Below are 284,914 nucleotides of genomic sequence, written 5' to 3'. Positions count from 1 at the left end.
AGTAGGTATGGTGTGTCGCTCTAAGAAACTCTCCTTATATCTCTGGATTAGCAGCATCTCCGTGAGAGTGAAATTCACCACTGAAGAGGACCAGCACAAGGGCCCGTGCACCATTTAAGCTTCCAGAATAGGGCTGAGGGGGGACTTAACTGATGCATTGTCTCTCTGCTGCCTACTCTTCACAGGCATAAATTTTACATTTAGTGCCAGAACTGTAATGATGACGACTGTCCTACTGAACGCTCATCACCATCCATTCAGGCAGTTCGGTGCTTTACCGTCACGATGGGCCTGCAATCAGTGGAATTCCTTGCACACCAAGGTGCTACTCCATGTAAGTAAGGGTGGCTCAGTCCGGCTCTCATAAAATGAAAGAGCCACTGGTTTTTCCTACTCATCCCTAGCACTGGGCGTGGCCAATCTTACCAGCCATTTTGAACAGAAGCACTGAAGGTGCATCCTATCCACTCAGGACTGAAGCTACTTTTAGATAATAAAGAATCAAGCTCAGGGTTGATTTGAGGATTATGATCAAATTCCAGAGGAAGAGTATGTCTGGTGTTTACTTCCTTCAGCTTTCATGGAGGCCCTGTACGAGCATGTACCCTGTCTAATGGCAAGTTATTTGCACATGCAATGTAATACACGTAGAGAGAGAGCTTGCTTTACACAAACATGAGGCCCTGCAGTAAATCTGTGTTATTTTACTTGTAATGTGCATGTATCTTCCTTGCGCTGACTACTGTAAGCTTTGTAATTATCTGGTATGTGTGGGGAAAGGAGCAGTGGGGAAGCAGGTCGTTTAAAAGTTCCATGGCACACAAGCCCAGCTGGTTCCACGCTCTGGTAACGTGACTCGGAGTTAGTTTTCCCAGAAGCAGTAAGAAAGTTAGATGACAGAGCTCTTATTAAATAACTGATTGGGGTTTTTTCCCCAAAGTCTGTTGTAATATCCTCCCTATTTTATTTGTCTTGCAGCAGGACCTAGAGGGGCCAACCAAAATCAGGGCCCCGTTGTGCTAGGTGCTATACAAACCATCTAAATAGATGAGTCAGACAAAGGAAGGGGTGTTATTTGCTCCCATTTTACAGATGGGGAGTTGAGTCACAATGAGATTAGGGCCTCAGTTCTCACACCACTAGCTCCACATCCCAAGGATCCTACTTTAATTTGCCTCTGTAATCCACTTCACCTTTCTGTTTGCTTTACCAATCTATACCACAGCTATCAGATTTATCTCCCAAAACAGTGATGTGAGGCTTAAATCATTCATAGCTTTGACATACCTGGAGATCCTCAAATGAAAGGTGCTCTAAGAAGTGGAAAAACAAGGTGTTGCTGGCTAGTGTAAATGAGAACCACTGCCATCTACTGGATGGCATCAGAATTGATCCTCTGTGTCATAGGTCCTATAATGCTAATATGTAATGGAGATTCTCTTTTAGCTTAAGCCAGTGGCTTTCAGCCTGTGGTTTGTAGACCCCTGGGGATCTGCAGACTATGTCTAAGGGGTCTGCAAAATGTTGTCGTTGCCACAGAACAGTGGTTTTCAACCTGGGGGTCTGCAGACTATGTCTAAGATTTCCAAAGGGGTCCATACCTCAAATTTTTTTAAGGGGTCTGCAAATGAAAAAAGGTTGAAAACTCCTGGCTTAAGCCATAGGGCCTTCTGGTTTAGGAGCAGGAAGAGCGAGGCGCTGTCCCCTTTGCTGCTGTGAAGTTCTGTGTTGTCATATGGTGCAGCATAGCGACAAACATGAAGATCTTCGCACTAAGCAGTGATGGATTTGTTATAGGACTCTGGTACCTAAACTGTCTGGATAGCCGATAAGAGCTGTGCAGGGCTATTAATAATATAATACTTTGTATCCAAGCCCCTCTGAATGCAATCCGATCCAGAGCCTCTGAGCTGCCCTATCTCCTGCTGTTCAAAATGCTCGGGCACAGTGACAGCTAATGCTGCTAGGGTGCGTCCATGCACACACGCACATAGCTGCTTTGGGGGGACAAGTGGTCCCTAACGATAGTGCAAAGCCAAAGGGCGTGTGCTCACGAGTGCAAACAGGCTTGTTGCCTAGAGATTCCCTTCGCACGCATTCCTGCCGTTGCTCGGGGAAGTCTGTCCGGTCAAACCGGATCAAGAGAGGCCGCGCTTCCCTCGCGCAGGCACAAACAGTAATTTGCAGGCTGTTTTAATGGGCCCTCAGCACGGAGGAGGGTCAGATAGCAGCAAGATTAATGCCTTTTTCTGATCGCCCTGAAATTAGAGACAGCTCTGGATCTCAAACTGGACAAACCTCTCCTCCCCGCCCCAAACTTTATGGGGATTGAGACTCCCAATGATGATACCCAGATGTGAATTTCACGTATCTCATCAGCAGTTGAACTGAAATTCCTGGTTCCAAGCAGCCCTGGGCTTGGAGTAGGTTTGGATCTGAATTCACAGCTGGCCTCTGAACACCTCAGACATCGGGGAAGTTTGTAGGTGGATCCGAACTATGCTGCTCACCACAGTCACGGAGCACTTGCCCCTGACTGCAGAAATAGAACCTGGATCCTCCTGCCTTGAAATCACAAAGTGCTGGAGCTAAAGGAGAATCTCCATTTTGTATCTGCGGTATAGGGAGTCTGTGACAGACAACTGAGCAGTTCTGATTGTTTCTAGTGGAGAACAGTAAGGTGCATGCACTTGAACAGGGTCACTGCAGTACTTAGCTTTTAAATCTATTATAAAGCACTTTATGACAGACAGCAATGCAAAATTGTATTTGGTGGCATGTATCACGTCTCAGTGAATTCCATGTAAGTGTTGTGCCTAGATAGGCAGGATAATCTCATGGCTAGACTGCTGGACTGGGCCTCAAGAGACTTGGGTTCAGGTCCCTCGCTCAGCCATAGCTTTCCTCTGGGACCTGAGGCAAGTCATTTAATCTCTCTGAGCCTTAGTTCCCCACCTGTAAAATGGGGCTAGGACTTTGGTATCTCATGTTGTTGTGAAGCTAACATCCATTAATTGTCATGAGACATTGACATACTATTGGCATGAGGGTCGTATAAATACCTAGCTAGATGTGATGAGCGCAGATTTGAGAGCTTATAAATTCTGTTCAGAGTCCTTATAGTCCAACCAGTGTCCAGCTAGAAATACACATTTTGCTGGTAGCCAGGTTAATGTAATTAACCCCATGCTGATCTGAGAGCTGTTCTTTTCCCTATATCCTTTTTAAGTGAATGATCCTTCCCTGCTAAGGTATCATTTGCAATAACTGTGGGTATGTCTCGCTGGAAATGCTACGTCTCTGTTGCTGTCGTAAATCCATCTCCCCTAGAGGCAGAAGCTAGGTCGGCATAGCTGCGTCTCTCCAGGAGGGAGGTGTGAATTTTTAACATCCCTTTGCAACGTAACTAGGTCGACGTAAGCTTTGGGTGTAGATGAGGCCTGAGCTTTGCTCATAAAACAAGAGGACTCCAGCTGATAGCAGGAAACCCGTGTGGTTTGGAAGAGCCCAATGTTTGTGTAAAGTGGAAGGACGTTTGTCAGATACTTATTTCTTCCGTAAGAATTTCTACCACATGGTGAAGTGCTCTGTAATGACACCCGAGCTCTGATAAATGCTGGGCTCTGTAATGTAAGAACGTGGGTCTTGGCTGAGCTAGCCGGCACACTCTCGTTGTGTGCAGGCAGATTTTCAGAAGAGCTCGGGATGTATTTTCAAGTGCTCCACACCCACAATTGGGGCGGGATTTTCAAAAGACCTCTGCTTCCATTTGGGCACCGTTCACCAAGCTGTATAATGGGTATAAAACTTACCTGTGTCCCAGGGCAGTGTCGGGAGGCTTAGCTCATTAACATCTGCCAACTGTTGTAAGATCTTTGGTCAGTTTTTCCAAAGAGCCCAGCACCCAAGATGCTGAAAGTCTAGTCATTTATCTTGCTGCCTAAATGGAAGCTGAGACAGGAGCAGTGGAAGCTCCTTAAAAGTGTGTGTGTGGCGGGGGGTGGGGGGAGTGCCCAAACCATGGCCCCGCCCTTTTCCCCAAGGCCCCACCCCTGCACCGCCTCTTCCCCCAAGATCCCGCCCCCCACTTGCTCCTCTCTGCCCCTTCTCCCGCCACCTCTCGCCCTTATGGATAGTAAAAGTGATGGGGAATGGCCCCCGGCGCCCCCTGTTCTGGCACCCCAGAGTTGAGATCTTGAAAATCTGACATATACCCCTTATAACAGAGAGCCCTTCTGGAAATTCTGGCCTTACTGATTGGGAATTATACTATACAGCACAATGCAACTGATAAATCATCCATTTGGATGGAGTTCACCTTTCACTGTGGTACCTGTTCTGTGCAACATGCTGTGGTGTATTGAGGACTGTGTTTGGATTTGCAAGCTATCACTTTAAGTTTGTGAGGGGGGAGTGAGGTGAGGTTCCTAGTGCTGCTTGCAAGCTTGAGAGCTCTGCGGAGAAGCATCTGGAGACAGCCTATAGTAAGGAAGGGTGAGTTGTGCCTCTGTTCTAGGGAGCAGCCTGCTTTGTCTCTCTTTGGTTTTGGTTACTGTGTTTTTCTTGTTCTGAGTTCTTAGAAATGAAGTTATGTTGCAAGCTTCTAGCAAGAATATATATGTTTCTATCTGACTTCTCTGTGTGTATATAATGCAAGCCATTTGTTTTAAATGCACTGGAGGCCAATGTAGGAAGGCAGGGAGGGAAAGCTGACTCTTGTGTATTTGGAGCCAAGTGGCAGGTGGCGATGATGCTGTCTCTCTTGAAACATGTTGGGCAAGACCTGAACTTCCCACCCTGAAGACCCTCTGCTGTATTTCCAATCAGGTTCTTTCCATTCTTATTGCAGAAGGGATGATCTTCTGACCCACTCAGTTGGAACTGGAGCTTGGAGTAGTAAAAGCCATTGGCTGGGCTTTTCAAAGGAGCCTATGGGAGTTAGGTGCCAAGAGGCACCTGACCCTTATTTTTTCTTTGTTAACCCTCACCCACCAAAGCAAACCTCTACAGCTTCTGATTTTTGCCATTTGTTGTCACACTGCGTACCTTACTGAGTCATTCCAATGAAACTAATCGCACTCCAGGTCCTACTTAGTGTAGGATAGGGTCCTTAATGAAGGCCAGGGCTCTTGAGGTGTTCGTTCAGTAGTGCTCCCTCTTTGATTTATCTTGTCCTCTCGACATGCCCTCAAGTGTTCCCTTCACCATCAAGAGCCTGTGATGTTGGTTGGTTGTTTCTTCCTCTGACCCAGAATGTTTACTCCAAACACACAGGCTGAGCCAAGAGGAATGTTAAAGACCAGTGACCAACATCAGTTGCTCGTAGAGGAACATCCGTGCACCTTTGTCTGCCTCCTGCCTGTTTAGGAACTTGAAAGAGTATCCTAATCCTCCTTGGCCTGGGGACAGTCGTCCCAGGAACCGAGGAGTTACTTGAAAGAGATTGTTTCATCTCAGGTGCCAGATCAGTTCTGGAAACTTGGCCAAGGGAGAGATCTTGGCACAGTTGCTCAGAAGTGCAACTGTGGAAAAGAACCTGTATAACCTGATTAAATTCCCTGCAACATGCCTCACTCTGAGCTCTATGGGGGACAAATTAAGATGGGCGTCTATCCGTAGTAGCAGGGCATCTGCCTGAATGATTAGAGCAGGATGCTGAAGGTCAGCACTACTGGGTTCTATTCATGATCCTTTCCCCGATACCCCCACCCCCACTTAAACAAGTCACTTAACTTCCATTTCCCATCTGTCTAATGATGCTCACCCACCTCTATAAAAGTGTTTTTAACCTGGCACATAAAAGCACTATTGATCAGTTCTGATTACACATTAAGCCACCACTACAATGTATCCACCAGCTCTTGGTTCAGCACTGGGGTGAAGGGAAATTTTGGCCAAGGATAGCAGGGAAAACCCTGAGTCCCTTCCAAAGTGGGAGTGGGCTCCCACCTCCCCCGGAAAGCAAGAGAGACCCTTATATTTTTAAGATCTCCCCTAAAAGGGCCACCCCGCTCCCAGGGAGGATGGACTTGTGATTGGGACTGGAACTCAGAAGACGTAGGGTCTGTTCCCGGCTCTGACTCAGGCCTCCAGTATGACATGGGGCATGTCGCTTGCTTTCCCCTATTGTCCATCTGTAAAATGGGGATAATGATACTTCCCTACCTCACTGGGGAAGGAGGGGTTGTAGGGATAAATTCATCCTTTGTGAGGTGCTCCGATATTACAGTGATGAGGCTGTAAAAGTACCTAGAGAGCAAATTAAGCTCCAGGTGGTTTATATTTTCCTCGAATGCAGCTGTGGCTTGTTGTCTGACCCTTTGGAAGGGTGGTAATGTTTGGATTGGTGGCCAATTGATCTGATTGTGATTAAGTTCTTCCTCCCGAATCAAGCCACACAGAACTAGCACTATGGAGTTCAATATCTTGTGAGGAGTTTCGGGGTGGATGATAAGGACACACACACTGAGGGCAAAGGAAAACCTTAGATGTCTTTATTAAAATGGGTAAAGCTAGAAAAGATCCAAGCCACATAACAAGATAGAGATAATACAGTATCGGGGTTATCTGTGGTATCATTCTATGCATAGGCTCTTAGAATTGCATTCTCATACCCTTGATTGAGGACCGGGTGGTAAGAGACAAAAGGACCAGCCCTATCTCTGGCATGCCACGGTGGCTGATGGTCCAAGTTCCTCAGTGAGTCGAAGTAGTAGAAGAGCAGACAGCAATGGAAGAAGCCCAGGAAAGAACAAGTCCCAGACTACATGGTGACTGTCCTGTTATTGGGCCTGAGCATCGTCTGCTCATGCTTGGGTCCTCCATGGCCATATTTCACTGACGTAACACAGAGCTGCACTTATTCTGTAGGTTAACAGATTGATACGTGTAGCTGCCGTTTCAGCTCACGATCATACCGTCTCCCCTTGCGCAAGTGGATTGGCGGTTCTTACTTCCATGTTCTTTGCACTCACTCTGACTGGAACACTCTAACTTCTACTGTTGAGCAAGCTCTCCTTAGTTTCCAACATCTAAAGGTAACCGGTGGGCTGTTAATCCAGAGGCGTAGCAAGCGCCCTCCATACCCTCCGACCGGAGGGGGCCCCGCAAGGAAGGGAGCCCCTAAAAGTGGCAAAAGAAATACCGCATTCCAGTTTCTGCATGGTAAGGGGCCCCGCCCGGAAATATGTTCGGAGGGGGCAACGTTCTTTGTTGCTACGGCCCTGTGTTAATCTATGCCAAGGGTTTCAGCCTACTTAACCACACTTATGCTAACTTATGCTTCAGCTAATGTCTTACAGGATACGGCCAGCAGGTTTCTTGTGTTATGGCTGAATATAATGAAAGCAGCTACCTATAATGAAGGCAAGCTAGTGAATATAATAGGCAAGCTCAGGGCCGGCGCTTCCACTAGGCGACCCTAGACGGTTGCCTAGGGCAGCAGGATTTGGGGGGCGGCATTTTGCCGCCCTCGGCAGAAATTCGGTGGCAGGGGGGTCCTTCCTCTCCGGGTCTTCAGCAGAAATTCGGCGGCGGGTCCTTCACTCACTCCGGGGCCTGCTGCCGAAGTGCCCTGAAGACGCGGAGCGGAAGGACCCCCGCCGCCGAATGCTCAGAGAAGGAGCACTGCCACCTAGACAGCAAAAACCCTGGTGCCGCTCCTGGGCAAGCTTGCCCTATGGGCTACCGTCTGAGCTGCCTCTCCCCGGGTTTGAACCTGTGGAGGGAGAGAATCCAAGAGGGTTAAAAACGGATGCCAGAAACAAGTGGCTGTGGGAAAAAAAACTGATGCAAAAGTTCCCGTTTACAGATAAATAGCAGAGTCCGGTTTCAGGGAGCTCTCCACACCTCAGATAGGCAGAATATCTCTCCAGCCATGGGTTGGGCAGTAAATACACTGCTGGTGCTGGTGTATTTCGTGCAAAAGCCTCTTGGGACTTTTTTTTTTTTTCTGGATTTCTTAGAAATGACAGGGGTGGCCTTCGGAGGAGGAGGAGGATGGAATGAAATCCAGTCTCGTCCCTCCAAGTTTATGGGTTGCTCCAGGGGCCACTCTGTTAATTTAGCACCAACAGAGCTGATTAGGAGGGGGGGAAAGTGTTATTAGCTGTTCTTTCATTAACTCCATGCCAACGTCCCACTGCCTTCACCTCAATTGATCTTTGAAAGGTAGCACTGCAAATAGCTAAAGGGGGAAAGGACTTCTGCTGTACGACCGCACCACTCCTCCCCCCCCCCTGCAAATCCATTTTTGCCGTAAAAGGCAGATTCAGGTTGATGGAAACAATTTGCAAATTTCAGGCTGGTTTTGGTGATTAACAAAAATCTGGAATGTTCAAAGGATTAGACTTTGGTTTAGGTTTCAGAATTTGACTCAGGTTTATAAAGTCAAGGTTAAAAAACCTTGAAAACAAAACAGTTGGGTTGATTTTTTTTTTTTTTGGCCTTTTCATTTTGCTGGAAAATTAAAAAAAGAAAATTGTTTGGTACCAACCAGAGCCAAAAAATCATTATTTCACACCATTCTATTCTGCTGTGCTCCAGGGCATGCTTCCAATACTGGCAAGGCAGAGCTCTGTTGACAGGGTTTGGGCTAGAGTTACCATCCATCCGGGTTTCCCCGGACATGTCCGGCTTTTTCAGCTTTAAATGGCCATCCAGGGGGGATTTCTAATAAAGTAGAAATGTCCGGGATTTCCCCCTTCCCCTCATGCAGAGTGCGGCGTGGCTGATTGGACGGCTGGGCCTGATTGAAAGCCGCTCACAGCCACTGGGGCCTCTAGCAGCCAGAGCTGTCCTCAGCACAGCACCCCACTCTGCTGCTGGGATCGGACCTGTGCTCAACAGCAGGATAGGACTGGAGAGAAAAGAGAGGCCAAGCCAGCCCCCACACATTAAAGGGGCCCCTCAGTGTTCCCTCCCACTCCCCTCAAAATACACATGGAGCGGGGGTCTCACCATTCTGAAGTGGCTCTGCTGGGTGTCACAAGACCCCAGAATCATGCGACTCCCCTGCCCCTTTGGAAATACACCAGCAGGCTTGGGGGCCGTGGTTTTGCTCAGGCCAGGCTTTGGTTTAATGTGCATCTCCATCTGTGCCCGGACGCCGCTGAAATGCAGCACGTCAGGGCGACATCCCGCTGCTGCTCTGTCTGCACCGATTTGGAGATCTCCGTTGTTACACACCCTTGTGCAGTTTATTTACATTTGCTCTTTCCACCCCCTGACTGAGCCATACACCGCATTGTTCACAGCTTCTTTCTCCTCAGTTCTCTGCCGAGGAGAGGGACAAGATCTCTCCGCCCAGAGATTTGGCCTGGTTCTGCTAACCTGCATCTCTCTCCCCTACGCGTCCTTCCTGCACTGCCTTATACCTCCTGTGTTAATGGGCCAGTTTGCTCGTTAATTCTCCCCCCAGCCCATTCTAATCCATTCATTGGGCCCCATCATGCCCACGCTGGGAGGAATTAATTGTCGCTTAAGTGACCAGGGAACTGGCTCAGCTGTTGATTCCAGCATTCTGTTACAGTAACTCTGATCCCCGCCCTGGATAACTAGTCCACAGAACGCGTCACGTACCGGTCCTACCTAACGTGAGCTGGGAAGGAGGCCCAGGGTGCAAAGGAGAAACATTCATGCCCTCCTGCCCCTCCTTTATCTCTTCCCAACCCACCCCCACCCCCCGCATGTGTCCTGATTCACTGGAATTCTTGGCTGGGGTGCAGAATGCTGCCCAGATCCCACCAGCCCAGCCACCCTGGAGCAATCAATTCCAGAAAGGCTAATTACTGGTTTTGTTTTCGCTCGTTTCGTTCTCTCACTTCACCAGTGATGGGGACCTGAGTGTGGCTAGACTAGGGAAGTGCAGAAAATACAGGCCACGGATGAATTTCACTCTCCTGTGGCCTTCTAATAAAGACCGTGGAGCTCTCTGAGCTATCTGTAGTTGCACTGGGCCAGCCCATGACCTTTCATTGTGAGCCCCTCCGGGTAGAAACTTGTCTAGCACAGCTCACCTAGTACAAAGGGCAGCTCTAAGTACAGAAATAACAGTGCGGGATCCAGTTATCCAGACTTAGTCTTTTTGGTTCCTTCTTTTTAACCGTAATTTACTTGCATCCAAAGTGCTAAATATTGTGAAATCAATGTTTACAGCAAAACTCTGTTTCGATAGCAGCCCGGACATTGTGTGAAGAAACCCTTCCTGTCCACACGGGGTTTTGTGTTTCCTGCTCGAATAGTCAATGCTGTGCCCTTTGATTAGCCAAGAATTGTCCATCCCCCACTGACCTAAATCTGTTTCAGCTCCTTATTTATTAATCACCCTAGTATCTGCCATGGCGACATGTGGGGCCTGATTCTTCATGGTGTTGTGCCATCATTTATGGAACACAGAAACACTGCAACTGCCAGACTGGATCAGAGCATTGGCCCATCAAGGCTGGTATCTGTGCTGGCTCTCCATATTGCACCTGGCTGATTGTGCGATGCTGCATGTAGGAGAGATTCCTTCCTGACCCCCCGTTGTGATCAGCTGATACCCTGATGCATGAGGTTTCTTCTCCCTAATCCATCGCTGCCAATATTATCGTTGGTCATAAAATTATCCAGCCACGTTTGTTTGTTTCTAGGAATGAAGCTGTACAGTTTCAACGTGGAAGATAGGAATTGCCAGACTGGACCAAACCCAAGAACCATCTAGTACAGTATTTTGTATGACCGTGGCAGCAACAGATGCTTCAAGAAGATGTAAGAATCCCACAGTAGCATCTATGAGATAATCTCCCCTCTGCCAACATTAGGTCTCATCCTGATCTCTAATAGTTTCTATCCCTTCCATCATTTTAGTTAATTATCATAGCTCTGGGTATTTTTGTTATCCATAGAGATGTCCAGTCCCTTTCTGAATTGTGTTAAATTATTGGCCTCTGTGACTTCCAGTGGCATTGAGTTCCACAGTATAATTACGCCATTTGTTTTCAAAGGTGCTGAGTACCTGCAATTCCCATTGATCTGGATGGGAATTGTGGGTGTTCAGCACCAATGAAAAGCAGGCTGTTTACACCTGTGTAAAGTGGGGTGTAAAATGCTAGCAAATCAGAGCGTGGTTATGCACCACTGGAGGTATTTTGTGGCCCATTTGCATATGACAGTACGGGGTGTAAGGCAGTTTAGAATGGGGCCCATCGTCCTGAATGATTGAATGGGGAGACTCTGTAGGACAGTGCTGTGGTAGGGTGGATGGCCTAGTGGCCAGGATCCAAGTGTGGGATCTGTAAGACTGGAATTCAATTCCTTGTTCAGCCACACACTTCCTGTTTGACCATGGGCAAGTCACATAGTCTTTCCCACTGGTAAGATGGGGAAAATACTTTCCTCTCCCACAGGGGTGCTGAGGGGATACAATCCTGTAGTGATTACCAGCTGCTCGGATACAGCAGTGAGGAGGCCCTGAGATAGGCCAGGCATTCAGCTGGTGCTGCTGAGCTAACCGTAGTTGTTGGGTATTTGCAGTGCTCTAGCCCCTACCTTGTAGCCACCCTACGTGGCTCCTGCTGTGGTCAATTTCCAAAGATGTTTGGAAGGTGGAGAAGGTGTAAGGTGCTGACTGAGGCAGCATGTGCCACTGGCATTTGACTCACGATCTCCATGGAAACCGCCTAGCACCACTCCTTTCTCATGGGTAAGAAGCGTCCCTCCCTTTGTGGAGGCAGCCTGGGCCCTGGGCTAGGAATTGGGAGAGCCAAGTTCTGATCCCAACTCAGCCACTGACCTGGGGCAAGTCACTTTTCCTCTCAGTGCCTCGGTTTGCCCATCAATAAAATGGGGATAATTAATCATCTCTTTCCTTTGTAAAGTGCTTTGGGATTGATGCATGCAAAGTGCCTCGGAAGAGCAATGTGAGCTAATATGTCTGGTTCAATGTATTCCTGGTTCCAGGGCTCTGCTCTCTTGTTGGGAGTGCGCTGGGGGCAGCTCAGTCTTTAGCCCAATGCTGGCCATGCAGAAATCCATCTGCCTTCCCATCATTCCTGAGAGCTCTGATCTGCTGTGTGGGCTGAGGGTGCGGGGGGATGAGGGCCGAGATCGGTGCTGCTTCCTGGAATCATAGACAACACAATCAATAACCAAAGGCTAATTGAAATCTAATGCACAAAATATGGGGCTGATGCTCCTTACTCACTAATTACTCAGTCCTTACTCAGGGTCTGATCCTGATCCCCTTACACTGAGTAGCATCTTACTCCACGAGTTGATGCTTGGAGCACAGGATGTGACACTAAGCTCCCCTAGTTCACACGCCCCACACACTATTGTATAATAATCTTTGTATGAAATACGCCTTAGGGGGTATCGTTTGAAAACTAAAAGTCACTAATCATTAATATTCCTGCACGATGTATGTACGCAATGGGTGTTAAGAGTTATGACATATGCTGGAAGGATTACTAAAGTGTGTTTAAGGGGGTTGGTAAACAGGTCTGCCCCAGACAAAGGAATGTGTTTGATACTTCCAAAGTACATTGAAAGACAATGCGAATGTATTTATATATCGTGTAAACAGACCCATCAAGTGAACAAGGGGTGGAGGCAAACCTCACATTAAGGCTTTGTCTACGCTGTCGGCACAGTCGTGCCGCTAAAACTTGTGCCGTGTAGCTACTGTTTGTCGACTGTCCTGCCGACAAAAAACTTCCACCCCCAACAAGCAAGGTTAGCTGTGTCGGCAGGAGAGCACTCCTGCCGACAACATGCTGTTCACACTGGCACTTGTCGCAGCAAAAGCTTTGTCTTTACGGGGGGGGGGGGGTTAACATCTCTGAAAGACAAAAGTTTTGTCATTCAATTGCCAGTGTACACGTAGCCTAAGGAGTAGGGGAGAAGACAGAATGGCATCTACATTCAGCAGGAGGGAGAAGCTTGGTCTGGGTTTTACTTTTCAAACAATACATTGCGAAGGTTTACTGGTCTATGAAGACAGGGGGTGCTGAAGCAATTGAATCAGCAGATTGTATACAATATTACTGTATAATAAAAGTGTAGAGTAAGATCTTTTTTGAAAGCTGAGGACACTGGTGATTAATATCATTGTGAAATGGATGTATTAACACTATGTAAGGAATTACGGATACTCATTGATACTAGGTTATAGGAACGGCACAGCTATCTACCTGTCTCCTATGTAAATTAAGCAGGTAGAATCAGAAACAAGGGAAGCCCCACTTACGTAGAAATCATACAGGGGGATGGGAAACTCACATCAAGGAAAGAACAGCATGAAGTCATTCTGCTTCATGAAACAAGTTCATTGAACTTTGGCAGATGTAAGCAAGGAGAGAAGCCATCTTTGGCATCCATCACTAGACAGACACTGAGAAAGATGGGTCCTTAGGCAAAGATCTTTCACCTAGGAAGACAAGGGAAACCTTCCCTGTGTGTTTTTGTGGGCGATCCTGATAGAGAAAGTCAGCCATGGTTGGGTAGAAGAATGACCAGTGAGAGAACCATCTTGAAGAAAGCCCGTATCTTGCTAGATTAAGTTTTAGACTTTTAGATGTGTGTTTTCACTTTTATGTGCTTGTAACCCTTTCTAACTTTATTCTTTTTACTTGGCATCATTTAACCTACATCCTATTGTTAGTACGTTTGTTTTAATCTTACTATGAAGCAACTCAGTTGTGTTAATAAGTTGTGATGTGGTTTTGTCTCTTTACAAGTGCAGCAAATCTTATAATTTCTCTGAACTGTCCAGGAGAGGGTGAACACTTCAGGGCACATGGTTTTGGGGAAATTCAGGACTGGGAGAGCGTTAGGGTCATCTTGCTGTTAATAATCAAGGCTGTTGAAAGCCAGAGTGTGGCTGGTGTGTCACTGGCCGGGTGCGGGGGTCCTATTCTGCTGGGCCTGGGCTGCAGCTAGACATAGATACTCGGGGAGTGACCTGCATGCTCGTAGGCAGGTTCTGAGTGACCCAGGCTTACAGCTGCAGTAGCCAAACATTGTGAGGTACCCAAGGTGTCAGAGCAAGTGGTGATGCAACTCCTCACTGGTCTGGATCACACCCCAAAGCGAAAACCATCACGTAGAGCTGCTCATGGAGTAAGATCCTAGAATCTAGCCCTCAATAATTACGCAGTCTTTACTAAGGCTAAACTCTCACTGACTTCAGTGTAGGGAGAGAGCATCAGGGCTGAATCAGGACTCCAGGCTTTGGCCCCTTCAGCCTCATGTAAGCTCCCAGTTACTCCCTAGTTAAGTGCTTTCCGCAGCATTGTTTTCATGAAAACTGTGGGTCAGATCTTGAGTTGGAGTAAATCAGAATGGCTCCACAGAAGTCAGTGGAGTTCTGCTCATTTACGCCAAGTGAGGTTCTGGTCCAAAGTGCGTCCAAGTTCTTATTTGAGCCAACTTCTCATTGGCGTTTTGCCTGTGATGGTGTTAAATCCGCGCTAAGGGCCGTGTCCTCAGCTGGCATAGGCCCACTGACGTTAACGGAGCTAGGGGGAGCTACGCCAGCTGACCCGAAGGTTGAGATTTTTAATTGCATGAGAGGAGCTTACATTTCAGGGGAAAGATGGTCCAGTGGTTAGGGCATGAGCCGAGGACTTGAGATCTGTGTTAAAATCCTTGTTGTGCCACAGGCTTCTTGGTTGTCCTTAGCCTCTCTGTGCCTTTGTTCCCCATGTGTAAAAAAGGGGTAATAACACTGCCCTGCCTCAGAGGGGTGTTATGAGGAAAGTGCATTAAAGATTGTGAGTAATGGGGGTGGTATAAGTACCTCAGATTTCCACCCCCATCTTAGCTCTGTCCCTTTCCCACGTGCTTTACAGTAGGGTTTTTTAACTGCTTGCTCAGGCAGGATACAGAGTTGTTACATGCTTATCACCGAGGTTATACTGAAAGGTCACTTAAGCAGAGCGAGGGGGCAGAGCTGGAAGCAATGGCTGAGTGTTCCAAGCCTCAGGAGCAAAAGCAGAATCCCTGGGACTGCAGGTTCAAATCCTACCACTTAGCTCTTCAGCTTTCCAGGGTAGGTGACTAAGACGCACAGTAAACAGCATGGAACTCACTTTATTGTTTGTGTTTTGTTGCTCCTAGAGATTCCAGGTTGGTTGTGGGAGATACTGTACAAATGTTTTGGTCCCCCCACTACAGAAGGGATGTGGACAAATTGGAGAGAGTCCAGCGGAGGGCAACGAAAATGATCACGGGGCTGGAGCACATGACTTATGAGGAGAGGCTGAGGGAACTGGGCTTATTTAGTCTGCAGAAGAGAAAAGTGAGGGGGGATTTGATAGCAGCCTTCAGCTACCTGAAGGGGGTTCCAAAGAGGATGGCTGTTCTCAGATGACAGAACAAGAAACAATGGTCTCAAGTTGCAATGGGGGAGGTCTAGGTTGGATATTGGGAAACACTATTTCACTAGGAGGGTGGTGAAGCACTGGAATGGGTTACCTAGGGAGGTGGTGGAATCTCCATCCTTAGAGGTTTTCAAGGCCTGGCTTGACAAAGCCTGGCTGGGATGATTTAGTTGGGGATTGGTCCTACTTTGAGCAGGGGGTTGGACTAGATGACCACCTGAGGTCTTTTCCAACCCTGATCTTCTATGAGTCTATGTATTGTAAAAAGAGTCCACACCACAAAGAGCTTACGGTCTTCAGGACAAGATGCAGGAGGTGGGTGAAAGAAATAATTGGAGATCAACAGTAAAATGAACATGTTTTGCCTAGGCTAGCTCCATGTTTGTGTGTGTGTGTGTGTTTCATTTCATTTTGATCAGCGGCAGGGTCTTTTACGGGAGACCTTAAATATCAAGGTCCTGTCTGCTCCGCCTCAGTCAGTGCATGTGACGTGGCCCCATTTCATAAGCATAGGGGTTTGACCTGGTGTCTTTGCCAGAAATGTCCCCTCCCTCACTGTGTTGTTCCAAAGGCTAGTTGCTACCCTCCACCCCAGAGGAGGCTACATTCCGGTAGCACTGTGCATGTGTGTGCCGTTTGTAATGGGCATTGGGGTCTTTCTGGACGAAAGGCCATGTCGAAATGTGGACTATGATCGGTGGAGTTATAGGGGCAGATTCTCATGCCCAAAGAGCCCAGCCCCCCAATCTGCACGGCACTTTTGAAAAATATGGCCACTTATTTTGATGCCTACAGGGGAGCTGAGCTCTTGCAAATCTGCCCTGCAAGGGGAGATGGGACAGGGTGTAGTTCCTAAAAGAAAGCAGCTTGACTGCATATTGTCACCGTCAACTAAGCTGAGAATCTGAGGCAGGAGGAATGAGGATCCCTGGGCAGCTAGTGTGCAGCTGTGCCGAAACTTTACCCTGTCCCTTTAACAAGCTCCAGCGCTCCAAGAAGGAGCTAGAAACTCAGCTGGGCTTTGCACTCCCACTTCCCTGAGAAGGGAAGAAGATATTTTTTGCTATGTCACACATTCTCCAGATTTTTCCATGGCTTTCTCATTGCAGGAGCTTTGAATTCTTCAGTGCAGCCTCTGTTATCCACAGCCCCGTTCCCCCAAGCTCCTAGTGTTCTGAAACAGGTTGATATCCCCTGTTGTCTGTCAGTTCCATTGTGACCACTTTTGATTCTCCGGAGTAGCTTCCACAACCCCTCTGCAGGGGACGGTAGCCGATGCAGATCCAAAGAGCTGCTGGGCAGCCGAGCGCTTTGCACCTTGCATGGGTTTCTAAAATCTTGCTTCCTCTCCCTTGATCTGCTGATGGTGTCCTCTGCAGCAGGGTCAGATACTGAATAATAGTTTAATGGATCTAATGCCAGTGATTTCTAGGTCCCTCTGATTCTGCTGTCCTTTCCAGCAGTGTAACTCTGCCAACTTCAAAGGAATTAGTCCAGCTTGCCAGCAGTGCAACTGAAATCAGAACCAGGCTCTCAAGAGCTTAAAACAGCCACTCAAGTCCCATGAAACGCAAGCGAACTGTCGACTTGTGGAATTCGCTGCTGCATGAGGTCATTGATACAAATACTAGGGCTGGATTTTTAAAGGGCTGGATAATGTTATGGCCACTAATAACACAGGGCTTGATCCTGACAGGTGCTGAGCACCCCCCGCCCCACCAAAGTGAACGGAGCTACCCCAAGAATTGCACTGGTGTAACTGGGAACAGAAGTTGGTTGAGAGGCCCTATTCGAGAGCTTTAGAGCCAGCCTCAGCTCTCGGGTACAGGGATATGATGGAATAAACCTGGTTACTCCAGACTAACACCAGTGGAACATCGAGCAGAATCCAGCCTGTGCCTCCCTATTTTTAGACATGTTTACATGCTTTTCGGAGTCGGCTTCCAACATCCTTTTTCAACTCTTGGAATACAATGGGGACTCAAGCATGCGTTTGGATGCCTCTTGGAGCTGCATCCAGATAATGTTATGGCCACTTATAACACGGGGCTTGACCTCTGGAAATCAGAGCTGCCATATTTGGGGCCTGATTCATCCCTAGTTTTATGCTGCCATTGTTTCAAACCACCCTTACGCTCTCAAATCACACACACACACACGGCAGGGCCCTTGGTGGTGCTTCAATCTCTCCTTTTCTCTGCCTGTGACATGCTCTTGAGTTTTCTGAAGACTGAAATGCTTCATGGTGTAGCCGCTCTGCTACAACAGCGTTTAGGCTTAGCACAGAGGCTACAACCCCTCTGCGAGAGGCAATAGCCGATGCAGATCCCAATTGCTGCTGGGCATCCTAGCACTTTCCCCTTTGCATGGGCTTCCAAAATCTTGCTTTCCCCTCTTGATCGGCTGAACCTTGGCTGAAGTTACTGGGCTCAGTATAGGGGGATTCCGGGGAAATGTTTGCCCAGTGCTATACAGGAGGTCCAGTTAGATGGTCCGATGGTTTCTCCTGGCTTAAATGCTATGAAGCTATGAAAATCAATGGTATGCTCCTTGCGTGTAACAGGAGGAATTCCATGGTGAATCCGGCTCTGTGTATATTCCTTGGCCTGCTGCTTGGCCATTGCTACAGTGGGCTGCTTCCAGCCTGCCACAGCTCAGCACGATGAGGCTCGGTCTTTGCCTGCCTTGGGCAGCCCTGGGTCCCGTCGTCCCATCCACAAAGCATCCTCGTGTAATGCTGTGTAACCCATTCGGATGCATCCCAAAAGACGGGTCACAGAATCATCAATGCAACGTGATGGCTCATGGATCCCTGTGGAGATTTGGACACCCAGGGGCTTCAAGATCACTCTGGTAAAATGGGTATCATCCCACACATGCTGGGATGGGGGGGGCGCCTCTCTCAGGAGTTGGACTAGTGCCATCATTAAGCACAGGTCATTGCTCAGAGCAGGATCCAAGCCCATCCCAGTCCCCAGCATAGGGTGCAGAGGAGGGTGCAGCAGCGTACCCTGTGGCTTTTCTCTTTTTCATGGATCCCATGGGGAACGGGGTATACGGTAGAGGAGTCCTCAAGCTGGTGGGACTTACACAGGGGCCAGGGAGGGCCTTGACCAGCCCCAGAATATGGGAAACACAAAGGGAGCTGAGAGTCAACTCCTCCATCCCTGCTCCGAGCACAGAAATGGGAAGAAAACTGAGATTCGGGCCCATTCACTTTGGAAAGGCCTTGTTCTGAAACAGAGCCTCTCTGGCTGCAGCCCCGGACCCTCCTCTAAACTCTGCTCCATAGAGATCCTGAGCCTAGCGCGGGCTCACACCTTGCTAACCTGCCGTAGCAGAATGACGAGAGCGGGGACGGCGTGGTGCGGGTTGTTTATGTGGCTGTCGAAGGGCAGGGGGTGTGCACAAAGAATTTTTAGCAGCTGAGGAGCGCATGCAGCCCGAGCCCAGCGTCCCTGCCCGAGATATGCCTGGCATCTGGGAGTCAGCATTCTGCTGGCTTTATTGACATTTGAAAGCCTACCTCCCACTTCACTTCAGCCTCCCAGCCAAGCGCAGCCAGGGGAAACCCAAGCGGACGTCTGCCAGTGAAGTCATTCTGGGCGCAGAGGCTAGGAATGCAGCACAGTAATTGTGGAGGGTGAAGTCATGCGAAAGGCGCATGTTCAAAACCCGATCCCTTCAGTAGCTGCGCGGGTTTGCAGTTAACAAAAAGCGAGCTCTTTCTTCCACTGGCATAAACCAGGCGCGGCTCAGTGGGGCTGCACGGGTGCAAGTGAGATGAGAATCAGACCCCATGCGTTACTTTTCCAGAGGGCCAGATTCTACATTCCCTTGGTGTAAATCCAGAGTAGCTCCATTTAGGGGTGTGTCTACACTGTAATCAGAGGTGTGACTACAGCTTTGATCTAGATCAAGTAAAAACAGCAGTGAAGTTGCAGCAACACAGGCTAATTGCTCGAGTACTGACCTTGTTCAGCCCATGTTATTGGTACCCAGACTAGCTCGATCAAAGCTAGTCTCCACATGCTGCGGTCTCACCTCTGATTGCAGGACCGCCCAGAGAATTCAGGGGGCCTGGGGCAAAGCAATTTCGGGGGCCCCTTCCATAAAAAAAGTTGCAATACTATAGTAACATGTATTTGGAAATGTAAAAAATAACTAGTGAAATACAAATTAATTTTTGAATGTAATAATTTGAAAATACTCTAAATACATTCTTTAAAAACATTAAATGCTTTAATGGTATGTATACATTTGTAATTACATAATGGGCTGTTGCTGGGTGATGGTAATGGTTGGTGCCAATGGGCTGTCGCTGCCTGGGGGTGGTGCTGCTGTTGCCCAGGGCTGGTGGGGAGCTGGGCTCTGGGTTGGGGGGTGCCCGGTTCACAGGGGCTGGACTCAGGGCTGTGGGGGGATGGGGTTGGGGGTGTCCGGCTCAGTGGGGCTGGGCTCGGAGTTAGGGGTCAGGGCTGTGGGGGGATGGGGTCAGGGGGTGCCCGGCTCAGAGGGGCTGGGCTTGGAGCTGGGGGTCAGGGCTGGGGGGGAGAGGAAGGATGGGGTCGGGGTGTCCGGCTCACAGGGGCTGGGCTCAGAGCTGGGGGTCAGGGCTGTGGGGGATGGGGTCAGGGGGGTGCCTGGCCCCTTACCATGCCGCTTACCCCCTCTCCCAGAGCCTCAGCGCGCCACGTCCAGGAGTGGCCCCAGACAGCACTGCAGCGGCGTGGTGTTTCCAGCGGGGCCTGAGCTCCCGCAGCTCGCAGCCCTGCCCCCTTACTAGCTGAGACACCGGGGGATGGGGGAAGACGGAGGCGGGGGGAGCCTCCGACATACTCGTGGGGGCCCACTTGCCCCCCCCCCCTTCGGGCGGCCCTGTCTGATTGAAGTGTGGACATACCCTCCATCAATGGAATTAGTTACACTAGTGTCAGATGGATGCAGCAGGCCCAGAGACAACTTCATGACCCTGGGTTGCTTCTCCACCACCTTGCACCTTGTGTTGTCATTTGCACCGGAGCCAGGTTGCTGCACATGGCTCACATTCTGATTGGGTAGCAGCGTGTACTCACTTGCCAAATACTCATGGTTGCTGTGTGCTGCAAAGCGGAGATTGGCTGGAGTGGAGAATCCTGCCTGAGGTGTGAGGCATTGGAGAGTCGGGCCCAGCGCCGTGTCCGTGTGTCTTTAGAGGTCAACCAGAGCTGGGAAATTCGGCTCTCGGTTCGGCTCCAAACCCACACGCCCTGCGATCGCAAAGGTCCCTTAGAAAAATGCTCCTGGATGAGATCAAAAAGCTTTCACCGGACACCATGAACTTGCTGAATGCACTGGGGAGAGAATAACCTTGGCACACGACATGGGTAGCGCTGAGCTGTCCTACGCTCCTTCCAGGACTGCGTCATGCTCCTTGAATGCCTTCCTAGGGATTAACTCACGCATTCCGTGTTTCCTTTTGATGCCTGCCTCCTCAGCCTCTGCTCTGGGCCACCCACTGCTACCACCCACCCTGACCTTCGTGAGTTTGCCAGGGCTGTGAGGCAGAGGGCAAAGTCACTTGTCCTCTGCCTTTCAGCTGAAAGCTCCTTTTATTGACTGAGCGGGAGAGGGCAATAAAAGAATGATGTAATTAAATAATGGGCTGGAGGAGATGGATTTGCTACCGACGCTGAGGCCAACATAGTGGGAACTGTAAGGATATGTCTACTCTGGCACTGAGTCTCAGCATCCAGGCTTGCAGGACTCCGGCTGCAGAGCTAAAAACTAGCCGTGTAGGCGTTCGGGCTCTGGGACTCTCCCCCACGCGGGGCCTCCGAGCCCAGGCTCCAGCCTGTGCCCAAATATCTACACTGCAGTTTTATACAGTCAGCTGACCTGGACCAGCCGCGGCCACGCTGTGGGTCTTTTATTGCCCCTGCTAGGTGCTGGGATGGGGATGCGGTTCCACTCCTCGCCCCGGTCCCTTGCAGCGCCAGGTAGACCATTCTAAACCATGCCTGCGTTTTACCAATGCAGGGCCCGATCCTGCAAACATGTCCTCGTGGGCCTGGGGCCTGATCCTCAGCTGGTGTAGATCAGTATCACTCCATCGACTCCCAGTAGGGCTACAGTGATTTACACCAGATAGGGATCTGCTGATCCTGTTAGCCCTGCCTTTGGCTTTGTGCCTTCTGTCCTACAGACACTGTGGCCTGGAACATCCTCTCACACCCCAGGCACCAGCCAGTCTCCTTCTCCTCCGTTAAACCCATTCCAGCAATTAAGTTTTCTCTCCCTCCTTCGCTATGGGAAACAATCCCTCCTGTGCAGAGAGCCAGTGCAAAGGTCTATGCGCTACTTCAGGGCTTAAGTGGTGCCTAGACCTCCTGCTGGCCCACTGCACAGGGTTTAACTTCCCTAGCGTCTGCATCTTCCCATACGCATCCGTCTAATCTATCGAATTTGCACTGCACTCATCACTGTGTTATCTATGCACCTATCCGCTGTTCTCCCATGCGCTGCACACTATATCCCAGCCTACGTCTTCTACGTGCAGCGCTCGGCGTAGGTCCAGGAAGTGGACGAATTTAACTAGACCTGGAAAAGCGCCCTCAGTGGAAGGCTCAATGCTCTTTCATTCTTTTCTTCCTCCTTTCTAATCGGCCACTGCCTGAGAACACCACCAAGCAGCATCCTCGGTCTGCAAAGCCCTGGGATTAGCACGCCCCGAGGATGTGGAGGTGGTGGTGTGAACAGTGTGATGGAATAGGTCCAGCCTCTTCCCATGTAAGGCCAGGGCCGCTGGGGCACGAGGATCCGCAGACAGAGTAGATTTGCGGGATGCTAATGGGGCCACCTCATTGCACTAAATTTAAGCGTGGTAGCTCCTGTCTATACGATCAGAATGAAATGCCAGAGTGTAACCAGAGCTGTGCCATTCAAGGGCCACTCCTACCCTAAGCGGATAAACATTCGGCTCCGCTTTTCACTGTCGTAGGTTTGTTACGGCTGTCAGCAGCCAACATGACACTCTCTCATTCTTTTAAAGGTATTCTGCAGACTGTCTGCAGCCAGATCTGGCTGTGCTCTATTTCCAGCGACGCGTGGAATATGTGTATCCCTTGTGGTTTCATAGCAGGCAACTCTCCGGCGGTTGCAATAACATATTAGCATGGGCACTCGGTAATTGCTTGCGCTGACCTGCTCCTGACTAACTAGATGCCCCAGCAAAAGTTATTTTGGTGACAGGCCTCATCCCTGTTTTTCCCTCATCCTTTGTTTTCTCTTCGCCACACTTCCTATGGTTTTCTTTACTTTCGAGGGGAGTTACAATTTTTTTGTTGCTTTTAATGCAAGCCTGTTTTTATTATTCACCGTATTTTGGGGGTGCAAATCCCCCCTCTGCAGAAAGCTGGCACCAGTTAAACCCACGCACAAGGGCTTCAGGGGTGCACAAGCCTTGTGCTGTCTCCCTGCGTAGGGATTAATTTAATGCCCAGGGAAGTTAGGCACCTAAATCTCTTGGAGGATCTGGGACTTAGTGCCTAGGAATACAAAGCAGATGAAGGACAGATTTTTATCCCCATTTTACAGATGGGAACTGAGGAACAGAGATGAACGGCCCTGATTTTCATAAGTGCTCCACCCCCAGGGGTTCCCATTGAGCATTTTTTAAATTAGGGCCCAACATGACTTGGCCAAAGTCACCCAGGGAGTCTGTGGGTACATCTACACTGCAGAAACAGCATCCATGAGTCTCAGAGCCCTGCTCAACTGACGCAGGCTCACAGGGCTCACAGTATGGGGCTGAAAATAGCAGTGTAGATGTTTGGGCTTGGGCTGGAGCCCAGGCTCTGACCCCTTCCCCCTGCTGTGTAAGCCCCATAGCGCAAGCCCAGTCAATTGACCCGGTCTCTGAGTGTTTTTTTGCAGTGTAGGTAGAGACAAGTTCTCCTGAGTCCCTGTCTAGTGCCTTGTCCCGAGACTGTCCTTCCATTCTGGACTTCGGTGGAGTTATGCCCTATTTACACCAGTGTAACTGAGAGCCAGATTTGATCCTGGTATGTTTTATCATTGTTTCCTAGATTCGTTTTGGACCCGATCCTGTCCCCTTTGCCTGCTACACTTTGAATAGTACTTTACTCCGTGTGTGATGCAGCTGGGACATTGCCTGATGGAAATATGTCCCCAAACCCTCACTCTGTACTTTCCAAGGCAGAATTCTCATTTCCCAGCACATCTTTGGCTCCTGTACAAATAATAATCGGAGGCCCTGGTCCTAATTCTGATCTCCTTGTCCCAGGTGTAAATGGGGAGTGACTCTGGAAATCAAAGCAGTTCTCAGGAGTACTTAATCCTCCCTTGGGCATGGGGGTGAGGGTGGACTAGATGGCCTCTGGGGGTCCCATCCAGCCCTGATTCTATATTTGCCTCACAGCTGGGTGAGAAGAGAAGCTGGTGTGGGGAGAGAATTTCTCCAGAGTTGGCCCTGGGTTATCAATGCTTTCAAGCTGGGGTGTTCAAAGGAGAATCCAAAGTCAGGCGCCCAATTCCCAGTGGCCCCTTAGACAGTCCCACTGAGGAAAAGAGGGGGTAGGGGGAACACTGGTCTAGCAAGGGGACAAGCATCTTCCCTCCCCTTAAAGTCAGTGGGAGAGGAGAAATCCTCAAAGGTATTTAGGTTGCTACCGTCAGTGGAAGTTGCCCCTCTTCCATTGAAGTTAGGAGCCTAAATATCTTGAGGATCCAGGCCTCAGAAGCTTGCACAGGATTGATCCATGTTACTGAAATGTGTTGGCACCCAGCATCCTCTTTGCCAGGGGCCATTAACAGCACAGTCTACTTCAAGCAGCAGCTCCGGCCTAATGGGGATTTTGCCTGACAGCCTCATTAAGGCCGAGTCGCTGTATTGTAGGGGCTGTTTTGTCCAGAGGCCTGGAAGCAACAGCCCCCTTTGAAAATTCTCCCTTGCCGGCAGGTCACCGCACTCCATTACTATGGTGACGCTCCATTAGGCCCAACAAAGTACGTGCAGCCTGATCATCTCCATGCTGTGGGAAAGGCCCTAATTGAGTCTCGGGGTCCTGCCCCCCATTGAAATCGAAGCCATGAGTTTGCAAAGGGGGGGAGTTACTGACGCCAAAAACCTGCAGAGGCTCTGAGCGGGGGATTGTCTTAAAATCCAGTCATAGCCTATGCATAGCAGCGCCCGCCCCTCTCAGAGCTGCCACCACTGCCCAAAGACATTTTGAGCTGCTTTCCATCCCCCCAGCCTCGCCTAGTGGGTGCTGACAACTCTCATAAAGTTGGTGTTTTTTTCTTCAAGCCCCACCTCCTGGAGTCATATGACTATAAGATAATCTCAGCTTTCCTTAAAAAAAAAAATCTCTAGCCCTCATGGCTGCAGAAGAAAACTGGAAAACATGCACCCTAAAGGCTCATAACCCAGAAGGCAAATAAAAAAGACACTCCCCCTGTGTTTTTTTTTTAAACCCCTCATGATTTTTAAGCCTTGTGATTTTTTTATTTTTTATTTTGAAGGAGGTATCTATCTCCTGATTTTTGAGGTTGGCAATACTACTTATTTGCAGTGGAAGAGGAGACGCCAGTTGCAATACTTCAGGCCTTTATGGCTCAGAGAAGCACATCTCTGCAAAGCCCTCCCACCACCCCTATCACCACGAGCTTGACCTAAATTCTGCACCAAGGTTCCTGATATTTCAGTATTCCAGCACAACAGATGGCAAATTCTACAGCAACTTCAGCTACGTTACACTTCCTGGCTCTGCTACTGGCCTGCTGGTGACCTCGGGTAAGTCACTTCATCTCTCTGTGCCTCAGTTTCCCATTCGTAAAATGGGGCTAATGATATTGATTCCTTGGTAAAGTGCTTTGAGATCTATGGTGAAGAGCACCATATAAGAGCTAGGTATTATTACAGACTGGGATGGTTTTACTGAACTAAATAGCACTGTGACGAATATAATCAGTGCAGTGCTCCTTGCATTATTTAATTTGATATTAAATTGAATGCATCCTTAAATTCTTCCTTCTCAAGGTGGTATAAATTAGCATATTTCCAACAGTTGACAAGAAGGTGTGAGTATCCGCAGAGGGAAAATTACTTTTTGTAGTGACCCATCCACTCCCAGTCTTGCATTGGCCTCGTTAGCACTACACAAGTAATCAACTGTTGAGAATAGGCCACTTCCACCTTAATTGAATTGACCTTGTTAGCACTGGAATCCCCCCCCCCCCCCCACCACCACCACCACTTGGTAAGGCAACTCCCATCTTTTCATATATATACTGCTTATTGTATTTTTCACTCCATGCATCTGATGAAGTGGGTTTTAGCCCACAAAAGCTTATGCCCAAATAAATGTATTCGTCTCCAAGGTGCCACAGGAAAGCCCAATGAGTTGAGAGAGGGTGGGGACAGGTACTTGTAGCTTCTGGTGTGGGCCCTGTTTAAGGGTCCAAGACACCATTTGATCCTTCCTCTCTCCACGGTATAATAAAAGAGCTAATTTAGATTGGACTTAAGGACCTGAGGGGAAAAGGACACTGCCCAATTTATTTGGGGATGGATCTTTTGCTCATGGTTTATGTTTATGAACCCTGTTTGCAGTGTTTTCCCAAATTAATGCTGAGTTACTTCCCTCCTGTTATTACAAGTTTTTGCTACACTCAGATTCTGTGCTTGCAAGAGGGGAAGTATGGCCTCTTAGAGGCGCCCAGGGGGTGGTGTGTAATTGTTCCAGGTCACTGGGTGGGGGCTTGAGCCGGTTTTGTGGTGAATTGGTGAAAAGGAACCCCTAGATACTGAACCTGGCCCTTGTTGCTGCTGGCTCCACCTGGCAGAGGGGTCACATAAGGAAGTTTACGGCTCATCTCCTAATTCCAAGACAACAGATTTTGGGTGAAATCCATTGAAGTCAATGGCAAAACTCCCATTGACTTCAGAGGGGGTAGGCTTTTAGTCTCAGGTATTTTGGTTAGGCAGTAGCAGCTCGTGCTTTTAAATGGAAAAGTCCTGGGTTCAAACCCCCATGATGACCCACCCAGAAATAAGCAAGCTGCAGAATTCAGTGAATGTTCTCTTTGCATGGAGACATCCAGTGACTTTTGAATGCTTTGACTTGGATGGGGCTACAATGGAGGGGATTATACATCTCCACAAGGTGCTGGTTATAAATCACTTGGATGATGGTGATGATGATCATACCCTTGTCGCTCCTACATAACACCCGTCCTTCCATGCAGCCCCAACATCTAGCTACCTGCATTGTTCAGGAAGCAATGTGCAAAGCTAGTCCAACCAGTCTGAAGAAACCGACGTCTGTAAATCTATTCCCGGCTGGAGAAATGGCTGGATTCCAAGTTTAGGTGGCAACCGCACCTTCCAACCTGGCTGTTCCCCTGCCTGATTCGCATGCAGCCTGCCAGGAAGTCTTGACTACGGCTCTATCCTGAGTTAGGAAGTGAGGAATGCTTCAGGATCTAGTGTGATGGGATGCCAGGAAGATCCAGGCTTCTAATTGTGGTTGAGCCACTAATTGCTCGTAACTTTGCAGGAGTTACTTCCCCACCATGTGTATCAGTTAAACCAACTAGAAAAGTGGGTAAGAAGCGGGGAGCCTCACTGAGAACTGCATTCAAGTTCTTCTTCCCTTGGGGAGAAATAAATTACAGGCATGCCCTGTATGATGTAATCTTCACATTCCTCTCTTCACAATCTCACTTACAAGCCTGCAGATTCTGCCCTGTGTCTCGGATAAGTGGAGATGCCAAACTTCTAGGTCTTAGGTTCTGCAAGCTCAGTCCCCACACTTTCTTTTAACAGGTGCTACTGCTCATCAGGAGAGCAGCTTGAGGGTGATAACGAGCAGAGATTGGTCATCCATGGATGAGTGTTAGCAAATGGTTTGCAGACAGAAAAGGAGGCTTGTTCTGATGAGTAGCACTGGAACCATCTCATTGGAGATTGCAAGTGACACCATGTGACTTAGGTATTATTCCTGCCTATATAAGGCCCGATTTTCCGAGGTGCTGAGTTCCAGCAGTTCCTACTGGCCCCCGTTGTGGTTGGGGTGGTCTCCCCCTTGCAAGTCCAACCCCGGGCATACAGCTTCCACCCTAGTCGTCAGAAGACTCAGAGCTTCCCTGCTCAAACTGAAAGCCAGAGAGATGCTTAAGGGTCAGATCTCACCAAATATCCAAGTCCAACGGAGGCGATCTCCCACCGCAGAGTGCTGGGATGCATCTATCCTAACCACCAGCAACTGAGGGCTTTATAAATGTGCACAGGCCACAGCTGGGTTGTTAAGCCCAGAGTTGAGTACAAGAGACCCAGCAGTCCAATTATAGCTTGTTCTTGTGGTGGGAAGCCATCACCTCCAGCAGTGTGAGGGGATATCAGCTTACATGGTGCATTCAAACTTTGGCCTTGCTGTTGAGTTATCCTGTGGCAAGCAAGCAGCAATTAGCACCATATATGATTTGTATGTGTGTGATTGTGGATAGTTGTGTGACCCACATGCATGCATTGCAGTAATTAGTGATAATAATTGGAGCAAATAATTAAGCAATCAATTTGCAAATACCTAGAAGATAATGAGGTGATAAATAAGTCAGCATGGATTTGTCAAGAACAAATCATGTCAAACCAACCTGATAGCTTTCTTTGACAGGGTAACAAGCCTTGTGGATAGGGGGGAAGTGGTAGATATGGTATATCTTGACTTTGGTAAGGCTTTTGATGCTGTCTCGCATGACCTTCTCATAAACAAACTAGATGGAGCTACTATAAGGTGGATACATAACTGGTTGGAAAATCATTCCCAGAGAGTAGGTATTAGTGGTTCACAGTCATGCTGGAAGGGCATAACGAGTGGGGTCCCGCAGGGATCGGTTCTGGGGTCTGGTTCTGTTCAGTATTTTCATCTATGATTTAGATAATGGCCTAGAGAGTACACTTATAAAGTTTGCGGACGATACCAAGCTGGGAGGGGTTGCAAGGGCTTTGGAGGATCAGGTTAAAAGTCAAAATGATCTGGACAAAATGGAGAAATGGTCTGAAGTAAATAGGATGAAATTCAATAAGGACAAATGCAAAGTACTCCACTTGGGAAGGAACAATCAGTTGCACACATACAAAATGGGAAATGACTGCCTAGGAAGGAGTACTGCAGAAAGGGATCTGGGGGTCATAGTGGATCACAAGCTAAATATGTCAACAGTGTAACACTGTTGCAAAAAAAGCAAATATCATTCTCAGATGTATTAGCAGAAGTATTGTAAGCAAGACACGAGAAGTAATTCTTTCGCTCTACTTTGCGCTGATTAGGCCTCAACTGGAGTATTATGTCCAATTCTGGGTGCCACATTTGAGCAAGGATATGGACAAATTGGAGAAAGTCCAGAGAAGAGCAACAAAAATGATTAAAGATCTAGAAAACATGACCTATGAGGGAAGATTGAAAAAATTGTGTTTGTTTACCCTGGAGAAGAGAAGACTGAGAGGGGACATAACAGTTTTCAAGTACATAAAAGGTTGTTACAAGGAGGGAGAAAAATTTTCTTCTTAACCTCTGAGGACAGGACAAGAAGCAATGGGCTTAAATTGCAGCAAGGGCGATTTAGGTTGGACATTAGGAAAAACTTCGTAACTGTCAGAGACATTAAGTGCTGGATAAATTGCCTAGGGAGGTTTTGGAATCTCAATCTTTGGGGATTTTTAAGAGCAGCTTGGACAAACAGCTGTCAGGAATGTTCTAGATAATACTTAGTCCTGCCTTGAGTGCAGGGGACTGGACTAGATGACCTCTGGAGGTCCCTTCCAGTTCTATGATTCTAATAAGGGAAGAAGCAGTGGGGAAGGATATACAGGGAGGGCTTGTATTAGGGGACTCTGTCTGCAGACTTGCCAAAGATGGGTGGGATGATTCTGCTAGTTAGACCAGACTCATCCAGAAATTGTGTGTGATGGGTACAAGGTGTGTTCATTAGCTCTTGGAAGCAACATGGGTAATTTCCATTGTGGGCAAGTAGCCTGGCAGGACACACCCAGGATCACTCTCTGAGAGTGGAGCCAATGGGAACTCAAGGGGAGGAGGAGGGGTTTGTAAATAGGCAGAGCAAGAGCAATGCTGGAGAACTCAGCGGTGGAGCAATGCAAAGACCAGGAAGGCCTGCAGTAAGGTTGTATTCCAGAGACTTTGCCACTTTGATGGACGTAGACTGCGAGCTCCCCCTCCCCCCCTCCATTAAAGAAGAGGATTACAATTGCTGCAGGCTGTGCAAACTACAGATTGTCATTGCAGAGACTCAAAGGGAGCTTGAAGGACCGTGGGGCTATCCCTCGTTTCCCAGACTACAAGGAGCTGGCCTGCCCTGGCCTAGAGACAGTTGGGCCACCATTCCCCAGAGACCAAGAAGGTTAAATCCTCCCAGTGAAGGGCCCCGAGGAAGTGTATCTGTGTGCACATACGTAGATTTTGCATTTGAACTTGTGATAGGAACAAGGGCTAAAACTTGTGGAAACCTCCCTGAAAGTGTTGTCTTTAAAAGAGTCGTTATGGACAGTATTCACAATTGCTTCATGGGTTATACGAAAACTGTTATGTATCAGATATAGGTAGGTATATTTAGTAAGTGTTCTCCTTTAGAGATTTTGTCACTCTCCTATCAGAAATTTCACTCTGTATAATATCTATCTATCGGTCGATCTATTGGTCGATCTGAAAGTCCTGAAAACACCAAACTCTGTGTTCTCTACCACAGCAGAAAGGTAAACAGAGGTATAGGAAAGGGAAAGAAATACAGTTATTAGCATTTTGCTTTCTCCAAGCCCATTACAGCTGCAGTATTATCAACCCCAACCATCCAAATGTCATGAGTCAGGCTCCCTAAAATCATGAGATTTTTAGAAAATAACTGTTGGAGATTTTTATTTGCCTTTTAGTGTGAGCCTTTTAGGATTCACATTGTCAAGCTTTTCTCATCCAACCCAGTGGCTAGAAACTTCCTTTTTGTTTTAAATGAAAGCTGATGTTCTCATGTAATCACAGGACTCCAGTAGCTGGAGCTTTAAGAAATACTCCAAATGCCTAAAATCATGAGATTTGGCAATGCACTAAGTACTCAGCTGGGTTTATCTCACATGGACCAATCATCAGAGCTATCTATCAAGGCATTTTTGCCATGTTCATTACTGTGGAATTTGCCTCGCTGGCTTTTAGTCTCTAGCAAACTGGACAAATTTGAACCGTTGCTTGATAGGCAAAAGGTTTTGTAACCAATTACAAACCCCCAGAGGTGTCCGGTTCTCCATCTCTTTTAGATTTCTTCGGTTCATATAAAGATTTAAATTATGTATGCCTGAAGCTACTAAGTGTGACTCTCCTTACCCCTTTCCAGCAGAAAGCCTTGCCTCTGGTACTGGACTGAGGCTTGATTGATTGCTCCATGTTAAAGAAATAGAAGCCCCTTTGCTTGAATAATTCAAAAGAGGAGTAGACTAAGCATTTGGGAATATACTAGAGATTACAGCCCTGGGCATTATGGATCAGGGATGGCCTGGGTGACTTTAGTAGGCCATTTCCAATTTCTGTAATTTTATGATGTTGACCTCTTAAATGTCAAGATATGTCACAGCTTCTTTAAGGCAAAAGGCATAGCAACTAGAGCTAGGGTGGTTTTGGTACTATGCAGCTAGTAACGTATTCTACAGGAAAACTACTAGTTTGGCCAAGTTATGGTAGACCAAGCATGCTCTGCTTAGCTTCCATAGCCTCTGCGTAACATCACGGACAGTTCGGCTCCAGGCAGATCCAGGATGAACTGCAGAAACCACATTACTGGAACCAGTGGGACATGCCTTGAAGGCACTGGAGCAGACAGGAAGCGTGTACGATGCATGCCCCATTTGCAGCTAGCCTGTAGGTCACTCGGGCTGGAATCTTGCATGGGCATCTGCTGCAGAGGTATTTCAAGCTTGAGGATATGGGCTGGAGGAGGACGTAGGAGTGGTTACGTGCCACTTACAGTTGGATTTGGTTAGGCAGCAGAATGCTGTTGGTCAGGGGGAATAACAGCATGCTTGCCACTTTTAATACCGTGTATTTATTTAAGTGGGTGTCCAGCAGGCTGTGGTTACATTGGGTGGGTGGGGTTTTTTTTTGTTTGTTTGTTTGTTTGTTTGTTTGTTTTTGTTTCTTACATGGAAATACTAGTTACTTAGCAATTTTCTAACCTCGTGCCTTTCTGGGGAAAGTTAACAGCTGTAATGGGTTCAGGTTTGGAGGCAGAGCTGGGTAGATACTTCAAAACCCATTTCTGTGACTATTTGCTTGATTTAAAAAAAAATCACCTTGTTTTGGGCTGTTTGGATGCATTTTACTTATATGCAAAGCGGATTTCACCTTCCATGAATATTTTGGTGACTGAGGTCGCTGGCAGGAATGGCTGGTGGAAACCGCAAATTTTAAGCAAAAATATTCCTGTCGGAAACCTGATGCTTAGACTTACACTCATCCAGCCAAGGAATGGAACGGTACCGATGCCAGGAGATCTGTGTGTCCCATCAGAACCAACCAGCTTGGGTTAAGTTTGGGATCTCCAGCACTTGCAATGGACTGTTAAGAATAAGCTTCAGACCAAGAATCTCTTCATCAAAATTACTCACCACTGGGCATTTGGCTTAATTATACAGCCCCCTGAGAGGCTAGTGTGCTCATCTAGAGAGTAATGAAGAAAGTTTCTAAAGATGTAACTCTGTTTGCCTTGTGTTGAGTCGCTCACCTCCTTCAGCAGGATGTCTGATATCTTGGGGACATCAGTCACTTTGGTCACAGGTCCAGAACCTCAGCCAGGGTAAATCAGCACTGAATTATTAACTTCACTGCAGCTACAGCCATTGAGGCCTGGGGACTTCCCAGATGTAGCAGACAGAGCAGACTTCTGTTCATTCTGTTCACCTGGCAAACACCAGGCAGCAAAAATTCTGACCAGCTGCTCTTGGCAAGGGCCCCCTGGATCCAACACTGCATGCTATGAAGGAAGCAGGGCCAGCGCCCTCAGCTGGAAGCGGACTGGCACGGTCCATTGAGAGGGCTCACCCAGGGATGACACAAGTCATCGGCTATTTCCGGTCATAGAGAGTGCTGCCATGAGTGCCGGGGGGGGGGGGGGGGAAGGTGTCTCTGCTATTCCCATCTGATCTGCAAGTGGACGGTTGGCATAACAGTAGCTTTCCCTTGGGTAACTTTTCACCCCAGAATCTTATTATTTATGATTTGTCCTGCGGTAGCACCTAGGGTTAGGAGCCCCAATGACATAATGTGGGCTTGGGCGGTCAGGCCTAGTGGTTGGAGCAATGCTGGTCAGAGCCGGGAGCCAAGTCCGTCACTACAGCTCGCAGGGGAATCCATTTTGTTACACAGACACTTCCTGGCACTCCTCCTGGGCTTAAATGGGGCACCTGGACCAATTGGAGGCCAGGAGGAAAGCTGTCAGCCTGGTCTTCTGAGGTGGTATTTATCTCCATAGGGTTTCTATGGTGATGCACACTGCCCTATCATGGCTGCCGGGTAGCGGCGTGGAGGCATTGGCCATCCTGCAGACCTGGGTTCTAATCCCTGCAGAGCCTCACACCCAGTCACGGACCAGGCCCCGTTGTGTTAGGTGTTGTACAAACAAAAAATTCGGTGCTTAAGTAAAATCTGTTGCATGTGCAATAATGCCTGGAACCAAGGCCAAACATTACAGCCTCCAGTTGTGATTCAGAAGGGCTGGTCGGGAAAAAGCTCATGCAAGTCCTTTCACTGAAGGGCCGTTGCTAGGGTGGGTGCAGAAGAGAGCAGAAAGGTATATGCATCTGAGCCAAGCAGGCGGGGAACATGCCGTGCCTCGCCTGCTTGGAGATGCTTTCCAGCTGAGCTATCAGCTTCCTTGCATATGTTTTGCGCTGCCGTGGTGTTTACGCGCTCTAGTCTCGGCTGCCTGCAGAGCTGCCAGAGTATTCTTGCATCTTCCCCTGAAGCGTCTGGGGCTGGCCAGGTTACAGGAATAGATGGACCTGATCCAGTCTGGCAGTTCCTGTGTTACGGGAATTCTCTGCAAGAGTAAGGATCAGTCACAACAACCTTGTTTTTTTTTTTTTAACCCTATGAGGAGGGTGACGACATGTCCTGATAATATCAGGACATGTCCTTCCCCAAGAGGCATGAAAGCAGCAGAACTGATGCTTGTATATGAACTTTGGTATACCTGCAGGGGCCCTGAAGCCCGTTAACCATACCCCATGTGACTTACACCACCAAAAGTAATTAGGGGGTTGGGGCACCTGATTTATGAGGAGAGGCTGAGGGAACTGGGGTTATTCAATCATGAAACCCTGTGCTTGAAGCTGCCCTATCAGTCCAGGGCCTGGTTAAGTGAAGAACTCAGGCTGCTCCACTCCCACAGCCCTGCTGGAATTCACATATTGCTGTGAGAAGGAAATTAGCATGTGGGGCCCCTAGCAGCATTGATTGCTCCGGAAGTTAGAATTCTACCTGCTCTGACTCTGAGGTTGGTTTCCAGGCTGAGTTACAATAAAAGATAAAGGACCCAAGGCCCATCCCCAAATAAAAAGGGTGCTTACTTGCCATACTTTAATTGGCTGGCTTGTGCACTGCTGCCCTCTACTGGATGGGATCAGAACTGCTATATATTTTAACATTTTTAGAAGGTCTCATTATAGACATATAGAAAATCACTGAGAATGACAGCGCTTAGGTACGTTTCACATATTAAGCAAAGAGGTAACCTTGTCAAAAGCTGTTTAGAGACAATCAGCAATTCACCTGTTGTTGTTTGCCAGTGTCTAGCATAAGCAGTTAGAAAGTGCCTTTATGCTGGCGCAAAATGTGCACCATAATTTACCTGATTGGGTTCTGGTTTTGTGTGAGTGTGGGATTATGAGGAGTTTAAACTTGATATTTGGATGGTTAACTCTTAGTCCCTTTTGTTATGCCTTTGCATCTGGCAATTTAGATGCTTTAGTGAATGCATTCACTCCAAAATGAACAGAGTGTACAGAATGAAAAGACAAATGGGGCAATAGACATGTGGTGCCAAAAGCCATACAAGTGAATGGTACTTCTGCTGCCAGAGTAGATCCAGCTATTCTCAGATGCTTCCTGGAAACCTGGTGGAGTGAGGACAAGACAATGAATCCACATGAATCGAAAGGGGGGGAAAGCACCTTAATCTTAAATTAAATGCCACAGTGTTGAGGTGTTCTACTCTTTATCCTCTGTCCCCCAGTTCCTAATGAATCTACCACCACCACCCCCTATTTCCTAGCAGCTTATGGGTTTCCCCCTCTGCTCCCATGGACTGTTTGTTAAAACTCCTTGATTTAGATTAGAAAGGCTAGACTAGGCCTATAAAAGAGAACTGCATAGAATGAAAGCAGTCCCTTTGGGGGGAGGGGGGGGGAAGAGAGGTTGATGATCTTCCCTTCATCCAATGCCCGGGTCCTGTAGTGCGGCGCTGGGCCCGGGAACTCTACGGAGGCCCGGCGGGACACGCGCCGCTGACGCCGCTCCGGCTCCTTCCTTGCTCTGGATGCTGGAGCAGCCGCCGCTCTCCCGCGCGGGAGCCGCTTCCGGATTTGTACCCCGCCGGCGCCTCCCCATTGGCCGGGGAGTCGCCCAATGGGACGCGGTTCCCAAATGCGCATGCGCCGGGGGTGGGGGCCGATTGCTGGGCGTCGCGTACCCCCACCTGGGCCGTGCTGCCCCCGGTCGGGAACCCGGTCACTGAGCCACGCGCTGCGTGGACACAGACAAAAGCAGACACCGGCAGAGGCCTTAGGTGAGCAATAACCAGGCCCCTGCCCCCTTGTTTTATTACCCCCAACCACTGAACTTGTACAAAGAGCAGTGGGAAGGAGAACCCAGCCATCGCCCTTCACCTTGATGGGACACCCCGAGGTGGAGACGGGGACAGCGCCAGGTGCGGGTTGCACATTGGACAAGGGGGAGGGTGTTTTATTACACATCAAGAGCAGGGCTCCTCCAGGGACCGGCACCTCATTATCACCCCCACTCTTAGGCTCGCGAGTTGCTCTCCCAAGCTAGGTACCCACACCCACTCCAGTGCCCAGCCTATGCCACTGAACACATCCCCAAATAAACAGTACATACTACAGGCTTGTAAGATTCAACTCAGGACTGACACTTGGCTTAACCACAGGGGCTGAGATTACAGAAAATGAGAATAAAATTAACCAAGAACAGAGTTGAATAGGAATGTCAGAAACAAGTCATTATCTAAACAGCCAAAATCATATCACGCTTTCTAGACACAAACGAGCAGGTTAACCTCCTCGCTGTAGATGTTTCTGTCACCGACAGTCTGCTGCAGGGTTTTCACCTGAGGCGGCCTGCAACCCACGCCGTCCGTTCGCTTGCTAGGTGCAGGATGAAGGGGGGGCCTTCTGTATATACCCTCCAACATTCATTGTCTTTACTCTGAGGCAGGATAATCCCCCGGGGCTTGTTTTCGCCTGCCTGCTCTTTTTCTGTAGAGTTCACATCTCTTCATTACATAGACTTTGTATGTAAACAGGCATGCCTTCTGTTATTTTACAACGCTACATTTACATCTAAACAGACATATACGCCTTACAGAGTTTAAACACATTTTCCAGTATATATACACACACACAAACTCCTTACATAGTAGCTGTACAACATTGGACCGCAATATTAATGACTAGTGTGTCCCCAGCCTTCAGGTAACACCTCCCCTCAAATGTTTTGGGAGAACCAGAATGTTCATAGCAAACTCAGGAGGTTTCTGTATTCCACCCTTGCCAGTTGCCATTAACATCTTCTTGTGTCACGGCCACCAGACCGGTGGCAGAGAGTCAACGTGAGAATTTGTGACTAGCCACTGAGTCCTTCGGTAACCCATCAAACAAGTAACCCGCTGGTCCCAGGAGGTGAATTGCGGCGGCCCTGGGATTGCTCTGCATTGTAACCGGAAGGCAGGCCAAACTGAACACCCAGGCAACGCAAAGGAGGTAATCTACATGTTGCGATAGTACCGCTCGGCCTGTGACATAAGCAGATAGGTCACTTGTCAAAAATCCAAATACATTTCTATTTTGCCCCTGTACAAATTACAAAGGTACCTTCTGGGGTCAGTACCTGGAATACCAGTATCCAAAACAAGGAGAATGAAAGGTATAGAACAAGTTACTCCTGAGGACATTCTGCACCAAAAGAATAAAAATTCTGTACACGGTATTTTAAAAATCTGCAAAATTCATTTGTCAAATAAATGTAGAGGGTCCACTGGCTTCGTAGAGGTGGGAGATCACTGTGCGGTTCCCCCCGGGACTCAGCGGTGAGGCTGCACCCAACCTGGACACAGCGCAAGGACAGAGCCTGGCCCAGAAACAGCCCAGAGCCCTGCCCCTCCTTGCCAGGTGCATCAGCTGTGGGCAGGCAGGCTCAGCAAGGCAGGGTCCAAGTCTAGAGGGACTTAGTGTGGGGGGGATCCAGGTGTGGGTTGAGAGGGTTCTGGGTGGGGCAATCTGGGTGCAGGCGGCTCAGTGGGGGATCCAGCTGTGGGGGGGGGCACCTGGATGCACAGGGACTTGTTGGAGGGTTCTGGGTGCAACAGTAATGGGAGACTCTGAGGGGGCGGTGTGTCCAGGTGAAAGTGGTTGGGGCTCAGCAGAAGTGGGGGTCTGGGTGTGGGGAGAAATCAGTGGAGGGGTCCAGATGCTGGGTAAGTAGGGCTCATCAAGGGGTTCTGAGTGCAGGAGGTGAGGCTTGGCAGGAGGGTCTGGGTATGAGGGGGCCTGGGGTTGGGCACAGGGGGAGCAGCTCCCTCTACAGCGATCCCTCTCCCTGGAGCTGAAGAGCGATGGGTGCAGGAAGTGCGGGGCTGGTGGGATGTGCACACGGCACTTCCTACAGCTGGGGGAGAAATCTGGGAGTGGGTCTGACACGACTCCGGATGCCGTGCAGGGGAAGAGAAAGTCCCATCCTCCCCAGCCCAGATGGGACTAGCAGCTGAGCCTGGCACATGGTACGAGCTACCAGGCAGGTCTTCCCCAGTTCTGCCCCCTGGCCCACAATGATTTACCTCTCTGCCGGCTGCCCTGAACACCAAAAAGTACTGCTGGGAAGGCTGCACGATCGCTCTTGCGGCTTCCTTATCAAAAAGTCATTTTTCTGTGGGGAAGCAAAGAAATTTGCGAGGAACATAAATTCTGTGCGCACACAGGGGTGCAGAATTCCCCCAGGAGTAACAAGTCGAAGAATTGTAACCAACTGATGAGCTGGATTTTAGTGACATGAAGAGTTTTATAACTTGTACAATTACCCTAGAAATACACAATCTCCCCTGCAACGTGGGGTGCCTCACAATGCCTTGCTGCCGTGGCTCCCAAGCAGGGCCACTGACAAACAGCCAAACGATTTGCGGGTCACTCCCTGAACATCCGTGTATCGCCACAGCCACGGTCCGGCGAGTCAGAAAGAAAACACCAGCCACGCTCTGGCTTCTGGCAGCCTCAATTGCTACGAGCGCAGTGATCCCGACGCGCTCCCGGTCTGTTCCGCACTGTCCAGATATATTCGATCCGTTGCCTTTGTGAGGGCATCAAGCTACAACACCTTAAACGGAGTTCCCCACACGATTCAAGGTGCTGGATGAATTGTGATTAAAGAACAAAACAGGCTTATTTAACTACAAAGAGATTTTTTTTAAAAGTACAAGTTATAGTCAGAAATGGTTACAAGACAATCATAAAACGCTTCTTAGTTCTCAACTTAACCTAGACATGGTTCAAGGTGAAATTCTTACCGCAGATTTTCAGTAGCATTGCTGACCAAATTACAGGGCAGGATCTGCTCCTGAGGTCCAGTGGCTGTTTTCTTTTGTCTGCTTAGGTGAAAGAGAGATGGACAAGAAGAGATAACTTGGGGATGTTTCTGCCCCTCTTTTATAGCTCAGTCACCCTTTGGAAACCATGTTCCTGGGCGTGACCCCTGGTTAAAAGCTCTTTCCAGCTGAGAGCAAGGAGAGACAGAGTTTGGTGGGGGAAAGGTTTCATACTGTCATTTGTCAAGATCAGATCTGTGTGTTCCTGCCCTGCTTCCTTGCCAAAGAATGACCACTTGATCAGGGCCGGATTAACTCTCCTGTGGGCCCGGGGCTATTAGATTTTTGAGGGTTTGGAGTGGGGGAGTGGGCCCAGGGCTGGGGCAGGGGATTGGGGTGCAGGCTCCAGCCGGGAGACGCTTACCTCGGGCAGCTCCTGGGGTACCCAGCCAATGGGAGCTGCGGAGCCAGCGCTGAGGGCAGCGCACAGAGATTCCCTGAATGCCGCAAGGGCACATTGGCGAGCCGGCACTCGCAGCTCCAGGCCTGAATGGGGGCACCGAGGCTCGGAGACTGGTGTCCGGCCCACGGCGCGGAGACTTACCGCAGGCCGGATGAAAAGAAGCAGTGGGCTGCACCCAGCTGGCAGGCCTGCGGGGGGCCCCCTTGGCCCCGGGCTGCAGCCCCTAAAGCCCCTGCATTAATCCGGCCCTGCACTTGATAGGTGATGACACTTGCCTGGGGTATGAACTTGTCTTTTGTGTTTGAGAAGCAGGTTTGCCCACTCCCCCGATATGTCCAGTAAACACATAGTATTGATTTCAGCTTATGTTCAGAACTTTACATATAATGTCGCTACGTACATTTTACCGTAATATTATTGACCGGCAAGTTTTACTTGTCACGTGGTACCTCAAGCAGGCCTATTTTGCACAAAGATTTTTACAAGTGTGTGTCAAATGTGAATACAGGGGTGTGTTCTGTCACGGTATCTTATTGAACTTTTCTTTCTGTACTATGCCATTATTGACTTTCCACAATAAACCTGACTGATATTGGTTATTTGAGCTCTTCTATATATTTCATAACAAACCAAAGCGTAGCCAAGCAATTGACACTATTATTTATCGACGCTGCCCACCAGCCACATAGGCTGTTAATTATAGGCAGGTTCCTTCTTTAAAAGGCTCATCATGAATAGATCAGACCCTGGCACCTCTTAAAGAAGCCGGCCACCCTGGGACATTGGCCTTAAATGGTTGGTACATTCACTGCTGAAGTAAACCGGGTCTTTGCTCCTCCCCACCCCATTGCCCTTAAATAAGGACCGTCCTCTCCTCTAGCATTTGATACCGCTTTGAAGGGAAGGAGATATGCCCTGGTCTCAGTGTCTCTCTTCATGCAGAATTATTTCTGTGAATTAAAAACGCCTCCAAAGGTATGGAAATACCAGCAGGGTTACAAACGTGTTGTGAGAATTCAGCAAAGCTCCCTGGTCCCCGAATGGCTCCTGGAGAGACCAGGCTATACAGTAGTCAATGGTGCACCGATTAGACCCATGAAACCAGAATGATCCAATGGGGAGAGGCGGGGTAGGGGGATCTCTGGTCTGAAGTGGAGTCGGTGGGGTTACACAGCAGGAATCAAAAGCAGAATCCAGCCCAGAGTCAAACAGCTGTTGTACTTTCTGAGGGAGCAACCCCTCACTGCACCCTTTAACCTTTTCCGCTCTCACACAGGTGAAATATCGGGACGCGGGGAACGGAGGGGGAAAAAAAAAAAAAAAAAAAAGAGGAAAAATGGCAGCCGGAGCTCCACGGCCCGCTCCCCTCCCCTCCCCCCCCCCCAGCATGCCTCCGCTCCGTCTCCGCGTCTCCAGCGGGGGGGGAGGGGAAAAAAAACCATCGCTGGAGCTCCACGCCCTGCCCCCCCCCACCAGCTTGCCTCCGCTCTGTCTCCACCTCCCCCCTCCCTCCAGCGCTTGCGCCGCCATACAACTGATCAGCGCAAGCCTGGGAGGGATGGGGGAGGAGGAGGAATGCGGCGTACTTGAGGAAGAGGCGGGGTGAGGGCGGGGATTTGGGGAGGGATCCAATGGGGGGAGGGGGCGGAGTCAGGGCGGGGGTGGGGGGGGCGTGAGCCCCCTCCGGGCTCTGCTCCGCCTGTGAGCGGAGGCAAAATATCGGGACAATTCGCATCCCGACCGAAGGTAGGTCAGGACGCGGGATAAATAAGCAAATATTGGGACATCTGGTCACCCTATGCTCTAGTAACTCCATCCAGGTGGGCTGTGCTCTTCTGGTGATGTGATTCCTCCTCCCCTGGAACAATAGGGCACTGATATGAGAGCAGCAATGAGAAAAAGAAGAAAGGGGGGGGATAGCCAGGAGGCAGCGCAGCTGGGCCGCTTGGGATCATTGTTGTGTGGGCTACAGTGGCACCGACCAAAATCAGGGCCCACTTATGGCATAGGCATTATTAGCAGTATTATGGTAGCACATAGGGTCTCCAAACTAAGATGGAGACCCTATGACATGCACATTACAGTAGCACCTGAAGGTGGGGGCCATTAGGAAGTGCACATTATCAGCAGCACAACAATAGCACCTATGGGCTCACCTTCTTTATAGTGCCTGGGGTGCACCCCCTGTATGGGAGCACCTGTCCCTGAACAAAGTGCACATTATCCAGGGACGTGCAGAAATTTAACTATGACCCCTTTTGTGGGGAGCACTGTGCTCCCTTTTCCCCCCCGCTCTGCTGCTCTGGCAGGGGCTTGCTCCTCCCTCCCTCTCTTCCTCCCCACCCCCTGCCCCGGCTCCAGCAGGAGCTCGCTCTCCCCACCACTGCAGCCTCAGGGCTGGAGGAGTTTAGTGTCCCCGACAACTATTGGGGAGGGTGAGTGCCTTTGCTTGTCCCCCCTTTTGCATGCCCCGACATTATCATACCACCTGGGAGGTGTCCCAGTATGAAGTACACATTATCAGTAGCATTATAGTAACAGCTTCCCCTTTTTATAGAGCACATTGTCAGCAGCATTATGGTAGCGCCAGGGGGCAGAAGGGGAATTATGAGGTACACATGATCAGCAACATTACGCTAACTCCTTTGACCCCATGGTTTGCTGTTACTTGAGTCTGTGCTGAACTATTTCCATCTGGCGCAATCTGAGTTACTCACGGTGAACACACAGAGTCCTGTTCCTCGAGGGAATCAAACCACCCAGGCGCTTTACTTGCTCTGAAACCCAAGCCTGCTTCTCCGGCCCGCCCCCTGCCCAAAGGAGCTGTTTCTCTGCTTCCTTCCAGGGGCCTGGAACCCCTGAGCTTCTGATCGGCTGTGCCATGCAGCCCAATGTCTCGGGTGGTGGCTCCCCATTGCTCACAGCTATCTTTACACAAAGGGGCATTTAATTGCTCCTTCCGCTTAGCTGGAAAGAAAAGCTCTTCACACACTCAGGTCTGTGAGGGACCTCCCTTGCCTGGTGCTGAGATGCAGCCAAATCTGGGGTGGGGAGCGGGGGCTGTTTATACAGGGAGCCCTGTGGGCACTCTGGTTTATAATTTAACCCTTTGGGAACTGCACAGCAGGCAAAGCAAGAGGAGTTTAACCACAATAACTTTTACCCTCAACACACACAAGAGTCACAGATATTCAGATAAAACAAGCAAAGCCCATATCGCTCCCCCACTCCCTCCCTATCTCTGCTCACCTCCCGGTCTTGCTTTTAGGGACTTGAGAGTCCACAGGGTAGTCCTCTTGCTGGCATTGTCAGGTGATGCTCTGCTGATGTACCAGGCCTTGTATTTCCAGGAGCTATTGAGATATTTCAATTCTGTGGAGCAGGCCTCATCTGGAATCCTAACTAAGACAGAGCAGGACAATTACAATGCTCAGGGAAACCGCCCACGACTCTTCCGAGAGGAGACTGGAAGAGTTTGGCTTGTTTGGCCTAAAAAGAAGGGATGTGGTTACTCCCTGTAGGTACATCAGGGAAGGGGAAGAGCCAGTGAAGCTAAAGGACAATGCTGGCCCAAAGGCCAAGGGGGATAAACTCACCAGGGCTCAGCTGAGGCTGGAAATGAGAAGACTGTTCCCACCAACTAGCAGAGGGGGGAGGGTCTGGAAAAGCCCAAACTAGCTGCAAGCTGGAGCACTTTCTCTGTCATAGCCCTCCCCATAAGAGGGAGCCGGGCCTAGAGCCGGCCCTTAAGTAAACTTCCAGGCCCTGCTTTACCCACTGATCAGCTGCAGGTGGTGCAACTCCCTGTCCACCTGGAGATGACAGCCTGGCTTCTCCTCCTACCAAGGCATCCACAGCTGATGATGATTGTGGTGTCAGCCCTTACAATGAGCTGCCCTGGGTCTCTGCTGACAGCTCAAGGTTCTCATAGATCTCAAAGCCTGTGATCATGTCATCTGGCCCCCTGCTTGACCCAGGCCCTGAATTAATCCCTGCTGGAACCAGAGCAGATCTCTTAGGAAAACATCCCATCTTGATTTAAACCTGGCCAGAGCTGGAGAATGCACCGCAGCTCATGGCGGGAGCTGTAAACCAGGATGCCTGCGCTCTATTCCCAGCACTGTGGGGGGGATTGGGGTCTAGTTGGGCGCTAGAAGCCAGGACTCCCAGAGCATGGATGGGGTGTGGGGAGAAGAGGGGATTTAGCACAGCCCAGGTTGTTTTCTCCCCTTAATGTCCTGGGATCTGCCAGTCAAAAGGACCTATGTCCCAGCCACCTACTCAGTAATAAGTCAGATCGCTGCCCCCCCCCCAGCCTGGGCACTGACCCACAAGGCCCTCTCCTGCTTGCCTGAGGCACCCCCTCCTATAACACTCTCCCACCCTGCTCCTGTTCTTGTTCAGGATGCACATTGCCCAGGACACCTTCAAAGTCTGGGCCTTCAATGTGCGCTGCTTTGGAGAGGCCAAGTGGCCAATGCGCGGGTGATAAGAGCACTGATTGAGGCACTTGCTGGGGGATGGTTCTGAAAGCGGCCTGGCTCCACAGGGGAGTTTTAGGGACCAGCCTGGCTCTGCAGGGATGGAGGAAGAGGGGCGGGTCTGTCATGGGCTCTGTCCGGAGCCAGTGCGGTACCTGGCTGCCCACGCCCCCCTGCTCAGCGTGCGTCTCTACACAGCCTGGTGCTCTGTGACGTTGCCATGGTGCAGCCGGACAGAGACACCACAGGAGAGGCTGTCCTGGCCCTAGCGAAGGAACTGACCGGGTACCAGGCCCAGCCAGGTTCTCACAGGGAGATGGGTCTCGTGCAGTGGGTCTCAAACTTTTGTCCCGGTGACCCCTTTCACTTAGCAAGCCTCCGAGTTCGACCCTCCTTATAAGTTAAAAACACTTTTTTATATATTTAACACCATTATACGTGCTGGAGGCGAAGCGGGGTTTGGGGTGGAGGCTGGCAGCTCGCAACCCCCATGCAATAAACTTGCGATCCCCTGAAGGGTCCTGACCCCCAGTTTGAGAACCCCTGGTCTAGTGGCCTAGAAAGCAGGGGAGCTGGGTGCTATCCCTGGCTTGGGTGGGGAAAGGCAGGGGCTGAATGAGGTGACATTCACAGCTCTTTCCCTGGGCAGGTACAACCTGTGCTGTCGCTACGCCCAGTTGGGGAGCCAGAGACTTGGGTACAGGACCTACAAGGAGCAGATCATCTTTGTGTATCAGTAAATTTCCCCCGAAGCACCCCTCAGTGTCAGGGTGCTGTGTCCCATTCCCCGCCCCTTGAGCCAGCCAAGCTCCCTGCTTGGGGTCTGGATTGGAGCTGGTGTCCCCTACAGAGGAAAGGCCCCGTGTCCCATTTCCCCCGCCCCCTCCCCCTCACACACACACACACTCCCGAGCCAACCAGTCTGCCTGCCTGCCCTGGGGCCGGATTGGAGCTAACACTCGTGCAGACCATCATGCTCTGGGCTGGCTGTGACCGCGCTCTCCTAGAAGGTCAGACATGGTGTCGGTCACCAAGTGGTGCCAGTTCGGGTATGAGGAGGCCGGAGAAGCTGGGGACTTTGCCAAAAGGCCCTTTGCTGCCAGATTCCAGGCATCCAGCACAAGTGGGACCCCTGGTGACCTCCCTGCTGCCATCCTCAGTGCCCCCTGGTGCCTCTGCTGCTCCCCCATCCGGCAATGCCCCAGTGCCTTCTCCCTTCCCCAGACCCCCACACCTAACTACTTCTCCTCCTAGTACCTCCAAACCCCCAGTGCCCCCTCCACCACTATAACCCCCTCAGCTTCTTTCTCCTCCACTCCGCCAAGACCCTCATCCTCTCTAATCCCCCATGGCCACTTTCCCCTCCACCCTTTGTGACCCCTCCCATGCCCTCTTCACTATGATCTCTACGATCTCCCCCTCCCCCATGTTCCCCCAGTCCCAGGCCCCACAGGGATGGAATGGGACCCAGGCATCAGGGAGGACGCCGCAATAGCAGAACCACAGTGCTGCTAGGCCAGGGGTGGGGCTGTGGGGTGCAGCAAGGGAAACAGACCCAGCCACTCAGGTGTCCGAGGCAGCTCTCCTGGGAGAGGGACAACAGTGCTGCCAGCCCCATGGGGAGGGAATGTGATTCAGAATCCAGGACAGCTACACAGGGGCACTGTAGCTCCTGGAAGGGGCGGGTGGTGGTGGAAAGGATGGGACCCAGACATCTGGGATGATTCCTTTAGGGGCTCTGCAGCTCCCAGACCTTGGGAGTGGGGGTGGTAGGGAATGGGACCCATGCGTCCAGGCTTCTGTCTCTCTGTGTCCCCCCAGAACATGATGGTGCTGAGATACCTGAATCAGGGTGCGGGTCTGCAGCCCATCCGGAATGTGCCAAGACCCGGTTTCCTCTGGCTGATCGGTGACGGTGCCAACACCACGATCAGAGTCCTGACCCACTGCACCTATGACAGGTAGCCGGGGGCCAGCATGGGGACAGGGGTGCAGTCCCAGGGGAGGGCCGGAGGACTGGGGGAATGAGCATAGGGCTGGGAAGAGTGGGGGTCTCAGCCTGGGATATGGAGAGAACTGGCTCCCAGCCCTGGGTGGGGGAGGGCAGAGAAGTGGATCAGAGCACACTGATGTCGGGGGGAGGGGAACTGACTCCAAGCCAGAGGAGAGGCTCCCCAGGGTGGGTGGGGGTCCCAGCATGAGGAGTGGAAGAAGTGGGGCACAGAGAGCTCCAGGCAGAGAGGAGTGGGTGGGGAACAATAGATAGGGTTACCATACGTCTGGATTTTCCCGGACATGTCCGGCTTTTTGGGTCTCAAATCCCCGTCCGGGGGGAAATCCCAAAAAGCCGGACATGTCCGGGAAAGTAGGGAGGTAGGGCGTGGCGGTGCGGGGCCGGGGGCCGGCGCGGTGCTCGGCAGGACCTGGGGCTGGGGGCGCGGGGCCGGCGCGGTGCTGGGCCGCCCCGGGGACCGGGCCAGGGGCGCGGGCACTTGGCCGGGGCCCAGGGCCAGGACCGGGACCGGGGTCGGCACAGTGCTCGGACGGGGCTGGGGCCAGGGGCGCGGGCGCTCAGGGGAGCGGGCAGAGTTGGGGTGGGGCTGAGGGTGGAGTTGGGGCGGGGTTGGGGGCGCGGAAGGGGCGGAGTTGGGGCGGGGCCGGGGCCCCGTGGAGTGTCCTCCTTTTTAAAAATTAAAATATGGTAACCCTACAATAGAGGTGTGCAGTGATCTCAGGCCCCCGCAGTTAATAGGTTAACCCATCTGGGCAAGTATTGCAGAGACTTGGGGGGTGTCTACTCCCAAAGCAGAGGCAGGAGCAGATCTCCAGCCCAGCAGCTCCCCCATCCCCAGCCAGTTTGCTCCCCGGGGATACACAGACGGGAACGGAAGACTAGGAGGCAGGAGAGGCTTGTCAGATTAATCTAAATTGACCTTGTAATCATGATATCCACTCAGCCCACTCCTAATCTTTCTCTCTTGTTCTCTTTCTAGCAACTCTAAAGACAAAATGGACAAGACCGCAGAAGCACCAAAGAAATGGCAGGAAAAGAGATGGGAAGAAAAAGCCCTGGAGAATGGATGGAGATACACCGCATGCATGCCCCCACTCCCCTGTAACGAGGGCTCAGGTCTTAAACACTTGTTTCAGTGGGTTTAAGCCCCCTAGAAGTGCCAAGTAGAAGGACCTCCCTGTAAATAGTGATCAAGCTCCTTCGCCTCCAAACAAATGATTTGGGTATCCATTACATGTCTGTAGCTCAAGGACCACGCTTAAATATGGGCTCAGGTCTCTTTCTGTTTCACACCTTTGGAACCTAATCTTTTAAATGCCCTGTGTTCAGTTCCCAGACCCCCATACTGAAATGGAGTGGCCTCCCACTGAGCTGGAAGTAGGGTGATCAGACATCCCGATTTTATAGGGACAGTCCCGATTTCTGGGTCTTTTTCTTATATAGGCTCCTATTACCCCCCACCCTCTGTCCCGATTTTTCACATTTGCTGTTTGGTCACCCTAGCTGGAGGGGAGGGACCACTCTGTGATTCCTGATGGGCGGCGCCAGGCTGGGCTCACCCCTCCTGCAGGAAGCTAAGGGGGCGGGACAGGAAGTATAAAAGGTGGAGCCACTAATGTAGCTCAACTTGAGCCAGGAAAGGAAGTGGATATTCCTAGATCCTGCAGCTGCATTGTACCCTGCTGGAGGATGAGACTAACCCAGGAGAAGAACTGCTGGGATTGCTGCTTGCTGTGTACCTTGAGAAGATGGAGGATGACCCTGAGCTGCAGGTACTTTATGGTGGGAGAGTAGGAAGTAGCCCAGGGACAACGGAGTATAGTTCAGGTCTGTGACTGCCTGGATGCTGGTCAGTGTGTTTTGGTTGGCTCCCTACTGACCCAGTCATGGAACACTGTCCAGGTTGGGGTCTTGGGCTGGGACCTGGTGGAGTAGGGTGGGCCTAGGTCCCCCATGCCCTGCTGCTATCCCCACCCTGGGGTGGCAGTCCTTAACTCAGGCTTCTGAACTTTGTCTGATGGAGTCAGGATGCCAAATACTAGACTACTTAAGGGTTTGGGCTCCTTAAGACTGTTGGACTGCACTGTCCCACCTAAGGACCTGACCCCTAATTTCTGGTAAGGGGTGGTGTCCCAGGGGTATAGTGAGGTGGTGTCCCTTCCCACTGAGCTGGAAGGGGAGGGATACTGCCAACCCACAATCCCCCTAATCTAGCTTCTTGGTCTTGGGTCTCAGGTAACTGCTGGGTGAAATGATGCCTGGCTACTGCGGGAATGTAGGTCTCTCCTTTTCCCCCACTCTTGGCTCTGGCCCTTTGTCACATCCCTTATCTAATGACTACCTTTTAAGAAGGGTTTGGGTCACCTTTCCCATGCTTATTTAATCATGGGTCATGTTGATGTGCCAAGCAAAACAATTGCCCTGCAAACCCAGTGTAAGATCTTAATGCTCTTGCACTCAAAATAGTGCAGCCTTTGTGTGGCTTGGGGCCATTGCTGCCTTTCTGCTGGCCAAGAAATGCATGGGTACAGTAGCACAACTATTATTCATGAATATATTTGAGACATAACTTCAGCTATTATACTGGTTTGTCAGTTTATAAGTCAATGATTTTGATATCTATCTAGCCTGGGGACCATTTTGGGATGGACCAGTGTGGGGCCTGGATGGAGGAGGGAAAAGTTGAAGGAGTCCAGTAGGGGGTTGGGGTATTACAATACTGTGGCTTCAGCCCCATAGTTCACAATCACAAAGATGTAGCAATACTTGACACACATCCAGGGGGACAGTGCATGGTACTTCAAATGCCCTAGGTATTAAAATCTGGAATGGATCACCAGAGCGACAGGAGATATTGGTGGGGAGGTGGAGGTATGATCTGAGTTTTGCCACTGCTAAGTTGTGACAGCTCCCTGATGTACCTGTTTGTCCTGTTAGGAAACTCTTCAGGACTCTGCCAGTCCAAACCTTGCCTTGCCACTAACCAACAGAAACCCCGACTCCTCAGTTCCCCAAAAGTTTTTTAAATTTTTCCCTGCAGTGGCCTGCCTTCTCTGGAAACACTCACCAAAATTAAACTTGCTGCTCCTTTAAAGAGATGGTAGCAATAGCTTATTATTTGTGGTTAACAATAACTCTAAATGTAATCACAGCACTGAATTGCTTTATAGTAAATGAAATAAGTGCACTAAAGACTAGGTCAAAGGTTTAAGTGACTCCAAGTATGAGGAGTAAAGCTAGACAGGGTGACAAACAAAAGTAAAAGTGTGCTTCTAGGACAAACTTCAGCAACTTAAAAGCTTCTCCGAAGCAGGTTTCTCAACTGCATTCACTTCCCAGAGACCTCAACCTCCTTGTTTGAAGGACCCTATGGCCTGACTTTTTTTTTTTTTTTTTTTTAAGACCAGGCTCCTTGAGTCCCCTAAATATGGATAACTCCAATGTCTTTTTGCCTCTGTGGTCGGGTTTACTCCCCACACAGGACCTCAGAGGATTGACTTAGGCCAGGCAGGCCCAATTAAGCAGCAAATAGGGGAGAGATCTAGGCTAAGAGAAATCCACTAATTGGAAGCAAGCCCCCACCTGTGGGGGAACAGGTGGGGCTTACATAAATCTAAGACTGGCAACAGAAAAATGGCTGCAGGTGAATAGTATAAAGCATATCTATGATTATCCATAATTCCTCATAGTACTAATACATTGATATTTAGAAATGTCTATCTCTGGCTTTTATAAAAGACCTCACTCAATGCACTTTTATTGTACACAAGGCTGTACTTGTGGGCAACTGTCAAAAAAATTCTCTGAATTGTAGAGAAGCAATGAAAAATTGGGGGAGGGGGGGGAAGTAAAATTGCACCATATTTGTGGTAATAAAGTCCTCTTTGCTTTGCCACAATTTTGAGTGGCCACCAAGGGCTCCCACTCAAAACTGTCCAGGCAGCAATATTGTGGATTCAACAATGTTGGGGAAGTTAAGGCCTTAATAGTGTATACAATTAACTGACTCTATTGCTTATCATTTGAGGCTCAGACCTCTTTATAGTTAATAGGGTGTAGGAGCAGGATTTTATTCTTGTACTAAAAGAACTGAGGTAAACTTTGATTTTCATTCTACCAGCCACCCTTTTTGAATAACAAAAGAGACTATCTGAGACTGGGATCCTGTTTCCCATATGATAACTGTAGGACCTATTATAAAGTTGAGTTGGTAAAAGACAGGACTTTCTAGTGTGTCTATGACACAGATTTGAGAAATGTCCAGGGCCTGAAGCCCCAATGTGAATTGTTTTAGTTATAAGATTTAGCAAGGATTGAGTTACAATGTATTCTGCTCAGTGGCTTCCTCAGGAATTGAAATTAGGGGTGGGGGGGGGGTGTCAGGGCCGATGAGGGGTGAGACTGAGGGTGAAGGTGGGCTGTATGGCACCATAGTCAAAAATGAAATGTTTCATGACCATTTTATTAGATTTAATTCACATTTTAAAATCAACACAAATTAAAGTTGGCTACTCAAGCCTTCTATGAAGCACTACATCTACATCCTTCTTGGTTTCTTGTTATAACTTTACACAACTCTGTTAATGAACTTCTTGAATGCAGTGTGTTCATCTTTGGTGGCTTCTCGTGTATCCGGTATTTCCATTCTTTCAGTTGATATGCTCATTCGTTCATTCACATGATCAGCAAAGGCAACTTCTTTCAGAACACAATTTCTATTCAATGATGAAAAAGAATGCTCAACTGGAGCTGTGACTGGGAGTAGCAAGAGATGAATTCCTACTTCTTTCATCCCAGGAAACAGAATACAAAGATCGGGTCAAGCCACTAGTGATGAGAAAAGTTGAAGTCAAATCTTCATTCATTCGTCATATGATATTCCACTCTGTGTTCAAATTCTCTATTCTGTTCTAATCACATGGCAGCCCCATTACTGGTAGTGCCTCACTCCACTCAACTGTTGGTGTTTTACAGGACAGGCATCTGTAAAACTTATGTAGAGGTTGAGTAGAATCTAGAAGTCGCTGTTGTTGATTTTAAAGAATCAAGTCTGTGTACTTCTTCAGTTGTCTTAAACACTTGTCTTCTCTTAAGGAGTCAATATAAATGCCTTCATTAGTCAACTTCTGGACTGAAGTCTTTGCTTCTTCCAGTACTTTTTCAATGGATCAATCTCTGATTGATCCAAATGTAGCTTCTATTGCTGGACAAATCTACTGTTGTAGCAGATGCCTGGATTGCATTGTTTAACAACCCAAGTGGTTTCAAAAGTAGACTCTCACAAGAGAGAGAATGGCAATAGTCTTCTCTGAACGTAGTAGCAAATGTAATCCACCAGCCTCACTATCAAGATCCATCCCATCTTGGTACATGCTTTCCAAAGCCAGTAATAACAGCTGGAATAATTTTAAGACAACAGCCAAGGATCGCTCATGAGAGCCAGCAGTTTTTCCAGGTTGGACTAATTTGAACTTCAGTCCCAGTGTATCTTTATCTTCCAAGATACTCAGTCTTTTTGGACTCTTTCTGGGGAAAAATAATGAAGACATTAAATTTATAGCTTTCAAATGTCTTGAAGATTCTGCAGCTCATACTCGCGCTAGTTGGAGTAGATGGCTTCTGCAGTGTGTATAGGAGAGATTAGGGTTACACTTTTCTCTGAGGAAAAGCTTGTACTCCATGTCTTGCAGAGAAGTTTGCAGCTCCATCAAATGCACAAGCAGCCATCTGTTTGGGGTCCAATTGACAAGCATTTAACTCTTCTAAGATGTGGGTTGTCACAGATGCAGCTGATGTGTCGTCTAGAAATGAATCTACTGGCCTACCAATGACATTAAGATAATGTACACAATTACTTAGTACTTGATGCCCATTTGCATTGGTGCATTCATCAGCCATGTATGCACATTTTTTGAATGTGGTGAGAGTTCTTGCTTTTTCAACTGAGTCTTTCACTGTTGTACCACATGCATCTAGCCAGTCAGTTGACTGTCTTGCAGAAGGATAGTGAGCACTTGCTGGTCTTGTTCATCCTGAAGTTGAACAGTGGTTCTGAACAAGTGACAATGCACTTAACATTGGCCTCCAGTTTGTAGTGTGTGGTATCTCTTGCTTAAATAGAAAGTAGGATGCCACAGCCGTGTTTGTTCTCCAGCATTCTTAACAGCCTCATTAAGTACTTCTAAAACTGGCTTTGAAAGTGGGCTTATAAGGCTTTCTGCATTTTGATAAACTCCAGAGACCTGGTGTTTTGCAGCCTTATTGCGTCGTTTGTCAGCACTGGCTTTGCTGATCTACTTTTACCAATTATAGCATTGGGAAGTTTTCCTTCTTAAGCTTTTTTGCAAGAGGGGCACCAGTAGCCATCTTTTGTAATCCCAATAAATGGGAACCCTTTGACCAACAAACATCGGTAACTGCCTTTAGGTTTTGGAGACAGTTTCTTCAGTAGGTAGCTGTATTTGTGCTCCGGGCTAGTCAGATGTAGATATACCACTTGAACCTTCAGATGACCTGTTGAGAGATTCTTAGTTCTTGATGTGTTTTTCACCTTGGTTTTTTGAGGCCTTTGAGTAGAAAAAGTATTGTATTGGGTTTTGTCTTTTTTTCACTTTGACCTGCAACATATAAAAGATATGAATCAAGTAAATGTTTTGTTAGGATAATGCAAATTTAACATGTTTTGGTGTATCTTGCATTATCCTTAACAGGTCTAGATTTCTAAAAAAATTCTTTTAAAATAAGCCCTCATGGGATAAGAGGGAAGTCCTCTCATGGATCAAAAGGTAGGAATAAATTATCCATCTTCAGAATGGAGAGGGGTCAGTACTGGGACAATTACTGTTTGACATATTCATAAATGATCTGGAAAAATGGGTAAACAGTGAGGTGGCAAAATTTGCAGATGATACAAAACTATTCAAGATAGTTAAGTCCCAGGCAGACTGCAAAGAGTTACAAAGGGATCTCTCAAAACTGGGTGACTGGGCAACAAAATGGCAGATGAAATTCAATGTTGATAAATGCAAAGTAATGCACATTGGAAAACAATCTCAACTATAAATTCAAAATGATGGAGTCTGAATTAGCTGTTAACACTCAAGAAAGATCTTGGTCATTGTGGATAGTTCTCTGAAAACATCCACTCAATGTGCAGCAGCAGTCAAAAAAAGCAAACAATGTTGGGAATCCTTAAGACAGAAAAATATCACATTGCCTCTCTGTAAATCCATGGTATAGGCACACCTTGAATAATGTGTGCAGATCTGGTCACCCCATCCCAAAAAAGATATATTGAATTGGAAAAGGTACAGAGATGGGCAACTAAAATGATTAGGTGGTATGAAATAGGAGGAGAGATTAAAATGACTGGGAATTTTCAGCTTAGAAAAGAGACAACTAAGGGGGAATATGATAGAGGTCTATAAAATCTTGACTGGTATGAAGAAAGTGAATAAGGAAATGTTGTTTAATCCTTCACATAATTTCATTGGGTGACTGCTAGTTCTTGTTTTAATAGGCAGCAGGTGTTAAAAAAACAAAAAGGAAGTACTTCACACAAGTCAACCCATGGAACTCTTTGCCAGGGGATGCTGTGAAGACCAACTATAACAGGATTAAAAAAAGAATTAGATAAATTCCTGGAGAATAGGTCCATCAGTGACTATTCGCCAGGATGGGGAGGGATGCAACACCATGCTCTGAGTGTCCCTAGCCTGTTTGCCAGAAGCTGGGAATGGGCAACAGGGGATGGATCATTTGATTCCCTGTTCTGTTCTTCCCTCTGAAGCACCTGGCCTTGACCACTGTCAAAAGACAGGATACTAGGCTATATGGACCATTGGTCTGACCCAGTATGACCATTCTTATGTAAAAATTAATTATAATAATATGTTTAGTACAGAAACTCCCCAACATAATTGACCTCTCAAGATCACAAATAATGCATTTTAAAAATCTTGGCCTACTAGGAAATATATTTATATAAGTTTCCATTCCCAGTCACAAATCTTGCATTCTGGAGCAAAGTCACTAAAATATAGTCCAACAAACAAATGTTTAACTTGCCCCTCACTTTCCCTCCACCGCACTCACTGGTGTTCTCCTTGGTCAGTGGAGACTCAGAGTTCAGAGGTGCTTTCACATGAGTACACCTCCCAGGTGGGGAGCAAGAAGGCTCCTTGCTCATTCCTCCAGATGATCACTGTTCGCTCTGGCCACTGCTGTTTGTTGTGCCACCGTTCACTCCACCACTCTGTCAATGGCCCTGCGCTGTCACCTTCCACTGTGACCTCTGCGAGTTGGTCTCTTGAGGTTCCATCAGCTCTCAGTTATTTCAGCTGAGCTCTCAGGAGGGGAACCTTGCTGCTAGTGCAGTCTGGGCCATCTCTGCCACAGAAACACTGTCCCACAGCAGGACTAAGCACTTAGACCTGATTATCAGTGATTTCAGCTGCAGTGTGCACTTAACAGAACAGAAGACTATCTATGCAGCCTAATCAGCTCTGTCTTTAAACACTGGAGAGGGACAGGTCCCCACCCTCTCTTGATGACCTCAATCAGCACAGGCTAAGTACAGTTCTACTGCCCTTTGTTTATACAATAAGAACATTTCATCTCTCTTCTCTTCTTCCCCCCCCTCCCCCCCATTCAAGTGACTTGTAACCCAACCAAAATCTATCACTTGGGCAACACAGCTCTGTTTGCTGGATACCTAGGTAGATTAGGTGTGACTGTAAATACAATCTGGTCCTGAAGCCTTCCCCCAGCCCCAGTTCATCACTAGCTGTCAGAGAGCTCATTTAGACTTCGCTTACAAATCACGATGTGAAATTATTAGGTTGGCCAACATCACCAAAATGAATGCACTGACATTTTCCTAAAAAACAAGAGCTGTATAAGGAAGCTAGTCTATGTTCATACTTTTCAAATCTATGATACTTTTTTCAGATGCATGTATTTTATCATACACTGTATATTCTTTTAAAGTGTGTATTGTTTCAATTTAAATTCAAATGTCCAAACAGTCACTAAATTGGCATGTAACTAGTTCACAAAACTGGGGGGGTTGGGAAAATTCAGGGGGGGTGTAGGGAAATCACTGAATATAAAATACTGCTGTCTGTATACCTTTGAAGGTTTCTGTGAGACTGTTTATGTAAATGACGGATGCATGCATCAGGAAAAGTGTGAAGGCCATTGTTATAGCCTGGGGTTACCATACGTCCATTTTTTCCCCAGACATGTCCGGCTTTTCGGCAATCAAACCCCCGTCCGGGGGGAATTGCCAAAAAGCCAAACATGTCCGGGAAAAATACCAGCCGGGCACTTCCTCTCCCGCGGCTTCTCTGCTCCTCCCCGGACTCAGACTTCGGCTCTGTTTAAGAGCAAGATGCCCGAGCCAGCGCTACCAGCTTCGGGCAGCCCCCGTGCCTCCGGACCCTGCGCCACTGGAGCAGAGCAGCTGGAGCCGGGGAGGAGAAGTGCTCAGCAAGCGGCTGGGGTCCGGAGTCAAGGGAGCTGCCTGAAGCCGATCGCGCTGGCTCGGCCAGCTTGGCTCTTAAACAGAGCTTAAGTCTGAGTCCGGGGAGGAGCAGAGCAGCTGGAGCCAGGGAGAAGTGCGTGGCTGGGGCCGCACGGTCCGGAGGCATAGGGGCTGCCCGAAGCCCAAGTGCTACCAGCTTCATGGTTTGCCGGGCAGCCTCCAGACCCTGCACCCCTGGCTGGGCGCTTCCCCTCCCGGGCTCCAGCTGTTGTATGACAGAAGGCCTGGGGGCTCAAGCCGGTTTTGCATTGCGTTATTGAAACGGAACCCTGTAACCCTTCTGCCCATCTAAGTTGGCAGCAAAAAGGGCCGGGTTCTGTATCTAGGGGTTCCGTTTCAATAACACAATGCAAAACTGGCTCGAGCCCCCACCCAGTGACCTGGGACAATTACATACTACCCCCTGGGTGCCTCTAAGAGGCAATACTTCCCCTCTCACAAGCACGGAGTCTGAGTGTGAAAGTGTTTAATAACATGAGGTAAACGATATCAGCATTAAGTTGGAAAAACACCACAAACAGGATTCATAACACAAACCATGAGCAAAAAAACCCACCCCAGCAAATTGGGCTGTGTCCTTTCCCTTTGGTTCTTGAATCCAGCAACCCAAAAATCACCCAGAGTCCCCAAAGTCTCTGTCCCTGGTCAGTGCAGCCCCAGAGTAAAGGGGGGGGGGGTCACGCAGGGTGTTAAGGGGCACCTTACGTGATCCGAGGCCAGCCAGCCATCTCTCCGTGAGGTTCCGCCACAGCCTTCACCACGAGCCAGTCCACTTCCTGCTGTCCCACAAACTGCTCCGCTCTACAAGCTGCTCCGCTCACCAACCTGTGAGCCACAAACAGCTCCGCTCGCCGTTCCTTGGGCCGCTCCAACCAGCCCCGCAAGGCTCCACACCGCTTGCTGCTCCTCTAGTTGTCCCCACAAATTGCTCTACCAGCTGCTTAGCAATATAGATTCAGGCTCCCCCACTAGTTAACACAGCACTCCGTGATCTTAGCTCTTTTGTGATTTCAGCTCTTAGCAATTTCAGCTCGTAGTAGGGGAGCCCCAGTGCTAGTGCACCATTGGCCCAAAGTGAATTCAGCTCAGCAGCCTGTAACTAGACTCCTAATGGAATCAAAGTTAGCTATGACATTCAACAATGGAGAAAGGAAATAGTGCAATTGGTGTGTTGAGCCCTCAGAGGAGGCCCATACCATCAGGTACAAATACCTATCCCCATCCTCTCTCCATTCACTGGGAATTGTAACCCATGACCCTTGTCAAGCAAGTGCTACTTAGGTAATGGTGAAGGACTCACTCAGGCCTTCTGTCATACAACAGTTCCACTGGCCTTGATTCACAGAATCAGGGTAACAAAACTTTATTCTTCCTGCCCCAATAACAGAGAACTGGGGATCCCACACCAGCCAAAGTAAGCACTTTGAGTTGCTGTTGCATGCCAGGCGAGTGGGTGTGCCTATGCAAACAAGATCAGCCCCTGGAGTTCTTTTCCCACACTCGCCATAATTCACCACCAGATGTCAGGGTAGAGCTCATCCTGACTCTGCTTACACATGTTAACAGCAAAAAGTGTTGTTGTTTTTAAATAGAGGTGAGAATAGACCAACTCTATTGTCCCGCTGCAAATTTGTATATACCACATCAATTCCTTACTTCTCTAAAAGTGAAAAGTTTCAAAAAGTTCAATGACTAGAAGATTGTTGGGGGCAGAATAGATCTAGACAAGGATAAATCTGGAGATAAATGTGAAGCAAGGGACATGCTTTTTTGTTAAAATATTATGTTTGCTGTTGAAGAGAAAAATCCAGAATACTTAACATGGTGGCTTTAGTTAACTAAAACAACCATTTAAACATCTATCTGATCTCCTCCTAATGCAGCATGGCAAGAATCCTCCAAATATTGATTAATCCATTGAATTGGAGAGTTCATCTCCGAATGACTTCATAAATAACTGCTTCAATTACCTTTGGTAAATGAAATAGCAGTAAAACTATTTGAAAAGCTTTCAAAATCACTCTTTAAAAAGTATAGTAGGTTTCATTTGTAGAAGATCACATGTCCAAGCTGTGAAGAATAAGGTTCTAACAAACAACAAGAATGCACTTTTATGTAGAAAACCATGATTAACTTGAGTCTTCCTGACTAGTGATTTTAAATCAAATTCACTCTGATAGGACAAGAAGCAGTGAGCTTAAATTGCAGCAAGGGAGGTTTAGGTTGGACACTAGGAGGAACATCTTAACGGTCAGGATGGTTAGGCACAGGAATAAATTGCCAAGTTTTGGAATCTCCATCATTGGGGATTTTTAAGAGCAGGTTGGACAAACACCTTCTCAGGGATGGTCTAGAATAATACTTGGTCCTGCCTTGAGTGCAGGGGACTGGACTAGATCTCTCTAGGTCCCTTCCAGTTCTGATTCTGCATGTGCATGCTTCAATTACCCAAATTTTGCATTTTTCCTGCTGGTTTTCCAGTTTGTCATGTCATTTTATGCCCCTTGCTCAGGGCCTTTCCAGAAAAAGGACTGTTAGTTGTCTTTACCTCAGAACTTGTAGCACATTGTTACTATCCATAACAACATAAATTTGAGCCATCAGCTACTTTAAAAAGAAGAACAGGAGGACTTGTGGCACCTTAGAGACTAACAAATTTATTAGAGCATAAGCTTTCGTGGACTACAGCCCACGAGAAGTGGGCTGTAGTCCACGAAAGCTTATGCTCTAATAAATTTGTTAGTCTCTAAGGTGCCACAAGTCCTCCTGTTCTTCTTTTTGCGGATACAGACTAACACGGCTGCTACTCTGAAACCTTTCATCAGCTACTTTGTGTGTTTAAAAATAAAAATAAACATTGGCTTATGTTTCTTCTACACTGATTCACTGTCTAATTACAAATCTTTAAAATATAGCTGACAGAGCTTTTAATTTTACCATTTAGCAATCCTTCATTTTTATGTCTGCACATGTTATCCTTATCTACTTGGGCAGAGGAGTTTGGAGATCATACTCTCTTTAATGTCAACATTAATCTTTAAACATGACTTTCATTCAAATTCCAGTTTCTTTGTGAATCATTACCAAGAAACTTCATTATAAATTTTCCCAATATACCCAACCCCCGCCCCAACTCCATGCCCTGACTCCTTCACCACTCTTGCACATCCCCACCCCCACCCTGAGCACCAAATGGGAGCTCCTGCACACCTCACACCAAATGGGAGCTGCCCAGGTAAGCGCTCCACACCCAAACCTCCTGCCTGAACCATGAGCCCCCTCCCTCATTCTAGCTCCTGGCCAAACCCTGCACCCCAACCCCCAGCCTGCTTCTTCACCCCCAGCCCTGTGCTCAGTGCACCCCCACCCTCCTCAGTGCAGAGAGGTGAAGAAAATGGGCTAGAACCAGGGAGAAGGTAGGTACCCACTCTGTGGGCAGGGCCAGGACTGAATGTCTACATGTGCCAGAAATGCCCCTCTGCTATGTACATTGGCCAAACTGGACCGTCACTACGCAAGAGGATAAATGGACACAAGTCAGATATCAGGAATGGCAATATACAAAAACCTGTAGGACAACACTTCAACCTCCCTGGCCGCACAATAGCAGATTTAAAGGTAGCCCTCTTGCAGCAAAAAAACTTCAGGACCAGACTCCAAAGAGAAACTGCTGAGCTCCAGTTCATTTGCAAATTTGACACCATCAGATCAGGATTAAACAAAGACTGTAGAATGGCTATCCAACTACAAAAGCAGTTTCTCCTCCCTTGGTGTTCACACCAACTGCTAGCAGAGCACCTCACCCTCCCAGATTGAACTAACCTCATTATCTCAAGACTGAAACTTGCCTGCATATTTATACCTGCCTCTGGAAATTTCCACCACATGCATCTGACAAAGTGGGTATTCACCCACGAAAGCTTATACTCCAATACATCTCTTAGTCTACAAGATGCCACAGGACTCTGTTGCTTTTTACAGATCCAGACTAACAGCTACCCCTCTGATACTTAATAAGAATTGGCTCGAAGCATGTATTTTGGATAAGATCTAAGTTAAAATTTGACCTGGGTCTGGGGCTTGGTCCTTTGGGATCAGGAGAACTTTTCTTTTATATGATGAGATAAGATTTTCAGTAATCCTCATCATATCTGACATGTCTGGATGGAGGCCCAAGGCTGGATACTTTAAGGGAACTGCATTGTTTGGACTTCTGAGTAACCAGTAAGGTAATATAGAAGTTTTGTGCTGGTTTGGTATCTAAGCATATGGGCCAGTAGGAGGGGTGTGGGCTCCCACATACCAAATCCTGGGTCCATTTAAAAAACATGCATGTAAAAGTGAATAATTCACTAAAACATTAGTCTTATTAGGTGGTCTATTTTTTTTTAATAGATTTCTAGTCAGTGCTCCTAGTAGAACACCTAACATTTAAATAAAAATAAATCAATAAATATTTTGGCCATTAGAACACCTCCCTGCCCCCCCCCCCCACACACACACCGCTTCAGTGTGTATGTAAACTAAAGCCAAAAAAAGTTGTCACTGTTCATAACGTTTGCTTAAAAAAATATAAAGCAAAAAACTACCCTGACAGGACACCTACTTTTTCAAGCTAATAATAGCTGTGTGTATGTTAAGGCTACCATGTTGCAAAATATACATTTTAATCTCATCACTGCTGCAGGAAATCATTTATTAGCCTGCAAATAAAATTCTACAATTAGCCCTTAAGTTTCAAACATCCTTTAATTGGACTACATTAGTACCTAATTGGTTTCAAAATTTGCTTTCGCTGCTACCAAAGGTTCAAAGAATCTCCAAATTACAAGGGCAAATCCATATGTTTCAAAATACATAGCAAATTTTTAAAATGCCTTTCATATAGCTAAGTGTCTACTTTATATACTAAGTATAATATATTGTGCTTTGTAACAAACTGTACAACAACAATATTACTGCAAAAATATTACAGCTTTTATTTAGTTTAAAGTTGTTTTTGTAAAAAAAAGTAATACCTTTCATGTCCATGCTAATCCTGCATTGTCATTGCATCCAATTAAAACCCCTAAAATTAAAGTATTTAATGTAAAATCTAAAAAAGGCTTAATGCAAATAAAGGTTTAAAAATGTTAGTTGTGCTAAAAGCACAAAAGGTGTGTGTGTGTGGCAAGAATTGAAGGGGATTTCAATGCAAACAGTCTCTCTTTAAGCAAGAGTCAGGCTAGCTGTAATCCTAATAACGTGAGATCTGTAGAAGCAAGGACTGTGTAAAGCGAGTGTGAAAGAACTGTGTGAAGTTGTTGTGACCTTGTGTTAAATAAGTATAAAATGTAAACTAGTCTAAATAAAATATCAAAATGACCTATATATAAACAAAATGCAACTGTTGCTCATTATTATATGTGCTTGTTGTAACAGTTTACCAAAAAAACCTGTTTAGCTCTCTCCCTCCACGCAATTGCTAAAAAAAAATAAAGTATCTAATTTGCTGCACCCAACCTAAAAATAAAAACACTGGTTTTCTCCAACAACCTGCAACTATCACTTCTCCTTTCAGTAAGAATAGCTGTAACAAGAATTTGACCAAGAGTTACTATATCAGCCCGTAGCAGGAGTTTATACACCCTCACTTTCAAGAAAGAATGAGCAACCAGTTGCAATTTACTGGCTTAATCAATGATGCATGAGAGCCTTTGCTTAATCTGGTCCATAATGGAGACCCAGTCTTACTACTAGTATCCCTTTCATTCATGTAAGCTCGATAAATTGATTTATTAGCACTTGGTACTTACCCTGACCCCTTTAACTCCATAATAACACACCCTATTATGACCAAGTCAGTTTTTTAAAGGAGATTTGGAAGTAATTGAGTTTGACAGCATTTCAGGTGAGCATCCAGTAGACTTTCTTTGACTGGCTGTTTGTGGGGAAAGAAGTCCTATACAATGTTACAATTAGGCTAAGGTTATAACAGCAATATTGCTTCAGTGCCAATATTTGTAAGAGTTGTACTCTACTGACAGCACTAAGGGAAACTCAGTGGGAAGTCTTTCCATTAACTTCCATGGGCTTGGGACCAGGCTCTAAGTATATTAGACATTTATCAACCATAAGTTACTGCCCATCTCTCTTTACCAATATCCTTCAGGATATTTCAGTATTTTGTTTTGATTGCAGAATTCCAATTGTACATTGATGGCTGATGTTAGATGCTCTTGTAATACAAATCTAGATCAGGGCTCCATTGTGGTAGGTGCTGTACAAACACATAGTGAGAGGCAGTCCCAGCCTCTGAGTTTATAATCTAGCAGTCTCTTGAATCATTGCTGGTATGACACTAATGTATTTAGACAATAGGAGCAGGCTCCTTGTGAAGTTAACGCTAATACCCAATAATAACCTTGTGTTTACTGCATCTACTATCTTTCATCTATCTCTGAGCACATTAAAATCTTGCACATTAATTATGTACATGCATTATTTTTATAGCTATAGTAAAAATTCTATGCATTACAGCAGTGCTTAAAGAACTTACTGAGATCAGGGCCCCATGTGCTAGGTTCTGATTCTTCACTTAGTAAGAGGCATCCTGGTGCCGAAGAGATTACAGTCTTAGACTATAATCTGTTAGTCATGCGCAGCTGCATCTTTTGTCAACTAAATACCTTTGAAAAATCTGGCCCTTTGGGACTAAAATCATGATGTCCCTCAATGTGGTCCATTTGAGAGGCATGTGCTGCAGTTTTATTTTTAGCTCAAATAAACACCACAGGGCTATTATGCAGGATGGATTTCATGCCAGCATGGAAAAGAGTGGGTAGAAAGTTGAGCTCGGCTGGTGGCAGGAATCTGCTGATGGCTGCAGGCAGCCGCTATACAGTGTTCTTATCTCCCAGTGGCTTGACACAAAATTGACCTAAATCAAATTGATCCCTCAACAAATCAGACTGAATTGAAGTGACTGGGCCTAATTCCCCGCTGGCTGCCCATCAGCCAAACTCAGCAGATGAAGTAAAAATATATTCAACTGTTATTGCCATGGGGGTAGGAAATTTTACTCAAGGAACTAGCCTCCCAGCTTGGACCCATTTGGAGCAATAAGGGGTAACCCATCAACTAGAAAAATTACGCTGCTACCACAAGTTAGGCACATAGCTAGTGGTCACCAGCAGCATAGATGTAGATACTAGAAGTGGGGCAGTTTTTCCTCTATTGTGTAATGTTTAAATGTTGAGCATCCAAACTGAAAAAATCAACTCAAAGGGCCAAAACTTGTAGAAACAGAAAACATCTAATTTTGATAAAAATTGGCAGAAATCTTCTAAATACAATCAATAATGCACCTATGTATTCAAAATAGTACTCAGGGCTAAATATTTAGCCCCAGGTGATATACTTTATGCATTTTCCTGTAGTTTGTTTGCCTTTGGTTAAAGCAAAAGTCTGTAGTTACATGACAGTATAAACTTAATCATAGGACTGGAAGGGACCTCGAGAGGTCTCCTCGTCCAGTCCCCTGTGCTTATGGCAGGACTAGGAATTATCTAGACCTTGTTTGTACCCTGGAAGACATTAAAATATTTGTCATTATTTGTAGAATGGACTGATTTGGGAAATGTTTGTTTTTTGGGGTGTATTTTTATGAAGTTATGCAGATAAGACCCCTACTCCCTAATTATAAAATATATGTTCATGTCTGCTTGACTGGAGACATAAGTCTAAAGCACACATGGTACAACTGTAATGATCATCTTACTATCACTGAATACAATGACAATGTGTAAACTGATTATACAACAGTAATGATTCTTAGTAGAAGGGCTGCAGAATGTCTCTTATGAATCTCATGTGAATAACAAAGTATATACTCTGATGTAACTCCCGTGATGCTGTTTAACAGATTGCCAGCTCAGGCTAGAGCAACAGGGCAATTCGCTTGCTGAATGAATAGCAAAGAAATGCTAAAAGGTGTGTTCAAGCCAATTCCCTTCTTAAAGTAGATCAAAAGGAGATGGGGTGGGTTGTGTGTGTGTTTTTTGGTTTTTGCCTATCTGTATTCTGTTGTCTGCTATCACATTACATCTAATTACATAATTTATTTTTTATATATATATACACACACACACACACCGTACTTATATTATCCCTAGAGATGTATTTACTTGATGCTTAAACTTCATGAAAACTAACGAAAGCTTGTTTGGATTGTTGTAACTAAATGCATTATGTAAATATCTGTAATGGGATTGGAGGTTTGGAACTGTAAATGAAGCAGCATGTTAACTTCAAAGCAATGAGTTATTGCATTGAAGGATGGGAGATCCTCAGACCCAGTCTGTGGTTAGTCAACAGAGGAAAAGCCCATCCCGTGATGGAGAAACTTGCCGGATTGCCTTCCGGGAAAAACAGCTGTAAAAGAATGGATCTAGGGTATGATCCTTTATCTGTGGACTGATGGATTCTGACAGAGTGCAATGCTGAGCTCCTTGGAGCTACTCTAGGGAACCCTGAGATACTTATGGAAAAACTAGCAGATTACTACATCTCTGCTATCCTATTGGATTTACAAACTTTGGCTGAGCTGTTAATGTATTTTACCTTCTTTAACCTCTCAAACTCATTTTGTTTTCTTAACTAACAAATCTTTAGTTACAGAAACTGGTCGTCAGGGTTGTCTTTGGTGTGAGATCCCAAGTATCCATTGACCTGGGGTAAGTGACTGACCCTTTGGGGTTGGAAGTAACCTAATGTGAGATGACTTTTGGTTTTAATAACCTTTCATCTCAAAATCCAGTTTGTCTGGGTGGTAGAGGGGCTGGAGAGCCTCGGGGACTGTTGTTGGCTCCATGGTAAGACTAATATAGTAATTCCAGAGTGCGCATTTGTTACTAGCGTGGTGAAACCTATTAGACTACACCACCAGTTTGGGGTATCTGCCCTGCTTTCTGACTGTCTGATCTAAGCCTGGGACTCTCCATTGTAAGCCATACCAGACAGCGTGACAACTCTTAGGTATAACTATTGACTGTCGAACGTAACATCCCTTCGAGCTATAATTACTCTAATAAAAAAAAGTCGGTCAGTTGAAACGTCTCTACTCCCACCCGGAATCTGTCTCTGCTGTGTTCAATGCTCTATTGCTATGCTCATCACTGTCACAGCTGCATGCATCAGAGCACACCAGATATTCCCTGCAGCATTTGCACCTCCTTGTTGCACAGGTGAGGATGGTTTCGGGAGCAGCATATTAGGAATATGTCCCATGATATGTCACCCATTCCCTGCTGACAGGGGACCTATGACGATACCTAACTGTTGCATGAGTCCATATGTAGGACTGACAATTTGCATATTTCAGGGGCTGCCTGAAGGAGGCTAGTGTTGATGGCAGTTTCTCACTTGTTTTGTTCTCCTTAGCAAACAACTTAACACCGCACATTAGCCAGAAATGCGTGCTTCTTATGGCAGTGCAATAAAGCTACCCATAAGACATAGGCTGATTGCTCTGAAAAAGCTTCAATTGGGCTGGACTGCAGTTACGTACCTTTAAATTGGTACTGAGCAAGGACTATTTGATTCAGCTAATGAATCTTGAATAACCAGAGAATTAATGAGGGTTGCCCATGCCATAGGACTATTACTTTGCATTTAATTTAAAAAGCCATCAACAAGCAGAGACAGTCCTACCTCCTAGACAATCCTCTTCAATGTATGACAGTTTCTCTGCTCTTTGCCCTCAAAACTACTCAGACTGTAGGTAATGGGAGCAGGATTATAAATGCCATCATGCAGTTAGGTTACCAACACACCATAGCTCATATTCCGTGCTTGATCTTGGGACGTATTTCACTAGCCTTCCCCAGCTCCACACCCCCATAATCCATGCATTGTTAGACATCACTATGGGCCTACAAAGAGGTGCTGCATGGAATGCCAACCGATGCTACTGCAGCCTTCGTATGGCTCTTGCATTTCTTTTCAAAGGTAAACTGACAAAGTGCTCTAAAGTTCAGAGACCGTCAAATGAGCTTGGAAATGTGTATGTTAGAAGGCTGTGGGCTACCATTTGTGGTGCAAACTTGGGGTCATGGTCGAGGGTGTCCTTCCCCTCCTGGCAAAAGACCTGCAGCTCATTTTAAAATGCAGAGCCAGATTGGTTTGAGAAATGGTATGCTAGATGAGGACCCAATGGGGTACAATTGTGGTGGTGGTTGGTGAATAAAGCCACTCCTTTCCAGGTCAGGACCTGTCTTTACAATGGGGCAAATGAGCAGGTGAACTCCAGACAATGCTGATGGAGCAGGCGTGCAGAGCTGGGAAACTAACTGAGGCTATGTCTGCACTTAAAAGGCAACAGCAGAGCTACTGTAGCACTTCACTGTAGATACTACCAAAACCGATGGGAGGGCTTCTCCTGCTGGCAGAGGGGAGCTCACCTGCCCAAAAGACAGTAGCTAGGTTGACTAGCTTGCTCAGATATTTAAAACCGAACAGTTTCTAGAGGCAAGATGGAAGGTCCCCAGCCTCTGTCACTCTACCAGAAAAGTTCATGACCTAATATACCAGTGAAGATTTGATCCCACACTCCAGGCATGTAGCCTAACCACTAGACTACCAAGCTTTAGACAAGTGTTACTTGTGCCAGCCCTCATCTGTGGAAGCTGTTCCACTTTAAGAGTGGACTGAGCTCCCCCATTCCTACACCCCAAAGATCAGGGCCCGGCCCACCCATCTGGGCTGCCCTGGACATCTTAACACAGGCAGGGGAGGGATTTGCAGCCACATCTTCCAGAACCCAAGCCAGTAGCCAAACCACTAGACTATAGAGGAACTGTTTTTGCCCAACAATATTTAATGTGAGAAATATGGAATTATCCTAACTATTCTTCTTTAGAATTACCCTTAAGAACATGTTGGAATGCACCCACATTTGATTTGGTTCTGACCCCAGCACTTTTTCTGAGAGGTGAATGATAATTGTACATGATTAGACATCCCCTTTATAAGCTGTGGCTACTAGTTAAAGCTCAGGGTATAGGAGACAACTTCTAGCCACTGACTTACTGTATGATCTCAGGTGAGTCATTTAATCTGTTCCTCGATTTACCCAGCTGTAGAAGGGGTAGAACTATACATAGCTGGAGAGTTGGATGAGCTAGTGGTAGAGAACTATTTGCAGATTGTCCAATGTTGAACAGCTGAGCTATTTGAAATCATTCAAAGAATGGTTGAGGAGGATATAAGTTTGTCTAAGATTGTTCACAAACTCTGCTGTGACTGTTGCTTCAAGCATTCACTTTTCATAATTTGCTATTTTATTGTGTGATGTATCAGCTAAATCAGACTGTTTCTGCTCCCTAGGTGCATTATTCCCCTGCCACACACTGCTAGTAGCTTGTGCCTCTCAACACTTGCATCACACATTCTGTCTTCAACACTCACTTCCTTCTGCAATCTTACTGTTGAAAAAAATCTATGGTACCAACATGTTCAGAAAGCACATAAAAGGCCTTGCCAATGCCATCCAACCAATTTTCATTTTTAATTTGAATTGATGGTTGGTCATTTTCTGGTCGGAAGGCACATGCAGGTGACCATCCTAGATACAAATCTATCTACATATCACCTGACTTAATTAGAGCCCTGTTTACAAAGGAGTTCAGGGCCAGATTTTTCAAAGGTGTCTAAAGATGCAGCTAGGGGTCTAGTGGGAATTTCAATAGGAGTTGGACACCTAACCTGCTTTAGTGCTTTTGAACTAGGTGCCTAGCTGTATCTTTATATGCCTTGGTCAATCTGACTCTCAGATCCTACTTAGGCCCCTCAAAGAGGGCCAGATTTTTCAGCACACAGCAACTCCCATTGTGACACTTCTGGCCAGTGTTACTGCCACTCTCCACCCTGCAGGCTGAGCTCTTCTGAAAAATCTGGCCCTTGGTGTTAATAAAGCGCACTCTCATTCTCAAAAGAAAGGAGCTATAAGTGCAGGGAACTATTAATAAATCTTATACAGCACTGAATTATTTGCATGTTTTAGCAATCCACTCAAGTCCATTCTTGAAGGTTGGGGGTTTTTTGTTTCAAGTAGCCAACAGAATGGATAATTAAATATAGCACAGACAGGGTACTTCAATAGGTAGTGTAGCATTGGGCACTGCACCTTTAAGGGCAGAGCTTTCCAGACAGCATTTAGACTGAGTGCTGTGAAGCTCTTATTTATAGCCATTTAACTTAGACACGGATTAAAGCAGAGCTCTTGCCAGTACCCATCACTGACCCCTATAGGTGGTAGGTGTTTTCATTCCACTTGTATAGCAAACAATCTAACATACATTCTCATAGGAATTTAGTCAGATCCAAATGAGTGATTAAAATCTTCCCAAAAACTTAAATAACCCTTTCTTGGTGATGACCATTTTTAAACTTAACTAAATGGTTAACTTTGAACTAGCTGAAAAAGGAATGCACATGAAAACAATACATGAAACATGTTTAATTGTAATGTTTGCTTTCTGCTGTATGACCATGTAGGTCAAGAGACAAGGAACCTTCTGAATGTACAACCAGAGAGAGAATGTACAACCAGAGACAGAATGTACCTGGCTTTTACTATAGTTCTGTGGATTTACACCTCTAGGGTGAAATCTTGGCCTTCTTAGGCCTTGGCTACACTTACCCGCAAGTTCGATGGCTGGAAATCGAACTTCTGGGTTCGACTTATCGCGTCTAGTCTGGACGCGATAAGTCGAACCCGGAAGTGCTCGCCGTCGACTGCGGTACTCCAGCTCGCCGAGAGGAGTACCGCGGAGTCGACGGGGGAGCCTGCCTGCCGAGTGTGGACCAAGGTAAGTTTGAACTAATTCGAACTAAGGTACTTCGAACTTCAGCTACGTTATTCACGTAGCTGAAGTTGCGTACCTTAGTTCGAATTAGGGGGGGTAGTGTAGACCAAGCCTTAGAGACAAAGGGAGACAGTGTCTCCTAGTGGACAAAGCATTTGATTGTGATGCAGAAGACCTGGGTTCTGCTACTGGCTTGCTGGGTGATCTTGGGCAAGTCACTGCCCCCTCTGCCTCAGTTTCCCCTTCTATAAAATGGGTCTAATGCTTCTGCCCTTCTTTGCAAAGTGCTTGGAGATCTACAGATAAAAATGCTAAGTATTATTAATGGACAAAACTGACATTAATTCCAAGGGGGCCAGGCTTCTACCCCTGAGACTGAGAACCAACAATCTTCAAATAAAATTCTCATCATTAAATTACTTGAATAATGTTGAAGGAAAACTTGGCATCTGAATAAAGGTTTGTGGGTTTTCTTGGTCTATTTCACTCCTCTGAAGGAGCATTAATTGATGGTTTCCTCTCCCATTTCAAATTAACATGCAGGGGAAATGTGGATAACAATAGGAAGTGAAAATGCTAATTTTTTGTTGCTGCTCATTATCCAAAAATAATTCAGTCTTGTTCTGATTCATGATCAAGATTATTTATTTGCAGGAGCCTTGAGCATGGAATAGGAGTGTCGTCACATGGAGAGCACTTCTCACGTGAAATTGCTACTTCTAGGCAAGGTTAAACTTATCCTGGAAGAAAAAATACCCCAGGACTTGAATTCATTTCTAAATGATTTAGTGCCAGAGTGACAGTACAGATTATTGAGGCCCTTTCTTTCCCCACACATTAAGTACAGACAGGGCAGCAGCCCCCCCTCCACTCTCCCACTAATGTTCCACACAGTTGGAGGTACAAGTAGTAACCATGTGGTGGTGAGGAATAAATAAAAAATATATGGCAATATACCTCTCTCTTAGAACTGGAAGGGACCCCCTGGCCTTCACTTGTAGGACCAAGTACTGTGTTTGCCCCAGATCCCTAAGTGACCTCCTCAAGGATTGAGCTCACAGCCCTGGGTTTAGCAAGCCAATACTCAAACTACTGAGCTTTCCCTCCCTCCTAAGAGCAGGGTTTAATTCCTAGCTTTGCCACAGACTTCCCATGAGACCTGGGGCAAATCACTTCCTCTCTGAGCCTCAATTCCCTGGAAAAAAGGATTGTAGCACTGCCCTGCCACACAGGGGTGTTGTACCCACATCATGACAGGAACCATATTAATACCATGGAGAAATAGGTGCAGGGTCTATGAATAAAAGTCACTCAAGAAGATACATACCATGAACTATCACTACAGCCACAGGCCTTGTCTGTGATAGAACAGCATGATTCTGCTCCTCCCCTTCCTGAACCTTTGTAAACTACTCAAGTCAGACTTCGGGTATTGTTGCTTTCTGTTCATGCGAGAAGGACCAGGGATGTGAGAGGGTGAAGGAATAAGCTGTCTAACATCTTGGTGCCAGTGACTTGGATACATCACATCAGAGAGGTGAGAGGCAGCCTCTAAGTCCCCCCCTCCTCAACAGTCCGTGCAGCTGCTTGGAGGGGGTATGGCAAACTCTTGTGATGGTAGTTGCGGGTTCTCGCAAGCTGGGGTAACGGATTTTTTGAACTAATGAATAAGGAAGAATCAGGGCCCATACCAGGTGCAGGGATCCACCTGGGATGGGATTGAGAAGGAGATGGGAGAGGTTTGGGGAGACCCCAAGGGAAAGGAGTGTAGGAAAAAGGGAATGGTATTACAAGGTTTGTGTGCTGGGAAGGGAAGCCAATCTCCAACACATTAAGGATTTGGAGGGGATTGTGGATCAGCAACGGATTTTAACAGAAAAATCCGTGGTAGAGGTAGCAGATTTGAAGGCACGGGATGCTGCATGGACAGAGGAGTCTTGTGAGGCAATCCGGAGAGAAAGGGATGAACTGCTGGGGAGAGTAGGAGACTTAGAGGAGGAATTGTATCAATGTAAACATGAGAGCAATGGACTTGGGGACTCCAAACCATCTACCCCACTAATGGAGCTGAAGGAGACACCTCCACCACCCTACCCTGAAAAAACACTGTACCCACCACTGCCAGTGGATGTTGTAAGCCAGCAATCCACAGTTACAGCCCCTGTGAGAGAGGCTACCTGGGAGGAACTGTAGGAGGCAGGAATAGTGGCCCTGGTTGCAGGGTGGGGGATCATGCTTCACAAGTAGTAGAACAGGCAGAAATCCGCCCCTTGTCCCTGAAGGACCGGGAGGCAGTACTGGGCCGTTTGGGAAAGGTACCCCGGGAGGATTGGGATCAGTTTGTGCTGTGGCTAGTGGAGGTGGGCAGGGAGATGGAGGGTCTAACTCATGAGGACCAGGATCATATGGCACAGTCTTTTGGGATGGGGCACCTTAGGAATCGATGTGGCAGGACTGGCACACCCATTTCTAATCCTGGACAGGTGGCAAAACAGTTGTTTGGGGTGTACTCTCGTACTGTGAGGACGAATAAGATTAAGTGAATCCCTGGGGAAACAGGCCAGGATGCACTTAATCGCATACAGGCATGGACACAGTGCTGGCTAGATCCCCTGGACAGTCCATGGGTGATACCCCAGACAGGGGCACCAGGACCTGGTGGGGGTGTGGAGCATGGTAGGGGTGTGGAATTGCTGGAGAAACGGTTGTAGCTAAGTGATCCTCAGTTCGTGGGGCATGTAAGGTTGCAGCACCCTCAACTTGCTTCCAATCAGCTACCCCAGTTTCTGGGACAGGCAGATGCATGATGGGGGAGAGCCGGTCCATGTTATTACTGCAGGGGATCAGTACAAGGTGGAAAGGGGTGGGTCAGCCCGGAGGAGAGGAGGTAGAGGGTGAGGTCGTGGCTTTGGGGGGTGGGTAGTCAGGGACGAGCGGGCAGCTATAGAGCAACAGATCCAGAGACTGCAGGCTAAACTGACTATCCAGGATCTTACCAGATCAGGGGGAATGTGGCCCCGGAGGCCAGGGGACTGGGACTGCCTGAAATGCCAGACACACAATTTTGCTTGGAGACAGGACTGTCTTCAGTGCCAGGACCCCTGCCTCCTCCCCCTCTGCCCCCCCCCCCCTGTGAACCAGTGGGAGGGACAGAGGTGGGTGCTGTGACTTAGGGGTGCCCTGAGAGGCGTCCTGTCCATGTTCTCAGTTTAGGATGGGACACATCTGGTCACCCTATGCTCCCGGGGGCGATCGAAGGGAGTCCCACGAGGGATTTTTTGATAAACACTGAAGCAGCCATCAGCTTAACCACATAGGGGCAGGAGAGGCCCTCAGAAGGAACTGTGACAATTGTAGGGAAAACGGGAGGGAAGACACAGTTAACCCTGAAGCGGGGACAGATCAAAGGAATCTGGGGAGAAGGGAAGATTATGTGGGGTGGTAATGATGTGCTAAATCTGTTGGGGGCAGGAGATTTACACAAACTGGGACTTGTACTGGACTTAGCCAATTGGGTCTGTTTACTGGGGCGGGACAGTCAGGGCTATACCATTCCTATGGGGATAGCCACTATGACCATTAAAGCGGCACATACCACCCCCAGCTGGGTGGGAACACATCCCTGTGTGGGCTACAGCTAACTTGGATTGTGGTAGGAGCAGTATGGAGGTACTGCTAGAGGGAAGGGACCCTCCCCCACAGAAACAATATCCTATTCCTCAGGAGGCATTGGCAGAAGTGGGGGTAACTATTGGAGAATTGGAACAGCGGGGACTGATTAGAGCAGTTGTATCCCCTTGTAATGTTGCTGTGTGGCCAGTAAGAAAGCCAAACGGTACCTGGCGCCTCACTGTGAATTACAGGGTACTAAATGCTCTGGCCAATTCACCAGCCTCAGTAGTGGCAGCGTACCCTGAAATGCCAGCCCGCATTGGACCCCAATTCCAAATTTTCACCATTTTGGACATAGTGAATGGGTTTTGGTTTCTGCCACTAGCTAACTTATGGCAGTATAAAACTGCATTCACATGGGAGGGCAGACAATTCTGCTGGACAGTCCTACCCCAGGGATATCGGGACTCCCCTGCAATTTTTCACAGATACATGAGACAGGCTCTGGAGGGGGTGGATTCAGCAAGGTGCATACAATATGTAATGACCTGTTGCTAATGTCAAAGACAGAGGAGGAAGACCGGGAACTAACCGAGCAGGTCCTGCAAGCTTTGGCAAGAGCAGGGTTGAAGGTCAATGGAAAAAAGGCTCAGATGGGACAGACAAGAGTGACCTACTTAGGAGTAGAAGTGTCCCAGATGGGAAGGGAAATCGATAAGGGACGGGTGCAACTGATCCAGTCCCTGCCACTGCCTATGGATGTTAAAAACTTGCAAAGTTTTCTGGGTCTAGCTGGATTTTGCAGGGATTTTGTGGCCAATTACGCAGAAATAGGTCAAATAGAGGCTGGGCTAACCCGAGCCTCAACTTGGAAGTGGTCAGAAGAGTGTACTGAGCCAGTGAGAGTACTAAAGGAAAACCTGGCCAGTGCTGGCCTCCCCCGATGGGGAGAAACTCTTATCTGTACCCTTTGGTATCTGACACTACCATTGGTGGTGCATTAACACAGGAGGATGGAGCAAAGGACCGACCTGTGGCCTTTGCCTCTTGACTTTTGAGTGCTGTGGAACTGAAGTATGGATGGTGTGAAAGGGTGCTGTTGTGCACATAGTGGGGGGTAGGGAAACTCAAATACCTCACGGGAATGCAGACAGTAATAGTCCAATCTCATCATGACCCCCTGCGGCTGTTAAACATGCATACTATCTCACAGGGACCAGTGAGTGGGCAGCCTATTGCCAAATGGTTGCTGGCTCTACAGGCAGAAAACATGAAAGCAGAAGTGTTAAAGGAACCCATAGTCTGGGTAGCCGGATTACATCTGGCTGGCACCCCACACCAATATGAAGCCAGCCCAGGTAAAACCCAACATCAGGTGTTTCGGGCGGCTAACCCCAATCAGGTAAAGGAGGGGACACTGGTATGGTTTTTGGATGGAAGTTGTAGGTATGAGGGGGGGATGGAAAACTGCAGGCTTAGCTGTTGTGGGAATCAGAGGAAAGGAGACAGTCAGCACCATTGGTTTCTCACTAGAAGCAAGGTCAGCTCAGGAGGCAGAACTGGCAGCCTTGCTAACAGCTTTAAATGAAGTGGATCCCAAATTTGAGCCAGAATGTTGGGTGGTGGTAGAGTCAGATGATGTATTTCGTGGGGCCACATTAATGCTGAGATGGTGGGCGGAGAATCATTTCAGGGCAACAGATGGCTCCACAATCAAGCATGCTAACTGGTGGAAGCGAGTGGAGGAGCTCAGTCACTGTTTTACACGGATCAATGTGGTAAAGGCACACAAGGAAATGGGATCCCTAAGCAAAGGGAATAATCTGGCCGATGCAGAGGCCAAGCGGGCTGCAACAGAGGCACGCCCATGGCCCTGGGAGCCAGAAGAGAGTGTGCCTATAGCAATGATAACAAGAAGTGGGGTGGATACAGATCGGGGAGGGCGAATTTGAGAGTTGCAAGGATCTGACCCAGGACTGGCAGGCATCATAAAACTTGAGGACAGACATGTGCCAAAGGTGGAACTAATGGAAGGGATTTGGTGTGTCTTAACAGCTGAGGGACCAGTAATGCTGTGCCCTCAGGAAAGCTGGACGGCTTTCTTAAGCTGGGTGCATGGGAGCTTGGCAGGGGGACACCCCGGGTTTGAGGAGGCACGGGGAACTTTAAAAAGGTTGTGCTGGTGGCCAGGAATGCCAGCTGATTTAAAATCACATCTGGAACATTGTTTGGACTATACCAGGCACAACCCACCTCACAAGGTGCTAAGGGGAGAATTAATGAGACAAGCCCCAAGGGGACCTTGGGAAAGGATACAAATTGATTACACAGGACCCCTACCCCCAGCTCACAGGAAAAACCGGTTCATGTTGGTGGTAGTGGATGCTTTCAGCAGGTGGGTGGAAGCTTTCCCTACAAAGTATCAAACTGCCTGGGTAACTGCTGAAATACTGGTAAATGAGGTATTCACTCACTGGGGGGGTCCCAAAGGTGATTGACTCAGACCAAGGAGCTGCTTTCCAGTCAGATCTGCTAGGGGAGCTAACTGGAATCACACAATTGTTCCATATTGCTTATCACCCATAGGCTGCGGGACAGGTGGAACGCATGAACTGTACCAGTAAAAGTGAGCTAAGAAAGGAAGTGGAAATGGGAGGAAAAAACTGGTCACAATTATTGCCCTTTGTCTTAATGAGAATAAGGGCCCAAGAATCAAAGGGCACAGGATTTTCTCCATAGGAGGCTCTCAGGGGAAGGCCCATGGAACAGTGGGAAAATCTACTTACCCCAATACCTGGGGAAGTCACTACAGATGGCTTAACACAAGAATGGATTTTAACTCTAATCAACCATGTAATACAGGTACAGCAGGCAGTGGCCTGGTGAGACCAACAAGGAACAGCTAGAGTCAAAGCATGGTATGACCTGCCCGGGGAGCGTGATCTACCCATGGTGGGAGATCCTGTGATATACAAGATTCCAGTTCAACACCATCCATTTCCAGCTCCCAAATGGAAGGGCCCCTATCTTCTCCTTGCCCAACTAGGGCCCAGTCTGGTATTATTGGGTACAAAGAATGGAGGACGGGAGTGGGTTCACTGCATGCAAATAAAAAGGTACGAAAAGGGGACGTGTAAATTTTGTTGTGTGTGTATTATAGGTTAAATAGAAAAGGATGAAAATTCCCTGGCCCTGAATGGAACAATTACTAGTGCTAATCACAATTGTCACATTTACAAATTCTATTCAGATCACACAATGTGAAGGGTCAAAAGGAGGAAACAGCTGGACAGCTACACATGCAACCTGTGGTAATAAAGCTAATGAAGACTATGAGAATCTCCCCCTAGAAAGATGTGCCACTAATACTCCAAACAGGAATTTGGCAGTGTCGGTACATGGTTTATGGATTAGATGGGGAAATCCCAACCCGGTGGAGAATATCAAATTTATCAGGAAATATTGCATGGAACTCCCTGGCTGCTGCCATGATTAATGATAGTGGAAAACACAGTTACCCAGCTATGTGGTTTGTTACAGAGGGTCCAAAGAATATAACCCTCTGGTCTCCTGGAGCAAATGAACCCTCTGGGGAAAATAGGGCCCCACATTTAGGGTGTGATGTTACCATATGTAACCACAATGGTATTTCCATGGAAGATAATCCCCAAAGGTGTGATTATGTACATCTTACATTGGGCGTAAAATCCCCTTTGAGACGCTGGGTGTATGAGGAGTTACCCGTTTTACAGAATGTAACCCTACAGGTGATGTGGATGCCAAGTTGGAAGAATCCAAATTTAAAGTGGCCACAGCCTGGAGCCAAAAATATTCCCTGACAAGCAAATGTATGGGAGCCATTTTGGGAGCGGGTGCAGCCAGCACTTTTTAACATGTCCTTTCACTCTATTACATGGGAGGTACCCCAAGGAATGGTGGGTGGACCAAATTCATCCTAATTGTAGTATGTACATAAAGGGATTGAAACAACAATTCAACTGGTGGGTGAGGGGACACACCTGGAATTGTTGTCGGAAAAGGGGATTGTGGGCAGCGGGGAACACTATGCTGGGTAAATGTAATCTGGGGGACGAGTGGGTAACCAAACAATTAGTAAGCCAAAATGTAAAATTTCAACGATGAATTAAGGGCACAGCAGCAGCAGTTGCCACAGGGTGGAGGACAGCAGTAGACGTAAACTTGCAGTTCACTCATTGGGTAGGAGAGCTGGTGACATGGGTGGGGGATGGCTTCAGAAGATTAACTTGGGGAGAAGTGTGTGTAGGTATTCAAAATGCTCACTTAATAATGTGAATGGATATTCTGAGAGATGCTTGGTCAGAACAATGGCCTTCAGTATTAAAGCGTGAGGCTAGCCCATATTTATCCACAATTGCAAAAACATACCCTTCTACCTGGAAAATAACTTCCCCCACCTGTGGGGAGAGTTCTTGTGTAATTGTTACTATACACAAGGAAGGAAATGCAAACAAGGTGGTCCCCTTGAACCCTATGGGAGTAACTAGGGAAGGGGGAGCATGTGGGAGCCACTAGGAAATAGATGGGGGGCGGGTGGAATGGGGTAAATTGGACTGTCATCACATTAAGCAGATGTATATCCAGAGGAGGAATATGGATGTTCCCCTCTCCTAGGACTATGGAGGAGCAAGATCAATGGCCTATTGCAAAGGGGAAGCATTTAGGGGTAATGTAAATGGGGTACAGTGTATTCTGTTGGGAATGTATGCAATCCTGCAATATAACACTAGGAGGCAAAATCCTTCCAGTATATGACCAAATTATGAACTTCTATCCACTGCCACCTGGACTATGGTGCACCAATGGATCAGTGGACTTAATGGTTGTAAACAATCAAACCAGCACCTACTACCCCATGTCGTACCAAGTAGTTGAACTGGTTTGGACAATACCAAATTTCACTGTTGATATTCAATGGACACACAATATGGACAAAAGTACACAAAGATTACAAGAGCAACTTGCTGCAAGTGCCAACAGTTGGACACACTTACAATACACACTCCAGGATGGTGCTGACAAAATTTTAACCCTATCAAAGGAGGAGAAGCAGTGTTTTTGGTCATGGCCAGGATGTTGGATCATACTGCAGTGGTCAGGACTCTTCAGTGTTGCTGTGGATTATCATAGCAACTGGTGTATTGTTAACTGTATTTGTGTTACGTTGTATATGGAAACCATTAAGGGGGGCACAACCACTAATTATAACCTATACGTAATGTAGTAAGCCCTCCCCCTCAGTGTACTAGACAACCCGGACCCAACTTTCTCGGGCCCGCTATAATGGGAAGTCTGGAACACTAATTGGAATCGGTGTGGTATGCCCATATGAGAGAAGGTGCAGGGCACAGTACTACACAAGGGGCAGTGGGACAGATGGAGCATTGACACCTTCCACCTTGAGGCCTGGCCCTATCAGGAAATGTGTCGCCATATGTAGGGTTACCATACGTCCTCTTTTTCCCAGACACGTCCGGCTTTTCGGCAGTCAAACCCCCGTCCGGGGGGAATTGCCAAAAAGCCGAACATGTCCGGGAAAATGGCGGCTCTGCTCCTCCCCGACTCTTCGGTTCTGTTTAAGAGCCGGGCTGCCCGAGCGCTACCGGCTTCGGGCAGCTCCGGACCCTGCGCCGCCGGAGCCCGGGAGGGGAAGTGCCCAGCTGGGGGCGCAGGGTCTGGAGGCACGGGGGCTGCCCGAAGCCGGTAGCGCTCGGGCAGCCCGGCTCTTAAACAGAGCTGAAGAGGAGCAGAGCCTCCAGCCGCGGCGGCTCTGCTCCTCTTCGGCTCTGTGTAACTGACACAGTGTAAGTTACGCAGAGCCCCCGCGGCTGGAGGCTCTGCTCCTCTTCGGCTCTGTTTAATTGCCGGGCTGCCCGAGCGCTACCGGCTTCGGGCAGCCCCCGTGCCTCCGGACCCTGCGCCGCCGGAGCCCGGGAGGGGAAGTGCCCGGCTGGGGGCGCAGTGTCCGGAGGCATAGGGGCTGCCCGAAGCCGGTAGCGCTCGGGCAGCTCGGCTCTGTTTAAGAGACGGGCTGCCCCCGTGCCTCCGGACCCTGCGCCACCGGAGCCCGGGAGGGGAAGTGCCCGGCTGGGGGTGCAGAGTCCGGAGGCATAGGGGCTGCCCAAAGCCCGAGCGCTACCGGCTTCACAGTTTGCCGGGCAGCCTCCAGACCCTGCGCCCCCGGCTGGGCGCTTCCCCTCCCGGGCTCCAGCTGCGCTGGGGAAGCGCCAGCTGGGGGTGCAGGGTCTGGGGGCTGCCGGGCAAACCCTGAAGCCGGTAGCACTGGGGCAGCCCTTTCCCCCTGGCTGGGAGTGGAAGGGAGGAGGGGGCGGAGTTGGGGCAGGGCTAGGGATGGGGAAATGGGCGGGGCCAGGGCCCGTGGAGGGTCCTCTTTTTTTATTTATGAGATATGGTAACCCTACCATATGTCCTATGCTTTTCCAGGGATACCTGGGCAGGAGGATCCCAAAAGAAAAAATGGGGTGGATTGTTAGGATATAGATATTCAGGCCTGTCTGCAAAGGCCTATACTTTAAGTGATAAGAATATACCTAAATTCTTAGCTAGTTACAGAGGTATAAAAGAAAGAATCAAAATCATTGTCTATCTGTGTAAGGGCCATCACTCACTGTGACAGTCTGAGGCCCTGTTTAGTCATATTGAAATAAGGCAATCTGGGGCTGTTAGGAAGATGATCCGATCTATCACCTCCAGAGAAAGGGAAGAGCCTAGAAGATGTGAAAGAAAATTTAGTTTGATATTTTTCTCTCTGGTATGAACTCACTTATCAATAGACACAGCTGGAAAACTTATGTCTGTATAGATGTAGTTGTGAAATCCTCACTTCCGTATGTTTATTTGCATGGTTTCCGTCTGGTTCTGAGATGGTTTCTGTCTGCTGTAGAATTAATTTTGCTGGGTGTAAACTAATTAAGGTGGTGGGATATAATTGGTTAGCTAATCATGTTACAATATGTTAGGATTGGTTAGGTAAATTTTAGTAGAATGATTGGTTAAGGTATAGCTGTGAATATTACTATATATATTAGGGACAAACAGGAAGCAAGTTGGGATTCGAAAATAAGGAAAAAGGAACTTGGATTTAAGCTTGCTGGAAGTTCACCCCAATAAACATCGACGTGAGAGGGTGAAGGAATAAATTCTCTAACATGTATTCCTAGTTCTCCTAACAGACCTTAGTCTCTCGTCCCTGGCAGTGCAGATCTTTCTAGTACCCTCACATTTATTGACAGGAGCACTCAGATTTCTGGCACAAAAAAGGGACCAAGCCAGGCAGCTGCTATAAAGATTCTTTTTTAATTACAGTGGAGCTAAATCAGAGCCTAGCAGGCTTTTGTTTACAGTTAAGCCAAATGAAGATCCTAAATGGTTTCATCTATTGCAATGTGGTAAAATCTCCCCCTTGGAGAGAACAAGCAGTGTGGCCCAATCGATAAAGCACTGAACTGGAACTCAGGACATGAGCTGTATTCCTGGCTCTGCTGCTGGGTGATCTTGGACAAAGTTCCATGCCTCAGTTTCCCCATCTGTAAAATGGGCATAATGATCTTGACCTCTTTTTGTAAAGAGCTTTAAGATCTACTGATAAAAACTGCTATATAAAATCTAGTTATCATGAGGCTCCTCGGCAGCAAAGGGTTCTTACCTCAACCCCAACCCTTAAACCAAAGTATGTCACGCCCCCTCCAGATTCTAATTTTGCAGTTTGAGTCCATCTTTCTGCAGTAGAAACACCAAAGAAATAAGCACCTGCAGTGAGGATGAAGGGTGAGCACTGTTTTTGAGCAATCAGAAGTTTTAAGGTTTCCCCCGCCCCTTTATGAAAATATCTTTCTGAACTGCCTGGATGAATAGACAATCATAATGGTCCCTTCTGACCTTAAAGTCTATGACTCTATGAATAAGCCTGAACTGACCCTAGGCACTTATGCTTTTCTTCCATGGCTTTCTAAACCTTCCTTGACAACTGTATTTTCTTCTTCTTAAAGTGGCATTTGACTTAGATATGCTTTGTGCAGTATCCCATCACTGCCAAAAAATATGGCTGAATCTAGAGTTTAATGGTGTGTCGCAGTAGGACATTGATCCATTCTTTTTAAGCGACAAATCTGAGGAACTGTCCCAGATGGAGGTATCAGAGGAGGTTTTGGAACAAACTGATAAATTAAACAATAAGAAGTCACCAGGACCAGATGGTGTTTACCCAAAGAGTTCTGAAGGAACTCAAATATGAAATTGCAGAACTACTAACTCTGGTCTGTAACCCATCACTTAAATCAGCCTCTGCACCAGATGACTGGAGGGTAGCTAATGCAATGCTGATTTTTCAAAAAGGTTCTATAGCCAATCCTGGCAATTACAGGCTGGTAAGACAAACTTCAATGCCAAACAAAGTGTTTGAAATTACAGTAAAGAACAAAATTATCAGACAAACACAATATGTTGGGGAAAAGTCAACACAGCTTTTGTAAAGGGAAATCATGCCTCACCAATCTATTGGAATTCTTTGAGGAAGTAAACAAACACATGGACAAGTGTGATTCCGTTGATATAACGTTCTTGGACTTTCAAAATGCCTTTAACAAAGACCCGTACCAAAGGCTTTAAAGTAAACTAAGCAGTCATGGGATGAGAGGGAGGGTCCTGTCATGGCTCTGTAACTGGTTAAAAGATAGGAAACAAAGAGTAGGAATAAATGGTCAATTTTCACAATGAAGAGAGGTAAACAGTGAGGATCCCCCAGGGATCTATACTGGGACCTATGCTGTTCAACATATTCATAAATGATCTGGAAAAGGAGGTAAAGAGTGAGGAAATTACTCAAAATAGCTAAGTGCAAAGCAGACTGTGAAGAGTTACAAGGGGGGGTTCTCACTAACCTGAGAGTCACCTGGGCAACAAAATGTCAGATGAAATTCAATGTTAAGTGCAAAGTAATACATGTGGAAAACAATCCCACCTATACATATAAATCGATGGGGTCTAAGTTAGCTGTCTGGAGGTCTTTAGCAATCTTGGAGTCATCATGGATAGTTCTCTGAAAACATCCGCTGGAACTGGACAACAGGGGATGGATCACTCGATAGTTGTCCTGTTCTCTTCACTCTCTGAAGCATCTGGCACTGGCTGCTGTTGGAAGACTGGACACTGGGCTAGATGGACCATTGCTCTGACTCAGTATGGCCATGTGTAAGTTCTTATGATCAGAGATACTGTGGAGAAGCTTTTGCCCATTGTGGGACTTTTCTGGGTGAAATTCACCACTCTGCAGAGGAGCAGCACAAAGTCTCTGAATCAGTTAAATCTCATAATGAGGCTTCAGTGGGGACATGACCCCTCTGCATAAGGGTGAGTTTCAACCTCTTTGAATAAGAAGATTTCACTCTCCGGAGCTGTCAATTTCACACACATGGCTGCCTGAGTTTATCTAAGGAGCTTAAAAGTATAGAGCACAGAATAATAAAGAATCATAAAGATGTGCATGAACGGAGAATTTGGTTTGAGCCGGGATACTGACAGACTGTGGGAGTCGGTTTTGCACATGACTCGGCTTTGTCAGCCCCAATTGTCCAGGCTTCAGTTATAGCCCAGTGAGATGGAAGCCAGGCCACAATCTTTTCCAAGAAGCAGGTCAAAGAGTATTTGGAATGTGAATATAGCTTGCAACCTCCTTAAAAGTAAAAAGGTCCTTTCACTGGTTTGAGACAACTGGCCGAAATTATGCAGATTACTATGCAAAGAGTCCTGCAGGTTCATTTTTGTGGGTTAAAACTAGAGATGGCCTCGAGCTTCAGAGCTCAAATGTAGATTTCCCCGAAGTTCTAGGATATTTGGATCTGGGGTTTCTAGTTTGGGCTAACAAGGGCAGAGAGCATTAGTTTGGAAGAGAAACTCTCCCAAGGTGAAAATCATAGGTCTAATGTTTTCTTTTTCCCAGTTTGGTGTCCGACAGAAGGAACAAAGGTGACAGAAATTACAGACCAAGGGTTTGTTGCCCCACACAGGTGGAGGGATGTGCATTATGTAAACCACTAAGAAGGTGGAGGGAGGGATAGCTCAGTGGTTTGGCCTACTAAACCCAGGTTTGTGACTTCATCCTTGAGGGGCCCACTTTGGCATCTGGGGCAAAATCAGTACTTGGGCCTGGTCCCCACTTAGTCCGGACTTCGGACTAAGGTACGCAAATTCAGCTACGTTAATAACGTAGCTGAATTCGAAGTACCTTAGTCCGAACTTACCGCGGTCCAGACGCGGCCGGAAGTCTCCCCCCGTCGACGCCGCGTACTCCTCTCGGCGAGCTGGAGTACCGGCGCCGACTGTGAGCACTTCCGGGATCGATCCAGGATCGATTTATCGCGTCTTAACCAGACGCGATAAATCGATCCCAGAACATCGATGGCGTGCCGCCGGACCAGCCGGTAAGTGAAGACTAGGCCTTGGTCCTGCTAGTGCAGGCAGGGGGTTGGACTCAATGACCTTTCAGGTCCCTTCCAGTTCTATGAGATAGGTATATCTCCATATATATTATATTAATTTAAGGTACCATCATTTTGGTACCAGCCTACTATCATAAAAGTTGATGACAGCACTATCCAATTTAACATAAGTACCCATTTTTCAAGGCACTGACTGAGTCACTTATTCCCATATTGCAACTAGGGCTCAGCATCAGTGCAATGGGCGCATCCAGTCTCTGCCCCTAACTTGCCATAGCCTGGGAGCTGCTCAATCATACAGAAGGAGATCCAGGAAGAGGTATCTGTGCCCCAGGCTAAACATGGCTTTTTGCAGCACTGTGAGGTTGCTGCCTGCATACATCCATGCATTTCATGTTCAGGACCCAATGTTGGAGCCTCAAGAAGTCCAGCCTCTCTCTGAATGCTTCTCTGAACTCAAATTATAAGTTCCAACCATCACTCCAAACAAGGGGCTAGTTCCTCATCTGATAAAATTCAGTGAAGCTCCACTTATGTCAGTGAGGCTACATTGAGTTACATCACCCAAGGATCTGCCCCATGGTGTCTCACTAAGGTGTTCCTCTCAGGTCAATTTACAAATTAATTCACAGGGGCCATGAGGTTTTAAGCCAGTGTATCGCTAGTTCTTTCCTTCTGCGGTTACCTTCTCCTCCCACTAGGAAGATTCTCCTGTGGTACCCCACCCCACCTTCCAATCCCCCCAGTGCTTGGTCCTCAAAATGGTTCCTTTTTCAGACCACATGCTTCATGCATGGGCCAAAGTCTTAGACCATCCCTCAAAGAATATGCACCATACATCACTGGTTGATTCCCTTCCTCTCAGTTTACCTGTGTATACACTCACATCTATGCCAACCTTCAGGTATACGTTGACCCTCTAAGTTAAGGTGGGGGAGGGGGTGGAGTCCCTATAGAAGTATATGACTTGGTATAAACCTAGGGAATTTTACAAGAATTCATGATAAGAATCTCTTTGGTGAAATTCTTGATCCCTCTGGGATTTATAAACAACAGCAAGATTTACCTTACCCAGGTAGCATGCATTCCTTCTCCGTTTGGGGGCTAGGCACCCTTCTTGGACCAGATTCTTGTACAAGAGGAGTATATCTCATACTTATTACCATGGCTACTATTAATGTGGTATTTATGCCACTGTATCCTTCAAAGCCGTCTTGTTCCAGAAGCAACATGGAGGCGATTGTGTCTTAGGCCAACCCATTTTCTAGGATATACATAAATAGCTGGGATATGCAATCTGCTCCATAATGGAGGAAGCAGGTTGTTCTCTGATGCACTGGCCACATTCCATACTGGCCATGACCCCACCTCCTCCTCACCCCTCCTTCTTCGGTGACTTGTTCCCAGGGTGAAGAGGGAGACGGTAACTGGGTCAAGCAGGTCTTGAGCTCCCCAAGCTAAAGGAACAGCTATTATTTTTACACATCATTCTATTACAGCAGTGCCTGACTCCCCCATCGGGGATCAGGTCCCGTCACAGGGCAGACCTTCTCCTACCTTCTGAGTATCACTGCCTAGCTTGTTCTTGTGGTCCCCTAATCACAACCACACACAGGTTGTTTCCCCTTTCACCACATGCATATTCAGTCATCAGTTCCAAAGCAAGAGAGAACGTTCCCCAGGCATACAGCAGAAGGAGACACACACAGCTCTCTCTTCTCCCAGCCTCACCACCTGCGCTCCCCTTACTTCCTCTTCCATCCCAAAAATAGATCCTCCCAACTACTGAGCCAATTGCCCTCCAAGCATCAGTAATCCCCAGCAGAAACGGGTTAATTGACCTCAGTTAAGCCTGCAGCCTTCCTTGTGCTGCAGTGAGTAGGGTGCTAAAGCTACCCCCCTTTCATGGGGCCCAGTTGTGCTAGGCAGTGCCTGGGGACCTAGGCTGGGGTTTCCTAAAGGTGCCTGGGGAAGTTCGGTGCCAAACAGCTTTTGAATCTCAACTAGGTTCCTTTGAAAAATCTCAGCTGAATTAAAAAATGTCCCTGTCGCAAAAATCTCAGGTCTCTCAATCTCTTGGATGTACCAGGTAAGGCAATTGTCTTGCATGCTCTTCTCCCACACAGCCACACGCTGGCCCTTTAAGTAAGTGTAAGGGCGGGGGGGGGGGGGGAAGGGAAGGAATGAATCCATTAGTTACAAGCCTGGTAATAAACCTCTTATTGTAACATAAAATAGCTGTTGTGATTCTGTTCTATGGTCTCGGGAGCATATGGCCATGATCAGACTCGGAAGGAGATGTAAATAGCTACGCAGAAGTAATTCTAATCAAAGACACATACATAGTCCAGACTGAAAGTTCATTGGTAAACACCTTGCTTCGTTTGCACAAGCTCTTGGGCTTTGTCACATTAATAGCAGCTGTGACGAAACAAAACCAAAAAACCATTGGTCTGTTTCTTTGCAGAAACTCTCTCTCTATTAATCAGACTTTCTACTGCCTACTAGAGCTGTAGATTGGGACTCAAGAGCCCTGGAGTCTATTCCTGGCTCTGCCACTGGTCTGCTGGCTGACCTTGGGCAAGTCACTTCACCTTTCTGTGCCTGTCTCTCTTCCTCTATAAATTGGGGAGAATGATACTGACCTCCATTAGAGTGTGTTTTGAGATCCACTGATGGGAATTGCTATCTCAGAGCTAGGTGTTATCACTAATAGTTTTTTGGTCGTCCATGGATTGGTATCAAAAAAACAAATCTATTGTAAGCTGAATGGAGGTAGTGGTCTCAATTTGTCTCTGATTCAATGCATGTACCACCTTCCCTGAAGTCCTTGCATGACGTCAGTGAAAGGAAGTATGTTTTGTTCAGGATAGGGCACTAGATTTGGGGTTCTATCGCCAGTTCTCCTATGCCATCTTGGCAAGTCACTTCACTGTTTTTCCCTCCTACCCCTTGTCTATCATGTCTATTTATGGTAGCCATAAATTCTTCGGGGTAAGACCTCTCTTGGTATGTGTATACAGAGCCTAGCACATTGAGACCTTGATCTTGGCTAGGACATAGGCCGTATCATAATACAAATAATACTAAGAGCCTGATTTTGCAAGCCCTCTGTGGGTAGATCTGTTGGAGCTGTGGAAGCAGAGAAAGAACTGACAGGAAGGGGATGCAATGCATGACAGTTCGTTAGCAAGAGTTATGCTAACTGTAACCCTAATAACGCGAGATTTGTAGAAGCAAGGAATGTGTGAGGCGAGTGGGAAAGAACTGTGTGAGAAGTTGTTGCGACCTTGTGTAGATAATATGGAATGTAGACTATGAGTCTACATTAGTGAGCAAAACAAGATATCAGAATGACCTTTGTATAAACAAAATGCAGCTGTTGCTCATTATTGTCTGTAACAAAAGGTATAAATGCTTGCTGTAATTGTTTACCTGTTGAGAGACCTGTTTAGCTCTCTCCCTCTATGCAATTGATAGAGAGACAATAAAGTATCTGATTTGCTGTACCCAAACAAAAAGTGAGAACTCTGTTATTCTCCGACAGAGCCAATGGGAGTTTTACCTATGTACAGGCAAATGAATGTATTGTCTAATCAAACCACCATCTAGACTTCTTAGTCCAAGTGCAGTGCTCTATCCATTATACCATCCTTCCTCCGAAGGGTGTCAGTTCTCCTTGTGCCTGTGGGCAGCTGGTTGTACGACTTGGATTGTAAAAAGAACAGGAGTACTTGTGGCACCTTAGAGACTAACAAATTTATTAGATGCATCCGAAGAAGTGGGCTGTAGTCCACGAAAGCTTATGCTCTAATAAATTTGTTAGTCTCTAAGGTGCCACAAGTACTCCTGTTCTTTTTGCGGATACAGACTAACACGGCTCCTACTCTGAAACCTTGGATTGTAAAGGCTTTTGAAGAATGAGATGAATCATTATTGCACTCTTCAGCCCTTTAAACTGCTATGACTAACTCCGGATGAAATTGACTCCTTTGGCCCTATTTTGAGGGCTTAAATGGGAAGTGGGTGGTGCATAGGCCAGGGGAGTGAAAAATCTCATTGAGAGTGAAAATGAAATGTTAGGTGTTTTCAAAACAATAATGGCACCTGGAATTATTTCATGCACACAGTTATATGCAACAGATGCTCCTTAGAGACCAGATAAACTGCCCATCTGAGAGTTCTTCTTGGCAGTACCAGTGAGCTTTGGAAATACCGTTGCATTCCATATGCATGAACTCTGCTTGCTCAGATGATCGGCGAGCCAGGATCTCAATCTAGCCGAATGAATTCAACCGGCCTGTGTTCGTTTTAACTCGGCTCACTGACGATGATTTACGGTCAGTGTGCATCACATGTTGTTCTTTGTGACAGGGATTTTCATTGACTATGTGCCTGTACAGCATCCAGCACTATGGAGGCCCAATTTCCATCAGCGCCGCCAGGGTGTACCACAAAATAAAGGTTAAATAAGAATAATGTTCTTCACAATCCTTCCAGTCCCCAATAACAAGGCCGACGTGAACATGCCGGGAGAGATTGGCTTTGTGCATTTTCAAAATTCAACATCCCCCTTTGCAAATGCCTTCCCTCCCCCTGCTTCAGATCACTCAAACTATTTCTTTCAGGAAACCTTTCTACATTAGTGCATTCATCTCTTAACTGAGAGCAGCCTCAAAACTCTCTCTTCTGGACCATTGTCCCATGTATGACTGAGGACTTGTCTACAAGGGGAATATTTACAGCGGAGTAGTTATGCTGGGGCAAATCCCTAGTATAAACACACCATCTTGAACCAGGATAAGCCACTTATCTCCCTCGGTCTCTCCCCATCCCTAAGAATGATGAGATTCAAAATAGCAGCATCTTTCCACCCTCAGCTCCCCTGCCACACACTTTTCCCTAATTAAATTCTGTGAAAGCTTTGGTTTATGGTTGTTTCTCAGCAACAAGAGCTCTCATCTAACGTCTCGAAGAAATGACCACAGAATTCGACAGCAGGATGACCTGAGTTCTATTCCAAGCTCTAGCACGTCCTGCGACACCTTGGTCAAGTCATCTTCCTCCAGCCCCCTCTGTGGGCAAGTGAGATAACAACCTACCTCTCTGGCATGATGGGAGAATTAGTTAGCTGATTTTTTAGATTGTGTCCATTGCTATATACGCACCAAGTATTCTCGCTCTTTTTCTCTAACATATAATCGAAAAAAAGCCAGATAGCTCTGCAAATAAAACCACACACCCCCACATACCTAAAATTGCGACAAGTGAAGTCAGACCATGGTCTCTTGGCTCCAGCAAGCATCCTACTTTGCCAAAGAGTTGCCATCAGAGCCACCAACACAACATGGGAAGAGTAGGCTGCTCCTACTCAGACCTCTGCTGCTGGTGGTGTCATTGATCTCCTTGAAGAATTTCTACAGGTAAGAAATGTATTTGAGCTGCTAGAGCAGAGCCCGTGAAAGTAAAATAAAATACCCATTAGTAGCATAATGTGTAGATCACCTATGCATACAACAGATTCCAGAAATAGTGCAGATTGCTATTAAATAATCGCAATTAGATATGGCCAATAATTCAAAAAGGGATTCATGAGCATTTTCAATTCTCTGTTAGACATGGAGTTACTGTAGGTGTTGTCCACGAGCACTGGGATAACATCTGGTTCTTCCTTCTCATCCTTGGTCATTAAATGCCTGATCTGGCTCTCATCAACTCTAGTGTAAATCAGAGGAACTCCACTGATTAGTAGGCAGCAGGTTTAAAACAAACAAAAGGAAGTATTTCACCACACAAAGCAGTCAACCTGTGGAACTTCTTTACCAGAGACTATAACAGGGTTCAAAAAAGAACTAGATAAGTTCATGGAGGACAGGTCCATCAATGGCTATTAGCCAGGCTGGGCAGGGATGGTGTCCCTAGCCTCTGTTTGCCAGAAGTGGGAATGGGCAACAGGGAATGGATCACTTGATGATCACCTGTTCTGTTCATTCCCTCGGGGACACTTGGCATTGACCACTCAGAAGACAGGACACTGGGCTAGATTGAGCTTTGCTGTGACCCAGTGTGGCCGTTCTCATGTTCTTATGAGATAAACCAGTGTAAAATCATTGTGAACGAGTGAGATCAGTATCAGGCCTTAAGCAAAGGATCCTATAGTCAATGGAAAGCCTCAATGCTTTGAATCAGGCAATAAGAGAGCAGTTAAACCTGTGTGTCCATCTGCATACCCACCCCTCTTTCTGGGTTCTTATACCTATCAAGATAGCCTCAACACTTCAGGTAGACAATCTGGGACTGTAATTATATAAAAGAGGGCCTAATTCTCAAGATCCCTTTACTCCATCTTGGCAGCATAAAAGGGCTATGAAGTGAGTACATTATATTGATGCCTATTTAAAGGTCTCTGCTTTGTCCTACGTATAACTGAGTCTGACCCCAGATCAAAAGAAGAAGAAAAGGAAGAGTGAGCTATTGAATTAAGTAAAGAAATAAATTTGTGATTCTTTCATGGCTTCTAATTTCCCCACTGTCCCACTATGGAATCCTCCTTCGATTCCGTTCAAAGTTACCTTGCTCAGTAGTCTGAGAAACCAGGACTCTGATGAGCAGAAATGAAGATAGTAATTCATGATCAACCTTATATTACAGATAATATATCACTCTCCGCTGTAGCGGCTGCCACTCATTAGTTTTGACCAGTTCTGAGTACACCCATTTGTTACAGTAATGTGGTTATTTTATTCTCAGAGAAAACAACTGCCAGGGATGATTTATATCCCACATACCGGTTGTAATGAATCATGACGTTACAGTGCGGTGTTTACAGCTAAAGATACTTGATTTGGAACCAAGTGATAGTTCACCCAATGGCAAGCTCCATAGGGAACGCTGATTGTTCCACTCACGGACTAAAATGGTTATTTAACTAAGCTTAATTTTTTAGAAAGCAAGTGTGGTTTCTATAACAACCAACAAATGCTTCTATGTACTAAAGATAGGCAACTGCCTTCGGGAGAATTGGAGATCTTGGGGTTAAGGCACAGAACTTGGTTTCAATGGCTATTAGCCAGGATGGGCAGGGATGTTTGTACAGTGCCAAGCCCAATAGGACTGTGATCTCAGTGGGGCCTTTGGGGATATAAATAACAATAACATCACTAAGTATTAGTAGCCAAATTACACAGAGGTAAAGCCCATCCCATCTGTAGCAATCTGCATTGAACCTGGAGGGAGGAGTAGTCTAGGGGAGGTACTAGAAAGCCAGTCTGTGTTCTCATGGCTGGAATGCCAGCTGCAGTACCTCTGCAAATAGTTGTATTAATACAGAGCCACTTTTGGTTTAAAAAGATGGATTCTTCTCATGCTATGGTGTACTAGGTATACCACTGAATCAATTGTTTCAGCATCCACAATATTGAGTGCACACACCACTTTAAATAAGAAAAGCTGACAATTACTGTAACTGCTAGGTGCACAAGGGGTCTTTGGGCTTGTACACACTGGCACTTACATGGGTACGACTTAAGCCAGGGGTATGGAAAAGCCAGCCCCCGAGCGATGCAAGTTATACCAACCTAAGCGCCAGAGTGGTTGGTGCTGTGTCAGTGGGAGACGTTCTAGCACGAGCAGCAGAACAGCTGTGCCACTGTGGTGATTCTAGTGTAGACTAGTCCTCTGGGTCAATGTTGTACTACTGCTCACAAAGACATTTGGCCTCCAGTCTACAATTCATCCTTTATGGTTGTTTTCCCAGTCTCAATCCCACTGACATCTGTAATATTCCAGGAAACTGTACTGAGATCCAAACTATAGATTCACCCTGGGTTACCCCAGCAGCTCTATCTTCTACCTCCAGGGCTGGGTTGGACTCGAATGGTGATCTACCAGTCTGGGTGCAGGGCCATGCATTGCTTCTTAATATATATTCCACACAAGTACATCTTCCCTATTTACTTAATTCTAAACTTGTTTCTTAAAGTAAGAAGAGTAAGGCAACAGCCTTTTAGGCAAGTAGCAAACTTCCCTAGCCCCTTAACTATAACCCTATTGCAATATAAAAAAAGCATTTATTTTCCTTCTTGAGAAGAAGGACTTTACAGATACCTTAACATATAAAGGCTGCAGACAAATAAGGTCCAACTAACCTGTAACATTACAGGAAACTCTATTGAGATTCACTCCACAGACTCACTCTGGGCCATCCTCTGCAGCTCTATCTTCTGCATAGGCTAGGTTAGCTCAGACTGGTGCTCAAAATGACTGCCAATGTGCACACCTCACACAACTCACTGCTGATTGATCAGGAACTTCCAGCTTCTAATTAAGGGAGTCTGGGCACACATGCAGGAAGGTCTGCAGTTAACAAAGCCTTCTGCACAAGCTTCTAAACAGCTCCTCAGGTCTCCCAAATCCTACACTAGTGCCCCAACTACTAGGCCATTCTTCCTAAGAGCATTCATTAACAAAAATAAAGAAAAAACCTTGATAACCTAAAGGAAAATAAAAACATTTCATCCCAACATTAAGAAATAAGTGAATCCAAAGCAGAGATGACTGCCAAACCCCCTGGTAAAGTCTGCATGGTATGCGGAGCGGAAATTGAACACATAGTGGAGAACTAACAAGATGTAGCATTTATTTTTAACCATTCAATTTACCATTCAATCAGCAATTTTCCATTTTTAGTGCTGTAGTTTATTACACACTCTAAATTATTCATTAGCATAACCATTCTTTTTCTTATTTGAATAGAAAAGTTCTGGAAAACGCCCTGCCATACTGTCAGCATATTTTCATTTTTTTCCCTAATACAGGTTTTTTGGGGGTTTTTGCTCAAAGTTTAGCAATTATGCTTGTAAATCATACATCAGTTACCCTAAAAAAACAACCTTGTCAGCAATTTCTCCTGTTGATTTTGAGATGCTTAGTCAGTTAGGCCCCAGGTGCTTTAGCTGTTCCTCAACACTTACCTCAAAGCCTGTGCAGGACCAACTCATCCCACGTACCCCTTCTTCTGCCCCTACCATGTTGTTCTAGGGTTCCATTTTTATGCCCCTTGAAGTTCCTTTGTTGGTTTCTGTACCCAGGGCCGGCTCCAGGCATCCGCTTACCAAGCAGGTGCTTGGGGTGGCCACTTCGGAGAGGGGCGGCACGTCCAGCTGTTCGGCTGCAATTCGGCGGACGGTCCCTCACTCCTGCTCGGAGCGAAGGACCTCCCGCCGGATTGCCGCCACAGATCGCGATCGCGGCTTGTTTTTTTTGTTTGGCTGCTTGGGGCAGCCAAAACCCTGGAGCCGGCCCTGTCTGTACCCCACCAAGGGATGCAAAGCAACTGAAGACAGTCCCAATCCTGAAAAGCGTACAGTCTAAGTAAATGAATAATTATTGGCATCCCACATTTTGGGTCTTTGTCCCCCCGCACCTTTGGGCCTTGGAAGGTTGAGAGGTATAACCCTAAAATAACAATAGGTAACGGAAAACTTCTTGAGTCAGTGAAGGGTGAGCCTCAGAAAGGTAGTAGTATGGATTCAGGAATAGATCCCTATTCAGGACAGTACGTAAGGATCTGTTTACATTTAAACACCTCCCTGGTCGGATGCTTTTGGAGGAGGTTTATTTTTTTTGCAGGACAGAATTTTGTTTATTTAGCTGCTCCTATAAAGACTTTCATTCCAGGACTCTCAAGGCCGCAAAATATCCTTAAGCTTTCCCATTGGCTGCTAAGATAGCCAATGACTATGAAGGATGTCGTCATTTTATCCCCTGACCTGTGGGCATGTCTAGGCTGCGGTAGCTGATGCATAAAAACTCCAGTGCCTGAAACGGTGCCTCCGTGTGTGAGACTGGAGCACTGAGATTGAAATATTGAAAGCGTCGTGATGAGTTCGAAGGCGGTAACGCTGCCCTCTGGGGGAAGCATGCCTTTACTTGGCCTAGGGACCTGGCAGGTAAGCTCCATAGCAGCAATTCTCTGGTCTCATTTTCTTTCCAGACTAAGAGAACATCAGTAGTGTCCTGGCTCCCAGGGAACTAGACACACACCCAAAGTTAATCTCATCGGACCGTTCTGCACTTGGGGCAGAGTGAAGTTTCTGGTGAGGTGTATCTGACGCTGTGGTGAGCAGCTGAAAGCCGAAGGGAGAAAAGCGCTGTGGAAATACATCCTTGGCAAGCTTTCTGAATAGCCCGGGCCCCACAGGTGGCAGGATTAGACAGGGTGATTGTTGGGTTTGTTTTTTTAAATCCTCCATTTATGCTCTTCTAATTGTTCTTTTAATTCCTGAGGTTGATCACTTGAGTGCGCATAGAGCGAGGGTGGAAAGCTGTAGGAAAGCAACGGGAAGCTTAAAAATCGAAACCCCTAAAGGCCGGTTCCTGTTTACACTAAAGCCATGTCACAGGGTGGCCGGCCCCTTTAAACGAGGCAGGACCAGCACACCTGTGTTAGAACAAGGGCTCCCAATTAAGAGGGTGGGGCAGCAGCTGGGACTACATAAGAGCCAGACTGTCCCTAAGGAAGGGGGAGAGGGGAACTATGGGGCAGAAAGGTCCTGCAGGGACAAAGCCATGGGAGGTGTTGCTCAATGAAAAGGGCAAGGAAGTATCCAGCAATAGGCCCTGACACGGACAGAGAGTCAATGGGAGAATTCTCCTGGGAGCTGTAGCCCAGGGTGGGCTGAGGAACTGTTTGTGTGTGTTTGGCTTAGGTGTGGAGAACAACACTTTGTCTGGCAAGAGACTCTGGGTGGGGCTGGCGATTCCCAAGCTTGGTGAGGAAGGCAGTGTCTTACAGGCCACTTTGCGTAACTCTGGCCATGCCAAGAGGCTGGGAATTAAGTGTTAATATTCACTGCCACTGCCAGGCTGCCTTACCCTGCCAGCGTGATGCAAAATGGCCTCCGTGTAGGTCAGAATCAGACAGACAAAAGTGAAGGAAAACAGTTGACAGTTCTCGTTCCCAGGTTAATCCGCCTGCACAGCATGTTTGTACAGTCAGGGCGGAACGGCCTGAGCTGGCGATCTTTACTTGGGTAATTCTCCTCCACGTTAATGGTTGTGCTGCCAAAGTCTGCAGCTCTGGATCTGGCAAGTCAATATTACAGGGAGAATTTGTTGTGGGGGTGGGGGAGAGTCTGCGAACCGTTCCCATTAAAACAGGTTTGTGCCTTTAAGAGGCAATTACGGCCATCTAGCTCTGCTCAGAGGAGGTCTAATTGACTTGGTGCTTAAAAGGCTGGTGGATCCGCTCTAGTAGGGGGCCCGATTTTCCTAAGAGCCCCGTTCTCCTTTAAGCGCATAGATGGAGAGAGGAAACAGGAGCTGCTGTTTGCTGAGCTCACCTTAAAGTCAGACCCTGGGCTCCCACCGGAGCCAGCTGGTGAACATGTGCCAGGTGGGTCCATCTTTCTGCTCAGTCTACACAGCATAGAAAGCGGTTACACCTGCAGCTAGCGAATCTGGCTGTTCAGTTCTGGCTGTAGCAGTTGATGCTTTTCAGCTCACTCCATTCCCAGTACATTGGCCAAATCAGCAGCTGTTGCACACCCAGCACTCTTGGAAAATAACCCTCGTGCAGACCAGATCTTGGGCAAATCACTTAAACTTTCTCCTTCCTGTTTGGGGCAGGGAACGCATTTTTATGATGTTCGTACAGTGCCTAGCACAGTGGGGCGCTGATCTTGGTTAGGGACTCGAAGTGCTACCGCAATACGAATCATTCTACTTGCCTACTAGCTATTAAATAACAGCAAACAGCTGTATATCAAACGGCTGTAAAGCTGCTGGAGATCTCTGGCCAAACAGATTATTACGGTAGAAAATATTATATCTAACAAGGGATCCCAGAGCCCTCTTTCCCCTGCTGTTCGTGTTAGAACACTGGGTGTTCAGTTGGTGCCTGGCTTGTCTGGCACCACGTTGGGTAGCAAGCAGTGGGCGGTATGTGACCGTCTCTTTGTCAGACAGGCAAGATAAGATAGTCTGCTTAACTGGAGATTTTCAGGGTGCATTGGATTTAAAAAAAAAAAAAGTTAATTACATGAAAATAATTCAAGTTCACATGGTCTCCTGTAGCTCAATCCATTTAAGTTTCCCGACCACGGTGCCTGTGAGAGCTCGCACCGCAAACCTAGCAGTGCTGTAAGACACAATCGTCTTCCAACGAGCTATACGGACTTCTCATTGAAATCTCTTGTGTAGCACCTACCGAAAGAACCCTGTTATAGAGGGGCTCGGCCGAGGCTCGTTCCTCCACGGGGCTGTGGGGTTTCCCACCGCCTCGCAATAGTTCACTATGGGCCCAGGCCCTGGGTCAGGGCGGGCCAGTAAACAAACAGTCAGGAGCTCAGGCCCTTAGGCAGGGGCTGAGCCAATAGTTCAATATGAGCCAAGGCCCTGGGTCAGGGCGGGGCAGCAAACAAACAGTCTGGAGCTCAGGGGGGTTCTGAGCATCTGGGGCGAGGGGGAGACTGCCACCCATGAGTGGGGTAGCAGGAGGGATGCAGGCCCACCCACTCCACTGCGTCCCAGCCCGGGGCCCTAGCAGCGGCAGAAGGCTCGCTGCTGTGTCAATGGGGATCCTGACCGCAACACACTGACATTGGTTCTGGCAGAGCTGTGGCCAGACCAGGGTCAGCTGTCCCCGGGCTACTTCCGGACTCCCCTTCGTAAGGTAGCTGGCTTAGGGCGGTGTCCTTGGAGGTTTCCAGCACAATCGTTTTTTCCGGGTAACTGGTGAGGGGTAGGCTCGGCTGCTCCTCTGGATAGCTGGCCAAGGGTAGGCTTGGCTGGCCCAGCCAGTCCTCGGTTCCGCCGCAGCCTGCCGGCGTTTCCCAACCCGGAGCTAGGCCACAGGCATTTGGCCTGTCCGGCGGCTGGCTTTCAAGTGAGCTCTGCAGTTGGGCTTTTCTACTTCCTCTCCTGCGCCATGACCTCTGGGGGGCGGGCGCAGGATCCACTGGCTCCGCCCACGTTGGTGCTAGGGGAGGCTCATCCCTCAGCGGGGCCGGGGGGTATCCCACCGCCTCGCTACACCTGTTATCAGTAGTCAGAAGGGGAAGGAGAAAATGGTGCTGCTGAAACAACACCCCTTCTCCCAAAATAGCTGGAGCCTTCTGCTGAAATGGACAGCGCTGAAATAAGGAGCAAATTGGCATTTTAGTTGGTCAGTAGGCTTCAGAGTTAACCCACAATTGTGCTGAATGGGGCATCCACACCTCTTGAAACTACTGCTTTAGAAATATTGCTACCTGAAGACTCAGGAAGTCAGCACTGTGGAGGATCAGGTTGGGGAAAATTTCTTCAACTATAAGAGGTTAGAATGTTTTAAATATAAAAGCTTACAGTCCGCAAAAAGCTATGGGGCTGGCTAACTAACTACTGGCGCAGTGTGCTGGTCAGTATCGCATCAACCTCCCTCCTGCCTTCCACTGCTAAATGTGAGAGCCAGATGACGTTTGGCAAAAGCAGGGAGTCTGTCAAAATACATGCCGCCATGTCAGTCGATGGCTGGGAATTCAGCAAGATGCCTGGTATACGGAATTTGGCTTTGTCGTTTTCTCAAAAGGAGAGTCTCATCTGCCGGGGAAAGGCAGACGTCCCCAGTGTCAAATGAGCCATGTTATCTCCTCCCTTTTCTTTATTTTTCACTGATATACTATTTTGGGCCCAATCCTGTGGTTGCAAGATGAGGCCCTGAAATACACCACCTTCCACTACCCCTAGAATTCACTTTATACACCGAAATATATGAACTATAATAACCCCGTAGAAGTGTTTGCCACATCTCTCTTAATCCCAAGGGAGCAGATGACTTATCAAAAGAGTCAGTAAGATTTAGAACTTTGTTGCTGATGGATTGTTAGCTATCTAAAGGATTATAATAATTTATTTGGATTATGGTAGCATGTAAAGGCTTTGTCCGAGCTTGGGGCTGTATTAAACACTTCTTGTTCCAAAGATTTTACAATCTAAGGTCCCAATCTTGCAACCGACTATGCATGGACAGAGCGCTATTGGCTTCCTTGGGGGTCTGTATTGGGCACAGCAGCCCACCGTTTGCAGGACCAGGGCGTAACTAGATAAGACAGGCAAAGGAAGCATTTTCTCCATTTGCAGAGGAGGAGCTGACCAGAATGACTTGCTCAAGATTGCACGGCCGGGGATAGAACTCACAAATAACAGTTCATTGCTTTAACCACTAGGCAAGGTGTCTTTCTTTTTTGGGAGGGTGAGGGTGGTAGGGATGAGTTTTAAGTTTTCTAAAACTTGTTTCTTCAGGAGTTATAAATGTGACTAGTTTATGAAATGACCTCATTCAAGCAATTGTATAAAATACTCCTTAGCACATTTTACTTTGGTTTTTAAAGATTTAGCCTTTGATTGTACTCCCAGTATTTCATTTTTACTACAGCGACCTGGCAAATGAACAATGTGGTTAGGAATGCATTTGCCATGCTTGTAATTAATTTTTTTTTGAAAGGTGACAGAAGCATTACTGGAGTGGAGAGCTTCCTGGAAACTGGACATTTTATTTTGGTATCTGTTTGTTTTGGCAATTGTGTTTTCAAAGCAGATTCTCTTGGAGGTTAAATTTTGACTGGAGGACAATGGAAGAGTCTGCTTGTTTTGCAGTGGTTCTCAACCAGGGATGGTACGCATACTCCTGGGGGTACGCAGAGGTCTTCCGAGGGTAGATCAACTCATAGAATCGTAGAACATCAGGGTTGGAAGGGATCTCAGGAGGTCATCTAGTCCAACCCACTGCTCAAAGCAGGACCAATCCCCAACTAAATCATCCTAGCCAGGGCTTTGATATCTAGATAATCTGCCTCATTTTACAACAAGCTACATAAAAAGCCCTAGTGAAGTCAGTACAAACTAAAATGTCATACAGACAACGACTTGTTTATACTGCTCTATACAGGGGCGGCTCCAGGCACCACCGCACCAAGCGCATGCCTGGGGCAGCAAGACGCGGGGGGGGGCAGCCTGCCAGTCACCGTGAGGGCGGCAGTCAGGCAGCCTTCGGCAGCATGCCTGCAGGAGGTCCGCCGGTCCCACGGTTTCGGCGGCAATTCGGCGGCGGGTATGCCGAAGGCGCGGGACCGCAGGCATGCCGCCGAATCCGCGTTACCAGCGGACTTCCCGCCGAAGGCTGCCTGACTGCCGTGCTTGGGGAAGCAAAATACATAGAGCCGCCCCTGGCTTTATATGCTATAAGCTGAAATGTAAGTACAATATTTATATTCCAATTGATTTATTGTATAATTATATAGTAAAAATGCCGGGTTTGTGGGCCTGTGGATGGAGACGACAAATATTATGGCCCAGCGCTTATGATATTTCAATGCCACTTTAAACTGTTTGATTTTCATAAGGGCAGAGTGACCACAGCTCCCACTGGCCCTGTTTCAGAATGTTTCGTATTGGAGATGGGTCTGTACTGCTGGATCCAGTTCTGGGATCCAAACGCTGCAAAACTCAAGGTATTAAGTGCTGGGATTCTGGCGCAAGGGGGCCTCTGATTCCCTCCCCCTCCAATAGCGCTGATGTGCTGGAGAGCTAACCAGGGAAAGCTAACGTCTGGCAATGCTCCAGTGTAACAAACCAGTGTCATCCCTATACGTGTGTCTTTCCCCATCTCTGTATGTCTTTCTGCACGTTCCCATAATCTAACAGAAACAAATCACCGTAGGACGGAGCCCATTTTACTCTTAGTCTGACCAGACAGCACATGTGAAAAATCGAGACGGGGGTGGGGGGTAATAGGCACCTATATAAGACAAAGCCCTAAAAAATCAGGACTGTCCCTATAAAAATCGGGACATCTGGTCACCCTAGCCTTTGAATTTCTGTGCACTTGGGTGTCCAGAGCATCCATTGGATGCAAATTTAAAGCCTATTGCATGGCATGTAACTCCCAGGCATAGTCAGCTACAGGATGGTTCTCTTAAAACAAGAATGTGGCATCTACATGTTTGCAGAGGGGACCTGAATCTTGTCACACCTCTGTGCTCTACGACTACAGCATCTAAATTAATCGTTTCATATTTGGAATTTGATTTTGACCCTGTGTGACTTCCATGGTGAGGTATTTATCTGGTCCCCAACACTGTAGGGTGTGGGCACCTCCCAACCTTGAATATTTTTAGCCTCACAACCCCCTGTGAGGCAGGGCAGTGCTATTACTCCCACTGTACAGATGGCAGAAACTGAGGCAGAGAGGCTAAGCCAACTTGCCCAGGTTCTCACAGAATGTTTGCAGCAGAGCAGGAATTGGACCTAGGTCTGCCACAACCCATGCTAACCACTGCCCCTCCTCTTCCTCATTATAGTGAATCAGATTTCCAGCTAAGTGTATTAAGAGCCACATATCTAAGCGATGCCAAGAAAAGACCCCAAGCCACACAGTTTGGATCTGTCTCCAAAACTCGTGGATGGTGGATTTGGGATTTTAGTGTGAGCCAATAGCTGTGGGAAAATGCAAAGTTTGAGACAAGATAGAACAATGGTCCAATACAGAATGGATCTTCCCACATATCCCAAATTGCCTCTAGGACCTGAGATTCTGCTCTATTAACTAGAGCTATTTGGGAAGTGGGTCCCATCCCCAGTGAACGTTTGGATTTTTAACTCAGAAAAATCAAACAGCCCCCGAAACTGAAGATTTTCTACCAAAATCCTAAAAGTTTTCTGACAATTTTTCTCCAATGTTCTCTTTTTTGGGGAGGGTGATTTGAGGGACTTTTTCAGCTAAACACTGTTAGCAAAACCATTTGGTTTTCTGCCAAAACGATTGGTTTTCCAACAAAAAAGTTCAAAGTATTTTTTTCAAATCTATTTTCTAGACACTTTTCATGAAATTTCTCACTTTGTCCAAACCCCAATTTTTCATCAAAGCAAAGATTCAATAAAAAATTTCCAATGGCTCTCAAACCCTGCTAAGCGTATGCATCACCGTTCTGCCCCTTTATTGGGCGCCAGGCTGGGTGCTGGGCAAATCAGAACAAGACCCTGCAGGCCTGGATACCAGCTGCCACGTGGGATACATGGCCTGCTTCTTTGACTTCTAACCCCAGCCCACGCGCTCTCTCGTGGACGGCTCTCTGCCCCTTCTTCTGCATGCCACGTAGTCCAAATCTAAACCAAGGTGGCTTGAATTGAAAGCAACTGATTTGTCAGGCAGAGGGCTCTGGTTTGAACAGAGCTGAAGCTTAGCACAGAGACAGGTCGAAAGCAGAACCACTGATCCAGACCACGCCCCACTGGGCCCCTGGAACTCTGAGCTGACATGAACCCATCAGCCTTTGGTTCAATGTTATCTTAGCCCGTTTCCTCCTGTCCTCTCTCTTTGTGTGCTTAAAATCAAAGCTGCCAAAACAAGAGAGAACACAAACCCAGAAGCCCAAGGGCCTGATGACTAAGGGGCATTAGAGACTGGCACAAGCTGAATTTCAGTGCTATTGCTGGAGTTCAAATAGAGTTTAAACCCTGCATGGCATCTTTTCAGACAGCAGACTCATGTCAACTCTGACAACACAGGCTCTCACACAGCCCAGCAGCTAGAGCTGTCCCGTCCCCGCAGATATGCTAGAGGTTTGCTGCGGCAACCGCCATTGTATTACCAGGCAGGGAAGGCAGCAACGTTCTGGGCTGCAGTTGGGTATTTCTCGGTCTTTTCCAAGGGGTGGTTCAGAATCCGGGCAATGCAATCTTATTTATTTATAACCTGTTACTAATTCCTTGGGCTACGGACACTCCCATTCTCAGTCACGTCTTTGCTAGACTTTTTCAGCTCCAGGTCACTGACTCGCTGGAGGTACGGAACACATTTGTAAATACTAGCCAGGATGTTCCCCTCACACTTGATCCGGGTGGCACGTGGTTGTAGTTTACCGTCAGCTGATCCCTTGAGAGAGCTCTCTTGAAGCAAAATCCTACTGGAGACAAGGCAGTGGTAGCTTTTATCTCCATGTAGCTAGTTGGGGTCAACCCTCTTCCCCACCCTTCATCCATCAGGAGTTTACTTTAAGGGGTACATTGGGGTAAAAAAATAAAGCCCCGTGCCTTGTCTCTACTTGGAATTTACATTGAAGTAGCGATCTCTGCGTAAATGCACCTCTTCTTGCAGTGAAGACATAGCACCAAGTAAGCCACAAACATGCACGGCCTTGATTAGATGTGTGGGGAGTGTCCATACTAGCCTTTACAAACATGTTAAGTACCATTGTCCCCTTGGTCCCAGCCGTGAGGCAATTTTCAGGGTCTGGCAAGTCTCGTTCAGTTAGGAAAAGAAACTGACAATACGTATTTGTTTGGTTGGATCCTGTTTTGTTTACAAAGAAGGCACGCATACAGTTTGCTTGTTTCCCTGAACACAATAGAAACAAACAGCAAGCAGTTTCCTGGCTTTCAGTTTCCAGCAGTTACAGGCCACAAGGAGCTCTCTCTCTGCTCCCCCACACAACTGCTTCTCTCGCTGACACACACACACACACACACGCACGCACACACACACTTGGGCCTAGCCTCTGTGTCTGCAATCAGGGAAGCCCACATGGCTCAGCTTCTGATCTTGCCATTGACTTGGGTGGTGACTTCTACTGTTGCCATGTATCTCATGACATAAAGGGGCTTAATTGCTCCTTCTATTGAGCCTGGAAGAAAGGTGCTTAGCACATGTTTTGGCTTTAATCACAGGGCTGTGATTGTATGTAGATCAAAGAGCATTAACATCCTCCACATAACAGTATTTTGAGTTCCCTGGCAGTCGATTTACAGGAGGCAGATACTCATTCGAGGACCACATTCTAGACCTACTGAAGTCTAATGCTTAAACTCCCATTGACTTCAGTGGTCCTAAGAAAGAGAATGGGACTTGCAGAATAAATGCATAACACCTATGTAAAGTGCTGGCTTGCCAGTGCTGAGAAGCGTTGTCCTCTGTTTGTTCTCATTGGGTTCAATCAATACAGTAAATGCTGATTTTTTTTTTTAACAGCTAAGTACAAGCGGGAGATAGCCAAGGTGTTCCTACAACTCTGGCAATCCTGACAGTCAAAGTGGCTCATATGGGGTGTGGGCGGGCAGGGTGCATAGAATCATAGAATATCAGGGTTGGAAGAGTCCTCAGGAGGTATCTAGTCCAACCCCCTGCTCAAAGCAGGACCAATCCTCAGTGCAACTGTAACCTGAACAGGGGGCAAAGAAGTCTGAATATAAGGGAAGCACTAAATCTGTCGTGTGATGAGTGGAACTTGAGAAAGAGGGTCAGGTTTCCGGAGGGATCTGGTTCGGGGAGGCACCAGGGGCTTAGCAATGCATGCTGGGGCCAGGCTGCTGGGGCACAAACACCGGAGCTTTGGCATGTAACACTGGCCTCTTAGGCATATTTGATAAAGTCTTATCTTTTGCATCTGTGCCTGCCTTCCTCCTCCCTTATTGTTAATGACATCCCCGGCCCTGGTCAGACCTTACATGCAAACTGTGAACAGATATGAGCTAGAATCACTGCAAGCCAATAAACCTGGCAGCTCCTGGTGCCATTTCGGTCACTTTTCAGAGCACTTGAGCATTTTTGACGTTGAATATCAGTATTTCTTTCTGTGAGCCGGAAGATCTTCTGCTCTTCCCTGAGGCATGAGTCTGAATAAGTCTCTTAACTTGAATCCTGACTGGTCCAACTGCAGATGCTCTTTGTGTCTAATTCTTCCCTGAATTGTGTCAAGTGTTTGATGAGATCCTTCAGCAGTGAGTCCTACAGGCTAATCACGTACAGGACTTGCCTATACTACAAAATTGTGCCAACCTGAACTATCCTAGTACAATTTTGAAGTAATACAATTCCCCTATAAAGATCAGGGCAGCTTATTCCTTTTCTGTGTGGTTTTAACCACACTAAGGTAAAAGGCAAAGCCACATCTTTGTCCGGCCTGACTATTTTGGAACAAAATTGCACCAAGCAAAATAATTTGACTGGTCTCACTTTCAAGTGTTTGATGAGGTCTTAATGGAAGGCCCTTCTGCAGCGATAGTGTTAGCCTGTACCAAAAAGAGGAGCCAGGAAAAATGGGGTGGGGAGTTGGATGAGAGGGAGAAAATAAGAGATAAGGGACTGTGGGGCGGGGGGGAAACCAATTCCACCGGGCCCACACTGCTTTTGTTCTGAAACTTTTTCGCCAGAGTAGACCTGTTGGCAAATACTTGGATGTTATGGTCTATGAAAAAGCTAAAGTCAGCCAACCAATCGACCAAATGTTTTTTACTGACTTTTTTTGGATTTTGATTTTTTTTTTTTAATCCCATTGTTTTTGTTGCTCAACAAATTTGACAGCCGTGGAGGATTTTTTCTTGCAAACATCTCCATTTCATCCCAAAGGCATTTAAAACAAAACACAACAAACTTCAGACAGCTGACCCAAAGTCCTCTGACGTCAATGGGAGTTGTTCCATTAGGATCAATCCATGAAACTATGTTGGCTACTGAGGTGTAGAAAGCGGCCAGCAAAACCGTTCCTTTTGGTAGCCCGCTGGCCTCCTGGGGCCACAGAGTAGATGTAGCTGCTCCCCAGCTCTGGTCCTTTACTTTCACAAAGGATCCTGGGTCCCCGAGGTGGTTTTCATGTCTCCATGCCAGGGCAGAGCTCTGTTTGAGGTGGAGGAAAGCGGTGTCCCATCGAGGCTGATCGGGATCCGTTTGCTTTGTTGTGCAATTAAATAATCATTGTCGGTTTAATCCTTTAATAAACTTCCCTGGGACACAGAACGCTCGTGGGGTGCCTTGGGGCTCTCTCAGCCTTGTCTCAGGCATCTGCTGCCAGCTGCGCTCAGGAGACCCGAGAAAGAGCTGGGAGAGGTAATTGTCTACCTTAATCTCCTTTCAAAGAGGTCTTTGATGGGAATTGAATTCTGATGAAAGACTGCTGGGTTGGCAGCCTTGGAGATGGGATGTTCTCTGTCAGCCCCATGGGAGAGATACAGGGCGGGAGTCATCTGCGCCAACGCACCATGCCACCCATGGCGCAAGCCCTGATCTTGTTGAATCGGTATTTTGGGATGAGAGGGGGGCGAATTTCCAACCAGGGCCTGAGATCTAAAGCTCAGTGTTGGCACATGAGAGTGCAGGAGACGGGAGAGGACAGCTAGAGCGAAGAGCAGGACATTGGAAGAACAGAGGTGCATGCAAAGTCTTGAAAGCAAGAAGATCTGGAAGTAGAGACGCAAAGCAGGACGCTGGCGAGCGGGTGGGAGCTGGGAGAGGAGGGGTGGCTTGACTGAGGACTTTAGCAATGTTTTGGCTAGATGGGAGAGGGAGGCAGGGAGCCCACCCAACTACGGGCTCTCTCATGTACTGATCATCCGATAGCGAGAGCAGATTAAACACTGATCACTTTCAAAAACAAGAGACCCCTGGCGCTACAAGGGGTGGTGCAGCTGTGTTCAATCCACCCCAGGGATCCTGCCTCTTGACATAACTCCTGCTGGGTCTACACTTCTCCCCACCTGCTTTCTCTTTGTTCCAAGGCAGGAACAACCATGTATAAGTGCTGGTTAATCGGGTTGGGTCGGACACTGCGTTTGCTCTTTGTCTCTATGTTCTTTGCAGGCAGAGGCATGCCGGCCTCCACTCTTGGGTAAATGCTTTAATTAAAGCAGGCTTGGTACAGAGAGGGCTCTCAGCAGCTCTGTTCCCCACACAGCCAGGGTGCGGCTGGGTGTCAGAGCAGATGAATCTGCCTGAGCATTAACTCAACCTTGTAAACAGCCTGTGAAATTAGTGGAAAGAGACCCATTGAATTCAACGGACATAGGATCAGCCTTTTTGATCAAGAGAGAACATGGTAATTCCCGAAGACTCTGCTGGGGCTGGTAGCAAAGAGAGAGGCAAAGACTCTTAGCCTATTAGATGTGCGTGAATGCTTACTGCAAACCCATAAAGGGCAAGAGCACATCAAAACTAATGTTTGAAGTGCCTATGAGCCTATGGATGTTGGTAGTTTGGCGTATGAGCCCCCAGGGACCAGTGAAGCAAAGGACGACCTTGTTATCCCCGTCTATGCAAAGCCCTTTTAGTCTCCAAGGCAACAAAATATTCCATGAGGCTTGGCTCTGCAAAGTTGCAGCTGAAACTCTCTTGCCCGGAGTGCCGTGGGACCCTTTTAACAACCGAATGTGGGCAGGAGTGCCACTATGCACCGTAGCTGAAAGGTGGCATCGTGGGCACCACAGCGCCCCCTAGTGCCATGCTGGGGCCTTGGTTGAACACTGACTTGGAAGTACGAGCACCACGTGTGGAGTTTGCAGCACCTAGCCGTTCCGTGGGGGTACCTCCTACCCAAGTGTGGACAAGGCCTGGCCCTGGGTTTGGCTTGACAGATCCCAAGCTATTGAGCTGGTGTAAATCAGTGTAGCTCGTTAGCCCCAGGAGTGTGGCTCTGGGGAAGATTACATAGCAAGCAGTGATGCATCTATTGCTTTCTTTGCAGTCTCCCCCGGGGGCCGTTCAGGAAGCCATGGAGGTAGCTTTAAATGCTGGATATCGGCACGTCGACTGTGCTTATTTTTACCAGAACGAGGCCGAGATCGGAGCAGCCCTTCAGAAGAAGCTGGGGGAAGGGAGGCTGAAGAGAGACGAGCTTTATGTGGTGAGCAAGGTGAGCCCCGTTTTCCTTCCAAACAGAAGCCCAGGATTGCCAATTCTTTCTAAGTTACCCCAAGACTTGGGATACTGGGTGGTTGTTTTTTTTTCTCATGGCCTCTGCGCCTGGACTCATGATACGGTGAAAATTTCAGCCTCCGCTAAATAAAAAATGATTTCCTAATCCCCTCGGTTATTCACAGAAGCTGCAAAATGAGACCCACGAAAGGCCAGAAGGCAAATAAGACCCTATGGCTTTTTAAGCCAATCTCATGGATTCTGGGGGACCTGACTCATGAAGGCTTGATGTTGGCTGTACTGTATGTCTTGTGGATTGAAATGCAATTATCAAAGAGCGGCCACTCCCAGTGCAGAACAACAACTTTATTAAACTTTCTAACTTACTAGAGATGATCAAAAATGGACAATGGGACCGGTTTCCATTGGAAAATGCAATTTTGTCAAAATCTAAACCATTTTGCAGAAACATCGCAATTTTGGTGAAATTGTGATGGAAAAATGTCAAAACACATTGTTTCGACTGTCTCATTTCATTTAACTTCCACTTGCATATTTTTGTGTTGTTCCAGACTGTATTATGTTGACCTTAGTAAAATGAAAAGTTTCAATGTTTCCAAATAAAAACTTTTCAGAATTTTCACCCTACTAGAAATTTCAATTTGATGGAATTTTCCAAGGATTCAAATTCCGTTTTTTGCCCAGTAGTGCTCCATGTTCTTATATGCCATTCAATAGTTAATAGAATTAGTGCTAGCTACATATATACAAACATCTCACTTTTGTGGAGCACACCCATAGCTACTATAGAATCACAGAAATGTCAGGCTGGAAGGGACCCTAAGAAGTCATCAAGTCCAGTCCCTTGCACTGAAGCAGGACCAGGTAAACCTTGACTATCCCTGACAGGTTTTGTCCAACCTGGTCTTAAAAACCTCCAGCAAGGGGATTCCACAACTTCCCTTGGAAACCTGTTCCAGGGCTTAACTACCCTGAGGCCTGGTCCATACTAACCCCCCACTTTGAACTAAGATACGCAACTTCAGCTACGTGAATAACGTAGCTGAAGTCGAAGTACCTTAGTTCGAACTTACCGCAGGTCCAGACGTGGCAGGCAGGCTCCCCCTTCGACTCCGCGTACTCCTCTCGCGGAGCAGGAGTACCGGCGTCGACGGCGAGCACTTCCGGGATCGATCCGGAATCAATTTATCGCATCTAGACAAGACGCGATAAATCGATCCCAGAAGATCCATTGCTTACCGCCGGACCTGGAGGTAAGTATAGACCTACCCTTAGAGTTAGAAAGATTTTCCTAATTTCTAACCTAAATCACCTTTGCTGATGGTTTAACCCATTACTTTTTGTCCTACCTCCAATGAACATGGAGAACAATTGATCACATTTTTTATAACCGCCCTTCACATATTTCAAGACTGGTATCAGGTCCCCCCCTCAGTCGTCTTTTCTCAAAACTAAGCTATAGTTATGATATTATCTCAGACTCTGTTTATGATGCAAGTAACAAAGGCCCATGGTAGGTTCCTACAACAATAAGCGTCAATGGAATGCTAAATAGAAGAGATTCCCAAACTGGGTGTACCTGAGAGCTGATTGGTCACATGGTGCTGGCTCCTCCTCCTGGTTTCTTGCTGAGAAGAGCAGACCAATAGGAGCAGGGATATGGAATGAAGAGCAACATTTGACTTGTTGCTCTAAGGCCCGGTAGGAACACATAATTTGTATAGAGTAAAATGCTGGGGAAAGGGATGTCGGTTTTGCTCTTGGAGAGGAAGGATTGTGCTGCGGTGAAGCCACTGGACTGGGATTCAGGAGATCTGGCTTCGGTTCCTGACTCTGTCACACCCTCCCTCTCTCTGTGCCTCGGTTCCCCATCGATACAGCTCATTATACTCCCGTTCTCCTACTCTTTGTCTGACCATGCTCCCATATCACAGAGGCAGCCTGGTCCCGTAGAACAGATGGTGGATTGGGAGTCTAGAAACCTGGGCTCTATCCCTAGCTTTGCCACTGACCCGCTGTGTGACCTGGAGTAATTCACGTCCCCTCCACGTTTCTCCTCCCACCCTGGGTCTGTCTCTTCTATTTAGACTGAGCTCTGCAGAGCAGGGACTGCCTCTCTCTACATGTGCGTATAGCGCCCAGCATAAGGGGCCCTCATTTTGGTTAGGTGCTCCTGGAATACAACTAATAATGCAACTATCTTCTCTGGGCAGCTGTGGAACAGCTTCCATGCCCCACAGGATGTGAGGCCAGCTTTCCTGAAAAGCCTGACGATGCTGAAGCTGGATTACCTGGATCTCTATCTCATGCACTCTCCAATGGGCTTTCCGGTAAGGTGGATTCTCTCTGAGCTGATGGCATTTATTTCCCTTTCTTCCCCCTAGCCACACAGCAGTTTACATGGCGACGAGTCAGTGCAGGACAGAACTGGGTTTCCGTTTGTAATTGTCAAGAGGCAAAACAAGGAAGGCTGGGTTGTCCCTCCGTGGCAGGTCGACAGCCCCTGAGTGTGTTGTCTGGTTTCCTTTTGCACTTCTAGGAAGCATGCTCGAGTGGCTAAAACGCGAAGCTGGGACTCAGGATTACTAGGTTCAACTCCCAGTTTAACCACAGACTTACAACACGACCTTGGGCAAGTCACTTGATAGACCCTGGGCCTCAGTTCTCTCTATGTCACATGGAACTAACATTACTGTCCTGCCTCACAGGGGTGTGAGGTGCTCAGATATTATGGTGATAAGATAAAGGTTCTGTTGCACCTTCCATCCAAGTAGCTACAAGGGCTTTAGAAACATGGAATAACTGGGCCCCTGTAGCGGGATGAACACCCGCTCCAGCCCTGAAGGGGTTGGAAAAGCCCTGCAGAGGGCTGGGGCTGTAAAGGAGCAAAACCCCAGCTGATTGGGGAAGTGGCTGCAGCTGGGGCCACGCCCCAAACTGAGCCACTCAGCCTTATAAGAAGGCCAGGATAGCAAGAGCTGAGAAGTCTCCCTCTGACAGGAGAGAGAGACAGGCCTGGCTGCAGGGAACTCACCTGGGACCTAGAGTGAGGCAGGGCTGGGAAGCCCTAGGCCAGGAACTCCCCAGTCTGCAGGGCCTGGTCCTAGGCCCATATAGGTATTGGGGTTGCAGAGGGGCAACCTGAGGGTGGGTAAAGGCAGCCAGTCCAAACCCCTTGTTGCCTGTGATGATTGGCTGATAGACTGCAGTCTGCCTCAGGGCGCGGGGGCTAGATGGTGACTGGCAGTAGCCACGAATGAGATAACATTGGGATAGGAGTGAGGAGACCCAGAAAGAGAGTGGGGTACTGCCAGAGGGGCAGCACCCAAGCCAAGGGCACCGGGGTCCGGGAGGGACACGGGGGCCAACGACAGGCGGATCACCGGCCTGCAGAGGGCGCTCTGGATGCTGGGTGAGCTAATTCCCAAGACAACCAGCAGGAGGTGCTGCAGGGGTGAGTCCACGCCTGATTACAGCCCCATTGTCTGACTTCCATGGATGGATGGCATAAGCCAACAGAGAACTTGGCTCATGTAGGCCCATGGGAGACAGTTAAAGGATAGCTTCCCTGGCAGCTGGAACACTGCCACCTCTGGGGTGGCACACAGCAACTATTTAGCAGCAAAATAATCTAGGCTGGGAAATGAAGAAAATGAGAGGATCCAGTTGAACTGTAGGGGAAATCGAGGGTAATCGGGTGTTGGGCAGGGTGTAGGTGGGTCTTCTGGATGGGACATAGAAGAGTCATCCTGACCAGGCATGATCAATGAGGATCTCTTGGCGATTTTGGTAAGAGGAGGGGGCCTTGTGAGAACACCAGCGTTACACTCCATTGGGGTAATTACGCTTACTGCTGAATTGGATCTGCACTGACTCAGCAACACCAGAGCAGGGGAGTCTCCTATCCAAGTCGTGACCCAGCCTCGTTCTTCTTTGAGCTCAGGAGCCTGGACTGCCTCGCCGTGACTGCAATAGCAGGAGCGGGGTCAAGCAAACAGGCCGGGATATTCACTCTCTAGAAAAGCCCCATGCAGACCTCGCTGACGCTGCATCATCCAGCGCCCCTGCCTTTCTTTAGCACTTCCTATTGCAGTAACTCTGACAGAGGTGGTGAGTGTTCCCCGGGGATGGACGGGCCAGCTGGGGTGTTTGATGCCTCGCCACTCATTCGGGTCAGGACTCTCAGCAGTTCCAGAGATGCACATGGGATGCTTCCCCCTAGAAAGTGGCTCTTGGTCTGTTCCCCTGCAGAATATCAACGGGGAGCTCATGCCTCAGAAGGACGGCTTGCTTCTGCAGTCTGATGTGGACTACGTGGACACCTGGAGGGTAAGAGGCAGTACATCAGGCCAAGTGCAATGATGTTCATTGGGGGTCAGAAGCAGGAACAGAACCTGGGACCTTCTGCACCTCAGCCCAAGCTGCTACTGCGTGAGCTAAAGGCGCAGTAGCAATGGGATATGGCACCTGAGCTACATGGAGGTATTTAGGATGGAGGGGGTCTCTCTAGGGTTCCTTGAAGGGGTCCCTTACCAGGGGAAGCCCTGATTTCCCACCTCCTGCGTGCCTCGGTGACGTGCCCCATTGATGGATATCATAAGCACACAGGACCTGATCCAAAGCCCTTTGCAGCCAGTGGAAAGACTCTCATTGGCTTCGACGGGCTCTCCCATAGCGCACAGTGAGCAGCGAGGAAAGAGCAGCGTAGGCTGCCCATCTCTCTCCAGTCGTAATGATCTTCATGGCTGGCTTGCGTTCCTCGCATATATTTCCCATCAGCAGCCTCTGCTGTCTCTCTGTGAGAGACAGAGAGACAGGCTGAACGCGCCTGCCGCCGTAGCAATTGTTAATTACCAGCGAGGTTAAGAGCCACGAGCCAGGGCAGGGTTTTCGTCTGGCTGGAGATAATGGAATGGCCTCATTTAAAACATACAAAGGCTCTGAGAAGGAGCTAATTCGTCATGGGAGGAGATAAGCAGTGCTCGTATGCCGACAGAAATATTTTTAAACCTGTTCAGAAGGGGAACTAGAGCTACGATTCCAGTCAGCTCCATTTCACCTCTGTCGTTCTGGGTGTGTGCAGAAGGCCGAATTCGGGCACAGCACTACAGCTTCAGTGGCAAAGCTCTCCTGTGTGGGCGCCCGAGGTGTAGGCTGCGTTTTAAGGTGCTCCATTCTCAGCACTGCCTGAAGGCCCAGCCTAAGTACGTGGAGAGATGGAGATCTGCCACTTGAATCCGATTGATCACAGTCATCCCAGGAGCTGCACACCTGCCCTGGGTGGGCATGGAGGACAGAATCAGGGCTGGCTCCAGGCACCAGCCGACCAAGCACGTGCTTGGGGCGACACCTTGTAAGGGGCAGCCAATCTTGCGGTGGCGGGGCGGCGCTCGGGGTTGGTTGGTTTTGGTTCAGCGGGGCAGTGCTCGGGGGGGGGGGAGGGGGTAAGCACAGGGGTAGGAACTTCTGTGGCACATGAGAGCACCAATTGCTGGGCCTGGTCCATGCACATGGGCCCACCTCCTCAAAGGTATACAGGCCGATGTTCCTAAGGAGGTGGTGGGCTTTGACACAGGTGCTGAGCACCCACAGCTCCGGGTGGAGCTGGTGGCAGCTGCAAGTGTTCCTGCACCCCGGCAAAGCCAGCCAGTGCATTGTCACTCGCCTGTTATTCCAGCAGCCCTCTGGGTTTCCCTAGCTATGCGGGCCCAGCCCATGACCTGCTGCATAGAATCATAGAAGATCAGGGTTGGAAGGGACCTCAGGAGGTCATCTAGTCCAACCCCCTGCTCAAAGAAGGACCAATTCCCCAACTAAATCATCCAGCACCTCTTTGTTTTCCTGGCAGGCAATGGAGAAGCTGGTGGACGAAGGCCTGGTGAAATCGGTGGGGGTTTCCAACTTCAACGTCTCCCAGCTGGAGAGGCTGCTGTCCGTGTGCAGGATCAAACCTGCCACCAACCAGGTAAAGGCCTGTGATTGGGCAGCGTCTGAGTTATACCTGTAACGGTGTAGTTTGCCGTGGTGGTCTAGGCTGGTCCCTGGCTATGAGAGAGACAAGGCAGGTGAGTCCCCTTCAGCTCTGTGCAGCTCGAAAGCTTGTCTCTCTCACCTGCTCTGCCTGTAGCAATGGTGTCTCCACTCCAGGGAGTGCTTATGCTAGCTTTGCATCGGGCTGCTTATAGTTGCAAATAGTAACTGGGAAGCTGCCGCTATGGCGTCCTCTGTACTGTGCTAAGCAGACTTTAGGTGCTTCATGCAGCATTCGAATGCCTGGGTTCGCAGCTTGGGCAGAGCCAGAGAGGTTGTGCTCGCTCTTTGAGGGCGTGGCCCAAAAGGGCTTCTTTGTATCCCAGAAGCACAGAGCCCAGCCAAGCTTGGGACCCCACTGTGCTCAGTGTGAGACAGTCCCTGCACTGAAAAGCCAGCGGTCCAAATAGACCAGATGGGCAAAGGGGAAACAATCATGGAGAGGGGGAAGTTAAAGCCCAAATCTCATGGCTCCGAATTGCTCCTAACTAGGCCAAGCTGCCTCTTAACATGGGGGGCGTGGCGTGGTGTGGAGAAGGCTGAGAACCACCGGCCTAATCAATTAGGTTCTGTCTTCCTGCGGCCGGTCGCTGTCACTGCCAATAGCTAACGCTGCAGAAGGAGGCCATGGGAAATGCTGTGAAGGGTGATTGATCGGTCCTGATCCACTATGAGGGTGGTGAAGCACTGGAATAGGTTACCTAGGGAGGTGGTGGAATCTCCTTCCTTAGAGGTTTTTAAGGCCAGGCTTGACAAAGCCCTGGCTGGGATGATTTAGGTGGGGGATTGGCCCTGCTTTGAGCAGGGGGTTGGACTAGATATCTCCTGAGGTCCCTTCCAACCCTAATCTTCTATGATTCTATGTTCTGGCAGAAAGCTGTAGCCTGAGCCTTGCTTCCCCTCTCTTAGGCCAGGGTGTGGAGGAAGGAAGCCGCATCTGATGTTCAGTCCAGAATGCTGGGAGAGGCATGTGGGATTGAGCTGAGAAGAGAAGACTTGGCCAGGGCAGGAGGGAGGCTCATCTGACCCTGGGGTTATGGGGGCTCCTAATATTCAGCAAACCAGGCCCCAGCTTTGGGCTTTCCGATGAAAGCTGCACCCATCCCTCCTAGGGAAGGACTGCCTGGCACTTCAGAGCCCACTCATGAGCACCTTGAGGCAATGGGACGTGGGCAGGAGATACAATAATTGTTTCTCCACCAGGTGGAGCTGCATCCCTATCTGACCCAGCCCGAGCTGGTGGAGTACTGCAAGTCTAAGGGGATTGTCCTCATCGCATATAGTCCCTTCGGCTGCCCTGCCCTGCCCTGGTAAGTCACCCCTAACGTGCACCCTCGGAGGGTAGATCGAAAGCAGTGGGCTATGCTGGAGGGTGATGTAGCAGGCAGGACACCTGCTCCTGCCTGGAAGGGCCTGAGAGAGAGCCTAGGGAGCAGACAGCATGAAGGCTGAGCTGATTGGGGGAAGTGGCTGCAGCTGGGGCCATGCCCCAAACAGCCTCAGCAGGCCCTAGAAAGAGGCTGGGAGCCAGAAGCCCAAGAGTCTCTCTCTGCCTTCAGGGAGAGAAGGGCCTGGCTGCAGGGAGCTAGACACAGGGTACCTGTAGTGGAGCAGGGCTGGGGAAAGGCTGAGGAGCTGGGGAACTCCAGCCTGGAAACCCCCAGGCCAAGGGGTACTGGGGGTTGCAGAGGGCAGCCCAGGGCTAGTCCAAGGCAGCAGGTCCAAACCCCCCTTGCCAGTGATGAGTGGCCTATGCTGCAGTCTGCCCCAGGGAACGGGCGCTAGTTGATGACTGGCAATGGCCTTATTCTGAAGTGAGGTAGGGATAGTGGGTGGGGGTTCCCCAGGGAGGGGAGACCCTAGTATTGAGGGATGTACTGCCAGGGGGCAGTGCCCCAGATACAAGGGCACCGGGGTCCAGGAGGGACATGGGGGGCCAGAGGACAGGCGGATCACTGGCCTGCAGGGGGCACTCCAGGACGCTGGAAGAGCTGATTCCCCGAAGCAACCAGTAGGGGGTGCCGCAGGGGTGAGTCCAGACCTCTACAGGTGAATACACACAGGACCCAGGCAGTGCTGTTGGCAGTCCTGTCTGCTTGTTAACGTTCAGAGATCAGCGTTTTCCCCCCTGCTAGGGAGCCGGATTCCAGTCTGGCTCGGGTATCCCTAGAGGAACCACCGCCTGCATTCCAGCAGGAGCAACTGCCTTGTGAGCGTGGGCGCCGGAAGGAAGCCAGGGTGGCTCTGGGATCCTGGGGTGAGGTTTGCACGGCTGTTAGAGGAACACGATGCATGTGTGATCTGGAGTCACGGACGCCAATGATGTTGGTTTCTCAGAGCGGAACTGTGCTCCAAAAGTGACCTGTAAAGGGAGAATGTCCAGTGAGCTAATCAGAGACGAGCGGGAGGTAGAAGGGGTGGGGGTCTTGCTGCTCCACAGTCCATGCTGGTGACTGGCTAAGCAGCAGTCCAGCAGAAAAGGAGTAGGGGTTACAGTGGACAAGAAGCTGGATATGAGTCAACAGTGTGCCCTTTTTGCCAAGAAGGCTAGCGGCATTTTGGGATGTATAAGTAGGGGCATTGCCAGCAGATCGAGGGACATGATCATTCCCCTCTATTCAGCATTGGTGAGGCCTCATCTGGAGTAGTGTGTCCAGTTTTGGGCCCCACACTACAAGAAGGATGTGGAAAAACTGGAAAGAGCCCAGAGGAGAGCAACATAAATGATTAGGGGGCTGGAGCACATGACGTACGTGGAGTGTCTGAGGGGAGTGGGATTGTTTAGTGTGCAGAAGAGGAAAAATGGGGGGGGGGAGGGGGGTTGATAGTTGCTTTCAACTACCTGAAGGGGGTTCCAAAGAGGATGGAGCTTGGCTGTTCTCAGTGGTGGCAGATGACAGAACAAGGAGCAATGGTCTCAAATTGCAGTGGGGGAAGTTTAGGATGGATATTAGGAAACACTATTTCATTAGGAGGGTGGTGAAGCACTGGAATGACTTCCCTAGGGAAGTGGTGGAATCTCCATCCTTAGAGGTTTTTAAGGTCAGGCTTGACAAAGCCCTGGCTGGGATGATTTAGTTGGGGGATTGGTCCTGCTTTGAGCAGGGGGTTGGACTAGATGACCTCCTGAGGTCCCTTCCAACCCTGATATTCTATGATTCCATGACTCAGAAAACACCTTCTGGGGACAGTAGATGCCCACAGCACACATCTGTAGCACAAAGGGGCAGTTCTGCCCTGAACTGCCATCGCAGGGCTCTGTGTTGACTGTCTGGCAAATGGAGTGAGTGTGAGCTGGAGGCCTGAGAGGTGTTTCTGTAGCCTGGGCTGGCTCGGAGATACAAGCTGGGTCCTCCTCCTTCATGGCTGGTCACCCTGGCCCACCCAGCCAAGGTCTGGCTGAGATCTTCGCTAGGCTAACTGGGCTGGATTCTGCTCTCACTCCGGTTTGATTTCACTGACTTGGGTGGAGTTGCTTGGCCCAAGAACATTTACTGGATTCTTTTATCTTTATCAAGAGCCTGGCCAACATAACAGGGGTCCCGCTGCATGATGAGTTCTGGGGTACGGCCCTGCCGCATTGTGACAAAGCAGGGGAGAGGCTGAGTGAGCGGGGCCAGGGAGGGGTCCTGGCTGTTATTAGCAGCTGTTGTTTGCACAGTAGCACCAAGGGGCATTTGTCGACCCTGTCCCTGGCTCAGGGGGAGTGACAGACTCCCTCAGTGCCTTCCCTTCCCTGTTTCTCCAGCCAGCAGCAGGAGGCTCTGCTGCCTCCCAGCGGTGCTGTGAAGGCGACTCCCCACCAGCCTTCTGTTTGCAAAGTGCTGCCTGTTCTCCGAGAGCAGCAGCCCTTGTTCAGGACTCTCCATATCCTCTTCCCTTAGCCCTTCGGGGGAGAACAGCCCTGTGCCCCTCCTAGAGAATCCCACGGTGAAGGAGATCGCTCAGAAGCATGGAAAAACCAGCGCTCAGGTGAGGGGGGGACAGCACTGGCCTTAGTGGCGTTTCTCTATATAGACGTGCAACATCCTCTCTAAGCTACACTGGGGGGGGTTGTGGGTGCAGTGTGGAAAAACCGGTCTCTCGGTCTCTTCCCGCTGACTGTGCTCCTCCTGGCCACCGCGCCAGCCACATATACTGGCTCACCAGCTCCTGCCCTCTCCGCAGGTTCTCATCCGCTTCCACATTCAGAGGGGCATCGCCACCATCCCGAAAAGCATCACCCCGGCCCGCATTGTGGAGAACGCAGAGGTAACGGGGATGGCTAGCGAGCCGGGAGCCCTCTTCCACTCCTTGCAAATGGCTGAGGTGTTACTGTCACCAGAGCGGGGTGAGACACTTCACACAAGCGACGGCTGGGGACTTGTACCAAAGCCGAGCTGTACCCAGCAGGATTTGAACAGCTAGTTCGAGGGACCCTTAAGTATTGCTAGCCCCTCTGTTCGGGGATACGCTCGTAGGCCCTCTGCTTGGAGACCTAAGTGGGTTTGCTCCCCGCAGAACACACAACACAGAGCAAGGTCTGGCTGTTAAACAGCCTGCGTTGGCTGTGAGAATAGCTTGTGGCCCAGAAATCTGGGGGTGGGATTTTTGTCCTTTCACTGAGGAGTTGAATGGGTGGCCATGCCCATCTGGTAGAGCTGTGCTGAACAAATGCTCAGGGCCGGGCACCCAACAGAAGATCTGCCATTCGCCTCAGAGAGAGAGACACACGCAAAGGCTGGGGGTGAATTTCAGCACAGCAGCTTGAGACGCAGTAACTTCCCATGCACGCGCTGGGGAAGTCCCATGCCCACACCCTGCCATTCCCCGTATCCAGCTTCCTGGTCCCACTCAGACTCCAAGGGGCTGCATTTCCCAGCCTTACAGACTATCTGCCCGCGTCTTCCATGCTTTGCCGTGGACTTGCGTCTCCTGGCAGACTCGGGAGCCTGGGCTTGGAGTCAAAAGCTGTTTCTTCTGTGTAGGTATATGACTTTCACCTGACACACACCGAAATCCAGACGCTGGAAGGACTAGACTGCAACACGCGATTTATTAAATGGAACCTGCTGGGGTGAGTGATTGAAACAGGCTCTTCTAACTAAAAAAACTTAGCCCTGTGCAACTGTGCTGAAGTCTTCAGAGCCCAGCTAACAATATTACACCGGGAAGCTTGCAGGCTAGGAAGCAGTGGGTGCTTTCAGTCATGTGGCCCAGGGGCTAGCGCACTGGATGGGGATGCAGGAGACCTGGGTTCTATTTCTAGCTTTGCCTCTGGCCTGCTGGGTGACCTGGGACCAGTCACTTCCCATCCTTTGCCTCAGTTTTCCTAAATGCAAAATAGGGATAACGATCCTTTGCTTTTCCTCCACAGGGCTCAAGGTAGATAGGTGGTAGATATTCAGTAGCATCTACTCTTTAAGGCTCTCGAAGCACCTTCCCAACATTAATTAACCCACAGTGAAGTAGGTAAGGGACCAAACCCAGCAGGGATTGTCCCCGTTAGCTTCAGGTGGGGTTGTTCCCAAGCCAGTGTGGGTCTCCCCTATTATAAAGGGAGCTGTTTCCTCTCGGATGCGAACCCATTCAGAGGCAAGGAATACATCACAAAGGTTTGAGCAGCACATTGAAGTTCCAGTGTAATACGTGCGGAGTATTGCTATTGTTTGTTTAAGCACTGACTGTAGGCTTGGCCCTTGTCCAATACACACAATCAAATCTTACCTCATGGCAGGGCTCGCAAATAAGGCCCCGATCCTGAAATCGGAGAGGCCAGCGTGGGACCCGAAGAGATTTCATCTGGGTGGAGGGCAGGGGTCGGTAAATGCATAACCCAAGCTAGGAGAATGTGGATTTGATGCTCTCTAGTGGCTGGTGCACAGAGATGTTTCAAGCCACTATAGAGCTGGTTAAAATATAAAGCTGTGACTTTCTTTCTGAAAATGTAAACAAAATGACCCCACCCTGAAAACCTTGCTACAGAAGTTCTGTTTTTTGACTATAGGAACATTGGAAAAATTTCCCTTCCTCTTCCCTGTTTCCACTGAAAAGAGGGAATGGATCCCAAAAAGAAAACTTCTGGTTTTCAACAGCTGAAATTTTTCAATCAAATTACATTTTCATTTTGATCAAAAAGCCATTTTTAATTGGGGAGGCAGCATTTTTGGTGAAAAATGCTGACCAGCTAAGGCGTGGGTTCTCAACCTTTCCCCTACTGGGTCCCCTCTACCCTCTAATCAAATCTAGCTCCTTATATAACACTTTTCAGCAGTAGATCTGAGAGGTCCAGATTCATGAAGGTGCTTAGGCATCCCAACGTCTTAAACCACCCACACCTCCCCTGGGGCCCTGCCAACAAGTGGAATTCTCAGCCCAGCTTTGTGAATCTAGTCCAAAGTGACTTGCTTCAGAGTCATCCAAGCAAAACCCACATCTCCCGTGTCCCAGTCCGCTCGGCCATGCTGCAGGAAGGGCAGGGATTTCACAACCAAACGCTGTTGGCGGCCCATGAAGTTGAGCCCCTTTTTGTTGTTAGAGGTTGATATTGCACTGGGGAAGTTAATGGGAGTTTTTCTATTGACTTAATTGGGAGCAGGATCAAGGCCCTTAAGTCTTTGAATGCAACAGGGGCTAAAAAGCAGGATTGGCTCATCCTTTTAGTTGGAGAGATTCTGGGTTTAAACGCCTCTGGTGGTGCAAGGTATCACCAGCAGATCCAGTTGCAGGATGGGCGCCTGACGGAACAGAATGCACCGGCAAATCCAGAGAGGGATGGGCTTAGCTTATTTGTGTTTCTTTTAATTAAACTCATGGGTTAATGTATTTTAAATTAAAGGTTTGAATTCCACTAAAATTCCCTGTTTTGGCTATTCCTATCACATATATAGAAGAGGTGACTGGCTACCTGCACTGTTTGCTTCTTAAAAAGCTTTTACATGGAAGATTCTGAATGGTTGTGATAATTATTTACTTAGGATGTATTTGTCTCTTATTCCAGGATGGAGACACACAAACACTTCCCATTCAGTGACAAGTAATTATCGCGGCCTAAAGAAATGGCAAGTCAGTCCTGGAAGATCCGGTTCCCAGTAAATCAACTGCATGTATTGGCAAGCTTTGGAAATGATCCATATCAGCCTCTCAAAATCCTTCTGAAATGTCCTAGGCAAGGTAAACTAAAATCTACTTGCCTACCTGTACACTGGGGCTAAAACTAATTATGTTTTATGCATCCATTTTAAGTGATGTGAGAATGGAGGAGAAGAATTTTACAAGGGTGATTTTAAATATTTGCTCAGCAAAGGGTAAGGGGGGATCTTGATAAGCTATTTGTTCTCTGGAGACCGTTTCTAGATGTGGGGGTAAAGGATTAGACCCTTCTGTAAGGTTCCCCTGATTTTCTTTCAGTAACACAATAAAAAACAGCTGCCCAATGACCGCATTTAGCATTCCCAGGTTCGTGTGTTGATTTTTCAGGGGACTTTCACCATGCACTGAACATACTGAGGTTTTGTTAAACAGCAGACTGTACCAACGCGCCTTTAACTTGATGCAACATGGGATTTGCAGTCTCCTGTTCAAAACCTTCAGCAATGTAAAGGCTTCAGCTATATTCTGCACCGCTGTGTTATAAATCAGTTAGTTTACTGGGGGGGGGGGGGGAGGAGAAGAGTCATACCAACCGGAATATTCCTATCAATTGGAGTCAGACTTTGTACTGAAGACCAACCCAATCACTTCAGTCCCACTTAAGTTGTGCCTGTTCTAGCCCCTTACTCCTGATTAAATGGGATGTAAGTGAGGTATAGCCCTTGTGCTGGATAGCCCTGGATGCATAGGTGAATGTCTGTTGGAGACAAGAGTCAGTTTTCACTGTATGTTGCTTACCTTTTGAGGTAAGGGTATGTTGGGTATGTTGCTTACCCTTTCCCTTCAAGTGCTCAGCAAACAGGCTAGTTCACTGAACGCATGTGCATAAAAGTCAGCATGTCCTGATGGACTGCACAGTACAGCAAGCTGACCTTGACAGATCACTGGGAGCAACAGTTTTGCGGTGGACTTCAGTGAATGTATGGTCAGGCCCAGTATTAACCTGGAGAGACTTAAACCCTTTAATGTACATTAGATTTGTGTGTTTGGGTTTTTCACCTTCCTCTGCAGCGTGGGGCATGGGCAGTGATGAACTGCCAAAATCTTAGGAACCAGTTCCCTACCAGCCTCTTACTCCCACGGGGGCCCAGCCCGGCGCCAGGGCCGGGGCCCGGGGTCAGGCAGTGCCGTGCAGCCAGAGTTGGGGCTGGGCTGGAGCCAGGCCAGAGCCAGGCAGCACTGCACAGCCAGGGCTGGGCCGGAGCTGGGCTGGGCCACGCGGTGCCTGGAGTCCTCCTCACGCCCCACCCCCGCCCCAGTTCACCTGCAGGAAGTCCTGCTTCCCACAAATCGGCTGATTCACGGGAAGCAGGGGAGTGGGAGGAGAAGCCGGGGGGGGGAGGGGGATGTCAGGGGAGGAGGCGGACCTAGGTGAGCTGGGGCCTGGAGCAGGGCAGGGAGCTGCCAGAGATTTTTTTTTTTTTTTTTTAATGTAAAAGCCCTTTTAGAACCAGTAAAAAGCAACAGAGGGTCCTGTGGCACCTTTAAGACTAACAGAAGTACTGGGAGCATAAGCTTTCGTGGGTAAGAACCTCACTTCTTCAGATGCAAGTGAAGGACCCTCTGTTGCTTTTTTACAGATTCAGACTAACACGGCTATCCCTCTGATTTTTAGAACCAGGACAACCGGTTCTAAAAGGGCTTCTAAATTTAACAACCGGTTCCTGCAAACCGGTGGGAACCGGCTCCAGCTCACCACTGGGCACAGGTCACTTGCTGGAGGATTCTCTGCACCTTGCAGTCTTTAAACCACGATTTGAGGACTTCAATAGTTCAGACATAGGTCAGGGGTTTGATAGAGGAGTGGGTGGGTGACCTCCTGTGTTGTGCAAGGATCATAATGGTCCCTAGTCCATTATGAAGGGATCATAATGGTCCCTTCTTACCTTAAAGTCTATGATTTGGGTTTTTAAGGTACACAAGTTCACATACCTCAGGTGTTACAATACACTAGCCCCTGCTTAGTGTTGTCTGTTCAGTTTGTTTGCCAGATGATGACCATTATGTGTGTTGAATGGATGTAGTGTAAATTTGGACATATAGTCTAGGAGTGTAAAGCTGTGTGTGTGGTTAGAATGAAAACAAAACTGAAATATGTCAGATAAAACTTTCCTATGGACCTAGTTGAAATAACTTGCATATAATTAGTTATCACGGCTGTTTCACATTGAATTGGAAAGGGAAGGATTCATTTATATGGCTAATACTTAACAATATTTAATACTTTGTACAGGGCTTTGAAGATGCAATGTCTTTAGCTGAAATCTCACATTTAAACTTCCTCTTCAGTTTGTTACTGCACATTGTTCTCACAGGGCAGTTTGTTTTAAATTGAGAAGTTAATTGTTCCTTAATTATAACAGATGTGCAAAAACATCTCTAGGTTACCCTTCAGCCCTGTCTGTTAGTGCCCTCTTGTGGGGTAAAGGTAATTCACTCCCGGTCTGGTCTAAAGCTGAAAAGTTACCCCAACCCTGCTCTTCAAGGACACCCGTTGCAAGATGAGGGTCTATAACGGTGTTGGGACTAACCACAGAACCTCCCGCTGGTGACTCCGGGAATTAGCTCAGTCCAGTGGAGCGCCCAGTCCTGGTGGTGTCCCGGCCATTGTCTCCGCCTCGGTTGGCGTCTGAGCCTGTGTCACTCTCAACTTGCAGCATCCTCTTCGAGCCACTGCCCTCCAGCAGTGCCCCTTAGTCCATCCCCGCTCCCTTCCGGGGGGGTTGGGGGAGGGGTCACTCAGCTGTCTCTGTGCCCTGGCCAATGTGGGCAACTACACCCCTAAAGTCACAGCCCTCTTGGCAGGGGGTTGGTGCAGCCCAAGACAGCCACTCCCGTCAGCCGGGTATAAGGCAAGGGGGATGGGGGGGGAACCCAGGCCCACCCACTACTCTGGGTCCCAACCCAGGGACCCTCTAGTAGTAGCCATCCTGCCCTCCCTCTGTCTGTCTACGTCCTTGGGCCGCTTCCCCTTCGGCCCCTCGCACAGGCTAGGCCCTTCCCCTCAGGGCCTGCAATCTGGCAGACACCGGGATGAAGTTCCCTTCTGCTCCCCCAGGCCTGCCCAGCACTGCGCTGTCCTAGGTGCTAATCTCCCCACCTCTGGAGACAGACCTTCACCCATGAAGGTCTGGGACAGACTGACTACTCCCTTCCTGGGCAGCCTTTATATAGGGCTGAACCTGGCCCTGATTGCCTGTCTCCAATCTGGGCCCCGATTGGCTCCCAATAAGTCATTCTCTGATTGGCTGCCCATCTGCACAGGTGCACTGGCCTGCTGCAGCCTAAATTCTCAGGGAGTGGGGTAGCTGCCCCACTACCGGGTCCTACTTATTTGATCCTGCAGGCTATAGTTTTCCTCCACCTCTTAAGTCGGAGGCCAGGAGCCCAGCTTTTCCCATGGTGCCCTAATGCAAAATGTCCTGTGGGAAGCCCAGCTCCAATCAGGGTTAAGTACACAACTGAAGCTGCTTCCCTTCTTCCTTGCGTAGATCACACAGAGCCGGCTTCTTTAGAAGCCAAGAACAGCTTTGTTGGACTTAACTGGGTCCAGAACAAGGCTTAGAGCTTGAGGAGTTGCTTTGAAGGGGTTGGATTTGTGACAAATGCAGGAATTAACCTTGTTTACATGGCAAGGAGGACGGAGTTTGGGCAAATACAAAAAGGCAACTCCCCCTTCTCAAGCACCCAGTATTTACCTTTTAGCCTACAGCCAGATTTAAAAAGGAGTCTTATTAATGAGTTAGGGTAACCCATCAGCTAGAAAAATGTCATTGTAGTCACACATTAGGCACAGAGCTGGTGGTCATCACGAGGATGGATGGAGATGCTGGAAGTGGTGCAGTTTTCCCTATCACATAATGTTTAAAGGTTATCTGGTATCCAACCTGGAAAAATCATAAAATCCCAAAAAGGGCCGTAACTGGAAGCAACATTGGCTAATCTTGACCAAAATTGGCAGAAATCTTCTAAATATAATTGATAATGCAACTATGTACCTAAAATAGTAGTGTTTGGGACCTGTTTAGCCCCAAGTCACAGATTTTATGCATTTCCCTGTACTTTTTTGCCTTCAGTTAAACAAAAGTCTATAGTCACATGACAGTAGGAGCCTCTTTCTACCATGTATTACATCAACATATTGGCCATTATTTGTCATTATGATTTGAGACGTCGGCTGTCTGCTATTTTATAAATGTTGGCTACTGCTCAACGATTCCTGCACCAGCAACTCACCTTAATACAGCGTACACCATGATGAAATATTTTCCGGCTATGGTCCAGTCTCTGGGCCAAGACTAGACCTGTGTCATCTATGATGAAGCAATCTCCTGCAAAGCCTGGTTGATGAAATGGAGGAATCAAAATGAATTGGACAATGACCACCTCGAGACGGGAGGCAAGCATTGTGCAGTGAATTTCATGTGTGATGGAGGCAATGTGATGCAAGACAGTGGATTTGAAGACATCCTTGTGGAAAGTAGCCTCTGTAGTGCTCCAGTCATCAGCCATGCTCTAAGAGGGAACCATCTAACCATGGCGTTAAAGTCCACAAACGTATAAATGTGTCAATAAATCGATTGAAATGGATGGCACTTAGTGATTCCATGGACAATGATATTGTCCCACAAGATGAAAAGAGACATCTTGGAGAAAGCGCAAACATGCACGGAAGCATTTGAAGATGTGGAGAAAGCACAGGATGAAAACCGAGTGGAAGCACAGAATGCTCTGGCAGGCTTTATGAACCAAGCCCGATCACTCCATCGGCTCATGGACACTTACCTTACAGTACCGGTCTCGGGTTCCCACCCTGCTGAAGCTGTTATACTAATTCAATCTTATTGGGCTGACAAAAACCTGTCTCTCCCTGTATAATGCAGGAGATAGCTGCTCACCTAGGTAGCAGCCCTGGTGGGTTCAAATTTGCCCTCTACTTCTCCTGGAGGACTGTGAACGGGGGCTCCAGCCGTCCAGGTGTCTGGTGTATAGGGTTGGGGAGCTCCCTTGCTTTTGCCTAGTTCCACATGAATTAACTATTGTTTGAGTGGCAGCAAAACCAATACTCCAGCTATAGGCCAGTGGTTAGCCTAGGTGCTTCAGTTCTAGGAGCTGCAGATTCAACTTCTTCCCCCCCAACACCCCACCCTGTTAAGCAGGGTAGGTGTTGAATGCAGCTGTGGTGGGTGTGCCTCGAACTTTCGGCTCATGTCCTCTTGCCTGTGGAAGCTGTTCCACTTTAATTAAATGGTAGTTGGGCCAGCAACTACCTGCAGCTTTCCCTGCAGTCCAGTGGCTAGGGTGTGGGAGAGGTGGGTTCATATATGCCCTGGTGTTTGTATACCCTCACCTTTTTGTTAGACTGATTGGGGGGTTGAAGCTGTTTCACATTAATTAAATATGATTTGGGCTAACACCATCCCCACTCTCTAGTGCAGTGGTTAGGATACTCACCTGAGGTGTAGGAGATCCTAGTTCAAATCCCCCAGCTGCCTGTTCAGCAGGGGTTTGCACCGGGATTTCCTGCCTCCTTGGTGACATCCTTTGAGATGGGCCATCCTTGTCTGAACCCCACTCTCTTTCTCAGGAGGCCATTGTCATCTTGGGACAGGGAGGGGATTTGGACAGGGATCACGCCCCTGTGACTCTCCCCAGGAGGTGGGAGCCCCAGTTCACACCCCCTCAAAAGAGCAGGGGAGTGCCCTGGGGTCTGCCATAGCCTGGGTGTGTATCCTCATCATGGTGGACAAAGAGTGAGTGGGGGGTTTTGCAGCCAGCTGCAATTACTCTTTAATTAAAGCAACAAAAGGCCCTGTAAAATGGCCCTTCTCCAGGGACAAGGGCTTTACCTCATTAGCTAGAGACCTTCTGAGCAGGCACAGTGGGGATTTGAACAAGGGTCTCCCATATGCTAGCTAGCACCCTAATCCCCACACCATAGGGGGCTTCAGTAGGGTCTGTTGACCCAGTTAATATGTAGTGAAAGTGGAACAGACTCAACAGAAAGGATTAAGGCAGTTCTCCCATCAGATTGCCTCCTAGCCCAGCACTGAAGCTATTCATTTGAGTGGGAAGAGATGAGGTTTCAAATCAAGCAGAAGGGGGAAGTGAACCTAAACCTCCTACAACCATTGAATACTTCCTGTTTGATTTTGATCCTGCCACTCTTGGTCGGTAGGCTTGAGTGTTTTGCACACACCCGAGCTGCTGTTGAACAGGAAACACGTGACCAGAGCTTGGAGGAAGGGCCTGATCCAAAGCCCACTGAAGGCTGTGGAAAGACTCAGCCATCAACAGCCTTGGGATTAGGGCCTAAAACTGGCAGGAGAAGAAAAAGCAGCGGCCGTGCCATGACGTGCAATGCATTGCTTGGTGTGGCTGCTGCTCTCTGAAGCAAGTCTTAAGAACCCTTCTGTAGCCACATTCACCCACCCATCATAGGCATGACTGGCTAACAGCATTTTTGTAAGTCCAAAACCAAAACGGACAAAGGGACCCTCTTACGGGGGTTTATCTCCTTTTAAAACTGCCTTCCTCCCGCCAAAAGAGGTTGAAATAAAAAAGCAGCACTGTTTTCCAGTGTGCTTTATTTAAAAAAAATATTTTAACATATGGCATAAAATCAGACTATGCCATGATGGTTCATGTAGTAATACAAGGCTCTAGCTCCCTTCGTAATATATTGTCTTCTCCCATCTGTGAGCTGTAGATAAGTCTGTTTTCCAGGGGGAAGCAATAGAAAGGAACTACAACCCAAAGGTTTGAATGCGTCCTGGTGATTGGGATTGCAGAGGTGTGTTCTGAATACAGGACAGTTTGAGTGAAGACTACATGTGAAGCAGCATCAAAGTATGCTATTTATAAAGCAGGTGAGGTGTCTTTCCTCTAGTGTAGGTCCGGTGGCTATTTAGAAATCAGAAAACATCAGCTTTACCGAGCAGTTCACTACGGAACCCCGTACAAGTTCAATGCTAATACTGCCCCGGGCCGAGAGCCCACGGAGCAGGGCTGTGCAAACTTAGCGGGGAGAGGGGCTGGGTGTTAGGTCAAGGAAAGGTGATGGTGGTTAGAGGCGTCAGCTCCAGGGTCTGTTCTAGTGAAGGGCGTTGCTCCTGGTATTCAGTGGTATGTCCATTCCTGTGATGGCCATATTCAAACTTAATCCTCAGCTCACCAATCTTGGACTGGGGTAAAATATCTGGGATCCACTCAATAGTGAACGGGGTCGGTTCCTTCTGATCAGGTGATGTGTTGCCTGGGGGAAAAGAAGCAAGAGGAGGTAGCATTTCAGCCGTATCACGCTAACAGTGTATTAGCCGGAGGTAATAAAATGACCTCACAGACAGGGCTGGTTAAAGCTAGGCTGAAAATTAAGGCTGGGTATCTGTAGGCATAGCCAGTCATTTAGATGTCCAAGTACCCAATCTGTGGGCACACCTAGGTTGCCCAAGTGGCATTAATTGTGCCATAATAATGAAGATTGCTTAAAAAATGAACCCCACAAACATGGGCTCAAACCAGAATTCCTGGCCACTTTCGCCACAGAATTAAATCATGTCACCTGAGACTCAATGCCCCGCCCCTTCATTAGAATAACGCTTGCTTGCTTTCAGTTGTTGTCATGTCTGTAAGATTTTTGGATGGGGCCTGTCTAAGGACATGATTATACAGCACCAAACACAGTGGGGCCTCTACGTACTACCATGATGTAAAACCATCCCCATTTTGCAACAAAAGGGTTTTCTCAGAGGTCTTTAACAAGACGATGACACGAGTGGTGGAGCTGACAGTACTTGGCACTTGATTTCATCCAACACATTTACAAAGGAGGACAAAGCATCACTAGCCCTGTCTAACGCTGGGGACACAGAGGTGAGGCCACTCACTCACACTGAGGCAGGGTGAAGTTTATCAACACGAGGCCTGGACACTAGTGGAAATAAGTGGCGCATAGATCTTGTTCCGACCCTCTGAAAGGATGTGAATTTCGTCCACAGAGTCAGTGGTAGAGCTATGAAATTGCCCCATTCTGTTCACTCCCTCTGAAGCATCTGACCCCGGCCACTGGGCTAGATGGACAACTGGTCTGACCCAGTATGGCCAGAACTAAGGACTCCTCACACACAAATGAACCCAGGTGTCCCGTCTGTTTCCCCCCCTCCACCCCCTTATGCTCAGACCGTTGGATGACCGTTGGATGACCGTTCTCTCTTTTCTCAAACCAGAGTGGTAGGATCTGGTCAGGAGGTAAGAGCTGCTTCGGTTGATTTCACTCTTCTTCCCTCTGTTATAAACTTACCAACTTTGAGGAAGGTTTTGAGTTCCAAGGGCCGGAGAATCGGCTGCTTCTCCAGGCGCCCGTATGTCTCCGCGATGCTCTCCACTTCAACCTTCGGGCACTTAAACAGCTCATAGGTCCCATCCCGGTTCTGGATGAAGCTGCGTGTGATTTCCAAGGGCATCTTGCAACAGAAGCCAGGCACAGATGATCAGCACAGAGCTTTAGTGGCAGTGCCAAATACAACTACTACCAAGCTGTATTTGGCACTGTCCCTTAGCCTGCAGACTCTCAGGAACAAGGCAGAGCAGGGGCGTACAACCTCAGCTTCACACGCGCCTGCCCACCACCTCTACAAACCCAGAAAGTGGACAGTGAGGGGTAAGCCCATCTGAGCTTACAGTCCCTGCCCAGAGCTCCAGAAGAAAGAACCCCCCCCCCCCCCCGAATCCATCACCAAAGCCCTTGCTTCTAAGCTGTAGGAGGTATTCCTGTCTGACCCCAGCTCTGGTGATCAGTTAGTCCCTCTAGCTGAGGCTGGACTAGGCTCGCCTGATCCCTGCTCAAATGTTCCCACCGAAGGAATTCTGCCAAATAATGCTTTCCGCTGATTGCAGACTTTCCAGCTCAGAATCACTCTGTTGTGAAGCAATTGAGGGCCCCAATTCTGCAAACTCTATGGGCTTGTCTGCACTATAAAGGCTTTGCCAATATAACTAAACCAGCAGCGCCCTCTAGTGGAGAAGCAGTTCTTTTCCAGGTATACTTAAGCCACCTCCCCTCCCTGAATGACACAAGCTATACCAGCAAAAAGACACTTGCTGGTATAAGCTGAGTCTACATAGGGGGGTTTCAGGCTGCTACATGACAAGGCCATGCTGATCAAACTTGGTTGCATAGATCTGACTTTACCCAGGTGAGTAGCCCCGTTGAACTCAATGCGGGTGTTTGCGGGAGCAGTGTCTAGCTCTGCCCTGTCTCCTCTCCAGCCTGCTGACCTAACCAGCTGGGCTCCCTGCTTGGTCTTTAGCAAGGAACCAGGAGAACAAACAGGCCTTACCTCAGGAGTGTCAAATATTTGCTTGACCTGCAGGATGTTGGTAATGTGCCAGGTGTATTTGGAGAAGGTACCCAAGGGAAGGGCATCTTTCCGGACAAAAGCTGTAAACAGGAAGACCATATTACAGATGTAGGGCTATCGCTGTTCTATATCCGATGGCTCCATATCCCATCACCAATCCCCAGAGATAGCCAGTGGTCCTTTCATTTTCTTTGTAACCTGAAGGAAGCACGGTGCATTGCAGCCCGGCTAACAGTGTACCCCCAACCTCACCCATAGCTTTTATACTCACACTCCCAATACAGGGCCTAAAAACACTAAACTAGTCAGATTTCTGCATGGAAACCACCAGAGATTTCCTGGTGTTTAGATTTCCAAAGCTTTGCGCTAATGAGATCATAAGATCTTGTACCTGTAGTGGAATTAGGCAGCCGTTTCTTTGTGCTTCCTATGGAAATCCTCTGCTGCAGGGCATCGAAGAAAGACTGTGGTATATGGAACACCAGTGGCTCTGGTTTGCCTGCACATTAAACCACGAGGAGAAAAAAAAGGAGCAGTTTGACTGGAAACAGGTGGTATGGGACATGATATGAATAAATATTCTTAAGTGCTTCTACAAGGATTTGGTTTCACTAGCACAAGAGATAATCAGTTTTGTTTTCCCTTTAAGGTCTTGTCAGATCTCACAAGCTAAGCAGGGTCAGGGCCCGGTAAGTAACTGGATGGCAGACCTCCCTAGCTAACATTGGGTGCTGCAGGAGGGAACGTACCCTCTGCGTCAGTATCAAACCAGTGTCCCAGCATGGAATTAGGGGGCACTGGCCAAATTCCTACTTGGACAATTACATTTTGCCTAACTAAATTGCTCCTGCAATTTCAATGGGCTACGGAGCTTTTTGCTTCTTGCCCTAAATGGCAGTGTAGCATTGCTGTGTGCTGTTAACTAAGCTGCCACATCCACTTTCAGTAGAAGGTGAAATGATTCATGGTTGCGAGGACAGATCTTCAGCTAGTATAAATCCACTGATTTCAGTCTACACCGAGGATCAGTAAACGGGTCCCACTTTACAATAAGATTCCCTTTACAAAGAGTTCATAAATGATTAACAGGTGTAATAAACAGTTAATCAATAGCCGTAGAGTCCAAAAAGTTGCTTGTAACCAACTACAATAACCTGCTACTGACGGGTTTTTATATCCGTCCGTAGCACCTTCCTCCCATATCTGTAGCATGCTTCTAACACCACTTATGAACCCATGTACCAAGTGTGAACAAGCAAAGGTTTGTAAAGGACTTTGAGGCCTATCCGAATGACATGCACTATACTGAAGTGATCTAGTTCTCATTAACGTTTGCTGCAGCAGACCCTGACTACCCAGGGTGCATTGGCAACAATGGAGATGTACAGACTACAAATGATGTGCCAGTAAAGGATTTTTGTTTTAAAAAACCTAGAACTCCTGCTGGCCGGAAGAAGTTATTCAGCCACTGGACTGGCTCATAAAAACTGTGCCGAGGCATATCTTTCACCCAACCCCACCCAGACTTTTCAGGAAGAAAATCAGCGATAAGGTTGGCGTTCCCCACACTTGAATTTCCTCAGTACTGGAAAATCTTTGGTTGCTAAAGATCATAATGTTTAAGATCCCAAATCATGAATGGTTAGATTGTCCCTAGTGCTTCCTCAGCGGAGCACCCCGCTGCCCTGCACAGCCAATAAGGCCTACCCAGATTTTGGGTCCAAGTTAGGTGCAGAGCATATCCCTGTGAGCCCATGGGTGGGGAGAGGACAGAGAAGAGCTAGGATTGGATGGAGCTTCGGCCCAGCTTCACCTGCCCCAATCGCGCCACCAGCTGTCAGAGGAACAACTCAATGCACCCTTGTAAGGACTGCATCAGCGTTCTTTATTCCAGACACACCTCCCCGAACAAGAGGAGAACAGGGGAGGAGCTGTGTATCTGAGATGTCTCCACGGCACAATGCATCCTGCAGCTAATGCACCACTCCTTCGCCTAAAGACACAATCTAGCCTTAAGGACAAAACTCATCCCAGTGCAGAAGGCCAGCACAAAGCCTAGGGTGACCAGACAGCAAGTGTGAAAAATCAGGATGGGGGTGGGGGTAATAGGAGCCTATATAAGAAAAAGACCCAAAAATCAGGACTCTCCCTATAAAATCAGGACATCTGGTCACCCTAACAAAGCCTCATGCAACAATTCAGACCATGTTTGATGTTTACAGCAGTGGTTCTCAACTAGGGGCACACAGAGGTTTTCTAGGGGGTACTCAACTCATCTAGATCAGTGTCTGGGGGATTGTGACTCCCAGGAGTGGGGGTGTCACAGGATGGGTTTAGGGGAATTGCAAGTGCAGGGCCGGTGTTAGGGGGTGGCAAGCAGGGCAATTGCTCAGGGTCTCGTGCCACAGGGACCCCTATGAAGCTATGTTACATGCTTCAGCCCCGGGCAGTGAGGGGGGCTCGGGCTTCAGCCCTGCCACGCAAGGCTCCGGCTTCAGACAAGGCTCCCAAGTGAAACACAGGCTCAAGTATCACACTGACATGTAAGTACAATATTTATACTCCAGCTGATTTGTAGTTCTATGGAAAAAAGGAGAAAGTCAGCAATGTTTCAGTACTAGTGTGGCGGTGACACTTTTGTATTTTTGTGTCTGATTTTGTAGGCAAGTTGTTTTAAAGTGATGTGGAACTTGTGGTACGCAAAACAAATTAGACTCCTGAAAGGGGTACAGTCGTCTGGAAAGTTTGAGAACCACTGCAGAGAAAATCAAGACTGAAGAAAACACCCATATCAAATGAAACACTTGCCCCACCCCAGCCACATGCTCTTCTCTCTTTGACCCAGCAGATATTTAAAGCTGATCACAACTTAGCTGCTTAACTATTGTTGCTGCTTTAAGAATGAAGCAGCAAGAAGACAAGATTCTAGGCTCTCATGAGGTGGTTCCCAGACAACACTTACCATCAAATTGGTAATGCATGGTTTGATGGATGCGTTCGGTGACACTGGCCAGCCATTCTTGGAAGGACAAGGTCACCTGTGACTCATCCAGCAGCTGATTACAGGCTAAAAGAAAAGGAAACCCTTCATTAAATACAATTGCTCTCTTTAAACAGAGAGGATGAGCATTCTTCACTTCTCCAATGCGGTTCCCAAAGGAAACAATAAGCAATGGAAGGCCACATACATGCTGGATTCACCAGAAGCTTTCTGTGTGCATACATATATACCAAAGTATATTCAGCATTACATTTATCAGACAGTTTCCAGAACTTGATGCCCTTCACTAAATGCAAAGCAGAAATATAGGGTGCAGAGTATGTGAGAGCAATGAACAGCAACATTTCTGCTATGATGAAGAAGACATTGTATCCACTATGCATCCCATTTTCAGGGGGTTATAATTACAGTTGAGTGAATGTTTTTTGACTAATTGTTTTTCTGCCGAAATTATTTTTTTTCGGGATCCAAAACTATTTCTGAATTTGGGTTGAATATGATGAATAGCTTCGGCCGGGGAAGAAAATTCGGAAACATTCTGTTTCAACAGGAACAGAGGGTCCTGTGGCACCTTTAAGACTAACAGAAGTATTGGGAGCATAAGCTTTCGTGGGTAAGAACCTCACTTCTTCAGATGCAAGTAATGGAAATCTCCAGAGGCAGGTATAAATCAGTATGGAGATAACGAGGTTAGTTCAATCAGGGAGGGTGAGGTGCTCTGCTAGCAGTTGAGGTGTGAACACCAAGGGAGGAGAAACTGCTTCTGTAGAAGCACCTCACCCTCCCTGATTGAACTAATCTCGTTATCTCCATACTGATTTATACCTGCCTCTGGAGATTTCCATTACTTGCATCTGAAGAAGTGAGGTTCTTACCCACGAAAGCTTAGGCTCCCAATACTTCTGTTAGTCTTAAAGGTGCCACAGGACCTTCTGTTGCTTTTTACAGATCCAGACTAACACGGTTACCCCTCTGATGTTTCAACAGGGTCATTTCAAGACCGAATTTAAAAGCAAAACGTTGTCGGCTTTAAAAAACAAACAAACTTTAAAAAAAAAAGGTGGAAAATGCCCAAAATGAAACAAAGGACTCAAGACATTTTGGGTCAATTTGATGAAAATATTCACTTTGGCTCCAATCGAACCAGATTTTTTTTTCAGATTTTTTGGGGCAGCCCCCAACCTAAAAAGCCATTATTCACTCAGCTCTACTATTACAAGTCATTGGGGCCCGACAGTTGGCATGTACAGCCAAGTGTTTGTGTAACTTACACACACACCCCTGCAACTTGACACCTGATTTTCAGAAATGCTGAGCTCAACTCAATGGGAGCTGCAGGTGCTCCGCTTCACAGAAAAATCAGGCCTTTCATATTGCGTATGAACTTTCATATCAACTATATCCCAAAATGAGAGTCGGAACTCAAACCGGCACAGACCTGTGTGTGTGGTTCATTTTACATGCTGTGAGAAATTGTATTGAAGTCAGTGGAACTATACACAGTGCATAAAGTTAGGCAAGCATGTAAGTCTTTGCAGGATTGGGGACATAATTACATTTTGCTCAACTAAATCCTCCCTGAAATGTCAATTGGCTGTGGTGCTTTTGCTTCTTGTCCTAAATGGCTGCGTAGTGTCAGTGTATGCTATTAAACAAATTGCTATATCCAATCCAGAGTTGAAAGCACTGTCAGTAAAGGGTAAGCACCTGTTATGAGCTGGGAGAAACCTTGCTACACGTTGAATTAAAACCCCATTGAGGTTGATAGGTGCAAACTCACACTTCAGTAAACATAACTGTAATCATAAGCCTCCATCTAAGACAAAAAGTGTGTGTGTACCTGGTCAGTGACTCCTATTTTGGCTGTGTGTGTGTGTGTGTGTGTGTGTGTGTGTGTGTAGTACATACGTACACACAGACAAGGGCAGAGGCAAAAAGCAAGATACCCAAGTAGGAGCCTGTATGAACAGCTTGACCCTAGAAAAAGCTAGAGAGTGTTTTCGGGTCTAGTGTTGGCCCAAGAGGCTTGAGGACTATAAGCTAAGAAACTGCTCCTTTTGTTCTTGGTTCCTCTTGCATTCACAGGAGCAGGACGTTGTTCGTTCCTTGTGAATACACAAGATTGCATCAGAGAAAACACCAGACTCCATCAATGTCTATTTCCAACTGGAACATTCCCAGGGCCCTGAATTCTAACTGTCCGATTGGGTCAAAAATGGGCAAACTCCTCTTACTACTGCTCGTAATCCCATTGAACTGTAGCAGGATCAGGCCCCCAAATAAGAAAAAGTAAGATGCAGAGACAAGGAACAAAGATATTTTCAGCTGAGAGTTGATGAGATACAAGAGGGAGTCAGAGATTGCAGTAACTGGTTTTAAGCAGAGAAAAGGAAAACTGATTTGTTCGGTCTTTGCTCTCATTACTTTTTCTAGGAAAGAGCTAGAGTACTAAGAAAAATCTAACAAACCACTGGCAATCATGAATTTCATGTGAATAAGGAAAATGAATAAATAGGAAAAGAAAATGTTTATTTTATAAGACCCTGATCCAAATACCATTAATGTCAATAGAAAGGGTCTCACAGGTTTCCAAGGGAATTGGATTGAACCTTAAGTCCCTAAGTATCTATCACGGTAAACAGAAATAATCCTAAATATAGAGAGAAATAAGCGATCCTAAAATGAGAGGTAAATAAACAGTTCTAAAATATACATGTATAAATAACCCAAAGAAAGCCAGGAGTTATTTGAGTTAGTGCCGTTTGCACTTGGTGTGTCCCCAGCCAGAACGATAGTGTTGGCTCTCCCTTACATAGAATACACTGGTGTAACTCTTCTGGCTTTGATGCAGTAACTCAAGAGTAAAGGAGAGGAGAATCAGGCCCCCAGACTTTAGAAGATCAGGAGACAGAACCTGGTTTGTCTTTTTGCACAAATATTTGCCACCGCGTGGTTGTAAAATGCATCTGTTCACTGATTCTGGCAAAGAATCATCTCACACAGACATGCAGCTGGGAGACGACACAAAGACAGTGACAAAGGCCAAAATAAAAACTCAAGTCAGTTTTCTATTCCCATTTGGCCAAACTGTTCAGTTTCATCTTCAACAATTTTTTATTTTATATAAACACAACACTATCCCCGCTACAGACACGTTTTTTTTAAAAACTCGGTATGAGAAGGCACAAACCCAAGCAGCTACACAAGAGAGCGTCAGCACCATCTTTCAGACAGACACTGTTATTCAGGTGTATAGTTTTGCCAATATGCAGGAGGAATTACAGAAGAGCAGCATGGAACCATCAATTGCAATAAGAGAGCTTAGGAATATAGGGTCCGATTTTCATTTGCAAACCTGGAGTTATTCCAAAGGAGTTACACCAGCGTAAGCAAGAGGAGAATCGGGCCCATAATGTTTCTTTCACATGGGTTATAACAACTTTGAGCCAAATCACCAGCTGGTGTAAATATGCACGGCTCCATTGACTTCTATAGAGCTATGCTAATTCACCACAATTAAGGATCTGGCCCGTGGTTTGCAGCATTTTTTTCCCCACTCACTAGGTATTTTTGTATTTCTGCTGCTCTTATGGCTGAGCGAAAGAGACCGCAGAAATGAAACTTACCTTGTCTTTTTAGTGAAGACGCAACAGCTGGCTTTTTCAGTCCGCTTTTCTTCAGATTGCAGTTGGCTGGATCTTGAGCCAGGAGTGGACTATTTCCTTGTGTACCTTAGGTTCAATTTAAAAAAGCTTTAGCGACACACTCTTTGTAACCTGCAGAGCTAGAATAGTAGCTTCTGATCGTCAAGTTTAACAACTGAGATCCCCAGGGGCTCCATCCTTGCATAGGGATGGAATCGACAAGGTGCTTCCACTTCTAACAACCAGCACTCCAAGTGCACACAGAGACAAGACAGAGGAAACATCTAGTTTCATTGAATCCCGTTAAAAAAAAAATCACAGGCCGGTTAGAAGATTCAAATGTTCCTCCAAATCAGCAATGACCTGGTCCAATCTACAGACACCCACTGAAACCCCTATTAAAGAACTGAAATGGTCCCTTACCAGATGCTTCATCTTTTTTCCTCTTTTTTGGCTTGGAAGCAGTGGGCTCGCCAGCCTGCACGGTGGATTCAGGATGGCAAACTAACTGGGGCACTCTGATCCCTTTGAGACCTGGAAAAAACAACCCTTGAGTCTTTATAACTAATCAATTATAATTAAGCGCTAGGTTAATGCAACATCCCTGCCCCCATCCTGCAAACATGTATGTGCATGCTTAAATTGACAGACGTGCATAATCCAACTAAACTCAGTGGGGCTACCCACGTGTGAGGTTCCTTATCTGAAAGTGCAAGATCTAAACTTAGTCTGTATTTTCAAACATTCACAGCTTTGATCATTTCTAACCATTTCTCCCTCTCCACGTTAATAAGGGGCCTGTTTCTGCAAATCCTTACTCACCACACAAGTAAGGATCTTGGACTGTCAATAAGCCACATATCCAGAGTCCAGCTACCTTGAGTTACAGGTGTGAAAAAAATATGTAGCAGCTTTTAGAGTGAGAAAAGAGCTTCCTTCCCACGTGTACACGACTGTTAGAATTAAAACAAAACAAACAAACAACTTTGGTCATCCCCAAAAGAGAATTGTTTGACAAGTTAAAAGTGAAAATAGGGTGAGGGATTGAGGGGAAGGAGTCATAACTAAAAGCATTTTCCATTTTAACAATAACACTTGCTACTAAGGAAATGCTAGGATATTAGAGGTGGCGGCGGTGACGTTGGAGGGGCAAATCAAAAGGAATACAGACATGGATAAGAATCATAGAATCATAGAATATCAGGGTTGGAAGGGACCTCAGGAGGTCATCTAGACCCACCCCCTGCTCAAAGCAGGACCAATCCCCAACTAAATCATCCCAGCCAGGGCTTTGTCAAGCCTGACCTTAAAAACCTCTAAGGAAGGAGATTCCACCACCTCCCTAGGTAACCCTAGATGTCAGTGTAAGCTTAGGTCTCCATTCCTTCTGTGTGCGGCGGCTTTTGCTTCCATATTAGCGATCCTAACTAATATCAAACCACAACACATCTCTGTATGGCCGGCACAACAGCTACAGTATTCAAGGCAAGATTCATTCATTCCCAGTGCAAACAGATACAACTCTGACTTCAATAGGAACTATACCTGTTTGCACCAGGGTTAGCTGATTTCCAAAATACGGCTGACAGGATTGCTTTGTAATTTAAGAGGTAATGAACTCAATAGGCCAATTCCTCTCATGGGGTAGCCCCAGCAGGTTAAACGGTGTTACATGAGAGATTAACCAGGCCCAGTATGTACATGTTGGCAAAATGGTAGTGAAAATGGACATGGTAATGGCTGAACAATAACCATAATACCTTGCACTTCTTTAGCACTTCTCACACAAAGATCTCAAAGCACTTCACTAATCACTTAAGCCCCCAAAGTTACTAGGTATGATCAGTTCTATTTTATAGATGGGGAAAGTGAGGCACTGATGGGTTAAGAGACTTACCTAGGGTCACACAGCAAGTCAGCAGCAGCGTTAATGCATGTTAATATAGTTTGGCCAGTTAGAGCCTGGTTCCGATCATACACCAATTTCACACCACCTAGCACAATGCGACCTTGATCCGTGACGGGGGTTCTCCCCTGCTCCCCAATACAGATAATAATTTACACTGGTGTAGCACCAATGCGTAGTTTTGTTCCTGATCTTAATTACACTGGCATAAATCAGAATTAGTCCCGTAGGGCCAACTTTTTGAAAGGTATTTAGGCACCTAAATTTAGTAAGGGTATTTATGCTAGATGCCAACTGGAATTTTCAAGAGCACCTCGGTGCCTAACTCCCATTATCTAACTTTAGGCCCCTAAATACGAGCAAAATCAAGCCCTTAATGTTCACGTAGCCAATCTGGATTAGCTAGATGTTGGAAATAATTAGTTTACTCAGCTTCCACACAAGTGTTCTTTTATTAGTCCAAAGGCCACTTGATGTAGATTACCTCCAAAATACAAATACAAACATATACCCACTTTTACACTATGTCCTAGTGACAATATAGTTAGAAGCACTGGCCAAATACTCACAACAGTATACCTTGGGAGATACATTCATGTCACGGCATGACTCCAGAAGGGGAAGGAACAGCTTTGACAAAGAAACCCCTAAAGCCTTGCTTTTTATACACTATAATAAATGACATTATTGCTGGTTACTGGACCTTAGCTAAATCCAGAAGAAGCAGCTTAGGGCGGAATTTTGTCCTTTCCCTTCCACTGAAGACCTGATGAACCTCATCAAAGTTTTCTGTCCAATTAAGCGTGTTACCTCACCTAAACCTTAAAGAAGATAACCCTGGTATTTCAAGGGTCACTACCGATTAAACACAAACAATCCTTCTTTCTCATCCTCTCTTCTTCTGGCCACATAGTTTGGGCTTGTCACTTGTGCTAACATCCAAACTCAGGTTAAAACTGTCATTCATCCAGGCCCGATGGAGGTCTATATTCCTATCCTAGTGAAACTTTTTAACTTCTCCCAAACCAGGCATCCTTCCCTGCAAAATAAAGAACTTATCCACTCTAACCCAGGCCAGTAAGGAGCTTTCAGAGGCTGTGAGAATAGATTCTTTCAAAGCCAAAACAGCACAGTGCCGTATTTAAGCAGGTTGATTAGACAATCATCTCTTAACGTACATCACTTACAGGCCCAAATCCACCTCCCTACCCAAAAAAACCCTTTAAAGCCCATTAGACTTGTGTACCCATAACCGCTGAATGGAGAGATGCTCCCTCCCAGTTTAGCTACCCCAAAAGAAACACTCATCTGCCTCCCACTCCTGGGTTCTTGATTTTCTTCCACATAAGACAGCCCAACAGGAAGGAAGCCAGCCAGCAATGATCCACTGTGCTACTGCCTCTGACTCAGTACTCCCACCCAGACTATCCACATAAGGTTTCTGCTTCCTCTTCTAAAGTAAGTTACGTACATGGGGATGAGGTGGGTAATCAAGCCCGGGAAGGGGGCGATAGCCCCCTGTGGTTCTGATCTGCTGCAGGCCACATTTGTTTTCTGAGCCGGAGATAGAAATGCTCTGCAGACGGCATGGTTTAGCAGTCGTCAGATGGGGGAACGGACAGCAGCGTTCAGGCAATCCATCCCCATGCAGACATTCCCCATCAGTTGGAATACTGCTCACCAAACCCTGCGCTCTCTCATTTCCCGCATCCGCCCCGCCATCTTCTTTCACTCGCTTCGTCATTCTAAACCTCCCCGCAGGCCCACCCCTGCCCTAGCCCCGCTTACCGCTGGAATCGTAACTGAGGAAGTCCGAGAACTCCTGCGCCAGGGTCTCGTCGCTGGCAAAGGCAGAGATGCAGGCGAAGAAGTGAATGCATCTCTGGGCAGCCTCTTCCTTGGCAGAGCTGGCCTTGCTGGATTTCAGAGTCTGGCACGAGCAGAGAAACCTGTGCTCTGGCACATTCTTATTGCTCATCTTCTGAGCAAAGGAGGCGTGGAGATACCCCAAGCTGTGCTTCTGACTGGCCTTGCACTTCACTACCAGGATATTCTTGGTAATCCTTTGAACCAGGGGGCCGGTGGGCTCCGTTGCCAGCTGCCAGATGGTTTGCTTAGTTTCGGGGGAGGCCTGCATGGAGTTTAAGATGGAGCTTTTCAAGGTCAAAGGGGTGGCCTCGGTCTGACAGTTCACAGCCAGCTTGATGTGCTGGCACTGGTTTTCCACCACGCCTTGAGTGGCTGCCTTCAAACACGACGGGACATAGCAGCGTCCGGAGCTGAGCTGCGTGATGATGGTTCCATCCACAGTCTGGATGGTTGTCTCTGAAACCCCCAGCTCCACAAAGCACCGGTAGTCTGGCCCCCGGTCTCTCTGCCGTACTGAGTAGATCTGCAGATCCGAGCCTGTGATGATCTTCACGGCGTCGACGCCAGGCTGCTTCCGAGCGCCGTAGCGAAAAATCGTCCCACAGGTTTTGTTCTTGCAGCTCAGCCCTCGGGTGCCGTTGTAAGTGCCGCAGCGGGGACATTTCCTTATTCCCCTGAGCGTAGCTTTTCCCAAGTCTGATAAGAAGGCTGGGACTTTAGTCCTCACTGAGTTTGGGTCCATCCTCCAGGGAGCCTGAAACATCAGAGAACTCAAGAAGTCAATCAAACTGGATCTCCTGCTTCACTCCCTAGCTGCTTATATTATTATTATTTGTATTACAATCGCATCTTGAGGCCGCAATGGAGCTCAATGCCCCAGTGTGCTAGGAGCTGTACAAACACATAGTGAGAGACAGCCCCTGGCCTCAGCAGATCAACAGACAAAGCAGACAAAAGGTGGGAAACAGAGGCAGAGAGAGTGGAAGTGACTTGCCCAAAATCACATTGCAGGTCAGTGGCAGAGCTAGGAACAGAATCCAAGGATTAAAGATTATATTTCAAAGAGTGTCTTTACCTGTGTTGTTCATCACAGCTTCTCTTAATCAAAGAACTGAAAAGAATTTAGGACTAAATCTACAAAGGGTCCCCATAGATGCAGTCAGCCTCATTCATACATAGCCACTTTCCAAGCTGAGAGACTTGGATTGTGTGAAGCGGGGCAGCCACCAGCATATTCGTCGCCATGTCATCTAACCTGAAGAGCAGCACTGAAGGTGGGCTGGTGTTTTCAAACCCATGTCGGGGATCTGGATGCCCTATTCCCCTCCATTTCCTTGAGAACTGGGTGTCCAAATCCCTTATGCAGCTCTGAAAATCTCAGTCACGTTGGTTAAAATAGTGGTGGCCGATTGATCCTAGTGCTTCTTTAGCTGGAGGTGATGGTGGGAGCTCTTTCAAAAAAAACGTATAGCCCGAACATGATGCCGTGTGTGAGACAGAGAGACAGCGCTGTCTCTCTGGCTCACACACGGCATCATGTTCGGGCTATACGTTATTTTAAGTCTCTTCAGTCCAGGAGAAAGTAAAGTTTAAAGACACCTACTATATCAATAGGGCCCTTCATTTTTGTTTTTTATTTTATTTAATTTTCCCCAGGAATTTACTGATGTTTATTACTACAACAAAAAGAGGTGAAAATTGGTGGAAAAAACTATTAATAATTTTTCTGAGTAAATATCAGGGTTTATTTTGGTGGACAGAAGGATGGGGGGGGAAGTATGCAGTAGATTAATGCTTTGATGAATGGAATTTAATGTGGTTTGCTGCAGAACTAAAACAGAACTCAAAACACAGTTTCTCCTCTGAGTTTAAGAAAACAATATCGCTCTAATCCCCAAATAAAACTTTTCATTGGAATAAACAGTTTGCTGTTGTAAACACAGAACTATTAGCCAATAAATATTGACATTTAAGAATTGAGTCACATAATTTGTAGCGCATACATTCCACTTCATCCTTTCCTCCTGTTTTTGTTTTTAAACTTTCCTTGTGTGCTGGAACACATGCTGATACCAATTTTCATTTTCTTCCCATTTTAGTGGGTCAGATCTTTAAACCGTTCCCTGCTAACAGCTTGAAATGTGTCCGTGGTGGGCGTGAAATTCATCAGTACGTTCAGATGCGCAGGCACTTCAGGGCTTGCGTGGGTGCCTGTTTGTTTATTGTGTCTACCTTCTAGCGTTACTACCACAGGCTGCTTTGCATATACACACAGACTAATGTATTATCATAATAAGATGCAATGCATGTGACATATGTATTTTCCTAATAAAGCAAGTTATTTTCTATATATTTGAATGATACAACAGTAGGATGAAAATCGGAAAAAAACTAATAATATTTTTTGTAAAACCCAAGATTTTTTCAGTAAAAACCAGTTTAAATTGAAAACAAAGGAGCCTATATATCCATAATACTACTCCGCCCACCCTGTGGCCTGGTCTACACACAGTTTTATACTGGTATAATCATTTTGATTAGAGGTGTGTGAGTTTTACCAATTATACCCAGTGTTACATCAACATAAAGGTGCCTTATATATATAAGCTACCAGTATAACTTACTCCTGTTCCCTCTGTCCCATATGGGAAAAAGCTATACCAGTATAAGCACTTTTATACTGGTATAAATGCATCCACATGAGGAGGGCGGTACTGTATTACCTATACCCATATAATGAAAGCAGTATAACTTTTGTGTGTAGACAAGGTCTGAACTTAAAACTCTGATCAGAATGGCATTGCTATGATATTCTTACTAAGTAGGGATCTCATCTTTCAGCCCTGACTCAGAAGTAGGTCTGCTAAAGACACAGAGCCTCCCCCCTCTGGGTGTAAATCAGGAATAACTCCATTGATGTCAATGGAATTACACCAGTGTAAAACTGTGTTAGAGGCAAATCAGGCCCCACGAGACAACTCAGAGTTAAGGCTGCAAGGATCAGGGTCTTGACCCCTTGCTAGCAATCTGGATAGTACTCTAAGCACCAGGGCCCCTCAAAAGTATATAGGCATCTAAATGGGATTGTAATGCAGGTAGGGACATCTTTACCCCAATATAACGCTGTCCTTGGGAGACAAAAAATCTTACCGCGTTATAGGTGAAACTGCATTATATCGAACTTGCTTTGATCCACCGGAGTGCACAGCCCCCCCGACCCCCAGAGCACTGCTTTACCACATTATATCCGAATTCGTGTTATATTGGGTCACGTTATATCGGGGTAGAGGTGTATCTACATATCTTTGATGATCTGGGCCCAGGTGTCAAATGCGGGCAGAGTTGTCTCAGCTCTTCTAAGGCAGAAACACTGACTTCTATACAGCTTGTTATAAGGGGTCTTTTTAATGTGTCCTTTAAATAAATATAAATCTCCTTTCTCCTCTGCATGGACATTAACAATCCCCCAGCAGCTTTCAAAGTGTAAGGGTTTGCTCCAGGCTCATGGCCAAAGTCTGCTCACTCCCCACTGCTGCAGAGTGAGCTGTGCACTGGTTCTCTGTATGACAGCTGGCCTCCTGCCATGATGGCAGCCTCCCCTGTCTGTATGGGGCTGACAATGAGAGTTCCATATGTGGCTTGCAGGAAGTAGTCAATAGCAAACTGAATTGGGAGGAGGAAAGGCACTTAGAAATGTAAGGGTACATCCTTAGTGGTTATTAAGAGAGTGCGAGTCAGTCCTGTGTGTAGCAGTGAATAGGGGGATGACATGAAAGATAAGGTGAATATGAGAGCAGGAAAACGGATTAAAAAAATCAGTGAGATGAGGGAACAGTTGTGCAGAGCCCTGAAGGTGAAGATAAGGGGTGATGAACTATTTTCCACATTTGATTATATATATATCTGTGGGCATTACAGCTGGAGTTCCCAGCATGCTGGGAGGTGCAGACAAAAAAGTCAACGTTATATACAACAGGCTTATAAATCCATCTCTGCCTCCACCCACACCACCACAACGTCACCCAATAATGCTGCTGACGCTTCCTTCAGAGGAAAAGCAACATAGGCCATAAGTTGTACTCACATCTTCAGCTAAGAATGTCTCATGTGGGCTCTATGTTTGGGGGGGATGGGAAAAGGTGCGATCTGATGCTTTCAAGTCTTCCTGGAATTCTGACCAGTGTCTAGCCTCTAAATTTTAGGTGTCATAATAAAGAAGTTCCGTTAGATCTGTTGGTGGCAGACTGTCATGCTGTTGCTGTGAGGGCACAACAGAGCAGAGCTGCACAGAGGGTGAAACCTGGATCTACAATTAATGCAGCAGAAAGTGACCTTTGGAACACACTGGACATCCAGGAGTAGAATGTATAAGGCTAGGACTTTGGCAAAAAAAATGAGAGGACCAAGTGATCTAATGGCTTTTACTATACAAAATGAAATAAACTAGGCTAGGCAGAATCAGATTTTATTTATAATTTTGACTGGTAATATCAATGGTTCGTTGTAAGCTTTTTTAATTTTTATCTATTTAAATTTTCACAGTTGCAGGAAATTATGTGGGGGAGAGGGGAGGACCAAAATGATTTAATGACAGTAACTGTTGAGATTAAAAGTTAAAGTTTTATAACTGTTAAATACAAATTGTCAACGTCACATGTCAAAATACACAAAGTAAATACCCTTAAGTCAAACTCTAGTAAGTTCTCAAATAGTTCTTTTCTTACTTTGCCTATCTGTACATTTTGATCATTAATTAAAATAGTTTTGCATTGACTTCAGTGTACAGTGAAATCGACATTTACCGATAAATTACCCCAAAAAATCTCATTGTTCCAAGTCTAAATATAGCCAAAATTACTAGGTCAGAGAACAAATCCTTACTGAGACCATTAGCAATAGCCCAATGAACTTTGGCAGATTTCAGTTTTCTTACAATGTTTTGTAGGTGGGAAATTGAACTGAGTCCTCGCCAACTACACAAACACTATGCACTGAGACCTATTCACCTATTTGTGCTCAGAGCTATCTTATGATGGAGCAAAGGATGATGTCAATTTATTTCACAGGATGTGGACCTTGTCATAAGTGTTATTATTTGTCCGTTCAGTGCCAGCAATGTGCATGTGGATGATTTAGGTTGGGGATTGGTCCTGCTTTGAGCAGGGGGTTGGACTAGATACCTCCTGAGTCCCTTCCAACCCTGATATTCTATGATTCTATGATATTCTATGACAAAAGATGAGACACAAAAATAAAGCCATTTCCTGTGCCAATGAGCTTCCAATCTAAGCAAGACAGAGTCAACACTGGGAACCAGATGAAGAAATAAATTGGACGTTTGTTTTTATTTGTATGGTAATATTGTCGACTCACTTGTAGGCATTCAAAGAGATGAGGGCCGAGGAAGGATTTCAATGGAATAAGGCTGGCAATATGACAGATTCACCAAGGACTGAATGAGAAGTTATGGAACTTTGAAGAACAGCTACCAAACATGTACAAACTTGGCTCTCGTAAAGTAATCCTATAATGTTACAAATTCAGAGGAATCTCTGTTTTGTTATTTATATATATATATAAAAAAACAGCATGCAGCTGATACACAGAGATAATAAGAGCTCAGAAAATACTGAAGAAGGAAATGTCATATAGTTTGAAAGATTATTTTGAGGGATTATTTGGTCTTTGTTCCTTGATTTATATTTAAAAGATGCAGATGAAGAGCACAGAAGTACTATGTAAGCAGTGTGTCTGAATGCAGTTGTTTGCTAGGTGTCTTTCCTTCCTTAATCACACATGCCTTGAATTAAATAAAAAGATAATTTACAAGCTAGACTGAACAGATTGATCCAAATCATTTACAGTTTTTAGATCTTCCTAAATTAAGTGAGTCCAAATTTTGCTGCACTGTCAATATGCCAGGAGCCCGAGGGCTGTACCTATTTAGCATAATCATGAAGCAGTTTGCATCCAGCCTCTAATACAGAAGGGTAGTTGGTACATCAGATGAGTCAGAGCACACGATATCCTGATCCAGCATTCTTTGGGATAAAGTTCCTTTCGCTTTGCCACTATGAATTGATTACATGAACGTGAGGCAAAAATATTGTTATATAACAACCTCTGCACCATCACATCACCAAATATTGAAGAAGTTGTTGTGTAGATTGCTATAGCGTAACATCATGGTAACTCAATGGCTACTCTAGGCATTTCTGGCAACAACAACAACAAACAAACAAACAAACAAAACCCACTGTTGCTAATACTGGGAGTGCTGGTGTTTACAGTAAAGACACTAAAGTAGACAAGGCTCCCAGTGTTTTTAAAACCCTATCATTTGGCAGGTGCTCAGATCAGGGTTAGACACCACAATGCTTAAAGTGACCACAGGCGATTTGTCTATCTGTACTAAAACTATCACGGATCTGCATCACTTTTAACAAAAATGAGCAAGTTTTACCAACCCTCCCACCCCCAAAACCCTTGGGTAGTCACAGCCTCCGATAGTTGGAGGATATCACATTACAGCACAGGTTGACCTGATAGTGGCATTTCATGGTGATGCCACATCATGATACAAAGGTTTGTGATTTCCCAAGTGTTTTGATGTTTACAATGTAGCAACAATGCACAGAGCTGTTGTGAAGTTACCATAAAGATGCAAATTCTGTGTCTTCAAGGCATCATCACATCACTATACCAAATGATATGACATCACAATACAATGATGCCATGAAGATAATAAAGAATCCACAACCTGGTCATGTGCACGTCTACATCATCACATCAAGAGGCCAAACACTGTGATGGGATACTGATGTCATACCACAGTGACTTCATGGCATCACTTGGTACCAAACGTAGCCACATGCACTGCGGCATCTTTACATTGCGGTGTCACAGTGACTGCAGAGATGACACAGCATAGTGCCACAAAGGTACATGCGTCACAGCACCATAGCGACACTGATGACATCACACAAGCGGTATCACAGCACCACGGTTACACTTCCGTGTCACCATGGCACTGATAACATCACACAGGTGCATGTGCTGCAGCACCATGGTTACACCGATATATCACAGCGACATCGATGATATCACACAGGCGCATGCGCCGTATCACCATGGTTACACCTCTATGTCACAGCGACATCAATAACATTACACAGGCACATGCACCGCATCACCATAAACCGATATATCACAGCGACATCGATGACATCACATGGATACATGCGCCGCAACACCATGGTTACCCCGGTTGTGTCACAGCGACATCGATGACATCACATGGGCGCATGCGCCACAGCACCATGGTTACCCTGGTTGTGTCACAGTGACAGTGTCGCTGATGTCACATTGGTGCATGTGCTGCAGTGATGTAAGGAGGGTGCTTGCGACAGCATCGACGACACATACTGATGTCATCACCTCTCCCATACCAGGCCCCGGAGAAAGGGGCCTGAGGCCCCCTATCATCCCCCCCCCCCCCCATTATTTCCCAGTATCCTCTTCGGCCTCCCTGATGTCATTTCCTGTTCCGGGGGGACCACAGCCGGGCCTCTCCTGAGCGAGACCTCGGCCTCGCGTCGCCCTTACCTGGGCGGCCTCCCCAGGCCTCGGGTCCCAGCCGGGCCGCCTGCGAGGGGAGTCAGCGAGCGGCCTCCGCCATGGCTCCTTACAAACGGCCAGTGGGCTTCGGCTGTAACGGCAGTCCCCATTGGTCGGTCGTCCGTCACGTGGTGGGCAGGCTGAGCATGACGGGAAGTGTAGTTCCGCCTGGCAGCTGTTGGCGGGGTAGCTCGCTTGTAGTTGACTAACGCGCTGGGGCGAGTGAGCCCGCTCTGGCTCCTGCTCAGTAATGCGTGGGAGTGTAATTAATCTAATTAATGAATGAGCGTGAATTAGCATGCCAGTGAGTTAATGGGTGCGAGTGTAATTAGCACGAGTGGATGAATGAGCCAGTATGATCAGGGACCTAACTCCAGTATCCCTAAACCAGCAGTTCTCAAACTTTTGCACTGGTGACCCCTTTTGCATAGCAAGCCTCTGACTGCCAACCCCCACCCCTTATAAATTAAAAACATCTTTTAATATAGTTAACACTATTATAAATGCTGGAGCCAACACAGGGTTTAGGGTGGAGGCTGACAGCTCATGACTCCCCCCTTTCCCCCCACATAATAACCTCACAACCCCCAGATCAAGAACCTCTGCCCTAAACCTAGCAGAGGCTGGGACTGGACAAGGGATGGGTCACTCAAAATTGTCCTGTTCATTAGCCCTGAAGCATCTGGCCAGTCAGAAGACAGGATACTGGGCTCAATGGACTGATGCAATATGGCCATACTTAATGCGACTGCTAGCTGGTCTATGATATGAAGTTCACTGGCATAGTTATGTCTCTCAAGGATGAACGCCACACCCCTGCGACACATAGGTATGCCACCAGCTTAGACAGTGCTAGCTCAATGGAAGAATTCCTTTCCTCCTTTGGGGGAGGTGGATTACTTGTACTAACAGGAGAACCCCTCCCAACAGCATCTATACCAGGGGTAGGCAACCTATGGCACGTGTGCCAAAGGCAGCACGCAAGCTGATTTTCAGTGGCACTCACACTGCCTGGGGTCCTTTTAAATTAAGCTTCTTAAACATTTTCAAAACCTTATTTACTTTACATACAACAGTAGTTTAGTTATATATTATAGACTTATAGAAAGAGACCTAAAAACGTTAAAATGTATTACTGGCACGCAAAACCTTTATTCAGAGTGAATAAATGAAGACTCGGCACACCACTTCTGAAAGGCTACCGACCCCTGATCTATACTGACACCCTTAAGAGCATTATCACTGTAGCTGTTTAAGTATAGATGTAACTTTGTCAGTGAGTTAATGGGTGGGAGTGTAGCTGAGTGTGAATTAGTAATTATGTCACAGTGAGTGTGCAGAGGTGTAGACGTGAATTTGGGCTTGTCTAAATAAGAAAATTTGTACAATTTAGGATACTGTACCAACATAATTAAACCACCTGGACCTATCACTATAAAACATGCATGAACAGTTGTTCCAGAATAAGTGGCTTTTTGCAATTTAGCTTAATCGCTTTTCAAGGTCAGATGAACTAAAGATCACCCCCACATGCTTTTATACCAGAATAAGGGGAGTCATAAGGGCACTTATAGTGGCATGGGGCTTTAAAATCACTTTACAGGGGTGTAACTTTCCCCAACGAGCCCAGGATTGCACCTGAGTTTAGTGAGAAAAACCTCATTAAAAGCACACTGTCACTTACGTGTTGGTGAATTATACATTCACAGTGGACTCAGGGCCAGATCTTCAGAAGCATTTAGGCTCCTAACTTCCATTGATTTCACTGGAAGAAGCCTAAATAACTGTGAATCTTAGCCTAGGTATTCACAAGTATTGCCAACCCCAACTATCCAAAAATCATGTCAGGTACCCCTAAAAATCATGAGATTAGTTTAAAACTAATTTTAAAAATAAAAGGTGTTCTTTCATTTGACATCTAACTTTGAAGCTTACTGGTACAGCTTGGTCAAGCTTTTCTCTAACACAGAGCTAGAATTTTTTCTCCCCCCAATGAAAGCTGAGGATTCCAAGAGCTATGGTTTCAAGAAAAACAAAGCAAGACTCTTTGTACAATCATGAGAGGTGGCAAGAGTGTGACCCTTTCTAAAGCAGTAACACCATGGTGCAGTGTGGGAACGTGGGTTTTTCCTGTATAAGTCTCCAATGCATCACTGTCTTCGTTTGGTCCTCAGATATATAGTTATAAGAAGTCATTCACAAAATTCCTGTAGATAAATGAAGCAACAATTATCCAGCTACATACTTACCCTACAAGGAGCAGCAAAACTACTGCAAGTGTAGGACTGGAATGAGAGTTAAATTATATTAAGTCGGTAACAGACCATGGCCCTGAGATTTACAAAGGTCCCAGGCATGAGCAAGAGCCTCTAAGTTCCTATGGTGTTAGAAAAGTTTCAGGCTGAAAAAATTCCTACGTGTAATTCCCCCAATTACCAAATATTAAAATAGTGTGCCACTCATATATCCGTTTGCCAGCAGTGCTGATGAGCTATTTTACTAGTCTACTCTAGTCTGGTGACAGTGAAACACAGGCCACATTCTTATTGTCAATGGGCATTATGCCTGCAAAAGAAATGCCAGATCAGCCTCCTAGTATTTGACAACAGTTAGAGCTTGGGCATGCTAGAGGCTAAGCATTGTCAGCCAATGCCACTTACATTGGTAAGGGGATTGCATCTTTTGTGATTACAGAAGCAGAGACTATTCATTACTTTAATGCAAATTCTATTATAGATTTTCTATATTAAAATTAAGTAGAGCTCATAAGCTGATTTTGTTACTTGGAGAGGAAGGTAAGTGACAAACTGGTTATTTGAAGACTTCTGACTCTAAAAAAACATCTTGGGGTGCTAGAAATACTTAAATTAGTTTATCCATGACCTCTACCCTAGACACATGCACAAACCATTAATTGATTCACAAGAGGAAACAATCCAACTAAAAGCTAACAAGTTGTGAAAGTGACATCAAGCTCACCACATCTTTGGTATGGCGCTCCTAAAGGATTGGGCAGCATGCTTTACTAATATCACTGCATAAACAAATATTTTGTTTGAAGAGTAGAATTTAATTCCATCCCATAGGATGTACTGAATTACTAAAATGCTGCATATAGCTATTGGTGAGTCATGTAACAAGAGTACTGGTCAGGCATGCTGGGCCAAAGGGAACACAAATATGAAATCACGAAAATTATATGCATCAACACAGTACCCGGGCTACACGTTTAAGCACAAACAAATTCAGAGCCAGTATGATCTCCCTCTGAGGAAACAGGAAAACCGCTCACTGCCAGTATATACATCCCTACTGCATTCTGACATAAGGCTTATAATAAAGGAAGCATCCTCTTAGTGCCTGCTTTTCCCCTGAAGTACTGGAACCTCCACTGTGACAAGCAAAATAAAAAAACTGATAAGGTTGGGAATATGCAAGTTCACAGAGTTTTATTAACATCCTTAACAGCTTAAAAAAAAAAAAAGTCACCAGTTGTGGAGTTAAGAGTCTTATACCCCTAACCACAAATATCAAAATACATTCATTCAAGTGAAATTTAATGTTTCATACAAATATGAAGTGGGCTGCTAATGCAAAAATAGTCCAGGCTGCTACCTTGGAAATAAGCCATTTTATCCTTTTCTGTTGTGTGTTTGGGATTCTATAACGCATACCTTACATATCAAGGCAGCTGTGTCATTTCTGTAAACACCAAAGCCTGATAGAAGTGCAAATATTCAGAACAAAAAAAAAAAAAAAAAAGGGTGAGGAAGCAAGGAGAGCACTGGTAGGGCAGAGGAATGTGTTCAAATGATTGTCACCTCAATATTGCTTTAGGTGTTTTGTGGAGTGGGTGGGGACAAAAGGGATACAACACTAATACAAATATCACTTACAGCCCTCTCTGGCTCCCAATGCAAGACTTGTGAAAGAGCATGTCACAAGTTATTTCACTTAATAGGTTTGTTCTAAACATTGGTTGATAACAAATAGAACGGCGTAACTTCCATAATGTACATTTAGCAAGCTTTTTATAGAGCTGTTTACACCAAGGCCATTGCAAGGAAAGAGCCAGTGCATTGGGAGAATTCAAGAGGTGTCTCATTCTGACAATACTCTTCACAACTCTAGGCCTCAGAGAAATAAAGAGGTATCTTCTCCATCTACAGATCAGATTTTCCATATTGCATGTGACCTCTCAATTTGTTTCATTAAAAAAAGGTGTGTTCTTGTCTCTTGGAGCCTATAATTCAAGAGGTATTTCAGTCCTCAGCAATCAGCACAGGAAGCCCTCCCCCACTCTGCTTTTAATTAAACCAAGCAGTAATGTGTACATTTTAATGACAGGAATCACGATACATTTTTTTAAATTTAGACAGATGCTGTTCATGCAGTCAAAATAAAAGAGGTAAAAATACACATTATGCATATATTGGTTTTAAAATCTGTATTCAAATACAGCATTGAGCTAAACTCCAGAGCCTACTCACAGATATGGATGTTCTTTGGGCAAAATATATGATACAGCACAGCTGGTCAAGCAGAAAGTAAAAATGTATGTTTGCATAATTAAAGTCAGAATAGAGCCCTAACCTAGAATAATCCATAGAAGTTAAAAAGATACTGATATACTTTGTGAAACATTTCACTTTTAAGCTTTTTTTTGTTGCGAGTCCTATTTGCAAGAGTTACAAGGAGGAAAACATTTCCAAGTAAAAAAGTTGGTTTGTATTCACCTATCTTTAAAGCCAAGTTTTAAAAACAGCTGCATAGAAAAGTTCTCCAGAGAGTCACACACACTCAGGTCCTCCACACTTTACAGAACGTTGGCTACAAGATATAGGCCAACACAATCTCCTAAGAGATTTGCCCTATGCCTGCCTTCCCCCTCTCCCCACCCCTCCCATTTTCTAATAAAAATGTTCAAAATTTTAAACAGTCCAATATTATATCCTTAATTGGGGGGAAAAGGGGAGCCTGACCTCATTCCTGTCCCAATCCCCACTGTACTCTGTTATTACTTCATATAAGACCCTGAAATACATTGTCACATAACTGTCAAATATAGCAAAAGTTTAATCCCTTGATACTCTGAGTTGCCCAACTGCAACTGATGGGGGGGGGGGGGGGGGGGAGAGGAGAGAAAGGAATATGGGAACTCCAGAAGCCAAAGCTTAATAGGGATAATAAATAACATTACACAATGAAGAAGTTTTTGCTCTTTGAAGGCTGGTCAAGGAGGTAGGATAGAAAGTTTTTTGGCCTTTGAACATTTAAAAATGCTTTGCCCAGCTGGTCCTTCAGGCTAAATTGGAGCATTCCACATACCCCCCCCCGCCTGATGCTTACACATACAATGCTACAGTTTTCACAGCTCTAATTGTACATGTTAAAATCAAGTCAACTTACTCTATTTGAGTAAAATTTACTATCAGTAAACAGTAAGACTGATTTGTTTTCTACATACAACTTTGTGTCTTTTACAGTTTCTTTAAAAAAAGAGCGGATGACTTTGTATTCAAAGACTACCAAAGTGTGTATTTGATATTCACATGCAAGACCAAAAAAAAACCTTAAAAATGTTATGCATAAATCACGTGAAAGGACTCTGCATCCTACCTTTAAATAAGGAAACATACAAAGTTTTCTAACTTTTGTGCAAAATATTAGTTTGCTAAAATATTTTACATGATAATGGATATGTGTAAATGTAGATTGACAGAAAAAAGCTGGTTCTTAGGAATTTGTCACATTGTGGTATTTGTAACAGGATTTTATATTCCCTAGTACACATCAAAGTTTATCACTGAAGATAAAAATCCTATAGAACAAATCCAACAGAGATTTCTCTAGGCACCTTCTCACGTAGAACACAATGTGACTTCAGTTAGATCCATCTGAGAGTTGTGCACACAATTTTATGCTGAGCATCACATTTTCCTCATGACATAAGGCAAAGACAACTGTTTGAAAAATGTCTAGATACAAAATGATGTAAAATAATTTATATTTGAAAACCCTGGTATAAACAAAAGTGGAGAGATGGACACTTTATACAATAGGCTATTTTTAAAACTAATTTGTGCACAGGCTGAAGATTGTAAAGAACCTTCAGAATTCACACAGTTTTGGCTTTTTTGTACAACTGTTTATAATACATTTTAAACCATTAGGAATGCAAACTAAAACTGCACACTACTTCAGAAGAAAAAAAAAAGTTTGACTTTGTGCAATTTTCTGCCCCAATTTAACAGTGGCAGTAATCCCTGCATTTGTTGTGTTTCAAACAAGGATCTTAAGAAACACACATCAAAAGGAGGAAAAGAAGGCAAAAGTTGGCAGACATCCAGCATCTAGTTTTTCCTGTTTGTTTCTTTAAACAATGTGGATGACAAATAGTTTCATGATTAAAATGATTTCTTTAAATAAATACACTGTATCGGACATTTGCACTGACTTGATAAATCTAAGTAAACAAAGGCTTTACAGCACTCCTTGTTGCCTCAAGTCACTGGTGTTAGGTTCCAGAGTCCTTTTCTCTCACTGAGTTTCGAAACCTGCCATGCGATATCCAGTTTGATTAGTTAACACACTTCCATTCTGCCCCTGAGGTGGTGGAACTCCGTAATTTGCACCCATCCATGCGGCAGAAGACTGTGTCTGACTGTTGTGGAGGGAGGGGGAAGAGAGGTGATTACAGAAAACGTATAGTTCCAAAAGACTGAATTTACATAAAGAGATTGGAGAGGATAAGAACTGCCACACTACACTGAAAGCTAATTAGATACTTTCCAAGTTTTGGCCAACAGAAACTTGCCTAGTACACAGAAAAATTCCTAAAAGTAACCCCAGTTCTGACACTGATGTCACGGCTTTTGGCAAGTCATTTAGGACCTTACTTTAAGACATGCTAAGCACCACTGAAGTCAACTGGAACTGTAGATGCTCAGCACTTCTGAAAAAAAGGCAGGCCCATTACAGATGGGAAAACAGACAAGTTCAGTGGAGATAAAATCCCTCACAACACTTGTCAGTTAGACTGGTGTTACTTAAATGTTTATAAAGTGCAGATATAAGCATAAGCAAAAGAGGAAAACTGTTGACAACTAAAGGCAGTAAGTGTAAAAAACGAAGAATCCACGCAGGAATTCACTGCTGTTGTGTGTAGCTGAATTTTAAAGAGGGCCAGATTGTTTTATAAACATCTGTAGTTATATCTGGGCTGGCATGGGAACAGAGGGGAGGAAAGAGTAGAGCTCAAGTAGCTTGTTGCCACCAGACCCCTCAGAAGGGGTAGTTCAATGGATTTAGGTCACTATAGTACAGTGGTAGGTAACCTATGGCATGCGTGCCGAAGGCGGCATGCGAGCTGATTTTCAGTGGCATTCACACTGCCCAGGTCCTGGCCACCGGTCCGGGGGGGCTCTGCATTTTAATTTAAAGTGAAGCTTCTTAAACATTTTAAAAAACTTATTTACTTTACATACAACAATAGTTTAGTTATATATTATAGACTTATAGAAAGAGACCTTCTAAAAACATTTACATGTATTACTGGCATGCGAAACCTTAAATTAGAGTGAATCAATGAAGACTCGGCACACCAATTCTGAAAGGTTGCTGACCCCTGCTACAGTAGATCTGAGTTTAACTACGGGTTAATGGATCCAACATTTAAACCCTGAAATATTCTGCGTAAGAAATCAATTTTCAGGTACATGAGTGCACATGCACCGACATCACTTCACCCACAACTGGGAAGTAATAGCAGCTGTTTGAAATAACTAAATACTGATTTAAATTTAAAATTCAAAGGAATTGTAAGTAGGCATGGTGCAATTACCAGAGTTAGAATTTGGCTAGGCAAAGGAACAAAATGTGCCTATATTTACAAGAAGTTCAAGATGACCATTAGTAAAGAGAGTACTAGTTTGACCAGGACACCGAGGTATACATCCCCTACTCTAAAAGGTAGTTCTGGCATTTTTGCAAGGGTAGTAGTCCCTTACACCCTGAAAATATTTCAAGAATGGTAATTATTCTGCCAACCTAAAATTCCTATTGTACTTTCAGATAGATATGGGACCTGATCTTCTTACACCAGTTTACAATGGTACAACTTCCTTGTACTTCAATGAATCCCAAATTAAACTGATGATTTCCCCCAATGAAGCATCATTCTTCACAATTTATTTATAGCACACAGATCAGTTAGCATGCATACTCACTTAAATCCCTGCTGATTCCATGCCTGTCCATACATTCCATATGCAGGGACTTGCCAACCATTAGGCATGTACTGACCAATTTGCTGTGCATTTCCATACCACTGGCCCCACTGGCCATAAGCCTGTGGATATCCAATTTGATTCTGCAAGGAAAGTTGAAATATTGAATACACTAATAACAGTCATATGTATCTATTGATGTAGAAACTCCTACCTATCAAGCTAGCCTTTAATCAAGAACTTAAAAGGGCTTGTATTCTAATACCTCATTTTGAAAGTTATTATAAAATTTAGCTGGGCAACGCCCTCTAACGCTATATATATGAAAAATCACCCCACCTCCTGCACACACATATTTTGCTGAGTATTCTCTGGAGTACAGCAGTCTAATATTACAGATAACTCTTCCAGAGACCTCTGCTGGAAAGAGCAAAGTTGAAATTCAGACAGAAACTTAAAGCTCTTCCCACTCTCTATCATTGTCCAAAGCAGGTTTCCACAAGTTCCAAACAGTTTAATTTTGATCAAGTATCTTAAAAGGCAGATATCATGGAAGCAAGAATTAATTTGGGAGGTCACATGGCACATGAAATCCACAACCCACCACCCTGAAACTAATATGTATTTCCATGCTAGAAATATGTTAAGAATCTCATTAATAAGATCACACTAATCACCATCTTACAAGTTAGTGTAAGTTTGTTCTCTGACCTGCTGGATTGGATTGATCATATCTGGTGTTTCTTTGCCCCAATAGCACTTCACAACATGCCCTTCTATAGTAGTTCCATTGACAGAAACAATTGCATGTGCAGCACTTTCATGAGAATTGAACCTGTTAAGATACAAAAGGAACATCAATATAAACCCACCTTCCATACATCTATAGACAAGACACTTAAAAGGAGACTTTCAGCCTAAAAGTGTGCCTGCACTTTACGTTTTAAGAGTTTCCAAGTTTGATTACAAAAAGAAAAAGAAAAAAAACAATGAAAAATAATTGTTTGCAGGAGAAACTAGTCTTTGCAAGGGAACTCAAATACTGCAGCATTGTAGTAGTACAAAGATTCAGAAAGCAAAACTGACCTATCTAGTTTCACTGTCTCATCTTGAGTGAGCTGCAAAAAAGTAAATAGCATGCATGATAGGTAAAATCTGAAATTGTGTTAAGCTACATTTTTGATTATCTACAGCGCTGTCTGTGAAAATAATGTAAGAAAGTGCATTTAAAAATAGGATTCTGAATCTGCAAGAATCATATCCAATACTTACAACTATGAAATTATAAAAAGAAAAGTAGTACATCTTTGTTAACTCAGATCAACATTACCACACAAACAAGATGAGACTATAGTTTAAACTGTAGATACTGAAGGATAGTCTAAGTCTGTCTAGGCTAATTTCCTACTAGAAACATTCTGACACCAGTGCTTAACGTGTTTTCAAGGGAAAGATAAAAGTAACGTTTTTAAAAGTGAGCAAAATGTAACCTACCGTATAAAAGAGTACCCTTTATCTGGGAAGACTCGAATTTCCATTATCTGCCCAAATGGAGAAAAGGTCTGGCGCATTAGCTGTTCTGCAGTGTAGAAAAAGTAGACAATCAAAATTAGGAAGTACTTCTGATTTTTAGATACATTTTATGAGGAAACCCCAAAATTTACAAGATGCCATACCTGTTAGTCCTGAAGTAACACCACCACAATATACAGTACAGTTGCTTGGGCTCGACTGATTTACAACATCATCATAAGACAGCTGCTTGGTGTTTGCTGTAAAAAAAAATGTTTTTTAAGTTTTTTATTTAAACAAATTATTTACTTTCCTCCTGTCTTCAGAAGTCTACAAATAGCAAGGATCCTAGGGGTTTTTTGGGCGATGCCTAAATGAGACCAATACATTTTCTCCTGTAAATCTTTAATTTTACCATTAGACTTAGCTTACAAAATATACAGCTATAACATCCTCCCAAGTGGTAGTTTAGGAAGTGAGAGATATGTGAAGCAAAGAACTAAAAGCATTAGAAGGGACATGAAAAGTCAGTGAGGTTTCCCAACTGAGTCATTTTCACAAAATAAAGAAACAAAAGTGCATTCAAAATACATGATGATCTCAAAACAGGAGACATGCAACTCCCAAAAGATAAATGGGATGGATTACTGATGCATATAATGTTTAGAGGGATGTCATTTAAATTAAGCCCAAAATTCAGGTTTATAAATCTATTTTTAAATACACTTAATGGAAATATTTTCTTCCATCAGTTTAAGTCTAAATACACTCCTCCCCCACCCAGTATTTTCACCACAAAAACTGAAACATTGGCAGTGCATGAAAATAAGTTAAATCAAAAACACTACTTTCATTGTCCAAGCTGACTGAAATGCAAGACTGAATAAGTGCTGAAAAGTAACTGAAAGGTTTTTAAATTTTAATATTAGTATTTAAGGAAATTTGTGTAAATTTATAATTTAACATATCATATTTCTTCAAGCAAAATCTTTACTTCTGAATTCTACAGGGCATTGAATTTTCTCATGATAGAAGCGCTAATACTTAGAACTAATAAGAAGTTTCATTTCTTCCTTATTTGGGTGGGGGCAAGGCGGACAGAAACTAAAAACCTACATTCATATGTACTCTTTGGAGCTGGAGGTTTTCGTGTTGCCCAGTTAGTTCTGATTTGTCTTCCACCAAGCCACTGTCCACCCATCTGCTGAATAGCATTTTCTGCATCCTGTCCATAGGGGAAAAACATTTTTCAGCAAATTCTTTTTGAGCAACACCATACTAAAAGCGAATCATCGTAGGTCTGTCAGACTCAGATATTGCCAACTTCTAACAAATATTGAAATAAAATCTGTTCTTCAAAAAGATGTTTAAAATACAGGATTAAGGCAGTTATTTTAGGCCAAACTGAATGTATCCCAAGAAGAGTCATGCACTCTTATAGAGCATGTTTGTGCAGTTGCTCCACTAAATTGAAAGGCTGTAGGAACATTCCTTCAGCTGAGTCTCTAGCTCTCCCTCATCTGCATTTAGAATAAATCTCTCAGACCCAATATTTCAAACTGGTCTGGCCTACCACCACGAAAAGTATGTGGTGTTGTTTTTTTAAACTCCCCCAATCTCCCATTTTCAAAATATACTGAGACCACGTAATGGCTTGCCCTACTCTTTCTTCCCTCCAAAGTGTATTATTTCTGAATGAGAGAGAGAGAGAGAGAGAGAGAGATTTGGAGCTATAAGTTATTAGTACCCTGCCCATAAAGAAGCTGTAAGTAGGAATGTTTGATTATTCTAAGTTTAATACTAAACTGGTTAGCTCCATTTTCTCCCTTTATGTTGAATACCTTCCATCCCAGACCACTAATAAGGCTGTATAAAAACTGACTAATGATGTAATGCAAATCCTATAAAAGTATTTCCAAATACAAGTTGCTTTAGAGAGTAGTGCACCAGACCTTTAAGCACTAAAACACTGCCATTCTGCCAGAGCCAAATAACTCAGTCCAAAGTAATTTGTATTTAATGTAAGAAAAAAAGTAAAATTTTCAGATACAAATATCAGTCTGAGTGAGTATTCTAGTTTTCATCTCTGTACATAAATACTTTGCACTTACATAGGGATGATGCTTAGAAAGTGCTAAGTACTTTCCAAACATGAATGAAGCCTTATAATATCACATGATAGATGGAAAAAATACTACTTACCTATTTACAGAAGGGGAAACAGATACAGTACCAGATATAAAAAGGGACCAAAAATGTACATGTTTTACACAGCTGTTCTCTTTAAAGCAACTACCAAGATTTTAGAACTCATACTATCTATAATGCCATTACTTACCCATTTATTGAAGAAGGAAACAAAGCCATATCCTTTAGATTTCCCTGTTGCCATATCTTTAACCACTCGTGCATCTCTAAAAAGCAGAAGCAATGGCCAATTTAGCATATTAAAAAAACATAATAAAATGAAAGTGAGTAACACACAGACCTCATTTTCATGTTTCACCTTTATTAAAGTGAACTGTTTAATGCACCAGCAACATATTCAAAACAAATTCCTCCTTTTCTAAACAAAAACATTACTAGTGTTTTGTCATGTAGTAGCAAAATTAAACTTAATTTTGTAAACATGCAAATCAATAGTTTCTCTAATAAACATATCTTACAATAGATGGTTCCCAGTTCAAAATGCTTTAACATATTGTTAAGACACTAAGCATGGTCAAAGCAGCTATTCAAATGACTCATTTAAGCCACACAGCTGACTAACATTAGCTGAATGGCTCTCTTTAACCATGCAATTTATAGCTTGCTAATTGCCAACACATTCTACCTACTCATTAAAAATATGAAATAGAAAAATGAAAAAAATAGGAATTAAAAGGCATACGTCGCCTGTTAACTGAATTCTTTAAGTTTCTCAGGTCAATTCGTTACCCCCTTTTTGGACTGTGGGCAGCTGTAAATTTTGAAAAATTGACATTTTCAGAAATGGTTGCATTATCGAAGGAAATAAAACACTAAAGACATTTACGTTTTAAACTATATACTATTATAAAGAATTTAAAACTGCATTCGCAAACAGCAATCATACAGGATTGATTGGAAACTACAAGATATAAAAGGCAAAATTTATAAAAGTAAATAAGAAAACTACAACGTTTGTCCACTGTGAACTGTAGCTTGTAGTTAGCCATGGCAATTCTGTCCATTCTTCAGAGACACTCTGCAAAATAACCAGAGGCCTATTATTTGAGATTGAGTAAAAAAAGGAGAGACCCAGCTACAATAGCTAAACCCCATTTGTGGGAAGTCTGATTTTATTAAATGGTGTTTCTCAGGCAATTCGTGTACAGTTAGCCAAATATCAAGAAGTATACACACACACCACTATCCTGCCCTCCCCAACCCCATAAAAAATTACAGGCACTTTTGAAAAAACAAGATAAATAAAACCAGTCAGCAAAGTCATGCAGTGTAATGTAAAGGCTTTATAAAATATGGTTTAGATCAACTAGATGCACAATATTCAGTATTCCAAGACTGGCAGAAAAATCATAATGAGAGTTTTATGATGCCAGTTTTAAAACCTTTTAAAATAATTGCATTCTGTAATAAAATCTAGTTCTTCTACACATACGGCTATAGAGAATATGTAGATCACTGAAAAGCTCAAATTAAGACCACTTTCACACACTACAGAATGAAATGTACCTTAAACCCTTCATGAAAAAGTGTTAAACTGCTTGCAATTTTCTGTGTTAAGAAAATTTGAATAATAATGTTACAAATTGCCTGAGAACAGTCATTTATGTAATCTTAGATCAGTTTGCTCTGCACAGCCTAAAAAGGAAATAAAAACTAAGCTATACTTACCCTCAACTGAAAACTTTGAAAATAAGACTTGAACAAGTGAAAACATGCATACACCAAACATAAAGGGAGACCACAATAAAGATGTATTTATATTAAAGATTAAGTTGTATAAAGCTACCAAAAATTCTTACGTGCTAATCATGCGTTGGTTCAACTTTGATTATTTCACAGAAAATCAGAAAAAAAATCTCAAATCACATTTCCAAGAATTAGTCAATGACTAAGAAGAGTTAAATATACAAAAAAATATTTTTTTAATTTCGTTTTATAAATATGGAGTATTCTTCACACATTTAATTGAGTAACTGTGTGAAATCAAGGTCCACTCTATTACTATTTACCCTTACTTCTTTAGGACAACAGTTTACAACAAAGAGGGATCTTAAATCCTCCTCCCCCCCCCCCCCCCCCCATGAAAAGTTAGCTTGAGCCAAGGTGACCTAAAAGGTTTTTCAGATAGTTAGCCCTACGATTCTGTACTGAATACCCCAAAGAGAAAGGATAAGAGGGTCGCTCACACAAGTTATTTGAAACCTGACTTAAAAAAAAAAAAAAAAAACACACCTTTAGGCCCTGCAAAGTCTGGATAATCAGCTCTCTCACTGCAGAGAGAATCACCACTAAGAGAATCTCTTTTGGAACAAAGGGAATGATATATAGGATCCTAGTAATCCTGTTTTTCAGACATGCGGTACACAGTTTTAAGAGTTATTTTATACACAGACGCCCCTCAGAGGAACTGAAAAAAAAAAAAAAATGAAGGCAGCAATTTAAATAGCCTATGTTTGGAACTAACCGCCCTCTTTACACTCTGAGTATCAGTATATAAACTGCAAAGTAAGGCAATGCCTACACTTAAAACACTTGCGTGGCACAGCTATGCTGGCACCGCTGCAGTACTTCAGTGCAGACACTAACCAGTGACAAGAGGGATTTTCTTGTCGCTGCAGATAATCCACCTCTTCATGAGGCAGTACCCTATGCTGTCTACATTGAGGGTTAGGTTGGCTTAACTACATCTTTCAGAGGTATGGATTTTTCACAGCCTTGAGAGATGTAGTTATGCCAAGGTACGTAACTTTTCAGTGTAGACCAGCACTAAGCCAGCTCTCAAAAAAAGCCTTGTGCAGTTGACTGCTAGACCAGTATTTTGGGGTGGAAAGATGATTGCAGCTCTGAAAGAGGATCTGCCTAAAACTATCCCTCCTACATTTCAGTGTACGACTTCCTCCTTCCCAGACTAATCCTTCTGGATGAGGAAAATATGACCTACTTTAGAAGCCATGTGTCATTCAGGAGAGTAGATGTTCAGCTATGTGAAGCACTGAACCTCCTCTGCAAGTAAGTATACCTGCTACCTCTACAGAGAGAGACAGTGATTAAAATTAAAAAAAAAAAAAAAATCTGAAATATAAATTAGTGTTTTCTAAAATGAGAATCTCCTGCAGATCAAGTTTGAAAACCCTATCATAAGAAACGAAATTAGGATTTAAGTCCAATACATTGGAGTTCATAAGAAAAACTTGTTTCAAATAAAGGCATCACTACACAACACTTCAAAGCACTTATCTTGGTACCTCACCATCAAGGAGCAGCAATCCAAATACAAGTAGTTAGTTCAAGGTAAATGAACAGTTTAAATTGGAGGAAGGAACAAACAAGCCGCTCTTAGCCCTGCTACAAAGCATGTATTTTTAAATGCTTTTCAAACTATAAGCATTACAGCTGTATGTTAATACAGCAAATAGTAATGAGTAGGCAGGTAGAGAGCTGTGATCACTACCACTGATCAGCTAAGTCTTTACACATACTGTTCTACTTGTTAACCCATCTCCCCACCTCACTTGTTTCTCCCTATCCACCTGTTAAATCTTGTCTTTCAGACTCAGCTCTTTGGGCCAGGGACTCTTATTTACTGTTTGTATAGTGACTAGTACAATGAGGCCCAAACTGGTTGTGGCCTTTAGATGTAACCACAAGGCAAGTGTTAAACAACCAAACTGATTATTAAACTAGAAGTACAAACTATTTTATTTAACAGAACTTTTGTATTAAATACCTAGACTATCATCAAAAAGCCAAAATCTGACTGGACCTGAATATGCACATGGAATTTGATCCATATTAAACTATTTTTTTAAGAATGATTACATGTATTTCATTTGCCACTAAATGTAATCATACAAGACCCATGTCAGAGAAACTACCCAGTATGACATCCTCCAAGTTACACAAGGATTTCTACAGTATAAAAACAAAGCTACATATACAGTGAATTTTTCTAAAAAAAGAAAACTGACTGCTGGTGGGTAATTTTATTATGTATCCCTACTTATTACTCAAGTACTAGAACTCTGAAGTCTCTTTATGAACACAAAAAGTGTGCGTTGCAGTCATTTCTGCAACTTGACTGGACTTTTACTTACTGTAAGCTTGCCTCCAGTAAAAGGTAACATTTAATTTATTTGCCCTAAGAAATCACTTACGATATTCTTCCAAACGGTGCAAAAGCTGCTTTTATATCTTCAGTTGTAATTTCTGGACTGAGGTCTCCAACAAAGACATGGAAATGGTCTTATTGGGAAAAAGAGAGAAAATAATTTACAAGTGTGAAGAATGTTCCTGGAAACACAAGCAGTATAGCAACTTTATATTGCATTAACTTCCATATACCTGAGAGCTACATGGGAAACTAAAATCCTTTACCTATCAAAGGTAACATTTGTCACTGCTTCAAATATAACCATCACTTGGTGACAGTATAACAAAAGCAATAATTTTAAGGATAATGCTGTGATTTACAGTATTTAACTCAAATTTTGTTTTTGTAGTTATGTTCATAACCAGTCACTATTTTACCAGAGATTGCAATTGTTTACTTAAAAGCCAAAGCTTACTTTAAAATCTTAATGTTACAATAGTAATGTTAAAATTAAACACATTTACAGATAGTTCATTAACTATCCAAAACTTTACCAACTAAAGCATCTAGTGGTTTTGTGAGCAATGTAGAATAAAATTTGCTTTAAAAGTAGGATGGATATTGAACCTAGCTACAAAATGTTTGGTGTAACCATATTTTGTGAAGAACAAAGAAATACCCTGCATTGCAATAGTTTGATGTTAAAGAATTTGACAGTTTTCTCAAAAGTCAAACAGTTTTGGTTGCCCAGCCATTACATCATGTGAATCCATGTGTATTCAATACAACTGAATCCATGTGCAAGTGAACTAAGACTGAAGGCAACAGATGAAAAGAGTAATCCTTCACTTTATGTCACAGACATTAAAAAGAGCACTGGAGAGAAATAAAGATCCCACATCTCAGGATTTTTTCCACTTTGATTAAACAATTTTTCATAAAGCATATTTTAATAGTTAACACTATACAGACTAACTTCTATTAGAGCAGGTGTGAAACTTACAAATCCACTACAATACTAGTTTGGTTAAACCGCAAATTCTTAAAAGCAGTTTAAGGCTGGCCAAGTACAGAAGCAACACACTGGGTTGCCATGAAAGGGGAATTTCAGAAGCAATTTAAGTACTCCAAATGAGTTTGTATGGAGCAGCACAGATAACAGCCTTGAAGGCAGCTGATTTTCTTGCTCTGATAGCAGGTGAAATTCTAGAATAGCAGTCATGACTAATGGGGTCAAAGGACTATAGGAAGCAGCACCAGAATGAAAAAGAGTGGACAACAGACCACATTCTGATGCAATGGGGAAAGGAGAGGGAAAACTTGCCACAAACGTAAGAACAAAACAGAACAAAAACCCCCAAAATAGCTTCAGCTGGTTAGTGAATACCCTTGAGAGATTTCATTTTATGTTTAAGAAGATACAATTACCTTGTGAACGCAGTGTGCTGACAACGGTACTACCTGATGACAAAGATTAGATTTGTTCTTAAGTTTATTAACACAAACACATTTAATATCATCTTAGGATAATGATCAAAACATTACTGCAAACATTTGTATGATGCTTATTGCTTACGTTTAAAAACTATTTGTGCAAATAAAAAAAATTACTCAAAAGCATAAAGGGCACTTACTGCTGGTATCTTTCTTCTGGCTGCTGGGGGTTGTTGCCCAGTTCACTTTGACCTCCTACAAATAACATTTGCTAAAGTAAATATTGGAACCATATTCTGATTTTGTTAGCTATTAATTTCTATACTGCAGGGGGAGAAGGTACACAAGTTTGTAGTTAAAGACATTAGTCTAAGTGGCTGAAGTTTCTTGGTAAAATGTTCTATTTCCAGCTACATTAAGCCATTTTACAATGAAGATAACTAATCTATCTTGCTTTATTGCTCTGCTAGTCTCCCTCACCTTCAAATGGAATTAAAACATTTATTACAACCATTTTGACTTCTTCCGTCCTACTTCTGTACCCAACGCTCCTATGAACTGTCACTATCCAGTTTTTACCACCACAATCGTAAAGCTCGAATGAAGTTAAAAGTTCTTCACTTTACAAGATAAAAAAAAAACAGGAGAAAGTGTTTACCTTTTGTGGCTCAGTTCTGCTTGGGGGTTTGTTTTGTTTATTTTAAAGATGTTTCATCCATATCATTGTATATATTGTTATTTCCACCGCAACTCACGCTTTAGACATGACAGCTTACCTTACCCATTATCTTCCGTCCATTCATAGCAGCTAATGCTGCAGCTGCGTGACGATGTTCATAAAACTCCACAAAACAGTATGGATCATTTCCAGCTGTCTGTTAAAAAAAGCACATGTTATTAAACATTATCATCCCCTCAAATTTTAACCAAATCGTAGTTGGTGCCCAGTTATATCTATGTCTGAAAGTCTTAGCAATTTAGAGACAGCTTTAAGCCAGTCACAATATTAGCAACATATTAGAAAAATATTTTAAAACTGTGCTATGGTAGGCATCTTGGTTAGCATGTTTTGTGCCACCCCCCGCCCTTTTGATATAACAAAACACTAGCAAGTAACGTTTGAGTCCAATTACATCATATGCTCTATTCCTTTTACAATATCATACCCATCACTGAAGTTTGCATCAGCAAGTTAAGCTCTTCAGCATCCTTCTTTAAATGTCTTCATTGTACTCATGAAAAGTTAAACGTATTTCTTTAAACTGACACGCTACAAGGAGTGGGAAAAGTTATCCAAGTAAAAGGCCCTTACATCCATGATCATTTTGCAGTTTTTGCATGGTCCAATCTGGCTGAACAGCTGGAGGATTAGTGCCTCAGTCACATCTCTTGACAGGTTCCCTACATATCTGTAAGATTAAAAGGAACATATAAATATCTAAATTTTTATTTACTTCATTCAGCATTACTAAAAACGAAAGCAGGAACTTCTTGCTGAGCCAAGCACAATCCCTTAATTTAGCAAAATATTTTACTACGAGTTAGCAAATTCAACAGTTGTTCTGAAAGCTTTTCAGTTTTAATATACGTAGATGCAAACTACATTCTAACTTCAGATTATGGAGATACTCCAATATTAAGGTGTTCAGATACTACAGTGATGAGTACAGTATAAAAACCTAAACAGCATAGATTACATTTTCCCATTCAAACCTAATGCTTGCAAGAAATGTTGGACTGATAGCTTTGGAGACAGAAGTCATCTGCTGTTTAAGGAACAGTTAGGCCCAGATTTTGCAAGTCCATATGCATAGACTTGTGCCTGGGCACATCTTCACTGACTTCAGTGGAGCTCCATGTGAGCACAGGACTCTCCAAACGAGGAGCTCCTTGCAGGACTAAAGCTTTAATATGGGCTGCCTCACCAACGTGCTTCAGCTCTGGCATGGATGAGAGCCACAGCCATCTCCATACATATTATCTGTATTATGGTAGTATCTAATCCTCAACTGAGACTCCATTATGCCAGGTATTGTACAGACATATAGCAAAAATACAGAAGTCCCTGCCCTATAGAGCCAACACTATAAATAAATAAGACAAAGGGTTGGAGAAATGGAGAATTATTCCCATTTAGAGGTAAGAAAGACACAAAAAGCTGAATCCATACTATGGAAAGAACCCCACAGCACGCAGGCAGCCTATACTGATGGCAGGGATTTTTCCCATCTGTGTAAGACTACCTCCTCCCTGAAGGAACTTAGCTAAGTCTACAGAAGCATTCTTCTGTCAACATAGCTGCATCTACACAAGGGGCATTGGGGAGAGAGGTAGGCATAGCTATTGAGGACCAAACCCAAACGACCTAGCTATGTCAACCTAACTTTTAAGTGTAAACCAAACCAAAGCTAAGGCCCCAATTCAAAAAGGAACTTAAGTGTGTGATATTTTTATTAGGAAATGAACAGTAGATTACGTTTAAGAGGAGCTGGGTTAAATCCCTGTGCAAACCTCAAGTACCTAGTACTGAATCTTACTGCTCTATGATGGTTCTACCTCTAAAGGCCACAAATTTCTATCTGGATAATAATGGAAGACAAATCAGAATTTAAAAATGATTAAAATCATTTCAAATGTATTAAATAGAATCAACCTCCTTTTACTACATACTCAAATTCCATTAACAGAACCAAAAATGGTTACTAATGTAACAGTTTAACAAGTTACCCTATTAAATACTTGATACAGAATCAGAAAAACATAGGAAGGAAGGGACCTCGAGAGGTCTCCTAGTGCACTCCCATGCACCCAAGGCAGAACTAAGTATTATCTAGACCAGGGGTTCTCACAACAATTTTTTTGGTGGCCTCAGAGTGCAGCCACCAACTCTTGCTGGTGGTCGCTTTGACAATTTTTCCTAAAATACTTAATTAACTTTAGGAACAACAAATAAATATGCACATGTGAATGTCCAAATCATTGTAATTTATTTATGTAAAGGGTTTTTTTTGTTTTTATTTTTAAACTCAATTATTCAAATAATGTACAGTTGTCTCTATTCTTTATTGGACCTAACCAGAATAGAAACAAAAATAAGGTGCTTTGTATGCTCTTGTCTTTTGTTGTTGTTGTTTCTTTTGCCTTTTTGTTGCTTTTTCTTAAGACTTGCTAGCTAGTAAGTCTACTGCTATGAAAAGTGATATTTGTATGTTTGTTAATATCTTTTTTCACAGTAGCAGACTTGCTAGTTGGTTAGGAGGCAGTGAAAAGTGATATTAACATACAAATATTTTTCACATTTACAAAGCCCCAGCAAGCTGGGGGACAAATTAAGCCCTCGATGATGAGGTGGGTAGTGAGGCAGCGGGGGCCAGGGCGATGGATGGGGGCTGCAGGAGGCAGTGGGGGCCGAAGCCCTGCGGCCGGAGACCAGAGCCCAGAGCCCACCGCCCCATGGCTGGAGCCTGCTGCCTGCCACCCCAGAGCTGAAGCCAGAAGCCTGATTTCCACTGGCTGCCTGCTCCTCCAGCGTTTCTTGCTACAGAGGGGGGCAGGATCCAACCTCTGCCAGTGGCCCCAGGGGAGGGGCCGCTGCTTCTCCCCATCCCCCCCAATTACCGCAGGCAGCCACAGTAGCCACATTTGAGAAACACTGATCTAGACCAGTGCTTCTCAAAGCCGGTCCACCGCTCATTCAGGGAAAGCCCCTGGCGGGCCGGGCCGGTTTACCAGCCGTGTCCGCAGGTTCGGCCGATCGCGGCTCCCACTGGCCGCGGTTCGCCGCTCCAGGCCAATGGGGGCTGTGGGAAGCCGCGACTAGCACATCCCTCGGCCCGTGCCGCTTCCCGCAGCCCCCATTGGCCTGGATCGGTGAATAATTTATAAACCACAACAGAATAGGAACTTGGTATATGAGAAGTAGAAGGCAGACACTTCGTCCACTCAGCTACCATGCCTTTAATTAACTTCTACTGGAATTTAATGTATTTTGGCCATCTGCAAGCATGAATAACAAAGTAATACATTAAGAAAAATGGCAACCTCAAGTCTGAGCCAGGGCCTGAATTTTAGGGTACGTCTTCACTACCCACCGTATCGGCGGGTAGCAATCAATTTATCCAGGATCGATATATCACGTCTCGTTAAGACGCGATATATCAATCCCTGAATGCGCTCACCGTCGACTCCGGAACTCCAGCAGAGCGAGCAGCGGTAGCGCAGTCGACGGGGGAGCCGCAGCCGTCAATCCCGTGTCGTGTGGACCCCAGGTAATTCGATCCAAGATACTTTGATCCAAGATACGCAACTTCAGCTACGCGAATAGCGTAGCTGAAGTTGCGTATCTTGGATCAATCTCCCCCCCAGTGTAAACCAGCCCTTAAAAAGCTACACACATGGAAAATTTAATCAGGATCAGATTTTAATGTGTGTGTGGATGTTTTGATTAAAGCAAGGATTTCTCTGCATCTGAGTGATAAAGATTTCTCTTATAAATAGGGCAGCTATTATAATGTTTAAAGTGACGTTAAGTGGAGTAATTGAAATAAAAGTTTTTGTAGAAGAGTCCAGATGTTCAGTAATAGGCTGAGTAACAACCCCAGAGTCAGAATGTTTCCTAGAAACTGAATATCTACAAATTGATCACTGAGTGAATAATGTCACCTTTTCACCTGCAGAATTACATAGCAACTTAAGAGGTTTCTAGGATGTCGGATTTAGTTGGATAATCTCTTGGCAGCCATATAAAACTTTATATCAGCTGGAGCTGCAAAAATATGTTCCTGCAGTATCAATATCTGCAATATGAATGGTGCAACAAGTTTCCTGACATTTTAGTGTCAGTGATGTCAAATATCAAAACTCAGTTCTTTGTGCATAGATGTCTAGAATTTCTGTATACTTATACAGAATGTCTTAATGGGCATTCAAGAGGTATAACACATCAGAAAAGGCACACAACTTGATAAATGGTAGTGATGGTTAATGGAGAAAGCCAAAATGGAAGCTGTAAAACATGCAAGTATTCTCAGAAATGTGAAGTAGAAAAACTGCTTAAAGATATCAAATATCAAGAGTATTTCCACTTCCCTTATTTTTCATTATAGCTTAACTCCTATAGTTGTGTACCTTTGCTACCTATGCTCAACGGCTAGTAACTTTGCAGATTTTTTGCACTTACTGGCTAAAGAAAGGCATGCAAAGTTTTGGGCTGGTATCAAACATTCCTAAAATATTAAAAGCTCTGCTCAAAGAGTTAACAAGAAGCAAAAATGTGAAAGAGTTCATAAATGTAGTGTTCATAAATGGACCAGCTGCTATGATATTAATTGGGAAACTATGTTTTAAAATTATGCATGCGTAGTAAATCTAAAAACAGATTTGTCAGAGAAATATTTCATATGCATTTGAAATAAAGAATTCCCAAATACTATTTTTAAAAAAACTTGCACTATGCCAAGCTAATCAATATAAAACATAGTAGAAAAGGTGGTTTTCCATAGCTGCTGCTTCAACAGACCAACAGAGAAAAACTACGCTATTCTAAAGTTGACAGGTACCAATGTTCCTAAAAGTGGACTGATGTTTTTTCCATATTTATTACTGAAGTCAAATATGCTAAATGAATTCTCTAACATGTTAACGGGGTGGTTTAGTTTAAGATTTGGGGCAACAGCAAAGGTGTAATCATAAAAAAATGTAGTTCTGAAGACAGTATTGCTTGGTGACAAATTAACTAACATACTACTTCAGCAGTTGCAAGGAGTGCCAAGTTTAAAAAAAAAAATTAACTTACTTCCAGTGTTACATTTATATGCATGTCAAATTCACAACAAGACATAAAATGGTAGCACTCTAAAGTATGTGAGGTGTATTACTGGGGGGATGTGATGGCTTTATAGAAATAAATTAACAATACCTTATGTGGAGTGACTGCTGGCGAAATAAGTTGCTATATTGCATTTACATTGAATAACCTTCACAAATACACTAGAGAATTCAAATTAAGTACTGAATAACTAGTGAAATTTAAAATGGGTCTTAACTATGCCATGTGCCTGCAAACTGAAAACAGCATCTCTGGTATGGAAAGGACACTCTGCTTTCCTACAGTGGTTCTCACCAATGCCATCCACCCAAGACCCGTCTCCCATTTAGCAAAATGAGAACGACATAGTGGTTGTGACACCGCTTCACCCTGACTGAGAACCCCTGCTTTATTGGCATTGCACATGTATACTGGAGTGTAGATTAGGCTCACTTGCTACACTATAACTCTTCATTGTGTTAATATTTTAGATTAACAGTCATTACCCATAGATATTTCTACACTCCACTATCATTTCTACAGGCTTTTTTCACAAGGAGACAAAGCTACAGGAGAGCTACTGTGGAGAGGCAATGACAGATTAAGTACATTAAGGGTCCAGTCCTGCACTCCTAAGTGTAACTCAACTGAAGTCAGAAATAAGCATGTACATGCAACAACTGCAGGAGCAGGCACCAACATCAATGATTCTTCTGAGCTGGACTGGCTAACAGTTCCATCAGAGGAGGGAAAGTCTCTCCAGATATGGGAATACTATGGATCTTCATACCCTCCTAACTATACGCTTCATTAATTAACTGGTACTTATTTCCTCAGTATAGGCTTCAGTATATATCTTCTTGAAAAGTGTGTTGCTAAACAAGCAGACATACATTGAAACTGATCTTTTTGAATATAAGAACAACATTAAAGAACCAGATAGTTACAAACTGTTTCTGTGAGCAAACTGTTTCTGTGAAGTTCTACAAGTGACCTTAAAACTTGAATGCTCAAACATTTATTTAAACAAAAGCAGTGGTTACATAGCTTACTATGTAAACATAAATAGGCTACTCAGTGATTGAGTTACTTAAACAATATAGCTATCAATCCAGCTCAGCTGAGCTTCAAAATATCAAGGCTTTAACAACCTTATATCAAAGCATTAGAATTACACAAATATCTTTATAAAGAAAAGGCTGTTTTAAAACCAACCTATGTCCTCCAGAAAGAGCTACTAAAAACAACTATTCTAAGAAAACCAGAAAGATAAAGTTTAGAAGCTGGCAAACACCCAAGGACATTAGTGTCCTATCCAACTGTAGCAAGACAGTGTGACTGAACACTAATTTAATCCTTCTATTGATGGAGGTTTTAGTATTAGTAAAACTGTACACAAAAATCCTATCAGCTATTCCAAATAAACTCCAGACTCATATGTTGGAAATTGGCCTTTTAGTCAAAACCCTGAGTGTGTGAATATTACAGATTGAAATTTAAATTAATGGCACAATATTCCAGATGAGTTAACTGTAATTCCCCCGAAACTGACTCAAGAAAATACAATTCTCAGAATATTGCTCAATAGCTATTTTTTGCAGGTCAGAAACACATTCAGGCTTTTGCAATAAGCTGCATGTATTGAGTGCAGATAATTCATTCTTTAAAACAGAAGCAGTATTCTCGGAGTAACTGGTAAGATCATTAATCAAAACTCCATATGAGAAAATCAGTTAGGGAAAAATAAGGAGTACAAAAATAAAACATGAGTATGGGGGTGAGAATGTTCTGAAAACAGATAGGTCACATGTTTCAAGCAGTTCAAATGGATAAAAAGACAATGGGACCTTAATATTTTTTAATAGTGTTTACTTTATCACTTAGGGAATCGAACTAGAAAAGGTGGCACAAGTCACAAGAGTCCTGTTTTCCTATGCAGCAAGCCAGCCAAGACATTTATCATGCCTATGGGACATGTGCAAAGCATCATTCAAGGGCAAATGCAGGAACTTTACCGTCACTTTTGGAATGTTTCACCCCCTCCTTTTGATTCCCCCCTCACAACCCCTACCTATACAGCAATACTCCTAAAAGTAAGACATAATAGATGGTGGCAGCAGCCTAAACGGGAGAACAAGTTAATAGAAAAGCAAAGCTAGAGCTCAGTGAAATCATGAAGTCAAAGCATTAGAAATCACTCCAGATAAAAAAAATCTGTCAGGAAGAGGAAGGGGAAGGGGGAAGAAATGTAGACAAGAGTTATACCTCCAGCTCTCCTATGTATTTCAAATGGAGCCAGTTGTGTAAATTGCTGATAGATTTTCAAAGCAGTGTGTTAACTACACCCACATTACAAGGAAAATTCCTCATAATTTACAACCCTCTGCCATCTCTGTTTATTTTAACAGTACATTGCCCTATTATAGCAAATACCTCTGAATCTATACAGATTTACCCCTCTTGTTCATTTCCTAAACAGCTTTACTATCACTCTTCATGAAATGGAACCTACCACAAAGTTGGGTTGTTGTTTTTTTTAACTATACAGGCATTTGATTATTGTTTTGGGGTTTTCCCTCAATTAGAAGTCAGGATTATTTTAAATCCATTTAAGAGATCAGGCTTCACATTTGCAAATTGGGTTAATACAACACAGATACAAGCAGACACAAATTAAGTCATATGCTCATGAAAAGGTACATACATTCAATCTACAAAAAAAATGCCTTTCAGATAGAGAATGAGAAAGAAAGAAAGAACAGAGGGAAAAAAAGAGAGAAAAATAAAGATGACAGAAAAACCCTGAATAGGGAAAGAACAAAGCCTTAAAAACAGGAAGGGGGTAAAAGATAATTAATGGAGAAAGGGCTGTGCAGTTTGAGTCAATTCCTCACCCCCCTCGCCCCCAGCTCCCTCTGAGGAAGTGGGTAACTAGGGACCCATTTAACCTGGGAAAAAAATCCCAGCAGCCCCCGCCTCTCCCAGTCCCTCCCCCCCGAGGAAGCAGCCCCCCCTGCAGCTCCCCTCCCCTCACAGCCCCCCCCAAAGGAAGCAGCCCCCCAGCAGCTCCCCTCCCCTGACAGCCCCTCCCCCCAGGAAGCAGACCCCCCCCCCCCCAGAGCTGCCTGAGGAGGCGGAGACGGAGCTCCCCTCGCCAGTGACGGCTGGAGATGGGGGTGAAGCAGTCCCAGCCCCCCACCCCCACCCCGAGGGGAAGCCCCTGCCCAGTTCCCGCCCGGCCAGGCGTGAGGAGGGGGCCCCTCCCCGCAATGCCGAACAATAGGCGCGATCGCCCCCTCCCCACTCACAGGGTCTTGGGCATTTCGTCCTCCATGGCTCTACCGCTGCCCCTCCCACCGGGGTCTCCTGCCGCGCCGGCCGCGGCCCAGTCAGCGCCTGGGGAGCCCGAGCGCCGCCGGCCCCGCGAAGCCCACAAGGCGGACAATAAGCCCCGATGCTCCTCTCAAAATGGCGGCGGCGGGGGAAGGGGCCCGGCGCGGCCGGCTCAGAGAGGGGGGAAGCAACAGCGCATGCGCAGAGGGTAGCCCGCCGACCGGCAACAAGCGCAGGCGTATTACTAACCTCTCAGGGCCGTTCCCTCCGCCGGCTCTGGCATCAGATACCACATGCGCGCTGCATCATACGTTAGCCCTCTCCTTCCGCCGGTTTCTTTTCTCTCCGCCTTCCCTCAGCGCATGCGCACTACCGTCCGGTGGCGGTTCCTTTCTTTCCGGTCTCCTAAATTTTACCGCAACCCCCTTCCGCCATTCGCGACGGTGCGCTGCTATGGCTGGCTCCTCTGCTGCTATAGTTAAGCTATGGTGGGGAAGAGAAGGGTGTAAAAAAAATTCCATGCGCCGCCCGGGAATCGAACCCGGGTCGCAAGAATGGGAATCTTGCATGATACCACTACACCAGCGGCGCGGATGAGAAACTTGCCTAGCCGCAGCTTTCATAAGCTTTACAAAGCAGAAGGGACGTGAAATTATGCACACAATCCAATTATGTGGTACCTACTGATGGTATCCACATTGATCTATGTGTGTATGTAATAATAGGCACCTTGTCTGTGCCTGTACTTGCACACGTGTGTTCACATGCCTTACAACACACTAATAAACAGTGCCTATATGCAAATTCATCATACAGTATTAGGTATAACATACACGTGCATTGCCCATAATTATAATTCTGTACAGTGTGAACATGCATTATATCAGCTATTTACGTAACAAATGTTCCCATATGCAAATACAGAATTATATATATGCATTGTGTAGAATTGTGCATAAAAGGCATAAATGTTAAAGCTGTGCATGTGTGTACAAATGCATAACTGGCATTGCATATTCACATATCTGCAACTGTATATTTGCAAGCAAACAGATTATACTGAATTTCATACAATATTCACATGTATAGAATTATAATTACAAAAACATCCATTGCAGATATTTATGTACAGAAATAAACATGCAAATAGTAGAATATTACATATTAAAATGTAAATGCACATCATATTTCATTATATATTCAAAGGCACATGTAAGATCTAATGAAAATGTAGAAGTATATCTACAAATGCATTGTATGATATATTCCTATTTATCAATATATTAATAAAGTATTATTTGACTATGTATGTAGAAATATATCTGATATCTGTTAACATAGAGGCATATATAACACACACACACAGAGCCCTAATCCTGGAAAGATACACACATATGCTTAGCGTTATTTACTGCTTATAATGTTAAACAAGTGTGTACATCTTTGCAGGATTGGGGCCTATATAGGTATGAAAATATGAAGATTATATGTGCATAGACACTGGAAATTTTCAAACATTATATTTAATAATGTATAACATTTAGGCAGATATTTTGAATATATTTATTTTATTTCATCCTGTTCTTTCTACAGGAGTTGTAGGCCCAGATCCACAAGGCTGTTAACTTGTGGACCCTACTGTCATGGCATCTTCACACAATTTAAAAACACGCACCATATATACCAACTATGCAAGATACAAATATACATAAATATATTCATATATAAATACAAATATATAAACAAAAAAACATGACATTTAGTTAAGACAACAGTTCTTCAGAGCTTAGCACTCAACCCAATTAGGTTCTGTGTGGAAAACTAGCAGGATGTTTATAGCACAATAGCCACAATCATGAATTCTGCATTCTCTCCCCTATCTTTCCTCTGCTACATCAACCCCTGGGGCCAGATCTTCCGTTTGTGTAAATTGGGGGAATACTCCAGGTGTGAAGCTGGCTCTGATGCTTATTTGGAGAGGGTGCCTGAATGTACAGATATGTTGGAGGTGTTTACCTCCTGGAATATTTGATGCTGGAACAAAACTCCCATTCGTGGCATGCAGGGAATGCAGAAACCCCTATGTGCCTGCTCTACTATGTCTTTCCTGCACCACCTCACCATGACTCCTAAATGCAGTAACCCTCTCTCTCTCTGTCCTGCGTGATTTTCACTCTAAAGACCTGATCCTGCAAACTATTCCATACCAATGGACTCCTGAACCTGTGCAGTGTGCTCTGTTGACTTAAGTGGAACTCTGTGCCAGTGTGAAGAGCCACTTGTATAGATTCAATTGCAGGACTGGAACCTTGACAGTAAAAAAAGTAAAATAATTTTTGCAAACAGCTGCAGCCAGGTCTATCTGGCTCTGACAAGCTCTTCTTTTCATAAGAAGTTAGCATAACGGACATAATAGTGAGGATAACAAAGCACTCCTGACTCGTTCCTCGATTAACAACAAAAAATGTCTTTGCTATCCTGGAATTAGTGTTCTCTGGCTCAAACAGATTATCACTGAGAACACAAATTTGTTTGTGATTGTCAAAAACAAGATTTTACCTTTAAAAAACAAACCTTTTCAAAGCCTATGTAAGTGTTTTTCTCTGTTCAACAAAAACGTTGGGTTTATTTTTTCTTAAAAATCAAGTAATTGCCAGCCACCTAGCACTAGGGGCAATCCCCTCAAAGGGAAAACAACAGCATGTGCATATGATGAGTTGAGGTACACCAGTAGTTCTCAAACTTTTGTACTGGTGACCAATGTTCCCTCTAATTTTTGACAGTCCGTGTGCGCAAAAAATTGCTTCTGTGCAAATTTTTGTGCTTCTGTGCAAATTTTTGTGCACGCGGTGTTTCGCCATGTGCGCGGTGTTTAGGATCTGTGTGTGCGTGCACACGTGCACAGCTTAGAGGGAACAGTGCTGGTGACCCCTTTCACATAGCAAGCCTCTGAGTGCAATCCCCTCCTTATAAATTAAAAACACTTTTTTATATATTGAACACTATTAGAAATGCTGGATACAAAGCGGTGTTTGGGGTGGAGGCGGACAGCTCTTGACCCCCTGAGGGGTCCTGACCACCAGTTTAAGAATCCCTGAGGTACACCCCGGGACCACACTACACTGCTAATGCACCTCAGTCCTGACCTGGAGGGACTTCCCCTGAGAGCCTAGTCCAGTCTCCCAAATTTATTCAATCCTGAGCTCCTCTGTTGAGGCTGCCAAAAAGGATGAGTTAGAATCAATGCTGGTGAGTTATTTTGGGGACAGGGACACCTGCTCACTGGGAAAAGCCAGACACCCACCTATGTCACCCATCAGACGAGAAAAAAAACACCCAAAACTTTAGTTCCCTACCAGCCAAGGGCTGGAATTCAAGTCCCCACCAGGCATAAGGGCCAGACACTGCGGTGATGGGTGTGCGCTAGGTACACTCTGAACAGGTTGTTACCCATCCAAGTGGGGCAAACACACTGCAGCCAGGCTCAGGCTGGGGGCTCCCTGGGATGCCCCCTCATGGGACGTTTAGGGGCTTCCCCCTGCCCTCCACTCATCCCTTCCCTAGGTCCCGCTGTCTTCCCGGCTCTCTCGCCTCGGCCCATAGGAAATCCTCCCCCGCCGGCCATCTCCCCTAGCCCCGCCCCCGCCAGCTGGGCGCCGCCTCCCGAGCACCTGATGGGATTCCTGCCCGGAGCGAGCATGCGGACCCGACTGCCTGCACCCCTGCTCCTGCTCCTCGCCTCCCTCTGGCGGGGGGCGCCGGGGGCCAGCGAGCTGCGCTACCCGCCCGGCAAGATAGGTACTGGGGGGCGGGGGGAGGCCTGGGGCCCAGCTGCGGGGGAGAAGGGTGGGGAGTTCAGGAAGGCTGGGGCCCAGCTGCAGGGGAGAAGGGTACAGGGGCTCTGGGGTGGGGGGGGTTCAGGGAGGCTGGGGGGAGGGGCACTGGGGTGGAGGGGGGTCAGGGAGGCAGGGGCCCAGCCGCAGGGGAGAAGGGTACAGGGGCTCTGGGGTGGGGAGTTCAGGGAGGCTGGTGCTCAGCTGCTGGGGCAGGGACTCTGGGGTGGGGGGGGGTTCAGGGAGGCTGGGGAGAGGGGGGAGGGGTTCTAGGGTGGGAGGGTCAGGGAGGCAGGGGCCCAGCTGCAGGGGAGAGAGATACAGGGGATCTGGGGTTCGGGGAGGCTGGGGCTCAGTTGCTGGGGAGAGGCTGGAGGTTGTGGGGGCAGGGGCTCTGGGGTGGGGGGGGTTCAGGGAGGCTGAGGAGAGGGGGGAGGGGTTCTAGGGTGGGAGGGTCAGGGAGGCAGGGGCCCAGCTGCAGGGGAGAGAGATACAGGGGATCTGGGGTTCGGGGAGGCTGGGGCTCAGTTGCTGGGGAGAGGCTGGAGGTTGTGGGGGCAGGGGCTCTGGGGTGGGGCTTTGGGAAGGCTGGGGGGAGGGGCAGGTCAATTCCTGGGTTTGGGAGACTACTGGTTCTGTGGCACAGTTGATGGTGAGAGGGGTGGAGAGATGGGTCTGGGGCACAGTTACTGGGGGGAGGGGGGCAAGGATAAAGGAGTCTGGGGACAAGCTGCCAGGGAGAGGGGAAGGGGGTGACTGGGACATCTGGGGTAACAAGGGCACACTGTTGACTCATATCCAGTCACTGTATGACTCATGTTCTCGTCCACTGTAACCCCCACGTCCTTTTCTGCAGAACTGCTGCCTAGCCACTCGGTCCCTAGTCTGTAGCAGTACATGGGATTCTTCCGTCCTAAGTGCAGGACTCTGGACTTGTCCTTGTTGAACCTCAGCAGATTTCTTTTGGCCCAATCCTCTAATTTGTCTAGATCCCTCTGTATCCTCTCTCTACCCTCCAGCGTACCACTTCTCCCAGTTTAGTGTAATCTGCAAACTTGCTGAGGTTGCAATCCACGCCATCCTCCAGATCATTAATGAAGATATTGAACAAAACCGGCCCCAGGACCGACCCTTGGGGCACTCCGCTTGATACTGGCTGCCAACTAGACATGGAGCCATTGATCACTACCCATTGAGCCCGATGATCTATCCAGCTTTCTATCCACCTTATACTAATACTCTCACTTTGCATGTTTTTATACTTATACTAATACCACTTTTCTATCCACCTTATACTAATACATCCTACAACGTATCGATGTGTTGTCTCCTGAATAATCTGTGGGCTTGTCTACATTTAAAATGCTACAGCAGTGCAACTACACGGCTGCACCTGCACTGTGACACTACCTATTCTGCTGGGAGGGGTTCTCCTGTCAGCACAGGTAATCCACCTCCCTGAGAGGTAGAATTCTTTCAGCGACGTAACACTGTCTACACTGGGATTAGGTTGGTATAGCTACATTTCTAAGGGGTGTAGATTTTTCACACCCCTGAGAGACGTCGTTACACTGATATAAAAGCCTAGTGTAGACCAGGCCTGAGTGTTTTTTTCCCCCCTTTTTCTTTCATTCATTTGCAAATGAGGCTACACAATCCACATCCCCAAGAGAGGGTAGTCTCTACCTAGCACTGTCTATGCTGGGATTTAGGTAGGCTTATACACGTTTATCTAAGGTATTTAATTTATCTGGCCCCCATTACTGCCATCTGAGTCCCACAATCTGTACTGTATTTATCCTCATCATGCCCTGGTGAGATGGGGAGAACAGCACTGTCCTGTTGTACGGCTGGGGAACTGAGGCCTGGTCTACAGTGGAAAGCGATACTTCCGTCAGGGGTGTGAAAAAACCACACCCCTGACCAATGTAGTTATGCTGACATAACTCCAGTGTAGCTGGAGCTCTGTCGACAGAAGGGGACTTCTGTCGACAGAGCTAACTTCATTCGGGGAGAGGGTGGCCTTATACTGACACGAAAACCCTTTCTCCTAGTGGAGCCTGCATCTACTCTGGGGGGGCTATATTGGCATAGCTATGCTGACATAGCTACACAGATATAGTCTTTGTAGTATGGGGATACCTTGAGAAACACTGAGAGCCTAAGGTCCAGGAAGTTAGGAGCCTAAATACTTTTGTGGATCTGGGCCTAAGCAACTTGCCCAAGTCCATCAAGTGCTTGCAAGTCCCTCATCTTGCTACCATAAATGATAAATATGAATTACTAATTGATGCTGCAAGTCCTGCCCTGCAGCAAAATTTGCCAACATTCCTGGAATGCTGAACCAGCTACGTGACACAGCCAGTTACATTACCTACAGGATACGTGTTACCATGTGGATGTGAGCAACTCATAATCATAATGGGTTTGTCTACACTTGAAATGCTATAGGAGCACAGCTGCGCCACTGTAGCACTTCAGTGCAGACACTACTTCTGCCAATGGGAGGGGATCTCCCATCAGTATAAGCAATCCACCTCCCGGGAGAGGCAGTATCTAGGTCGATGGAAGAATTTGCTACATTGGGGGTAGGTTGGCGTAACTGCGCCACTCACGGATGTGGATTTTCCCCACCCCTGAGTGACATAGTTAAGTTGACTAATTCTCTAGTGTAGACCAGGCCTTTGGAGTGGTTTCCTGCTTCTCTCAAATTAATGTTCAGCTGAAGGGTTGTGGCTTTAAATAATTTAGGGTGGGATTTTCAAAAGCACAAAAGAGATTTAAGAGCCCAAGTCATGTAGGCGTTTTTGAAAATTCTACCCTCAAAATGAAAACTCCATCTCTATAGTCCCAACAATAGAGACAGCACTGGAGGAAGAGAGCCACAATTGACACTAACAGGAGGGCTGCCTGAATTCAGAGACTTGGGATGTGTCTGTGGAAATTAACTAAAGTGGGGAAAATAACTTCTTTTTAAAATGTATTTTCAGCTGTTATCGGAGCTGGTATTGGGGGCACTTCAGCAGCCTATTTTCTACGCCAGAAGTTTGGGAAAGAGGTACAGATTGACGTGTTTGAGAGAGGGATGGTAGGGGGCCGTTTGGCTACTATAAACGTGGAAGGAAAAGACTATGAAGCAGGAGGGTCCATCATCCATCCTCTTAACCTACATATGAAGCATTTCGTCAAGGAGCTAGGTACGTGTCTTTTTCCTAAGGAGCAGAAGTCACTGGGCTCATTTCTTCACTCACACCAATGCAAATAAGGAGGAACATCAATTTAAGTCAATGGCTTTACATTGGTATACATGAAAGGACAATCCATCAGGCTGCTGTGACATACTGGGGTGCAATCCAGACCAGTGGAGGGCTGTGTCACCCCTGCCTTCTAACCTGGAGTGCCTTGCAATGTCTTGCTGATGTAGCCTCCAACCCGGACTACTCACAAACAGCCTTCCAGCATGCAGGTCACTCCCAGATGTGTTTGTGTAATTGCAGCCTGCCAGTCACACCCTGGCTCTCACCAGCCTGGGTTATACTGCAGGGTGATCCCAACACACTCCCAGTCCTGGATTTCCCCTCAGAAACATATGTCTTGTACTGTCCCATCCTCTCCTGGACAGTCCAAATATACTAAGTCTGTTAGTCCTTTAAGGGAATAATATACACTAGCCTATTATCTTAGAATTACCTGGACACTTTAACTTAAACACACTGGAAAAAACAATAAAACAAGATTAGTAACTACCAAGAGAGAGATTTTGAGTACAAGCAATGAGGCATAAAAGTTACAAAGGTTACAAGAAAAATTAAGATAAAATGCTTTCTAGTGCCTAATTTAACAAACGATATTGGATTCAAGCAAAGTTTCTTGCCATATGCTTCAAAGAGTTTTATTGACCAAACTCTTTGGGTCAGGACTCCTCCCACAGAGTCCAAAGGCTGTTTCCTTTCTCTCTTGGGTGCAGAGAATGAGGTGGGCAAAGGTGTGTTTGCTTTTTATAGTTTCAGCCCCCTCTTGAAAAACATTTTCAGCTGAGAACCAGGAGACAAAGTGTGTGGAAGGATGGTCTCTGCTGGTCTTTTTCACTTACGTGAGCTTTCTTTATTTTCTTGTTTCTCCCCTTCTCCTGGAGGTCTCTGTTTACTGCTTAAATGCAAATTAAGACAAGCATACACTCCTTTGTTCAAGACAGGTCCCTTTGACCAGTTTGTTGCTACGTGAGTCTAAACATGTATTTTTAACATCATACAGGGGAAATATATAACTTTATGCAGCAAGTTCAGGGGACAGGATTAGATAACCTCTTGAGGTCCCTTCCAGTCCTATGATTCTAAGTTGTTACACACATTTTACCATGACATTACTGATTGGCAAGTAAAGAGTTTTCAAATGATACCTCACAAGGCATATCTTGTACAAAGATTATTACAATAGTGTGTATAATGTGAACCCAGGGGTGTATTCGTTACATCTGCCCAACTAACAAAACGTATTAGAGTCAGTTTGGTGACTGTTATAAACAAACAAATCATGTGTATTACTCATGATATTATTTTAGAGGGTTGGGCCGCTTGATTTTTGTTTATAGGCTTTTTTGCAAGATCCCTCTATTCCTTCTAAGTGTTTAGGTGCTCTTGACTAAATGGGATGACCACAGCAAAATATCTAAGATATATTGTAACAAATCCATGAACTTCCTGGTTATTGCTATACTGTATACCACAGCCACTCTGAATTTTAAAGCTAGACAGAGACTAGAACTCAGAGCTTCTTGATTCAAAGCCCAGGTTCATAGTGCTTGAGCTGAAAGGGAATCTCTGTTAGCAGCTAGGGGCCTGTTTGAATAGCTTTGATTCTCTCCACTCAAAGATAAATACTGAACATACACACTATCCTGCTCATTACGTTATCATTTACTTGAGTTGAAATAATCCTGGTATAATCTTAGAGGAAGTCATTTCGAACTCCTGCACTCTTGGGGCGCCACTCACATTTTTCAGAGCCAGCTTTGTTGCTAAGATTTGTAAAAGGAAATAATAAAAATCTAGAGACAGTGTGAACTGATAAGTCAAAATTATCGCACTTGTTACTGCTTATAATGATGCATCTTGTATGCTTCCTGAAGCAGTACAGTGCAATAGATAGACCTAATCCTTTTTAAATTATGCCAGCAGGCCCTGTTAGCTTATGGCAGATATTTCTTTCCTTTGCAGGACTTTCTGTTCCTGAGAACCGACATGGCCTTCTGGGCATTTACAATGGAGATGAATTTGTATTTGAGGAGAGTAGCTGGTACATTATCAATATTCTGAAACTTCTGTGGCATTATGGATTCAATCCTCTGCGAATGAACATGTGGGTGGAAGACATCTTGGACAAGTTTATGAGGTAATGATATAAAGCCTGAACTAAATTAATTCTCCTGCTGGAGTGATTAAAAACTGGTAGGTACTATCTATGATGATGAATACTGTGGAAACATTTAATAAAGGAGTGGCAGTTGAGTTTTCTTTTTCTTGACCCTCTTTCTGTTTCTCTTATGTGATCTTCTTGGGTCTTTTTTCCTACGAGCGTACGTCACAATATAGCTAGGGCAACCCAGGATTCATTCCTCATGGCAGTGGGGTGATATCTAAGAGTAGTTTTTGTTGCCTGCCCTTTTACTTTGTAAACTGTTCTAATTAAAACAGGATTACCATTTAAACAGTGCTACTTTGTAGTAGTAAGCACAAACACAGCAATCACCACTTGTACATTGTACAATGTAAACCAGACAATATAATTTTGAGCGAAAGGAGTCATCAGTACAATTTGCCCTAACGTAGTGTGTCCATCACACTGGCATTTGGGTGCATAAAACACAGAAACAGGCGTTAATTTATAACTGCCTGCAGTGAGCAAAAGTACCCACCCACTTGGAAAGAAGTCAGGAAACTTATGAAAAGACCCAAAAGGGCTTTGTTTTAGATGTGTTAGGCTATGGTTTGGCTGGCAAGATGAGCCTTGTCCCTTGTTTCTGAAGGTTAAGAGATTCTGATGGTCCCATTGAGAATCCCTTGTCTCCAGTTCCCAAGAACGCCCCTCCAAGGACTATCAGCACGAACACTACAGCTGATCTCAGTTGTCAGGAGGGAGCAGTGGGACAGAAGACAGAATCTAAAATGGTCAGACCCTTCCGCATACTGGTCTTTGCAGAGAAAAACAAAAAACTGGAACTGCACTCAGAATTTTTGCTATTTCTGTAAATGTTTTTCATTTACAGTAAGTCAGTGTCTGCAAATCAATTGTTCTGTGCTAATCTGTATAGTCCAGATTAGTCTTTTATTAATTGATTTATATGTCTCTCTCCTTTTGGATAAAGAATCTACCGCTATCAGTCTCATGACTACTCCTTCAGCAGCACGGAGGGCTTGCTTCATGCACTCGGAGGGAATGACTTTATCCAGATGCTGAATCGGACCATTGATGAGACTATGCAGAAGGCTGGCTTCTCCCAGAAGTTTATCTATGAGGTGGTTACTCCAATCATGAGAATCAATTACGGCCAAGGTGCCAACATTAATGGGTTTGTAGGTGCGTGTTTAATTGTCTTCCATACTTACATAGTTCTGTTTCTGCTGGCAGATGAAGCTGTCATTAAAGGGCTGGGTGTTGTGACCTCTGTTGTGCTATAGTGAAAACTCTGGCTTCATTGTTAGGATTCTTGCTCCCTAGACATGGGTAGGCTTTGAAGGCGATGCATTCAACCTTAAGGAAAGGGGGATTACTTCTATTGCTCAACAGTATCTTCGCTCACTGTGATATTCTGATAGGAAAGCAAATTGTTCAGTAGCTGTTTGGTACCATTATTTTTAGCAAGTTTTGTGTGTCACTTTCCTAGCGACCTATAGTTTTCTTAGCTCCATTTTACTATTCCAGCCCTGAGTGAAGATCAGTCCCCTGCTTAATTCAGTGAATGGGATGTTAGAACAGTGTGTTTGGAATTTCATTCTCTTCCCTGGCAGGCGTGGTGTCTTTGGCAGGTGCTGACTCTGGACTTTGGTCAGTAAAAGGTGGCAACAAACTTGTCTGCACTGGCCTTCTTTATGCTTCCAAAGCACAACTTATCTCTGGCACAGTTATCTCTATAGAGGAGAGAACGCGGCCCAAACGCACAGGTGAGGTGCACTCGCTTTCTTTGGACTTAAGAGGAAAAGGCTTTAAAACTAAAGATCGGCATATGCTGAAACATTTGGATGCCCATCTCAAGAGCCCTGGTATTCAGGTCACTACATACATATAAGGCCCGTCTGATTTTTAGGCCTCTTATGAGGAGTCAAATTGGGCACCCAAAAATCACTAGTCTGAAAGACTTGTTCTAAATTATGTCAATAAAGGATCCGGTGTGCAACATGTGACGCAAAAGTTTAGTCCAATAAGGGAAAATTTCCCCCACTCTCTCCCCACCTCTCCCCCCAAAAATCTAGTTTACAAAAGCATTAACCCAAAAAAATACACTCATGTCCTGTTGCCAGGAGGATTCTGCATTTTCTTAAAATTTTTTTTTTTTTCCAGGAAGTACGGTTAAGCTGTATGAAGTGAGCTACAACTCTGCATCAGGGTCAGCTACAGACATGTACGATATAGTTCTTATTGCTACACCACTGAATCGTAAAATGTCCAACATCACCTTCCGAAACTTTAACCCGCCTCTTGCACAGTTCTCAGACCATTACCATGAGATGGTGGCAACTTTTGTTCACGGGCGCATAAATGCATCCTTCTTCGGCTACAAGGACCCATCCCGCTTTCATTTAGCCGACATTGTCACAACAGAAAATCCCAATCTATTTATCAACAGCATAGGTGTTGTGTCTCCTGTCCAAAACACACACGAGGAAGTGAAGCAACCCATGGGACCTGCCGTTTGGAAAGTGTTCTCGAAAGAACCTCTCACCAAGGAGCAGATGAATTTGCTTTTCTCATCCTACGACTCTGTGAAAGAGAAGAAGTGGCTGGCTTACCCACACTACAGTCTCCCGAAGAAATGCCCACCTATAATCCTGCATGATAGAATATACTACCTTAATGGCATAGAATGGGCGGCAAGTGCCATGGAAATGAGCGCAGTTGCCGCCAAAAATGCAGCCCTCCTTTCTTACCATCGCTGGTATGGAAACGTGGACATGATTGACCAGGAGGACTTAAATGAGAAACTCAAAACAGAGCTGTGAGTTTTACCCAGGTATGAGCGGCAAATCCCTGTGGCTGATGAGTCTAGATTGCCCAGTGAGGGCCAGAGGAAATTAATCATGGTATTGATCAACTGCTACATCTTTCTGGCCCACCTTACTATTAAAAATGAATATATGGCAATATTTTCCCCTCTAACCTGATACAGTAATCACAAGTGTTACCTATTACAATAGTGAAGGTGGAAAAATTCCAGAGAGGTGTAGGATTTTTAAATTGCTCCTTCTCCTATGTATTCTGACCCCAGCTCAGGAAAGCACTTAAGCATGTGCTAAAGCCCATCCCTATTCAAGATAAGCACTTAAGCAAGTATTTAAAGTTAAGCATGTGCTTAAGTGCAGTCCTGAATAGGGATACGTTCCTGGATCAGGACCCGTTTATGTACAATCACCTAGGCCCCGATCTTGTTGACACGTAAGCATGTGGTTAAGTATTTGCAGGAAAAGGCCTTAGTGTCTCCTGTGGTGTGACAGAAACTCTTAAATATAGGAAAAAGGCAGAGGGATGTGGAGCCTGGTGTAACATATTAATGTTATTTTAAAAATTGACAAAATCAAATTCTGAAACTAGCCTGTAAGAGGCTGTCTGGTCCCATGTTATTGGCTCACTTCATTTCCAACTGCTAACCTTTAAGTCCAGTACAAATTAATTCCATGGTTTCCTAATATAGTATCAGCTTTCCTTAAGCAATTGCTTTTGTTGCCACAGGGGTCTTATGTGAGTAGAAAGAGGCAATGCTCTACCATCTGAAAAGGTTTTGAGAGCCCTTTTACTAGATGTGACTTTGCTTCTTTTAAGGAAAATAATTTTAAATTGGTTTTAAAGGGGTTTTCTGTATTTAGTTTTAAAGTGTGGCGCAGTCTGGGTGCATGTTCTGTAATATTGATTTTTTTCCCCCCATTCTTCTTCTAGCTTTATTGTAATCTTTGAAGCCAAATCTGTAAAACAAATAAAAGGAAGTTCTTCTTCACACAGCCAACCTGTGGAACTCCTTGCCTGAGGAGGTTGTGAAGGCTAGGACTATAACAGGGTTTAAAAGAGAACTAGATACATTCATGGAGGTTAAGTCCATTAATGGCTATTAGCCAGGATGGGTAAGGAATGGTGTCCCTAGCCTCTGATTGTCAGAGGGTGGAGATGGATGGCAGGAGAGAGATCACTTGATCATTGCCTGTTAGGTTCACTCCCTCTGGGGCACCTAGCATTGGCCACTATCGGTAGACAGGATACTAGGCTGGCTGGACCTTTGGTCTGACCCAGTATGGCTGTCCTTATGTTCTAGTGTTAGGTTCTACAGTAGAGAACCTGAATATAATTTGGATAACAGTGAATGTGGCTTCTTCCCAGCTGAAGTTAATATACAGCTTTGAAAAAGGCCCTAAGTCATGGGCTCACCAGGAACTGCAATTGTATTTTTTAAAGTTTGGTTATTCATACATTGTCAAAAGGTAAGATTCCAATCTCCGTACAGAGTACTTGTCTGACATGGCATGTATTAACAGTACTGTAATTTATTTTAAAGCATGCTTTTCAGGTGAGTGAATACAGGGGGTATTTAACAGGAGAAAGAATTTTTTTTTATAGAGGGCTACAGTAGGAGCATGGGAGATGGTGTGAGTGCTACACATGATGATAAACACATTAATGCAACAGAATTCTAACTAGTCACAGTGGTTGAGACACACCAGAAATGTTATGAAAGTCAGCAGTCAATAAAATCAAAGCCATGCCAGCTATGCAGTAAAAAGGGAGATCCAAATAATTTTGGGATTTTACTTTGTAAATTGGGGGAGGGATTGAGGGGGGGCTCTTGTTTCTTTTGATTGCACACCTTGTGTAAATTCTGTTGCTTGTAGGACATAGGGCACTAAGGCCATATTTTTACAAGTGAGGTGTAGCAGTGTTGGGACTCACCACTCAGAGCCTCTTGCTGGTCACCCTCGGGAATTAGCTCAGTCCAGTGGAGCGCCCTCTCCTGGTGGTGTCACATCCGTTGTCTCACCCTCAATTGGTGTGTGGACCCGCATTGCTCCCAACTCGTAGCATCCTCTTTGAGCCACTGCCCTCCGGCAGTGCCTCTTAGTCCCTCCTCACCCCATTCCGGGGGTGTGTTTGTGTGTCAATCAGCTGTCCCTCTGCACCCTGGTCAATGTGGGCAACTGCACCCCCAAAGTCACACCCCTCTTGGCAGGGGGTTGGGGCAGCCCAAGACGGCCACTCCTGTCGGCCAGGCGTAAGGCAAGGAGGATGGGGGGGGACCCAGGCCTGCCCACTACTCTAGGTCCCAACCCAGGGACCCTCTAGTGGCAGCCATCCTGCCCTCCTTCTCTCCCTCCATCTGTTCACGTCCCTGGGCCATTTCCCCTTTGGCCCCCTTGCATGGGCCAGGCCCTTCCCCTCTAGAAGGCCTGGGACAGACTGACTGCTTGCTCCCTGAACAGCCTTTTTATAGGGCTGAGCCGGGCCCTGATTGGCTGCCAATAAGTCCTTTTCTGATTGGCTGTTTGCCTGTGCAGGCCTGCTGCAGCCCCCTCTAACATGAGGCTAATTTAAATGTGTTAATTCTCGATAGCTTTACAGCTTACACAGACTGATCAAGCACAGTAAATCTAACATGTCTTAACTAAATCTTATTTGCTTTAAATACCAGAGCTCCAGAGAGGTTATGAAATGTTTGCAGAAATACATGGTTGTCAGTGGTCAGTTTTTTTTAAAAATCAGGCTGCTTTAACCAATTAGTGAGCTGAAGTCCTACAAGTAGTTTAAAGAGTGATACTCAATGCTCAGCATACATTTTTATGGTTCTTTACTTGTAGCTCTACCTGCTAATTTCAACAGAAATTTAAGATACCTAATGAAGCACTGTTAATTTGGGGGGGAAGGAGAATCACATTTGATTGAAACTTTATCAGCTATGAAAGCTAAGGTGACTAAATAAAATATTGTTTTCAGTTTTACTTTGTGATTTAATAGTATTTCACCTATCCCCAGGCAATGTCTTGCTGAATAGACATCAGCACGGAAACAGAAGCCCTCCACCCCCCTCTCTTTTTAAAGGAATCTTTTAAAGGTGCTTATCAAAAGGGAATTTTGTTTAACATAGCCCTGAATTAAAAACATTATCAGTTTTTTTTAGTTTGTAAAATTAAAGCTTTATGGAAATACTTAATTTGTCCTTGGATTTTTTTCCACTAACACCTGTTCTTCAACCATTAACTAGTCCCAATAGCTTTCAATCTTTGCAACAGTAATAACCTGAAACTGACTGGGCTCTTGAGCTTGCAAATGCTTATGGATGTGATTAGGCCCATTGACTTCTCATAAGACTACCTTCCCCTGTTTATGCCCCATTTAGCGCTTGCATTTCATTCCGTAATCTATGCTTTTAAAACTCAATATTACTAAGATGCAGTGTTAGTAGCAGCATAAGTAAAGCCTTCCAACTGAATCTTCTATGTTTAAAGGTAATTAAATATAAACATTTCCTCTGAAACAAACTACCAGAGTAGAGGATGATATTGAGAAGCAAGCTGCAGCAGGGGCTTGATCATCCTTTAAACAGTAGATGCATATCCTGGGAAGATTAGGTTGTTTCCATGAGTCATGTCTGTGCCTTCTAATCTACTGTGGAGAAAAGTGTAAAGCCACACAACCTTCATACCAGAATATTTATGTTCATGCTAGTTATTGATAGTTTAATCTTTTGAAGATCCTTAAGACTGGCATATTCTTTCTTCAGCATTTTTAAGTCTGTTTCCAGTAGCCCATATGTCTGTGAAAGTGATTCAGCAGTAATGGAACTAGTTTTGATTTTTGCGTAATTAAATAGGTGCACCTATATGTAAAGCAAAAGGTGGGGCAAATGCGTCAGCCAAACCCTAGCCTAGTAAAGAATTTCATTGTTTGAGAGGTTTTGCACCACAGTAGCAAAATTGAACTATGAATCACATGTCCAGAGGCCAAATTATCTGCTACTGTAACTCGACTAGCTATAGCTGTTAGCTCACATGAGGAGGAAACAGCTCACTGTGCAGGAGTTCATCTATTATACTGTGCTAGAGTTGTTCACGATGGTAAATACACTGCTGTTTGACTATCAGAACCAGCTGGAATGGACTATCAGAAACATCACAATGAAGTAGTAGTATTACCACTACACAAGACAAACCATGTTTACTGTTTTTGATTTCCCATGGGCCTGATGCACCCAGCTCATGTAGTAATCACTGAAGGTGAACCCGGAGGCTTTACTAGAGACGCAGAGAGTCTCTGGGCTTTTTCACATCCCCTCCGGACTCCATCAGCTGGACTTGTGACCGGACTAGGATAGCCTAAATCCTTTAGACCATCCTTCCCCAGTCCCTGGATAAGGAAAAAGATTAGTAATTCAGTACCTTTCTGCCCTAAAGCCATTTAAAAATAGGCCAAAATGGATGGGAAAGAGGCAGATTGAAATTCACAGTGCTACTAGTAACAACGTAGGAAAAGATTCACGGTCCAGATTCTGGCTCTCTTCTGCTGTGAAGACTGGAGACCTGTTCCTAGACATTTTTCACTTGAAATAATGGAGAGGAAAGATAAAAAGTCTCTAGTCATGCTGGCCTAAAAGCTTGTATATTAATAAAATGGTTAAATAAAAAAAGTATAGCTCACCTATTGTACTACCACAGAAATATAAATCAACACAAGTCTCTCACTTACTTCTGTTGCACTCAAGAGCCAAGACTTCCTGGAATATGCTCAAGATACTTCAGCAGGCAACTGGCACCAGTTTTAAGAGGAAGTTAAATTAATTTACTCAAGTTATGTTAACCATTACAAAATTTATTTAACAAAAATAAGTTTACATGAGGAATGTACAGGTCCTGAAGAATCCTCATTAGTTAGCAAGACAGCTGGCGTTAAGGGGAGGTTTATCACAGCTCTAGGCAGGAGTTCACTGCTTAATCTATACTCGTTCCAAGGCTTCTAACATGATGATGCTGTTTCCTCGTATTACCTAAAAATAAGGAATATAAAAAGATTAAAATTCTATAATGACTAATGTGGTTTAGCAGAACTAGAGATGGGACAAAGATCAGGAGTATTTAATACTACCAAAAAACCCCAGCTAGGAAGCGGTCTACAGCATGTATATTTCTCCAGATTAGCTCTTCTAGAAACATGAACAGCAATTAACTTTGACCCATAAACTGCCCAGAGATTATTCAGTGACAGATATGGTGTGGACTAGCTAGTTTCCTAGAATTCACCTGGTTCAGGCACATTTGCTAGAAAATATTGCTCATCACCACGACGGGTGGGGACTGGGGAAAGAGTCTGAAATAAAGACACCCCCCCCCCCCTCTAAAAATGTTTCAATCCATACCATCCAATAGGGGTGAAAACTTTATACTTACCACCATCCCTATAGTGTTCTGTTGTCCACCTTGTGCCATCTCCACACACTCGTCTATCACTAGATTCATGAAGGGGTCAAACCCTCGCAATATCCCTTGGACATGTCGGCCACCATTTAGCTTCACTAGAAAAAATATTTGATTAATAATAATAATAATAAAAAACAAAAGTTACCGGCATGCAGCTGTAGTACTTAGCTTTCTTGGTTACAAAGTGTTACCTTTGAGACCGGAGCTTTAGAACCATCTTTTAATGCTATGACAGTTTGAAACACTATTTAGTCATACTGCATGTGAACGGCCCACTGCTTACTAAGACTAGTATTCCCCATACCACAGGCTTCATATGCAAAAATGCAGTATAATAACGAGGAAGTCTGGATGGTGGTCGATATTAGCAGACCGTGGTCTGATATTATCACGTATAATATCCCTCAAAATGCAGGAGTAAAGTTACATTAAGGCTTCGTAGTGGTTAGGCATTTAGTGTGCTAGTGACCACTGTTCTGATGTGTTCCTGTTATCCTTGGGGAATGTTTTTGTACCATCCTTGATATCAGGATGTGTTTGCGCGAGTACACTGACTAGCACTTCTTAGGCATGTGTACTTCTGCAGTATCAGCCCTGTTCTTGCCGGATTCTGTGAGCAGGTCCTGCCTCATACCAGGCCTTTAATACAAGAGCTTATGTCTCAGGCTCTCTTCCTACTACAATGGGAACTTTAAAACGACAGTGATGCTTAGAATAAATCTAGGCACATAAATAACTCACGTGATAGCTTCTTGTCCATGAATCTGAAAGCATAAGGGGGAGAGAGAGACACACATTAACGGGGCAGAAAGGTAGTACGAGTTAACATAAAACACGAACAGCCTGGCCCACAGGCCCTCTCCCTGGCATCCCATTGGTTTGTACGCAGGTGTCAAGCCATGGGCAATGTATGGGCTCAGTGCGGTGTTCGCTGGGCATGTTACCACTGCACTGCAGCCAGCCTGACCAAGGGCAAACAGCCAGTTGTAGCTCTACATGTATTGGGGAAGGGGGGGGGGCGCCTCTGGGACACCCAGGCTAATGTCACCCAGAATTGAGCGGGGGGGGGGGGGCCGGGGCGGTCCCTACGCACGTGCCCCTTGCCAGGGTGGATGGGGCGGGGCTGCCCCAGGGCCCTACCCGAAGTGACACCACGCGCCCAGCACGGGGGGAGGGGGAGGGGTTACTTCCCACCCCGCGCAGAGAGAGAGGCCCCGCTGGTCAGCGCAGTGCATGCCGGGACGCTGGGGGAGTAGGTAATAAAGGTGAGTCCTACTGAAATTATGGCCCGGGGGCTACCCCCGCTGGCTCCACATCCCCCCCCGCCCCGGGGCGGCGATCCCCGCTTTCCCCCGGCCGCACTCACTTCTTCAGCTCGGGCGGGTGCGCTTTACTCATGGTGCTGCCTCAGTTCACCACAACCGCCTGGCGCTCCTCCGCACGGATCCAGTTCTGGCGTCACCACGTCCGCGACTCATCAACCAATCGGGATTTACGCCGAGGCCGCGTGCTTAACCCTTTTCAGCCAATCAACAGTAACGCCGGGAACGCATACGTATGACTTAAAAATCACTTAAGCCAACCAGCGTGATCGCCGGTATATTCTGCGGGTGACCTCACTGACCCGACAGCCAATGCGGGCCGTGCCGCTTCCTCCCCTCCCTCCCGGCAGCGCCACAGCGAGGGCACGTGACTCAATTCCCCCGTATTCCTCAGAATAGAAGCTTTATCTAGTTAGTGGCAGCTCGTGAGCAACATAGTTGCCGAAGGCACCTTGACAGCAGATGTTCACCACACGGAGCCGTCAGCAGCCGTCTTGCCATTGCACCATAAACACTGAAGCACCAAAAATATTGATGCGCGACTCCCCACGGCAATACGACCCTGCTTGTAGTATTTAGCTGCCCACCTACAGCAGCTTATATTGGAGCCAGAGCAGCCCAAACGCAGGAGGTTTGGATCCACGTTTTTGGTTCGTCTCACTTAAAACGTTACAAAATCCAAATGCCAATTCGGGTTTCAAACACGTCCAAAATGTGGATCTCGCTCTGATTTAGAGGTGACTGGAAACCAATCAGAAATTTCAATGCAGGAGAAGCCTTTGCTGCCACCTCTTTCCCTGTCTTGTCTATTTCGATTGTAAGCTGGTTGGGAAAGGGACTCTCCACTATTCTGTTTGCAAAGCGCCTAGCACAGGGGTCAGCAACCTTTCAGAAGTGGTGTGCCAAGTCTTCATTTATTCACTCTAATTTAAGGTTTCGTGTGCCAGTAATACACGTTAACGTTTTTAGAAGGTCTCTTTCTATAAGTCTGTAATATATAACTAAACTATTGTTGTATGTAAAGTAAATAAGGTTTTTAAAATGTTTAAGAAGCTTCCTTTAAAATTAAATTAAAATGCAGAGTCCCCCGGCTTGGTGGCCAGGACCCGGGCAGTGTGAGTGCCAATGAAAATCAGCTCGCGTGCCGCCTTTGGCATGCGTGCCATAGGTTGCCTACCCCTGCCCTAGCACGATGGAGCTCCATTTTGCATTGCTCCCACTAGGCACTAAACATGATTGCTAATAAGGTTGCCTTTTGGTTCCCAAGCAGTGAGTTGGAACTAGAGCTGTTTTAAATGTTAGCCAGTGGGTTTCACTCCTACAGCTATAATACAAAATGAAGACTTCAAGAGAGGAAAACACACTAGAACATGTAAAATCAAAATCTAGCACTTCTCACAATGAAGCCATGACGAGCCTTGGCGTAAGTAAAAATACAGAGGAGTTGTCATTTAAAATTTATTTTTGAATCAAACTTAGAAAATAAATCAGTTTTTAAAAGGACAGAACAAAATGGTTGTGTTCATTATAGCTGTTCCTGAGAAGGTACAGACAGGTCATTCAGCTCACAATAAATAGAACCATCCTAAGATACTTGCTACAGTGTCTCCAGCCACAAGGACAGGACAAGGTGGTGGTGCTGCTGTTTACTGGATGTCATTTCCCCTTTTTAGTTTGGTGGTGATCATCTCTGTATTGTGCTCATTTACCTTGAGGACCACAGATTTCAAAACTGCCTCCTCCTGTAGCTGAGTAGTTCCACATCTGAGGCAGCCAGTAATGCTGCGCCATGACTAATGGAGCGCATTAACCTTGCCCCAGCATTCAAGCCAACCTCCTCTGCATTGCTTCCTGTCCCTGCTGCTCCAGGGAAGAACAAGGTCTGAAATCGACCTCAAGCCTGCACTGCAACATGCTGCAGAATCTGATTGTGCATTTACGCTGCTGTAAATCCATTGCTTTAGCAGAGAAACTCCTGATTTATACCAGGATGAAGGAGAGCAGAGACAGGCTCTCTGTGTGTTTAATTAGGAATATCAGGTCAAAAAGGAGAAGAGAATCCGACTATTAAAACCTTCAGTGGTTGTTTTGCAGAGGCTCAGGTGAGGACAGTTATTTATGCCACACTGCATGGAACAATGTACCTGGTATAACTCTTAATGATAGACTTCAGGCCCAACACTGCTATTCCTTACCCAACTATAAATCAGGAGTAACTCCACTAAAGCCAATAGAGTCACACTGGTGTAAAACCAGCAGGAGTGGATCATTAAGTGGCATTGGCCATTCCTTTCCAACACACCATGCTACTTCTCGTGACTCATCGGCACTGGATGACCTTGCTCTCTTAGTAGAATTAGACACTGCAGGGCTGGTGGCCTGATGAGATCAGAGGAAGTCAAGGGGCTGATTCTCCACTCAGGCACACTGGGTTTACACACAGGCAAATCTCTATTTATTCCAGTGGAATTACTCCTGATTTATACCAGTGTGAGTGGCAGTAGAGGCCGAAGGTGTTTTAACTGCACAGACTTGACCTACCAATGCAAAAATACTCTCCCTGACTACTTCGTGTCTCCTGATGGAAGAAACATTATAAGAGAAACAGACTGATTATCTAATACATTGCATACACTCCCTTTTCAACTGTTCCTTCCAACAACAAAAGGCACCTGCACTAGAGGGACAAGGGGAACCTGTCAGTGCTAGACAATAAATTCTGCAGATGTGAGAGCAGCTGAGGAGAAATTCCTGTCCCCCTGTTCACAACAGCCTGGAGAACAAGTGAGGCAGGGACACTGGACATTTGAACTCTAGGGCATCAGTTCAAACCCAACCCAGTGATAGTTTCACTTCAAATCCTCCTACCCCCTCACATCACCACCATGAAAAGGATATGGAGACTGGACTTTTGGAGCCAGATCCTCAGTGGGTTAACACTGGCACAGCTCCACTGACACTAACGGAGCTACACTGATTTACATCTGCTGAGAACCTGGCCCTTAACTCTTGCAGGGCACAATTGAGGCATATTGGTTAGGCAGCACTGGGGAAGCTTGCATTGCTGTTATACCTTCTTAGGGATATAGGCCCTTCAGGCTCCAGGCCTGTTAAACTGGTGCCTTCCAGCAGCTCTACATTCACGAGGGACGTCAAGGTCAGTGGAGGACACTGCTATTATCAGCATGGTCTGTATATACACTAACCATTAATCCTTTGAGGACTGGGGCAAAGTCACTAGTCTGTCCTCTCCACAACTGGTGACACTCCTCAAATCAGCCCCAGACCACCAAGCCCTTAAACCAAACCAGCTCTTGAATGGACCACTGCAATACTTGGAAAATACAAAATCACCCTTGTCATCCAGTTTCATTCCTCAATTTCCAACACGAATCTCCGTGTGCACGTCTCTCTTTTAATAGGAACTACATGTCTCCCTCTCTCTCCCCAAACAGACACAGCTTTATTGTGCAATGGCTGCCAGAGTCTCCTTCATTTTCTTGGTCATGCTGGGGATGAGATGCACGTGATCATCCACGCACTTCGTCACGCAGCTCTCCAGCTGTTGTTTCACCTGCTGCTCCTTGCGCCCTGAATCCAGGGAATCTTTGGCTTTGTCATTACAGTGCATCGTGCAGCGAGCCAAACGGTCCTGCAAACGAGAATTCCAGACAGTTAGAGTTCATGCAGCTGCGAGCAAAATGCATTGGGTGGTGGAGTGGCTGGACAAATGAGCTCTTAGCCTGCCATCTAAGAAGTGGCGGTCATGCCTTTGGGCACAGAACAAAATTATTTCTAATGGAGGGGATGGATGGCAGAAGAATGAAGCTTGCTGCGGGCTGGAAGTTTATTACCATTTGCAATGAGACCTCCAAACTCATTTTAGGTTATCATGCTTAGGTTATCCAACAACTATCAGAGGCTATGCGGTGGTCTACATGCAATAAGTCGGGCAGGGTGTCTCAGCCTAGCTCATTGATTCAAGGCCAGAAGGGACCATTGTGATCATCTAGTCTGACCTCCTGTACTACACAGGCCAGAGAATGCCCCAAAATAATTCCTAGAGCAGAGCTTTCTGCAAAACATCCAATCCTGATTTAAAATTGTCAGTGATCCATCAAAACCCTTGGAAGTTGTTCCAGTGGTTAATTACTCTCACTGTTCCACGTGGCTAGCAGTTTACATGGAGACCGAGGACTGAATGATGTATTTGACACAGGGCATTTCACCTCTAGGTCATCAGTATTAACCAAACTCAGGTCGGTAGCAGCTTAGAGATGTTGCAATGGCTGCATGATGCTCTATGGGAAATACGCTTGGTGGGTCTCAGCCCAGTTCCTAGTAGGCATCTCCCCTGCATAAAAAAAGCTATACCTAGGGTGACCAGATGTCCCGATTTTATAGGGACAGTCCTGATTTTGGGTCTTTTTCTTATATAGGCTCCTATTACCCCCCACCCCCTGTCCTGATTTTTCATATTTGCTGTCTGGTCACCCTAGCTGTACCACTGCTGGGACCCCTATTGAGATTCTCAGGAGAGAGGCCCTTGCAGATCACATTGTTCTATGACCCCAAAATGCCATTCTTCTGAAGCAGGACAGAGTCAAATTCAGTAGTGTGGCAAAGAGAGAAAGGACGGTCCTGTCGTTAAAACATGGGAGACCTGAGTATAAGTCCCTGCTTGGCCACAGACGTCCTGTGTGATCTTGGGCGAATGACTCTGTGTGACTCAGTTCCCAATCTGTAAATTGAGACCAGCACTGCCCTACCTCCCAGAGTGTTGTGAAGGGAATGTGTGAACAGACTGGGAGGCTCTGAGATACAATGGTAACAGGGGCCATCAAAATACCTCAGATAGATCAAAGCTTTCCCTCTGCCCACTCCATAGGTGCTCCAAGGACTCCCGCCTGCTCCAGCCTCCCTGCTTTCAGATTAGCACCTTTCACCAGCACTAGAACTGGAGCACTGAAAAAAAAAATCTATCCTAACGAGACACGTTCTCTTTGCAGGAGGTTCTCCTTCCTGATGACCTGAGCTTTCAAGCCTTGTGCTGCATAATGAGCCTGGATTTAACACAGAGCAGAACCTTGAGGATCCAATACCCCCCTCCCTCACAGCCGTCTCTTTTCCAAAATGAGATGCGCCATTCATGTTACCAACTCTCTGCTTGGGTGCGTCCCCTTTTGTCCAGGTTACTTTTGCAACGGGGTTTGGCACAGCACTGACTCGCCCCACATCCCAAACCCGTCCACATCCACAGCAAACCTCTGCACACGGCTTGAGACTAAACCGGGAGAAGATTCCATCTGGAGTTGGGGCCCAGTAGACCGCCACTGTTGATGCTATTTCCCTATGGCACGTCAGTGCTAACCCGCACAGGGTCCATCGGTCACCTTCTCCGCACCTGAAACCTCTCCAGCTCTTTGGTGACGACGGCCTGGGCCTGGGCCAGGGGTGCGTGGCAGCGCTCGATGCAATGGTGCACCTGCTGCATGGAGGCCGTGTCATTCTCGCAGCAGTCGGCGCTGCACCGAAACATGTTACCCTGCAAAGAGCGGGAAAGAATGCTGGCTGGGATCGGGCTGCGGGCTCTGTGGCACCAGAGGCTGGGCTTTTCCAAAGCTGTTGCCTGTAGCAACGCGCATCTGAACCCCTCACTCCCAATACACATATCCCATCCAGTGGGGGCCCTGGGCATATAGTGCAGACCTCCCAACCAGACTTGTCTGGCTTTGACCCCCAACTCTCCTTGAGCATAGCACTGACCCATCCACCCACCTACCCCAATCCGGTGAGGGGCCCAGATCCCTGCTCACACACTTCAGCAGGCCTGGGGCACAGTTCACTGACCCCTTCCTCCAGGGTCCCTCTACATACATACACACATGGGGGGATGCGGGGGTGGGGGCCAGGCTCACTGGTTTCCTCCTCCCATTACCAGAAAGGGCCAGGCCCCCAGGGCAGGCATTGCAATAGGTCAGAAAGCAGGGTGCTAATAGGGGTTGTTGGGGGGAGAGGAGCAGGTAGATGTGGGGGGCAGTAAATGGGGGAGCTGCTGCCCACCCATCCCAATTCGGTGAGGGGCCTAGATCCCTGCTCACATACTTCAGTGGGCCTGGGGGCACAGCTCACGGACCCCTTCCCCCAGGGTCCCTCTACACACACACGGGGGGGGGGGGAGAGAAGAGGGGGGAGCCAGGCTCACTGGTTTCCTCCCCCCATTACCAGAGGGGGCCAGGCCCCCAGGGCAGGCATGGCAATGGGTCAGAGAGCAGGGTGCTAATGGGGGCTGTTGGGGGGAGAGGAGCAGGTAGATCTCGGGGGCAGTAAATGGGGGAGGTGCTGGGGCGGGCAGCAGAGAAGGAGGGGCGGAGAGGGGCCGGTGGGGACCCCATCTCCTCCCCTCCTCTTTACCTGCATCTTCCGGATGTTCTCCCGCTCCAGCCCCTGCACCATGCTGTCGATGGCCTCCTGCATCCTGCTCTGCTGAGCCTCGGCCATACCGCCCGCCCGGCAGCGCGCACATGGGCCAGAGGACACCGGCCGCCCCCTGCGTTCACCTCCGGGTCAGCGCAGCCCGGCGCTTCCGAGGGGGCGGGGGGAAAGGGGGTCCCTGCCTGGGGGGAACAGCGGCCTCTGGTGCCCGGCTGCGGGCATTGCAAGCCTGGGATTCCCCCCGTCTGCCTCTGCTGAGAGACTCGCTCACCCACCGTCTACACATCACCAGCACGTCTTGTGTCATACTCGTGCTCAGCCACGTGGATAGATAGATGGGGTGGATGGGGATAGATAGATGGGGTGGGTGGGGATAGATAGATAGAGCGAGGGGGTGGATGGGGATAGATAGATAGATGGGTTGCGTGGGGATAGATAGATAGTTGGGGTGCGTGGGGATAGATAGATGGGGTGTATGGGGATAGATAGATAGATAGATGCGGTGTATGAGGATGGGTAGATAGATAGATCGAGGGGGTGGACAGACAGACAGAAGAGGAGTGTCTGGGGATAGAGAGAAGGAAAGGACAGAGATGGCAGGAAGATTTGATCCCATCTGATCCCATCCAGTAGAGGGCAGCGGTGCACAAGCCAGCCAATTATAGTATAGAGGCAGGGGACAGGGAGCAGGGGGAGGGTTGGATGGGTCGGGAGTTCGGGGGTGGGGGCTGTCGGGGTGGGGAGAGGGGGAGGGAGAGGGATTGGAGCAGTCAGGGGACAAGGAGCAGGGGGAGGGTTGGATGGGGCGGGAGTCCTGGGGGTCTGTCTGGGGGCAGGGGTGTGCATAAAGGTTGGGGCAGCCAGGGGACAGGTAGGGGGGCAGTTAGGGTGGGGGGGTCTCAGGAGGGGGCAGTCAGGGGACAAGGAGCGGGGGGGGTTAGAGGTTCTGAGTGGGGCGGGAAGTGGGAGGGAGTGGATGGGGTGGGGCTCTCCCCCACGCTCTTTTTTGATTGTTGAAATATGGTAACCCTAAAAAAGCGGTGCCCTGGCTCAGCAGGGAGGAGCTGCCTTCTGGAGGCACCGGAGAGCCAGAGCGTCGGCTTGCGGGGGCAGCGAGCCCCAGCCATGGAGGAGCCGGCATGGTACAGGGTGGGAGCAGCCCTGCAAAGACGGCAGCACTGCTAGCAGCGAGCAGCTGCCCCCCCCGCCCCTCCTACCCAGGCAGTGGCCTGGTGCCCCCCCCCCCAGGGGGCTCCTGCAGGCTGCAGCAGATGCATGTGCCCCCCCAGCTCCCGTGCGCTCCCTGTCTCCCCCCTCGCCACACTTGGGCTCTACGGCTCCCGGGCATGTGAGCCGCTGGGGCGCGGGGCCCTGAGCCTGTTCCAGAAGGGGCAGCGGTGGCGGTGGCTCACACTCCTGGGAGCCGCAGAGCCTGAGCACGACGAAGGGACAGCCAGGGGGCACATGGGGAGCCGACGCCCGTATGCATCCGCTGCAGCCTGCAGGAGCCCCCGGGAGGGGGCGGGGGGCACGCCGGGCAGGAGGGGCAAGAGGTGCGGCTGCTCTCCGCTAGCCGCGCTGCCGCCTTTGCAGGGCTGCTGCCCCCCTGCACCGCACCAGCTCCTCCATGGCTGGGGCTTGCCGCTGCCGCAAGTCGACACTCTGGCTCTCTGGTGCCTCCGGATGGCGGCTCCTCCCTGCCGAGCTGCTGCAGCAGCCCAAGCCCAGCAAACCCAGTGAGTGGACTCAGGGCAGGGGCTGCCGGGGTGGGGTGAGGAGGGGAGGGCTCGCGGGGGGGCTGTGCACCCTCCAGTGGAGTTCAGGGGGTGAGGAGGAGGGAACCTGGTCTGGGGAGCAGTCCCTGGGCACAGCTGGCCCCTGGGGTCTATAAAGGCTTGTTGGGATTTGCCCCTCAATGAACCGATGTGCGGGGGGTGGGGGGGAGTGGAGGGAGGGCACAAGCTAGAAGTTTCGCCTAGGGCGCAAAATATCCTTGCACCAGCCCTGGCTGTGACCCAGGCCATGACCCAGGCCAGTGGAATGGTTACAGTTACATGGTTACAGTTCTTTCAGACATAAGGCCGCTGGTGGCTTTCCAATCCAGTCCACTTGGTCAATGCCTATTGGTGAAGTCAGTCCGCAGATTGGGATGGCTCCATGTCCACTCTGGGCTGCTACGTCAATGTGTATTTAAGATTCTTAAGACTGTGGATTATTGATGTGACAGACCGTAACAGTCTGCTGTAGCAACACGCGTTAGTGTAATTAATACTCAATATATTCCAGGGACTATTCTCTGCATTCATACTAAAAATCCTTAGGCCAGTGGGACGAATTCACTCATAAGCAAAGGGCTTAAATCTCTCTTGAGGTGTTGTGCTGGCCCTCTGGTCAGGGCGAATTTCACGCCGTGTTCATTCATCCGGAGCAGTAGCAGCTGCGTAAATATTGTTTTCCTGCTCTTTTAAGTTTAAAAATGTGGAATCAGAGGCAATAGCCTGCAGTGTGTCATCTATGTATGAATCTTTGCTAGCCTTCAGCCTTGATTAGGAGAGAATAGTAAATCAGGTGACAAGGGGAAATACTTTACGATTCACAGGGTTCTGAAAATCATTCGGGCTGACAGCAGTGTGTGACTTACCTTTACCTGGAATTGTCTGACAAGTGACTTGCTCAAAGTCTCAACCGTGCTTTAGCCAATTTAAAGCCATCACCTCTCTGCCTCTAAGGCCTTGTGCATGTGGGGAAAGCTTTTTTCAATATAATCTAAGGCGTGAATGTAAAGCGATACAAGTCTGACATAAGAGCAGATTTTTCCGGTTTAGCTTGTGTGGTTTGGGAAAAGGGTTTTAAGCTGAACCAAAAAAAGCTCGTACACTGGAATAAGAGTGTCCTCAGAGAGGGTACACCTGTCTAAACAGTAGGTCTTGTCTACATGGAAAAGGTTTTTAAGTCACTTCCTCCAACCTCTAGCGACTAGGGGTCAGCAATCTTTTAGAAGTGGTGTGCCGAGTCTTCATTTATTCACTCTAATTTAGGGTTTCATGTGCCACAGTAATACATTTTAACGTTTTTAGAAGGCCTCTTTTTATAAGTCTATAATATATAACTAAACTATTGTTGTATGTAAAGTAATTACGTTTTTTTAAATGTTTAAGAAGCTTCATTTAAAATTAAATTAAAATGCAGAGGCCCCTGGTGAGTGCCACTGAAAATCAGCTCACATGCCATAGGTTGCCTACCCCTGCTCTAGCCACCCAAAATGTTTAGTGGAGGAAGTACAGTTGAATGGCAGGGCAATGGGTCTGAAAAGCAGGACTCCTAGATCGAGCCACAGCTCTGCTATATGAACATGGGGCAGGTTGCTTGGCCGCTCCGTGGTTCAGTGTATTACCTGTAACTTCGGTGTGATAACACTGACCTAACTCTCAGGCGTGTTTTGAGGCTTGCTTTCATGTCTAACTACTTTGAGATGTTAAAGTGAAATATTTCACGGGCAAACCCCTCTTCATAAATATTTGCCACGCTGCTTGTCAGTTCTTTCCTCAACAGGAGACCAGTTTCGGGGGATCACAGATGCTTCAAAACAACGTAGTTTTGGTTTCCTAGACATGGAGCGCATTGCATCTACATTCTCTTTCAGTATCCCTGTAGGCCTGGCTATAGAGCTTGTGTTTCTGACCTCAAAGGTGAGGTTCTGTCACAGGAAACAGTAGGAAGAACAACGCTTAGAAGTCTTTAGTCAAACCAAAGGTGGCCCTGTAGCAAACATTCAGATGCCCAGACTTGTTACAGTTCATCAGCTCCTCCCTCATATTTTCATCTTTGTGGCTTTGAGGGTATTTATTTTTTGTTCCAAGTTTACCAACATCTTGTAAGAAATATGTTTATTTGCACATCTTTAGAACCATAGATTGAGGTAGTCCCAGAGCACCCGTTTGAGGCACAGCCAGTCAGCGTTACTATCCCTGTTTTACGGGGGAGTGATATGAGGCACAGGGAAGTTAAGTGATTTGCTAGGGACATGCACTGAGTTAGTAGCAGAGCCAGGGACAGAACCCAGTAGCCTGATGAAAAATAAATTGTTATGTGTGAAAATCTTTGTTTTTTTACAAACATCTGCCCGCCCCCAAATTGTGGTTAATAAACCAAAATTCAACAATTTTCAGTTTGAAACAAAGTCTCATTTAAAATTCATTGGAAGAAATCTAGTGTCATCACCATCCAACTGGTTTAGTTTCAACTAAATTGCATTTTTTGACTACGCTAGTCGTGTCCCCTTCAGTGGCCTCGCTCCTCTTGTTACTAGATTAGTTTGCCATCGGATATAGAACAGCGATAGCCCTACATCTGTAATATGGTCTTCCTGTTCACAGCTTTTGTCCGGAAAGATGCCCTGCCCTTGGGTACCTTCTCCAAATACACCTGGCACATTACCAACATCCTGCAGGTCAAGCAAAGATTTGACACTCCTGAGGTAAGGCCTGTTTGTTCTCCTGGTTCCTCTCTAAAGACCAAGCAGGGAGCCCAGCTGGTTAGGTCAGCAGGCTGGAGAGGAGACAGGGCAGAGCTAGACACTGCTCCCGCAAACACAAGCATTGAGTTCAACGGGGCTACTCACCTGGGTAAAGTCAGATCTATTTGCAACCACGTTTTATCAGCATGGCCTTGTCATGTAGCAGCCTGAAACCCCCCTATGTAGACTCAGCTTATACCAGCAAGTGTCTTTTTGCTGGTATAGCTTGTGTCATTCAGGGAGGGGAGGTGGCTTAAGTATACCTGGAAAAGAACTGCTTCTCCACTAGGGGGCGCTGCTGGTTTAGTTATATTGGCAAAGCCTTTATAGTGCAGACAAGCCCATAGAGTTTGCAGAATTGGGGCCCTCAATTGCTTCACAACAGAGTGATTCTGAGCTGGAAAGTCTGCAATCAGCGGAAAGCATTATTTGGCAGAATTCCTTCGGTGGGAACATTTGAGCAGGGATCAGGCGAGCCTAGTCCAGCCTCAGCTAGAGGGACTAACTGATCACCACAGCTGGGGTCAGACAGGAATATCTCCCAACAGCTTAGAAGCAAGGGCTTTGGGGATGGATGGGAGGGGAGGGTTCTCTCTTCTTTCTTCTGGAGCTCTGGGCAGGGACTGTAAGCTCAGATGGGCTTACCCCTCACTGTCCACTTTCTGGGTTTGTAGAGGTGGTGGGCAGGCGCGTGTGAAGCTGAGGTTTTACACCCCCGCTCTGCCTTGTTCCTGAGAGTCTGCAGGCTAAGGGACAGTGCCAAATACAGCTTGGTGGTGGTTGACGGCCACTAAAGCTCTATGCTGATCATCTGTGCCTGGCTTCTGTTGCAAGATGCCCTTGGAAATCACACGCAGCATCATCCAGAACCGGGATGGGACCTATGAGCTGTTTAAGTGCCCGAAGGTTGAAGTGGAGAGCATCGCGGAGACATACGGGCACCTGGAGAAGCAGCCGATTCTCCGGCCCTTGGAACTCAAAACCTTCCTCAAAGTTGGTAAGTTTATAACAGAGGGAAGAAGAGTGAAATCAACCTAAGCAGCTGTTAGCTCCTGACCGGATCCTACCACTCTTGTTTGAGAAAAGAGAGAACTGTCACCCAGTGGTCTGAGCATAGGGGGATGGGGGGGGGGGAAACAGACGGGACACCTGGGTTCATTTGTGTGTGAGGAGTCCTTAGTTCTGGCCATACTGGGTCAGATCACTTGTCCATCTAGCCCAGCTCTACCACTGACGCTGTGGGTGAAATTCACATCCTTGCAGAGGGTCGGAACAAGATCTAGGCGCCACTTATTTCCACTAGTGTCCAGGCCTCGTGCTGATAAACTTCACCCTGCCTCAGTCTGAGCGAGTGGCCTCACCTCTCTGTGTCCCCAGAGCTAGACAGGGCTAGTGATGCTTTGTCCTCCTTTGTAAGTGTGTTGGATGAAATCAAGTGCCAAGTACTGTCAGCTTCACCACTCGTGTCATTGTCCTGTTAAAGACCTTTGAGAAAACCCTTTCGTTGCAAAATGGGGATGGTTTTACATCATGGTAGTACGTAGAGGCCCCACTGTGTTTGGTGCTGTATAATCATGTCCTGAAACGTGGCCCACCCAAAATCTTACAGTCTAACAGACAAGACAACGACTGGAAGCAAGCAAGCGTTATTCTAATGAAGGGGCGGGGCATTGAGTCTCAGGTGACATGATTTAATTCTGTGGCGAAAGTGGCCAGGAATTCTGGTTTGAGCCCGTGTTTGTGGGGTTCATTTTTTAAAGCAATCTTCATTATTATGGCACAATTAATGCCACTTGGGCAACCTGGGTGTGCCCACAGATTAGGTACTTGGACATCTAAATGACTGGCTATGCCTACAGATACCCAGCCTTAATTTTCAGCCTAGCTTTAACCAGGCCTGTCTATGAGGTCATTTTATTACCTCCGGCTAATACACTGTTAGCGTGATACGGCTGAAATGCTACCTCCTCTTGCTTCTTTTCCCCCAGGCAACACATCACCTGATCAGAAGGAACCGACCCCGTTCACTATTGAATGGAGCCCAGATATTTTACCCCAGTCCAAGATTGGTGAGCTGAGGATTAAGTTTGAATATGGCCATCACAGGAATGGACATACCACTGAATACCAGGAGCAACGCCCTTCACTAGAACAGACCCTGGAGCTGACGCCTCTAACCACCATCACCTTTCCTTGACCTAACACCCAGCTCCTCTCCCCGCTAAGTTTGCACAGCCCTGTTCCGTGGGCTCTCGGCCCGGGGCAGTATTAGCATTGAACTTGTACGGGGTTCCGTAGTGAACTGCTCTGTAAAGCTGATGTTTACTGATTTCTAAATAGTCACCGGATCTACACTAGAAGAAAGACACCTCACCTGCTCTATAAATAGCATACTTTGATGCTGCTTCACATGTAGTCTTCACTCAAACTGTCCTGTATTCAGAACACACCTCTGCATTCCCAGTCACCAGGACGCATTCAAACCTTTGGGTTGTAGTTCCTTTCTATCGCTTCCCCCTGGAAAACAGACTTATCTACAGCTCACAGTATATTACGAAGGGAGCTAGATCCTTGTATTACTACATGAACCATCATGGCATAGTCTGATTTTATGCCATACGTTAAAATATTTTTTTTTAAATAAAGCACACTGGAAAACGGTGCTGCTTTTTTATTTCAACCTCTTTTGGCAGGAGGAAGGCAGTTTTAAAAGGAGATAAACCCCTGTAATAAGGTCCCTTTGTCCGTTCTGTCTCTGGACTTACAATGCTGTTAGCCAATCGGGGGTGGCTCCAGGCACCAGCGCACCAAGCATGTGCCTGGGGCGGCAAGCCACGGGGGGCGGCCTGCCGGTTGCTGTGGGGGCAGCAGTCAGGGAGTCTTCGGCGGCGTGCTCGCGGGAGGTCCGCTGGTCCCGCGGCTTCGGTGGCAATTCGGCAGCGGGTACGCCGAAGCCACGGGACCAGCAGACCTCCCGCAGGCATGCCACTGAATCCGCATTACTAGCAGACCTCCCGCAAGCATGCTGCCGAAAGCCGCCTGACTGCTGTGCTTGGGGTGGCAAAATACATAGTCTTCCTCCGGGGCGGCTCTATCTGTTTTATGCTTGTATGCCTTTGTTATGCTTTTTGGTGTCTTCTTCATTGCAATTTACTTGATACAAACCAAAGTTTATACATTGCCTATTTCTTGTGTTAATTGCATACTGCAATAGAATAATAATATAAAAATATCTTGCATTTATAGAACAACTAAGGAATCCAAAATATGCTAAAGTTCAGAACATTTATGATTTTGTACGGTTATAAGGTTGTCGTCTCCTCTTCAAAATGTGGCATCTGTCCCAGTTTGACAGCCAAAAATAAGAGCTGGATTTAATCTAAATTCTTATACCATGTCCATCACCATGGTATTTGTGTGCTGACGAATGAGTGATACACCAAATGGAGAAAAAAAATCCATTGTTTGGTGTTGGAAAACTGGGCTCAAATCTGTGGAATGAGTTCAGTGCTCTCACCCTGTTTCTTGGCGTTTCTGAGCAAAGGGTATCGGAGGGGATCACTACCAGAACTGACATTAATTCAGCAAAACTATTGATCTGTCCATATGACAGGGTCCAGGACTAATATAACAGATGGTGCTGCAGACTGCAGTTGAGACTGTGACACTCTATACCTTGAGAGAGCGCCTTGTAACCCACATATTCATCATTTGTATATAATGGTGATATTTCACATAAAGCATGTCATGTAAGGTATCATGGGAAAGGTTATTATGTGTTGAAAGCCACTGTTCTAACTATGTATATCATTAGTGCATATGCAGTTATGAGATTGTGTTGTATGGTTGTCACTAAAATCAGGGCTGGCTCCAGGCACCAGCGCAGGAAGCAGGTGCTTGGGGCGGCACGTCCGGGTCTTCAGTGGCAAGTCCCTCAGTCCGGACTGGCCGCTGAATTGCCGCCGCAGAATGAAGCAGCGCGGTAGAGCTGCCACCGAAATGCCGACGATTGCGGCTTTATCTTTTTTTTTTTTTCCTTCCCCTCTTCGCCGCTTGGGGCGGCAAAAAAGCTGGAGCCGGCCCTGTAGCCAGTCATGCCTGTGATGGGCGAGTGAACTCGGCTACAGCAGGGTTCGTAAGACTTGCTTCAGAGAGCAGCAGCTGCACCAAGCAATACAGTGCACGGCCGCTGCTTTTTCCTTCTCCTGCCAGTTGTAGGCCCTAATCCCAAAGCTAGGGTTACCATATTTAAAAAACAAAAAAAAGAGGACACTCCACGGGCCCTAGTCCCGCCCCTTTCCCACCCCCGGCCCCACGCCAACTCCGCCCTTTCCCCGCCCCTTCCCCAAAGTCCCCGCCCTAACTCCCCCTCCTCCCTCCCAGCCACGCGAAAAGGGCTGCCCGAGTGCTACCGGCTTTACGGTTTGCCGCGCAGCCTCCAGACCCCGTGCCCCTGGCCAGCGCTTCCCCCTCCCGGGCTCCAGCTGTGCTGGGGAAGTGCTGGCTGGGGGCGCAGGGTCTGGAGGCTGCCCGGCAAACCATGAAACCAGTAGCACTCGGGCTTCAGGCAGCCCCTATGCCTCTGGACCCTGCGCCCCCGGCCGGGCACTTCTCCTCCCCGGCTCCAGCTGCTCTGCTCCTCCCCGGACTCAGACTTCGGCTCTGTTTAAGAGCCAAGCTGCCCAAGCCAGCGCTACCGGCTTCGGGCAGCCCCCGTGCCTCCGGATCCCAGCCGCCGGCTGGGCACTTCTCCTCCCCGGCTCCAGCTGCTCTGCTCCGGTGGCGCAGGGTCTGGAGGCACGGGGGCTGCCCGAAGCCGGTAGCGCTGGCTTGGGCAGCTTGGCTCTTAAACAGAGCCGAAGTCTGAGTCCGGAGAGGAGCAGAGCAGCCGCGGGAGGGGAAGTGCCCGGCCGGTATTTTTCCCGGACATGTTCGGCTTTTGGCAATTCCCCCCGGACGGGGGTTTGATTGCCGAAAAGCCGGACATGTCCAGGAAAAAACGGACGTGTGGTAACCCTACCAAAGCTGTTGATGGCTGAGTCTTTCCACAGCTTTGGATCAGGTCCCTCCTCCAAGCCCTGGTCACGTGTTTCCTGTTCAACAACAGCTCGGGTGTGTGCAAAACACTCAAGACCAAGAGTGGCAGGATCAAAATCAAACAGGAAGTACACAACAGCTGTAGGAGGTTTAGGTTCACTTCCCCCTTCTGCTTGATTTGAAACCTCATCTCTTCCCACTCAAATGAATGACCTTGGTGCTGGGCTAGGAGGCAATCTGACGGGAGAACTGCCTTAATCCTTTGTTGAATCTGTTCCACTTTCACTACATATTAACTGGGCCAACATACCCTACTGAAGCCCCCTATGGTGTGGGGATTAGGGTGCTCAACTAGCAGGTGGGAGACCCTTGTTCAAATCCCCACTCTACCTGCTCAGAGGGTCTCTAGCTGATGAGATAATAGCCCGGGACAAGGGCCATTTTACAGGGCCTCTTGTTCCTTTTAATTAAAGATTAATTGCAGCTGGATGCAACCTCTCCCCCCCTCCCACTCACTCACTCTTTATCCACCATGATGAGGATACACACCCAGGCTATGGCAGACCCCAGGGCACTCCCCTGCTCTTTTGAGGGATGTGAACTGGGGGCTCCCACCTCCTGGGGAGAGTCACAGGGGGGCAATCCCTGTCCAAATCCCCTCCCTGTCCCAAGAAGACAATGGCCTCCTGAGAAAGAGAGGGGGGTTCAGACAAGGATGGCCCATCTCAAAGGACATCACCAAGGAGGCAGGAAATCCCTGTGCAAACCCCTGCTGAACAGGCAGCTGGGGGATTTGAACCAGGATCTCCTACAACCCAGGTGAGTATCCTAACCACTGCACTAGAGAGTGGGGATTGTGTTGGCCCAAATCACATTAATTAACGTGAAACAGCTTCAACAGGCAAGAGGGAGGTCACCTACCTCCCCCCCCACCCATCAGTCTAACAAAAAAATGAGGGTATACAAACACCAGGGCATATTTGAACCCACCTCTCCCACACCCTAGCTACTGGACTGCAGGTAGTTGCTGGCCCAACTAACATTTAATTAAAGTGGAACAGCTTCCAGAGGCAAGAGCCCAAAGTTCAGGGCACACCCACCATAGCTGCATTCAACACCTGCCCCAAGCCCTACTTAACACAGGGGAGGGGTTGAGTTGAATCTGCAGCTCCTAGAACTGAAGCACCTAGCTGAACCACTGGCCTATAGCTGGAGTATTGGTTGTGCTGTCACTCAAACAATAGTTAATTCATGTGGAACAGTTTCCACAGGGAAAAGCAAGGGAGCTCCCCAACCCTATACACCAGACACCTGGGTGGCTGGAGCCCCTGTTCACAGTCCTCCATGAGAAGTAGAGGGCAGATTTGAACCCACCAGGGCTGCTACCTAGGTGAGCAGCCTCTCTCCTGCATTATACAGGGAGAGACAGGTTTTTGTCAGCCCAATAAGATTGAATTAGTATAACAGCTTCAGCAGGGTGGGAACCCGAGACCGGTACTGTAAGGTAAGTGTCCATGAGCCGGTGGAGTGATTGGGCTTAGTTCATAAAGCCTGCCAGAGCATTCTGTGCTTCCACTCTGTTTTCGTCCTGTGCTTTCTCCACATCTTCAAATGCTTCCGTGCATGTTTGCGCTTTCTCCAAGATGTCTCTTTTCATCTTCTGGGACAATATCATTGTCCATGGAATCACCAAGTGCCATCCATTTCAATTGATTTATCAACACATTTCTACGTTTGAGCTTTAATGCCATGGTTAGATGGCTCCCTCTTACAGCATGGCTGATGACTGGAGCACTACAGAGGCTACTTTCCACAAGGATGTCTTCAAACCCACTGTCTTGCATCACATTGCCTCCATCACACATGAAATTCACTGCACAATGCTTGTCTCCCATCTCGAGGTGGTCATTGTCCAATTCATTTTGATTCCTCCATTTCATCAACCGTGCTTTGCAGGAGATTGCTTCATCATAGATGACACAGGTCCAGTCTTGGCCCAGAGACTGGACCATAGCCTGAAAATATTTCATCATGGTGTACGCTGTATTAACATGAGTTGCTGGTGCAGGAATTGTTGAGCAGTAGCCAACATTTATAAAATAGCAGACAGCCGACGTCTCAAATCATAATGACAAATAATGGCCAATATGTTGATGTAATACATGGTAAAAAGAGGCTCCTACTGTCATGTGACTACAGACTTTTGTTTAACTGAAGGCAAAAAAGTACAGGGAAATGCATAAAATCTGTGACTTGGGGCTAAACAGGTCCCAAACACTACTATTTTAGGTACATAGTTGCATTATCAATTATATTTAGAAGATTTCTGCCAATTTTGGTCAAAATTAGCCAATGTTGCTTCCAGTTATGGCCCTTTTTGGGATTTTATGATTTTTCCAGGTTGGATGCCAGATAACCTTTAAACATTATGTGATGGGGAAAACTGCACCATTTCCAGCATCTCCATCCACCCTAGTGATGACCACCAGCTCTGTGCCTAATGTGTGACCGCAATGACATTTTTCTAGCTGATGGGTTACCCTAACTCATTAATAAGACTCCTTTTTAAATCTGGCTGTAGGCTAAAAGGTAAATGCTGGGTGCTTGAGAAGGGGGAGTTGCTTTTTTGTATTTGCCCAAACTCTGTTCTCCTTGCCATGTAAACAAGGCTAATTCCTGCATTTGTCACAAATCAGACCCCTTCAAAGCAACTCCTCAAGCTCTAGGCCTTGTTTTGGACTCAGTTAAGTCCAACAAAGCTGTTCCTGGCTTCAAAAGAAGCCGGCTCTGTGCGATCTACGCAAGGAAGAAGGGAAAGAGCTTCAGTTGCATGCTTAGCCCTGGTTGGAGCTGGGCTTCCCACAGGACATTTTGCATTAGTGCACCGTGGGAAAGGCTGGGCTCCTAGCCTCCGACTTAAGAGATGGAGGAAAACTACAGACTTCAGGATCAAGTAAGTAGGATCCCCATCTTGCAAAGGGTGTCCTTGAGGAGCAGGTTGGGGTAACTTTTCAACTTTAAACCAGACAGGGAGTGAATTACCTTTACCCCACAAGAGAGCATTAACAGACAGGGCTGAAGGGCAACCTAGAGAGATGTTTTTGCACATCTGTTATAATTAAGGAACAAATAACTTCTCAATTTAAAACAAACTGCCCGGTGAGAACAATGTGCAGTAACAAACTGAAGAGGCTGGAGAGGAAGTTTAAATGTGAGATTTCAGCTAAAGACATCGCATCTTCAAAGCCCTGTACAAAGTATTAAATATTGCTAAGTACTCTATTAGCTATCTAAATGAATCCTTCCCTTTCCAATTCAATGTGAAACAGCCGTGATAACTACAGTAATTATATGCAAGTTATTTCAACTAGGTCCATAGGAAAGTTTCATCTGACATCTTTCCATTTTGTTTTCATTCTAACCACATGACACAGAGCTTTGCACTCCTAGAATATACGTCCAAATTTACGCTATGTCCATTCAACACACATAATGGTCATCGATCTGGCAAACAAACGGAACGAACAACACTAAGCAGGGGCTAGTGTATTGTAACACCTGAGGTATGTGAACTTTTGTATCTTAAAAACACAAATCATAGAATCATAGACTTGAAGGTCAGAAGGGACCATTATGATTGTCTAGTCTGACCTGCACAACGCAGGCCACAGAATCTCACCCACCCACTCCTGTATCGAACCCCTGACCTATGTCTGAGCTATTGAAGTCCTCAAATCATGGTTTAAAGACTCCAAGATGCAGAGAATCCTCCAGCAAGTGGCCCATGCCCCAGGCTGCAGAGGAAGGCGAAAAACCCAAATACACATAAATCTAATGTACATTAAAGGGTTTAAGTCTCTCCAAGTTAATACTGGGCCTGACCATACATTCACTGAAGTCCACCGCAAAACTGTTGCTCCCAGTGATCTGTCAAGGTCAGCTTGCTGTACTGTGCAGTCCATCAGGACATGCTGACTTTTATGCACATGCGTTCAGTGAACTAGCCTGTTTGCTGAGCACTTGAAGGGAAAGGGTAAGCAACATACCCAACATATCCTTACCTCAAAAGGTAAGCAACATACAGTGAAAACTGACTCTTGTCTCCATCAGACATTCACCTATGCATCCAGGGCTATCCAGCACAAGGGCTATACCTCACTTACATCCCATTTAATCAGGAGTAAGGGGCCAGAACAGGCACAACCTAAGTGGGACTGAAGTGATCAGGTTGGTCTTCAGTACAGGGGTGAATTCTGCCCACTGTAAAAAAAATCTGTGACTCCAATTGATAGGAATATTCCGGTTCCCCCCACAGTAAACTAACTGATTTATAACACAGTGGTGCAGAATATAGCTGAAGCATTTACATTGCTGAAGGTTTTGAACAGGAGACTGCAAATCCCATGTTGCATCAAGTTAAAGGCGCATTGGTACAGTCTGCTGTTTAACAAAACCTCAGTATGTTCAGTGCATGGTGAAAGTCCCCTGAAAAATCAACACATGAACCCGGGAATGCTAAATGCTGTCATTGGGCAGCTGTTTTTTATTGTGTTACTGAAAGAAAATCAGGGGAACCTTACAGAAGGGTCTAATCCAGGGGTAGGCAACCTATGGCACGCATGCCAAGCTGATTTTCAGTGGCACTCACACTGCCCAGGTACTGGCCACCAGTCCAGGGGGCTCTGCATTTTAATTTAAATTTTAAATGAAGCTTCTTAAAAATGTTAAAAACCTTATTTACTTTACATACAAAAATAGTTTAGTTATATATTATTCTCAGCTCTCTATGAGCTGAGGGGTGACAACATTATCTAGACTTATAGAAAGATCTTCTAAAAACGTTAAAATGTATTACTGGCACGCCAAACCTTAAATTAGAGTGAATAAACGAAGACTCGGTACACCACTTCTGAAAGGTTGCCGACCCCTGGTCTAATCCTTTACCCCCACATCTAGAAACTGTCTCCAGAGAACAAATAGCTTATCAAGATCCCCCCTTACCCTTTGCTGAGCAAATATTTAAAATCACCCTTGTAAAATTCTTCTCCTCCATTCTCACGTCACTTAAAATGGATGCATAAAACATAATTAGTTTTAACCCCAGTGTACAGGTAGGCAAGTAGATTTTAGTTTACCTTGCCTAGGACATTTCAGAAGGATTTTGAGAGGCTGATATGGATCATTTCAAAAGCTTGCCAATACATGCAGTTGATTTACTGGGAACCGGATCTTCCAGGACTGACTTGCCATTTCTTTAGGCCGCGATAATTACTTGTCACTGAATGGAAAGTGTTTGTGTGTCTCCATCCTGGAATAAGAGACAAATACATCCTAAGTAAATAATTATCACAACCATTCAGAATCTTCCATGTAAAAGCTTTTTCAAGAAGCAAACAGTGCAGGTAGCCAGTCACCTCTTCTATATATGTGATAGGAATAGCCAAAACAGGGAATTTTAGTGGAATTCAAACCTTTAATTTAAAATACATTAACCCATGAGTTTAATTAAAAGAAACACAAATAAACTAAGCCCATCCCTCTCTGGATTTGCCGGTGCATTCTGTTCCGTCAGGCGCCCATCCTGCAACTGGATCTGCTGGTGATACCTTGCACCACCAGAGGCGTTTAAACCCAGAATCTCTCCAACTAAAAGGATGAGCCAATCCTGCTTTTTAGCCCCTGTTGCATTCAAAGACTTAAGGGCCTTGATCCTGCTCCCAATTAAGTCAATAGAAAAACTCCCATTAACTTCCCCAGTGCAATATCAACCTCTAACAACAAAAAGGGGCTAGGGTGACCAGACGCCCCGATTTTATCGGGACTGTCCCGATATTTCCTTGTTTGTCCCGCGTCCCGACCGACATGCGGTCGGGACACTGGACAAACAAGGAAATGCCCCGGAGCCTGGAGCCCGGAAGTGCTTGCACCCCCCCCCCCCCCGCCCCGACTCCGCCCCTTCCTCCCCCGATTGGCTCCCTCCCCGAATCCCCGCCTCTTCCCTGGGCTCACCATTCCCCCTCCCTCCGCAAGCGCTGGAGGGAGGCCCGGGAGACGCAGGGGAAGCGCGGGGCCGGGGTGAGTAACAGTCCGGCCTGGCCCCGAGCAGGCAGGACTCAGTTGGGTGGTTGGGAGAGGAGGGGGGCGACCCGCAGGGCCAGGCGGCGGCTGTTGTTGTCCCCCCGGGCAGCGGGACACGGGAGCAGCCGCTGCTGCAGCTCCCACTGCCGCGGGGGCAGGAAGCGGCCATGGCGCTCCGCGGCTGCGGCGCCTCCGAACCCCCCGAGCCGGGGCCTGCTGCGGGGACCCAGCAGCGCGCACGCTGGGCCCAGCCCCTGGCCAGTCGCGTCTGGGCTGCCCAGCTGGTGCTATCCCGCGGCGGCCCCGGGGCGGAGGCATCGGCAGCCCAGCCCCGTTCGTTCCCCTGCGGGACGGGGGGGCTGGGGCCTGCTGCCCCCACTCCGGGGCCGCCGCGGGATAGCACCAGCTGGGCAGCAGCCCAGACGCGACTGGCCAGGGGCTGGGCGCAGCGTGCGCGCTGCTGGGTCCCCGCAGCAGGCCCCGGCTCGGGGGGTTCAGGGGCGCCAGAGCTGCAGCCGCGGAGCGCCATGGCCGCTTCCTGCCCCCGCGGCAGTGGGAGCTGCAGCAGCGGCTGCTCCTGAGTCCCGCTGCCCGGGGGGACAACAACAGCCGCCGCCTGGCCCCGCGGGTCGCCCCCCTCCTCTCCCAACCACCCAACTGAGTCCTGCCTGCTCGGGGCCAGGCCGGACTCTTACTCACCCGGCCCCGCGCTTCCCCTGCGTCTCCCGGGCCTCCCTCCAGCGCTTGCGGAGGAAGGGGTTTTTTTTGGGGGGGGGGGCACGCCCCCCCCGCGTCACCCCCCCCCTCCGCGTCCCGATATTTGTCTTGGGTGATCTGGTCACCCTAAAAGGGGCTCAACTTCATGGGCCGCCAACAGAGTTTGGTTGTGAAATCCCTGCCCTTCCTGCAGCATGGCCGAGCGGACTGGGACACGGGAGATGTGGGTTTTGCTTGGATGACTCTGAAGCAAGTCACTTTGGACTAGATTCACAAAGCTGGGCTGAGAATTCCACTTGTTGGCAGGGCCCCAGGGGAGGTGGGGGGTGGTTTAAGACGTTGGGATGCCTAAGCACCTTCATGAATCTGGACCTCTCAGATCTACTTCTGAAAAGTGTTATATAAGGAGCTAAATTTGATTAGATGGTAGAGGGGACCCAGTAGGGGAAAGGTTGGGAACCCACGCCTTAGCTGGTCAGCATTTTTCACCAAAAATGCTGCCTCCCCAATTAAAAATGGCTTTTTGATCAAAATGAAAATGTAATTTGATTGAAAATTTTCAGCTGTTGAAAACTTCTGGTTTTCTTTTTGGGGTCCATTCCCTCTTTTCAGTGGAAACAGGGAAGAGGAAGGGAAATTTTTCCAATGTTCCTATAGTCAAAAAACAGAACTTCTGTAGCAAGGTTTTCAGGGTGGGGGTCATTTTGTTTATATTTTCAGAAAGAAAGACACAGCTTTATATTTTAACCAGCTCTATAGCGGATTGAAACATCTCTGTGCACCAGCCACTAGAGAGCATCAAATCCACATTCTCCTAGCTTGGGTTATGCATCTACCGACCCCTGCCCTCCACCCAGATGAAATCTCTTTGGGTCCCACGCTGGCCTCTCCGATTTCAGGATCGGGGCCTTATTTGCGAGCCCTGCCACGAGGGAAGATTTGATTGTGTGCATTGCACGGGGGCCAAGCCTACGGTCAGTGCTTAAATAAACAATAGCAATACTCCTCACGTATTACACTGGAGCGTCAATGTGCTGCTCAAACCTTTGTGATGTATCCCTTGCCTCTGAATGGGTTCACACCCGAAAGGAAACAGCTCCCTTTATAATAGGGGAGAACCACACTGGCTTGGGAACAACCCTACCTGAAGCTAACGGGGACAATCCCTGCTGGGTTTGGTCCCTTACCTACTTCACTGTGGGTTAATTAATGTTGGGAAGGTGCTCTGAGAGCCTTAAAGAGTAGATGCTACTGAATATCTACCGCCTATCTACCTTGAGCCCTGTGGAGGGAAAACAGAGGATCATTATCCCTATTTTGCATTTAGGGAAACTGAGGCAAAGGATGGGAAGTGACTGGTCCCAGGTCACCCAGCAGGCCAGAGGCAAAGCTAGAAATAGAACCCAGGTCTCCTGCATCCCCATTCAGTGCCACATGACTGAAAGCACCCACTGCTTCCTAGCCTGCAAGCTTCCCTGTGTAATATTGTTAGCCGAGCTCTGAAGGCTACGTTTTTTTTAGTTAGACAAGCCTGTTTCAATCACTCACCCCACCAGGTTCTATTTAATAAATCGCGTGTTGCAGTCTAGTCCTTCCAGCGTCTGGATTTTTTTGCGTGTCAGGTGAAAGTTGTATACCTATGCAGAAGAAACAGCCTTTGACTCCAAGGCCAGGGTTTTCTGTGCTCCCAAGTCTACAGGGAGACACAAGTCCTCAGCAAAGCACGGAAGACACGGGTGGGTATTCTATAATGCTGGGAAATGCAGCCCCTTGGAGTCAGAGTGGTACCAGGAGGCTGGATATGGGGAATGGCAGGGTGTGGGCGTGGGACTTGCCCAGCGCACACACGGGAGGTTACTGTGTGGCAAGCTGCTGTGCTGAAATTCACCCTCTGCTTTGCCCCGCAGCAGACAGGCCCAGACGTTTTGCATGTGTCTCTCTCTGAGGCTAAGGGCAGATTTTCTGTTGGGTGCCTGGCCCTGAGCATTTGTTCAGCAGAGCTCTACCAAATGGGCATGGCCACCCATTCATCTCCTCAGTGAAAGGCCAAAAATCCTGCGCCCAGATGTCTGGGCCACAATCTATTCCCACAGCTGCTTCCCTGGCCTGGACGTGTTTTCATCCACATCGTCACAGCTGGAGCCACCTCTCACAAGGGGGCGGGAGGCGCGTGCATGCAACGCAGGCTGTTTAACAGCCAGACCTTGCTCTGTGTTGTGTCTTTTACGAGGAGCAAACCCACTTAGATCTCCAAGCGGAGGGCCTACAAACGTATCCCCGAACAGAGGGGCTAATCCTCAGGCTAGCAATACTTAAGGGTCCCTTGAACTAGCCATTCAAATCCTCCTGGGTACAGCTTGGCTTTGGTACAAGTCCCCAGCTGTCGCTTGTGTGAAGCGTCTCACCCTGTTCTGGTGATAGTAACACCTCAGCCAATCGCCAGGAGCGGAAGAGGGCTTCCGGCTTGCTAGCCATCCCCGTTACCTCTGCGTTCTCCACGATGCGGGCCAGGAGGTTGCTTTTCAGGATGGTGGTGATGCCCCTCTGAATGTGGAAGCGGATGAGAACCTACGGAGAGGGCAGGAGCTGGTGAGCCAGGATACGTGGCTGGCGCGATGGCCAGGAGGAGCACAGTCAGCATGAAGAGACAGAGAGACCGGTTTTTCCACACTGCACCCACAACCCCCGCGGCCCTCTGTGTAGCTTAGAGAGGATGTTACACGTCTATATAGAGAAACACCACTGGGGCCAGTGCTGTCCCCCCCTCACCTGAGCGCTGGTTTTTCCATGCTTCTGAGCGATCTCCTTCACCGCGGGATTCTCTAGGAGGGGCACAGGGCTGTTCTCCCCCGAAGGGCTAAGGGAAGAGGATATGGAGAGTCCTGAACAAGGGCTGCTGCTCTCGGAGAACAGGCAGCACTTTGCAAACAGAAGGCTGGTGGGGAGTCGCCTTCACAGCACCGCTGGGAGGCAGCAAAGCCTCCTGCTGCTGGCTGGAGAAACGGGGAAGGGAAGGGAAGGCACTGAGGGAGTCTGTCACTCCCCCTGAGCCAGCGACAGGGTCGACAAACGCCCCTTGGTGCTGCTGTGCAAACAACAGCTGCTAACAACAGCCAGGACCCCTCCCTGGCCCAGCTCACTCAGCCTCTCCCCTGCTTTGTCACCGTGTGGCGGGTCTGTACCCCAGAACTCATCACGCAGTGGGACCCCTGTTACGTTGGCCAGGCTCTTGATAAAGATAAAAGAATCCAATAAATGCTCTTGGGCCAAGCAACTCCACCCAAGTCAGTGAAATCAAACTGGAGTGAGAGCAGAATCCAACCCAGTTAGCCTAGCGAAGATCTCAGCCAGACCTTGGCTGGGTGGACCAGGGTGACCAGCCATGAAGGAGGAGGACCCAGCTTGTATCTCAGAGCCAGCCCAGGCTATAGAAACACCTCTCAGGCCTCCAGCTCACACTCACTCCATTTGCCAGACAGTCAACACAGAGCCCTGCGATGGCAATTCAGGGCAGAACTGCCTCTTTGTGCTACAACTGTGTGCTGTGGGCATCTACTGTCCCCAGGCGGGTGCTTTCTGAGTCATGGAATCATAGAAGATCAGGGTTGGAAGGGACCTCAGGAGGTTCTAGTCCAACCCCCTGCTCAAAGCAGGACCAATCCCCAACTAAATCATCCCAGCCAGGGCTTTGTCAAGCCGGGCCTTAAAAACCTCTAAGGAAGGAGATTCCACCACTTCCCTAGGTAACCCATTCCAGTGCTTCACTACCCTTCCAGTGAAATAGTGTTTCCTAATATCCAACCTAAACCTCCCCCACTGCAACTTGAGACCATTACTCCTTGTTCTGTCATCTGCCACCACTGAGAACTGTCTAGATCCATCCTCTTTGGAACCCCCTTTCAGGTAGTTGAAAGCAGCTATCAAATCCCCCTTCATCTTCTCTTCTGTAGACTAAACAATCCCAGTTCCCTCAGCCGCTCCTCATAAGTCATGTGCTCCAGCCCCCTAATCATTTTTGTTGCCCTCCGCTGGATTCTTTCCAATTTTTCCACATCGTTCTTGTAGTGTGGGGCCCAAAACTGGACACACTACTCCAGATGAGGCCTCACCTATGCCGAATAGAGGGGAATGATCACATCCCTCAATCTGCTGGCAATGCCCCTACTTATACAGCCCAAAATGCCGTTAGCCTTCTTGGCAACAAGGGCACACTGTTGACTCATATCCAGCTTCTCGTCCACTGTAACCCCTACTCCTTTTCTGCAGAACTGCTGCTTAGCCAGTCACCAGCATGGACTGTGGAGCAGCAAGACCCCTACCCCTTCTACCTCCCGCTCGTCTCTGATTAGCTCACTGGGCGGTTCCACTCTGAGAAATCAACATCATTGGAGTCCGTGACTCCAGATCACACGTGCACCGTGTTCCTCTAACAGCCGTGCAAACCTCACCCCGGGATCCCAGAGCCACCCTGGCTTCCTTCCGGTACCCACGCTCACAAGGCAGTTGCTCCTGCTGGAATGCAGGCGGTGGTTACTCTAGGGATACCCGAGCCAGACTGGAATCCGGCTCCCTAGCAGGGGGAAATGCTGATCTCTGAATGTTAACAAGCAGACAGGACTGACAACAGCACTGCCTGGGTCCTGTGTGTATTCACCCTCCAGATTAGCCCACTGCTTTTGATCTACCCTCCGAGGGCGCACGTTAGGGGTTACTTACCATGGCAAGGCAGGGCAGGGCAGGGCAGGGCAGCCGAAGGGACTGTATGCGATGAGGACAATCCCCTTAGACTTGCAGTACTCCACGAGCTCGGGCTGGGTCAGATAGGGATGCAGCTCCACCTGGTGGAGAAACAGTTATTGTATCTCATGCCCACATCCCATTGCCTCAAGGTGCTCAGGAGTGGGTTCTGAAGTGCCGGGAAGGAGGGACGGGTGCAGCTTTCATTGGAAAGCCCAAAGCTGGGGCCTGGTTTGCTGACTATTAGGAGCCCCCATAGCCCCAGGGTCAGATGAGCCTCCCTCCTGCCCTGGGCAAGTCTTCTCTTCACTGCCCAATGCTGGACAGAGCATCAGATAAAGCCTCATTCTTCCACACCCTGGCCTAAGAGAGGGGAAGCAAGGCTCAGGCTGCAGCTTTCTGCCAGATCAGGCCAGATCAATCCCCCTTCACAGCATTCCCCAGGGCCTCCTTCTGCAGCGTTAGCTATTGGCCAGTGACAGCGGCTGGCTTGGAGAAAGGACACATGACCGGCCGCAGGAAGGCAGAACCTAATTGATTAGGCCGGTGGTTCTCAGCCTTCTCCACACCACGCCACGCCCCCCACGTTAAGAGGCAGCTTGGCCTAGTTAGGGGCGATTCGAAGCCACAAGACTTGGACTTTATTCCCAGTTGTGCCACTAACCTTGAGCAAGTAACTTCCCCCTTCGCCCATCTGGTCTATTTGGACCGCTGGCTTTTCAGTGCAGGGACTGTCTCGCACTGAGCACAGTGGGGTCCCAAGCTTGGCTGGGCTCTGTGCTTCTGGGATACAAAGAAGCCCTTTTGGGGCCAAGCCCTCAAAGAGCGAGCACAACCTCTCTGGCTCTGCCCAAGCTACAAACCCAGGCATTCGAATGCTGCATGAAGCACCCAAAATCTGCTTAGCATAGTACAGAGGACGCCACAGTGGCAGCTTCCCAATTACTATTTGCAACTATAAGCAGCCCGATGCAAAGCTAGCATAAGCACTCCCTGGAGCGGAGACACCATTGCTACAGGCAGAGCAGGTGAGAGAGACAAGCTTTCGAGCTGCACAGAGCTGAAGGAGACTCACCCGCCTTGTCTCTCTCATATCCGGGGACCAGCCTAGACCACCACGGCAAACTACACCGTTACAGGTGTAACTCAGACGCTGCCCTATCACAAGCCTTTACCTGGTTGGCGGCAGGTTTGATCCTGCATACGGACAGCAGCCTCTCCAGCTGGGAGACGTTGAAGTTGGAAACCCCCATCGATTTCACCAGGCCTTCGTCCACAGCTTCTCCATCGCCTGCCAAGAAAACAAAGAAGGGCTGGATGATTTAGTTGGGGATTGGTCCTGCTTTGAGCAGGGGGTTGGACTAGATGACCTCCTGAGGTCCCTTCCAACTCTGATCTTCTAGGATTCTATGCAGCAGGTCATGGGCTGGACCCGCACAGCTGGGGAAACCCAGAGGGCTGCTGGAATAACGGGCGAGTGACAATGCACTGGCTGGCTTTGCCAGAGTGCTGGAACCTTGCAGCTGCCACTGGCTCCACCTGGAGCTGTGGGTGCTCAGCACCTGTGTCAAAGCCCACCACCTCCTTAGGAACGTCGGCCCAGATCCTCCAAGGGAGTGAGGCACTGGTGCCTGTATACCTTTGAGGAGATGGGCCCAGGTGCCTGGACCAGGCCCAGCGACCGGTGCTCTCATGTGCCACAGAAGATGTTGCCCTGGTGCTTACGTTGGCAGAAGAGGGTCCCGATCATCCTTCCCACCATTCTGTCCTCCACGCCCACCCAGGGCAGGCATGCAGCTTCTGGGACGACTGTGATCAATCGGATTCAAGTGGCAGATCTCCATCTCTCCACGTACTTAGGCTGGGCCTTCAGGCAGTGCCGAGAACAGAGCACCTTGAAACGCAGCCTCCGCCTCGGGCACCCGCACAGGACAGCTTTGCCACTGAAGCTGCAGTGATGTGCCCGAATTCGGCCTTCTGCACACACCCAGAACGACAGAGGTGAAATGGAGCTGACTGGAATCGTAGCTCTAGTTCCCCATCGGAACAGGTTTAAAAATATTTCCGTCTGCATGCGAGCGCCGCCTGTCTCTTCCCGTGACGAATTAGCTCCTTCTCGTAGCCTTTGTACATTTTAAATGAGGCCATTCCATTATCTCCAGCCAGATGAAAACCCTGCCCCAGCTCGTGGCTCTTAACCTTGCTGGTAATTAACAATTGCTACAGCGGCGGGCGCGTTCAGCCTGTCTCTCTGTCTCTCGCAACCAGACAGCAGAGGTTGCTGATGGGAAATATATGCGAGGAACACGAGCCAGCCATGAAGATCGTTACGACTGGAGGGGGATGGGCAGTCTACGCTGCTCTTTCCTCTCCGCTCACTGTGCGCTATGGGAAAGCCCATCGAAGCCAATGAGAGTCTTTCCACTGGCTGCAAAAGGCTTTGGATCAGGCCCTGTGTGCTTATGGTATCCATCAATAGTGCACGTCACCAATGCATGTATGAGGTGGGAAATCAGGGCTTCCTCTGGTAAGGGACCCCTTCAAGGAACCCTAGAGAGACCCCCTCCATCCTAAATACCTCCATGTAGCTCAGGTGCCTTATCCTATTGCTACTGCGCCTTTAGCTCACATGGTAGCAGCTTGGGTTGAGATGTAAAAAGTCCCAGGTTCTGTTCCTGCTCGTGACCCGCAAAGAACATCATTGCACTTGGCCTGATGCGCTGCCTCTTACCCGCCAGGTGTCCACATCCGAGTGCAGAAGCAACCCGTCCTTCTGAGGCACGAGCTCCCTGTTGATATTCTGCAGGGGAACTGATCAAGGGCCACTTTCTAGGGGGAAGCATCCCATGTGCATCTCTGGAACTGCTGAGAGTCCTGACCTGAATGAGTGGCGAGGCATCAAACACCCCAGCTGGCCCGTCCATCCCCGGGGAACACTCACCACCTCTGTCAGAGTTACTGCAATAGGAAATGCTAAAGAAAGGCAGGGGCGCTGGATGATGCAGCGTCAGCGAGGTCTGCATGAGGCTTTTCTAGAGAGTGAATATCCTGGCCTGTTTGCTTGACCCCGCTCCCGCTATTCCAGTCACGGCGAGGCAGTCCAGGCTCCTGAGCTCAAAGGAGAACGAGGCTGGGTCACGACTTGGATAGGAGACTCCCCTGCTCTGGTGTTGCTGAGTCAGTGCAGATCCAATTCAGCAGTAAGCGTAATTACCCCAATGGAGTGTAACGCTGGTGTTCTCACAAGTCCCCCTCCTCTTACCAAAATCGCCAAGAGATCCTCATTGATCATGCCTGGTCAGGATGACTCTTCTATGTCCCATCCAGAAGACCCACCTACACCCGATTACCCTCGATTTCCCCTACAGTTCAACTGGATCCTCTCATTTTCTTCATTTCCCAGCCTAGATTATTTTGCTGTTAAATAGTTGCTGTGTGCCACCCCAGAGGTGGCAACTGGATCCTCTCATTTTCTTCATTTCCCAGCCTAGATTATTTTGCTGTTAAATAGTTGCTGTGTGCCACCCCAGAGGTGGCAGCGTTCCAGCTGCCAGGGAAGCGATCCTTTAACTGTCTCCCATGGGCACCTTGGGCCTACATGAGCCAAGTTCTCTGTCAGCTTATGCCATCCATCCATCTAAGTCAGGCAATGTGGCCCCATTAGTCCAATTTTCTAAAGCCCTTCTAGCTACTTGGATGGAAGGTGCAACAGAACCTTTATCTTATCACCATACTATCTGAGCACCTCATGCCCCTGTGAGGCAGGACAGTAATGTTAGTTCCATATGACACAGGAAGAACTGAGGCCCAGGGTCTATCAAGTGATTTGCCCAAGGTCGCGTCATAAGTCTGTGGTTAAACTGGGAGTTGAACCTAGTAATCCTGAGTCCCAGCTTCGCGTTTTAGCCACTCAAGCATGCTTCCTAGAAGTGCAAAAGGAAACCAGACAACACACTCAGGGGCTGTCGACCTGCCACGGAGGGACAACCCAGCCTTCCTTGTTTTGCCTCTTGACAATTACAAACGGAAACCCAGTTCTGTCCTGCACTGACTCATTACCATGTAAACTGCTGTGTGGCTAGAAGGAAGAAAGGGAAATAAATGCCATGAGCTCAGAGAGAATCCACCTTACCCCAATGCCCATTGGAGAGTGCATGAGACAGAGATCCAGGTAATCCAGGTTCAGCAAACTCAGGGTTTCCAGGGAAGCCAGCTTCACATCCTGTGGGGCGTGGAAGCTGTTCCACAGCTGCCCAGAGAAGATAGTTGCATTATTAGTTGTATTCCAGGAGCACCTAACCAAAATGAGGGCCCCTTATGCTGGGCGCTATACGCACATGTAGAGAGGCAGTCCCTGCTCTGCAGAGTTCAGTCTAAATAGAAGAGACAGACCCGGGGTGGGAGGAGAAACGTGGAGGGGAAGTAAATTACTCCAGGTCACATAGCAGGTCAGTGGCAAAGCTAGGGATAGAGCCCAGATTTCTAGACTCCCAATCCACCATCTGTTCTACGGGACCAGGCTGCCTCTGTGATATGGGGGCATAATCAGACAAAAAGTAGGAGAACGGGAGTATAATGAGCTGTATCGATGGGGAACCGAGGCACAGAGAGAGGGAGGGTGTGACAGAGCCAGGAACCGAAGCCAGATCTCCTGAATCCCAGTCCAGTGACTTCACCCCAGCACCATCCTTCCTCTCCAAGAGCAAAACCGACATCCCTTTCCCCAGCATTTTACTCTAAACAGATTATGTGTTCCCACCGGGCCTTAGAGCAACAAGTCAAATGTTGCTCTTCATTCCATATCCCTGCTCCTATTGGTCTGCTCTTCTCAGCAAGAAACCAGGAGGAGGAGCCAGCACCATGTGACCAATCCGCTCTCAGGTACACCCAGTTTGGGAATCTCTTCTATTTAGCATTCCATTGCCGCTTATTGTTGTAGGAACCTACCATGGGCCTTTGTTACTTGCATCATAAACAGAGTCTGAGATAATATCATAAATATAGCTTAGTCTTGAGAAAAGACGATTGAGGGGGGACCTGATACCAGTCTTGAAATATGTGAAGGGCGGTTATAAAAAAATGTGATCAATTGCTCTCCATGTTCATTGTTCTCCATGTTCATTGGAGTAATGGGTTAAAACATCAGCAAAGGCGATTTAGCTTAGATATTAGGAAAACCTTTCTAACTCTAAGGGTAGTTAAGCCCTGGAACAGGTTTCCAAGGGAAGTTGTGGAATCCCCTTGCTGGAGGTTTTTAAGACCAGGTTGGACAAAACCTGTCAGGGATAGTCAAGGTTTACCTGGTCCTGCTTCAGTGCAAGGGACTGGACTTGATGATTTCTTAGGGTCCCTTCCAGCCTGACATTTTTTGATTCTAAAGTAGCTATGGGTGTGCTCCACAAAAGTGAGATGTTTGTATATATGTAGCTATCACTAATTCTATTAACTATCGAATGGCATATAAGAACATGGAGCACTACTGGGCAAAAAACGGAATTTGAATCCTGTGGAAAATTCCAACGAATTGAAATTTCTAGTAGGGTGAAAATTCTGAAAAATTTCTATTTGGAAACATTGAAACTTTTCATTTTGCTAAGGTCAACATAATACAGTCTGGAACAACACAAAAATATGCAAGTGGAAGTTAAATGAAATGAGACAGTCAAAACAATGTGTTTTGACATTTTTCCATCGCAATTTCACCAAAATTGAGATGTTTCTGCAAAATGGTTTAGATTTTGACAAAATTGCATTTTCCAATGGAAACCGGTCCCATTGTCCATTTTTGATCATCTCTAGTAAGTTAGAAAGTTTAATAAAGTTGTTGTTCTGCACTGGGAGTGGCAGCTCTTTGATAATTGCATTTCAATCCACAAGGCATACAGTACAGCCAACATCAAGCCTTCATGAGTCAGGTCCCCCAGAATCCATGAGATTGGCTTAAAAAGCCATAGGGTCTTATTTGCCTTCTGGCCTTTCGTGGATCTCATTTTGCAGCTTCTATGAATAACCAAGAGGGTTAGGAAATGATTTTTTATTTAACGGAGGCTGAAATTTTCACCGTATCATGAGTTCAGGTGCAGAGGCCATGAGAAAAAACAACAACCACCCAGTATCCCAAGTCTTGGGGTAACTTAGAAAGAATTGCCAATCCTGGGCTTCTGTTTGGAAGGAAAACGGGGCTTACCTTGCTCACCACATAAAGATCATCTCTCTTCAGCCTCCCTTCCCCCATCTTCCTTTTAAGGGCTTCTCCGATGTCGGCCTTGCTCTGGTCAAAATAAGCACAGTTGAAGTGCGGATATCCAGCATCTAAAGCTACCTCCATGGCTTCCTGAATGGCCCCTGGGGGAGACTGCAAAGAAAGCAATAGACGCATCACCGCTTGCTATCTAATCTTCCCCAGAGCCACACTTCTGGGGCTAACGAGCTACACTGATTTACACCAGCTCAATAGCTTGGGATCTGTCAAGCCAAACCCAGCCTGGCACTAGGGGGTACTGTGGTGCCCACGATGCCACCTTTCAGCTACGGTGCATAGTGGCACTCCTGCCCAAATTCGGTTGTTAAAAGGGTCCCACGGCACCCCGGGGAAGAGAGCTTCAGCTGCAATTTTGCAGAGCCAAGACTCATGGAATATTTTGTTGCCTTGGAGACTAAAAAGGCTTTGGGTACATGCTTAGACAGGGATAACAAGGTCGTCCTTTGCTGCACCGGTCCCTGGGGGCTCATGCACCAAAACTACCAACATCCATAGGCTCATAGGCACTTCAAACATTAGTTTTGATGTGCTCTTGCCCTTCATGGGTTTGCAATAAACATCCACACACCTCTAATAGGCTAAATGTCTTTGTCTCTCTCTTTGCTACCAGCTCCAGCAAAGTCTTCGGGAATTACCATGTTCTCGCTCTAACAAAGAGTCTGATCCTACATCCGTTAAATTCAATGGGTCTCTTTCCACTAACTTCCCGGGCTGTTAACGTCTGCCTGAGCATTAACTCAACCTTGTAAACATGTTCATCTGCTCTGGGCTATGGCATTCTGCTGACACCAAGCCGCGCCTTGGCTGGGTGGGGAACAGAGCCGCTGAGAGCCCTTTCTGTACCAAGCCTGCTTTAATTAAAGCGTTTACCCAAGAGTGGAGGCCGGCATGGCCCTGCCTGCAAAGAACATAGCGACAAAGAGCAAACGCGGCGTCCGACCCAAACCGATTAACCAGCACTTATGCATGGTTGTTCCTGCCTTGGAACAAAGAGAAAGCAGGTGGGGAGAAGTGTAGACCCAGCAGGAGTTATGTCAAGAGGCAGGATCCCTGGGGTGGATTGAACACAGCTGCACCACCCCTTGTAGCACCAGGGGTCTCTTGTTTTTGAAAGGTTTCAGAGTAGCAGCCGTGTTAGTCTGTATCCGCAAAAAGAAGAACAGGAGTACTTGTGGCACCTTAGAGACTAACAAATTTATTAGCGCATAAGCTTTCGTGGACTACAGCCCACTTCTTCGGATGCATAAAGAGCATCAGTGTTTAATCTGCTCTCGCTATCGGATGATCAGTACATGAGAGAGCCCGTAGTTGGGTGGGCTCCCTGCCTCCCTCTCCCATCTAGCCAAAACATTGCTAAAGTCCTCAGTCAAGCCATCCCTCCTCTCCCAGCTCCCACCCGCTCGCCGGCGTCCTGCTGTGCGTCTCTACTTCCAGATCCTCTTGCTTTCAAGACTTTGCATGCACCTCTGTTCTCCCAATGTCCTGCTCTTCTCTCTAGCTGTCCTCTCCCGTCTCCTGCACTCTCATGTGCCAACACTGAGCTTTAGATCTCAGGCCCTGGTTGGAAATTCGCCCCCTTCTCATCCCAAAATACTGATTCAACAAGATCAGGGCTTGCGCCATGGGTGGCATGGTGCGTTGGTGCAGATGACTCCCGCCCTGTATCTCTCCCATGGGGCTGATAGAGAACATCCCATCTCCAAGGCTGCCAACCCAGCAGTCTTTCATCAGAATTCAATTCCCATCAATCACCTCTTCGAAAGGAGATTAAGGTAGACAATTACCTCTCCCAGCTCTTTCTCGGGTTTCCTGAGCGCAGCTGGCAGCAGATGCCCGAGACAAGGCTGAGAGAGCCCCAAGGCACCCCACGAGCGTTCTGTGTCCCAGGGAAGTTTATTAAAGGATTAAACCGACAATGATTATTTAATTGCACAACAAAGCAAACGGATCCCGATCAGCCTCGATGGGACACCGCTTTCCTCCACCACAAACGGAGCTCTGCCCTGGCACGGAGACATGAAAACCACCTCGGGGACCCAGGATCCTTTGTGAAAGTAAGGACCAGAGCTGGGGAGCAGCTACATCTATCCTGTGGCCCCAGGAGGCCAGCGGGCTACCAAAAGGAACGGTTTTGCTGGCCGCTTTCTACACTTCAGTAGCCAACATAGTTTCATGGATTGATCCTAATGGAACAACTCCCATTGACGTCAAAGGACTTTGGGTCAGCTGTCTGAAGTTTGTTGTGTTTTGTTTTAAATGCCTTTGGGATGAAATGGAGAAGTTTGCAAGAAAAAAATTGAGCAAAACAGCGGGATTTAAAACAAAATAAAAAATCATCCAAAAAACGTCAGTGAAAACATTTGGTCGATTGGTTGGCTGACTTTAGCTTTTTCATAGACCATAACATCCAAGTATTTGCCAACAGGTCTACTCTGGCGAAAAAGTTTCAGAACAAAAGCAGTAGGGCCCAGTGGAATTGGTTTCCCCCCCCCCCCCCCCCTCCAGTCCCTTCTCTCTTATTTTCTCTCATCCAACACCCCACCCCCATATTTCCTGGCTCTTTTTGGTACAGGTTAACACTATCACTGCAGAAGGGCCACCCATTAAGACCTCATCAACACTTGAAAGTGAGACCAGTCAAACTATTTTGCTTGGTGCAATTTTGTTCCAAAATAGTCAGGCCGGACAAAGATGTGGCTTTGCCTTTTACCTTAGGGCTTGTCTATACTTACCGCGCTGGTTCGGCGGCAGGCAATCGAACTTCTGGGTTCGATTTATCTCGTCTAGTCTGGACGGATAAATCGAACTCAGAAGTGCTCCCCGTCGACTCCGGTAATCCTGCTCGCCGCGAGGAGTACGCGGAGTCGACGGGGGAGCCTGCCTGCCGGGTCTGGACGGCGGTAAGTTCGAACTAAGGTACGTCGACTTCAGCTACGTTATTCACGTAGCTGAAGTTGCGTACCTTAGTTCGATTTGGGGGTTTAGTGTAGACCAAGCCTTAGTGTGGTTAAAACCACACAGAAAAGGAATAAGCTGCCCTGATCTTTATAGGGGAATTGTATTACTACAAAATTGTACCAGGATAGTTCAGGTTGGCAGAATTTTGTAGTATAGGCAAGTCCTGTATGTGATTAGCCTGTAGGACTCACTGCTGAAGGATCTCAAACACTTGACACAATTCAGGGAAGAATTAGACACAAAGAGCATCTGCTGTTGGACCTGTCAGGATTCAAGTTAAGAGACTTATTCAGCCTCATGCCTCAGGGAAGAGCAGAAGAGCCTCCAGCTCACGGAAAGAAATACTGATATTCAACGTCAAAAATGCTCAAGTGCTCTGAAAAGTGACCGAAATGGCACCAGGAGCTGCCAGGTTTATTGGCTTGCAGTGATTCTAGCTCATATCTGTTCACAGTTTGCAAGTAAGGTCTGACCAGGGCCGGGGGTGTCATTAACAATAAGGGAGGAGGAAGGCAGGCACAGATGCAAAAGATAAGACTTTATCAAATATGCCTAAGAGGCCAGTGTTACATGCCAAAGCTCCGGTGTTTGTACCCCAGCAGCCTGACCCCAGCATGCATTGCTAAGCCCCTGGTGCCTCCCTGAATCAGATCCCTCCGGAAACCTGACCCTCTTTCTCAAGTTCCACTCATCACACGACAGATTTAGTGCTTCCCTTATACTCAGGCTTCTTTGCCCCCTGTGCAGGTTATAGTTGCACTTAGGGGGGAGGGATAGCTCAGTGGTTTGAGCATTGGCCTGCTAAACCCAGGGTTGTGAGTTCAATCCTTGAGGGGGCCACTTGGGGATCTGGGGCAAAATCAGTACTTGGTCCTGCTAGTGAAGGCAGGGGGCTGGACTCAATGACCTTTCAAGGTCCCTTCCAGTTCTAGGAGATGGGATATCTCCTTTAATTAAAAATTAAATTAAATTGCACCCTGCCCACCCACACCCCATATGAGCCACTTTGGCTGTCAGGATTGCCAGAGTTGTAGGAACACCTTAGCTATCTCCCCCTTGTACTTAGCTGTTAAAAAATATATATATATCAGTATTTACTGTATTGATTGAACCCAATGAGAACAAACAGAGGACAGCGCTTCTCAGCACTGGCAAGCCAGGATTTTACACAGGTGTTACACATTTATTCTGCAACTCCCATTCTCTTTCTTAGGGCCACTGAAGTCAATGGGAGTTTAAACATTAGACTTCAGTAGGTCTAGAATGTGGTCCTCGAATGAGTATCTGCCTCCTGTAAATTGACTGCCAGGGAACTCAAAATACTGTTATGTGGAGGATGTTAATGATCTTTGATCTATAGACAATCACAGCCCCTGTTAAAGCCAAAGCATGTGCTAAGCACCTTTCTTCCAGGCTCAATAGAAGGAGCAATTAAGCCCCTTTATGTCATGAGATACATGGCAACAGTAGAAGCCTCCACCCTAGGGTTACCATTCGTCCGGATTTACCCGGACATGTCCTCCTTTTTGTGCTAAAAATAGCGTCCGGGGGGAATTTGTAAAGCACTCAAAATGTCCGGGATTTCCCCCCTCCCCCGGCAGAGCAGAGCGAGCGGCTGGGAGGGCTGCAGGAAAGTCCCGGGCTGGACTCCGGAGCAGCTGTAGAGGAGCTCCGCCCTGCATTCTGAGCCGGCAGCTCTCCCCTGCAGCCCGGTCCGGCAGCACTGTGCAGGGCCAGGGACCGGGTTTTGTTGTGCTGGGGAGCGCAGCCACGTGTCCGGCTTGCACAGAGCCCAACACCCTGTTCTGAGCAGCAGGGTAAGGGGGCCAGGGGGCAGGAAGGTTCTGGAGGTGGCAGTCAAGAAACGGGGGGGGGCTTTTTGGGAGGAGTGGAGAAAGTTTTGGGCAGTCAGGGTACAGGTAGGGGGTAGGGTCCTGGGGGGCAGTTGGGGGGGTCTTAGGAGGGGGCTGTTAGGGGACAAGGAACAGGGAGTCTTAGGTAGGGGGTGGGGTTCTGGAGGGCAGTTAGGAGCAGGGGTCCCAGGAGGGGGCAGTCAGGGGACAAGGAGCGGGAGGGTGGGGGGCTGGGAGTTCTGGGGGGGAGTTGTCAGGGGGCAGGAGTGGGGAGAGGGATCGGAGCAGTCAGGGGACAGAGAGCAGAGGGGTTTAGATGGGTTGGGAGTTCTGGGGGGGGGGGCTGTCAGGGGGCAGGAGTGCGGAGAGGGATCGGAGCAGTCAGGGGACAGGGAGCAGAGGGGTTTAGATGGGTTGGGAGTTCTGGGGGGGGCTGTCAGGGTGGGGAGTGGTTGGATGGGGCGTGGGAGTCCCAGGGGTCTGTCTGGGGGTGGGGGTGTGGATAAGGGTTGGGGCAGTCAGGGGACAAGAGGCAGGGAGGCTTAGATAGGGAGTGGAGTCCTGGGGGGCAGTTAGGGGCAGGGGTCCCAGGAGGGGGCAGTCAGGGGACAAGGAACGGGGGGAGGGTTGGGGATTCTGGGGGGGCAGGAAGTGGGAGGGGCGGGGCTAGGGCGGGGCTCCTCCCGTCCTCTTTTTTGCTTGCTGAAATATGGTAACCCTACTCCACCCAACTCAATGGCAAGATCAGAAGCTGAGCCATGTGGGCTTCCTTGATTGCAGACACAGAGGCTAGGCCCAAGTGTGTGTGTGTGCGCGTGTGTCAGTGAGAGAAGCAGTTGTGTGGGGGAGCAAAGAGAGAGCTCCTTGTGGCCTGTAACTGCTGGAGAGGTAGGCTTGGAAACTGAAAGCCAGGAAACTGCTTGTCTTTGTTTCTATTGTGTTCAGGGAAAACAAGCAAACTGTGTGTGTGCCTTCTTTGTAAACAAAACAGGATCCAACCAACCAAATACCTATTGTCAGTTTCTTTTCCTAACTGAAAGAGACTGAAAATTGCCTCACGGCTGTGACCAAGGGGGCAATGGTACTTATGTTTGTAGTCTAGTCTAGTGTGGACACTCCCCACACATCTAATCAAGGCTCTGCATGTTTGTGGCTTACTTGGCGCTATGTCTTCACTGCAAGAAGAGGTGCATTTATGCAGAGATCGCTACTTCGACGTAAATTCCAAGTAGAGACAAGGCACAGGGCTTTATTTTTTTACCCCAATGTACCCCTTAAAGTAAACTCCTGATGGATGAAGGGTGGGGAAGAGGGTTGGCCCCAACTAGATACATGGAGATAAAAGCTACCACTGCCTTCTCTCCAGTAGGATTTTGCTTCAAGAGAGCTCTCTCGAGGGATCAGCTGACGGTAAACTACAACCACGTGCCACCTGGATCAAGTGTGACAGGAACATCCTGACTAGTATTTACAAATGTGTTCCGTACCTCCAGCAAGTCAGTGACCCTGAGCTGAAAAAGTCTAGCAAAGACGTGACTGAGAATGGGAGCGTCCGTAGCTCAAGGAATTAGTAACAGGTTATAAATAAATAAGATTGCATTGCCCGGATTCTGAACCGCCCCTTGGAAAAGACCTAGAAATACCCAACTGCAGCCCAGAACGCTGCTGCCTTCCCTGCCTGGTAATACAATGGCAGTTGCCTCATCAAACCTCTAGCATATCTGCGGGGACGGGACAGCTCTAGCCACTGGGCTGTGTGAGAGCCTGTGTTGTCAGAGCTGACATGAGTCTGCTGTCTGAAAAGATACCATGCAGGGTTTAAACTCTATTTGAACTCCAGCAATAGCACTGAAATTCAGCTTGTGCCAGTCTCTAACGCCCCTTGGTCATTAGGCCCTTGGGCTTCTGGGTTTGTGTTCTCTCTTGTTTTGGCAGCTTTGATTTTAAACGCACAAAGAGAGAGGACAGGAGGAAACGGGCTAAGATTACATTGAACCAAAGGCTGATGGGTTCATGTCAGCTTAGAGTTCCAGGGGCCCAGTGGGGCGCGGTCTGGATCAGTGGTTCTGCTTTTGACCCGTCTCTGTGCTAAGCTTCAGCTCCGTTCAAACCAGAGCCCCCTCCCTGACAAATCAGTTGCTTTCGATTCAAGCCACCTTGGTTTAGATTTGGTCTAGAGGCCTCATCCAGAAAGGGGCCACATGCCCCTTGGAACATACTCTGCACCCTCAACTCACTGCGAGGGATGAGCACGCTGCAGGCTCAGGCCCTGAATTGTTGATCCCAGCTTGTGTGGAGCACCCGCAAGTAGGGTGACCAGACAGCAAGTGTGAAAAATCAGGATGGGGGTGGGGGAGTAATAGGAGCCTATATAAGAAAAAGACCCCAAAATCAGGATTGTCCCTATAAAATCGGGACATCTGGTCACCCTACCTGCAAGCCTCACCGACTTCAATGGAGTCGAGAGCACTTGGGGCTAGATTCACAGTAGGCCTAGGCCATTACAATGCTGAGCTTTGCAGTAGCTAATTGCTAGGTGCCAGGGCTCCTCACGCATTGCATGGTGAAAGTTGGGCACCTTACACAGGGGTTCTCAGAAGCGAACGTGCTGAGCAGGGAGCAGCCTACGGACGCTCAGAGTGAAATGCAGAGGAAAAGGACAGGGCCCAGATCCACAAAGGGAGCCGGGTGCCTAACTCCCATTGGTCTGGGTCTCAAGCACTTGAGTGACAGGCCAGAGGGTGGGGTCTCTCTCCACGCTGGGTCCTCAGCTGTGAACCCTCTCTGGGAGTTAAATGCCTAAACCAGTTGAGCCCTTTCTCAGGAAAAAACAAACAGAGAGAAAAGCTCCCCCCTACTTCGCACACACTCATCCACACCACAGGGCACTCATGGGGTAGGTGGGAAAGTCAGGTTAAAGCCCTCGCTCCAGATCAGGCAGAGCCGGGCTTGAAACCTGGGTCTCCTACACCCCCCGTGAGTGCCCCGGCCAGTAGGTTACTGATGGACACAGACACACACCGCGGGCTGACTGGCTTGTGTGTGGTTCTGGCATGCTTGGAGCAGATCTACCGGATCAGGCCCTGCAGGTGAGATCGGCTGAGGAACTCCTAGCTAGAGAATCCCACTGGGGTTTAGGCATGAGCGCGGGCTCTGAGCAGCTTGTTAGCCCTCTAGTGGCATCAGGATTTAGCTGGCTTTGCAAATACCACTGGCGGAAACGTAGGCACCTACAGGGTTAGGTGGCACCTGAGCCGTGATTTTGTGAAGGCCTGTGGTGCCGAGCTGTTGGTCTTTGGCACCTAAAGAGACACTCGGGCACCTAAGTCCTTTTGTGAAACCAGCTCTGCGCCGGAGTGCTCAGGCATCTTGCCAGCTTGCGCCCTAGAGGAGCGTTACCCATCACCGATCTCTCGAAGGAGCTGCTCATGCATTGGCTCTTGGGGGGAGCACGTGGCTGAACAGAAGCCCCAGAGGGAACGCGGCAGCAGGGCTGGCAGCGGTGGCCAGAGCCCCTCCCCCGCTTCCCTCCTCCTCCACAGCCTCAGCACGCCGCTCGGGCGGGGCAGAGCCAAACACCTGCTCTAAGCCGAGCGGCATGGTAAGGGGGCCGGGGAGTTGGAGAACGGGGTCAGTCAGGGGACAGGGAGCGGGGGAGGGGTTGGATGGGTCAGGAGTTCGGGGGGGGGCTGTCGGGAGCAGGGGTGTGGAGAGGGGTTGGGACAGTCAGGGAAAGGGAGCGGGGGGGTTAGATGGGTTGGGGGTTCTGGGGGGCTGCCAGGGGGGCAGGGGTGTGGAGAGGGGTTGAGGCAGGCAGGAAGCAGAGGAGGTTGGATGGGTCGGGACTTCTGGGGGTCCTGTGGGGGCGGGGAGCGGTTGGATAGGGTGTGGGAGTCCCAGGGATCTGTCTGGGTGAGGGGGTGTGGATAAGGGTCGGGGCTATTGGGGGACAGGTAGGGTCCTGGGGGGGGAACTTAGGATGGGGGGTTCTCAGGAGGGGGCAGTCAGGGGACAAGAAGCAGGGAGGCTTAAATAGGGGGTGGGGTTCTAGGGGGCAGTTAGTGGCAGGGGTCCCAGGAGGGGGCAGTCAGGGGGTGGGAAGTGGGAGGGAGTGGATGGGGCAGGGCGAGGATCCCCCCCCAAGTGTCCTCTTTTTTGATTGTGGAAGTATGGTAACCCTAGAGTATGTTAAGCAGGGCTGGCTCTACCACTTTTGCCGCCCCAAGCAAAAATAAAAAAAGCCACCCCTTAGCATGTGCCGCCCCAGGCACGTGCTTCCTCTGCTGGTGCCTGGAGCCAGACCTGATGTTAAGGACACATAGGAAGCTTTCTATATAATGAAGTCAATGGGTCATCTATAGCATCTAAATTAATCGTTTCATGCTTGGAATTTGATTTTGACCCTGTGTGACTTCCATGGCCAACTAGGTGAGAAGAAACACCAAGGGAGGAGAAACTGCTTTTGTGGTTGGCTAGCCATTCACAGTCTTTGTTTAATCCTGAGCTGATGGTGTCAAAGTTGCAAATGAACTGAAGCTCAGGATTAAACAAAGACTGTGAATGGCTAACCAACTACAAAAGCAGTTTCTCCTCCCTTGGTGTTCATACCCCAACTGCTAGAAGAGGGCCTCACCCTCCCTGATTGAGCTAACCTTGTTATCTCCAGACTGATTCTTGCCCATGTAACCCTTCTGCCAGGCCGAATTGACAGCAGCAAGGGCCAGGTTCAGTACATAGGGGTCCCCTCCCAACAACATAACACAAAACCAGTTCGAGCCCCAACCCAGTGACCTGGGAAAATCGTACACACACCCCTGGGCGCCTCGAAGAGGCAATACTTCCCCTCTCGCAAGCACAGAGTCTCGGTGTAGCAGAAAATGTTTAATAACATGAGGTAAACGACATAGCATTAAATTGGGAAACCACCACAACTAGAGTTCATAGACCAAACCATGAGCAAAGACCCACCCCAGCAAATTGGGCCGTGTCCTTTCCCTTTGGTTCTTGAATGCAGCAACCCAAAATTCACCCAAAGTCCCACACCCCAAAAGTCTCTGCCCTTGGTCAGCGCAGCCCCAGAGTTCAAAAGTTTATCTGCAGGGTGGAAATGCAGGGGGGGCATACAGGATGTTAAGGGGCACCTTACGTGCTCCGAGGCCAACTGTCCGCTACCGATGTAGGCCAAGTAAAGGCATGCTTCCCCCAGAGGGCAGCGTTACCGCCTTCGAACTCATCATGACGCTTTCAATATTTCAATCTCAGTGCTCCAGTCTCACACACGGAGGCACCGTTTCAGGCACTGGAGTTTTTATGCATCAGCTAACGCAGCCTAGACATGCCCACAGGTCAGGGGATAAAATGACGACACCCTTCATAGTTATTGGCTATCTTAGCAGCCAATGGGAAAGCTTAAGGATATTTTGCAGCCTTGAGAGTCCTGGAATGAAAGTCTTCATAGGAGCAGCTAAGTAAATAAAATTCTGTCCTGCAAAATATAAACCTCCTCCAGAAGCATCCGACCAGGGAGGTTACCTGACAAGAAGCAATGCCAACGGTTGGCAGGAGGGGAAGGGAAGAGTCACCTGGACCCTTTGGACATGTCTACAGCTGAAGGTTCTGAAGCTAGAGACAGTCGGGGAATTTTCTGAGAAGACGCATTTTGGTCGAAGAATACCAAGTCATCAAAAAGTCTTGCAAGATAAGGTCAGTTTCCGTGAGATTCCCATTTTGAAATGGTCCAGCTGTCCCCTTTTGACATTTTTGAAATGAAAAGTTTGTTGCTTTTTGGTTCAAAATGACTTTTTTGTTTAGAAATCCAATTCATTTGGAGTAAAGAGTGTTTAAAAAATACCGTAACCAGTCAGTCAAAAACAAACACCAAACACTACCAAAGTTAAACAGAATGTTTCAATAGGTCTAAGTCATTTTTTTCACATTTATTTTTGGCTCATGAAAATTTTAGAAACAAGTTATTAATGCAGCCTGGTCAACGTGAGTTAGGCAGCCCTCAACATTGGTAGCTGCCCTCTTACTTTCTGGGCCCAAGTCTTCTCTCAGATCACTTTTAAGCCAGCATAACACCAGTGGAATTATTCCTGACATGCACAGGGCCCAAATGAGGGGCAAATCGGCCTCTGCCTCCCTACTGGAGATTGGCTGAGGCCAGGGCTGGTGCAAGGATATTTTGTGCCCTAAGCAAAACTTCCACCTTGTGCCCCCCATCCCCACCCCTCGGAGCATCGCTTATTATAAACTTTCAAAAATGAATACTGCATAATGTGGCATTGTTCATTAGAATTAATACACGTTTGGATTGAAAATTTATTAATTTCATTATTTAGTCTACATTGGGGTAGGCAACCTTTCAGAAGTGGTATGCCGAGTCTTCATTTATTCACTTTAATTTAAGGTTTTGCGTGCCGGTAATACATTTGAACGTTTCTCTCTATAAGTCTATGTTATATAACTAAACTATTGTTGTATGTAAAGTAAACAAGGTTTTCAAAATGTTTAAGAAGCTTCATTTAAAATTAAATTAAAATGCTGATCTTACGCCGCCAGCCTGCTCAGCCTGCTGCCAGCCTGGGGTTCTGTTCACCTAGGCCTGCAGCGGGCTGAGCAGGGCCTGTGGCCAGGACCCCGGCTGGCAAGGGGCCAGCAGCCGGGACCCCAGACCTCGGGGTGGGGGGTTCAGGGCAGAGGGCTGGGGAGGTGTGGGGAATGCAGGGCAGAAGGCTAGGTGTGTGGGAGGGTTCAGGGGTCAGGCAGAGGACTGGAGGCATGTGGGGGTGCAGGGCAGAAGGCTGGGGGGGGAGTTCTGGGGTCAGGGCAGAGGACTGGGGTGTGTGTGGAGGTGCAGGGCAGAAGGCTGGGGTGCTCAGCTCGTGGGGGTGCTCCCAGCCCCCTGCCCTGAGCGGCTCATGGCAGGGGGCTGGAAGGGATATGCCCTGTTCCACCCCCTTCCCCAAGGCCCTGACCCTACCTCTTCTCTGCCTCCTCTATGGAGCTGTGTGCACGCTGCCACTCGTCCCCCTCCCCCTCTCAAGGGCCATCAGCTGATTGGCGCAGGGAAGGAGAGGAGGAGGGGCAGGAAAGCACCACGCTGGGGGAAGAAACGGGGGAGCAGCCGCCCCGCTCTCCCCTGCGGTCACAGGAGGCAGAAGCTTGGTCCTGCGGCAGCCAAGCTTCCCCCTCCCCCGCTTCTTCCCCCAGCGTGGTGCTTTCCTGCCCCGCCTCCTCCTCTCACCGGGCAGGCAGCAGCGTGCCACTCAAAATCGGCTTGCATGCCGTGTTTGGCACACGTGCTGTAGGTTGCCAACCCCGGTCTACATATTTAATGAAAATAAGTGAATAACCTGACAGGGTGTGGGGCTGTCTGGCTTCGGGCAGGGGGGCGCGGGAGGGGTTGGCTGGAAACAGGGGGTGTGGGGCTGGCTGGCTTCAGGCAGGGGGGTGCGGCAGGGGTTGGCTGGAGACAAGCGGGTGTGGGGCTGGCTGCAGGCAGGGCATGGGGTGTGGGCTAGCTAGAGACAGGGGATGTGGGACTAGCTAGCTTCGGGCAGGGGGTGCGGTAGGAGCTAGCTGGCTTTGGGCAGGGGGGTGCGGCAGGGGTTGGCTGGAGATGGGGTGTGGGGCTGGCTGCAGGTAAAATAAAATAATATACACCTCTCTCATAGAACTGGAAGGGACCCTAATAGGTCATTGAGTCCAGTCCCCTGCCTTCACAGCAGGACCAAGTACCGATTTTTGCCCCAGATCTCTAAGTGGCCCCCTCAAGGATTGAACTCACAACCCTGGGTTTAGCAGGCCAATGCTCAAACCACTGAGCTATCTCTGGCTTCGGGCAGGGCAGGGGGGTGCGGCAGGGCTGGCTGGAGACGAGGTATGGGGCTGGTTGTGGGTAGGGTGTGTGGGGCTGGCTTCGGGCAGGGGCTGGCTGGAGAAGGGGCGTGGGGCTGGCTGCGGGCAGGGGGTGTGGGGCAGGGGCTGGCTGCAAGGAGGGAGTGCAGGGCTGGCTGCAGGCAGTGCACGGAGGTGCAGCAGGGGCTGGCTGGAGATGAGGTGTGGGGCTGGCTGGAGGCAGGCCAGGGGGTGCAGCAGGGGCTGGCTGCAGGCAGGGGGTGTGAGGCTGGCTGCAGCCAGGGTGTTGGGTATGAGGGCCGTCCCTAGGTATTCTGGGGCCCTACGCAGCCCCCCCACAGGGGTGGTGGTGCTCCAGGCCTCTGTGGGGGGGGGCAGGGCTGGCTGTGGGGGCAGGGGGGAATCACCCTGCAGCACTCACCAGTGGCGCAGCTGAGGCTGGGTCTCTGTGAGTGCAGCCCCGGCCCTGCTGCAGAGCTTAGGGGAGTGGGGGCCCGGTGGCCGAGCCAGAGCAGCAGGGAGCAGCGCAGCACCCCTGGCTGCCGGAGCTGATCAAAGCTGCAGTGCCCCCTTGCACAGGGGCGGAAAGTGGGTTACACGTTTAGCCGGCACCGGGTGAGCATCCCAGACATTTTGGGCACCGCTTTTTGGCGCCCTCAACTCTTGGCACCATAGATAGCCGCCTAGTTTACCTAGTGGTTGCACTGGCTCTGCCTGAGGCCCTGGAGGTTTTTCCACCTTCCTCTACAATGTGGGGCACGGGTCACTTGCTGGAAGAGTCTCTGCACCTTGAAGTCTTTAAACCATGATTTGAGGACTTCAATGGCTCAGACATAGGTTAGGGGGTTGATACAGGAGTGGGTGGGTGAGATTCTGTGGCCTGCGTTGTGCAGGAGGTCGGACTAGACAATCATAATGGCCCCTTCTGACCTTAAAGTCTATGATTCAGTAGCGATAAGACTGACCCACAGGAAAGTAAAAAAACTGAAGTGACTTTCCCAAGGTCACACAGCAAGTCGGTGGCAGAGTCAGGAATAGAATACAGCTGGCCTCTTAGAGAAAGGACATGAGTCTGGGACTTGGAGACTGGGATTCAATTCCCTGCTCTGCTACACCTCCTGGGCGTCCTTGGGCATATCGGTAAGGCTCAGCTTATTAAAGGCTTTTAGGCCTTGCGCCACTCTGCATTGCAACACCCAGCCGACTTAGGTTCCTAGGTCTCATTTTCAAAAGGGACTCAGGCAGCTAGCTCCAAAGTTGCAGCAGGCCCACATTCACTTTCAGCGTGCCTGAGGCATGTCTGAAAATGGAGACGTGGGCGCTGCAACGCTGAATGGTTAGGGACAAGTGAGGTTTATATCCCTGCCCTTCCATTCTCCCACATAACTCTGGTCTGTGTTAGCCACCAGACAATAGCATCTGTCGTAGTCTCTCCTGTTGGAGCTGTTCCGCACTGTATAAATATTTATATATTCACTGGACCAAAAGGGGGGAAGAGAGAGAGAGACAGACACATTCGGTGTCCCAATCGTCAGAGCACTCCCTGCGGATGCAGGAAACACAAGCTCAAGTCCATGGTCTGAATCAGGCAGAGCAGAACCTGGAGGACCCATATTCCCAGGTGTGTACCCTCACCCCACGGCTGTTTTGTGAGCCATCCACCCCAGAATTCCATCCTGGAATGGAGAAACCATTTTCCCATGGCAGTTTCATGAACTCTGGTATGTGCCTACAGCGAGTTCTCATTTCAACACACTAGGAATTGTTTGATGGAAAACGCCAGCCAGCTCAACTCCTCACCCAGCGCTGCATTCATGGCAGAGTGGGTTGAAACGTTTGTGATGGAAAGTAGCTTTTTGGTCAAGTCAGAAATTTTGGCAGGAAGGATTTTTGATGGGGACAGGGCCAACCCACCTTCTCCTCCCCCTCCCCTCCAAAAAAGCAACCCACTATTTCCCAACCAGCTGTAATTTCCAGCCTGACACACAAAACTGAAAAGAAAAAAGAAAAAAAGCAAGCTATTATTTACTCCTCTGGTGAGGCAATTAGTATAGATGCATATTTAAGCCTGCAATGGAAGTCAGATTAGAATGCCGTGGTGGAACTCCTGATGAAAGCTAATTACCCTGTGTGCTCAGCCCCTGATTGGAGGCATTAAATGCCTCAGATGTTTCCGTTTGTTTGCTTTTTAAATCCCACAAGTAATTAGACCCCTGTTATAGATTAATCACTTGTCAAATTGAATTTATTCAGCTAAAATCATGTTTTGAGCTATATTTGTGTGTACAGTCAGGTAATGGTCTGGTGTTCCACCTCAGACCAAGAAGCTGCATGTGCAAGACCTACCAACTCACTCCAAAAGAACTAAAGCCAAATGTTCCTCCATGCAAGGGATTTTGTGACCACAGGTAGATATATTAGGCTTGGGGCTATAAAGAGAAGGAATGGCAAGAAAGCCTTAGGCCAGACTAGGAATTTGGAGCAGTTGACATAAGAACGGCCATACTGAGTCAGACCAAAGGTCCATCTAGCCCAGTATCCTGTCTACCGACAGTGGCCAATGCTAGGTATGGTGACTAGACAGCACGTGTGAAAAATTGGGACAGAGGGTGGGGGAGGGGGTAATAGGAGCCTATTTAAGAAAAAGCCCCAAATATTGGGACTGTCCATATAAAATCAGGACATCTGGTGGTGATCTTAATGCCAGGTGCCCCAGAGGGATGATGACCTGTTCTGTTCATTCAAGTGATCCATCCCCTATCCCCCATTCCCAGCTTCTGGCAAACAGAGACTAGGGACACCATCCCTGCCCATCCTGGCTAACAGCCATTGATGGACCCATCTTCCATGAATTTATCTAGCTCTTTTTTGAATCCTGTTATAGTCTTGGATTTCACAACATCGTCTGGCAAAGAGTTCCACATCCTAATGAAAGAGCTAGCGCATAATTCTTTTATTTAAACCAGCGGTTCTCAAACTGTGGATCAGGACCCCAAAGTGGGTTGGGACTCCATTTTAATGGGGTCGCTTAGGCCAGTATTAACTTTAGCCCTGGATCTCAGCAAGTCTAACATCAGAGTTCCACCTCCACTCGGGGCAGCAGGGCTCGGGCTGTGTCCCCATCTCCCGGGATCATGTAGTAACTTTGTTGTCAAAAGGGGGTCAATGAAGTTTGAGAACCCCCAATTTACACCAATAAAACTCCCAATTTTTGAGACTCCCAACATAAGTGAAATATGAATCAGGCCCATTAACTCCACTGAAGTTACTCTCGATTCTCACTGATGGGCATGAAGAGAAAAAATTAGGCCCAGTAACTTCAGTGGCATCTCTCTGTGTTTAGACGAAGGTAAGAGGGAGAACTAGGTTCCAAGCCCTTTTCATCGGCGTAAGCCAAAGAGAAGACAGAGCAGAGTCCTGATCCAAAACTCCAGATCCAATTGCCTCCAAATTTGAGGATTTGAAATCCAGGTTTGGGTATGAACTTTCCCTAGAGTTCAGAGGTATCTTAGATTCTGTCCCATCCCAAATATACTCGGGTGTTACTAACGCTGATCTAAGCCACATCTCTACGCACAATGAAATAAGGTGATCCAATCATGGTTCGCTGGTTTAGGGGCAAATCCAGCTTCCCCTCCCCAACACTTTAAAAAAAAAAAAAAATCAAAGGACAAAAATCTGATAGCAGGTGTTCTCCCTTTGAATTACGGAGAGGAAGGATGGGTCTGGGATTTGGGGTCAGTTCCCAGATCTACTGTGTGGGATACTGCATCTCACCTCATCTCCCGGTGCCACAGTGCCCAACCTGCTAGGTATCACCAGAATATTCTTAACCTGCCAAATCTTTTGGCTGTTTTCTGCTGCAGAACCACAAGTGATGAACCAATTAGTGCCTAGGCAGAAAGCCTCTGGGTGAGAATTGAACTCTGCCACTAGAGCAGTCATGAACAACTCAGGAAGGCACTGAAGACCACTTACTACTTTACTAAATAAGACCCAGGCGAGCAACAGCGAGGGAGATTAAAGGGATTCCAGCAGCGGGTTAGTCACGACAGTGCTCTTGCCAAAGGCACTGTCAGTTTAGTAAGTGAATTTGACTTCAAACAAAATTACTTTCAAACTAGACCAGACCGTCTGCAGTGCAGGAGTCTATATTTAGCAGCAGCTGAAGCGAGGGCCCGGGGGAGATGAGGCCAAGTGCTGCAGTACTTACTGGGTAGAATGCAACATTTGCTGTTCAGTGGTGACAGTCACTGATACCCCAGGACTTATTCTTGATCGACTGAAATAAAATGGCAGTCTATTGAGCAACATTCAACCTCAGTGTAAGCAAGCTAAGGTAGAGCAGCCCTCAGGCTGCTCTAATTAACACCAGGGCCCAGACTGATGACCCCAGGATTATGGATACTTTTCTACCCCTTCAGCCTCCCAAATTGGACTATGCACTTCTCACCTCTGCTGGAGGGCTGAGCCACTTCCCTATTTAAAGCCCCATAGAACTTAATAGGGATGGGGAAAAAAAAGGGGGGGATTCTACAGAAGTAACTCTAAAATCCTAAAGACTTTTAGAGAGAACAGGATTCTCTATAGGATTTTGAACCATCCTGTAGAAATCTATAGCAGAGATCTCTCTCGATTAAATCATATAGGATGGTTAAAAACCCTTGAGAGAAGTTCTTATTCTCTATTACATTATCCCTTTCAATAGGGGCTCTCCCACCACATACAGGGTTGAGGGTAATGGGAAATTGTCACAGGTACTGGGTTTACTGGACTGCTGACCCTTCCCAGTCTCAGAGGGCACCCCCCACCCTTCAGGCCTCAAACTGTCACCTCTTTGGGGGAAGGTCACGTGAAGGGATTCTGGTTGCAGATACCCAGTGTACCAACTATGGTTTCCTAAATCAGACCTGATTTATGCCCAGACCCTGCATTTCTTTTCCCACAGCAATGACAGGGGTAACCAGTGACCAGACAGCTCTTGCTAAACCAAGTATCCTTTATTTAGGACAAAGCAGATCTTAGCACAATAAACAGACAGTGTGTGTGTGTAGTTTTCCAGATGTCTAACCATCTTGCACATGGGATCCCTGGTAAGTCTGACTCCCCATAAACTCCTTGCTGAGCCTCTCTCTGCATCAACTTGTCAATGCCAAAGATAACTGACAACTCTCTGGCCAGGCCCTGGCAACTGACCCCTCGATTCCTGCGAAGGGTAACTTTTAAACTGCTTATAACCCTTTGATCTGGTAACTCTCAGCATTGGCAAACAAGAAGTAGGATCCTCGAAGCTAATCGCTTCCCCCATTGTCTTTCAAGCGTGTGCCTGAATATTTGTACCTGGGACCATTGCTCTCCAGCTTGTTCCAACTGAATAGATCGATAGATAGATAGAGACATACATTGGGATAGTGGAATGCTTATACAAGTTATACAGCCAGGGCCGGTGCAAGGAAGTTTTGCGCCCTAGGTGAAACTTCCACCTTGCGCCCCCCAGCCCTGAGGCACCCCCCCCATGGCAGTTCACCCCCCCCCCCCAGCTCACCTCTGCTCTACCTCCTCCCCGAGCATGCCGCCCCCACTCCAATTCTCCTCCCAGGCTTGCGGCGCCAAACAGCTGATTGGCGCTGCAAGCCTGGAAGGTGGGAGAAATGGAGCGGTGACCGCGAGCTCGGGGAGGAATGCTGTAAAAAATTGGGAGCACCACTTTTTGGCGCCCCCAAATCTTGGCACCCTAGGCAACCGCCTAGTTTGCCTTAATGGTAGCACCAGCCCTGTATACAGCCGGTCTCAATACCTAGGTTGCATAGCAGTATTCTTAGACTACTACAAAGGCTCTTTCACAGAATATATGCATTATAGAACAAAAAGACCTTCCAGGCCCTGATTCAGGAAGGCACTTCACAGCTTTTTGCATGCATTAAAGTATGTTCCTGAATCAGCACCTATGTAACGATTCTGCTGACCATGTACATGATGGCAGCGCTTAGAGACCATCAGGGCTCCAGCGTGCTAGGTTCTGCCCACACACAGAAGGATATAGTCCCTGCCTCAAGAGCTTATGATCTTTTAAGAATTATTATCCACATTTTGAAGATGGGAAATTTCAGCACACAGAGACACCCCCAGGTCATACACAAAGAGCCAGTATTTGAACCTAGGTGTCCTAAGTGCCTGTCCAGTGCCTTAACCACAAGACTTTATTCCTCTCAATTCCCTCTGCAGTTTCAATAACATTCTTCCTTTCCTGTCCTAATCAGTAGGAATGCTTCTGCATGCGCTCTTCAACCATGCTCCCCCTTGAAAAGTGGGGACACTTCAGAGGGGGCAAAGCAATTCTTTCCTGTTTTGTGACGTGCTTCTGGTTAGCCTTTAGGCTGAGAGGTGCCGCTAAGAAATGCAAGTCATTAGCATCCTTTCCCCTCCATTCTGGCTCAAGGCGCATTCAGAGAAAAGGTTAAATTGTTAATTTTCAGCTGACGGGACTGTGCTTTGGAGCAACCGGCAGAAATAAATTATAAAGATAAAATTCTTCAGTCAAGCTGTGTGAGGGCTCGATAATGAGACTAATAATTGCACTCCAAGCTGAAATTCATTAGCAGAACACTCATTTGTGTTACTGGGGGCACTGGCGACTGCTGATTTGAAACCCTGTGGTTCCCAAAGAAAGATTTCCAGAGATATTAAGGGACTCAGGAATCGTTTGAGATGAATTTGCAATTCTAGAGAATGCTCCAAAAAACAATTAAAAAAAAAAAGGCACTTATATAGAATATGGAGATATACCTATCTCATAGAACTGAAAGGGACCTTGAAAGGTCATGGAGTCCAGTCCGCTGCCTTCACAACAGGACCAAGTACCATCCCTGACAGATTTTTGCCCCAGATCCCTAAATGGGCCCCCTCAAGGATTAAACTCACAACCCTGGGTTTAACAGGCCAATGCTCAAACCACTGAGCTATTCCTCCCAAAAACCTATCATGGGTAGGTGCGTGATTAGCTGATGAAGGGCATTATCTTTACAAGACCTCCTAACCAGGCGTGCTCAAGCATCTGCATATTGCTTGCATCCATGTAACACCTAATGGCCCTGATGCCGATTGTGCTCGGGCCTGTGGAATAAAGGGTATGTCTAAACACCTATGGCTTGCCAGTGTCTGCTGATTCGGGCTTGCTGGGTGCAGGCCGGAAAGCTCTTCTGTTGAAATTATTTCAGCCAGCCTTACATGCAAACATGTTAATTGTGCATCCAAATAAGGCAGGCAGTTGCTTGCACATGTTTATTATGGTAACGTCTAGGGACCAGCCAAGAGAACAACATTATACAATCACAAAGTAGAAGATGGACTTTCCCCAGAGAGCTTACTTCACTGCACGCCTGCCTTTATTCAGGCTCAGACCCATGAAGCCTGGTCCCGACTAGCCACTCTGCTACACTAGTTACAGGCTAATGCACTCCTTACAGGTTAAACGAGTTACAAGGTCATAAAACCAGTAGGCTGAAAATAAGGCCCTTTAATCCTGTCACAGGATCTAGGTCCAAACACCCCCAAGCGGGTGTGTTCCATGACTGGATCCAAATCTGTCAGCTTGAGACTGTTCTTACTAATATAAAGGGTTTCAAAATTGTAACCAATTCAGTTACACCAGGGAGGAATTTGGCCCAGTGTTTGGTCAGGAAACTATTCTTTGTTTAAGTGATGTGCACGCCCACGTAGATTTATCTCCATTTCAAGATGGCTGCACTGAAATAATTGTGTATTCCAGGAGATGATCCAAACCCAGACCCATTTATGCAAATCAGTCTGATTCTGACTTAGACAAAAACAACCTGACCCGTTCATAGCACCTCATAAATCAGCTTATCAAGAGGGTTGTTGGCCTTCTCTGAATTCTCTCCAACTCACCAGTATCTTCCTAGTAACAAGTTTCAGAGTAGCAGCCGTGTTAGTCTGTATCCGCAAAAAGAAGAACAGGAGGACTTGTGGCACCTTAGAGACTAACAAATTTATTAGAGCATAAGCTTTCGTGGACTAGTAACAAGGTTCCCAGAACAAGATGCAGTTTCCCAGCAGTGTGAGCGAGGCTATTGCATCCCTGCATCCATTTGTGCCGCCTCTGCATTTTAGAACCAGAGTGAAAGCCGACTGAGGTCATCTGAAAGACTTTCATTGAAGTCAGTGGGCTTTGGATCAGGTCCTGGCAGCAGAACAGTGCATTGACTTTTCTTTGCAGCCCTACCGCATACTAAACTCGTGTCCAATTTGCTCTCATGCCCAGCGATCTTCCTTGGTTAATATTCCATTGCAGTTCTCTACATGTAACCCACACACCTCCTCAGTGTGGTGTTCTGTCCTATCTAATGGCACTGAGACCATTTAAAGAGAGAGATAGAATGAGTCTGTTCTACAGCCTTTGCTAACAGCCAATTGGCTTTTAGCTTATGCAGTAGAGGCCAATGCACTTGGCTCCAGAGGTCCCAGGTTCGATCCCACCCGCCAACACCCGGAGTCTGTTGGCGTTACATACACACAGCAGCTTCAGTGCACAAAGGGGTACTGAGGATCTCCGAGAGCTTCAGATGCAATGACCTTGAGGCTTGCTTTCCCATTTGCAAAGGGTCAGTACCATGTTATTTCATTCTTCAGCACTGCCATCCATCACAGTTAAAGCACTTTAGAAATGGAAATCAAATTAAGCAGGAGGGACCGCAACCTTGTCAATATATATTATTCTGCAGCAAGAAAGCCGCCGTGTGCCCTTGAAATGAAAAACATGTTCCAGCAACATTTGCTGCATGCATCAAATCGGTTTCCTTAAGAAGCAACCAAGCCATTGATAGAACAGTCAGGAGTTCTGATTCCCAGTCCCCTGCTTCCATCACTAGAACGCACTCCCCTCGTGACATTGCAGTTTTGGTATTTCTGCTATTTAGACAATATTACAAAAAGTGTTTTGAGTTCCTTGGCTCTGAAGTGCTAGAGAACCGGAGAGCATAATAAGAAGTAGTCCCTTAAAATGGGACAAGATAAAGACCTTATCCTTGGACATTTGTGGGCACTGTAACAAAGAAAAAGAAACCCTGACACATGTGTTATAGAATTGTCCAACAATCAGGCAGCTGCGGAAAGAGGGGGACAGAAAAGTGAAAGTTATATCCTAGGGTGTTTTTTTTAAAACCTGCTGAGCTGGGTTTAATTCCACCACAGTTCTTGAGGGCACGTGATTTTACAAAAATGGAAGAGGACGCTTATGCTCAGAACAGAGCAATGGTATTCACGCTTGTCCGACTTATCAGCCTAAGAAAGATCAGCTTATCTCCAGAGAGCGCAATTCTATTACTCTAAAGAAATTTGGACCCTATTTCTAGATACATTTGGATAAAAATGGAGATCTGGAATTATTTGAGCCATCTCAACATTCCCCCTAACCTTCCTCTTTTCCCCTTTCTCCCCGTTTCCCCCCCCCCCCGCCCGCTTCCTGTTCATGTAGGTATTTTATTACTTTTACCCTCCTCCCCTTACGCCCACTAATGTGTCTCTGTACTATTATCTGTTCTTGCAGCTTTGACAAGTTGTAAAATTGCATAATTCTATGGGCAAACCATGCAGTATTCGGAAACACAAAAAAAAGTTGTAACACATTTACCTTTTCGTACTTCTCATTATCTGTTTCTCCCTGAAATAATAAAAATAATCACAAAACAATTAGAAATAATGCCTTATTTCGGTTAAATATACTGATTGGCTTCAAACTGCAGTGCCTTGGCTTAGTTGTGTGCGCACAAGCCGGGAGCTGGTAGCTTTTATACCTTACTTTGCATGACTTGAGGCTGAACACTCTAGCTCATCATTTTCAAATGAAATAAAAATTTAACCATAAACAGAGCACTCAGTGTCTCTCACTCCTGTATACTTGCTACTGAAAAGTTACCAAAGGGAATAGAAAAGAAAGAGAAGGCATAAAGACAGACTAGAAAGCAAGTGACACACAAGACCGGGTATCAAAAGAATTTGTTTGGGACTCCCAAGAACATATACCACTTTAGTAAGTCAGTCAACAGTGTGCCCTTGTAGCCAAGAAGGCTAACGGCATTTTGGGCTATAGAAGTAGGGGCATTGCCAGCAAATTGAGGGACGTGATCATTCCCCTCTCTTGGACATTGGTGAGGCCTCATCTGGAGTAGCGTGTCCAGTTTGGGCTCCACACTACAAGAAGGATGTGGAAAAATTGGAAAGAGTCCAGCGGAGGGCAACAAAAATGATTAGGGGCAGGAGCACATGACTTATGAGGAGAGGCTGAGGGAACTGGGATTGTTTAGTCTGCAGAAGAGAAGAATGAGGGGGGATTGGATAGCTGCTTTCAACTACCTGAAGGGTGGTTCCAAAGAGGATGGCGCTTGGCTGGTCTCAGTGGTGGCAGATGACAGAATAAGGAGTAATGGTCTCAAGTTGCAGTGGGGAAGGTTTAGGTTGGATATTTTTCACTAGGAGGGTGGTGAAGCACTGGAATGGGTTACCTAGGAAGGTGGTGGAATCTCCTTCCTTAGAGGTTTTTAAGGTCAGGCTTGACAAAGCCCTGGCTGGGATGATTTAGTTGGGGATTGGTCCGGCTTTGAGCAGGGGGTTGGCCTAAATGACCTCCTGAAGTCCCTTCCAACCCTGATATTCTAGGATAACCATGAACTATTGAGTGAGAAGAGCATACAGTCTGTCTACACTACACACTAACAAAGGCTCTGACTTTGATTTGTGTGTCGATAGAAATGGGTTTTAGGTCAAACCTGTCTGACTCTGGTCAGCATGCACTAAAGGCTGGGGTCCCAGGACCCTGCTAGGGGTGGGTCAGGGCTTAAGTCCCACTGAAACTCTGGTCCAAATGCTTTAATTTTGCAGTGTGGATGCAGCTCAAGCCACAAACCCAAGTCAGAAGATCTGCGTAGCGCAGTATGGATGCATTAGCACAGCTGAGAGACCCAGCAACTATAAACCCAATGCAGTTTGGGCCTTCAAACACAGACTTGGAAACACTGAGTCCACAAGCCCAGGTCTCTCAGACCCTGGTTTTCAATGCAGTGTAGATATACCCATTGAGACTGGTACAAGCCACAGAATTTGGATCTGGATTGATACCACCACCAAAAGTTCAGGGACATTAAGATACAGTGATCTCTAATAATATAAATCCATTTCATGCCTTGATCTCATTACAAAAATATCATCCCCATCCTTTCTACAGATGGGGAAACTGAGGCAGAGAGACATAACTTGCCCAAGGTCACACAGTGAGTAAGTGGCAGAGCCAGGAATAGAATTGAGGCTCCCAAGGCCCACTCTAGTGCCCAGTCCATTAAGCCAAGCTGCCTTCCCCAATGGGCTGCTAGTTAGGTTACTTGTGCTAAAACCCAACTCCCTTTAACTTAATCCTGTTTGCACAAGAAAAGAAGAGGCCTTCCTTTGAAAAGTCACTTTTGAGCAGTCTAAAGTGCGAGGCCTAGCAGTGTCCTTGCTATTTGCTATCGCTCCCTGGCAGTCAGTCCCCAGGGTGCACTGCTCTGACATGTTCTGATTGGAAATGCTGGTTCTCCGAGACTGGCTGTTTGATTTAGTGGGTGAATAATCGGATTTCTGGCCATGTCATCAGCTTAAATGAACACGGGGGGGGGGGGGGGGGAGGGAGTGTGTGTGTGGGGGGTTCAATGGCTCGCAAGGCCAGGAGTGGCATAACCTATTCCTAGCCCGTGGAAGCCATCTATCAGGCTGTTCAAAGCCCCTTTTTCTTTTGCATCACAGTCTCAAACGGCATTCCTGCAGAGAAGCTGTTCAATGGATCAGCGGGGTAACATGAAAAAGGGTAAATAATCAACACAGTGTGGGCCCATTTGTTCCTGTAGTAGCCACTTTGGGACACACTATATCCACTGCAGTGATAATTCTTGCAGTGATCCAATTCCAAGGCTGGATGTCCGACCACAGAAAGGGCCCAGTCCTTGGCTGTGGTCAATCTGCTCTTGGTCCATTGACTTCAAAGAAGATTCCTTCGCTGGTGTAAAGGGGAGTACCTTCTTTGAAGCCAACGACCAAAAGCAGATTGACACAGCCAAGAATTAGGGCCCAATCTCTTAAAAATCCATCTGCTAGCAACAGTCTGCTCAGTTATGCAAAAAAAAAAAAAAGTCATCAATAGTGTTATATTCCCTAAATGCTGCTTTGAGGGGGGTATCATGTGTTAGACCAGAGTTACTCCTCTTGTCCCACTCGACATGAATAGGACACCAGATTGGATTCAAATGAGAGAGATCATTTATGCAATATTTAAAAAAAAAGGACAAACCCACACACCTCTTCACGTAACAATGCCCTGGGTAGGCCACCTTTGGGGATTGAACCCTGGAGCTCTGGATGTAAAGGCCAGAGCCTCTACTGTTTGAGCTAAAAGACTAGTGCCATTTGTTCAGAAGCAGTAGCAGACTCTAACCTCTTGCTTCAAGATGGTTGACGTTTTTCCATTTAAAAAACAAAAAACAAAACAAAAAAAACTGGTTTCTGAAAACCAAATTTAAATAAAAATTCCATTAAAGTTTTCAGAAGAAACAATGCGTTTCTCTTGAAGTTTTTCCGAGAACTATGCATACCGTTTTCCAACCAGCTCTACTCTTTAGTTAGTCCAGAAACTAGAGGGAGAGAAAGCCACACTTGGCCAGTGTGTTACATTTATGGCCAAGAATCTGCATCAAGAAGTTCTCCATAAAGAAGTCTCATACTTGGTTTTGTATTTGTACAGGGCCTTGGTGTAGGACTGTCTGGTGCTACCAGAAAAAGACAAATAATATATTTGGCCAAAACTATACAGCGATGAGAAACATTCCTAAAAGCCTTCCCTTACCACAGTGATGATTTGAGAACCAGAACAGCATTCAGACAGCTCCAAGAAAAAATAATTCTTGGTCCACTGTCGCAATTCTCAGCTACCACCACCTCCTATCTTACACCAAGGATAAACATGTCATAGTGCCAGCTATTCTCTCAATATCTACTCTCCTTCAGCAGCATCCAGTCTCTCTGGTGGCAGATCCATCTCTAAGACGCAACGAGAACTAGAAGGAAAATCAAAAAGAACTTAATCTGCAGCAAGCATGTTCAGGCCTTGACAGCTAAATTCATTTCTCTCTTCCCCTTTGTTCTTCCTCCTCCTTTTTATTGAGTGAACTGAAATAGGCTCATTATCATTCAAATTTGAATCCCTAGGTATGATCCCAGTCTATCTATTCTCCATGGTGACGGCTGCTTTAGATCAAGTTAAATTGGGCTGTTGTGGATTTCCTAAAAGCTCAGTCTGCAATGTAGATAGCCCCTTTGCAAGTCCGGTCTCCATTAATATACAGAGTAACTATAGCTCCTGAAAAGCCTCTCTCTAGAGAACTTCTGATAATGAAATATCAGTCATTATGGCTCAGACTTGTCCAGCAACAAGATTGGAGCCTGGCTGTCTTCATTCTAATGGAAGGCACGAGGCTCATGTTTGAACTACCAGCATAAAGCTACTTAATTACAGTTGTATGGTGCCTTTCATGTCAAAGCACTCTATGAAGACACAATATAGGATTTGCTTTGTCCACCACTGGACAGCAGCCACCTCTGAGATGCACCTTGGCAACGGTTTTAACAGGACACAGCAGTTTAGGAAAAGAAGTGAAGAATCCTACATCCACTTGAATACGGAAAAGGGTGTGGGGATTGAAGTCACTGGAGTTACTTCTGATCCACAGCGGTGTAAGTGAAAGGAGGACAGTTAGACCGATAGTGTGGAAGAAGGGCATCTGCAAATGATAGGGGAGCAGTTTCTTCAGCATGGATAAAGTTGTCTGTAGCCTAGATTACAATAATAAAGACAAAGTTACCCAAGATGGCACTAGACCAGGGGTGGGCAAACTACGGCCCGCGGGACCGTCCTGCCAGGCCCCGGAGCTCCTGGCCCGGGAGACTGACCCCCGGCCCCTCCCCTGCTGTTCCCTCCTCCCCCACAGCCTCAGCTCACCCCGCTGCCGCCGACACAATGCTCTGGGCAGCAGGGCTGGGAGTTCCTGAGGCAGCGCAGCTGTGGCCCGGCTCCAGTGCTGCCAGTCACCGGTGCTCCAAGCAGCAGAGTAAGGGGGCAGGGAGGGGGTGGATAGAGGGCAGGGGAGTTCAGGGTGGTGGTCAGGGGGTGGGGGTGTGGATAGGGGTCGAGGGGGAAAAACCAGGGTTGAATGGGGGCAGGGGACCCCGGGGGCAGTCAGAAAGGAGGGGGAGTTGGATGGGACGGCAGGGGGCAGTCAGGACCATGGAGAAGGGGTGGTTGGATGGGGCAGGGGTCCCAGAGGGGCAGGAGTCTCGGGGGGGGGGGGGGGGAGGGCAAGATAGGAGGTGGGGGCCGGGCCATGACCCCCTCCCTTAACTTGCCCTCCATACAATTTATGAAACCCTATGTGGCCCTCAGGCCAAAAAGTTTGCCCTCCCCTGCACTAGACTGAGGTTTGTGATAAGAGACAGTAGACCGGTGTTTAATCATTTAGGGTCCAATCCAGCCCCATTTGAAGTCAATGAAGACTTGCACTGAGTCAGGCCCTTAGTACAATCTAGTGGTTAGATCACAGTACTAGGAGATAGGATTCCTGGATCCTACTCCTTGCACTACCATCGCCTGTCCATAGAGAAGGAGGTTAATAACCTACCTCCTCCGGATGGTGAGGATTTAATATTTGCAGAGCACTTTCACCCAAGAATCTCAGAAAGTGCTACAGAATTGCCGAATAACTCTAGACTGCCTGGCATTTGGTTTCCTCAGATCCATCGTCGTCCGCCTGGATGTGTTTCCTAGGCTGCATTTGGATAGGTTTGTATCTGCTTCTAAAGCATGCAGCCTAGGTCCTGTAATGCTGAAACATTACAAGCAAATCCAAATAGCTGTGGAATATAGTACAGATTCTCCAGTGCCGTACAGGAAAGAATTTACCCTCCCAATCCCCGCGGGAGGCAGGAAATCATTTCAGTGGAGACCCACCAGCGTGAAATTTGAAGTACCACAGTGAAGCATCAAGCCTTGGACTACAGGAAGGGAAAGAAAGTCTGCCCGGTTTCATGTCCAAACACTCCTTGCAGCCACTATGCTGCATGCATCATCAATCATTAAACAGCTCGCTCTCTGGTATCTCTTCCTGAACTAATCACTGTTTGAGTATAACTTGAGAAATGGCAGAGAATGGAAAGCAGGAAGCTAAAAATGGGGAACAGAATATACTCAGCTAACCTGGTTAGCCTGCTCTTCCTAGCCATTAACACAGACTCAGAGGAACCATTTGCTGGGCTTCAAAACTGAATTTGTGATCTAATTCTGCTGCTACTAACACTTTTTTTGTTTGGCTGGTTTTTGCAGTGCTAGATGATGATCTCATTGGTGGCTGCTTATAAAATTGAATTCCCTGCATTAGCAGCAAATAATCTGCAGCTTGCGGCAGGACTTCTGTTTCATGTATCGCAACCAGGATCTTTGCGCTGTGCAGAAAAATATTTACACTTCTTTTTGCAGTGGATTATTTTCAAGTTTTTGATAGTCTAGACTATTATAAATATGATAGAGAGAGCGAGAGCGTTTACTTCAAGCAATCTGCCATTAATTCTGATGTGTAAATGTGTTTGCCATATTGATGCTAGAGAAGTTAGTAAGTTTACTTAGACAACACAAATTCCCTTTCCAATCCGGCTGCACTAAGGTAACGTGGATAGTATACACAAAACCCCCTTAGTTAACATACATCCGTTGGGCCAGATGTTTCTCACAAAGGCAGAAATACAAAGGCCATGAATGGAGGACTTGAGGATTCATGGTGAGTTGGTGCAACGGACCATACCAAGGGAAGGACTCTATTCCACATTCCATGCGTGACATCTGCCTTCTTGGCCAATACACCGGGTACGGAACTACGGACTTCCGGAGCTAAAAACAAGAGCTGCTACAGAACAAAGCTGGGGCTGTAACAACTCATACCCTCAGTTACCCCTCTCTGCTGAACTGTAACGCACACATTCATCAGGGGGTTACACATGCTGAATTCTTCCCACTTTGTGTCGCAAGCACTCCACACGCAGGCCTCCCATTGACTGCTGTGGGAGTTGCACTGGAAGGATTGGACCCACCTGAACAAATCTAAAGCCTGCAGGCAGATATTCTACAAATCAACTTATTTCTATGGCAGTAGCATCTGGAGGGTCCGACTGCGATCAGGGGCCCACTGTGTGAGGTGCTGTATAAATCACATAAATAAGAGACTGCTTCTTCCCCAAAAAGGTCACAGTCTAAACAGACAAGACAGACAGATGGGGAGAAATGAGCATAATATTTCCATTACGTGGGGAAACTGAGGCACGGAGATTAAATGACTCGCCCAAGATCACACAAGTAGTGAACCTAGATTTTCCAAGTCCCATTCCCATGCCTTAACCCCAAGACCATCCTGCCTTGTCACCTACTTTCCAGTCTTCTGACCAACATAATCCCATTCAGCCTATTTCTATGGCTTCAAGCCCTAAGGAACATTTGCTTAACACTGGAACAGTATCTCCATTCACTCTTGCAGTGATCTGGTGATTTATGGTGTAATTATCTGCATGCCCCTATTTTATCACCTCTGTAATTGTTTCTACCTTTCAGTGATATTTCTCCCTCCCCCCCAGACACTCCCTGACCCCCGATCTTGCTCAGAAGGAATCAGTTTTTGTATTTTTTTTAAAATCATAAATGAGATAAATATCAAAGTCCTCTCTTATCTGCAAAACAACCTGATCCTCAACACATTTTTGAAAGGCTGTGGGTGAAACAACTGCAGTTAGCAGAGAGGAATAATTTTCTCCACTGTAGGAATGACAAGGTGGGATTTGTTGGCCTGTGTGTTACACAGGAGGTCAGACAAGATGGTCAGACAAATGTCCCTTCAGGCCTTAAGGCTCTACGAGCCTCTCATTAAACAGATGCCAATTTTCCAAAACTGCAAACAGCTTCTTTTCTTCAAAGCAATTCAAGAGAAAGTGCTTTTTGATTATTATTTTTGCAGCATACTAAATACACATAGAAGTATCAGAAAGGTATTGATTTTAAGGGTAGGTCTACACTGCTATGCAAACCCAGTCTGTGGAACCTGGGCTTGTGGACTTGGTGTTTCCAAGCCTGCACTTGAGTGTCCACACTGCATTGTAAACCTGGGTAAACCTGGGTTTACAATTGCTGGACCCGGGTCTCACAGCCATGCTAATGCATCCATACTGCACTAGGCAGACTTGACTAGGATGTTCAGCTTCAGCTGCATCCACACTGCAAAAATAACAGGGCGTGGACCAGAGTCAGAGCAGGACTTGGGTTCTGACCTACCCCTTTGTAGGCACCTAGGTACTGAGTGCTTGCTGACAGGGCCGGCTCTAGGCACCAGCAAAACAAGCTGGTGCTTGGGGCGGCATATTTTTAGGGGCGGTACGGCCGGCGCCAGAATGCCGCCCCTAAAAATGTGCCCCGGCCGCCCTAGCTCACCTCCGCTGCTGCTGCCAGGGCGCGCGAAACAGTTGATTCGCGGCTGCAGCTCCCCCTCCCTCCCAGACTGGAGAGCCTGGGAGGGAGGAGGAGAAGCGGCGCCCGCGCCGCGGCCACTCGGAGTCTCCCCCCCCCCCCGGCTCTCAAACCTGGGAGGGGGGTAGATCCCGAGCGGCCATTTCGCGCGCCGCTGCTCCCCCTCCATCCCAGGCTCTCAAACGTGGGGGGGGGGAGGGGAAAGACTCCGAGTGGCCGTGGCGTGGGTGCCGCTTCTCCCCCTCCCTCCCTCCCAGGCTTGAGAGCCTGGGGGGAGGAGGCAGGGCTGGGGATTTGGGGAAGGGGCGGAGTTGAGTCGGGGCCGGGGGTGGGGTAAGTAAAGAACGGGTGGGGGCGGCCAACATTGTTTTTGCTTTGGGCGGCAAAAATCCTAGAGCCAGCCCTGCTTGCTGACCCAAATCAAGCTGATGGTGTGTGTGGATGGAAGGCAGGTTTGGCTGAAACCTGAGTCAGAGCCTGGGGTTAGAATGCAGTTTAGCCACACCCTAAGGAGTCAAAGGGATTGAATTAGAAATGACAAGGAGAACTTGAAGAAAAAAGGAGGTTTTAGGCTCAATACTTGAAACAAAATAGCCAGAGAATGTTTGATTATGGAACAGCTTTGCTAATGGAAGTGGAGGAAGCATTATTGTTTGGGACTGTTACAGCTGTATTGGATAAAGCTCTGGAGAAAACACTGTAGAGAACAGCTGTCCAGCAGCCTCATGGATGGATTAGAGGGACTCCGAGCTGCAGGCAGGTATGTAACTGAAAAAGGATGCCTGGGTGTTTTCTGGCTACTGCCTCTTTAAACACAGGAGGAATTTCCCTGCCATTTTGTGAAGCAGTTCAGATGCAGAATGTTGCAAACTGAAATCACTGGGGACACACACACACACACTCTCTCTCTCTATGTATTTCTTCTTTGTATTTTGGTTTCCTTAACCTGCAGTCAAGTTATGGTAGCTAGACTAGGTGCTACAGGACTATGTGAAAAAGACACTAACCTATCCCACCTCTCATTCCCAGGAGTCAGAAAATGAGCCCATAGAATCTAGAAATCTTGCGACCCAGCAAAAATCAGTTGTTTTATTTCATGAGTCAAGAAGCTTCACTTTGGTTTAGCATCACCCAGATGTGACTCAAAGGACAATAAAATAGCACTAGAATAGAATAGGGACAGGATCCTGTTTTATGGACATTGCTAATGATTTCCTAGCATCCTGCTTCTGCATAGAGAGATTTACTGTAGCAGTTAAGCCTTCTACTACACTTCCTTACAACCACTTTGCAAGGTTAATTTCACAATGTATTTAACATCCTGGTAATCATTACTACAAGCATCAGATCTGTCTGACCTACAGACAGGATTTCTCTTCCTAACATTAATAAACCTTAGCTACAGACAAAAGCGAAGAGCTAGTATTGTTTCACATCTGATAATTACAAACATTTTAAGATCTCATTTTCGGGACTGGATAAACTACCATTAGTTTATTTTCCAACAATTTCACCCACGTTAGACTCTTGAGCCTACCAGATTAGGTGGCCGTTTATATCCACAAATCTTGCCGAGTCACATTGGCTCCATTCACACATTCTCTTTTACATTTTAATTTGAAGTTTGTTTCAGGAAGCGGGGTTGTGGTCACAGGCTGGGAATTGCGAGAGAGCCTAAGGGAATTCCATGCTGAAATCCCATGGGATACAGACTTCATCAAAAGTCCCAGCCTCAGTAAGTAACTGTCTAGCCAGTGAGCCAACAGCAAATGAGTACTCCAGCATGGCATTGTGGTTTGGTTTGCTACTGAAATTGCATTCTTCTGAGCAGCAGGGAAGCAGTGTGATCTAGTGGATAGAGCACGGAGCTAGGACTCCGGAGACCCAGGTGCCATTTCCAGCTTTGCCACTTGGCCAAGTAACTTCACTGCTCCATGCCTTAGTTTCCCCAGCAGTAGAACATAAATCCTTGGTAAAGCATTTTTGGATCAACTGATAAAAAGCGTTATGTAAATCCTCGGCATCATTACTGGAAGAGACCAAAAACAAAGGACCCCAGACCCACTCATTTGGTCAAGATCCCATAGCACCCTTTATAAAAAGCATCAAGCTCTTAACCCCTCTTGCCCTCACCAAATCCCTCTTTCATCCTGCCCACCTAGAATTGAGAACAGGTCACTGATTCAGAGAGATCTGGATCACTTGGTAAATTGGGCGCACAGCAAACAATGGGTGTTTGAATATGGCTAAGTGTAAACGCATACAGCTAGGAACAAAGAACATAGGCTTACAGGACAGGGAACTCTATCCTGGGAAGTGGTGACTCTGAACTTGAGCTCCCAGCATGACATTGCAGCCACAAGAGCCAATGAGATCCTGGGATGCATAAACAGGGGAATCTCATGTAGGAGCAGAGAGGTTATTTCACCTCTGTATTTGACACTGGTGCGGCCGCTGTTGAAATACAGTGTCCAGATCCGATGCCCACAATTCAAGAAGGAAAGATCTTGATATATTACAGAGAGTTCAGAGAAGAGCCACAACAACGATTAGAAAACATCAGGGCCGCCCAGAGGGGCGGGGGGTAAGTGAGGCAATTTGCCCCGGGCCCCGCAGGGGCCCCCACAAGAGTTTTTCAGGGCCCCTGGAGTGGGGTCCTTCACTCACGCCGGGGCCCAGGAAAACTCTCGTGGGGCCCGGGCCCCCAGAGCTTCTTCCGCTCCAGGTCTTCGGCGGCAAGGGGTTCCTCCGCTCCGGGACCCGCCGCCAAAGTGCCCCAAAGACCCATGGGGGGGGGTTCTTCCGCCCCGGGACCCGCCGCCGAAGACCCCAGGCCCCCGGAATCCTCTGGGCAGCCCTGGAAAACATCCATTAGGAGAGACTCAAAGAGCTCCATCTATTTAGCTTAACAAAGAGAAGGTTAAGGGGTGACTTGATCAGTCTATAAGCACCTGCATTGGGAACAAATATTTCATAATGGGCTCTTCAGTCCAGCAGAGGAAGGTCTAACACGATCCAAGGGCTGGAAGTTGAAGTTAGACAAATTCAGGCTGGAACTAAGGTGTAAATTTTTAACAGGGAGGGTAACTAACCATCGGAACAAGTTACCAAGGGTCACGGTGGATTCTCCATCACTGATAATATTTAAATCAAGACTGGATGTTGTTCTAAGAGATCTGCTCTAGAAATGGTTTGGGGGAAGGTCTCTGGCCTGTGTTATACAGCATATCCAACTAGCTGATCACAGTGGTCCCTTCTGCCTTGGAATCTAGGACTTCCCCATGCAGTTTGCACTGGTGATGGTTTGTATTCTTGACTTCCTGTCCTCAGCTGTTGCATAGCATTGCTGTGCATCACTGAATAGCCACTCTATTCCACCCCAGAGCAGCTGCATGCATTGGAAGGTACCTGCCCCTGGAAATATCCCCTTGAACACAGCTGAAGCCCTGCTCTGGCCATGCACAGCCCCGTTGACTTCAGTGGGGTTCTGCCAAGCATAGGTCCGCCTGCATGGAGCATATGGGAGGGTCAGCTTTGGGTAGATGGGGGTGTCAGTGCTACATCTGTCTATGGGAGCCACATCAGTCATGCCCACCCCTGGTGTGCAGCAGGATTGTACTACTTCTGATGCAACAGTCACACTAGCTAATATTTCACAGGCAAGTGGTATGAGGGGTGGAGGCTGAGGAGAGTAGAGACAGAAGCAGAACACTCCTGATCTCACCCTTCTAGCAGGAGACTAATAAATGAGCATTAGGGTTACCATATTTCAGCAAGCAAAAAAGGACAGGAGGAGCCCCGCCCTAGCCCCGCCCTAGTCCCGCTCCTCCCACTTTCCACCCCCCTCAGAGCCCCCAACCCTCCCCCCGCTCCTTGTCCCCTAACTGCCCCCTCCTAAGACCCCCCCACCCTAACTGCCCTACTTCCTACCTGTACCCTGACTGCCCAAAACCTTATCCACACCCCCCCCAAAAAGCCCCCCCCAAACTCCCAGACCCCCCCCGTCTCTTGACTGCCCTCCTCCAAAACCTCCCTGCCCCTTCTCCAACCCCCTGGCCCCCTGGTTGTTGGCCTTCGCCTAATGTCTCTGAGCCGTTCGTCCCGGCAGGCTGGCTGGCAGGGGAGGAGGAGCAGGGGAGGAGCTCCAGACTGCCGGTGCGAACTGCCGGAGGTGATCTGCGAATGCAGGGAGGGAGGGAGGGAGTGATCTCTGCTGCAGGGGAGTGGAGGAGGGACTCTCTCTGGCTGTCGGAGCCCCATGTAAGTGACACCATCCGGCCGGCTGCCCTGTTAGCCGCGTGCGCTCTGCATAGGGGGAGTCCGGACATTTACAAATTCCCCCCGGATGCTATTTTTAGCTCAAAAAGCCAGACATGTCCGGGGGAATCCGGACGAATGGTAACCCTAATGAGCATACCTGTATTTCACCAGCCGTTTGGTAGGCTCCTCTGCATTAGATGACCGCTCTTCTTTGCATAGGGGCTTTCTAGCCTAATTTCTATACACGCAGACTAGTAGCGTTACAGCTCACTCACCAGCAAAGCTGGATCCTTCTTTTCCCCAGGAGTTAAGCTCAGCTCCTTGACTACATGATTACTGCAGACAGCCCTGGCCTGAGCAAAATGCAGCTGAGCCTAATCAGGTTAATCATCACAGCTGCCAATGTTGATCAGCCTCCCAAGCCATTACACCATGGCTCCTGCATAGCACCCAGCAGCATGTTAGCGGAGGGCATTTCTCCCACTTCTTCCAAAGTCTCCAACTATGTTCCTAGATTGCCCCCCGCCCCCCACTAAAACATTTAATCAAACCCAGTTTAGTGCTCACCATTTTGTTGATATGCAGAAAGGGTTTTAACCCATGATTGTTTTACGTGCAGGCCAGTAATAATTAGAATTTTATACCCCAGCCATAAAATAAATCACCAGCCAATTCAGTTATTTTCCTCCATTCCCATGTACCCATTCCAGGTAGCAAATGCTCTGCTAACATTAGAAGCTTTAGGGTCAGATCCTCAAAGGTATTTAGGCACCTAACTCCCATTGGAATCAGTGGGGGTTAGGCACCTAAATACTCTTGAGAATCTGGCCCCTAGACTTTGAACCTACAAACCCTTAAGCCTACAGGTAACTTTAATCATGTAAATAACCCTCATACACTCTACTGGAGAGTGAAGTTATGCACATGCTTAAGGGTTTGCAGAATGAGAGCCACAGGCATCTGCATGGTGAGCTGGCATTTAACCATGCTCCCAAAGAGACCCTTAGAGATTATAGTACTGTAACAAGAAAGACCTTACCTGACAAAAAGCAGCCCCACCTCATAATACTGGGAGTAGTAGCAGGACTTTTCATCGCTCCTTGAGATCTCAGGGGGTGCAAGCAGCTGTAGAAACATCTCTGGGGAACCATGTTTTCACTCCCAGTGGAGAACAGCTGTAACAAAACCTGGTCCTCTCCCCAGGGCTGCATCTACACTGAGAATTTTACAGAAATCTTCTACTAACCCAAGCCACAGTTGGGAGCATGAGCACAGACTGGACTCAGGCAGTGGAGCCGCACCTGCACTACAGTGGTGGAGGAGAAATTCCCTAAACTTCTCTGAGGCAGATTCTCCTCCACCCTATACCTGGTGCAGCCATTCACCCCTGTGCAATGCAGATTGAAAACATTACCAGTCTGATCTGGTAATGCTTTGCACTGGTGTCAGTGACTGCACAAGCTGGAGAACAGCAAATAATCAGGACCCCAGCATAGACCACATCTAGGAACAACTATAGCATCCGAAGAAGTGGGCTGTAGTCCACGAAAGCTTATGCTCTAATAAATTTGTTAGTCTCTAAGGTGCCACAAGTACTCCTGTTCTTCTTTTTGCGGATACAGACTAACACGGCTGCTACTCTGAAACCTGTCAATATAGACAAACCTGGCGCTTAGGGGTCCTTCTGGCCAGCTCACAGGAAGAGAGACCCCTCCAAATGTAGCATTTCACTGCTACGCTAGCTGATGATGGGCCAGATCATCAGCTAATATACATCAGCAGTGCTCATAGATTCATAGATTCTAGGACTGGAAGGGACCTCGAGAGGTCATCGAGTCCAGTCCCCTGCCTGCATGGCAGGACCAAATACTGTCTAGACCATCCCTGATAGACATTTATCTAACCTACTCTTAAATATCTCCGGAGATGGAGATTCCACAACCTCCTTAGGCAATTTATTCCAGTGTTTAACCACCCTGACAGTTAGGAACTTTTTCCTAATGTCCAACCTAGACCTCCCTTGCTGCAGTTTAAACCCATTGCTTCTGGTTCTATCCTTAGAGGCTAAGGTGAACAAGTTTTCTCCCTCCTCCTTATGACACCCTTTTAAATACCTGAAAACTGGTATCATGTCCCCTCTCAGTCTTTTCTTTTCCAAACTAAACAAACCCAATTCTTTCAGCCTTCCTTCATAGGTCATGTTCTCAAGACCTTTAATCATTCTTGTTGCTCTTCTCTGGACCCTTTCCAATTTCTCCACATCTTTTTTAAAATGCGGTGCCCAGAACTGGACACACTACTCCAGCTGAGGCCTAACCAGAGCAGAGTAGAGCGGAAGAATGACTTCTCGTGTCTTGCTCACAACACACCTGTTAATACATCCCAGAATCATGTTTGCTTTTTTTGCAACAGCATCACACTGTTGACTCATATTTAGCTTGTGGTCCACTATAACCCCTAGATCCCTTTCTGCCGTACTCCTTCCTAGACAGTCTCTTCCCATTCTGTATGTGTGAAACTGATTTTTTCTTCCTAAGTGGAGCACTTTGCATTTGTCTTTGTTAAACTTCATCCTGTTTAACTCAGACCATTTCTCCAATTTGTCCAGATCATTTTGAATTATGACCCTGTCCTCCAAAGCAGTTGCAATCCCTCCCAGTTTGGTATCATCCGCAAACTTAATAAACGTACTTTCTATGCCAATATCTAAGTCGTTGATGAAGATATTGAACAGAGCCGGTCCCAAAACAGACCCCTGCGGTACCCCACTCGTTATGCCTTTCCAGCAGGATTGGGAACCATTAATAACAACTCTCTGAGTACGGTTATCCAGCCAGTTATGCACCCACCTTATAGTAGCCCCATCTAAATTGTATTGGCCTAGTTTATCGATAAGAATATCATGCGAGACCGTATCAAATGCCTTACTAAAGTCTAGGTATACCACATCCACAGCTTCACCCTTATCCACAAGGCTCGTTATCCTATCAAAGAAAGCTATCAGATTGGTTTGACATGATTTGTTCTTCACAAATCCAGGCTGGCTGTTCCCTATCACCTTACCACCTTCCAAGTGTTTGCAGATGATTTCCTTAATTACTTGCTCCATTATCTTCCCTGGCACAGAAGTTAAACTAACTGGTCTGTAGTTTCCTGGGTTGTTTTTATTTCCCTTTTTATAGATGGGCACTATATTTGCCCTTTTCCAGTCTTCTGGAATCTCTCCTGTCTCCCATGATTTTCCAAAGATAATAGCTAGAGGCTCAGATACCTCCTCCATTGACTTTACCTGAGGATCTGCCCAATGACTTTATTGGAAGGGAATTAGTAGAGTGGAATATGAGTGAAATGAGAACACAGCAGAATGAAAGAACCAGAGCCTCAAAGTCAAACTCCCCATTGGGAATTAGGCATCAAAGTACCTTTGAGGATCTGGGCCAAAGTCCATTGACATGCCCTGAAGCACCATGGGACATCACTATAAAGTAGCATTTCACTATGATCAAGTTATAAGCGGGCTCTGCTGTATTCCTAAAAAGTCACTGGACGTCAGGAGCCGAATTACTCTTGTGCATCTGGGCCTGTGTGTTTTAAAACATCCGCAAAGCTTTGTTTTTCAGCTCTCATACAAATTACCTTCTTGGGAAGAGTTGGCTTGCAGGGGGCCTTTGTGCAATTTCCCCCCTCCTTTATTTGTCCGGGATTTGTATACACATGATGTTCTCTTTAAGGGTTTTCAACTCTGCAACTTTCCATAACAGATATGGGGGAAAACCCAACTGACTGACTGCATGTTTGCAGACTTTACCAACAGGCAGTTAAATGACAAGAACAAAGCTGTTGGAAAACCAAAGCATTGAGATCTGACAAGTGCTGCTAGAAATGCAAAGGATAAGGGCTTCCCCTGGGGCCTAACGGCTTTAGGTACCCAATTCCTATTGACTTTCAATGTGTGCCTAACTCTGCTGATCTCCTTTGAAAATCCCAGACTTCATTATTAGTTATTAAGTACTATTATTAGTGTAGTGCCATCTAATTTAAATCAAATGCATACCTATCACTTTAAAGTAAATAGCTGATCTTATCCATCTGAACACCTCTAGCACATGGTAGCACTTATAATCTCGATAGCAATGTTTGAATAACACAATGTAGGCAACTTTCGTTTTCACAGAAGCTTTTTTTAACTCACCGCTCTGGCCTTCCTTGTTATTAGGGTAAACAGAACATAAGAATGGCCATACTGGGTCAGACCAAAGGTCCATCCAGCCCAGTATCCTGTCTACTGACTGTGGCCAATGCCAGGTGCCCCAGAGGGAGTGAACCTAACAGGTAACGATCAAGTGATCTCTCTCCTGCCATCCATCTCCACCCTCTGACAAACAGAGGCTAGGGACACCATTCCTTACTCATCCTGGCTAATAGCAATTAATGGACTTAACCTCCATGAATGTATCCAGTTCTCTTTTAAACACTGTTATAGTCCTAGCCTTCACAACCTCCTCAGGCAAGGAGTTCCACAGGTTGACTGTGCACTGTGTGAAGAACTTCCTTTTATGTGTTTTAAACCTGCTGCCCATTAATTTCATTTGGTGGCCTCTAGTTCTTATATTATGGGAACAAGTAAATAACTTTTCCTTATTCACTTTCTCCACACCTCTCATGATTTTATATACCTGTCATATCCCCCCTTAGTCTCCTCTTTTCCAAGCTGAAAAGTCCTAGCCTCTTTAATCTCTCCTCATATGGGACCTGTTCCAAACCCCTAACAGCAACTTTCTATATATAGCATTACCCATTGCTAACTGCCTAGAGCTATCAAAATCAACCCGTATAAAGGGTAGAAATCATATCGTTTTTAATAGAAATGGTTTGGTACCTGAGGCTTTTAATCCAATAAAACAGAGGATGAAATTAATCAGTGACCTAATTAACAGAAAGTTCCGCATCCTTTTTATTGAGTTCCACAGGAAACAATAAATACCCCCCAAAGATAGCTGCTACTGGAAATTGTTAATTTAACTGATTACTGGGAGATGATTCAATTGATCAGACTGGACAATGAACTGTAAAGAGCATTAACTCTTTAGAAAGGCCCTGAATACACCTAGCAAACTGCTTCACCCCCTAAGAAATCCATAGGATTTTTTCCCCATGTTCTGATTATATTAGCAATAACCTCCTGGGGATTAATGAGCCACTGGCTTACTCTGTTAGTTCCCAGGAAGTCCCAGTGCCATGACTGTTATTGGAAGTAAACTCTCCCTGCAAGGGATTTTTTATTCATGTAGCCTGTGTTTTTAATCGAATACAGTTAATAGTCACTTATACTAATAAAGAGGTCAAGGAAAGGCTATTGCCGTTATTCATACCTAGGACACGTCTAGACAAAGGCTTTGTGTGACTGGCAGCGGTAAATGATGGAGTAGAGGTTTTATGGGGAGAGGAATACAGTTGGATCAGATATACTGAAATTCCACTCACGGTGCATCACAGTGCAAGGCTCAAGCCCTTGTAATGTGTCGGCAACGTATTAAGTTCCATTGTAGCAACAGCCAAACTTCCACCGAGAGTCCTTGTCACCTGACAATCTCAAAGCACTTTCCCCAAGATGGGCAAAACAATAACAAAATCAGAATTCCCATTTCTACAAGTGGGGGAAATGACACACAAAGTGGGCCTTTGAGCAGTCTTGGAAGAAGAACTGACAGCAGAGAGCCAACAGTGGCAAATTTAATAGAGGGCCTATGCCCCTGGCTTTGTATCCTGAGACACGGTGCTGAGACTTAGGGTTCTAAGTAATACTCGGCCTGAGTAAAGCTTGGGCTACCCACACGGTTTTGTACAGGTACAACTACAGAACGGGGAATAGAAGCCAGGTCTTCCGAGTCGCAGTGCAGTGCTCTATCTCCTAGGCCACACTGCCTCCCAAATAGCACTAGGACCATTGTCACCAGCTGAAGATCTGCCCCTGGAAGTCTTTCCATTAACTCAGAATTGGATGTGCCCCCAAGCATTAAACTTTCCAGAGGAGTTGGATCCAGCCATTGGAGATTTCAGAGGAGGCTATTTACTAGGCCTTTCAACCTAGGAGCCTGCTGCTGGGTGCCCAGGCAGTTCTACACGGTACGAGTTCATTATGCGATCATCGTCTCTAGTTTAAAGAACAAAGCGGCACAAGCACCTAGGGAAAGGCAGCCCCGGGGGAACTAGAAGTTTTCAGAACCTCTCGAATTATTTTTGGGAGTTAAAATAACTAGTTTGAATTCATGAATCTGTTGTCCACCCGACTCTCTGTGATTTAAAATTATATCCCGTCCCCCGCTCCAACCCCACGTGATTCAATTAAAAACAAGAGCAAAACATGCTCTTCTAACTACACCGCAGCCTGTGATCTGTATTATGGAGAAGAGAGCCCCCACACCGCAAAAAAAAAGCTTGGCTGGTGCAAGTGAGTACCCTCTGTTACAATATATAGATTCCGACTGTGTTCATTCTGTTGTTTGAATGCTGTTCCCTCCCACCCCAACTCCTTTGTCACAACTGTTGCCTAGGGGTGAAACTCACTCCTTTGCAAAGAATCTGTCCAATTCTGAAGGCTTAACCGGTGCATAGGCCTTGCACTCGCTGTCTGAACTGCACCCCCTACAGGCATTTTGCAATGGGCTTTAAATACAGAGCCGGATATTGAGCTGGTGTAAATCAGTGTGTTTCCACTGACTTCAGCAGAGTTATGCCGATTTACATCAACTGAAGATCTGGCCCAGTATTTCCAATGGGGGAAAGAAACGGACAAAAACAAAGCACATAGAGAACTAAAAATGCTGAAGCCAACAACCAAATCCTGGTCCTTGGACTAGCGTATGGCACATGTGTTAAACAAATGAGTCTTAGAAATACAGGAGCAGATCCTCAGCTGGGGGAAATCAACGTAGCTTCACAGACATTGATGGAGATACATGCTGAGGATCGGACCTAGGATGCCAGGCAGATGAGTTTACAAGCTGCAAACAACATTTTTGTTCAGACACCAACGTACTGTTTATTGGGGGTTCGGTTTTCTATTCATTTGCCTTCCAAATAAACAAAGAATATTTTAATGGAAAAAGAGGAAAGTCACATTTAAATTATCTGAAAGGTAGCTTCATGCAAAAATGAGACCTCGATCCAAAACGTCTTATCGATTAAAGAAAGAGCACTTGCAATAACCATTGTCTTATGATCAGTCTACATTCCACTATACATACACATTCTAGATTAGGCCATGGATCTGCATTCAGTAACAGTCTAAAGTTGACGTGGTCAAATCATTCACAAAAGATCTGGGTGAAATATTTTTCTCTCGTTTTCTGTTCTGAAATTCAACATTTTGACCAGATCTCCAGTTGACTGAAAAATGGGGAGAAAGTTTCTCCCCAATTTTCCCCCCCTTCAAATGTCAAATTCTGAAATTGTCAAAGTTTTGAAATTCGAACCATTTTGACCAGCTCTAGACTAAAGTTTTAAGCCTACCTCAAGCCCTCTAACAGAACTCTAATGTCCCCAGCGACCAATCGCTGTCTGCTCTACATTCAGAATATCAAGCTAATTCTTTCTACAGAACATTCACTTTCATGATACAATTCTCCCCTCCCCCCCCCCGGGTACATTCATGGATTGGAAGAGAGACAGACAAATAACATATGGATGTTAACTGAAGGATATCAGACTGTATTTACAGACGGTCTCTCTGCATCATAATTACAGCACCTGAATTTCCACAACATCTTCATCATTTTGGATGTTACACGTCTTCAGATTGCCGTTCCCAGAAAATATTACTGATGCAATCTGCCCTACACGCCCCAAATCCTGTTTTTTAAAGAAGAGCTATGAATCCACTATCCAACTATTAGCCCAAGAAGGGCTAAATTTGAAAATTCCCAAATCCGGGCCAGATTGGCAGAAAGGCTCCACACCAAACACACCAAGTGTGCTCTTGTGAAAATTCGTCTCGAAGGGCCAGATTCTTAATACCCTTATTTACACTGAGACCCTTTCTAGTACCCCAATGAGACCGCTTATGGAGTAAGGTGCTATTCAGTGTGAGTAAATGCATCAGAATCTGGCCCTAAACCAGAGCTTGTCTGTCTCTCCTCTTGTCGTGCATGGCCTTATCTACACTAGAAAGGGTTTGCTGGTATAGCTAAGACAACCCAGGAAAGGCAGAGCAAGGTGTAAGAGTGGAAGGAGTCTCATGAGTAGGGAGGGGCTGAGATAACTCCCAACAAAGACCAGGGAAAGGGGGAATGGAAGAAACTGGCTGACCATCTATGAACATGCTCTAGATCGGGGGTTCTCAAACTTTTTTGCTGGCACGACCCATTTTAATGACTTATTTTCTCCCGGGACCCCAGACAGCATGGAGGATGCCATTTTGAAGAGCCAAATAGCATCCTCTGCACAGCATGACCTCATCCGTATAGTGCATGCGAGGGCTCACTGTGCAGAGGTAGCCATTTTGTAGAGCAAAATGGCGCCCTCCAGGCATTGTGACTTTGCACGCACCATACATGCAAGGTCACGCTGTGCAGAGCAAAATGGTGTCCTCTGAACCCTAGGGATCGCCGTGACACCATCTGCTGATGGCCCATCCCCATTCGGGGCGGTGACCCGCAGTTTGGGAAACACTGCTCTAGCTATTGCCGAATAATAGGTGTGGCTAGGGGCCTTTCAAAAAAAACCATTTACACCCTCATTCTCACTTGGTTTCCATACGGTATTTAGTGGCTTTGGTTCCCAATCCTTTCAGGCAACTAGACCAAGTTTGCCAGGCTTTGGGCCAGTAAAATGGTCTCCTAGAATTTATGGGAGTGTCAATATTTACTTCAACAGGGACCAAGGTTTGGTTCTGCACCAGCCAACCTCCCATTCAACTGAGCCTACTCTATAAACCGCAACGGAGAGAATAGGGGTTGGAGCAGCTAACGGTGCACTGCAGGGTGTGGGAGGGAGGGGTCAGGGCTCTGAAGCCCTGGACACTGTTATGTAGGGGCCCAATTCTGACCCCGCTGAAGTCACTGGAATGTTTTACCACCATGTGCAGTGTGAACAGGACGAGGGCCTGGAAGTCGAGCCTGGAGAGGGCAGGGGACACACATACATACCTTTGTTCTACGAGCATTATAATAGTAGCACCAAAGGTTCCAACGGAGATCAAGGCCCCATTGTGCTAGGCGCTGTACAAACACATAGCCAGAGACAGTCCCTGCCCAGAGAAGCTTACAATCTACAGACAAGGTGAGAGAGGAAACTGAGGCACGGGGAGGTGAAGTGACTTGCCCAAGGTCACCCAGCAGGCCAGTGGCAGAGCTGGGACTAGAACCCAGGTCTCTGAGTCCCAGTCAGGAGCACTAGCCACTGGACCAGGCTGCCGCTCAGTGTTACTGTAATTGGCTACATTAGAACACAATGTAATCTCTCGCCTGTGAGGGACTCCTTTTCCCCCTGGGGAGGTGCATAGCGACTTCACTCCAGTTTAGTTCTTGGCTGGGACGGCTTCGACCTTTCCTTCTCTGGGCTGATCTTCCTCGGCAGGCTTCGGCTCCTCTGAAAGTCTGGGGTCCTTGATGCTTTCCTGCAGGTCTCGCTTCTCCTCCCTCCTGACAGTGACCGTGCTGGCGGAGAAGGCTTTTGCGCCGGAGAAAGGGCTAGATGAGAACGTGTAGCCAAGGCCGAAGGTGTTCCCGCTGCTGGCGGTGCTTAGCCGCGTTTCCTCCCCTTCCAGTAATTTCCTGGGGGTGGGGGAGAGAGAAACACCAAGAAAGATGCAATAAAGCTGCTTGCTGGAGCAAGATTTCAGATCCCTGCCTTCTCCTTTCTAAAATATCCTTCCCAGATCAGTTTTCATCGAGATGTGGCAACGGGGAACTTCCCCCCCACCATGGGAAAGCAGCCAAGCGATCAATCAGCACATTGCCCCCAGGAAGGAACAGCCTCTACGGCTCCTGAGACCCGAAGAGCTATTTCACAGGCACACTCCAGACAAACTATCCAGCCAAACCGTGTCGTGGAAGGAATCAGATAAAAACTGGCGACACGCTGGTCATGAATATCACCGCAGGGGTCTGTGTCCAGGTCGCATATATAGCATTACAGATGCGAGCTTGAAATATGTTATTAAAATAGGCTTTTGGAGGCAGTCTGCCCTTGACAAAGGAATGCTGTCTTGGCTGCTTGTTTGCCTGCATCCCCAATGCATATTGAGCAAGGTGAGGCCAGAGACAATGAAAAGACATTTACATCGAAGGGAAAACAAGTGATTAAGTCAAGCAGAGAAACAGATTGACCAGAGGACGAAGGAGACAGCCTGGCATCTTCACAAGCAGCAGGGGAGAAAAAATTTACATGGATACACTTCAAAGGTTCACAGGACTACAAAAAGAAGGGGAAAGAACCCTTAGTTATCCATCACAAGGGGACATAGGGTACAGCACCCTCTGAGCCTGTGAATGGTAGGTCCTTGCTGATAATTTGCTACAAATGAGAAAGATATATCTTCCTAGAATGAAGTTTTAGGCACTAGAAAGCATATTATTTTTGTGTTGTTTAATCCTTTTTTCTCTTTTATTCTTGCCTGATATCACTTAAATCTGTGGTCTTTATTAATAAACTTAGACTTTAAGGTCAGAAGGGACCATTATGATCATCTAGTCTGACCTCCTGCACAACGCAGGCCACAGAATCTCACCCACCCACTCCTGTATCAAACCTGTGTCTGAGCCATTGAAGTCCTCAAATCATGGTTTAAAGACTTCAAGGTGCAGAGAATCCTCCAGCAAGTGACCCGTGCCCATTGCTGCAGAGGAAGGCGAAAAACCCCCAGGGCCTCTGCCAATCTGCCCTGGAGGAAAATTCCTTCCTGACCCCAAATATGGTGATCAGCTAAACCCTGAGCATGTGGGCAAGACTCACCAGCCAGACACCCAGGAAAGAATTCTCTGTAGTAACTCAGATCCCATCCCATCATAGGCCATTGGGCATGTTTACCACTAATAGTCAAAGACCAATTAATTGCCAAAAGTAGGCTATCCCATTATACCATTCCCTCCATAAACTTATCAAGCTTAGTCTTGAAGCCAGATATGTCTTTTGCCCCCACTGCTCCCCTTGGAAGGCTGTTCCAGAACTTCACTCCTCTGATGGTTAGAAACCTTCGTCCAATTTCAAGTCTAAACTTCCTGATGGCCAGTTTATATCCATTTGTTCTTGTGTCCACATTTGTACTGAATTTAAATAATTCCTCTCCCTCCCTGGTATTTATCCCTCTGATATATTTATAGAGAGCAATCATATCTCCCCTCAGCCTTCTTTTAGTTAGGCTAAATAAGCCAAGCTCTTTGAGTCTCCTTTTATAAGACAGGTTTTCCATTCCTCGGCTCATCCTAGTAGCCCTTCTCTGTACCTGTTCCAGTTTGAATTCATCCTTCTTAAACACGGGAGACCAGAATGGCACACAGTATTCCAGATGAGGTCTCACCAGTGCCTTGTATAACGGTACTAACACCTCCTTATCTCTACTGGAAATACCTTGCCTGATGCACCCCAAGACCGCATTAGCTTTTTTCACGGCCACATCACATAACTTGTTCTTGTTTTATACAAAACCACCCCAGCGCTGTTATATCGATGCATGAGTCCTCAGCCAAACAGGCTGGTGAGTGCTCTGTCTCTTCGGAAGCAGCAAACTTCATAATTTCTAAGCGTGTCCAGTGAGAAGGACTGGACGCTGCAGGGAGATGTCTCAGGAACTCAGGACCTGGGCTTCACTGATTCTTACCTGCAGGGCCAGGTTTGGACTGGCAGAGTCTGGAGGAGCTTGTTAGCAAGGCAGACACACTGGAGCATCGGGTAGCTGATGCACAGTTTAGCAGCCGCAAAGCTCTCACTTGTCGAGGCAGAGGGGTAACACGGTGGCTTAGGGTTCTGGATTCCCTGACGAGAGCGTCACAACTACGTGACATCAGTAAGGCCATGGAGATGAGTGTCCAAGCAACATGGTGATGACAGTGATATATGTCAGGGATCTTTGAAGACGAATAACGGAGCTGGATACCATATTCCTATTTAAATGGGATCTAAGCACCTAACTCCCTTAGGTCATTTGAAAATCCCAGCTTGAAGACCTAGACAGACAGATGGCTGCTGTACAGCATTTTGATCTAGGTTTCCTAATGCATATTGCTATGGATTCCTTTTTTGGATGTTTTTTTAAAGGCTCTGCTCAAGGAATTATTTTTGGGGACCTTTTCTGCCCTGTGTTATGCAGGAGGTGAGACTAGATGATCACAGTGGTCCCTTCCTGCCTTAGAATCTATTAATCTCTGGAAACTTTAAAATGCGTTTGCGTATGAGGAGGTCAGGAGTAAAAATAGGAGCAATGGGGGGTGGGGGCTTTTGACCAGTTCTAACCCTGAGCCGAACCTGGGCATCTGCTGCAATTTTTCTCATTATTCTCATTACAGAACTGCGCAGCTGGATTGCTACACAATCTTACGGAATATCCAGGGGTATAATGTTTCTGGGTATTTGTTTCTTTCTACGCAAACGGAGAGGTGTGACCGCCAGCATCAAACAACCCCAAAGCCATAGGGGAAGAAGGCCTATTGATATCATTTTACCTGTATGCAGCTATTTCAATATCCAGGGCCATCTTCACATTCAGCAGGTCTTGGTACTCTCGGAGGTGACGAGCCATCTCTCCCTTGGTCGTCCTTAGAGCATTTTCAAGCTGGTTAATAGTCTCCTGCAGAAAAAGAAGTAGAAGGGAGAACATTTTGATCATGTCAGTAGGTCCCTCTCATTTGCTTTTAGTGCCCCTCCTTCCATATGTGTTGTTCAAACTGATCTCAGGAGGAGATATCGGTGTGGTCCAGTGGATTAGAGTGCTGGACTGGGACTCAGACTGGACTGGGTTTTCTATTCCTGGCTATGCCACTGACTTGCTGTTTGAGCAGAGCAAGTCATTTCACCTCTCTTTCCCTCCCACCTCTGCCTTGTTTATTTCAACTGCAGTCTCTGCAGGGCAGGAATTGTCTTATTATGTGTTTATACAGTGCATATCCCAAATCTCAGTAGCGATCCTATACATTTACTAATACGATCAAACATTCGTTTGGGCTGGTCCCTTCCCCAGCATATCAGACGTCTGCTGTTCTAGCAATGAGCTCTGTTCCTCAAAGGAGTTCATGTGATTATTATTTTTTCTATCTAATCTAATAGTCAAATCGGGAGACTAGAAGCCCGGACTCCTGGGTTCTATTGTTGGCTCACAGCCTGATCTTGGGCAAGTCACTTGGACTTCTTTGAAATTTTAGATCTAACAATTTGGGAGGTGCAATTGGAATTCGAGCACCTCTGGAAATCAGCCCCTCAGTGGACATCCAAAAAACAGAGGCCCCCAAAGATCAATGAATGCTTTGTGCCTCAGTTTCCCAAGATGAGACATGGGGCTAATAATACTTACAATCTACCTCACCCGGGGCTGGAGGGTGGGGTAGTGAATGTATGTTTTCAAAGTGTTTGAAGATCACAGGCGGGAGATATTATAGAAATGTTACTATCATAGTCTCTCCCCCTCCCATTCAGGGCAAGGTTTGCTAAGTACATCCCATCTCTGTGTAAGGACCGTCTTCTTCCCAGTGCAAACGTGCCCAAAAGCGTGGCCTCCACAAGCTATCAGGAAAGACAAAAGCCCAGGATAATCTTGCTAGATGCATATCTGGCATTTTGCCACTTGAGTCTCTGATTCCTAGGGCTGCAAGTGAGCTCTTGAGTTGGAAACAAATAAGAAGCCGATGTCTATTGGCAAGTGTCAGGGATAGCTCAGTGGTTTGAGCATTGGCCTGCTAAACCCAGGGTTGTGAGTGCAATCATTGAGGGGGCCATTTAGGGATTGGTCCTGCTTTGAGCAGGGGGTTGGACTAGATGACCTCCTGAAGGCCCTTCCAACCCTGATATTCTATGATTCTACCTGCAGATTATGGATCTCCCCATTGCTCCTCTCCTCCGCTTCCTGCAGCTGCCTCTCCAGGGACTCGTTGGCATTCCTCAGAGCCTCGACCTCGATGTTGCGGGCCTGCAGCTGGCGCCTGTACTCCGTGATCTCCTCCTTGGCCTGGCGGATGCTGTCACTGCTGCGAGCCGCCTCCTCGGTGAAGTTGGCAAATTTGGATTTGTACCACTCTTCGGCGGACTGCTGGTTCCGGGCGGAAAGGACCTCGTACTGCATGCGGATCTCCTTCAAAGCGGCCGTGAGGTCAGGCTTGCTCACGTCCACCTCCACTGAGACCTGGAGAGGGCACAGAAGGAAGGGACCCCACCCCACACACAGACAGCATGAAGCACGGGGAAACGGATAGGAATACAAAGACACTGAAGCTGCTCAGGGCTGTTTCCCGACATCCTAGGCTGCATGGCCTGAATGATGGCCCAGATCCTGCCCCTTGTCCCCCATGCAGAGCTGGAGCGCTCAGGACACAGGGGAACAGCTGTGTTTCCTCTGCACGAAGCAAGCCGGAGGACAAATGGCTCCCATACGGAGCGGTGGAGCCCAGCACCATGCGGTCCCAATACAGAGGCTCTTTGAATTAAGGACAAGGTAGAAATGAAGTCAGGGGATTTAGTGCTACATGGCTCTTCTCTCCACAGTCATGCATGGTCCTGGAGCTCCTCTGCCGTCACGGGATGGCCTGAAGGCAGGGGGAGATGTTGCTTGCCCCTGTGGGGTTTCCCCAGCAGCTAGCCAAATTATTCAGATATTTGGGGCAGGAATAAGTCCTAACGAAGTGGATTGGTGGACAGGAAGCGGGCAGTCACCGGTGCATGACAGAATGTCGCATAGCCGGGGGAACACTGCAGGACCCCCGCCTCCACATGCGGGATATGGTATAGCTATAAAATACACATTATATGGACCAGATCCTTAGCTGGTGTAAATCTGCATAGCTCCTCTGAAGTCAGTGGAGCGATGTCAGTTTACACCAGCTGACCATCCACCGTGCCCCCTGTCTATAGCCACGGTGAATAAATATGTAGGCAAAAAGACCATATAGGCAAAGGACACATGGGTGGATAGGTATAGATAGATAGCTGTATTAGACAGACATTCTCTCTACATGTATTTGTGTGTAGACAGTGAAAGAGAGGGTGTGTATGGAGATAGATAGATGGGGGGATGGCTGGGGATAGATAGCTAGATAGATATTGACTCATGTTAAAAGTCAGTATCTCAACAATTACTAGGTTAACACAGCAAATTAACCTGGGTTCAAAGAAATGCATCAGAGGAGCAAAGACTTTGACAGGTACAGCATTAATTTTAGATATGCGAGTTGTTCAGGATCAGTTAGCAAGTCCTTTTTGATCCTACACACAGCTCTGGTAAGTGTTGCTGAATTGCTACCATAACACCACCCAGGAGTGAAATGACTCATTTATTTAAGTTGTCCAGTGTTTCTGTAGAATTCTGTACAGTGCTGGCCTTCCGCCACAGTTCAATCTGAATCTAAACGTGGACATGTACCTGGTTTATTGCTCCCCCATTTCATGGAGAGAAATGACAGCATTGTGGGCAACCAGAATGCATTGCCTTCTCAATCCAACCCCCAGGGCCTGCTGCATTCTTTGTAACTCTGCCAATTACAGATTTTACACACTGAAAGAGTTTCCCACAACCTGGCCTTATGATGCAAAATATTAGGAAAGCCAGAAAGTTATTGGTCTGTCAGTGAATTTCCATACAGATGGTGGATTGTGGCCATGATATAAAGAGCTCATTTTAGGGTTTGCTCATCAGATGCCTGCACATATCTAAAAAAAGATATACTGGCACTAGAAAAGGTTCAGAAAAGGGCAACTAAAATGATTAGGGGTTTGGAACAGGTCCCATATGAGGAGAGATTAAAGAGGCTAGGACTCTTCAGCTTGGAAAAGAGGAGACTAAGGGGGGATATGATAGAGGTATATAAAATCTTGAGTGATGTGGAGAAAGTGGATAAGGAAAAGTTATTTACTTATTCCCATAATACAAGAAGTAGGGGTCACCAAATGAAATTAATAGGCAGCAGGTTTAAAACAAATACAAGGAAGTTCTTCTTCATGCAGCGCACAGTCAACTTGTGGAACTCCTTACCTGAGGAGGTTGTGAAGGCTAGGACTATAAACAGCGTTTAAAAGAGAACTGGATAAATTCATGGTGGTGAAGTCCATTAATGGCTATTAGCCAGGATGGGTAAGGAATGGTGTCCTTAGCCTCTGTTTGTCAGAGGATGGAGATAGATGGCAGGAGAGAGAGATCACTTGATCATTACCTGTTAGGTTCACTCCCTCTGGGGCACCTGGCATTGGCCACTGTCGGTAGACAGGATACTGGGCTAGATGGACCTTTGGTCTGACCCGGTACGGCCGTTCTTATGTTCACATATTTATTCTAATACAACCAGTGGAGTTCCTCACTGAGGAACATGGACCCAGAATATGGAATATGCAGGTACAACTCTAGCAATGGATTTAGTCCTATATATGAAGATAAGTTATGTATTGGGGATTGGTCCTGCTTTGAGCAGGGGGTTGGACTAGATACCTTCCGAGGTCCCTTCCAACCCGGATATTCTATGATTAGAAATGAATGGCATTCCAGAAGTGGAGTTTAACCTTGCAAACAAAGGACATTATAGCAAATATGCAATAAAAAAAAAAAAAAAGCATTTGCTGGTATCATTAATACCTCATTACACAGGGGGGTCATAAGTGAAATCAAACCTTTAATGCAGGGGAAAGTCCTCCTTTGAATGAAATGGGCTTCAGCTCCTTGTCTAAGAGAAGTTCAGATATTCATGTATTCAGGAATGTACTGGGTCAAAGTCAGCTGTAGTGTAAGCGGATGCAACTCCAAGGCTGAAGTGGTCTCATTATGCTGGCTTGACCCTGTAAGGTGCAGAGCACCCTGGCTCCAATCTAGCAAAGCACTAAAACATATATATTTGCTGCAAGTAGCATAGTTAAGGAGGGACTGAAAGCTGCTGTCAGAGGAACAAGCAAAACAAGCAAGAAAGAGAGAACAAAGCAGAAGAAGATTCATATTTCTAGGCTTAATGCACTCTGAGAATACAGCACAACTTTGATTATTGCAGCCATAGTCAAATTTCCCTGTTATATCCAGAGCTGTACCCTTCTCTGCCTCACCAAAAAAAAAATCTATTTGTGGTATTATCACAATTATATCTACGTGCCCCAATGTGCTAAGTGTTGTACCTACAAAGATTGATACAGTCCCTACTCACCCCTAACAGTTTATGATTGAGAGAGACAAAGAATGGGAGAGTACTGTCCTGATATTACAGACAGGAAACTGGGTCAGGGTCAGACTAAGCGACTTGGTAAAGTCACACAAAAAATCTGTAGCAGAGCTCATCTCAAATCCCAATCCAGTGCTTTAGCCATAAAAGCAACCTTCCTCTTCATAAGTTAAATGAAAATTCCCTTCATTAACCAAAGCTTTGGTCATCTGAAAGTATTCTGCGTCCCTCGTGACATCTCAGGGGAAATCCATGGTGGATGGGTGAGGTCCCAGAGTACTGGAGACAGGCAAACATAGTATCTGTTTTTAAGAATGGCAACAAAGAGCACCCTGGGAATTATAGACCAGTCAGCCTTACTTTAATACCTGGAAAGATGCCAGAACAAATAAATTATTGAACAATCAATTTGTGATCACTTAGAGGATAATGGGGTTATAAGGACTAGCCAGCATAGATTTGTCAAGAACAAATCATGCCAAACCAACCTAATTTCCTTCTTTGACAGGGTTACTGGCCCAGCAGATGGGGGGAAGGAGTAGATGCGATAGATCTTGATTTTAGTAAGGCTTTTGAACTGTCCCACATGACATTCTCATAAGCAAAATGTAGTCTAGATGGAATTACTAGAAGGTGGGTGCACAACTGGTTGAAAGACCGTGCTCAAAGAATAGTTATCAATGGTTCACTGTCAGACTGGGAGGGTGTATCTACTGGGGTCCAGCAGGGGTCAGTCCTGGGTCTGAAACTATTTAATATTTTTATTAATGATTTGCACAATGGAGTGGAAAGTACGCTTATAAAACTTGCAGATGACACCAAGCTGGGAGGGGTTGCAAACACTTTGGAAGACAGGATTAAAATTCAAAGTGACCTTGACAAATTGGAGAATTGGTCTGAAATCAACAAGATGAAATTCAGGAAAGAAATGTGTAAAGAACTACACTTAGCAAGGGGAAAAAAAAAATCAAACACACAGCTACAAAATGGGGAATAACTGCTTGGTGGCTGTACTGCTGGAAAAGGTCCAGGGGTTGTAGTGGATCACAAATTGAACATGAGACAATGGTGTGATGCAGTTAACAGGAGTGTCACACATAAGGTAATTGTCCTGTTCCTCTCGGCACTGGTGAGGCCTCAGCTGGAGCATTGTGTCAAATTCTGGGTGCCACACTTTTGGAAAGATGCGGATAAATTGGAGAGAGTCCAGAGGAAAGCAACAAAAATGATAATAAGTTTAGAAAACCTGATCTACAAGAAAAGGTTAAAAAACCTGAGCATGTTTAGTCTTGAGAAAAGAAGAAGGAGGGGGGACCTGACAACAGTCTTCGAATAGGTAAGAAGTGTTATAAAGAGCATGGTGATCAATTGTTCTCCGTGTGCAAGGCAGGAAAAGACATAATTGGCTTAATCTGCAGCAAGGGAGATTGAGGGTAGATAGTAGGAAACACTTTCTAACTCTAAGGGTACATCTACACTACAGGGGGGAGTCGATTTAAGATACGCAAATTCAGCTACGTGAATAGCGTAGCTGAATTCGACGTATCGCAGCCGACTTACCCCGCTGTGAGGACGGCGGCAAAATCGACTTCTGCGGCTTTCTGTCGACGGCGCTTACTCCCACCTCCGCTGGTGGAGTAAGAGCGTCGATTCGGGGATCGATTGTCGCGTCCCAACGGGACGCGATAAATCGATCCCCGAGAGGTCAATTTCTACCCACCGATTCAGGCGGGTAGTGTAGACCTAGCCTAAGGGTGTTAAGTTCTGGAAGATTGTGGAATCCCCGTCATTGGAGGTTTTAAGGACAGGCTGGACAAACACCTCTCATGGGCAGTCTCCATTTATTTGACTCTGCCTCAGCGCAGGGGGCTGGACTTGATGACCTCTCAATTCCCTTCCAGCCCTATGTTTCTATGATTCCATCTGGATAATCCAGGCTGCATTACAATACCTCTGCACCAGCTATTGATTTCAATGCTCAGGAGATTCATCCGTTTCCATCAATAATGCAACTGCAGCTGTAAAGCTGCTTCACTAAGCTGCTCTGGGTTTGTCCTTACGGATCTGGTGTTTTAATACCTTTACATGCAGTTTAACATTTGTCTGACACCACCTTGCGAAAGTGGACATTAACGAAACCCACATGACAAAAGAGTTGTCACTGAGCTGCCCATGAAACCTATGCATAACAAGCTCATTAGGATAACCGCTATTCTCATGTACATCCAAAGAATTAACGTGGGTTAGCTACTTTTTGCATTAAGCATGCTTCATTTTTTCCTCCCAACATGTACAGAAATAGTCCCACAACTTCACTTGAAACCCAGACTGATGAATGAAGCCAGGACTGAGCTTTCCTTCTTTTCTAAGCTTCGGTCTTTTCATTCCACTAGCACGTGGCTCAGGCACAATAGATAGTTATTGTGTGCGCTCTGCAGGGTGGGCGCTAGGTACCTATTGTACCAATGGCACTGCAGCATAGCAGCAGGATGCTATCTTCCCAGCAGGGCTTAGTAATAATGTAACCAAGGTACAGTTTGCTGGGGTATTCAAGGAACTGAATCACACTTCCAACAGTCCAATGTGAGCCAATCCAATACTCAACGCAAAAGAAGACGCGCCGCTGATTTAACCTTCCAGACGACTTTATGCCGAATACAATGTAATCAAAAAAGCAGAATATGTAAGTACCCTATTACCCATTCAATATAGGGAAGGAGTATAGGGGTCATAGCTGCAGGATGCAAAGGCATTGTGTGCAGGCATCCAACACCATGAGGTGAGCCAGTCAAATGTATACCTTAACAAAGATAACCTTCCAATGATCCACTGGCTGCAATAGCTTAGTGCCCAGTGCAACGGATCTAGTATCTATCCATTCAGCATATGCAAGAGGAAGAGAATAGGGGGAGGGTATGTAACACTCTCTATATGCTCAGCCTATGGAAGTATAAAATCATGGGGTGGGGGTGAGGGCTGTGCTGTAATGCACAGCATAGAGGAGGAGGGCAGTATTGTGCATGTATGCCACACCCGATCCATCTAGCACATACAGAAGAGGGGTAATCAGTGCATATAACACACCTCATCCAGCACACAGGAAGGGTGCTTATGTGTGTATAGCACACACTTTATCCAGCATAGAGACGGAGGGGTGCGGGCGTGTAGCACACACTTTATCCAGCACACAAGAGGAGGGGTTTGTGTGTGTGTAATACTCCTTAGGAGTATCAGAGGGGTAGCCATGTTAGTCTGGATCTGTAAAAAGCAACAGAGGGTCCTGTGGCACCTTTAAGACTAACAGATGTATTGGAGCATAAGCTTTCGTGGGTGAATGCCACCCACGAAAGCTTATGCTCCAATACATCTGTTAGTCTTAAAGGTGCTACAGGACTCTCTGTTGCTCCTTAGGAGGAGACGGATATTGGGGGTAAGTGAAGGCACACCCCATCCACGTGGCATGTGGGGGGGGAGAAGCGCGCTGGGCACCTGGGGATATGGGCGGTGGAACGGGATTGCTGGGTGGTTGAATCCTGGAGGTGAACACCGAGCCCTTGGGGGTGTTATGTGCCACCCTGGGGAGGCTGCTGTTGGGCATCTTGCCAGGAGGGGAGCACTGGGAAGGCGGGATGCAGAAAGGGGAGCACTGTGCTGGGCAGGGACAGGTGGGGAGAGCCGTGCAGCAGGGTTAGTGCAGCAGGGTTAGTCGGTTGGGTAGATACAGAACAGGGAGTGTGCAGGGCTGGGGCTGGGCAGGGACAGGGGAGGGGAAGAGAGAGCAGGGCTGGGGCTGCGGGGGGCAGGTGCGTAGGGGAGTACAGGGCTGAGAGGGCTGGAGGGGATGGGAGCCCAGGGGCAGGCGGGGAGGGGAGCGCAGCGTTTGTCAGGGGGATACAGAACTGGGAGCCCAGCGCTGGACAGGGGCAGGTGGCAAGGGCGTGCAGGGCTGGGCAGGGGCAGATGGGGAACCGGAGCGCAGGGCTGAACAGGGACATGGGGAGCGCAGGGCGGGCCGGTCAGGGCCGGGGGATGCTGGGGAAGGGCAGGTGAGCACCGCAGGGCTGGGCAGGGCGCTGGTACCTGCGCATCCTGCAGCGAGGCTTGCAGCTCCGCCACCTCCTCCTCGTGCACCTTCCGGAGGAAGGCGATCTCGTCCAGCAGCGACTCCACCTTCTTCTCCAGCTCCAGCCGGGCCAGGGTGGCGTGGTCCACGTCCTTCCTGTACTCGCGCAGGGCCAGCTCGGCTTCCTCCCGCCGGCGCGCCTCCTCCTGGCACTGCTCCCGCAGGCGCTGCAGCCCCTGCGCCAGCTGCTGGCTCTCCAGCTGCGCCTCGTCCCGCTCGTGGCGCAGCTCCTCCACCTTGGAGCGCAGCTCGCGGATCTCCTGCTCGTAGAGCTGCTGCAGGCGGGAGGGCTCCGCCTGGCGCTGGCGCAACAGGGAGACCTCGGCCTCCAGCAGCCGGTTGTGCTGCTCCAGCTGGTGCACCTTCTCGATGTAGGTCACGAAGCGGTCGTTGAGCCCTTGCAGCTGCTCCTTCTCGTTGGTGCGCACGATTTTCAGCTCGTTGCTCACCGCGCTGGACTGGGAGAGCAGCTCCAGGTGGTTCGCGGAGCTGGGCCCGGCCAGCTTGCGATATGAGGAAGGATAGGAGTCCCTGGCATGGTGGGCGCGGTAGCCGGCAGCCCGGGGAGGTGCCGGGCTGCTGTAGACCCTGCTGGAGAGGCGAGAAGTTTCCCCGAAGATCTTCTTATAGGAGGAGGGTGGGTAGAGCAGGTCGCTGGTGTAGCTCATGGTGAGGCTGCGAGGGAGCTGCAGGCAGGGAAGGGACGATGCTGGGTGGGTGATGCACAGAAACGGGGGGAGGACAATGCGCCTGGCTCTCCCTTTTTATAGCCCCGCAAACACCAATCCTCTTCCTCCTGCTCCTGGAAATTACAACGCCCAGACAACTGCAAATCTGCATGGCAGGGAGGAGGGAGCAAAGCGCGCGGGGGGCTGAAAGGGAGGCACTTGCCTCTGTCCTTGCCTGAGATTCGCTTGATCAGCAAGTGCTGGCTGCAGCTGGGACCTGCCACCGAATCAATGTGTGTGTAGCCCCAGGATTGACAGGGGAAGGGGGGTGCCTAGGCAAGGTGGCCCCATGGTGTGGGCAGAGGATGCAGCTGCTTGCAACAATCGCCAGAAAGGGTGAAGGATACAAAGGAGGGGTGGGGTGTGGGGGAAGAACAGAGCAGGTGTAGGCAAAGCTGTCAGTGATCACTGGAAGGGATGCTGGTGGGACACCACCACTGTCTCAGAGCTGGGGGCTCACGCAGGGAAAGAGTGAAGGCGACTAGAGTCAGCAAGTGACCAGGCAGAGCCCTGACAAAAGTGGGGAGTGGAAAAATGCAAACGTATAGGGCAAGCGAACATATAGGTTTTTTTTTTTCCCATCCTTGGGGATGGGAATGGGAAAGGGAGGACCAAGAAGAGGGGATATGACTCTAGCTTTAGGCCCTTCCCCCAACAAATCACTGACCTGTCATCTTTATGGCCCAAGATTTCCAAACGGCTAGTGATTTTGAGTGCTCAACTTGAACCGCTTTAATGGCGTCTCCACCTACAACTGCAATTGCAGGAACTGCCCACAGGCAGGGCACAGCACCTCCGAAAAATCAGGCCCTTTTAAAAGGTGGCTTGTGTTGGCAATCCAAAAACAGGCAATCAAAACAAGCAGTCACTTAAAATTAGGGTGACGAGACAGCAAATGTGAAAAATTGGGACAGGGACTGGGGGGGAGAGGGGGTAATAGGAGCCTATATAAGAAAAAGACCCACAAATCGGGACTGTCCCTATAAAATCGGGACATCTGGTCACCCTACTTAAAATGTAGACCTATGCATTTAGGATCAACTTCTCTTTCAGCGGCGGTTACTTCAATGCAGACTGGGCTATCTGCTGTGAGAACAGAATGAGACCCAGAGTGAAACAGGCTTTGCATTAGACTGGGATAAATTTAAAAGCCAAACCCCCATTGGAATTCTTTAAGTGACCGCTCTCTTCACACTGGGCTGAACCAAAATCCTAGGTCTAAGTCCTTGCAGTTTGGGTTAGTTTGAGCTCATGATTGAAATCGTGTGGTTTCAGCCCATCTCTGCTTTAAAGAGACCTCCAGATCCAACAGGGTTATACAGATGTAAATGAGGGTCAATCCTGAAGTTGTTTTGTTTTTGCATGTGCCGTGCTGATTGGCTGCTCTGCCTGCTGATGCAGGTAACACCAGAACATACACAGCTGTCAGGACCGGTCTTCTTACTCTGTTTTGTCAGATTTACTGACATTTACTAGTTCTCTGCTAGTGCAGAGCAGCAGAGTGGTGGGACAGCAGGGCAGGTATACAAGCAGAGCTACAAAGGCACAGGTCTGTTGCTGGTGGGGCACCCGGCACAAAAGAGGCCCAATTCTGAACTCAGACTGACTTTTACACGGATATAACTCCATTGATTTCAGTGCAGTAATGCCCAGTTCATGCTGGTGCGAGTCAGAGTAGATCCAGCTCCAAAAGCAGCCAGAACTTTTTTTTTTTTTTAAAGGTGTTATCTTCTGTGTTGGGGGAAGGGAGGTGCGGGATCTGACGGCCAAGGAAAGTGCAGGAGCAGCGCTTCGAATCCATTTCTGGTTTTCAAGGACAGAAGATTTGTAAATGCAAGTTAGCTGAATTCAGCATGAAACTGAAGTGAGTCATTGGAAAATATAGAGAGAAAGAATTCACTCTCCGTCTCTTACACTTCACTGCTCATCCTGCTTTGTCCCCACCCTGCAGAGCATTCTGTTTGTCAGCTGCTTGGCTGCTTCCAATTGATTTCTTCACCTTTATTCCATAAATCAATGTTCCATTATGCACACCATGTCCAGGGGGTAAAACCGAAGTCATCAACTGATGCTGACTCAGGCATAATTGCTGCACCTGTGTAGTAGATTGATGTTTCCCCCTCTTAGATGAGGCATGGGATTTAAAAACGAGAGAGATGCTGCCCTGCGTGGATTGGATTGTAGAGAATCCACATTGTCTCTTTACATGGAGAAAACAGGAGGGGGAATGGGCCAAATCCATGATGTATTAAGGGAGAGGAGTTTTCTTTTGTAGCCTCTTTAATGAACAAAACATTTCTTAGTTTTGTTGCTTTCATGTTCTGTGATGATCACAGAATTGCACAAAACATAGCTAAATGCAAGACGCTAAATTCTAACGCTACTCAAAGAGCTGGAAATGAGATCAGAATTTCACCCAAGTAATACAGGAGAGAACATGAGGATTCAGTCAGCAGGGGCTGCCGATCCGTCCCATTCACCAGGGCTGCCATCCTGCGGCTTCAGCATTAGTGGCTGGGGTGACTTGGGGAAAGGTCTCAACCTCCCCACATCCCACTTCACTGCTGCCAGAATCCCTTCTGCCCCCCCGCTACAGTCCCCTCCCTACCCAACCTGGGTGGGGCTGGAGGAGTGGGGTCTGAGAACTTGAGCTGTGGATTAGAGGTGGAACAGCTGTCAGGGGCACTGAGGGGGAGGTGGCAGGAGCTCCCCGTACAAGGAGGGGGGTTGCCACTGGAGGTCACTAGGAAGGACAACAAGACTCCATCCTGGGAGTCAGGAGGGGGAATCCATCCCTCAGAGGCAGGGGCTGGGTGGAAATGCTGTCCAGCCCTGCTGGTACAGAGGGGATAAGCACAGAACAAACGTACCTTTAGGAGCTGTGTTGTCCATAGGCTCTGAACAACATGTGGGGGTCAGCAGATTACAAACGCACGACAGACCTGTAGTGTAGACAGGTCCCAACTGTGTCTCGGTTTCCCACCCTGTAAAATGGGGAGAACAAACAAAACCTTGATTAGCTCCATTTGATAGCTGGGGAAACCGAGGCACCCAGCGGTGCAGAGACTCGCTCATGGTCCCAAAGCCAGGAATAGAAAACAGCAGATCTGATAGCCAGGCCTGGGACCTAACCCTGGTTTTCCTGGCCTTGCTGCTCTAAGTTTAGTCACAGCCTCCATGCCTTTTCCCCCGTGTTCCTTAACCCCACGTCACTGCAGAAGAGAGATTTTCTGGTAGCCAGCTGGCTCTCCTGCATGTGGATGTCGTTCCAAAAGACGTGCTCTGGCTCAGTCCCATGCTATGGTTGGCTGAAGGAACCACTTGGTCACATTCTAGCCCTGAGTTATACAGGAGGGGTGACTAGATGCACATAATGGTCCTTTCTGACCTGAACCTCTATCAATCGCTACATTTTCTGCTGCTAGGAAGAGAACTCTGGACCTATTTTCTCTCATTCACTTTCAGTCGGAATAATTTCAATCCAGGCCAAAGGATTTCCTCTTCCATTGTGTCTTCAGCACCTTTGGGAGCAACCAGTTACTGTTACCCACAGGTTACCAGTTTCAACCTGTCCCAGGGTGAGATGGCAGGGAAAGGGGTTGGAGCTCAACTGCACCTGGCCCAGGTGATGCAGGTCCCTAGGGTGAAGGGAATAAGTGTGGGGGTCACGTGACAAGACGCAGCCTGTGACTAGGACCCAGGCCTGCTGAGAGATAGAAGGGCAGCCTGTGCTCAGCCAGGAGAGAGACCCCAAGGGAAGCAGGCATGGGAGGGACTTGGAGAGTCCTTTAAAGGTCAGGGACAAGCTGGGAAGGGGCCAGGCTGAGCACTAAGGACAAGGCCCTAGGAGGGAAAGACAGGGCAGTTTAGGAGATGGGGCAGATAGTCCAGTTGGTTTCGGCTCCCAGGACCAGACACCCAGAGGTGAAGATGATTGTCGGGGCTTCTGTCCTTCTTCCCCAGTGTAGATTTGATAGTGGAGAAGACTGATGCCGTAAGGGGGAAGTGAGTTACCCCAAGGTCACCCAGTGAGTTTATATCACCAATGCATACTCGGAAGGATC

The 284,914-nt window shown here is 47.1% G+C and overlaps 9 protein-coding genes, 1 long non-coding RNA gene and 1 other non-coding gene across 27 annotated transcripts; 3 read left to right on the top strand and 8 right to left on the bottom strand.

Moving 5' to 3' along the window:
* Positions 1 to 35,158: 35,158 nt before the first annotated feature.
* On the bottom strand, positions 35,159 to 89,950 carry LOC135981540 (uncharacterized). Of its 7 annotated transcripts, XR_010598607.1 has the most exons (5): positions 42,294 to 42,481; positions 41,947 to 42,099; positions 38,217 to 38,294; positions 37,494 to 38,058; positions 35,159 to 36,452 (listed from the first exon to the last, which is right to left on the bottom strand). It is a non-coding gene; the product is annotated as an uncharacterized LOC135981540 (long non-coding RNA). The 7 variants fall into 7 exon arrangements; XR_010598606.1 differs by lacking the exon at positions 42,294 to 42,481 and adding an exon at positions 89,837 to 89,950 and having other exon boundaries at positions 35,159 to 38,058; positions 41,947 to 42,095; XR_010598605.1 differs by lacking the exon at positions 42,294 to 42,481 and adding an exon at positions 89,837 to 89,939 and having other exon boundaries at positions 35,159 to 38,058.
* A 14,187-nt stretch (positions 89,951 to 104,137) lies between these two features.
* Positions 104,138 to 117,829, top strand: LOC101947459 (aldose reductase-related protein 2-like). 2 transcript variants are annotated; one of them, XM_042840254.2, is made up of 9 exons: positions 104,138 to 104,344; positions 106,581 to 106,697; positions 108,619 to 108,696; positions 110,216 to 110,332; positions 111,601 to 111,707; positions 114,282 to 114,369; positions 114,565 to 114,648; positions 115,365 to 115,453; positions 117,377 to 117,829. In XM_042840254.2, exons 1-9 carry the CDS (start codon positions 104,153 to 104,155, stop codon positions 117,414 to 117,416), a joined length of 912 nt encoding a protein of 303 aa, XP_042696188.2. In that variant the 5' UTR covers positions 104,138 to 104,152; the 3' UTR covers positions 117,417 to 117,829. The 2 variants fall into 2 exon arrangements, with proteins under 2 accessions (XP_042696188.2, XP_065440490.1); XM_065584418.1 differs by lacking the exon at positions 115,365 to 115,453.
* A 6,269-nt stretch (positions 117,830 to 124,098) lies between these two features.
* On the bottom strand, positions 124,099 to 145,329 carry C2H2orf42 (chromosome 2 C2orf42 homolog). 3 transcript variants are annotated; one of them, XM_005285216.4, is made up of 9 exons: positions 144,913 to 145,329; positions 137,227 to 138,061; positions 133,956 to 134,066; positions 133,515 to 133,619; positions 129,850 to 129,954; positions 127,279 to 127,386; positions 126,867 to 126,967; positions 125,828 to 125,990; positions 124,099 to 124,783 (listed from the first exon to the last, which is right to left on the bottom strand). In XM_005285216.4, exons 1-9 carry the CDS (start codon positions 145,222 to 145,224, stop codon positions 124,575 to 124,577), a joined length of 2,049 nt encoding a protein of 682 aa, XP_005285273.3. In that variant the 5' UTR covers positions 145,225 to 145,329; the 3' UTR covers positions 124,099 to 124,574. The 3 variants fall into 3 exon arrangements, with proteins under 3 accessions (XP_005285273.3, XP_005285274.1, XP_023961379.1); XM_005285217.5 differs by having other exon boundaries at positions 144,570 to 144,985; XM_024105611.3 differs by having other exon boundaries at positions 144,635 to 144,966.
* A 3,022-nt stretch (positions 145,330 to 148,351) lies between these two features.
* Positions 148,352 to 171,901, bottom strand: TIA1 (TIA1 cytotoxic granule associated RNA binding protein). 5 transcript variants are annotated; one of them, XM_042840262.2, is made up of 13 exons: positions 171,785 to 171,901; positions 163,709 to 163,805; positions 163,173 to 163,271; positions 162,597 to 162,651; positions 162,391 to 162,423; positions 161,027 to 161,114; positions 157,003 to 157,078; positions 155,781 to 155,889; positions 154,829 to 154,924; positions 154,647 to 154,731; positions 153,864 to 153,987; positions 153,153 to 153,295; positions 148,352 to 151,588 (listed from the first exon to the last, which is right to left on the bottom strand). In XM_042840262.2, the coding sequence occupies exons 2-13, from the start codon at positions 163,718 to 163,720 to the stop codon at positions 151,465 to 151,467; spliced, it is 1,044 nt and encodes a 347-aa protein (XP_042696196.1). In that variant the 5' UTR covers positions 163,721 to 163,805; positions 171,785 to 171,901; the 3' UTR covers positions 148,352 to 151,464. The 5 variants fall into 5 exon arrangements, with proteins under 5 accessions (XP_042696196.1, XP_005285275.1, XP_065440486.1 ...); XM_005285218.5 differs by lacking the exon at positions 171,785 to 171,901 and adding an exon at positions 171,511 to 171,724; XM_065584414.1 differs by lacking the exon at positions 162,391 to 162,423 and having other exon boundaries at positions 171,785 to 171,855.
* A 154-nt stretch (positions 171,902 to 172,055) lies between these two features.
* TRNAG-CCC (transfer RNA glycine (anticodon CCC)) lies at positions 172,056 to 172,126 on the bottom strand. The gene has a single exon. It is a non-coding gene; the product is annotated as a tRNA-Gly (tRNA).
* A 2,937-nt stretch (positions 172,127 to 175,063) lies between these two features.
* PCYOX1 (prenylcysteine oxidase 1) lies at positions 175,064 to 184,577 on the top strand. 3 transcript variants are annotated; one of them, XM_005285221.5, is made up of 6 exons: positions 175,064 to 175,333; positions 178,359 to 178,565; positions 180,585 to 180,759; positions 181,733 to 181,944; positions 182,376 to 182,528; positions 182,926 to 184,577. In XM_005285221.5, exons 1-6 carry the CDS (start codon positions 175,210 to 175,212, stop codon positions 183,582 to 183,584), a joined length of 1,530 nt encoding a protein of 509 aa, XP_005285278.1. In that variant the 5' UTR covers positions 175,064 to 175,209; the 3' UTR covers positions 183,585 to 184,577. The 3 variants fall into 3 exon arrangements, with proteins under 3 accessions (XP_005285278.1, XP_042696195.1, XP_065440484.1); XM_042840261.2 differs by lacking the exon at positions 182,376 to 182,528 and having other exon boundaries at positions 175,173 to 175,333; XM_065584412.1 differs by lacking the exons at positions 175,064 to 175,333; positions 178,359 to 178,565 and adding an exon at positions 179,347 to 179,461.
* Positions 184,578 to 188,406: 3,829 nt separating this feature from the next.
* Positions 188,407 to 191,797, bottom strand: SNRPG (small nuclear ribonucleoprotein polypeptide G). The gene is made up of 4 exons (XM_005285222.5): positions 190,399 to 191,797; positions 189,774 to 189,796; positions 189,003 to 189,127; positions 188,407 to 188,602 (listed from the first exon to the last, which is right to left on the bottom strand). The coding sequence occupies exons 1-4, from the start codon at positions 190,428 to 190,430 to the stop codon at positions 188,552 to 188,554; spliced, it is 231 nt and encodes a 76-aa protein (XP_005285279.1). The 5' UTR covers positions 190,431 to 191,797; the 3' UTR covers positions 188,407 to 188,551.
* Position 191,798: 1 nt separating this feature from the next.
* FAM136A (family with sequence similarity 136 member A) lies at positions 191,799 to 197,065 on the bottom strand. Its single transcript, XM_005285223.4, has 3 exons — positions 196,769 to 197,065; positions 195,759 to 195,899; positions 191,799 to 194,006 (listed from the first exon to the last, which is right to left on the bottom strand). The coding sequence occupies exons 1-3, from the start codon at positions 196,853 to 196,855 to the stop codon at positions 193,818 to 193,820; spliced, it is 417 nt and encodes a 138-aa protein (XP_005285280.1). The 5' UTR covers positions 196,856 to 197,065; the 3' UTR covers positions 191,799 to 193,817.
* A 4,047-nt stretch (positions 197,066 to 201,112) lies between these two features.
* On the top strand, positions 201,113 to 203,957 carry LOC101941900 (uncharacterized protein C2orf42-like). Its single transcript, XM_005285224.4, has 3 exons — positions 201,113 to 201,266; positions 202,140 to 202,302; positions 203,294 to 203,957. Exons 1-3 carry the CDS (start codon positions 201,147 to 201,149, stop codon positions 203,500 to 203,502), a joined length of 492 nt encoding a protein of 163 aa, XP_005285281.2. The 5' UTR covers positions 201,113 to 201,146; the 3' UTR covers positions 203,503 to 203,957.
* Positions 203,958 to 208,481: 4,524 nt separating this feature from the next.
* LOC103306125 (aldo-keto reductase family 1 member B15-like) lies at positions 208,482 to 258,957 on the bottom strand. Of its 2 annotated transcripts, none has more exons than XM_065584416.1 (7): positions 258,821 to 258,957; positions 219,050 to 219,165; positions 217,854 to 217,975; positions 215,907 to 215,994; positions 215,543 to 215,705; positions 214,686 to 214,774; positions 208,482 to 211,650 (listed from the first exon to the last, which is right to left on the bottom strand). In XM_065584416.1, exons 2-6 carry the CDS (start codon positions 219,125 to 219,127, stop codon positions 214,701 to 214,703), a joined length of 525 nt encoding a protein of 174 aa, XP_065440488.1. In that variant the 5' UTR covers positions 219,128 to 219,165; positions 258,821 to 258,957; the 3' UTR covers positions 208,482 to 211,650; positions 214,686 to 214,700. The 2 variants fall into 2 exon arrangements, with proteins under 2 accessions (XP_065440488.1, XP_065440487.1); XM_065584415.1 differs by lacking the exon at positions 258,821 to 258,957 and adding an exon at positions 219,600 to 220,147 and having other exon boundaries at positions 215,622 to 215,705.
* A 6,722-nt stretch (positions 258,958 to 265,679) lies between these two features.
* LOC101942162 (low molecular weight neuronal intermediate filament-like) lies at positions 265,680 to 280,918 on the bottom strand. The gene is made up of 4 exons (XM_005285225.4): positions 280,080 to 280,918; positions 272,675 to 272,992; positions 271,323 to 271,447; positions 265,680 to 268,436 (listed from the first exon to the last, which is right to left on the bottom strand). The coding sequence occupies exons 1-4, from the start codon at positions 280,788 to 280,790 to the stop codon at positions 268,181 to 268,183; spliced, it is 1,410 nt and encodes a 469-aa protein (XP_005285282.2). The 5' UTR covers positions 280,791 to 280,918; the 3' UTR covers positions 265,680 to 268,180.
* Between the last annotated feature and the right edge of the window lie 3,996 nt (positions 280,919 to 284,914).

This window comes from Chrysemys picta, chromosome 2 (genome assembly GCF_011386835.1).
Source record: "Chrysemys picta bellii isolate R12L10 chromosome 2, ASM1138683v2, whole genome shotgun sequence".
Lineage (NCBI taxonomy): Eukaryota > Metazoa > Chordata > Testudines > Emydidae > Chrysemys > Chrysemys picta.
This window is presented reverse-complemented; position numbering and strand designations above follow the sequence as displayed.

Bases quoted from the DNA above. Each gene is read 5' to 3' on its own strand.
- LOC101947459 (XM_042840254.2), top strand. From the start codon at position 104,153: ATGCATCTATTGCTTTCTTTGCAGTCTCCCCCGGGGGCCGTTCAGGAA. The intron at 106,698-108,618 runs GTAAGGTGGATT...GTTCCCCTGCAG, and splicing joins ACTCTCCAATGGGCTTTCCG to AATATCAACGGGGAGCTCAT. The intron at 108,697-110,215 runs GTAAGAGGCAGT...TTTTCCTGGCAG, and splicing joins ACTACGTGGACACCTGGAGG to GCAATGGAGAAGCTGGTGGA.
- C2H2orf42 (XM_005285216.4), bottom strand. From the start codon at position 145,224: ATGCTAATTCACGCTCATTCATTAATTAGATTAATTACACTCCCACGC. The intron at 134,067-137,226 runs GTAAGCGGGGCT...TGTTTTTTCCAG, and splicing joins CCTCAGTTACGATTCCAGCG to GTCTCAAAGGGATCAGAGTG. The intron at 129,955-133,514 runs GTAAGTTTCATT...CTTTTCTTTTAG, and splicing joins GTCTTCACTAAAAAGACAAG to CCTGTAATCAGCTGCTGGAT.
- LOC103306125 (XM_065584416.1), bottom strand. From the start codon at position 219,127: ATGGGGGTTTCCAACTTCAACGTCTCCCAGCTGGAGAGGCTGCTGTCC. The intron at 217,976-219,049 runs GTAAAGGCTTGT...TTTCTCCACCAG, and splicing joins TCAAACCTGCCGCCAACCAG to GTGGAGCTGCATCCCTATCT. The intron at 214,775-215,542 runs GTGAGACGCTTC...TCTTCTGCATAG, and splicing joins GTTACTATCACCAGAACAGG to GTATACAACTTTCACCTGAC.
- LOC101941900 (XM_005285224.4), top strand. From the start codon at position 201,147: ATGGTCTTCCTGTTCACAGCTTTTGTCCGGAAAGATGCCCTGCCCTTG. The intron at 201,267-202,139 runs GTAAGGCCTGTT...TTCTGTTGCAAG, and splicing joins AAAGATTTGACACTCCTGAG to ATGCCCTTGGAAATCACACG. The intron at 202,303-203,293 runs GTAAGTTTATAA...CTTTTCCCCCAG, and splicing joins CAAAACCTTCCTCAAAGTTG to GCAACACATCACCTGATCAG.
- TIA1 (XM_005285218.5), bottom strand. From the start codon at position 171,536: ATGGAGGACGAAATGCCCAAGACCCT. The intron at 161,115-162,390 runs GTAATTGTATCT...TTTCCCAATAAG, and splicing joins CAGCACACTGCGTTCACAAG to ACCATTTCCATGTCTTTGTT. The intron at 154,732-154,828 runs GTATGGCATCTT...TCTACACTGCAG, and splicing joins TGTTACTTCAGGACTAACAG to AACAGCTAATGCGCCAGACC.
- FAM136A (XM_005285223.4), bottom strand. From the start codon at position 196,855: ATGGCCGAGGCTCAGCAGAGCAGGATGCAGGAGGCCATCGACAGCATG. The intron at 195,900-196,768 runs GTAAAGAGGAGG...CGCTCTTTGCAG, and splicing joins AGAACATCCGGAAGATGCAG to GGTAACATGTTTCGGTGCAG. The intron at 194,007-195,758 runs GTGCGGAGAAGG...TCTCGTTTGCAG, and splicing joins AAGAGCTGGAGAGGTTTCAG to GACCGTTTGGCTCGCTGCAC.
- LOC101942162 (XM_005285225.4), bottom strand. From the start codon at position 280,790: ATGAGCTACACCAGCGACCTGCTCTACCCACCCTCCTCCTATAAGAAG. The intron at 272,993-280,079 runs GTACCAGCGCCC...TGCCCTCTCCAG, and splicing joins CCTCGCTGCAGGATGCGCAG to GTCTCAGTGGAGGTGGACGT. The intron at 271,448-272,674 runs GTAGAATCATAG...CTTTTTCTGCAG, and splicing joins GGGAGATCCATAATCTGCAG to GAGACTATTAACCAGCTTGA.
- SNRPG (XM_005285222.5), bottom strand. From the start codon at position 190,430: ATGAGTAAAGCGCACCCGCCCGAGCTGAAGAA. The intron at 189,797-190,398 runs GTGAGTGCGGCC...TTATGCTTTCAG, and splicing joins CACCCGCCCGAGCTGAAGAA to ATTCATGGACAAGAAGCTAT. The intron at 188,603-189,002 runs GTAAGTATAAAG...CCTTATTTTTAG, and splicing joins AGAACACTATAGGGATGGTG to GTAATACGAGGAAACAGCAT.
- PCYOX1 (XM_005285221.5), top strand. From the start codon at position 175,210: ATGGGATTCCTGCCCGGAGCGAGCATGCGGACCCGACTGCCTGCACCC. The intron at 180,760-181,732 runs GTAATGATATAA...TTTTGGATAAAG, and splicing joins ATCTTGGACAAGTTTATGAG to AATCTACCGCTATCAGTCTC. The intron at 182,529-182,925 runs GTGAGGTGCACT...TTTTTTTTCCAG, and splicing joins AACGCGGCCCAAACGCACAG to GAAGTACGGTTAAGCTGTAT.